A 260,656-nucleotide genomic window follows, 5' to 3' on the forward strand; every position below is an offset into this window, starting at 1 on the left:
GGCATATTGCAATTGAGTGCATATAGAGAAATGAGTGCTTTTCTCTAAGTGCTGCCACTGTTTCATCGCTACTTATTCATGACTGGGTTAAAGACCATTATCATAATGTAATCAAATTTAATGCACAAATATTTGTTAAGTGCTGTGTTACTAATGATTTCATTCACCTTTTATGAATAATTGTATTTCAATAGTGAGAATGCAAATTTATTGCAAACTCTAATTGCTGCCAGGTACAGGACAAACATGTCTTGTCTTACCTAACACTACGTAATATACGCAATTTGCAAAGATTAGCAAATGATTTCCATTGCATCTGCTATGACCCGTTGTTGACCCTTGTAAGAAACCTTACTTTTGGTATATATTCTATGCACGCGTTGTTTTACATGTATGTCCACTGTGCTCTAAATACAGTAGGTACATGTACATCTTGTATGAAATCTACAGCAGATATAAGTCAGCCAATTTGCCAGTTGGGTTTATATACTCAGAAGGGAGATTTTCAGTATTAATGAGCTCATTACAGAGCAGTCTTTATTAGTACATGTACATGTATGTAACGGGGGTTGTACACTATGTAGGGTGCTTCTACATAATCAGTAGTAGTTCTTCAAGCCCACCTCCCCCACATCAGGTCTTGATTATGAATGCATTTAAGTAGTGAGGCACATGAAGAAAATGAGTGCAGGAGAGCGGTGAGAGCATTTAAGGTACATTTTGTTTGTTTAGATCGTAGAAGAGAATGGAGCTGGAGGGATATAGATGAAGATAAACAGGAAGAAGGTGAAGTGGAAAGAGGTCGATGGTGAAGATGGATGGTGGGGATGATGACATTGGACAGGAAGATGATGGTTTGGAGATGAAGATGGTGAATGAGGACTGGGGTTTAGCCGAATGTGGAGACAAATTGCGTGGGATGATGATGCTCATACTGTTGGTGATGATTAGTATAATGATGGGTATGTTGGTGATAGTGGTGGAGGTGAAGGTGGTGGTGGTGGTGGTGGTGGTGATGATAGTGGTGATGGTGGTGGTGATGATGATGATGATGGTGATGATTTTGTTCGTTTTATTTCTGATAATCAACATGAAAAATCAATAAATTCCATAACAATAATAGAATGATAAAACGGTTGGATAGTCCATTTCAGAGCCATTAACTTAATGGCTCTGTTCTTCCATAGAGTCCAATGATGATGGGGATGTTGAGGTTGAGGTTGAGGTTGAGGTTGAGGTTGAGGTTGAGGTTGATGTTGAGGTTGTTGATGATGATGATGATGATGATGATGATGATGATGGTGATGATGATGATGATTGAGGTGGTGGTGAGTTTAAGATAAGCTATGTGAGGAGAAGAAGATTGGTGATAAAAAGTAATACTGGTGATGTTGATGATGAACGTAATATTGCTGATTGTGAAAGTAATACTGATAATGATGTTGATGATAATAGCAATGATAATGAGGGGTACAATCATAATAATGAATAGGACATTAGGTAACAGTTTATTAGATGATGAACATGATGATGGTGGAGATTTTGCGATAGGAGTTAACTTAAGGAGGTAAATTAAGGATAATGGTGGATGTGAGAGTCAAATGTAAACAAGATTGTGCTAATGGATGCAGAGGAGGAAGCAGATGTAAAGGGAGATGATTTGAAATTATAAGAAGGAAGGCGACAAACAAGGTAATTTGTAGAAGGCAAAGAAAAGGAAATTTAGTCAACAATCATGACATTTAATAAAAATAGAATGCCCTTAGAGATGAAAAGGGAAGCAGGAAGCACAGATAAAACACAAGTAGGAAAATATTTGAATAAAATACAGCTACATACATTTGAACATGTACAAACGCAGACAAAAGAATAATTAAACGAGGATAACCCAAAATGTGTACGTGTACGCATCTGTCTGGTTGCCATACCAGCGAAAAAGGAGACGTATATTCTCCGAGCTACCATTGCCCTTTTACCATTGCCATATTGGTCTAGAGCTAGTGAGCCTAGCACTGTACAGTTGCCACGATCATGGTCGCCGAGACACAATTAGATCAAGTCATTGCTCGCTTTCATTTGACCTTGCGAGTCGCCCAACGACTATTGTAACCAGTCAACACGTTGTACAAATTAGTGCACAATACATTGGATGAGTGAACTTTATGCACCGAAACATGATCGCAAAGAGAGTAAACGCACATTCTGCATGTGGGCATCAGAAGCTCAGTGGTATTGCAGTGGTCTTGTAACTGGGAGGTCCCAGGTTTGAAACCAATCTGATATACTAGTTCCTTTTGATGAGGCATTAATAACAATAATAATAATACACACCATTTATTAGGCGCTTAATATAGGTGTTTCTAAGAGCACCATTGACTGACTAAAAAATTTTCAACCAAAACTTAAAATAAACACATAAAATATAAATTTGTTCTTTTTTCAATAAATCATGCATATATAATAATAACAATAAAAATGAGATCAAACATAAGGTCAAACATAAGATCATCATTAATCCTCATTATAGAGTTCCTGGAGAGGACTTAAAGATGTTGGTCCTGTAGTTCCTTACTTTTAATACAGTACAAGCATCTTCATGCTTTTTCCGCAAAATGTATTGATAAGAGCAGCCTTAATATTTTTTTAGTTTGAGGTGGATTATATATTTGTATTTTAGCCAACATCTAATGTACATGTATGTGTTACGGTATGTAGACAATAAAATTATTTAAAAAAAAATGATAAAACAAGATTGAATGCTAGGCACAATAATTATCAGATTTCCTTTGCCCTTCAATTCATTGCCCAATTCATTTTTTTCTTCAAATACTTAAATTGCAATTCTAGCATTTGAGATAATCAATTGATTTTACTTGCTTTATCAGAAGACATACTTTTGTGTAAACTTTGAGTACATTTCTCTTTGGCTACAAGTATGTTAAAAAAAGCAATCTGCCATTTTTTGGTCGGGAAACATGAAAGAAAACAAAAAAAGTATTTCTGCAATTTATTCCAATCACTTTACATTGCATCAAATATCTAGCTTAAGGGTAGGATTTCAGACTTAAACATAACATAATGTACTTGTGACTTGTGAGGGTATGCAATTATAGATTTTGTAGTCATGAATTGCAGATTCCATTGAAATAATGCACAGATTTGTATGAGACCGCTGTACCACGCAAATCACATGATACAGTTTATGGAATTCCTTTTCCCGGTATTGCGTTGGTCAATGATTTGATGATTACAAGTATTTCATATTAGTTCCAGAAATAGATTTGTTAGCTAGGATACAGTTCACAGAATTACATTTACTCTTTTCCTGATAATGCGTTGGTCGTGAATGTATTATAATCTAAAGGATGTGTAACAAGTCTAACATCTATGTCATACATGTAGTCATTCCAGAAAGATATTAGTAACTATCCAGAAATAGATATTGTTGCATTCGTTAGTATACAGTTCACGGTATTATCTTTTTTCTGGTATTTTTCCATTCACTCAAGAAATAGACGAGTAGGTGGCTAGAAATAGTCGCTTTATGCGCTCACTATTTTTTAAAAGAGATTTTAAAAAAAAGATACGTTTACATGCCCTGGCAGTAACTTCATGAAGAATATGTTTTTTGTTGAATGAGTTGATGAGTTGAAATCAATATTAGGAATAATGGATATTCACATATTTTCATCCATTCATTCATTTATATTTATTTTCAAATAATCATGCAAATATATAATATTAATTGATAAGAAGTATGTGTTTTTATCTAAATCTAGTAAATGAAACATTTAAAGTAAATGCACAACATATGATAAGTTATAACCTTATGGAATTTTTTTGTTGAAAACACAAGGACTTGCTATTAAAATACATGTACATTCATGTATATTGCATGTCGAGACATGTAAACAACAAAATATGCACACCAAAGGTAATTTCCATGCTCAACACACCATTATGCACGAAATGCTCGAAAATGAGTTTCCACTATTCTAAAAATAAAGATTAATGTCCGATTCGACAACTTGAGAACATTTTCAGAAAATGTGCAGCTGTCGAGTGCGTCCCGTTGGTGGCAACATGATCGCATCTCGCCCGTTGATATTCGATTTGAAATACAGGGTTTCAAAATATGAGGATTTGAGTAAAATAGGCAAAGTATTGTAGCAGATGATGGGAAGTGATGTTATATACTCTTGTTACTTTTATGAAATGGAATGGGACATTAAGCTGAAGGTGACATTAATGTGTTTTCACTAAAGGGTGGAAAATGATTATTGATTGACGCATTTTATATTTGGTCATATTGTAAAAACATATTTGGGTAAATATTGATTTTAAAATATGTTTTGAGCAAATATTGATTCAAAAACATATTTAGAAAAAAGATATACCCTCGGTATGTTTTGAACAAGTTGATAATGGTGTAAATGTACAATTTGTCATTCTTTGGATGTTCTTTGTTTGGAGGGAATAATGCATGTTTTGTTTGATATTAAGAAAACAATTTATGTCGTCTTTTTTGACAGTCCAAAGAGGCATGTAATTTTTAAAAGCTTTATGAATACAGTGTTATTATTATTAGTCAAAGAATAACTTTTTATTTGTCTTTAGCACTAATTTATTTATGTAATCTTTTTTTCTCTCATTCTCTCTCTCTCTCTCTCTCTCTCTTTCTCTCTTATCTTTCTCCCTCTCTTTCTTTCTCTTGTTTCGCTTTCTCGCTTCTTCTTCTTCTGCTCTGTAATTTCTTTCTTTTTCCTTTTCTTGTTTATTTTCTTGTTTCTCTCTCTCTCTCTCTCTCTCTCTCTCTCCCCCTCTCTCTCTCATTGTCCTTTGTGCAGATTACTTGTGTGACCCAGATGCCAATATCTTCAGTATAGACTTCACAAGGTTCAAGATCAGAGATATGGAGACGGGGACAATTTTATTTGAGATCGCCAAGCCACCACCATCAGGTTTGCAATAACAAAAAAATGTTTTAAGAATGTTGTTTGAAATGTAAAATCTAGGAGGATGGATGGAGGGGGGGGGGGGAGAATGGGAGAGGGTGAGAGAAAGGAGAGAAGGTGGAGGGGAAGATGGGAGGGGGAAGAGGGAAAGAAGGAAGAGGAAGACCAGAGTTTTGGAGACAGGAACAATTTTGAGATTGCCTTCGGCCATTATCAGATTTGCAATAAAACGTTTATTAGGAGGGAGGGAGGGAGGGAAGGTAGGAAAGAGACAAAGAGATTCAGAAAATAAGAACATATAATTATTTGAGAAAGAAGGAAGAAAATGAAAGAAAAAAAAATGAGGAGGCAGAAGAACAAGAAAAGAAAGTAGACATGAGTGCAAGAACTTTAACGGTAATGCAGGATTTAAGCTATCTTTAATCATCAGCAAGATGTTATGTGATATCATTTTGAATATACATATACCTAATTCTGTTTTGGCTGTAGATGGATTATTTTTCCTCTTGGTTTATTAAAAGATCTGTTCCTTAAATAACTTGGCTGGAACAATGCATCTAATCAATTGTATTTTTAAGGAAATACACCATCTGAGCCTCACAAGGCCTTGTTGATTAAAATACTCAAATTGGCTGACTAATTATGGATACCGTAATAAGGGTCATTAATTAGGGGGGGGGGGTAATTAATCCAACTTGTCTGTGTCTGTAAGTAACAGGAGCAGGAGGGAGAGAGGAGAGGAGAGGATGAAATGATGAAATGAGGAGAGGGAAAGGAGAATGAGGGAGGGGGGGGGAGGAGAGAAGGAGGAGAAGAGGGAGGAGGAGTAATGTGGAGTAATGAGGAGTAATGAGGGGGAGCGTGATGAGGAGGAAAAGGGGAAGGAGAAGAAAAAGGGAGGGAGAGATATGAAACATGCAATGGGGGGGGGGGGGGGGGGATGGATGACAGGCCATTGATGGATGATACGAGCTTTACACTATGAACATGACTGACAAAGAAAGTGGACAAAATATACAGTTCCTCAGGTAGACAAAGGAACATCCCTTCACTGCTATTATGTAAAAAGGTGAATATGCATGTGACACCTGTTCTACACATTTTTACATGATAGCAGTGAAGGGATGTTCCTTTGTCTACCTGAGGAACTGTATATTTTGTCCGCTTTCTTTGTCAGTCATGTTCATAGTGTTAGCAAGCGGCAAGAGGAAAGAGGAAGGAGGAAAGGCTAAAAAAGGAAGATAAGAGAAGAAAAAATAGTGTAGAAGGCAAGGAAGAGAAAGAGAGGACCCCCCCCCTCAGAATGAGATGCAAGAAAGGGGTTTTTAATAAAGAAGACGTAAATGACATGTTTATTACGGATGGAGGTGGAGTAGCAAACTACTACTGCCTTTTGAACGACATCTTTATTTATTGAAATGGGTCGTGTGTGACTTTTATTGGAGTTAATGATCCAATCATGGATGGTTTATTGAGCTGACATCAAATTCAGCACATAATTTTATCAAGTTAAAGAAGAGAAATAGTTCGCGTATTAGATGGATGCTGATGAAATTATCTTTTCAAATTTGATCAGTAACTAATGGTCATTGATAGATCTCTAGTATTACATAATATCCTGTAAAGAGGGGAGTAGGGGTAGGGGGGAAAGGATTTTTTAATGAAATTGTTGATAAAAATGAAGTTCTTGATGAATTTTGTTATGTATTAAGAAATGCTATGCCTCAAATTTTAATGTATTTTTGTTCGTCATGTAATTTTTTTGATGGAAAATGGAAAGTAAATTTGTTTGGCCAAACAGATGAACAAATGCTTTATTTGTTATTGTTTTGTCTGTCCAGTAGAATATAAGACGAGGAAAGCTACGTTTTGAGCCTATTGATTGTACATTTCATTACCGGTATATCACATGATTCATGAAAAAAAAAAAAAATTGTTATTTTATTGTCAAACCCCCCACCCCCCCCCCCCCCCAAGACAAAGTAGTCAGTAGTTGTATGAAGTGTAGTTTTTTTTTTCTTCTTTATTTTTCATAATATTTTGGTGAAAATAAGATGGAATAAAATGTGTTGTGAGACATATTTCTGGGAATCCCCATGAGTAGCTTATTGCATTGTTTGGGATTATCAGAGAGTGTCTTCATTTCATAACCTTATGTAAATCCGGCCCTGTTTCATAAAACTTGTCATCAATAAAAAATGCTGAATTTCTAAGACAAATTTGCTCTCAGCCAATCAAATAACACCATTTCAGTAGCTTATAATGGTTGTATTGTAACTAAGGCCCAAAATAAAAACTTGTTGTATTGCCCTTTGCGACCGACCCAAAAATCTGAAAATCTACGGTCGGCATTTTAAAAAAAGTTAAAAAAAAAAAAAAAACGTTTTTTAGATCTTTTTATTAAAAAAATATGTATTTTGTTTGTTGGGATAAATGGGACAAAAATGCATAAAGGCAAATCATTCCCAAATTCTCACTCGTCTTCTGCCCTAGTTTTAAAATCCTACTAGGCAAGCGTAAACATCTCGATCAACACAACATTGCAAACCATGGATTATTATGAGGTGAAAAAGATATGAATAGAATGATGACGCTGAAACACATGTATGAAGGCATTAAAAAGTGAGAAATATCAGCCAAAAGAGGGCATAAAAAAACAAGCTTTTGCTTATAACGGCGACCTTCTGCTTTCTTTCTTTATACACGCAATGGCCCAACGTATAAGTTTACTCTTACTCATGTATTATACATTTGTTTCTATATTTTGTATATTGTTTGCATACCTTATGTTTTATATAATTATCCATATTTGTTGTATAACTGATTTGTTTGATTGCAGAAAATAAAGTCTTTGAAATGAAAATGAAATAAAAAAACAACAGTCAAACTTAAAAATATCGGCCCAAAGAGGGCGACAAAAAAAAGTAAAAAAAAAAAAAAAAGCTTTTCCGACCGACCGACCCATGTTTTGGCACCCAAAGGGCAATACAACAAGTTTTTATTTTAGGCCTATTTATTGATAACAAGTTTGATGAAACGGAGCCCTGATTTGTTTTTCATGTGCAGAGAATGATGACGATGTGGAATCAGAACCGGAGGACGTCGATCCCAACGCAGGAAGATTTGTCCGCTATCAGTTCACACCACAGTTTCTCAAGCTGAAGACGATCGGCGCAACGTAAGTTTGGTGTCATCACAACGCAGGATATCTATCACTTCTTTTCTTTGCATATTGCTCGTACAGTCAAACCTGTCTATAGCGACCGCCCAAGGGAAACACAAAAAGTGGTCTTTGTAGACAGGTTCCTTTAGTACATGTTTCAATGAGAAACCATTTTCCAGGGAAACAACAAAATGTGGCCTTTGTAGACAGGTGGTCACTAAAGCAGGTTTGACTGTACTCACGCAACAAAAAAGATTTATGGGGCATACAGGAACTATCTATCGATTGCGAGGAGGGGAGGGGGGAAGGGGCTTTGATGTTAATCTATCCAATATATTTTCAACAGCAAAATACCACATACATATGAACACTGAAGAAGAAAGAAAATATTCTCTTCAAAATAATTATTTTGAGGTTAGTATGACATTTTCTCTTTACAGTTCACACATGCACCGAAAAATAAAAAAGAAGAATAAGAAAACAAAACTCACAGTCGAACAAAACGTGTCAAAATGCCCTTTTAACAAATTAAACTATTGTAATTTCAAAACAGTCCAAAATAGATGCACTGTATGCATAATTCTAAACAGAGGGTAGCAATTTGCCTCAAGATATCTGTATATATTTATTCACCAATACATTAATTACCATGTTTTCTCTTTCATCCACAATTTTCTAAAGGCTTTTGTCAACAACTATTACTCTGAAATTTGTAAAGTAGATTTAATCCTTTCTTTTTTCCCCACTCATTTTCTATATATATCTACAGGGTAGAGTTTGTGGTCGGTGACAAACCAATCAGTAACTTCAGGATGATCGAGAGGCATTACTTCAGAGATAGATTGCTCAAGAGCTTTGACTTTAACTTCGGTTTCATCATCCCCGACAGCAAGAACACCTGTGAACATATATATGAGTTTCCTCAGCTATCGACGGACGAAAGTGAGTACTGGTTTTAATAGTAAGGGTGCTGCGATGATGCTACGGTGACGATACGATGCTAGTGTTCCACAGATAATTTCCACACTATCCAAAGTCCCAACTTTTAATCTTGATGCAACACATTATTTAGCCCTGACCCTAACTCTTAACTCCAAACCTTAACGATAAACTCAACCATAAACCTAATTCTAACCTTAACCATAAACTTAACCATAAATTTACTCAAATCGTAAACACAACCCAAACCCTTAGCTAAAATACAATTGCAACCCTAACCCTTTATCTAAGATGAAATAAAGCCTAGAGATATGTCGTTCATTGGAGCGTACGTCAGATCACTGTAGTTAAGCATGTAGCTAATTGACGGACAAAGATCTAGGTGTATTCAAAGGTCAATGCATGGAGTTCTCACTTAGAGAAGAGTTGTCAGACTGAAAAAAACCTTTAAGAAACATCTTATCACAGCGGGTATACTTCTTAATGTACTTCAGCAGAACATGCCCTTGACTTGTGTACTAGTGTTTTTTTAACACCTAAGTAGATTTAGTGAGATCCCTAAAAACATCATTATCTAGAAACCTCCATATGCTTGGCTTCCCTTTAAGTTTCTCATTGTCCAGACAAGTGTTCCCTAATCTTGTGTCTTGTGGCACTCTCTTGTCTCAGAGCTTAACCAAATTCATTCAGTGGTGTTTAAGAAATGGGTTTCCTCAAAACGTCTTCCAACGATTAACCTTTGAAGGTGGAGTAGGACGTTCAGACCGGATAAAAGAATGGAAGTTTTTGTTTGTCCTGCTCTTAGTAGGAATGCTGCTCTCCGTGTATTTGGCTAGAAATTATTTTTCACTGTGGTCATCAGCAAAACTTGGATCCAGCTAGTAGTCAGATCCAATTAACTTATAGATAAAAGGGGTACTCATGGATTGATGATGGAAAGTAGAAACTTGGTTACTGTTAGTTCACAAGTTTGCTACAAAAGATTGAACATTGAAATTAAGTATTTATTGTCCCTTCTGAAATTTGTTTTTCACCGGTAAAAACTTTACAAATCTATTTACAAAAAGAAATATTCTTAATCAAAGACAATTACAGTAATGGTTAACTACATTCATAACAGCTTTAGTTGGGTATGTTACATTCAATAATTGACAGAAAGGTTACATGTTATTTAGTTTGTTTGAAGAAAAAAATATTCATGGCTTTTTTAAACATATTAGTTCAGTCTCATTTGACCAAAGTGAGAGAGTTACCAGGGAATAAAGCACTATTTTTAAAGAGGCTGCTATGATAGAGACTGATATTTGTTGTAGGGGTTTTACAAAGATAAAAGAATAGTCAGAAACAAAGGGTGTGTCAAGACAATTCCTGTCTACCAGTTATGAATTATAGCCATCCAAACAATGCAGTCTATTTAAGAGTCCAAATTAAATTCACGTGGTTGAAATCACTCATTGGGAAGCTGAAGAAAACATGGATCAGGGACGCCTCCTTTCCGTAGCATTCGGTCCATGAAACGCTTGGAGCGATGCATGCATGCATCAACGGTGACATGTTTGACAAGTCAGGCTAGAGAAAGAAGAGATTGTAACTGGGTCGGAGCAACATTGCACAACATTTACATCATTGCCCAGTCTGCCACCGTACCCGACCCGCTTGCGTCATCTTCTGTGGCGGTTGAAATTGAAGCATGTTTGGTAGATTAGCCGTGCTGTTTGACTAACTCTAGATGGGCGTAAACTACTGTAGAACACAGTATATGACACAATATGACACAATATGACACATTATGTCACAATTTAAAATGATGTGGTTTTTCAGTATTTTCTTTTAATTTTCTTCAACATGATGACTATAGTTGTTTCGGAACCAAATGAATCCAACAGGCAAATGTAATTGGAATGTATTTTGAAGATTATCTTTGCTTATTAAGCAACACAAGTAGGGACTGTATAAGGTACTATGTACTGAAGGATAAATAGTAAAAATTGTACCAAAATTAATGAAATGAGTTTTTTTTTTCTTTATTTATGTCTCTGCATAGGGACTGCGACTATTTGGAAAGCCAAGTGGGAATATCTCCTAACTCTAAAATGCAATTTGTAATCATTTATTTCAATTTCACGACAGAATTCACCTTTGACAAGCTCAACAGCATGTCAAAGGTATCACTTACCTAGCAACAACTTACGCATACACACTGACAACTAACCCCAAAATCAATCCCCCTTGAAAGTTGGAATAGTTGAATAAGATATTTTGTAAATATTATTGATATATAGTTCTCAATGGGAATGCATTATGAAATACTTCATAAGAAATAAATTATTTTGTATGGGTTATAGGACACAAACATTTTAATGCCGGTGAGAGTAGTGGTAGCATTGTAAGGAATTAATGGAAATATTATAAAACCTGATATGCCTCCAGTAAACAGATTGTAATTGGGTTGATACCCCATGATCACGGTCTCTTGGTAGCAGATATTGGTGAAGTAGATGCAGCAATTGCAACCTTCATGAATTGTTGGCTAACATGAACCAGGCTTATGTTTAATGTTCAGCCCAAAATGTAGCAGTGACTCATGTATGTTGTGACTCAGCCGCTTCAGGGCACAATGTTAATGGATATTTCTTGGGTATTTTCATCGGTATATTAGGCCTGTTTTCATCAGCTCCAGTTTGCCAAATAACCCGCTATTTTAATCATCCCGATCCAAATTATCCAGCTAATTTGCGTCTTCATCAGCCCGCAGTTGCAATTAGCGGGATATTTGGTCAAGATAATCATCCCAAGATATCTTGGACTAGTTTGCAAAATATCCCGATCTTTGGCAAAATATCCCGCTATTTGTTTGGTCCGTCTTCACCAGCCCAAAGACTCACACTCAGCGCAAACGCTGAGCAAAATATCTTGAGCTAATTTCTCCAGTTTCGAGTTCAAGTTTTGAGCTGATGAAGATGCGATTTGTAACTTCGGGCTTATTTCCAAAATCAAAAATACCAGGCTATTCGGCAATCTCGAGCTGATGAAGACAGGCCTAGTGTTTGTGTATATCTCTTGGGTATCGTCATGGGTATATTGAGGATCAAATATGATTGGCCTTGCCTGTTAGTGTTAACCTTGAATAAGATTCATTTTTAGGAAGGTCAGATATTTTCATGTCTGGCTTGCTTCCACTGACACTGTCTGAGCTCTTATGTTGCCTGTTCCATATACTAGTAATTTGGAGTTGATGAAATAGGAGTAATTGAAATGAGATATTACTTTTGTATTGAGCTATTTGTTGAGCCATGTAAAGTATGTACCATTGCCAAATTAATACTTCATTGATATTTTTCCCCCTAAATATTGTAGTAGGCACATTGAATTGAAGCAAAGTGATTTCAGTATTTTTTTTTGTTAATAATGGCACATAGCATTACATGTAGGCGAATACAAAATTCACCTTATTTATATTATCGTTATTATTATTATGTTCAATTAGTGAATGATGGATTTACGCCTTGATTTTAACTTGATTTTTTCCATTTCTTTCTTGTCATTTCATCTCTCCCTCATTTTCTTGTCCTATCCCACCCTCTCTCCATCTCCCTCCCTCCCTCCCTCTCTTCCCCCTCTCTCTCTTCTCCATCTCTCCCCCCTCTTCCCCTCTCTCTCTCTCTCCTATCCAGTTCATGAAATGGTGGATAATCCATTCGAGACCAAGTCCGACAGCTTCTACTTCGTCGACAACAGGCTGATCATGCACAACAAGGCCGACTATGCCTACAACGGCGGCATCGGGGCAATGTGATCCTACATGTACACCAGTCTTTTTACCTTGTGTGTTCATCATCCCTTCTCATGTGTGAATAGCTGTACAGACGATCATAGGAGCCAGGTGAAAATAGGGTCACCAGTCTATGTCACCATCAATCACTACACATTTGAAATTGTTACCAGTCTACCAATCTCCATGGCAAAATGTTCTCTTTTCTCATGTGTGAATAGCTGTACAGACGATCATAGGAGCCAGGTGAAAATAGGGTCACCAGTCTATGTCACAATCAATCAATACACAGTTGAATTTGTTACCAATCTACCAGTCTTCATAATAGTTGTTCTTGCTTCTCATGTGTGAATAGCTGTACACATGAACATAAGAGCTATATGAAGAATTGGTCACCAGTCTCTTCACAGTTGAAATGAAATTAGGTACCAGATTTTCCTTACATACAATGTGTATCTAATATGTATTTTGTATATAAGATTATGAAGAAAATCAATGAAATTATATATTACCTTAAAATTCACTGTATTCACCCCCCTCCCACCAGAAAAAGCAAACGTACCTCATCTTGGAAAGCGAGAAGAGATTTACATCCCTCTAAATCACCTTATCAATATCCAGTAACAGTATAAGCCCACTCTGAGACATGATTATAGACCAGTCTGTATTAAGGCTTACATTGGACTTTGTATAGTGTTGTAGATAAATAAGGTTGCTCTATTTGATCTCAAATGATATACATTTTTCCTGGCAAAGAAAATTTTCAGAGACCGATTTTGAAAGTGATAATTCCAGTTGTGATATTTTGTTCTGCGGCACATGAATGGTTAATGTTTCTCCTCCTTTAGCCCCGTTTTTTGCTTGATTACATTCCATGTACTGACTGTATTTAACTTTTGCTAGGAGCATTGGAAAAATGTCCTGTGGTCATTTTCCTCAGTACATAGCGTTTTGTTCTTGGTGGATTTATGATGGGATAGACTGATTGGACAGTACACCAGTCTCTCAACAAGATATTTATCATTTCTCATGCGTGTATAACCATCAATTCAGGCAGGGAGGCTTCTGAGAAGACATTGCCTACCAGTCTTCAGAATGGTGTTATGACATGTTTCTTTGAACAGTACAAGCATAGTGCTGAACAGCTTCTAGACGTAAAACACGCACACACCAACTTCATTGTCCATGGGTTTTAATTATCAACATCTAATTGCAGAATTTGGGAAAAGGCGTTGTTCTTAATTTACCTCATGATTTGCTCAAATCTTGAATTTCCTGCTGTGTTTCTTCAAGGGTAAAAAAAAAAAGAAAACTGAAAAGAAAAATCATTCTTAGACTGAGGTGAGCAAGAAATTGTGTCCTGTATTTTCATCATGGCTCCATCGTTGATCATCAAAAGAATAGAACAGAATATATTTTCATGATTGTAATGTACTATTGACAGGTAGATAGAATGGAGGATTATGGGAAGGTTAGTTTTACAGTACTGTTTTGATAGACAAATCGTCCATAGTTTCTCTCTCTTTAACCAGTATTTGTTATTTTCACAGGTTTGTAGTATTTTTTTTAAATTAAAGAATTGGACATAATTGATTTTGGAAGTGTGTATAAAATTTGCTTTTTTTCCCCCGTCTCTCCTGGAAATTGACTGATATTCTTTTGTAAATACAGATATTATCGTAGGAGGAAGGGAGATTTACTTAGTAGGTTTGTTTTAATAGCTGAGTTATATCTATTTAGAGAATTGTTTTTATTCCAACGTAATTTCATCGTAATCATTCCTAAATGACCAAGGGGTACTATTATTCTATGAGCTCGACCAATTATATGCATGATGGGGCTTTTCGAATTTCTTCCCTGAAACAGAAAAACAAAACTTATCAACACACTTTACTGCCAAGTTAGTTACTGGGTATTACAAAAATAAATATTGAACTACATATCAAGTCAAATCTACTTTAAGATGCTTTTCTATTAGATACATGGATGACTGTTTATTTCATATTGATTGCACCTTCAATGAATTTCATTGTTTACGCCACCCTATCTGCCAAATAAACTACCGGTATAGGAGAAGGAATGTGATCATACCTTTTAAAACTGTATTTAAAAAAATGAAAAGGTATGATCATCTGATCTTTTCAATTGAATGTGTACATAGGAGATTATACATATGATTCATTTTTTATCACCTATTTAAAGACACCATTACATGTTTCATTAGACGTGTTATGTGTAATCTTGTGTGCGAAGATGATTGCAACATGCGTATGGTGTAGGTGAGATGTAGTCTAGTTTTCTTCTGTGTGTGGTGCATCTTTAAACGGCCTTGTTTCTCTCTTTAGATTGTATTTTTGTGCATTTATGGCACACATTGGAGTGAAATCATTTACATTTCAATTTAGAATGGAGATCGCGACAAGTTTTTGTAGTGCAGGGATCCTTATAGGAGAATATTCACTGCCCCTTATCTAATATCGGATTATGTCTAGGAAAGGCACAAGAAAAACATGCCACAATTTTCTATTTTTCAAGGTTTAAGAAAAAAACTTTTGAGGAAATATTTGAAAGACCGGTTCACATAATATGTAATCAAAGTTATGGGTTTTTCTATATAAAGACCCGTCATGAAATATTGCAGTTATCTGTTACAATTTATAAAACTGCAAGTTGCATACACTAGCCTTTGCTGTGTCGGGCAAGCTTCTGGCAAACTTTAGGGTCGCCAGTAGTAATATTTATAGTAGAGGTATCTATAGATTTTCAATACAAATGTGATTTTGACAATTGTTCAATATTTCAACAACAAAAAAGATCTTAAAGAGAAGGTTGAGTACTGGTAAAAAAAAAGAAAATTATTTCTCACAGAATCAAACGAAACTTACACTGAATGTTCAAGATTACAAATAAATGACATGTGCCAAACAATTTTGGAAGAAAATGTATACTGGCTGAGTAATGAGCATAGAAAGACAAGGAATCAAGGTAGTACCAACCCCGACACCATGCGTGTTGTCCCATACATAGCTTTCTGTGTATGTGCTTGTTACTTTACCAAGACTCGGTCAAATTTATTATGATTTTGATGACTCTAGAACCTTGCAGTGCACACCAATACTTACATGCTACATGATCAACTGTTTCTGATCCTTTCCACACCTTTTCTTTCACAATGCAATCGCATTACCAGTACTAAAGTTTATCTTTAATCTTAACTTCTATCGTCTTGATGCCCTGGATAGAGAAAGGGCAGTTTACTAAAAATGCACTATGGAGAAAACTAATGATATATTGGGCTGTTCACCATCACAAAATAGTTCTAGTCTTTGAAGATGTACATTGGGTTGTTTAGTAGTACATGTGTGTATCATTATTATTTATATTCAAATTACAAAGAAAAAAAAATCTATTTGTGTGATGCCATATCATAGTTAAATTCAAATATAGTATTGTCTTGTCTAAAAGCTATTGCTAACTTGTCTTTCATATTCATGTACGAAAGAAAGGAGAAGAAGGAGAAGGGAATAGAAGGTAGAGAAATCAATGTTTTATACCGTCCACTGTATCGTCGTCCTATGTAGTACTATGATAAACATTTATTTACCATGGATTTCCATTCGTTTGTTTGTTTTATAATTGAAGCTAGTACTGTTGTGTAATTTGTGCATTGTTTTATTATGAAGAAGATTTTCAGCATTGACCACAGAATGCTTGAGCGCCTTATCATCAAGTTTGCTCGGCTATAAAGCCAGGGTAATCGTACGATTGCAGGGCCCTCGGGTGGGGTGGGGGGGGGGGGTGAACAGTACTAATACTGATGAGGCTTTCCGTGGTAAAGAAGACATATTATTATTGTTTATTATTATATCATGAAATAGCAAAATATCGAAAGTTAACTGATTTCCTTTTTTTTCATTACAACCATTCCATCTCTAGATTGTTTTTTCTCTCTTCCCTACCCGATTTAGGATTAAGGTAATCGAACATATATAGCTAGAAAGAAGAAGGCAAGAAAACTAAAGCAGAAATGAAGGAAAAAGAAGAAAAGACGGGGAACAATTAGGGATAGTAGAACATCAAGCACAAACAGAAAATATCGAAAACAGAAAGGAGAGGTTGCATCATTTTCTCAATATCATTTGGAGAGCTTTGAATGTATGCTATTTCAAAAATAGACATACAATTCGAAAGTTTATCATTCTGTGGTCAATGTTGTATTTTCCATCAAAATTGTTTCTTGTTGTTTTGTATTCATGTATTTTATTCCTATATTCTATGTGTACTAACGTGTCATTGTGTATCTCATTTAAGTTGAAGAAACAGGGAACAGAAAAGCTGTACTAAGTCATCAGGATTATTGGACAACCGCAGTAAGCAAGTACAGAGTTTATGATATAGTACTAAAACACCAGAAACTAACAATTACTGCGTCACACCTGATCGATGTTTCAGCGTTATTCATTTTTTTTTCTTATCTACTGTAAATCTGAGCACTTTCTGGAAAACAAACAAACTAGCGGTATTGCTATGTATGCTTCAACATGTCTCCATTCATTGCACATGTATTCCTTTAAATGTATTCCTATTCTTGTATTCCTTGCTATGTCTTCTTTAAGGTCTTGAGAGGGTATATTTGTAAGAGACCAAATGAAAGTATACTGAATGAGAAAGCAGATTATTGTATTATCATCGGTTATGTTGTTGGAATTAGGAGATAAGATTTCCATGTTTGGGCAGACTTATTTACCTGAATTGCAAACATTGTGACAAATTTTCATCCACTTTCAGGACTTTAAGTCACTGTATTAAGGATTCTTTGTATTGATTTAGTAAAGTACTTCATCTTGACAAAATGCATTGATGTTTGCGAGAGCTATTCCGCATGAGCTTAACATGAGTGTCAATCCGACAATTCTGTATTGTATTCTGATAAATCTTGTCTATTTTCTCCAATATAGTCTGAAATTTGCCATATTTTCAATTCCTTTAAAGCAAGCTTTGAATAGCTTAGTGATTCGTTATAGGATCGATAAACGATGTGGTATTTTTTAGCACAAATGTTAAGTGATGTGTGGTGTCAGGTTTGGAGTAAGCAATAGGCATCGGTGTTAAAGTAAAACCAACATATTCTCAACACGGAGTGGTGATTATCCCGTAGCATGTGTTTGCATAGTCCTAGAAAATTGTACTCTTTGAAAACACACAAATACAGTTTGAAGGCTCTTCTTGATTCTTTAACACCAATACCTTATCCCTGTTAGCACCAAACTTAACACTGCCTCATTTAATGAGATTTAATAGCAATCTAGTTAAGTGTTTGAGTGGTGTTTGCACTGCAATGTATGTTCACTTTGTATGCATAAGACATTTTTACAGACCGTCTTTGCTATTGCCGTTACAGCCATGTATTGTCGATGGCAACCACGCCTTTCTTAATTGCACACAGCCGACAATATAAATGTATATATGTAACACACAAACCTTGCTGCTTTTTATTTTAGTGATTTGCCTATGTAATAACAAAACTATAAAAAGCTAATTCAAGTGCCTAAACCAGATGCTTTATGTAATCATTACGGTAGTCTATTATTTTCTCTTTGCAGACCTGTTTTTTCTTCATTCATGTGTGTAAAAAGGGCAAAATATGAACCATCTTGTGAAAAATCTGTTGTTAATAGTTACCAGTCCCATAGCACAAGATAAATACCATTTAAAAATATGTAATGAAGATAGATACAATAATATACCTTTAATATGTGACCTAGCTAACAATCGAAATGAGTGAGATGACGGGGCTAATAATTATATTATAATTATTGATTAATAATAATTAACGGCTACACAACACAGTACATACCAGTAATAGCCTCAAGAAAGCATCATTGACATTGCCAGTAGTTTTATTTACAAATCAATGTTGCTCTACTTTTGTGCAGACACCATTTCGATTTCCAGGAAAGTTTGTGTAATATGAAATTAAATTTGTAAATGATGTCTATGCTACATGTACTGATTTTCTTTAGAATAGAGAATTTGTGTGAGCTTTGTGTATTCGTTAATGAACAGTACCACACAATCACAGTGTATTCTAGGTTGGAAATAGATGGACATACCAGAGAAATGAAATTTAGAATTGATAAAATGAATGTAGTTCTGCTTTTAAAATAATCTACTTATTGAGTTTTTTTTAAATCACCTTGATGAGCATATGTGTGCATTAATATTTTCCTGCATGTTTACAACTAATTGTGAATTATTTTGAAAATTATAGTGAAATGTTTGAACGATAGAGAATGGCTTGGTGATGGTATATGCAATAGGTTACCGTACTTGAATGGATGACACCGATTTCAGTCTTTTACGGGAGTGGAAAATTAGAGTGAAATTTTGCAAAAGTTGCAACATTATAAACTGTTTGCAAGGACCCCACATACATACATGTCTTCACAAAAACTTGCAGTGGTGATAAGTATCAACTTACATTTCTGTGTGGTATCTATTCCACTAACAATTTTGTGATTGAAGGTTTTTAGGTTTAACCAATGTTGAAGTCTGCTTTTAATATCTCACATTATTAGACCGTTCACGTATGCACAAAACCTTGCAGTGATGAAAAGTAAATGCAAATCTGCCATTCAGCAAGTTGTATCTCATTTCATAATTTTTGTGGTAAGGGGTTATCGAGTCACAATAAAATATCTATGAGTTAGCGCTCGTGTGGTCTAATTCAAGCGTTTTTATCCTAAATTGTCTGTTTCTGTACAGGAGGAATTGATGAAAATGAAATGGCTCAATCTCCATTCAATATGTTTTCTTCACAATGTTATAACACAATGTGCTGCATGTTGATTGTGTTTTCTATGAACTATGTACCACTAGTCTTGATTCAGACCATGTAGAAAAGAAGAAATAATTCTGCACACTTCGATTAGAGACTAACCAAATGAATTTTACTTGTTTTGTGTGGATAAAAAAGATGTAACATTGTAATTAAATCAAATTGTGACTATTTTTGCCTACTTTTTTTCTTTCTTTTTAGTGTTGGATAGTAATCTGTTGTTGATTTTCATAAATGTGATTTTTTAACGGACATAAGATATTCGATGTAACATATTTCATTGAAGGATAATAAAGGTTCTTCTTATGTCATGCTATAACATTGTTATTCTTATTCATGTTTGTGTAAGTCGCAACTACAGTCTATACATTGTTTTTCATTCTTTCTCATCAGACTTTCTTTTCAAAAGTGTTTAGTATCAAGTGGATGTGAGAGGAAGATGAAGAGGGTGAGAGAGAACAAAAAAGGCAAGAGAGGAAGTGAAAGAGAGAGAGAGAGAGAGAAATGGAAAGAGTGAATAAATTCATGACACACCTTCGAACGATGATTCTATACCGGTAGTCGGTATCCAAAACTAAACAATTATTGCCCAGCTTTATCATGGCTGCCATTAAGGCGCTCTAGCATTTTAAGGAATCAATTCCTGCCAGGTACCCATTTACCCCACCTGGGTCGAGTGTGGCATATGTAGATTAGTGTCTTGCCAAAGGACGTTAGCAGAGCTGCCAACCAGTACGATTTAATCATATTTTGTACGATTTTCCTAAATAAAATATGATTTTCCAAAACAAAAAAATGCCCATATCCTACAAGTATCTCACATTTCCAATTCGGGGATGTTTATTGGTTTATCGAACACACCAGTCACAACGAAATTGTGCATATTCAACCAATGATCCATAAACAAAATTTCTTCCTGTATGAAGAAACTATAAGAGGCATTGATCCTTTTTTTTTAAACACAATTTTTGTCAGTAAAAGAATATGGTTTTTGAACTCAAGACGTTGGTAGGTCTGCATTAATGCTTCAATAGGATTTGAACCCTGCATGTAGCTTGTGGTTCACAATCCAGAGACTTATCCACTAGACTGCACCCCTCTACCCGAACCAAACATTAATCTCAATTGGACCCTGACTCTTGATGAATTATATCTTGAAGCAATTGCGGCCCGAGCACCAAGAGAACGTGAAAGATAAAAGGAAAGGGTAGAAAATATGTACAAGTAATTAAGAGAACATGACACAAATGGAATTATGAATTGACAAATTCAAATAATGTTTAAGTAGTGACCACATTTCCTTTTATTATTGCACAAATTAGTATTCAATATTAAAACATATATAAATAATAACTTAACTTTGTACTAATACTGCAAGAAAATTTTGCTATTCATGTAATAAGTGATTGTAAAGAGCAAATACACACAATACGAGACCCTTTTATCTCTACATACACGGACATGTAACTCAGGTACGACTGAATTAGCTTTAACCATTACTATACCTTTGAGCACTACTAAAGCTCCCAAATTCTACTTTTGCATTTTGTTGAGAAATTCACAATCATTTACGTGATCATACATGCTCGATTTGGGGAACTGTTGGGGCTTTCAGATTACAGAGGATGTCAGGGAACATAGTTTTAAAGCTAAAGAGGGAAAAGAAATAAGAAGCTCTCTCCGGGCTATGCAGTTTCAAAAAAGCCCTGGCTATATAGGGTTAAGTGGGGTCTAAGGAAACCCAAGGTGTACCTACTAATGTCGTTTTGACAATGGAAGCACTTTCAGTAACAAATAAATTAACATTTATTAGCTAAGAAATATACAATACATGTACATGATAATCTCAAACATATAATTATATTCCTAATGAAACTTAAATCAAGTTTATATTTTCCCTACTTTGATCATTAACAGTGAGGATTAGTAAATTGATTGTTATTTATGGAGTGCAACTTGAGATTTTGGTAACCGTAAAATATAACTTACATGTTGTACATTAACCTGTATTTTTCCTTTTGATTCACCAAATAGTTAGTTCACCAAATATACAACCTTAAGAATACTATGCATCAAATATCATTATCTTATAATACTTAACAATTCACTTACAAATATCATTCAAAAAACTATTCACTAAAATTGGGTTTAAGTACAATGTGCTCTAATTTATAGATTTTAAGGAGCTATGCGGTTGGGGGATTCAGTTATTATTTTTTGGGGGGTCATTATGCAACCTACTTCAGCAAATAACAATGAAATTGAAAAAACTATCCAGAAAGATTTTAATACAATTCCTATGTTTTTACATTTTACATGTACCATATACGGTAGACATTACAAATGAGAACATTTACAAATGCATGTAGAAAATGAGACATATGAAGGGTTGATGCCAAATATTATAAGCTCTACATCAACCCTAACTTTGCAGCAGACTTCACGAACTGACATCATACTGAACAAAACTCTTGATTCTTTTGTTAGTAGTTCTGTGGTACTTTAAAGTTGCTCATGCATTGGTATATAGAGGGCAGCACACGGACGGACGTACGCACAGGAGCGTAATACCCGTTGGCTCAGTGTTTAATATGTAGTGATCGCCAAGTTGCCTACTTCATGAATGACTATATACCCATGCAGAACATCTTTAACAAACTGCATCATCCATTTACGAAAGATATCTCTATATCTTCCTCTACTTCAATATTCTTCTTTCAGTCTTTCTGGCAGACATATCTCCTCCACCCTATATTTTCTCGTCACATATCCCAAGACATGTGATGATGGTTATTTTACTTGACTGCTAAACAAGCATAAATGCTTGTAAGTAAGCAACCAGACGGCCGATGGCTTTAGGTCCTCTCTGAGGGACCTGGTAATGGGATTAATGCCTTACCAAAGAACACTAGCGCATCGACTTTGTTTCGAACCCGGTCACCAGATTACAAGACCACTGATCTACCGACTGAGCTATCACGCCTCCTGTGATATCACAGGAAAGCTTCTCTAAGGAGATGCTGAAAGGGATCATCATTTCATTTTATTTCATCAAGACTGCCTCATGTCTAGCCAAGATCTGGTTCATCAGATTCCTGCTCAAATTCCATTTCAGTGGGGCGTTTCACAAAACTTGTCATCAGTGACAAATGACAGTTTTTGTTATAAGCTACTGAAATCCTTGCTTCTGATTGGTTATCGGCAGATTTGTCACTGATTTTTGTGATTTGGTCATTGAAAAAAGGCTTTGTGAAACGGGCACCTGGTCTCTTCCACACATTTAACCTCTAAAGCATCATTACACATGGCCTCTGACATGGGTACAAACAACTATTGACAAATTGAGGAGCGTTTGATACCTTTCCTTACAGGTTCTGTCTGGACAACATCTAAAGCTCCTAGACATTCTAATCTAAGCAAGCCTTACATAGTTTGCTACATGAGTACACTTTAATGGCTGAAGGGGTTAGGGCATCAGATATCTCATCCAAAATGCTTCCTTCCACACATCGTCAAAAGCTTTTATGACTTTAGAATCTGTAGAATCCATGTGATGTCAGCTTCAAGAGAACAACTGCTGGGGGGCGTTTCACAAAAATCCAAAGTTAAACTTTTCTCTATTAAGTTGGACTTCAAAATTATGGAAAGCCGTTGGCATCTATGAAAATGTTTTTTCAAAGTTATTTTAAAAGGCATAAAATGTTGATTCAAATCATTCATATTTTCTATTATGAAGGAGATTTCATGTTCTTGGTGTGGAATTTATAAAACGTCTAAAATACTTGAATTTTTGCTTTTGAATATATTTTATTTTAAGGCTACAAATGTCTCTCCATAATATTTAAGTTCAACTTAGATTTAAGTTTGACCTGGGATCTTTGTGAAACACCCCCCTGGTTTAAGGGGCAAGGGCACTTGATACGTAAATTGTATCTGCTAAGATTTTGTCCATACATCACACACAATTCTAGACATCCTGCGGCATCATCACATGGTCTTGTTTCATGGGTGAAATATCTTTCCTTGGGAAGATTCCCTCCATACGTGACCAAGGTCTTTGACACTTTGAAGAATCCTTACGCTGTCGGCTGCATGTGAGCAACTGCAGGTTGAAGGGACAAGGGGCATTTGATACCTCTCCTGGTGACAGTTGTTCAACACATCTTCAACAGTGCTAGATGTTCTACATTAGTACTTACACATACAGCTTCATGGGTATGAATAGCCATTAAAGGGACAGGGATACTCGGTCCTCACAGGTTCCTTCCCTACATCATCTGATGATCTAGATACAACTCTTGAGACATTCTACGGAAGCCTCACACTGTCAGCTTCATGTGTACAACTACTGGTTGAAAGGGTAAGGGCATACATCTAGACACTGTATAAACTCCTTTTTGCTGTTGGTGTAATGGGTACAACAACCTGCCGAAAGAATGAAGGCTTTTGATACCTTCAATCCATCACCTGCAGTTCTAGACATTTTATAAAATCCTTAAACTGTTGCCATCATTTGAATGTGCAAAGGTATTTGGTACCCATCCACACGGATCCTTTCACGCATCATCTATAGAGCTCTAGACATTCTACAAAATCCTTATGCTATTGGTTTCATGGGTACAACGACCGGCTGAAGGGGCAAGGGCAAGTCCTTGTTGTCCTCCTGAGTGATATCATCGTCCAGTCTCGGAACCTTGAACCTCTTGACCACCAGAGGCTTACTGGTTAGTACCTCCTGGACCCTGTCCACCACGCCGTCCCTCCAGGCGGTCAGCTCCTTCTGCAGGTCCAGGGCATTCTCCATCAGGCTGTCCTGTCGGATGCGAAGGTCCTCCAGGGCTGAGAGGTTGGCGTACATCATGCGCAGGCCCTCGCAGATGGGTTCCGTGTTGCGCTCGCTGCCCGGTGGCACGGCACGGCCAGACATGTAGTCGTCGTACTCCTCTTGGGTAAGGGAGAGCGACTGGGCATCAAGGTTCTCGATGAAAGATATAGCGCAGCACTGGAGGAAAAGAAGGTGAAAGAAAAAAATTGTTGAAGAATATATGAGAGATCCAATAGTGATGCATTTTACATGGGAAGTGAAACATTAGCGGTTTTACCAATAATCATTCAAGTTTATAAAGTCATAAACAATGTCAAACTGCTAAAATTAGAAGGGCTATAGAGTAAAAATGAGGATATACCACATTTGTCTAATTTTACTTAAGATTACCATCTTCTGATATTTTTAAAATGTAAGGTCATGAGTAGTAAAAAATCTTACTTTCTGTTATCCTCAACATCAAAATCAAAGTATCCTTTACTTTATGTATCATCATAGTAATATCTTGCATCACACAACATCCCACTATCAATCATGAAGTAGGTATCCATTTGATCAGCGCTATCATTATACCACCACCACCACCACCACCACCACCACCACCACCACCACTACCACCACCACCACTACCACCATCATGACCATGACTACCACCACCACCACCACCACCATTGCCACCACTACTACCACCAACACAACCACCACCACCACTGCCACCAACACCTCCACTGCCACTGCCACCACCACCACCACCACCACCGCCACCAACACCTCCACTGCCACTGCCACCACCACCACCACCACCACCACCACCACCACCACCACCACTGCCACCATCACCACCACCATCAAAACAACCGCTCCTCACCAGATTAGTGAAGTAGTAGCCCGTTTCTCCCTGCATCAGTCTGTTGGGATTGGCAAACCTGGAGACGTACTGGATGTTGGAGTGCAGCTGCGGAGGGTTGGCCTTGAGGACCATGTAGATCAGGACCGGTAGATAGTCATCAGCGCTAGCCGGTGCACCCTGGGACTGGTGAACCATCTGGAAGATAAGCTTGCTGGTCCGTACGATGCAGCACAGCTTGTCGATCGGCGCCCTCTTGCTGTTCATGTCGATCAGCTCTGTAGGGCAATCATTTGAATAGAGTTGATGAAACAAATCCATTTTTAAAGGCATCGTTTAACAATGTTAACACAATCTTTTCTGGGATCAAACTTCTCAACGGTGGGATCATGGAATATTATACGACAAGTAACCTGTAACCTGTAACCTGTAGTGGCGCATATTCATGAAAGTTTCTGTGCTATGAAATCGATGAATTAACTCTGAAATTGTGTAATTCACAAAATTCTCTAGCTGCAGAAAAAAAACAGCCATCATTTAGTGCCATGTCACAAACGTTGAAGCTTTCATTATATAGATACAGTCAAACCTGCTTTAGTGACCACCTGTATAGAAAGACCATCTGTCTACACAGATATTTTTTGTTTCCCTAGAAAATGGTTTCTTGTTGAAACATGTACTAATAGAACCTGTAGATAAGGACCACCTGCCTATAAAGACCATTTTTCTTGTCTCCCTGAAGTGGTCTTTATAGACAGGTTTCACTGTATATTGACTGCTACATGTATGAGAGGCATTACAGTTTTTATAGGCTCAAGGGGACATTACATCCTGCTATGACCCTAGACGCACCAGGGTATTATAACCCCCTGAAACCCACCTTCCTGAGCCTTCTCTATCAGCCTCTCCACATTCGTATTATCCTCGTTGAGGGCAGCATCCAGCATGGAGGGCATGACCCAGCGCAGACGACGGATCCGGTTCTGGATGGCCAGGTCCTTCTGTTCATCGTCGGACAGCGGAGGGCAGAAGAGGTCGCGGTAGAGCCGCGTCATGATGACCTTCTCAAGGTGGTCCATCATGGTGGAACACTGCTCCGAGGTCGTACCTGAGAAAAAGATTTAAAAATTGTAGCAGGTTGAAAACTGAAATTCTGTTCGTTACTTTGAAGTCCCACCCAGGCGGATGACTGAAGCCTGCATTGTGTGCTAACGTGCCCCTCCTCTTGTTTCATAGACGCAGGCTATGTTCAGTGGAAAACACTCTGTCCCTCGGACAGGACGTTAAATGGAGGCCTGTGTAGAGGAGAGTCACCACCTTTGCACGTTAAGAACCCACTGCACTATTCGTATAAGAGTAGGGGAAAACTCGGTGTACATGTAGGGGTCTACCTGCACACACCAGTATATACATCTGCAAGAATTTTCAGCATTGAAGGAGGCTGATTATCCAGAAGAAAAAGAAAAAAAAATCAAATTATCTTGTTTTGAGATTGTATGCATTAGAAATCACCCCTTCATAGAACTAACATTATTTAATGATGGCTCTTTTTTCATTTATAGAGGCTATATTTAAGACTTCAAAGACTCAAAGTGATTTGCCGCAGTAAACTGCCATTTCTTTTTTTATGGCATACATGTAATACATCACATTTCTGTATCTTATAACATAGAGCCCAGTGAATACGCGGAGAACCTTTATTGCCCGCATTTTGCCATAATTTACACATTATTATAAAATGCTGTGGTTTACTGATGCATGGAGGACTGGAAGACATGGAAGACATATTTTTTTGGTAAAGATGGGTACATTTTAACAACATCAAATACATAAAACACATTCAGAAAACACACAAATACCAAGTTCAAGTTTCTCTTTTAACACTTTAAACAATATCTTTAAAAGTATGCAACTTTTCAATGCTTTCAAAATCAGTTTAAGATAATTCAACCACTTTCATTTTTTAATCAGAATAGTTGAGAAGTATCTTTAAACATATAAAGAGAAAGGAAAGGGCCTCTTGTATAATGCATACTTCCTTCAAAAGATAATTATCTTTGAGGAAAACAGAACAAAGTATTATATTCAAGAAGAAAAATATTAGTAACATTGAAATTCTCAAGTAGTATTGAAGTGGAAATATAGTTTTGAAAAGGGTATTGTAGACGGGGTGAAGTAGAATACCGGTAAGGAAATAAAAATTTAATTTCCCCACAGGTCTGTGGTGACAATCATCATGATGGCATGTTCATATATATATAACACATTTATATGTACAGTCTGCATTGCAATGTTGCCGTAGCTAAGAATTCTAGTATGATGTATGATTAATTACTGCCATCTTTGAAACAACATGAATTTGAATAAAAATAATCACTGATACTCTTTGCATATGTCAGGTGGACTACCATTGCACTGATACATGTATAATGCTACTATATTATTGTAGCTCAGATCACAGAAGATCGTTACATCAGCTAAAAAATAAGATCAGGTCTCAATGATTCTTGAAATGTATTGTATGCTATGATAGAAATAACTGTCACATTCTCAAAGATTTACCAGTAGTTAATGTTCTGTTTTTTAATTTCTACCCATACGTAGTACTTTTGTCTCAAATACCACACTACTAGATTGACTCCACACCATTAAACACTAAACGCAACAATTCTTGGCTGCTAAAGGGAATGCAATGTTTTATTCCGCCTGTTGTAGGTCCTGTCAGTGATATACAGTGTATGTACATTTTCTTACAAGAATCTAGCAGACATCTACCAACAGAAAAGCACAATCAAATTTATAATGATTTTCAAGCTTTAAAGCTGTCTACAATGTAATTTCTCTTCTGTTTTGTAAAGCCTTGTGCATGATGCTTTTCAATACATATATTTTTTAAAAATCTAATTAAATTTTTTATTTTATATAGCTGACATAAAAGGCCGTATTTTGTAGATCTAGTGAAGTCCCACAATTTAATTTTTCTTACCAAGACACTATTAATTCTATTCTCTCTACATTGCTTTTGTCTTTATTTGTTGTGGTTTCTTGTATAAATGACATCACAGACATGACACACACTCATCTAGCCTTGTGGACATGATGCGACTCATCTGAAGGTGTGCGACACTATAGTGTATGATTCATGGTCATGGGATGATTACTGTGCATATCTATACAGGATGTCTTTGAATAGTGGAGATGTAGACTCAATGATAACACGGAGAGACAAGTGCAAGGTAGTCTATTATCAACATGAAGATGTTTATGAGGAAATGAGGTTAGGGGGGGGGGGGGGGGTCATTCTCCCGAGTGGTACAATTAGTATGTTTTTTTTTCGGGGGGGGGGGGGGGGGGGGGGGGTTACCCTCCTTAGTGGTACGATTATTATGTGTTTATTTTAGGTTTTTTTTTGTTGGGAAGGGGGGGGGGGGTAATTCTCCTTAGTGGTAAGGTTATTACCAGTATGAACCTCTTTTAAGGGAAGTCTACATATTCACATTGTCAGGGTTAATCTGTCCTGCCATGCTCAGCCATATCGTCGGCTGGGTGGCAGAAGGGCGTAAGCACGCGAGCGACTTGATAACTACTTCTTGAATTATTCGCATTTAAAGATTTGTTTTATATTTAAACTGCTTTCCGTCCCGAAAATTGGTTCAAATCAAAAAAGACTAATAGAAATGTTGTAGTAGAACACGGCCACAATTTTTTCTCTCGGAAATAAGTCAGTTTTATAAAAGTTTGAGGCGATTTAGTGCTAACGCCCTTCTGCTTAAAGTTTCATAATTGACCTGAAATTTGAGCTAACGCCCTTCTGCCAGCCAGGCGACGATATATGGGCACTATTACAGGTCATGATACAGGGGCTGTGCATGCCACAGGCAGAGGAACCATGCACCAGCTATCCCTTTCCGTCAATATGATGCGCTACAAGTAATGACTGCACCTAACTCTGGATGTACGGGTTCATTCCGGGCCATTCTTTGATAAACAAAAGGGATGTTTTGACAACAATTTCAAGCATATTAATCATATGAAACATACAAATTCAGATGTGCTTCGGGCAATATTTTGGGTAATCATAAAGTACCAATACATTGCTATATTAATCATGGATCATTTGAAGTGAGTCACCATCATGGACACTGAGCACATGGGGGCACAGAGCTGTTTTGTAAGACTTGAAGAATGACTATTAGTCACCTACTCCTTCCCCAAGTGAAAACTTACTTGATATGACCACCGCCATTAAATAATGCTTTGGGAATTTTGGCATTGCTATAATGCAGGTGATAATGAGGAACAAAAAAAACACGCCCCCTTTGAGTAAAAAAAAAAAAAAATGGAATCTAACAACATCCCCCCCCCCCCCCCCTCCTTTTGAGTATGAATATATGGGGAAAATCGGTGAAAAATTTTGGAAAATAAGGGGAAATAGGGAAAAATAGGGAAAAATAGGGAAAAATAGGGAAAAATAGGGAAAAATAGGGGAAAATAGGGGAAAATAGGGGAAAATAGGAGGAAATAGGGAAAAATAGAGAAAATCAAGGAAAAATCAGGAAAATCTGGATAAAATCGTGAAGGAAAAAAAAAAAATTGGTGGAAAAAAAAAATTGGGAAAAAATAAAAAAATGAGGTAATTATCAGGCCTGTATAATGACTGCAATATAATCTTGTGTATATACGTTATACTTGTCAAAGTCGGTAAGCTAGGGAATGTCAAAATAACAAGTTTTTGAAAAGACGGAATCACCTTTAGTGTCAAATTTAATATTGTTGAAACATGTAACATACCATAACTTCACCCAGACAAAACAAATAATCATGATAATGATGATGATCCGTGGTGATGATGATGATAATGATCACGAAACATGATATAATTCACTTTTTGGCATAATGTCTATTAAATGTCAATTTCAGTGTGTTCCGTTTCACTTTAATATCACAAGATAAAGGTCAAGTACATTAGAAAGATTAAAAGAAAACACAAAACAAAACAAAACAAAAACCCTAAACTATACACCTTCGTACTTGTAATTCACTCATTTTGGCAGAATAAAATTTAGCAAATTTATTTATTTGGACCTCTTGCATATTTGATCATCACGTATAAATATGTATAACAATGCACACAATTTTTCTGGTTTTACAATATATCTATGGTCATTGGATCAAAATAGTTGTATGAGCAGCTTTATTATTGTGATAGATAAGGTGAATGATATATAAAAAACTTAAATTTAAACAAAACAATGCTTGGAATGAATGTGTTAAAGAAGTTAGAGGACATATAGGCCTATAAAAACTAGCACGATTCTCACAAAATGCATATTAAAGATTAATGATCATAACTTAAGGGAAAGAGGTTAGAATAGTGTAGAAGAAGACATGCCAAAATGCGCAGACTAGAAAGTTGTAAGAGATTCCTTTACAACTCCGTGCATGGACACAACTAATGCAATGACCTTTGACCTTTCACCTTGGTCTGGTGCTTCTTGAAAATCAGAGGGAAATCTACTTGTTTCTGAGAACTCGGAGATGCCTAGATATCAATAAAGACAACAACAAAATAATAAAATGGATGGTAACTTGAACCAAAATGGGTACCAAACTAAAATAAAATGAACACATGAGGGTGCTTCCATGCGATGCTTCCCATATGACAAATGTGCGTCTTTTATCCATGTATTTAATTTAAAAAATGATAAATTTCTTGATATGGCTATTTGAGAATGATGCTTTCTGGCATCACTGCATTTTCATTGTCGTATCAAGAGGTTTTTAATTCATTAATGAAAAACATAGTGATCAATGCCATTTGTTTTATGGGAATAAATTGCATGGAAAGCCCATGAAACAGAGGCAAAAATAAAAATAATTCTTCAGGTAAAATCTACAGAGGATGAACGTTTTTCATGAGCATGCTTTTCTCTTTTTTTCTTCAACTTGAGATTTTTGAAAAATCAAAACATACGATTTGAGTCACTTTTGTCGGACCCACCCATTGTTTGACGGAAATGGATTGCTTCGTGGCGAAGGAATTCTGCAACAAAATTGAGACAGGAATCAATCGATGATTACATGTATTCTAACAGGTCCATCGGGGCTTGGAAATTCAGGCAACGTCACATAAATCACTTATTTCAATGGGTTTAGCATTAAACATGTTTCCTGTTTCTTTTCCTCCTTAAACGTTGTCAAAAACTCTCAGTATTAAAGATAACGATGGAACTATGTGTCTCATTAATGTGAAGTGATGTTCAGTCCTTACCTGCAGTGTGTATTGATACTTCCCTTTGTAACATTTTGTAGGAATTTGACAGGGCACAAACGTGATGGTGAAACTGTTCAATGAATTATGGCAACACTGAAAGATTTATAAATAGAGTAGGTATATGACGATTTTTGTTGACCGTGGAAATCGGAATTCGACCACAACTCTAAACCCTAGATGTACTCTGAGAGAGTTTGTTTGCCATCACATCAGAAGTCAAGATTACATTCAGAACATTCCTTTTGCAACGACAGTCATCATTACATCATCACCAATATTCTCCATGCCGGTGCCAGAGAATTGTGTTGTCGCCATGCAAGGCTCTCACAATGCTATGATCAGCACAGCAACTATTTCTATCACTACACATATCAAATCAAATCTTTGCACTTGTCTATGTACATCCAACTGAATTGTCTGGAATACGATGCTCAAGCATTACATAACATTACAGAAACAAACAACAACAACAATAACAAAGAAGAAAGTAAAGCAGCAAAATAAAAAGATGAATCTAATGAGAGAAAGAAATTCGTTTTCATTAACATGTAATCTAACATAGAGACAATGCCTCCAGGGGGATGTTTCACAAAGACTAAGCTCGACTTAACTATGGCAGGCCGTTCATGCAACTGTTTGCTCTCAATATTTACTGGCATTGCTCTCTCAACGGACGTACAAATCATGGTCACAAATCTACAGATTTACATTTTTTGATGATTCATTATTGAAGGAAAAAGTACTGTCTAAAGATCATAATGGTGAGAGCAACCAGTGGCATGAATGGCCTGCCATAGTTCAGTCCAAATCTAAGTCGATCTTGGCCTTTGTTAAACACCCCCCCCTGGTTTTCAGCAGACATTGTATTTCATTGGTTAGTTTAATATAAGAAAGGAGTTACCTTTAAAGGCGCTGTGGGTGCTCATCCTATCCCCCATGCTGTGATAGAAGTCCTGGACCAGCTCTGCTTGCTCTTCCACCGACAGATTGGAATCCCTCTGCAGTCTCTCCACGAACGCCCTGCACTGCTTGTTGAGATCCTGGGCAGCGGGGCGGTTGAGTATCTTGAGGAACTCCATGAAGTCGCCCATGGCGCGCTGGCTTTCCATGCTGATTTGCTTCTCAAGCCGCGCATGGGGAGCTTGAGCGGCGCCCTCTGCTGTTGTGAATGAAATCAGTGAAGCCGAAGCTGACATGATGAAATCTCTTTTACACAAAGGAAGCTTAGAAAATAATCTAAGATAAAAATAGTGTGGAACTAGGCATACTTACTATGAAATTTGACAAGCTTTCAACATGACTAGTTTGTGCGGCTGCAAATTCTTTTTCTTCTAAATAAAATGTATTTAAGTTGTTAATAACCAATCTGACTTGCCTTAAAGAGGTAGTAGGTATATTGCCAATAAACCTGAACTTGGACTTGTGAATTCACCCTGAAAAATTTGCCTTGAAAAATTCGACCTATATGATGACCCCAAATGGGTTTCAGATCTCTCTCTCAACTTTGTATTTTACTACGAAACTTGTTAACCTTATCGACGGGTCATTTATATTTTACACCTTGACCTAAGCAAATATACTCAAGCATAGGTAGACTCAAGACTCAAGGCAGATATCCTCCAATGCAAACATGTTAGACCAAAAAAACATGAGGGATTGAAGAAGAAAAAATTAACAACTAAACTTTAATATGAAATACCATTCATTACTGTCACTGTCAAGACTTGACCAAAATTTGTAAAAATGTAAAGTTGATTAACCTGAAGAAAAAAAATGGTTATTTTTAAAATCAAATCTTAGACAAGCTTGCCAAAAATAAGATTCTTTGATAATGATAAGAAGTGTGTCTCCTAAAAATCTACACTTTCCTTGTTTTGTGATAGAAAAAAGGGTTATTTTGGTGAAACTCTTGTTTCTACATGATATGGGGGATACTTTGAAATTAAGTCATATATTGTCAAATCTAAGAAAGCAAACCCCAAGTGTTACGCTTGCCCAATTTAGACAAACAATTACTTAGATTAGCAAATGAGCACTTGTAAAAATGACGCCTGGCTGGAATGCTCCCCAGGGAGTGGAGAATGTGCATACAATGTGTGAGGGTAAGCCTGAATCCGATGACCGGGGTAATAATATGATTGCAGGGCCCTCAGGGAGAACAGTATGAATACTGATGAAGCTACCCTGGGTAAACAAGACATATTATTATTATTATTATTATTATTATTATGATACCTCTGTTTGGTGTCTTGCCACCCTTCGAGAAGAGCGTCTTCATGGACTTTGTTTTGCTGTTCTGCCTCTGCTTCCGTTTCTCTTCAAACTTGTCAAAGGTCAGCGTCTCGTTCTGACCCCCCTGGGTGGGGGCACCTCCTGGGGACACCACCCCTTGCTGGCCTGCTGGGGATGGGGGCTGCTCTGGCTTGGGAGAGCGAGGGGGGAATGTGAGGGCCATGTGGGTGGGGTCGTTGGAGGCTTGTTGGTCCGGGGTGATCGCCAGGGTAGAGGGGGGCCCTGACTGCTGCATTTCACTCTCGTACAGCCTATGAAAAACAGAAATTCATTCATAATTATTAGTGTTCATTATTTTTACAAGAAAAGAAGATGGAACTTTGGTTCTACAACACATGCTCCAGGGACAATTGTCCCATGGTCACTTTTCTAAGTCTTAACTTCAAATCTAAACCAAGCGCTCTACCTGTCCCTAATCCTGAACCTAACCTATTCCCGAAATCAACACTAACACAGACCCTATATCTCTGATAAAATAAAGCCCAGAGGCCAGGGCAAATGCCAGGATACCAGAATTTGACAATAAATTTTACCAAAAATTTCAATGGACATGTGATTTATTTAGGAATCATACAGTGTGAATAGAACCTATATATTATACATGTAAATGAGAACTTGTTTTTTCTAAATTCTTGATATTTGCCATAAAAAAAGAAAAATAAATCAAATTTTGAAGACCCTAGAGCAATCGGAAATGTGAAAATCTTGAACGAAAATCAAAGAGTTTGGTAAGTTCAAATTCAAACCACTGAACATTCATGGTTCAAGTTAGAAATACAGTCAAACCTGTCTACAGCGACCGCCCAAGGGAAACACAAAAAGTGGTCTTTGTAGACAGGTTCCTTTAGTACATTTTCATGGAAAACAAAAAATGTGCTTGTTGTAGACAGGTGGTCTTTGTAGACAGGTGGTGACTCAAGCAGGTTTGACTTTATCAGGTGTTGCTTTTAAATAGCCATTTTTACTTAGTTAATAATCTAGATGTATGTACCTCTTGGCAAAGAGTGCATCACTCTCGATCTGAGCTTGTCGACTGACTTGGCATTCCCCCCGCCAGCATGTGGAGCAGTAGCCCTGCCAGGCAACGGTGCCATAGAACCCACAGCCTTTCTTGCAGAGTAGCTCAGCCTCGTCAATGTGAAAGCCCTTCTTCTTCCTCGTAGTAGTAGGGGCGGCCATCTTGCTTGTAGGTTGATTTTATACAGGTTTAAGGACTGGATCTCTGAAAGTAAACAATTTAAATAACACTTCTTCATTTATGTACCCAAGTATATTACATAGCCAATGGCCTATCATACAAATAATATTTATCACTGAGAGCTTTCATTAGTAAGAATATTCTACATGCTAAGAATCTTGCACCACGATTGGTTTAAATGTGGTCACATGACAAATCAAATGTCAGTTTGCATATCATGAAGGTCATAGTTATATACTATTACACATGTGATCAGTAGGGCACTGGTCCGAGAATGAGGATCGTCGGTGCATGTTCAGAAATGTATCCAAAATTTGACCCGCAACTCCAACGTGGAGATACATGTACCCTACTAAAACATACCCAAAATGAATGAAATATTCATTAAATGACCAAAAAAGATCACAAGTTAAAAGTTGTTAGTTTATTACCTGTTTCGTGTCAATTTTCTTGTTATTTTAGGAGTATTTTTCGGATAAAGATTGATATTAGTATAAACTTTTCACAAGTTTCACGGCAAACCGCTGCACAATACAGTACATTACAATGGTGGGTTGCTTGCAGGCGCGCGCCTGTGTGAAGTTATCTACTGTTATGTCTCACCCATTATGGTACAGCGCTCAAAATACACGGGGGCGGTGGGCGATTCGCCCCCCTGAGCTACATAATCGCCCCCGTCAGGTTGCTCACGGGGGCGATTGCAAAATTAAAAATCGCCCCCGTGGAATTATAAAATAAAGATTATCTTTTCTGTTATAACTTTAACACAATATTGAGTTTCAATTTTTAAACCTTAAACCAATGAAATGGAACTTAGATTAGCGTGCAAGATTTCTCGTTTTATGAGTAGGCCTAGTTATTACCGATTCAGCTCGCAGTGCAAACACTGCAAAAAAAAAAAAAAAAAAGGTTATTTAATAAAAGGATCATATGTGACAAATAATCATTGTGATTCAAATTGATGCAAGGATTTTTTTTTGAATAAGCAATGCTTTTCACCAGAATCTTCTTTGTAAAAATGACTTTTACAAATCTCAGCCATGCAAATCTGCCACTGTGTTGTAAGATCACTTTCAGATTAGGAGAAGTGTATTCTTTAATGAGTATTTTACATCGAATGGAACGTCTCAACTCAGTAAGCATGGCTGAGATTTGTAAAAGTTGTTTTTACAAAGAAGATTCGGGTGAATAGCAGTGCTTATTCAAACAAATATTCGCATCAATTTGAATCACAATCATTATTTGTCGCTTAATCCCTTTTAATGACCTTGTTTTCTTTCTCGTTTGCAAGGGGAGAAGAAGATATGTCACGTTAAAGACATCATAAAGATCAGTGTTGTATGTGTATATATTATATACACAGGCCAGTAACAGCTATGTAGCTTGTAAATTTGTAAGAGGGAAAATGCTGATTGAAATGATAATGATGAAATAGCAAATAATTGAGGAGTATCATAGGTACCAATTCAATGGATTTTTGTATACAAAAAGAGCCCCCGTCAGTACTAAAAGAGCCCCCGTGAGAAGGCTCACGGGGGCTCTTTTTGGGGGGAAGAGCCCCCGTGGACAAAAAATTAATTTGAGCCCTGTTATGGTAGATAACTTCACACGGGTGCGCACCCGCCCGCAATCCACCATCGATATGCACTTGTATTGTGCAGCGCTTTGCCGTGAAACTTGAGAAAAAGTGTATAGACACAACGGAGTAACAGGTCAAATTTTGGATACATTTCTGAACAAGCGCCGGATCGTCCACATTAACGAGGATAACCTTGTTAACGCGTACAAATTGCGGCCTACAAAATAAGGATTGTCCCCATTATTGCCATCGTCACTCTGCAGGTTTCGGGTCCACGTGCTGGCAATTCAAGAAACGGATTCTGCTTAACAAAATACCCCCAGTTGACCATCTACTTTGATGGGTTGTCTGTCTTCCCGAGGATTTATCGCTCATAAAGTGAAAGTCTCTGTAAAAATTAGTTCAAAGATCAGCTACGGGCGACATTTTCATGACTTGGCGCGTGCGAGGGTATAACGTACGTGTAGCGTTTTTTGGAAATGAGAGCGTGAGCATTTTCAGACCCTTGAAATGCGCAACACTTGGTAGCTCTGCAAAGTCAATGTGACATGCATCAAGAAAATCATTGCGGAATCCGTTTTTACATCGCCAACGTGCAGATCGGAAATCATAATCGTCAGCGAAAAAGAGGTCTATCCTTATTTTTGCTGACGCGTCTGTCCATGTTTGCGCGGACGATCCTTATTCTCAGACCAGCACCCCTTCTGTACATGTACTAACGTCAAATGTGCAACAAGGCATAGACTAATCTACAAAGCAGCTCGCTACTCGCATCTAGTACTACTGACACTGTATTGGTGACTTTTGCATTTATTCATCTTTTCCATGGAAAGTATTGTCGATGTGGGACATGCAAGCAGATAATCACTTCTTTTATCATGTTCATTAGATTTAGACCTACTTTATCTGTTTAATAACTATCAATTAATTATTCAAATTTAAATGACAATGCATTCAGCATTCAGCAATGCATTCAGCATTGTCACTGAAATTTGGTGAATGGTGAATGAAAAATGAAAATTTGAAATTAGATCTATGAATTGAAATTTGATTGATTTCAATCAATCATGTGATTTGTTTAGAGTCTAGATCTACATGAAAAAATTGATCAGGACAGGTAGTCTTTCTTTGAATAAAATGAAGTTTAAAACAACTCACCTTTTGAAGAATGGAAATCTATTAAGTTGTGGCTGCAAGGGTAAGAAAATAAAACAGAAGAGATCGAGCCGCCCAGCTCAGCTCAGTCAGCCGGTCTATAGTCTGCGTCGACGTCTAGCTAGTCTGTTGATTGATAAACCGTATCACTGCACTGCACTGAACTGCACTACTAGCACTGTACCGCGCATGCGAAATGCAATGCAGTAGTGGTGGACGTATAATGGGCGGATTCGTCAATATGTGTCACCTGATATTCTGGTCAGCTGACTGTGTTTGGTAAAGTTCATCAACAAAACTAAAGTCTAGATTTATTAAAGTTTATAGGAAAGCGCTGGGCTGCTGCCACACAATTGAGGCTTGGCCTTGGCAAATTCACCTTGGCCCTTCAACCAGGCAAAAAAGCGATGTTGATATTTACTTGGATGGCAATTGCTTTCATTTGGGATCTTTTGGGAATTCCCAGGGTTCGGTATGTACATGTACATGTATCACGTTCATTAATGCCAGGCCCAGGCCCAAGCCCAATCAGTCAGTATAACTGAATACTGTACACAAATGAAATGTGAGACGTACGGTCACGGTTCTGAGCTGGTCCAATATAGCAATAACAAATCGCTTGAGGTCTAAAAATAGTAATAAGGAAATAAATAATGAACAGAAACTAATTAAGTTCTGTGTGATTATAGATTAGGGTAGAGGTCTAAGTTAAATTGAATTCATTCTTTGTTATTACATGTAGTTGGGAGTGGTCTCTGTACATGGTCAGGAGCTAGAGCTTTGACTTGAATTTGAGATTCTATGACGAGGTGTTGATCTGTCAAAACCAAGAATGGGTAGTGTTTTTGGTGTGAAACTAGAGTGAGTGTTCTACATTTTTTGCAGACTCTGTCTTAGTTATCTGGTTACTATATTGTATATTGTTTTTGTGTTAATTGCTTTTTATATTCCAATGTTTCCTCTTTTAAAAATCATTTCAATTAACATCTGTTAGATTTTTCTTGTCTATGTTCTGACAGTGACACATACATGTATGTCATGATCTGACGGAGCTTGATTTGCAATATCATTTGATTTTGATTTTGATGAAGGCAAAGTACATGTAAGTCAATGTGAAAACCATTTTTATTAGAAATGCAAGCCTTGCGGTAAAGATAAACTGGATATCTGTCTAGTAAAAATTACTTTCACTGGAACGTGGATGGAGAAATACAAGTCTGTACCCCATGTATCCTGGCTGTACAGCAGTATAGAGGCGCATGGCCGATATAGGAGACTTTCTTCTATTTGGGATACCAATTTTTATTTACATTTGAACATATAAATTACATGTTTTAGAAATACTTTTCCTTTTCAATTAAGATTTTTTCAAGTCATCAGACTAGACCATATTCTTATTTTGTTTAACTTTTATTACAGAAGTACAGAAGAGAAGGAAATAATGGCAACGGAAGACCAAGTCATCATGGAACCGTCCCTGGACTTTCCTTTCCTGAATGATACCAAGACAGTTGAGTACGTGGGAGAGTCGAAGACACTGCTCTTACTTCGTGGCCCACCAGGGAGTGGTAAATCGTCCCTGGCTACAGCGATCTCCGAGAAGTATCCTTTGAAAGTCGCCATCTGCTCTGCTGAGGAACACATTCCTCAAGGCGAAAAGCCTCCTTTCTCTAGGGAGATGCTCAAGAAGGCCCACACTGACTGCCAGCAGTGTGTCAAGGACGCCTGCAAGGAAGCCTATCCCATTGTCATTGTGGACAACACAAATGCCTCACTCTTGTCAGTGAAAAATTACAGTGGCATTGGACACGAGTTCGACTATGTGGACGTTCTCGTAGTGCCCCAGACAAGTTGGATTCTTGATGCTCAAGAGTTGGTCAAGAGGTCGTCCAGAGGTTTCCCTCTTGAGGATATCCAGAGGAAACTTGAGAAGTTCCAGGAACCAATATACCCTCTCTTTTATGGCTGGTTTGTCAACAAAACCGATTCAGAGACTATGAGGGGTACTGGGGAAACATTTTATGAGAGGTGTCTAAGCAAGAGGGAGTTCAGAGAAGAGTTTACAAAGCATCTGCTACCAGATGCTAGTGGCAAAACACCAGGTATAGTAAGCAAATAATTACTGTTGGTGAAGGTGATGGGACAAACTATCACTTCCGAGGCGATCTGGATGTAGCTATCTTTCCGAAGCAAAGCTGAGGAAAGATAGCGTATATATTCTGATCGACGAGGAAGTGATAGTTTGCCATCGCGTGAAAACCAAAAGGTGATTATTTGCTTTATATTCCACATCTAAAACAATTTAATATCAAAAAGAAAAGGACGTGTATGCATCTACATAAAAGACACCTAGGCCCAAATTCACACCAAAAAGTTTAAGTTTAATCCAATCCCTTGAGGGTAAGGTGCGCGCATGTGTTTTCTTTAATTGTGCTCATTGGTAATGCGCGCTTAATTACGCCTGTTTTAGTGCGCGTTTGGATAATCTTCAGTGAAAGTGCATTGCCCTTTGTAGATAGTACCTCTATCTTCGATGAAAGTGCATTGCACTGTGTAGATAGTAGTACTATCTACACAGTGTAACAAACTTTTTGCTTCTCCCATCAATAATGGGCGAACTATCTTTTCTCACGTGATTTACTTTACATCCAATCGTAGAGCAAGATTCTTAGTATGTGGGATATAAAATCACCTATTATGCAGGGCTCGACACTGACAAGGGTCTCATACATGTATATATTTATGGATCCCCAATTTTGACCCAAAATTTTCCCCATGACCCTCAAAATCCCAAACTGTTTCAGACATGCCTGAGGCACTCAGACCCACAGTATTTTATTCTGGATCCCCAGAAAAGAAGTATGGAGTACTGTTTTCTAGGACCTCCATTTGTTGATGATTCTAGTTTCCAGTTGTTTTGTTTCTGGATCTGCATGTCACTCTCTTGTTTCGGTTTTAGTTATAACAAAATTGTAGAGAATTATACATGGAGGGCCTTCAACATGTCTGTGTTTTTTTTCTTCAGGCTAATTAGGTATAACCAACCGCTATATCCCTAATTTGTGATTGTCTGTATTTATTTATCCTCTCGTTCTTTGATAGCTTCATAACTAGCCTCATACAAGTAAAGAAAGTTTTACATTTTTTAGGAAATTTGCTAATGTTAGTGTGCTTATCATGAAGCGTACATGAGCCTGATTGCTGACAAACACTTACCAAATTTAGGAGATGGATAAATACTTAAACTATCATTTGTACGCATTTAACTTTTCCAACATGATTGTCTTCATCACATAATCTACACTTGATACATCATTAAATTTCATGTATTTGTCCACAATTTTCTTTAACCTATAGATCCAGAGAATTACTTCTCAACTGAGAACTACACCGTTGGTCCTGTGATGCTTCACTGCACAGCCTTCTACAGCAACTACGGCGAGGTCAGCCAATCAGAGGCCTACGCTACCCAAGAACGGGTCAAAGCCGACAACGGCAAAGCGTTCACCATCAAGGTCATCGGTCTTCTGGTGACCCCACGATCCCTAGGTCTGCGACTAAAACTTGACGATGAAGAGCTCCTCCTGTGGCCACAGGATGAGGTTAACGAGGTTGCCGAGGGCGGAGCAGAGGAAACATGTGATCTGGCTGCGGGGGAGAAGTCCGGGCCGTGTGACGATGAGTGCATCATAACCCATCTGTCTCCAACCTGTGGGACAGGGAGCCGCGCCCACTTCAGTTTGGGTAGCGGTCCCGGTGTGGAAGCTGTCCAGACCGGTCTAGACCTGGAAGAGATCATCAAGATGGAACAAGAAGCGGTTCGGATGAAGAGGAGCCACATTGTAATAGCATTAGAGGATGCCACAGCCGTCGGGTATGGGGAGGGAAACTGGATGGTGTACTTTGATCAAGCTTGTTCAACTGAAGCTCTTTTTGCAGGATATTTCTAAATATGTAATCATTGTTAATCGTGACAAACACAATTCTTCATTTCAAAACATTTTCAATACATGTATATGTACAGTGATTATTTGTAGGTGCATGTGACACCAAAAGATGAGTAAATATCAAAATTTTGCTTTTGATTGTGTTCTAACCTTCCAAATACAGATTTGATAAAATTGCTACAAAATGATGCTAATTCAGGCCATTTATAATAACTTCTTTTTTCTTCTCAAGGTCTTTTCAAAAATCAAAATTATGGTATACAAATGATGGCCAAACAAAGTTGTACAATATTAGCAGCAATTTTTGTTCATATCAATCAGAAATACAAGCTGTTTATTGATTGTCAGTTGTGTTAATGTATGAATATATTACATCACAGCTACTTCAACAAAAACCATGCATTTAGTTGATTTTATACAGCCTTGGTCATGTTGTTTTGCTGAAGTTTTAGAAATATATTTACTTATTTGTAGCATTTAACATGTACATGTACATAAGAGTGTAGAATGAGAATATGGTAATCCCTACCTGTTCTTGGAAAGCTTCTAGATGGAAGGATCATGCATGCATTTAGCTGACAAACAGGATTCTTCTTTCTTAGAAGTTCTAATTTACTGTTTTTAATAACATTCATCTTCAACCATGTTCATATACTGTACTAAGAAATGTCTGTATCTTTGAGTTATTCACCACCAAGAATATTACCATTGCAGTAGGTGTTAAAAGATATGTCATCTACTAATTTTAGGTAAAAGAATATCAGTTTCATCATAATGTACTTTCTGCTTTTCTTGTAGATAAGCATGTATTATAAAGTCTACCTTTATAAACATCATGACACTAGTGAGAATGTTTGTACAAATATATGTTTTATTTTTTAAAAGAAAGAGCTTCAAAAGCATGGGAAAATATTATGTTTAGCTTCAAAAGCACAATTATTTATTCTAAATGTATGAAAATGCTGCTTCTAAGTTTCAACCAAATGTAATGGTTACAACTGTTATTTGCTTTGTTGTTGTGGAACTCTTGAATTGTAAGTATTTCATAACTTCAGTGAAAATAGCTTGAATTAAGCAAAGGAAATGCACTGATAACATATAGTTTAGTATAGGTTGGTCTCTTTTTTGCATCATTCATTCTGACACATACCGGTACATGTATTTAAGTTTAGCAGATATTTTCATTGAGACATTTTGGAGAAATAAAAAGTTAGCCTGTATGCTTTCATATGTCCCGTGTATGCATGATGTCGTAGTGTGGTAGGAAATCTGATCCTCCCACTCCAAAATATTTAAAGCCATACTCTCCTAAAAGCAGTAACCCCAAATCCCCTCTAGCATCATCTCAGGTCAGCTGTAGCGTGATGGTCCCATTACTCGCTTCTTCCCTAGCCACTCGCATCCAGCTAGCCCTGTGTCTGCGAATTAAGTGGGAATTAGGTATTGGGTCGTGCACTGTTGGCAAGTTGACCATGAGATGGCGCTGTGCAATAAACTATGCTAGGGCAGAAAGTTCATCAGTTCAGTATCGTTTTAATAGTTTGACAATGTTACCTTCTATCTGATATTTCAAGATACTGTATTCCAATGTAAGTTGCCAATGCTTGTATGTACCTTGAAGCATTTGTGGACATGATCTCCCACAAACAGCTTCATGTGTTGCCCTATGATGAGCTTGATTATAACAGATCTATCTTCTAAACTTGATAACAAGTTGATTTTAGTGTAGTAGGAAGAGATTTGTAATAGTTTGAAGAATATAGGACAGATAATAAAAATGTCCCGGGCCCCCCACTCAGTGTTTTTTTAGGGTAAGCGTAGGCTATGCATGTTCCCTCCTTTTGAAAACATCCCCCTAAGTACGGTGTGTAAAGTCAATACGGGCCGGATTTTTGTGTACTACGTACGAGCCGGAGTTTGGTGCGTGAAAAGTACCCCTTTACCGGACATTTTGGGAACATGCATGCGGTCCCTCCGACCCCGGAGTGGAGGGGCCGGGAAAAATGTAACACATTTTGGAAAGCCAAGACCTACACTAAAAAATCCTTTGATGACTTTTGTGTAATTTTCAACAATTTTAGTATTTTTAGTGCGCATACTCAGAAAATTAGCTTCACTTAGCCTGATTGACATCTAAAAATGTAACATGCAGATACGGTATAGGACTGGAAATGTAAGTAATGATTTTGTACATATGAAAGTATTTGAATTGTATTTTATGGGCTAGCTTACAAAACGATTGATCTTATTTTTAAAGATTATCACCCTATACCGGTATATATAATGACTGGTTGCATTTTTTTCTTAAAAAAATTTGTGAGCACATGAATGTAATTCATGGTACATCTACTTTCAATGTTGTTTTCCTTGCCATTCTATTAATGCTACTTAAATAAAAAAAATAAAAAAATCAGAACCAAAAATGAAAGAGTATTATTCACAGACGACGACTTAGTATTTCCAACTTCTGTGGATGTTTGTTTTTGTGTGTGAATCTCGAAAAAATGAGTGCAGTGTTTGTAACTGGTTGCGGTTGTAATTTATCTAGAATTATTTTTTTACAGCTGGAATATGGTCTTCCATGCTATTCACTTCAATTAAAAATTTCTGTGAGAGAGTGTGTGGGGATGTATTATATATGTATGTGAGGAAAAATTAATCTACAATTTATCACATGATACCCAAGAGAGAAATAGAGACCCCATAGGATGACTAAAGCATTTGTGTACGTAATTTCCTATGCCCTCACGATGACCATATGGTAGGAATACTCCCCAGGGGGTGGAGATGGTACACATTGTGCGTGAATAAATCTGATGACCGGATCTAGTAATAATATCTGTAAAGCGCTTAGAGACGGTATTCCGTATTAAAGCCTAAGTCCACTCGAAAAATAACATCATTTCAATAGAACCAGAAAAATCAGACAAACCAATCAAAAAAAGTTTGAGCAAAATCGGATAACTAATAAGAAAGTTATGAATTTTTAATGACATGAAAAACTTTGAAAATCACTACAAAAATTGGCAACTCACTCATGAGTCTGTGACGTATGGTCCTCACTGTCCACTAATTATTTTCTGTATATTGATAATATAAATTTCCTATTTTCACCCTAAGAATCTTATTTCTTCACACCAGCATCCAAGTTAGATTGTTAGTAATATGTGTTTGTGAGGATGCACAAATAAAGAGTAATTTTTGTCCAGTTAAATCATGAAATAATTGAATTTTGATTAACTATTTATATAAAAATCAATAATTATGAAATACAATGTTCAGAAAATAGTATCAATTCTTCAAAATTCATTAAAAAAATTGGGAAATGTCATGCACGCAATATAATACAAATCATATAACCTAGGCAAAGGCATGGGGAAATCATGTTTTGGGGGATAAAAAGAGAAATTAATGGGATTAAACTATGTAAAGCAATTGATAAGTTGTGAGGACATGACGTCATAAACTGATAACCATCTTGGCAATTCGTGTTGCGATTCTCATTGTTCCATAGTTTTACATACTTTTTCAAAAATTCATAACTTTCTTATTAGTTATCCGATTTTGCTCAAACTTGTTTTGATTGGTTTGTCTGATTTTTCTGCTTTTACAAAAAGTAAGTTATTTTTGGAGTGGACTTGCCCTTTAAGCGCTATATAAATCCAGATAATTTGATCATTGAATCATTGCCTTCTAGAAAGATGTACAATTTAAAATTATATCTATTTCCATTCTATATTTTAAAGCTATTTTATGAAGGAAAGTGAGGACTTCTGTTTGTTTATTTTCTAATTTTATTTATTTATTTATTTTTTTAAATTTATTTATTTATTTACTTATTTTTATTTATTTATTTATTTATTTATTTTTTTTTTTTTGGGGGGGGGGGGGCGCCCCAAGCCCCCTAAAACTGCTCCTCGGGGGAGTCCACCCTGGTATCAAGTTAGTTATAACAAAATCAGAAAAAATAGTAAAGTTTGTGGAAAGATTTTTACCAAGAATCTGTAATGTATTGATTTTTAATCTACACACTACAGATATTTGCTACTATATTTTTCTAGCAAACAACTCTCATTTTGTTCTCTATTGTATTTTCCTCAGTTAAACTTAAATTATTGATCTGTTTCACTTTTTGATTTTTTTTTCTGAAAACTTCCCAAGTCTTTTAAAGACCGTCACCACTACTGGGCCAGAAGGGATTAGACCACACAGAGAGCCATCGAGGTCACTGTGACAGGTGGCTATCTCATTAACTCAGCTCTCATTTAACATAAGAAAAAGAGGATCATGGGGGACCAACAGGCACCGATTGGTGAAGTTTTCTATATAGAGGGAGCAAGTAGCTACAAGTATGGCAGTGTGCCTTTAACTATTGGAAATAATAGATTACCTGACCTTGACTTTTGGAAGGCCTGCACACAATTTGGGATACAGGTGGGCCTATATATTCAATAAAAAGTCAAGTCAAGAGGCAAGTTGAATTGAATGAATATAGAGAAGATTACTATCTATATTTTGTTTATCATCATCAACATCATCAACAACTCACTAATTTGCATACAGCCTATGTGATACATATCACCGTTCCATGAAATTATGCAAAGCTTAACAATTATGTAACTTTCTTATTCTTCCTTCAATTTTGATGAAACTTTCGCCAATTTATTTGTTTAAATTTTCTCTTATATTTTCAATTCAACTTGTAAAAAATAAATGATATTTTACATGGAAGTGACAACAAAAAATCATAACAAATTAATTATTGAATGAAGAAATCGTGCTGGGGTCAGCTTATGAGCAAGTTGAAAAAATTCAGATCATGCTTATAACAAATATTCATTAATTCTTCACTGGACCTATATTTTTATTTGGGCCCCACCAGGAACAGAGATAGGTGCATCCATCCTATACCCCAATACCCCTCCCCCTCCCCAGATGATCTGCAAATGATTGTTTTAAGGCCTAGATAAACACAAAATACAACACATTGAGAATATAGACCAAAATCTGAAATATTACATATTTGTCTCTATTTTGTGTGCATGTTGCAATTTGTTTCAGGATTACCCTCAAGTCTCCAAATGTAAACTTCCTATTTCCCAATAAAAAATGTAGTTGCAATTCAGTTGGTAGAGGAATTAAATTAATACACAGGGTTGTATATTATGATAATAAAGCACAATTGAAATTTAAAAACTAATACGAAGGATTTTGTAACCTGTATCTAGTAGAAAGTGAACCCTCAAAACAAATGAATTGGAACATAGCTAATGAAACACTGCATTAACAAAACAAAACGCCTTTCATTACGTCTAGCGATTAAATGCCAAATATCCAGAAGTAAACATGGCGGTTGCCAGTGAGCTGCAGTGGGTCCCTGAAACCCTTTACAATGCCGCTATTTCTGCCGTTGTTTCTACTTATTCAAGACACAGAAAAGAGCTGAGACCTTTACCTGAGAATATACAGTTCGACATTTATTACAAAGTAAGTTTTTAGTCGTAAAATTTCGCCTCAAACTTTGTTTATTTCGCAGCTGTTCAGAAGAGGTTTGAGCTGAGCTTGTTGAATGATGGAGCTGAAAATCGTATGTGCAGTAGGCCTATCAGGTCGACCTGCCTCGATCGTAGAGAGCAATGATGAATGAGTAATATTGGCAATGTTAATGAAGCAATTGTTTTGGTGACGTGCTCTATTTTGATGTTGTCTCTCAGGGCGTGTGTATGCATGGTTCATTACCTTGCTTGCCTATGTTATAAGTTATGACACTGGGAAAAGAGAATGTCCATCATCACTGCATCAGTACTAGACCGAATTTTTCTGTCTCTTTCGTTCGTTAGCCTCTGATTTGGGTAAGGTCGGCTCTCTCTTTAGAGACAGAACAGCCCTATATGCTGTAGTGGACGCGCGTTTGTGTAAAGAAACGTTACACAAAACTTGGCCAAACTTACTCCCTAATTTTGATATTTTACCGAATGCGTAGACTATCTGATGCATTTAAAGTCCTAAATTAGTTAAATGCTTAACTACTTCGGTTCCACTTACCAACTTGACTACTTGAATCCATTTAATGGTCCCTTTTCAGGAAATTATGGGTCAAGATCGACATCCATGAAGAAAATCTTGCAGCCGGGTCTCATTCCTTCTAGTCTACGCCGAAGGCAAAATGATTATAACAGAAAAACTTTGCACGAGCTACGAGTTCGTAATGACATGCACAGTTTACTAGTTCCAGCGCTAGTTCACAATCATATCCAGACTGTGAAACCCTACTAAAACATAGCAACGATCGACTAAATCTTCATCAATTGTTCAAATAATGGTCATGATTTAAAAGTTGTTATGTTTCTTACCTGCATGTTACGTGTCAATTTTTTTATCTTCTTTGGAGTATTTCGCTTAAAACAAAGACTTATATTATAAAGATCTATACACTTTCTCAAGGGATTCATGGCAAACTGCTGCACATGCAATTGCATGTGCGGGCACGCGTGTGTTAATTTGGCGACCGTAAACTAAGATAACAGTCGCTAACTTTATGGTATGTATTGTGCAGCAGTTTGCCATGAATCCCATGAGAAAGTGTATTAACATATATGAAGACAGTCTCCTTAGATGTAAGGTTAGTAGGTCAAAGGTCACAGAGGTCCATACAGTATGTGAAATTACAGGTTTTTAACTTTTTAGCCTTGCTATCGCAATATCTAAACAGTATTACTGTAGGGAGATGATCCAATTGCATTTTCGGGCTAGTACATGTAGTAGGTCAACATCATAGGCGTCAGTTGACATTTGATTATAGACTTTTTGTTTTCATTGTGATATATCATGAATAATTTCATCCATTTCCTATTCTGAATTTAGGATGGAGGCATATATAGGGGACGCAGTGGCATTTATCTTTTGTTTTAATACAACCTGTTTTTGTGTACATACTGCACATGTAGAAGAGCATGCCAAAATAATCCTTTTGAACTCTCCAATGTAATCCCCCTTTTTTAATCTATTTTATTCTCCATTATTCTTAATTACTTTAGCTGTACAAACAAGGAAGACTATGTCAACTTGGAATGGAGTTTTGCGAACTGGACATCTTTGCAAAGGTCCTACGAGTAAATGACAAAAGGTGAGTCAAAGGTTAAAGGTCAAACGTCAAATGTGAGAGTTAATGAGTTGTGAAAAATGTATTATCTACTGTATGAGATAAGCCATTTGCCCATAAATAGAAATTTATAATACAGGGGTATTAGTTCATTTGTTTCAGAACTTTGTAAAAACTATATGCGCTGATAATATACAGTAGTTTATTCAATATTCATCTTTCTTCACAGTATATTTTTCACTAAATTTGTGGCCATTAATATGGAAATGTGTCCCGGTACATATCGTCCCTTGGCAGGCCGAAGGGTGTTAGCTTGAATTTCAGGTAAAAAAATGAAGCATTAAGCAGAAGGGCATTAGCACTAAATCGCCCCTAACTTTTATAAAACTGACTTATTTTTGAGAAAAAACAAATATATTAGTCTTTTAAGTTTTAAACCAATTTTCTGGACGGAAAGCAATTTAAATTTAAAACAAATGTTTAAATGCGAATAATTCCAAAAGTAGTTTTTGAGTTGCTCGCGCGCTAACGCCCTTCTGCCAGCCGGCAGAGGATATGTTGTACATGCTGTCTACTGTGTAGCAATGTTGTTCTTTAGTATAGAATTATAAACATTGTTTGAATGTTTCTCCATGTCGTCAGTATTTTTTGTAGACAAGCTACATGTAAGTTATCAGGGAGGCTTCTTTGTCATACAATATGACTTTACAAATTCAGTCATTTCTATTTAGCTATTGATGTTTTAGCTTAGCGGGCCTAGAAAGGAAGAAAAAAGATTGACTAATACCGTCTTCACACCTGATATTTTGTGTGGCTAAGGGTTTTTATCCCTGCAAGTTCCCGGGCTATCTTCTGTGTTCACACTTGGTTTTTCAAAAGGAGGTTAGCACCGCAAGTTCCCGGGCTTAGCTGGTCCTGCTCCCGAGTAGGGTTAGCGCGGCAATTGTGGCGCTAGTGGTGCTAACCCCCCAATAGACCAGTTCGTAGTTAGCACATGGGTCATATGAACCCAAATATCCACATATCTTTTAAACATAGATAAATCCAACTTTGTGCCTTTTGGAATAATCACAGCAAAAGTCATGGAGTGATTCTTTGTTTGCCCTCTTGAAAAGATTACTTCCACCTGTGTTCAATAGAATGTATCACAGCCCATAGGAAAGAAATGAGCCTGCCGCATACTCCTGCGGCAGACTTGCCGCAGATCTGCAGCAGACCTGCCGCAGACAGTCATCTTTTTCACATGCAAATTAGGTCTGCCGCAGACTTGCTGCAGACCTGCCGCATACTCTTTCAGTATGATGAAGAGTCTGCGGCAGGTCTGCCGCAGACTTGCTGCAGACTTGCCGCATACTCTTTCAGTATGATGAAGAGTCTGCGGCAGGTCTGCCGCAGACTTGCCGCATACTCTTTCAGTATGATGAAGAGTCTGCTGCAGACCTGCCGCATACTCTTTCAGTATGATGAAGAGTCTGCGGCAGGTCTGCCGCAGACTTGCCGCATACTCTTTCAGTATGATGAAGAGTCTGCCGCAGACTTGCTGCAGACCTGCCGCAGACTCTTCGTCATGAATATTCATATCTCATATAGACCTGCTGCAGACCTGCCGCATATATCCAGTACGTGGCAATAAAGTATGCATGTAGAAGAACCAGTGATAAACTGATTGATACTTCATAATCGATATTACCAATTAGGTAATACCAATATATATATATATATATTACGGATTAGGTATATTCTATTCTCAATTGTATTAACTTCATCACATTGATCATTTGAAGTGTATTCAAGAGTTACATTTAAAGTGACACAGGCTCGTACACATATATATACTAAATATGTATATTGTTTCTTGGTTAGTAATCATAGTTTCTTGGTTAGTAATCAATATATCTATTACTTAAACGTGAATGTAATTGTAACATGATCAGACAAAATAATCTATTGGTTAATAATGGCAAAAAGAAAATAGAAATCACAAAAATGATGTGCATTGTCTTAATTTGCTTAACAAATCATGATAAATGTATTTTTCTGTCACACGTGTAAAGTAATAATGAATATGCATGAGATGATTGATTTCAATTAGCCCTATTAGACTTTAATGGGATTTCCTGTGGCAGACCTGCCGCAGACTGTTCCTGTGGCATACTAGTATGCGGCAAGTCTGGAGCAAAGTTTCATCCTGCCGCAGATCTGCCGCAGACTGTTCCTGTGGCATACTAGTATGCGGCAAGTCTGCAGCAAAATTTCATCCTGCCGCAGATCTGCCGCAGACTGTTCCTGTGGCATACTAGTATGCAGCAAGTCTGGAGCAAAGTTTCATCCTGCCGCAGATCTGCCGCAGACTGTTCCTGTGGCATACTAGTATGCGGCAAGTCTGCAGCAAAATTTCATCCTGCCGCAGATCTGCCGCAGACTGTTCCTGTGGCATACTAGTATGCGGCAAGTCTGCAGCAAAATTTCATCCTGCCGCAGATCTGCCGCAGACTGTTCCTGTGGCATACTGGTATGCGGCAAGTCTGCAGCAAAATTTCTTTCTGCCGCATACTTCGGCATACTCTTTGCCGCAGACTAAAAGTCTGCGGCAGGTCTGCGGCAGATCTGCGGCAGGTCTGCGGCAGGTCTGTGGCATACTTTTCACTTTCCTATGGGAGGTGCATGCATGAATAATGATTACATAACTTTCGTGAGCATGTATCCAGTATTAGTCTCAGTGGGTTTTACAATTTTGTTCAAGTGACCTTTATCTGCGCATGCGCAGACCAATCCGCACATGCTCAGACTGTATCTACGAACTGGTATATTGCCGGGCGCACCTGTCAGGTGTGAAAGCTAATATGAATGAAGGCTAATACTATAGACTGGTTTACTAATATATTCAAATTTCTTTCCTGGGAACCTAGTGACAAGGTATTCCATTAACCTGTTATTAATGAATGAACTGAAATACCTGGAAACCAGTCTGCGTACATTACACGTTGCTGTGTCGGGCACACCTCGGGCAAGCTTGTAGGTTTAGAACAACCTTTATTTTAAACGGTTTGCACAAAATTTGAATATGTTAGTAAACTGGTCTATTGAGGAAAATCATCCGGTGTCCCTGTAGAATAATTTACCCCCCTCTTTGTATTTTTACTTGCAGACACTTACTTCACCACTGTTTCCAAGCCTTGATGGACCATGGTGTCAAGGTGGCTACTGTCCTTGCAGACTCTTACGCTACACATGCATCGATAGAGGAACAGAACCAGGACAGGATCAGTCGGACAGTCCAGCTTGGGTTCTCGTTAGGTAGGCATTATCCTATGAGATGTAACCCTTGAGCCTTGTTCAGATATATGCCGCAGTAAACCACTTTCATGACAACGTAGAACGTAATACACTTCACATTTCTGTATCGTATATTTATTATACATAGAGCTCAGTGAATAAGTGTAGGACCTTTGTTGCATGCATCCATTGACAAGTAAAAAAAAATATGCAGCAGTTTACTGCATTTTATCTGAACACGCCTTGAGTGCATTCTAACTCTCTAACCGCTAAGCATGTGTGATGTATTAATGTTAATCCTAACCAGGCAAGTCAGACAGTGCAATATTTAACAGGATTTGAGAGTGATTTATCTTCTGATAGCTTTACAAAAATGCTCTTGGAAAACTGAATAGCTCAGTTAAAATCAGTGAGGAAATTTCACTGTTACAAATCCTGATGAAGTATTTTTGCACTGTTGGTGTGACCAAAATCTTTGCTACCTTACATCTAGGGACACAACAGAATAAAAACATTTTGGAGTGAATTAAAACAGAAATTCGATACTTTGTGAATTAATTTTGTTGGATTCCATATGTTATCCCAATTAAACTAGAGCTCGTTTGTGACACAGCCTGCTATTTGGCCAGACAGCAGGCATACTTGCCATTAAAGTTGCTGTCTGACTATCATACCCTTGTAGAGGGTGCCCAAAATTGAACCCCCATAATTTTTTAAATTGCATCCACGCATACAGACTCTAAAATGTATAATACAGACCCCTTTTAAAATAAGGTTAATGGACCTTGAGTGAGCGGGATTATTAGACTCTGGCTAATGGAGATGGAAAAAATCAAGCTCAGGGGAGGTATTTTGAAAACTGCATAAACTTTTATGTTAGTATAAATCATAACATATCTAAATTAGGACAAGTAATTGGTCAATTTCTGCCCAACGCTTGCAGCCTACATGTACTTGTATGCGTATGGTTTGGAGAGGAATCTGCCTGAGCACTTGTGTTTGTTTCTCGCTATTTGATTTGTTTCACTTACATAGAAGATGACACAGATTTCATTCAGACTATGGCCTGGATTCTTTGATCAAGAATTGCTGATTGAGTATTTTTAGGCTAATCAAGATGCACGTATTGCACATCGAGATGCATCTTTTGCACAAAGGATATCTGTTACAAGCAAAACTGTATACCCTCCAAAGAGATAAAACTCTGTTATACTACACTTAAATGTGACTGTGCAGTTATTCATAATATTTTGTCAGTCGTCAACGGTATTGCAACATGGCTCAATGTACAGGAAAATATTTTGAGAGATCAGCTTACAAAACTATGGTATGGGAATAATGTTTAGCCACACATTCTCATAACTGTAATGTATCCCCTCACACCATCTGTGCAGTATTGAATGGCAGGGTATATTTTGGAACATCTGTTTGCCAGTTCATAAATCACTGCAGTGATTGTGCAAAAAATACACCCACACTTGGGGCCTAACAAATGAATGGGAAATATGTTAATGTTCCTTCATGATTCATGAATAGCAGAAATATGAATGGCATAACAAATGTAATTTTTCCATTCATTGTCTTTCCTTGTCTGTTCTTAACCAAATGTCAATTGCGGGCTGTACATGTACGATGTATTTGTCTAATGTCTACATGTATGTTGAAAACCAACCCCCAAGAAACTCACTTTTTTTAAAAGGCCTAATCCACCCCTTTTGTTGGAGATAAATAAATAGATCTCTACAAATATTTTGATGTGACTAATCAAGAAAGAAAAACTACAGGACTGCACCGGTCCCATTGCTACAAGAATGACATTCCCATGGTCCTCGTGGTCCTGAGTATAATATAATTCAATTTAAATGAGCTTCAAAGTTCCCTTTACTGACAAAGGTATTCAACTTTGTTAAACACAGAAAGAAGAAATGATGATGGCACATATTCACATTCTGTTCATCCCAAAACAAATAGGTTTTATGTTGTACATAAAATGGGTCCCTCTACACTCAGCATTATAAATAGAAGGGAATGAATGTGTATCCTAAAAGGCTAAATAGAAAGAACTGAGTTGACAGACATAGCAGGAAAGGGAGATAAAAATGATACACAGGGAGCGAATGAAAGAGATTTAGAGGGAGAGAAACAAAAGAGTGCTTGCCAACATGTTAGTGGGAGGGATTTTGATCTGTGGGGGCCAAGGGATCATGAACATGATGAAGTCTGTCCGTGTCCGACCTGTTTTTATCAGGGATGCCAGTTTTCAGGCAATTGCCTGAATTCAGGCCCTGGCAAGTTATTTTCAGGCCATAGTTTAGGCTATTTTGTGTACAAACTAGCTCATTCCAGGTGATTTTCAGGCCCTCTGATCAATTCTAGCTGGCATCCCTGTTTTATGCGATTGTGTTATTAAACCAGGGAGATGTAACTGACATCTCCCTGAGTGGGATTTAAAAAGGGTGAGAGAAAGAGAGAGAGAGAGAGAGAGAGAGATAGAGAGAGAGAGAGAGATAGGGAGAGAGAGAGAGAGAGAGAGAGAGATAGGGCGAGAGAAGGGGGCAGGGAGAGGGATATAAAAAGGGAAAAGGGGGGGGGGGGCTGTAGGGGAGTAAGAGAAATTGCAATAGATGAAGGAGATGGAGTCTGTCAAACCTTGCCATTGTTTAACCACAATGTGTGGGGGAAGTCTTTAATGATGCGTATAATCCATGGGTTTTTGACTGGCTAGTAGGTTGTAAACAAGAACAGTCCATAGGATAATATTCTGGTACAGGGTATAAGGAATATGAATATAGTGTTTGCAATGGGTTTTGGGGAGGCCAATAAAAATATGATAAATCGATGTTAAGTCTACTCACTATTTTTATTTCTGCAGACACAATCTTGCATTTTGGTCAGTTTTATTTGTAAGCCATCATTTCACCCTTTTTTCACATGGTATTAAAATTCCAGGAAAGTAATTTTCATGAGATTGAAATTTTTGTCAAATAAATGCCATTTTTGTCATGTAATATTAATGTTACATTTTTAGCCTGTATGGTGATCATAATATTCCCCTAATATCTTTTCTAACTGATGGACCAGCATTAAGGTGTGATTATACAATATATTAGACTAATTAGAGATACATGTAACTCTTGCATCCTGGTCAATTCACCCTGATTTCACGTGGTGTGAGGATGGACTTCCCCGGCCCTTTCATTAATTTTTATTAATTGGATGGAAAGTTTTTGTCAAATAATTGCCAGTCATGTAATATTATTAATGATGAGTGTTTAGTCTGTATGATGGTCATAATATTCCCCTAGTATCTATCCTAACTTCTTTTAATTAATGAACCAGCCCTAAGGTGTGAATATACATTATCTTGGAGATATTAGTCTTGGTTTCAATCTTCATGCATCTGCAAGTTTGTATGCATGTCTTTTACATGACTATTTCTTTGAAATCTATGTTCTTTCCCCAGATATAAATGTACTTTCCCCTCTTGTATATAATTGATGCTTAATTGTCCTTGAGAGTGATACAAGTGCTTAGGTTGGCATACAACTTTTTTTTTAATGAGAGTTGTAACCTCATAAATGAAAAACATAACAAATTTGTCACAGATGATTTAATTATCTGGATGATTACATGTATGTCATCATTGTCACGGGGTACTTCCCATCTTGACTCTTATTGGTATTTTTAACAGAATATTTCTACAGATTTGTTGTTTTTGTTGTCTAAAGATCAGTAATATACAGATACTGTGATCCTACAGATCAGATTATAATGCAGGACATACATTATTGCGTGCAAGAAGAAAAAAGATTTTGCAAAAAATAGCAAGATTTGAGAATTGGATAGAAGAGAGCTTGATGATTTTTATGGGCATAAAAGAGAAGGAAAGAAGGAAAGATTGTGTACGGCATGGTAAATAATGGCCCCAAGTATTACAGTACATAAAGATCTCCTTGACAAAACATGTTGTATATTTCTATGAAATCTAAATATCTATTATATGAATTATGATAGATGCTCTTTCCCCGGAGATACATGTACTTTCTCTGAATTACGTCATGTACATGTACATGTACATTTAGATCTCCCTGACTGAAAATCTTGGAATTGGGGTTATCCAATATCCAGTAGCATACTCAAAATAAATTTGAGTAAAAAGGGAACACTAATCACATTGTAATTTATTACTTGAACTTATATTGATTGAATTCACTGCCCCCCTCCTCCTCCCCCTCTCCCCATTCATTGTACATTCTGTGTTTAAGGAGGTCCTCTGTGTTAGGAGGCCCTCAGATTATTGTATCTAGAAAAAATTAGAGGTGTTATATGATTCCATTTCATATGTCAAAGTTTGTTAGCTTTCAAATGTTTCTGTCTTTATTTGGCTTCATGTAATTAAGATATTATATGTGTAGCTTCTCATTGGTATAACCACACAGACACAGATCTTTACTTTAAGGCTCGGGGGGGGGGGGGGGGGGGGGTGGGAGGGAGCAACATATCCATGATATTCAATGCCATGGCATAAGTGTATGTACTATCATGTAATTGATTTCTTCTTCATCTTTCTCTTCATAGGGGGATTTCTCTCCGAGGCAGGCTGGTTCTGTAATGCTGAGAAGGTATATGAGGCATGCTTGAGATTATGTAAACCAGAGTCAGATCAGCAGAGGGTGATACGAGCATTTGAATGCACAACAAGGTTAGTAATGTGTCATGGGTTTTGTGATATAATTGCAAAGTAGACAATATTTTTTTTTTAAATCTCACTGTTCATGAAGGGAACATATGAATTATATATCAAGGATTCTCTGGCAGGGGGCACAAGTCAGAAAAGCAAACACCCCCCCCCCCCCAAAAAAAAAAAAAAAAAAAAAATTATAACTAGAAATTGAATTCGTCATGGTGACGAATTAGGTGGTCTGTTTTCAATTTTATGATCATTAAAAAATGTCAAAAAAGAAAAAAAAAATGAAGAAAAAAAATTGTTGGAGCGCCCGGACTCGAACCAGGGACCTCGAGGTCAGAAGTCAAGTGCGTTACCGATATACCAAAACATTTCCCATAGAGAATACACGTAAACGGAAAATGGAATTCTCAAATCCCTCTTTGCAAGGGAGATATGAGCATGATCCCGGCATCTGATCGAAAAAAAGGGCACACTGGTGATAGCTTATTGTCTCAGCTACAACATACTCAAAGCTCAGCGTAAACAAAAATAAAACGACGGAGATATTGCTCCCGAAAGACAAGAATGTAGAATCCGGTTTTGAGAAAAAGTCATGTCCCATAGAGAATACACGCAAAATGTGAAAAATTGACATGCCTCCTTTAATCGCAAAAATACGCCATGATGCCTTTGTCAAAATGAAATATCGTGGTGACTGCATTTGTAGAAAATATTCTCAGGTAGAACATATCCAAATTTGAAAGAAAATTGATCAACATTTGCAGAGATACAATCAATTTTCCAAAAATCTGCTGACGTCATAATATGCAAATTGATATTTTGAGTTCAGAGGCCATTATGATGACATCATGAGTTAATTGAGGGTCAAATGAGACATGAAATCATATCTCCAACTCATGCTTTTTCTAACCATGATATAAAAATTGGGGTCAATGGACTATCTGAAGAGCTATTTTGATTTTTAAAATGTCATGTTTTTGATCAAATTTGCATTATATTTTCCGTAGCAGCACGCGCGGATTTTGAACTTTGACGCGCGCTCACAGCCTTATGAAAGGTCAAGAGTGACTGAAATTAATATAAATTGTCATTTACGGTAAGAGGAATCTGAATCATGTATAAAATTTGAATTTGACGTTTTCTGCGCGCTGCGCGCGCAACGCGCGCGGGGAACACGTACGGACGGAAAAATTTGAAATGCTTAAAATAACCTGATTCGTACTCTCGTTCAATAGTTAAGTGATTTTGAGCATTTTAAAATTTTGACGTGCGCGTACGTGCGCGTCATGATCTTTATGTGACCTTTGATGACATGCGTTGTTGACTCTTGACCTGAAGTGTATGTGATATGAATATGAATGACCTTTGCTTATGCGTCATGAAGATATGATGGATAACGTGATTTCACAAAATGGCGCCTGGATGACGTCACGATGACCTGATGACCTTGAAAATGTTTCTGTCACGTCTCATGATAATGACCTATGACTGTGCCAAAATTGAACGAAATTGATCAAACTGATCTTGAGTTATCTTGTCCACAAAAAAGTGAAGAAATAAATAAATAAATAAATAAATAAAGAAAGAAAATTCTGACGAAAACAATAGGTGATCTGTCGTTGACAGACCACCTAATAATGATAAATGCTAAAAATATTGTAATAAAAATAATAGTACAAAAAACAAATATAAATAATATATAAATAAATTATATATATTAAAAAAATAATAATAATAATGACGAAGGTCAACAGGATATTTTTTTGTTTATGGCAAAATGAGAAGACCTATTTGTATTCTTCTTCTTTTTTTTATGGGGGGGGGGGGGCTTAATATGTACTTGAGGTTTGTCATATTGGGTTTTGCCTGGGGACATTTTAGAGTTGTTATTGTTCTTCCTTATTGGTCACATGAAGCGAGCTCTAAAGCGAAAAAGGCAAATCTTCCTCCAAATTAAGTTTAATAGTACCGGTGAGAAAGGTTGAAATGATTGTTTGAAAACAATACGATTTAGTAGTGGTTATTTTAACTGACTGCTAAGAAAGCATAAATGCTTGTAAGTAAGCAACCAGTCGGCCGACCGCTTTAGGTCCTCTCCGAAGGACCTGGTAATGAGGATTAATACCTTACCAAAGGGCACGAGTGCATCGCCTTGGTTTTGGGTCACCAGATTACGAGACGACTGCTCTACCAACTGAGCTATCGCGCCTCCTACAGGTACTCTTGATAAGAAGAGCACTGCTATTTATTTTAATTCATTATAGATCTGCATCAAATAATTCCTCAACATGTTGTTCATCTTGCAATATTCAGGTTAATACACGTGCGGAATGCCAATTGCAAGTACAGCCAGGCTGAGGACTCTTACAACTCTGCCCGTAAGCTCCTGGAGGATCTCAAGGAGATGGGTGTGACCGTCAACGAGGCTGCGCTTCACGGCGAGATGTGCTCGCTCCTCTTCTCCAAGAGCCACTACGACGAGGCGTACAAGTCGTGCCAGGCGTCCCTGCGTTCCATCTCGGCCCGTCTACCCGTACGATGTGTTATAGATATTCTGCGCCAGGCGGCCAAGGCGTGCGTGGTCAAGAGAGAGTTCAAGAAGGCGGACTTGCTCATCAAGCATGCAGTGTGTCTCGTCAGGTTAATGCTCTTTCTCTATTAAACTATTATATATTTACATTCTTCATTAGGCCTTTAAAAAAATATCATGTTTAGCGTCCCCACTTGCTTCCTTTTGGGGGGGCTGACTCCTTTTCTTTTTCTTTTAAAAAAAAATAGAAAAGAAAAAAGAACATGAAAAACATACTTCTAAAATGATTTATTTCTGATTTTAAAAAAGAAAAAAAGAAATTCTTTCGGCCTTGAAAAATAACCCAACTGTCGGGGAAAATGTAGGTAGAAAACGTACCGAGCAGCCATTTTGTACTGTTATTACATCTCAAATTACTTGAGTTAGCAATAAAAATGTGTGGGGAAGATCCTCTTCTTGAAAATCAGAGACTCTCACAATATTAATCATGACTGCCATTGATTGCAAGAAAAACTTTTACACATTGCCCCCCAAATCAGTCGCGATTCACTATTCTGCTGCATGAAATCTTCATGAATCTGGAGCAAGATTAAAAGTCATGAATGTTTCATTTACTCCAAATCTAAAGCATTCAAGGAATTCCTTCCTACCGGGTACACATTAATTTCACCTGGATGAAAAGTGGCAAATGAAAATTAAAGTTTTGCCAAAGATCATTAGTGCCATGGCGGGACTTGAACCACGAACCTTGCAATCCACAGTCTGGTGATGTATTTACTAGACCACGACACCTCTTCAGATGTATTTCATTGACAATAGATTTGATGATTAACTCTTATTTATTTCTCTTTTCAGGGAACATTTTGGAGTAAGGCATCCCAAGTATTCAGATGTTCTCTTAGACTTTGGCTTCTATTTGCTCAATGTAGACTCGATATGCCAGTCAACAGCAGTGTATCAGGTAAGTCATATACATAGATTCTTTGTTTGACAAAAGCATTTCAGAGGTTTCTATACGTCTTCTCCAATTGTCATCAATTATGTTTATATTCTACTCTTTCATAGTTTCAACAAAAATATAAATATATACCGAATGAAATTTGCTAATTTTGTACATGAAAATAGTGATCATAAATTCCACTCCATCATTGCCAATTTAAGAGACTTCACTTATTATTTGTCAAACAGTTTTCAGTTCCCTCCCAAAATTTACCAAACATCAAGAAGTTGCCAATTTTGTTCATGAAAATAGTGATTATAAATTCCACTCCATCATTGAAAATAGAGACTATTATTTGTCAAACAGTTTTCAGTCCCCTTCCATAAAGAGCTATAAACCTAATATTGTATTTCTTTGCCACCTGTCATTTTTCAGCAAGCGCTGGATATCCGGTTATCAGCGTTTGGAAGAAGAAAACTCTATGTTGCAGTAGCCCATTTACACTTGGTCAATCAGTTTTCAGTCCCCTTCCATAAAGAGCTATATACTTAATATTGTATTTCTTTGCCACCTGTCATTTTTTAGCAAGCGTTGGACATCCGGTTATCAGCGTTTGGAGGTAGGAACCTCCATGTAGCAGTAGCCCATGAAGACCTAGCCTATGCATCCTATGTTCATCAATACAGCTATGGCAAGTTTGATGACGCAAAGTGAGTAGCAACATGCCAGCAACAACTTATCATTTACATACATCTTAAGCTTTTACAAGCAAGAAACAAGAAATAAAAGAACAACATCCCCTTCTTCATTTTACATTCCGGAAATCAGGCTGATATTTACAACTTTAATTACCAAGTTTATTGATTCGGTTATTGATTTATAATGCTGTCTTTGTAGCATTTTTGTCTGAAATACATACATTCAATGGTAATACTTATGCCGTAAATAATTTCTCGTCATGGTGCACATTCTCTGAATTTTTAACCAAGCTGAATTTGTTTATAGACATGATGCCTTTTTTATGTGGTAAATAGCAAACTTAAATGGCACATTTTCTCTAGACCCCAGAAAATCATAACTTTTGTGGACACAATTATACTGATACAGCGTCGACATAGGGATCGTTACATACCACATGTTGATAGAGAAACATTGATGCCAATGTCTATTGAAATGCTTTGGTATTTTGTCTTTTTCCATGTCCAGGGAGCATGCAGAGAAAGCAATCAGTATCATCACCCAAATCTTACCTGAAAATCATCTCCTGCTGGCGTCCTCTAGGAGGGTAAAAGGTAGGTATTTAAGACAACTTTCTTTTACATTTAACAAATGTTTCATTGGGTTTAATCCCAAGTTTACATTGATTAGTTAAACATTTTCAAGTTTTCTCTATCATTACGGTTCTTTCCGGATTGTTCTGAAAATCTAGTGTATAGGAGAAATTCATTTTCGTGTGCATGCACGTATATCAATATGCAGATATACACTTATCCAGATATATCAGTGGTATTTCAAATGCAAGCCTACAGGTTCCTTTGGGGAAGAACTTTCGTTACCAAAGTTGTCACATTGTATATCTGATACTTCAATTAAATTGATAAAAAAGGATTTTTTGCTCTTTATTTGTTGAGCTTGAGCTTCATGCACATATGAATATCTCGTTCAGAATTCTGAATTTGAAATGTTTGCTTGTGTCTTTTTCAACCTTGAATATCTGCGAGAATGAAACAATGGATTTGCTGTCTTGTGATTATTGCAAAAGCACAGAGCAATTAATTATGTATATTTTGCTGACCTTAATAGCTCTTTGTTTTGAGATAGCCATACACAAGGATATCGAGACCAAGCTACTCTACCAGGGGGGTGTTTCACAAAGATCCTAAGTTGAACTTATCTCTAAGTTGGACTTAAATATTATGGAGAGCCATTTGTAGCCTTAAAATAAAATATATTCCTAAGTGAAAATTTAAGTATTTTAGACTTTTTATAAATTCCACATAAAGAATATGAAATCTCCTTGATTAAAGAAAATATGAATGATTTGAATCAACATTTTACGCCTTTTAAAATAACTTTTACAAAATATTTTCAAAGATGCTTACGGCTTTCCATAATTGTTAAGTCCAACTTAGAGATAAGTTTTACTTCGGATCTTTGTGAAACACCCCCCAGGCATATGAGCTCCCAGCCTCACTCAGTCTTGACCTCTATTTGACCTCTAGTCAACCTCTTTTCTGTGCTCTGCAGTCCCATTACTATAATCTTGTGTCTTGTTTTTATTATCATCATCAGCGCTTATTCTAGAGGAGATAGCGATCGATTCCCATGATAAGGATATCGAGACCAAACTACTCCAAGAGGCCCACGACCTCCACCAATCGTCACTCAATCTTGCCAAGCAGGCCTTCGGAGAGTTCAATGTTCAGACCGCTAAGCATTATGGGAATCTTGGAAGGCTTTACCAATCAATGAGGAAATTTAAGGTGCGCATTATTTGTAACTCCCATTCTTTAAAGGGACTTGGTAACATTGTTCAGATGAGAGATAGTGGTGCTTAGGTAGTGACTTCAATGCTAGATCTACAATTAAAGATAATCTTAAAGTTTCAGTGAAAACGGACCATTATTCATGGTACAAATTGGGAAAAACTGATCTGATCGATTCCTTAATTCTCCCAACTATATTATTACAATTTAATTACATTTTAGGTGAATGGAAATCTCACAAGGAAATAAAATGGCTCTACATTCCATTCCATACATTAAAGTGTTGACAGATTTTTTACAGCCTGTTTTATGTCTTTTTTTCATGAAAAAACGGTTGGGAAAATTCAAAAATGGTTGGGAGAATTTACTTTTAATCACTGTTAGAGGGTGTCGTACATCGACGCCTTCAAAGAAAACCATAGATATCTTCGTGGTTTGAGAATTTTTTCAGGATTTTTTGCATTTCGGAGGGTAAGTACAGTAGAAGGTATATAGTAAGTAACATTTTATACAAAAATTAAGCAATTTTTTTCATCAACCTTCAACAATGTTACCAAGTCACTTTAAAGGCCGCCTGTACTAGTGTGGACAGGAGGGATTAGACCACCCAGCGAGGTCATTGACAGGTGGCTATCTCACAAACTCAGCTCTCAATCAACATAAGAAAAAGAGGATCATGGGGGACCAACATGCACCAATTAGGCATTGTTTTCTATATAGAGGGAGCAAGTAGCTACAAGTAGTACAGAGGGGCTTTAAATGTTTAATGTTATACATTCTCTCATATTAGATGGCTGAGGAGATGCATGTGAGGGCGATAGAAATCAAGGAGAAACTCCTGGGTGAAGAAGACTACGAGGTAGCGCTGTCTGTGGGTCACCTAGCCTCTCTCTATAACTACGACATGAAGCTTTATCACCAGGCTGAGAAACTCTATCTCCGATCCATTGAAATAGGTGAGTTCAGGACATTTTTCCTCCTTCTATAGTTGATCTCAAGGAAGAATCAGGAAATATCATTTGTAGTAAGGTTTTTGAGCTGACCAGAATCTTGTGGTTTGCCCGAAAGTACCATGCTATTTAAAGGGAATGCAGGGCTGCGTACAACACTATTATTATACTCTATTATATGCATATTACTTGATCGATGCATTAAAGGTATTGTAAGAAATGTGATGCACACTGGGCTTATCTCGTTTCGGGGCAGCAGTCTTGTGAAGTGGCTTACTGCCTCACATCTGAATGGGTCAGTTGGAGTAATCCTGTTTTGTATCTACGATCCGGTTCCCTCGGGTAATCGGCTCCTTACCAGGAGTTGAATCTCACTGAAGTGTAGAACCAAAGGCTGGTTTAAAGTGCACTAAAGATTTTTGTGCAGGAGAACTTTGAGCAGATCTGCGGTTGTTGAAAAGAAGGGCCTTCTTAGAATATCTATTGGTCCCATTGTATCTTCAGTTCATGTTGCCTAGGACTTCAGGCATTCTAAATCAAACCTGAATGTAATATACATTGTATGTCTGTCTTTTGTATACCTCAGGCAAGAAGCTGTTTGGCTCGGGCTACAGTGGCCTAGAGTACGACTACAGGGGACTGATCAGCCTGTACTACAACACCTCCAACCATGCTCGCATGTTTGAGTTCCAGGACATCCTCAACCATTGGAACAACATCCGCGACGGGAACAGCAGTCCTGTGGACATCCTGGAATACCTTGCAAACTGCAGGACGGAACTCACTACGAAGGAGATCATTGATAAGTTCTTCAAGATTGATTAACACCCTGCTCTTGGACACCTGACCAGCTGCAGGACGGAACTCACTACGAAGGAGATCATTGATAAGTTCTTCAAGATTGATTCACCCCCTGACCAGCTGCAGGACAGAACTCACTACGAAGGAGATCATTGATAAGTTCTTCAAGATTGATTACCCCCCCTGTCCTTGAACACCTGACCAGCTGCAGGACGGAACTCACCACGAAAGAGATCATTGATAAGTTCTTCAAGATTGATTACCCCCCTGTCCTTGAACACCTGACCAGCTGCAGGACGGAACTCACTACGAAGGAGATCATTGATAAGTTCTTCAAGATTGATTACCACGAAGGAGATCATTGATAAGTTCTTCAAGATCGATTAACCCCGTCCTTGAACACCTGACCAGCTGCAGGACAGAACTCACCACGAAGGAGATCATTGATAAGTTCTTCAAGATTGATTACCCCCCTGTCCTTGAACACCTGACCAGCTGCAGGACGGAACTCACCACGAAGGAGATCATTGATAAGTTCTTCAAGATCGATTAACCCCGTCCTTGAACACCTGACCAGCTGCAGGACAGAACTCACTAATGAAGAGGTCAATGAGACGTTCTTCAAGATTGTCTTTTCCTTAAAGTCTCTGTGAATATCTTTGAATAACTTGCCAACTGCAGGATAGAACTCACCTCCAAGGAGATCATTAATTGGTTCTTTAGAATGGAGGGAACATTTATTCTTCAATACCTGACCAACTCTATGACAGCATTCTCCACCAAAGAGATTGTTAACCAGTCCTTCAAGATTGACTATACCTCCACAGCTCTGTGGATATCCTTGATTACTTGGGCTACTGTAGAACAGAACTCATCACCAAAGAGATCATTTGTATGTTCTTCAAGATTAATTATCCTTTAATGCTGTGTGGATATCCTTCATTACCTGCACAACTGAACGACCTGCAACAAGGTCATCGCAAGTTCTTCAAGATCAACAAATCCTCTTCTCCAGAGAGTTCTACTGTTCAGGTTTGGAAAGAACACTACAAAGCTTGTACTCGCGCTCCATGTATCTGCAGACTGCAGTGTACATCACCACATGTTTTATTTGTATGTGAAGGATATCGAATGTACATGCAAGCACCTTCTCATTCATTCCCATTCCTTTGAATTACCAGTGAAGCTGTAAACCACTTTGGTAAATATGCATGATCAAGTTATTCCAGGGTAGGTTAGACGATCAAATTCAACCAGTGTCTTTTTGTTCCGAGGAAGGAAGATATTTACTTTCATGTACATACAGATATGTGGAGTTACTGTCTTTAACTCTTATCCTGCTGTAATGAATACAGCCCAGTGCCACAGGGCTAATCCCCATTGTGCCAAACCACAAATCCCCCCTGTGCCAAGTTTATTTTGAGATAATCTGATGGTGCGTGCGAAGCACTCAGCACATTACAATGAGCATGAACAATAACGGCTATTGCAAATGCGAGAATGCATGCATTAAGCAGCTAAGCTGTGGCTCGCTTGCGTGAATTAAGCAGCCAATCGATATCGTGTTCGCGTGTACAAAGCACTATAACGGTAGCGTGCATGCGGCCTTATGGCAGGATATGAGTTAAGGCTGATATGAGTGAGCTTAGTGAAGCCAGTGTATATTGGTTATAATGGCTTTTTCTTCTTATCAGAGTTCTTTGATGCAGGTTTTATAGTGTTGTCGCTTCATGAAAGCCTGGTACACATGCAGAATTGAATCACTTTCAATTTAGACACCGTTTTTTCTTAATTATCATCATGATTATAGGATTTTCTGTCCATTTTAACACTTTTTTTCATTCAAATTAATCTTTGTGCACTTTAATTTTGTCCTGGAAATCAGGGATTGTGCAAAAGTCAAAGTTGATTTAGTCATTTTGGGTCAATGGCCAATTAGTTTAAACACTTGATTGGACTTCGAAAATGATTGACCAAAGACGAAACTACCTATAAGATTAGCAAGTTTGGGATGTTTTGGGGACAAAATTGAATGAAAAATGTATGAAATTGAATGAAAAAGGTGTTAAAATGGACAAAAAGCCCTATATTTTTATCACATTTTTAAAAATCAAGTGATTTCATTTCTGGATCTGTAATCAAGACACCATGAACACCATTGAAGATGTTGCAAGGTGGAACACATATGGCCAACAAATAAAACATATATGTCCATTTTGTGCAAATTATATTTTGTTTTAAATGCCCAATTACCCATTTTCACTGTCCAGCATGACATGTTGGAATTTTGCAAAGGGTACTCTATACACTTGTGTAATCAGGGCCTTGTTGCATGAAACTGTAAATACCATTGATGTTCACTTCAATGGAAACTTTAATTACATTGGATATTGAGTGATGTTGCAAATAGTACCGGTAGTTACACTGTAATGTTGATGGCAAAGTTACCATCAATGGTAAGTTTTATGCAATAGGCCCAGATCATTTACAAGTACATTGGAACACCTAAGGCCAGTTAGGGGTAAAAGGTGCAGAAAGTTGCACAAACTTTTTTAAAAAGCGTATTCTTGTCATATCTACATATTTTAGCTTTAGTTTATTTAATGAAAGTAGATGGATGATAAATCTTCTATTAATCTGTGACGCATATTAAAGTCATTGTGAAAATGGACACATAGCATGAGCAAAAAAGCATTAAGCTGCTATTATTTATTTATAAACTCATCAAACATTTTCTGCAATTAAAGTTTTAGCATTGATATATTTCTTGTTTATACAATGTTATCATATTTGACATTGTTATCATTGAACATCCTGTTTATTCCCCTTTACAATAATGTCCAATTTGTAATGTTATGTAGTAATCCTCGAGAGTGCAGTACACTTGAATATAGGGCCAAGTCAAAAGTGAAATTTTCCCCCAAATCCATTGTTATTCCTTTAAATCATAATCCATGTCCAAATCAAACAAAGAATTCACTATCGACAGTAACAATGCATTTTGCAACATTAAGAAATCTACATTACCGGTAATACCATTCGTAAGTTCATGCTCATCTTTGTAAATATAAATGTCTTAAGCAATATACACAAAAACTAAATGGGTTCTCTCATCTGTTAAACATTTTGTTTTCCTTTTTGTTATCAGTGCAATTCAGAACACAAAATATGAGACTTAAAATTGATGACTACAGGTATACAATTTGCATTTTGGATTTAAAAAGTATTGATTTGCTGATTGTTATGGTGGGAAAACTATCTGCTACTACAATCACTGACCCTTCATGTGTAGCGGTCAAACCTGTCTATTAAGGCCACCCTAGGGCCCTAGTTCTACAAATCTATACACATATTTCTTTCTTTCTAGTTTAAGTAAATGCACACTATGTGACCACTGTATACAGATGTTCTTTAATCTTTATACAGTGATGACCAGGTTTGATGTACTAGTTACATACATGTACATGCATATCCCATCAGATGTAACATAATAGAAAAATTAGAATCAGTAATTGCCAATATCTTTCAGATGAGTTTATTTGTGAGTTGGGCATCAGCTGAATAGATATTTAATTTTCGTATTGCATCTCATGTAGTTTTGGGAGAGAGTCATTATGACTTTTTTTTTTTTAAATTAACTATTTAAGACCACTCTGTGAAATCCTGTACTCTTTACCACCAGGGTATAAACTATAGTCAAACCTGTCTATTAAGGTCACCCAAGGGAAGCAGAACAAGTGGCCTTTCTAGACAGGTTCTACTACACTCACTTCTTTCTTGTGGGAGACAAAATACATGCCACCATAGACAGGTGGGCTTTAAAGAGAGGTGGCCGCTAAGACAGTTTTTACCTTGTATTCTTGTGCAAGCATAGCTCTATTATAATCTGTATTCCAGTAATATATTGTGTTCAAACCTTATCCTCTCTGTGTATACCACTCCCACTCCCCCCCCCCCCCCACCCTGAAAAAGAAGAGATATACTTCTTGTATAAAATGCCCTATTTACTCTCTTCATAACACTTCTAATGAAAGATACATATTCATTTGTTTGTTGTTCAAATAAATAAGCAAAAATGCCTGAAAGGGTATGTTCTTTATAATGAGATTGGCTGTAATTTAATGGAAATGTTGCTTTGTTGTTCATAATTGACAGCTCATTGTAGATAAAAAAATGGCTGAATATAGGAAAAATAGGAAAATAGTTTGCATTGAATTCAATGTTCATTTATATATGAAAATGAGGCCTTGGTGTTGATCGAGGCAGTATTGTGTTTGTGATATTTGCAATTTCATGGAATTGTCACTTTGTTTGGGAATCTATCAACTAGGTTTAGATTGAGGCAACATTTACAAAGCTTTGAATTATTAGAAACAGTCATAATTGTTTATGTCAATGCAATATAAGGGTTTTTATCCTGCATCACCGTTCATACATATCAATTTATATATTTACTTTCATGTCACAGATTAATTCTTTGCTTTTACAATTGTTTTTTTATTTTGAGGGAATGACTTATATGCTTTCAATTATGTTTTTTTCTCCTTTGAATGGGACACAGCAGCAAAGATTTTCAAGAGTTCAACTTCCGGGCAATTTTAGTACCCTGTTGTATTGCTTGTAGTTCGGAACTTGTGTTCTGATTTAAGTAATGTGCCATTGTAATGTCCACACATTTCTAAGCAAGCGGACAAGGTTATTGAAATTTTCCTAGGTTTATTTTTTTGAAAATCTTTGGTAATTGTGTTATAGATTATCAGACAAAGGATAGCAGGATAAATAATCATGAAAGTTCATTTGCTTCTCACATTTAAAGCAATACTGGACTGATGAACTTTCTGCCCTAGCGTTTATTGCACAGCGCCATCTCATGGTCAACTTGCCAACAGTGCGTAACCCAATACCTAATGTCCACTTTGCGGACAGAGGACTCGATGCAAGAACCAATAGTGCAGCTAGGGATGCAGCGAGTTACGAGACCACACTGTTACAGCTGACCTGAGTTGGCGCTAGAGGGGATTTCGCTGTAGGGCTTCTAGGACAGTATGGGTGGTATTCTCGAAAGCGGACTAACTTTAGTCAATGGTTTAATCCTCCGACTAAGTATGGAATGCCAAGTGTCCATATGAATATTTATTGGGATTAATTTGATATATCCCGATATTACCATGATAACATGATTATTTCATAGTTATATTGTTAATTAATTATGTTATTAATTTTTTTTTAATTTAGTGACATATTAAATTATTGAAAAACATATCCACATGGACACTTGGCATTCCATAATTAGTAGGAGGATTAAACCCCGAGCTAAAGTTAGTTCTTTTGTGAATACCACCCTTTAAATTGATGTAAATTTTGATGGAATGTCAGTGACTTGTAAAATGATCAGTATTGGATACAATGGGGTGGACCGATTTTGGGGAGGGCAGCCTCTGAAACTAAAATGTTTAAAAGCCCACATGTGAACGTGTGATCTGCCTATCATATATTGGTGTAGACACATAGTGATTTTTTTGTGAGTGCTGAGAGCTAGCTGCGATTTGTAAATAAGATATCAGTATAAATATATATGTCGACTTGTTTAGAGCATCGCAAAAGTTGCGTGAGCTTGAGTTTTAAACCTGTAAAAAAGCAAGAGATGGCTTGTGCGCGTTATATACATGTACTTGTAGAGTGGAGAGCATGTGACATATATACCAAATATACATGGAAATACGTATAGAACTTCTTACTAGTGTGGTTGTGTTTGATTTCATTGTACTGTTATCTAACCTCAATGCATTTTTTTTTCTTCAAGAAATCAACTCATGGGGATTAATATACCACATTGTATTGTCCATAGAAATCATCTTTGGATTATGTAGAGGTGTTGTGGGCGAGTGGATATGTCACCGGACTGTGGATCACAAGGTCCGCGGTTCAAGTCCCACTGCGGCACTAATGTCCTTTGGCAAGACATTGATCTACATTTGTCACTCTCCACCCAGGTGTTAAGTGGGATGGTAGGATGCGACAGCTAATGTGCTTAGATTAGCAAGTGTACGCTTTAACAAATGACGCCTGGCTGGAATGCTCCCCGGGAAGTGGAGAATATGCATACATTGTGTGCGGGTAAGCCTGAATCCGAGACCGGGGTAATAATATATATATATATCCGTAAAGCGCTTTGAGAGGGGCTTCGGTCTTGAAAAGCGCTATATAAGAACTAGCTATTATTAATGAGTCTTTGCTGTATTCACTCTTTTCAATCGATGATGGACGAGGTCTTTGTGATTGCCTCAGCTTGATTTCTTGAAAGTCTGTATGATCATGGTATATGCTCGTAAGAATACAGTTTGACTTCAATACAAAACTAAATGCAATCTAAATTTGAAATGGACTTTAATATGACCAAGAAGAATAAATGATAAGAGTTGAGGTCTATATAAGTCACTAAACTATTGATCGCAAAGTATTGTGTTGAAGTCCCTATCACGTCACTAACCTTGTGCCAGACATTAATCTACACCATCTCCCATGAAGTTGGAATTTTTTTTCTTACCTCTTTTCATGACATGATTGTGACGATATAGTTTATTCCTGATAGATAGAGTTTATGTGCAACAGTGTACATTTAGCAGCCATGCTCTTCCCTTTTTTTCACACTTACTATCTCAATCTGTCTCTCTCTCACCCCTACACACTACTACAAGTATATTCCACGAGAGCTTAGATACAAGGCCACACAATGAATATGTTGTCTATGAAGTCAAAAGAAAAGGGCCAAGACATGCAATTCAAAGTATATAAAGTATAAACAAGCAGTTTAATTACTTGGGATACCTAAAAGCAACATGGCAAGTACATACTTCGAGAATAAATTGTTAAAGCAATACAATGAAAGGCAATATGCCATTACATGATCAAACTATAGAGGAGTTGACACTAAAAGCAGCAGTTACAAGAAAACTACAAACCCAACTTTAAAGGATATCTTAATACATAAAGTTGTATGTATTTTTGAGTCGAGGTATGGATGTAGAATGCAGTAGTACAGTGGAACATTCTATGGCCAATGGAATTTACCTTGTTACATTGAAACCTTGTTATTCCGGGGCCAAAAAGGGAAGTCCACCCTGATATTTAGTTGGTTTTAATAATAGCAGAAAATGAGAGTTTGAAAGTTTTTAGCAAAATCCAATAAAAAGAAGTCAATAAATTTGTGAAGTTGTAATCAATTAAACACAAATTGGCTCTCTGTATCTTTCAAAGTCCTCTCCCATTTGATCTGTACCGAATTTTAAAAAAGTTTCCATTTTCTTATTTGTCGATGAAGGATACATTTTTTTCATACAGGGGTTGTGTAGAGTATGTGGAATGATCATCTCTAGAGGGTAACTACGATTTCCTTAGGGCAAACTTGGAGAGGAAGAACTAGCAAGATACATTCAAGAGTTTCCAATTTGCGTATTGAATTCACATCTTCCTTATCAAAAAAAAAAAAATCAAATTTTGCTGAAACGTTCACTGATCTGTTGCTCAATTGTTTTTCCTGCTTCTATTAAAATCAACTGAATATCAGGATGGATAAGAGAAACCCCATACAATACATGTGAAAAGATGTGAGACCACCAAGAGAAGGTGTTGTTACAATGTTCTTTTAACAGGAGGCACTCGTTTTTCCAAAGGTACATTTAAATATATTTCAGGATATAGATTAAGAAAAGAGCTAAATGTCTTATTTCTACTTCTCTGTTTTAACACAAGGTATAAACCACGTGATTTAGTACATGGTTATAGCATCAAAATCTAACTCTATAAAGATTGCAAACTGCATAGCAAAGACTTGTTGAATAACATAATTTGCATACAAAAACCAAGGTATTGTTCAAATCTAGCTACAATTAGCACTTTACCCAAATGAAACATTAACAAAAATACATTTAGCAGTACAATCATTATTATTTTATACATAGTTAAAGTAATATATGTAAAGGCATGACAGCAGTGACTTGCATTAAATCATTTAAAGTTATCTGTAAAACCTATAATTTTCATCATAAAATATTCAAAAAACGCTACATAACAGCAGCAGTTCAAAAATCTTTTACAGTATTTGTTGATAAGCTATTTATACACTTCAAACGTTTTTTTATATCATTTATAACAAGTTTCAAAGTCAACATTCAATTTCCAATTTAAATCCTACATTTCAAATAAAAATTAAAAAAAACGCTACATAACAGCAGCAGTTCAAAAATCTTTATAGTATTTGTTGATACGCTATTTATACATTTCAAATGTTTCTTTCTTTCTTTGTTTCATTAAAAAAAACGGTTTTAAAGTCAACATTCACTTTTCTTTTTAAATCCTACAATACAAATAAATAAAATAATGCACTTCATACCCCCTGTATCCAAAAAAGGTTAAAAAGTTAAAAACCTCCAATACAAATATTTACATAATAAACAAAAAATAAAATATGAATCCAATATCAGTAAACTTGTTTTGTTGTTAAGTTTAGAATGGGCCTTGTCATTCACAGCATTGCCAACAGCATCAATGAAATCACATTAAAAACTTTAAAAATCAAAATTTCTTTACTTTTTTTTCTTCAACAACTTCATGGCCAAGTATTAATTGTTTTTAAGTACCCAAAGATACATGTGTACACACTACTGGCAAAAAAAAATATTAACCTATACATTTGACTGGCATTCACAAATCATTCATAAAACTAGTTCATATAATGATAGTACCGATATATTTTGAAAAGTATTTAAGTTACATGATAAGAACCAAGATTCAACCACATACAAACCATGAATACATTATGCAGCCTAGTATGATAAAATAACACAATACATACATTTGATTGATTACATCAGTAATAAATGGTGAAATCAAGCAATCAACTTGATCATTTAAAAAGGTTAATAATTGGATTAAACATTAGTATAAATAAGCACACCAAGTATATGTTGCACAATACAAGACCTAATGAATTATAAGTACTATTGATAAATGATGAATACATTAATTCCATTTTCTATACCATGGTTAGTCAATACGAGAAAGAGTAAATATTATGATTAATTAGTTTTTGCCTTTGCGGTGAAGTAAAATGATATATATTGCAAGGCATTTTATAAGCATAGTCACATAATTATAATCAATATGAAAACAAAATAGTCATTCAGAATTTGGGATAGAAATAGACAAGGAATATTGTCTAACAAAGATTAACAAGAAACAGGAAAACAAACTTTTAAAAAAGAAGGAAAAAAAATATATATTTAGAAAAGAGCTAATAACATACATTTAGGGCAAGTCTAATGTATTTAGTCATCTGGTGTCCCATATCATACAATAAAATATTGTGAAGTTTTGAACACAAATTAACACCAAATGTGTCATTCCACTTCACATACGATTATCAGTCTAAAATCTTAGATGTGGTCAGTGATATATGGGACAAAATAGCTTGGTCTTGCCAAAGAAATGCAATAGGTCAAATAAGTAAATAATTTTAAATAAATTTTGCACAAAGAATGTAAAGGTGTAGAGAAGAGACCATGCACAGTTTACCTCAAGGTCAAAAAGTTGTAGCATCTACAAAATATATATTATTTAATAGGGTAAAATAAACAAATATATTTCAATTTGTTTCATGTAAAACACAGGAAACTGGCTTATCATGGACTGCAATAGGTCAAACAAGTAAATAATTTAAAATAATAATTTAGAATATAAAAGTGTAGAGAAGAGATGATGCATAGTGTACAAAATTTTCTTCAAGGTCGAATGGTAGCATCTACAAAGATACATTAAAAAGGTGAAATAAACTAATATATTTCAATTTGTTTCATGTAAAACACATGAAAACTGGATTATCTTGGACTGCAGAAACTTTCCACAACTCTACCAAAGCAAGAAAATGGTTTAAGCAAGTATGAAGCTACCGTAGTACCCTGATAACACACAGGATTTTTTTGTTGTTGTAATACTTAAAACCATTTCAAACTGACAGTATGAAGTTGCTAATTGAAAAAATTATTTGAGGGAATGGTGAACAATGGTTTCTCTGTTTACTTAACAGATGAATCACCATGAATTCTTTATATTCTGGAGGAAAAAAATATTGAATATCACTTATAGTAAATTAGGAATAATTTTGTGTCTACAAATTCAATTTGTATGTTTTTGGCCATAAATCCATAGGAAAGAGAGAGATTTGTTTATAATGCCCTGTCATACCAATGCAAATCTTTTTTTCTTTGTACATTTTTCTTCCTCTATTCTCTGGAAACAGAATGGGCAAGCCATGGGCAAAATCTAAAGTTGTAACAACAACAAAAAAGTTATAAAAGAAGGTGCATGAAAATGGTTTACTTTTAGTGGAATCGTGAAAAATACATGGAAGCAGAGAGCGATTTAACCCTTGAAAGATTCTGAAGATCTTGAGTAGAATAGCAATAGAAATGACAAAAATCACCCCAAAGAAAATCTTGTTTTTACTTTTTACAATATCTAGCAAATCAATGCTCCATGAGCAAAAAAGTAATTTTTTCTACACTTTGTACTTTGTTCTACACACCAATATTGCTTCCTCGAGCAAAGCAATATATATTTCATAACATACATGTACATCCAAATGCACAAAGTTTCAAAGGCTCACATATCTATGTGTATGATTGTGACGAATGGGTGTATTTTGCTCTCACTTACAAGGGGTTAATATTTTAATCGCCCATCCATATTATGTGAATACAATTGCTATCTGCAAACTTGCTTGCTTTGTCTGCAGTATATTGATCAAAGGTTGTGAACAAGAAATATGGCCACTGGGAGAAACCGCATGGAGAGATACATTGAAACTGAACCTTCTAAACGGAACACATCGTGATCTTATCATTTAACCCTCGATCTTTCTCGTTTGTCCTCTACACAAACATTTCGGTGAGCATCTGTCCGTCTGTTGCATTCTGGGATATCACTACCCCTCTGTTGCGTCGTAGTCTGACGATACGGCTGGGTTCCGGCTCGTTCTCTTTTGATTCCATCGCATCGGTCGATTTATCTTTTGTAGCCGCTGGCTTCTGAATGGGGATCTCTGTTAATTTACCAGAACTGCAATATTGGAGAAGAACAACACAAGGAAGAGAAGAAAATGTGAGATGGAGAAAAAGAAGTTAACAAAATAGAAGAAAACAAAAGATAAAAACTCTGACAGTATGAAAAATAGCATTCTGGAAAATTTATAATTAAAATTGTATCATCTTAATTTCCCAAAACTCTTTATAACATGATTTTTTGTTTCATCTATATGGCTGCTATTTTGAATGTTTTTTTTCTTCTTCCTTTGATAAACCAGATCAATTACACTTACAATCATCTTCAGACTAGATGAAAATGATGCCTCCGTCATAGAGCAATTTTACAAACCAAAACAGAAGAAATTTTTCAAATTCAAGTTCAATTGTAATCCATTGACAGGTTCTCAGAATATCGTGATTACAAGCAGTTTCTCATATACATGTACATATATGACCCTTTGATCTTTGACCTCATGACCACTAAATCTAATCAGTTCATCGGCTCTGCAAGTAACATACATGACCTAAGTTTGGCAGCAATCCATCAATCGGTTCTTGAGATAACGCGATCACAAGCTGTTTATGCATACATAATGAGCCCTGTGACCTTTGACCTTTAACCTCATGACCACTAAATCTAATCAGTTCATCGGCTCTGCAAGTAACATACATGACCTAAGTTTGGCAGCAATCCATCAATCGGTTCTTGAGATAACGCGATCACAAGCTGTTTATGCATACATAATGAGCCCTGTGACCTTTGACCTTTAACCTCATGACCCCAAAATCTAATCAGTTCATCGGCTCTGCAAGATACATACATGACCAAAGTTTGGCAGGAATCCATCGATCGGTTCTTCAGATAACGCGATCACAAGAACGGGACGTACGTACAGACGTACGTACGGACGGACGGACAACCCGAAAACATAATGCCTCCGGCTACTTCGTAACGGAGGCATAAAAATGATTCGGAATTGAACTCCTGTTAAAAACAATGTCAAAATATTGAATGGTACATTTGAAATAATTCTGATTTTCAGACACGCATACCTGTCTTGCTTTGTAATTGTTTGAGATAATCCTTCGCTCATGGCCTTGAATGCATCGACTCCTGATGACCTGGATGACTTTGGCCTTTGACCTGTCTGTAAGGTCATAGCATTGAGTTCTCGCAGGATGTGTCCGGGGCTGGCGTTGAGCTCGATCCTGGAGAAATAAAGAGGAACATAACATTTTGAAACTTCCTAGGGAAAAAAATCTGAATGGTCTGTAAAGGCAAATATATTAAAGCCCCACTGCACTACTTATTGCTACTTGCGCCCTCTACATAGCAAACAATGCCTATTCAATGCCTGTTGGTCCCCCATGATCCCCTTTTTCTTATGTTAATTGAGAGCTGATTTGATGAGATAACTACCTGCAAGTGACCTTGCAGGGAGGTCTAACTCAACTATGACAAACTACTGCAGAGGGGCTTTAAAAGAAGAATGAATAACTTAGGGCAAGATATCTTTCCCCCTCTCTATGTTTATCTAAAATCATTAGTCAAAATACCATAATCCTTGTCACCCCCATTCCCCTCCTCTATGAGAGTGCATTATGACTATGGGCCATGCTGAACTGCATGCAGTCAAATGCAATAATCATAATTGATTGTGGATGTACATGAAGTTATGGGCCAAGCAATTCCTGCAGTAAATTCATAATAATTTGCCTTGCTGATATGTGGCTCAGAAAAATTGCTTAAATGTAGTACATTGGAGCTTGTAAACATTTATATGCAATAGTGTGGAATGTCCATATGTACCGTATATGAACAGGACTATACTTGAAGTTCATGCACATCAAGATGTTTACATTAAAAATAATGTTTTGAATAACCTACATGTAACACTACAATCCCTTTTAAAGAATCAAGATCCAATTAGTGACAAGGTTAAATTTAAAAATAATGAAAAATACCATTCTATATATTTCTGCACCCTCTAATAAAAAAACTCTTAATTACCGGTAGTCACCAAATGGTTATTGGACACTAAATTTCAAATTCCCATAGGCTTAACACAGAGAACATCTGGTTTCTTCCAGTAAGCAAGGGGTTAACAGATGGTCTGTACTACCCACCTCTTTGGTGTTGTTCTCCTGCCACCGGTCCTAGTCCTCGTCTTGCCGTCTCTGCACGGAGTAGGAGTCTGGCCGGCAATACGGGCTGATCTCCTCAGGGGGCTGAAAGGGGTGACGGGCGTCGTCAAGCGGGATTCCTGTCGGTACCGGTGGCTGTTGCCGGGCGTGGCGTAGGGGTTTGGGGTGAGGGGCGAGTTGAGTATGAGGGCACGGGCACTTGGAGAATTAGGACTGGAGAGGGAAATACTCCAGAGTTGCTGGGGTCTCAGTTTAGGCTGTGGCGCAGCGGTGTGTTTCTTCTGTAACATCAATAGAAGTTGGAAAATAGAAAACAAGCAACAATAATTTCTACAAAACAGTTGACTTTGTTTCAAGGATCTTCAAGCAGATACACCTCAAGTTTGAATATTATTTAAGAAAGAACTAATAGCTACTTTAGCTAGCATACTGTACCCTCTCCAATATTCTACTTTGAGCTTTCAATGAAATTTAAAAAAACAGGAGAAATGCAGTCATTTGAGAAAGGAAAAGAGTATAAACACAGTTATAAATATATTTTATACATTTCAATTTTATTAATGTTTCCAACAAAACATAACAAATCAACTCTAAACATTTACAACAATTTAGGAATACATTGTACATATTGGAAACAGAGGGGTCCACTACATGAATACTGGTACTACTGTCTGTTAGCAATTTAGTTGTACATGTACCTCACCTGTAGATCAATATTCTGATTCAGTTTGAAGGTTCTTTGGATTTTTTTCCCCCTTCTAAATTGATAGCACAGGCTGCTGAAGAAAGTTTTTTTTAAAATAATTATAAACTGTTTCTATGACTCTAAGAAAGATAGATATATGTAGATAGATAGATAGATAGATAGATAGAGAGAGAGAGAGAGAGAGAGAGAAAGAGAAAGAAAGAATTTTATTCCAACTCCATTCCACTTAATAGTGAACAGTTGAACACAGAAACCAACTGCTGAATCTATTGCAATTTCCACTCAAGATGAGAAAGAGAGAGAGAAAGAGAAAGTTCAGGGAACCCAGTGGAACCATCAACAATTCTGCATACATGTAGGGTAACTCTCGAGGTGGAAACCCACTGGAAAGAATCGAATTTCTCCCGCTAAGATTTTGAATTGGCATCGATCCAGCTTGAATTTGTTGTAGTAGACTCGATGTCAAAACAGTAGACCTTGTGTTTGGAGTTTTGCGCTCTGGAACTATTTAGCCTGAAGTGAACCCAGAATTTATATTCCTAAACCACTGTTGTAGAGAAGGCTCAGATAGCGATTAAGCACATTAAGAAGAAGATTACAATCTTGTATGCATGTTATACATGTACATGTAGGAAAGAGAATGTGCTGTCAGGTGTCAGCGCAGAGAGAGAGAGAGAGAGAGAGAGAGATAGATAGAAAGAAAGAGGGGGATTTAAAGGGAGGTCGTTTTTATGTGCAACAGCTTAAAGTCCTTAATAACTTCTTGAAACTTAATGAGCCTTGAAGTTCTAAAAGAAATCATTGGATAATCAGCTGAATCTTATCTCAGACTCAAGAGAGAGAAAGTCATCAAAAGAGAGAATGTAAAGAGAAGAGAGGGAGAGAGAGAGAGGGAGAGAGAGAGAGAGAGAGAGAGAGAGAGAGAGATGAGAAATAATACAGGGGGAATGTCACTTTTTGTCAGGAAGCAATATGTAAAACAAACAAAAAATCAATGAAAAACAAAAGAATCAAAAATATGTTCCTGAATTATTGTCTGATATGATATATTATCCGAAGGCCATCACAATATGCACAGAGACAGTATATTTAGTTCAGTAACTAAACATGTACAGTACATGTGTATGCGCATGTACTGCTCAGTTACTGCCATCACTTTTTACAAAATAATTACAAGGACTCAGCTTTTTATTCCACATTCCATAGTTCCATTTATGACCTCTTTTGACTCGCATTGCATTGTAGCTCAGAGAGGCCCATGGAAGGGGTGTAGAATTTGCATTGTATCATGGGCTTTATGGCAGTTGAAATTCTGAAATTCAAATTTAAATTGATAGTTATCTTTTATGCATAAGTTCGTTTTGTAGGCCCTAAAAATTATTGTAAATCTAGTACATGTGCTGCAGTGGTTTGAAATGCTTACAAGTTGAACTGATGGAATTTAAAATGATATTCTATTTAAAATGACTGTTCTCAACTATTTTAATGAATATCATACATGTTCATGCTCGTATTCATACAGCATAAATGCCCTCAAAAAAAGAAGGAATGACTTGAAAGCCAGTATGTCTTGACTCTTGATTGTAGATTGGATTGTAGATTGGATCATTGGAGGAATTTTGTGATCATGTAGACTCCACTCAGGCAAACTTGCAAAGAAAATGCAAAGATTTGTCACAAATCTGAGCATCATTTGTGGAATTCTATCAAAAATTAAAAAAAAAGAGATAAATGTAGTTTTACAGGGGAAGTCATGTGAACAATTTCCTGCCCTTCCAAGTCTCCACATCCACTTCTTTGACAGTTAGTTTAAGAATTGTTTTTTTTTACAAATATTTTGAATTAAAGATAAAGGTGAGTTCTGGTAATGCGATTGCATCGTGAAAGAAAAGGTGTGGAATGGATCAGAAAAAGTTGATCAAGTAGCATGTAAGTATTGGTGTGCACTGCAAGGTTCTGGAGTCATCAAAATCATAATAAACCTGGCCCAGGTCTTGGTAAAGTAACAAGCACTGTACACAGAAAAATGGATATGGGATTACACAAATGGTGTCGGGGCTACCTACCTTGATTTCCTTATCTTTCTATGCTCATTACTCGGCCAGTATACATTTTCTTCCAAAAGTTATCTACCGTAATGAGGATCTGAGACATTACGGTAGATAACTTCACACATGCGCGCGCCTGCCCACAACACAACCCACTATCCGTATGCACTTGTATTGCAATGTGAAGCGGTTTGCTGTGAAACCTGTGAAAAAGTGTATAGATCTACTAGTCTACTACTAATATCAACGTTTTTTCCGAAAAATAACAAGAAAATTGACACGAAACAGGTAATATTCTAATATAAACATAACGACTTTTAACTCATGATCTTTATTTGGACATTTGATGAATATTTACTTCATTTTGGGTATGTTTTAGACTTTTAATGAGGTATCTCCACGTCGGAGTTACGGGTCAAATTTTGGATAGGTATCTGAACAAGCGCCTGAAATAGTCTACTGCACCTCAACTCAACAGAATGAATCACCTGGTCAAGTACTTAGTTTAGTTTACTTTTTTTAGAGAAAAAAACTTGGTCAAGTCCAGGATGAAAATGAAAGTTAGCAATTATTGATAAGTGCATGGATTTTACTGTTGATTGATCATGTTCATGAAGTCCTGTTTACATACCGCTTTCGCTTTGAACGTGCCCCATGCTTTCTTCACAGTCCTCAGCCGCCGGGTCGCCGTCCCTCTGGCTGTCCTCAAATGCTGCAACCCCATATTCACCACTTCCAGCGGCTCAGCAGCAAAATGTTGTCTCTTGTCCGTTGAAAGAAGGTGGTCACCTTGGTCTTTCTCGGCTTCGTTTTCTGAATAATCCTGATGTAAATCATTTGGAACTCTCAGATTCATTGAATGAACTCGAGGAGAAAGCAGACTGCAGCTTTCGTAAGACATCGCTTGAGGATTTCAAATGAAATTACGGTTTTAAAAGGTTTTGTCAAACAGCGGCGTGATGTTTATCTTCTCTCTACAGGCGCAGCGCAGCTAATCCTGTTTGAAATCACCCGCTTTTCATCTAATTTTGTAATAAACAGAATGGTGTACGTTTGTAGCTAACAAATGCGGATCATTTCGCTGTGCTTTCTAACGGCTTAGGACCATAGTTTAAGAACCATTATCATACAACAGTCTTAGATACCTCCATTCAGTATAGGTAATATGAACATGCTTAAATCATTTTAAACGCATCGATAAATGTAAATATATCATTTTTTCTTACAAAATATTAATTTTATTACAATTTTACGAAGTTAAATTTACAACTAAAATCCAATTTATTTATATTTAGCAATTATTTAAATCATAATCATAATAACTTCCCCCTATTATGGGATGTTCCATTTTACGGTACGGCGGAGTCACCTGATACATGCACAATGCATGCCCTCTACATTTGTACTTGTATCTCACTTGCACTGTACATACACCGGTACCAGATCACGGCTGGACTTCCGCACTTCGCTCAGTATAGCAGGTAGCCTACATCTATTTGAAGTATCCTCGAACGGTATCGTGTAAGGTGGTCTCGCCAAGCCAGCGGGGGTGTGTTCTCTGGAGACCGCTATCTTGCCTACGTATTTTGCAAACAAGCTCACTCACTCAAAGTTATCACTGCTGAAAATTGTTTATGTTTTGTGGGATAGTTCGTCTAGACACCAAAGATGGAATACAAGCCACTGAGAGTCTTCATAGACGTAATTTTCTTTATTGCAGGTAAGGAAAATAATGAAAGAATAAGATTTATTTCAACTTAAAACTTTGAGTTGAACTTCTAGAACGTGAACAGTCTCATGTTTTGTTTTTTTGTTTTTCTTATTGTATTCTTCTGTAGTCTTTGCTTGTTTTGGTGAGAGGGGTTTATGCCTGATGTGTGAAAATGTTTGTAAACAACAAGGAATGGATTTATATACTAAATACTGAAGGAGTCGGAGCATCTTTTTTCTTCTTCAGGCTTAGAATTTGTCAAATTTATGATCACTAAATAGGTGCACAAAAATGAAAGTGAGCTTGTAAGTTTCAAAATCACTGTCTATCATAACTTTTTTTAGGAATGGGAATCTGGAATAAACTATTAAGTAATGATTATGATTATAATTTTAATTTAATTGGAAAATTATTATTAAGTTTGTTATATAAGGGCAATCCAACAGTTAAAATAATTTCATTCATTCATAGGAAAGCAGAAAAATAGATATTACAGAATGGTGGAAGTTTGAAATAAATCAAACCAATGCAATAGTAAGAAAGTTATGACTTGCACATAAAACAGTATCAATGATTGACTAGTGTAGACACACGCATGATCTTACCGAGAGTACTGCCTGCAACAACTCGAGTACGGCATGGGTTCCTTGTGTGGGGTGTAGGCAATCCCTTTTTTCCCTTCATACCGGTACTTATATTCCGTACATTATACTTAATTTGAAATCTTCATTTTTATTTGTGTGTGTGAAATCTATAGGCTTGTATAAAAGAAATTAAAAAAAAAATAAAACTTTTTTTAATGTAAAATGTGGAATAAATAAACTTCAAACTTCAAACTTGAAAATATTCACATCCATAGATTGGCAGGTACCGGTAAACTGTTTAGGGTTCTACATGTAGCTGTACACAAGGTGATTGGTACTGTTTAAAAAAAAAAAAAAATTTGATCCATGATTGTGTGAACGACAGATTGTACGTACATGTATAAACAGAAATTACACAAATTGATGGGAATTGAGTCCATTTCTATTACAGTATATTGTGCTATTTAGCCTAACTCCACTCCCTGGAGTTATATTTAGCCACGAATAGGAGTGATTTAATAAAAAAGAGTGGAATTTATAATCACTTTTTTGTGTACAAATTGGCCATTTCTTGTAGATTTTTTGGGGTGATTTTTCATTCATAATGTTATTTAAACAATATGCACTTTTAATTTTTTGTTAACCATGAAAGAGTGGTAAATATCACTAGTTGTGTCCAATTAGAGGAGGAAGAGCTGATTAATTTCGACCTTTAGAAACCCTGAACTGTTATTTAAAGATCATCATACTTGGGTTCATTATCCATGAAATCTCCCACTGCATAAATAGACCTTTTTATGATGAGATAATCATTCAATTGGGGGCTCTTTAGCATCTATTGAGTCTGATCTATTCAAAAGTAGAAAAGTTTAGAGTTTCTAAGCCGCTTGTTTGGAGTCTGTTTGTCCAACAAATGAAAAGCTAGACTGAACACTTTCATTGATTCCGTTCAGCGTTCATTTATCTGAGAGCAGAACTAGGAGCCGTGACACTTGGCTTTCAAGAGAGGTCATTGAATGAAAGTGGATGGGTTGGAAACTTGGAATGGATCCGAGTTTCAGTCCACTGACTACCATTTTCGAGGAAAATACTGTAAACCCTGTATATTATTAAGACTGCTCAAGGGAAACATGAAAAGTGGTCTTTATACAATGTATGTACAGGTTCCTTTTATAGTACAGGTTTCAATGAGGCACCATTTTCAAGGGAAACAAAAAACATGGTATTTATAGACAGGTGTTCTTTCTATACAGGTGGTCACTAAATCAGGTTTGACTGGACAACAATTTAACTCTATAAATCATGGTAAACGATCATGTAAGCTGTAATACTGTAGTCCTTTTATTTTTTTAAAAGCCCTTTCAACATAAGATAACTGTAACTTTTAGGCCATGATTCCTTCCTTCATGATTTCTTCAAATTTGAGGTTCTTTCTTTTCTTTTCTTGTGAGTGTATGAAAATGAAAGTTCTCCTTGTCCCTCAAGAGAGCATCAAGTTTTATTCATATTCAAATAAAACAATGTTTTGAAACCTAATGCAAATAAATGTCTCAGCTCGCTTGAGACCCATCTGCTCGTTGCAAAGTCCATATAGTTACACATTTATCAACAGCTTGTGTCTGGGCATTGATAGATCACTTCAAGAGTCTCAAAACTACCCTTGAGGGTAGCCTGTTCGCACTGAGGATTTCTTTTTATAAAGAAACGTCTTATTAAAGGTAAAGACCAGTTATGGTCATGCGATTGCATTGTGAAAGAAACGGTGTGGAATCGATCAGAAAAGGTTGATCATCTAGCATCTAGCATCTGCAAGGTTCTGCAATCATCAAAATAATAAGAAATTTGGCCCATTCTTCTTAAAGTTACAAGCACTATACACAGAAAGATGTATATGGGACTACCCTATATCTCTCACAGACCATGAGAGAAACAAATTTACCAAATATATGAATTAGTAGGCGGTTTCTTGGCAAAGTTTTTATCATCATGTATTAGTCAAAACATATTCTTTCATATGATTGGTAATGAGAGCTTTCATTTCATTTTTTGAAATTGGGGCGTTTCCAATACTGGTCTTTACCTTTAAGAATCGTCAAATAGAGCGAAAGCGGCACACATGCATTCTTGTATAAAAAGTGTAGTACAGAGATATATCTATAAAGAAACTAGTTGATTCATTGAATTGTAAAATGAAATAGTATCATCCAAACTTAAATGCAAATTCAAAGGATTGCATTAAAAAAAAAAACACTTTAGAACAAATAACAAATGATAACTTTTGCACAAATGGACTTTACCTCATTTGCCACTGACTTGAAGCTTTTCTCAAGTGTTTCAATCACCAAAAGGAATTTTAGGGAACCCATAAGGGCCATATCCCTACAATGTACACTGTATTCAAAATATGAGAATGAAATGGTATTCTATACAGAGATATCAGAAGCTGAAATACATATTAACTCTCAATACACATTACAGTAACTTGTCATAATAGACGAGTCTAGACCCATGCATGATTGTCAAAGCGAAAGGGGCACGTTACAAAGAAATATCTAGAAAGAAGTTAGCTGTGAAGAGGCCAGTTGACATATGACAGCTGTCCAGTCATCAGTGTGGGCTCATTGATACAATGTTCACATTAGAAATGGACCCTGATTCTTTGTTGAGCTCTGTTCGAAATGATGCTCAAACCTGTGTTTCGCAATATCAAATTTTGTTACATGCAGGGAATAATTTTCCTCAAATTTTTTGATTAGCAATTTCAGGCGATGGATAAATATTTCAAATGAAATTCTGTACATTTCTATGGAAGAAAACTGCTACACAAAAGATATTTTGTATAGCAGTCATGCAAAAATGCATAGCAAATTGCGATGCGATACCAGGAAAATTATTCCCTGACATGACATTCACAATACCGCTACTCGAGAAAATATAGCAAATGGTTTTTATACAGTTTTACAATGAAATTTGCTATTCTGAATGGGGAGGGGGTCACTTTTAGCCAAAATGGGAGTGGTGTTTCTAATACCTTTGTTGAATAATGCCCATTCCGAAGTGGCAGCGTAGCCGATGGTAGCTTTAGAACAATGGATGAGAGCTTCAAGAGTGCCAGAGTGTGTTTAGCTGGCGGAAGCTGCTGGCTTTCCATTTTCTTTTACCTCCAAATGATCAGGAGAGTGATCTGAGGGTTTGTTTACCGGTAATCTTCACTTTAAAGAGCTTGGAGGAGGAGGAGGGGGAATTTCCATTGTATTCTTCTAAACAAACCTTTATGGTCAATGATTTTTATTTCTTTTACTTTAGAATGAAAGTAGAATTAAAGGATTTACTCTTCACCTGGCAAAGCTTTTTTTAAAAGAAATTTCCACTGTTCTCTAACTTCTCTTTATCCTTGTAAATGGTAATTTTTGTATTTTGTTTACCCCCAGATGAGATGCTCAGTAGAATCTAAGTATTTAATTGTCTTTTTGAAATGGACTTTTGGAGAAGCAAAGTTTTTGTATCTTCAGTTCTCACAGAACTTCAGTCGACCTTGACGAATACAGAAAAGACAACTTGTTCTTTTAGGTTGCCTTATCTATTGATCTGTGTTCAGCGAAAAATCAATAGCAACTTGTTCTTGTTCTTGTTTTTGTTTTTTTGTTCTTGTTCTTTTTGGTTACTTATCTATTGATCTGTTTTCAGAGAGAAATCAATAGCTTAAGCAGCCATGGCAATATACTCCTATCTACTGCATTGTTATCCCTTTTTCTTTTCTTTATGTCACTTTTGCTCATTTCCACTTTTCTTATGTTTGAATGTTAAATACTTCCTGATCCTATAAAGTAATGAGTGTGCCCACTACTCCTGACTTTTCGCATCTCCGATTTCAAATTGGATCTTTCGATGCTTTTCCTTTTAATAGTTTCTGTTTTAAAGCTTCCAGGCCAAGTTGCCACAAAAGCCAATATTGGGCCAATTTGAAAGAGGCTACATGTAGGTTGACACATGTTTTGTGATTCGACACTGAATGACCTTTCCCTCATTTTGTAATTTTTGTTCAATATCATAGAGAACTACAATTTCATAACATCTGAATCTGTCATGCTTGTGACTCGAAATGGGATGTTATTGCACTCTTTCAAAGCATTCTTGGGCTCTTTGATATTCTTTATCTTTCTCTCTTTCTCTCCCTTCCCTCTCCCTTCTTTCTTCTTTCCTCTCTTCCTCCATTGCTTCCTCCCTCCTTTTCTCTTATTCATTCTCCCTCCCTTCCTCTTGCTGGCTTCTTTCTCTCTGTATATGTCTCTCTTTTCTCGGTCTGTACCGGTATGCTCTCCTGTCACGTCTTTCTCTTCCTTTCCCTCTCTTCCTCTCCCTCTCTTCCTCTCCCTCTCTTCCAATCTCTACACCTCTTGCTTTTGCTCTCCCCCTCTCTTTCTTTCTACTCTTTCTCCATTTTATCTCTCATTTACTTTCCTTTCTTTATCTTCAAACATGCCCTCATGCCTTTAATAATGAACAAGGTCACTGACAATTTGTTTCTCTGTAAAAAATGTTCTATGTGTACAAAGCTTAGGACTAATCATTATCATTCAATCAAAATGTTTTCACATAAATGTTTATTTAACCTCCTACCCATGCACACTGGTCACTCAATCTTTACCTTATTCCTAACCATTGTACTACATGCATGGGTATCTCTCTATTTGTTTTTCTCGCTGTCACATTGGCAACAAACCCTGCATGTGTTTCTCATGTAAAGCACTCATTGATAACATCATGTTTTGACTGAAAGCTCCAGCAGATCAGATTGCCACGGCTTCAAATCACAGGAGGATTGCCACAGGGGTGAGATGAAGGTTTCTCTGCAGCCCTGGCTCTTCCGGAGGTTGATACAAATGTCAGGAGCATGCATTGATTCTGGGGGGTAGTGGTGCAGTCGACCCCGCCCCCTTCCCCTATAATCATGGGATTAAACCACATGCCCCGCTGTGAGCTTCTGATCAATGCTTTTGTCCCCGCCCCCACCCCCTCCCCCTTCCTCAATCCTCAATCCTCAATCCTCAATCCTCATCTGGAAATTGGATCTTGTTGACTCTGGCAAATGAATCATGACTAATGTGGTATGACACATTTATTCCAGGAGAAACTCAAACTGAAAAAGAAATGTTCACATAGTAGAGTACATGTATATTTTAGCTGAAAATCAAGCGTTGAGAGCCGAAAGGCATTATAAAAAGTCTGTGTCAAAGTTTATTAGTTAATGCTCTTCTTGCAATATCTCTGTGATTTCTAACATATGTCCATGAACAAAAAACTCACCATGAAACTTGCCTGATAAAGCGATCAGCCAAATCATAAATGATGAGAAAACCATCACATTTTCTGGATAAAGAAAACTAGACGTTGTGTTCATATGGTAAAGTTCGAAGAGGGTGAAGTTACAGCAGTTCATGGGAAAGAAATTAAAAACCTCCGCACATGGTACCCATAAATTGCAGATCCATGAGATTCAGTCATGTTGTAGAGGGTTTAAGAGGGTTATTGGATTAAAACTGCTTTGTCAAGGATCATTTAGAATTGCGAATAAAGTTTTTAAACAAATGTCATGATGGAAATCTGTATGAATTAAGTTCACAGCTTTGAGAAAGTGGAAAAGAAAACAAAATGTGATATTATACTTTATGAATCAATGGATTGCATGTGGAAATGAAATCAGTCTGTGCGGTGGTGATTTCCGTCCCTAATCTGCAGGTTTAAATCATTTCACCCTGTAATTACCCCATACTGTCGATACTTATCTCAAATGTATCTTCTATATATATTATAGTAGTACTGGCCCTAACCCCCCCCCCCCCTTCCAAAAAAAGAAGACTAAGGTACCAGTATATTATTTACAAGGTACATTGAGTCATTCCGCTCTGGAAAGAAGAGAGCTTTATCAAATATAAGTGGGGTAATGTTAAAATTTCTTCAAAAATTGTATAATGCTGTGACAATGTTGTTTTGATCGCTTACTGATGCGAGTGACTCCACTTCAGTTTGACAGTGACCTACATTTTTTTGAGGAAATGAGGTGTCTATACACTTTAGCGGTAATGAGCCGTAACACAAGATATTTATCAGTGACGATTAAATCCCGCAAAGTCCCCAGTGCAGTGAATGATTTTTGTTGAAAAAATAAGGCATTCCAATTTTTAGGGATCATTGATTTGTTCCTAATAGGGTTATTCAAATTTTTAAATATGAAAAACGTGATGAGAGCCAAAAGAGTGTTAACTCTATAAAGTATACTAATTGAACATCCTTCTGGCACTAAGTACATATCAAATACAGTAATAATCAGAGTAATGTGGTCTTATTTACCTAGGGAGCCATGTACATGTAAGTGTTGATCAAGGAGATATACCACTGATGAGGGACCTGTTTCATAAAACATGTATCAATAACAAGTTACAATGACTGTTATTTAAGCTACTAAATTAAGGCATCTGATTGGCTGAGAGCAAATTTGTCATAGAAATTTAACAAGTTTTATGAAACAGGGCCCAGTAGAACATCCTTGGCGTTATCACTGCCCCTCCTGTGGGCCCTGCAATTATTATTCCCCCAGCATTACCATTCAATACACCCGGGTGTAGAGTGGCAAATGTAGGCAAAAAAAACTTGTTCAAGGAAGAAAGCCTTTGTACGCACCAAGCGAGGATTGAACATACGATCTCTCGTATTAGAGTCGGGAGCTTTCAACAATGTACCACTGTGCTTCCACATAACACATGTAGACATGTTATTTTGGAAAGAAGTATTGTGTAACATCACATCCACCATAACATTATCCAATTAAGAATTTTCCTTTTGTGTGACTTATGAAGCAAGAATGTTACAAATTAGCTTAAGTTTAGAGGTTTTTTTTTTCCAGAGTGGATGTCCAATTATCACAGCCAAGCGTGACTTTTATTGATTCTGGCATCTGGTTTGGTTTTATCAGACACGTACAGCATCAGGAAGTTGGCTAATCGTAGGAAATGATAATTGACGATTGTCTCTTCGCATCTTTCTTCTGTTATCCCTGGATGTTCACAGAACTTTTGAAACAGGATGAAGAGAAGGATAGAAGAGAGATGAAAGAAGACAGATAGAAGAAATATTTTTTTGAAGATGACGATTGAAGCTGCCAGAGTGAGGTTGCATTCATACAAACAGTTCTTAGCCCAGAAACACATTTCTGTAACTGTTGCGCTTGTGTCACTTTTTGTTGGTTGTAAATTTAAAATGTTTTGAGAGTGGAAGCAGGCTATTTGTAGGAAGCGATAATTGACAATTATCTCATCACATTTTTGTCTGGCATCACTGTCGATTGAAAGAGGATAGAGAGAAGGAAAGAAGAGAGATAAAAGCAGGAGATGATGATTGAAGCTTTCATCCTCGGAGAAAGACTGCTTTCATGGAATGTTATGAGTTCATATTCATATGTTTGTTTCAGTTGTGTCATGTAATTTTCATTGGTTGTTAATTGAAAGATGTTTTAAGAAAAGTGGAAGCATGCTAATTGTAGGTAATGATAATTGACAATTGTCTCTTCTCATCTTTCTCTGTTTATCCATGTCCAAAGAGCTGTTGAAACAGGATGAATAAATGGTAAAATGAGAGACAAAACAAATGTTTTTGAAACTGGTGATTCAGTGAAAAAAATACACAGGGGCTCGGGGGGAATTAGCCCCCAAAATGCTAAAAAGAGCCCTCGAAAGTCATAAAAGAGCCCACAAAAATTTGCACAGAGTTCAATAATTCAATGCAAAACAAATTAAAGAGTGTTATTTTTCATGGAAGCAAGCTTGAAAAGTAGCCCCCTAAATGTTTAAAGTATTTTTTTCCCCGTGATGATTGAGCTGTCAGACTGAGAGTAAGGCTGCATTTATTTAATTATTTTAGACCATAATCATGTTTATGTCATGGTTTCCATCGATTGTAATTCTAATTCTGTTTGAAAGTGGGAGCATCCAGGCTAATTGCAGGAAATGATAATTGACAATTGTTCCATCACATTTCTGTCTGGCATCACTCAATGTCGGAGTAGCTGTTTAAAAAGGATAAAGAGGAGGAAAGAAAAAGAGAGAAAAAACATTGAATGTGATGATTCAGTCTGGCAATCTATGGCTGCATTCAAACTTCTTTTTCTCAGCCAAGAATCACATTTTTACATTAATTTGATTTTCGTCGGTCATAAATAAATTCCAAAACTATATTTGAAAATGGAAGTGGACTAATTGGAGGTAATTGTCTCCTTACATTTGTGTATGTTATCCCTTCGTGTCTGTGTAACTGTGGAAACTTAAAGAAGAGAAGGAAAGAAAAAGATGATGATGATGAGGATTTCAAGAACATTGAACCTTGAAGAATTACTCTCCCAAAAGCGTGAACGCTGTCCTGGAGAGGGCTGGGCTGAGAAGTAAAAGAAAAAAAAAGATGATGAAAGATAGAGAAAAGGAGCTAGAATGAGTAAGAGAGAGAGAGAGAGAGAGAGAGAGAGAGAGAAAATGAGTGAGAGAGAGAGAGAGAGAGAGGGGGAGAGGGAGAGAGAGAGAGAGAGAGAGAGTCGAGGGGTTTTGAAAATGATGAGAGATTCTTTCAGAATAAGAGTGCCTCTGAAGACTGAAATCATTATTTTATGAAAAACAATGACAAATTTTAAGACTAAAAGCATAGATCTCAAAAATTTGCATCATAAAATTGAGTATTGATTGGTAGTAGTAATACTGTATATTATAGCATACATCTACAATAATTTGTGTAAACATATCCAATACATGGTATTTGATTGTACAGGTTCTTCTGTGCCCCATATGATTCTTGGCACTATGTGGACCATCACGCTGGTCTATATGTACAGTATTTGCATTTCACGTTTTGTTTTGCCAATTTGAACTATTTTTAGCAACAATCTCAGGCAGTGTATACTTTTGTACAGTCATCTTTGAATATCAATGTAGACAGAAGTAATATGTCAAGTTCATATGACGTCATGTAAGAGTGAAGCTTTTGCAGTAAGTTTGACAAGTAAATATTGTTTATGCAGGATGTGGTAAGGATAATAAGAAATTTGCTGCCAAGAGTGGGTGTGAAAGTACACAAAAGATGGGGGGGGGGGGGATAAATAAAGGCATTATCTTGTCAATTACTGTCAATGGAGGAACTTGTTGAGTTCTTTCTAAATTGGTTTTTCGATTTTGATTGTGTTATAGAAAAAACATAAAATTCTGGAGACTACTGTGCCATATTCACAGTAAAATACAAATACTGGTGACAAAATAAAGAATCAAGCTGAAAGTAGAATTTAAAAAACTCGGGTAAAAAGCAAAACTCCAAGTCAGAGCAACATCAATGCATAAACCGTATTCATGATGAAGATTTAAGACCCAACAAAAATCTTGTGTGTTTTATAATGTGCCAGTTGGCTAATTTGAAAGCCTATGATTTGGCAGTTCTATTTTGTTAGTCAGAAGAAGTTCAATGATGACTAGTCTGTCTTTTGCTATTATTATAAGGACTTCATTATTTCATCTGGTAAATCATTGATTTGGATCCAGAAGAGTGTGAACTCGTATAATTTCACACCGAGTTAACACATGTCTGGCTCTAAACAAAGTAGATTTGAATTATAATTGAATTTTTTCACACAAAAAAAAACACAAATTAATTCCATATTGTGTTATTTTCTTCCAAAGCACCTGCTCGTTTTACCACATAGCGTGTCCCAAACTCCCAACTCCTGTTTTTGTTTATCTTTTTGTAATTTTGTATTGGACTTCAATTGGTACAGACTTAAAACTGTTTTCCAGGGTAGGATCGAGGAAACTGCATGATTGGTCTGTCTTTGTCTACAGTAATTAGCACTACCTTTTTTTTGACAAATTCACCGTAAGCAAACAAAGAAATGGTAGATAGAGATGGAAAGGAAACAGTTAGCTGACCTGGGATGTTCCGATTGTAAACGATTGCTGATTTTGTTTTTTCCTGGCTTAATTAGGCAGAAAGAGAAAGGAGAGTGGTCAGTTCATGAAGAGGAGAGAAAAAAGGATGGGGTGGGTGAAAAAGGAAGTACATTCAAACCTGCTTTAGCAACCACCTGTATAGAAAGACCACCTGACTATGAAGACCATATTGTTTGTTTCCCTTGAAAATAGTATCAAAGGAACCTGTACATAAAGACTACCTGTCTTTATAAAGACTACCATACTTTTCTTGACTCCTTTGAGTTTGAGCAGTTTTTACAAACAGCTTTCACTGTATTAATATTTAGACAAAATTGTACATTGTATATTAACTGGAGACATTGTAGCTTTATTCAGATTCAATTTATTGCTGCCAGCATACATACATGTACCTACCTAGGTTTGTGTTTATATATTTGTTTGCTATTGTTATAAAGCTTGTTAACATGGTAAACATTAAGACGTTGACTATGGTAAATTCTGGCTGATTTATCTTCACTTTCCTAATCACAAAATGATTGATGCAGGGAGGGAATATGAGAATATAATCGTGTAGTAAATTTGAACTAATGATATGATGAGTAACTATAAAACACTTTAAGTTATACAGATAAAACTTCATTTTTTCAAACCTTTTTTCTCCTTCAAATGTGGTATGAAAATGAGAGGGTTCAGAGGCAGAAAGGATTGGGAAGAAAATCTGGTCAGGAAATCGACAGTTATCTAAAATCTCAGACTCCCCTGGGAACTTGAATTGTACTTCGCATCCCATGGATTTTATCATTGGAAAGGTTTTAGGTTTGTGTGGGTGTGTGTGTGTGTGTGTGGGGGGGGGGTGGAGCAATACTTAGTATTGAGAGTTATCTAAAACCATGGCCTCTCTTAATAAAAACCTTCACAATCCAGGTTTTTAATCATGGAGAGGCGTGTGCAACTGTGCATGTGCGAGTGTGTGTATTTTTTTTACACAAGCTTTAAAGTTCTTTCAATGGAACCTGACCTGCCCTTGACAACTGAAGTATGTCAATCAGCAAACAGCGACAATTAAAGGAATTAACTGCACTCTTAGATTTGTTTAAGCAATAAAGTTTGTGTTTGGCCAAGCATCCTACTTCAGATAATAAAGCTAGGCAAGTTCAAAATCAGATTTTTAGTATCACCATGTAAAACTAGGATTAAGTAATACACTTTAATACATGTTTGAGACCTACATGTACATGAACAGTTTTTTTGTTTTAACATAAAATTGGAATTCATTCCTACTTGAACATTTTTCAGAAAATAATATGGAATCTCTTATTAATCTAGTGCTTCTCATGCACGACCATGGGAATTACACCTGTAAGTTGTGGTCATACTTTTTTTCTTTTCAATACAGAGTTTTGAGAATTTGATGCACATTATACTGTAGTTGTACATTTCACCAGTGAAGAACTGCATATGTTTGTGTCACACTGAAGTGTATAGTCTGCTGTGGGAAAATATGAAAAATGAGCAACAAAAAGAAAATCTAAATAGTTGAAGTAAAATGGGGATCGAAATCAAAAGAAGAACTTCCCTTTTATTTTGTGAATCAGATATGGTAACTGTCAAAAAGAGGACTTATATTCCATTTTTCATGATGATTTAAAGATACCATTCAGCGGATTATCATTGTATGATTTGTTGACTTATCAAGCGAGGCAAAATAGGCCATAAATCGAATTATGTTATAGAATTGATTGCGACAGACGTAATGGCGTATTTCATGAAGGCTATCTGCTTCAGGCCCGAGACCATCACAATCGTCTGCTGATTCTGATCGATGGAATGGACTTAGGTCGAATCATTCATAGGATTTATCAATTTGCCAAATAAATGAAAACGGCCAATTATACCACTGTTCTGTGATGATGATGATGATCTATAAAAGATAAATTTATGAATTTATCTCGGATTATTGACTTTATAAGGTTTTAAATGAATACTGTAAAGTGGAAAATTTTACATCAAGCTTAAAAGGATAAACTTGCAGTGTTCAGCTATAGAATTGTGAGATTGCTCTTTTAAGGGAATGAGGGCCTTTTCTCCAGGGCTTTATAAGGCACAATTTTCAACAATCATTGAAACTCTGACGTTCATAGAATAGCACAATGCAAAATCTATTTTTCAATCTAGACTACTAATCCTATTTTTGTTGAAATCCATTTGTCATGATGTCAACGACAGAACAGCTAAAAGTCATCAATAGTTCAAGAAGGGCGAAGGAGTTAGTTGACATTTACAGGTATTTCTCGTGAGTGTCACAGATATCTGTAATCGTGTCTGCTGCGAACAGATAACATTAATGTATAACTTTACATCTATTTGAAATCCTGTCTCCACAGTGACATGGTAATGACGTGAGCAAATACGAATAGGTGAAATTAAAAACGGTTGCCGGCGTCTCTTGACAGAAGTCTCCACATTTGACATTTTGTCAGCTGAGAGCCAGAAGGGCATTAGATTTATCTACTTTCATACAAAGTTAATGCCCTTCTGGCTATTAAATGATGATACACAATGAAAGATTTGAATCAGCGTGTACATTATGCCAGGTTTAGGATTACATGGAGGTAATTATGAGTCCTGGGCAATTTATATATTGTCTGGTTGGATCAAGAAGGACATTACATTCTGTAATTTTATACACATTAATGCCATTCTGGCTCTCAACAGATGATTTGTTTGACTTAATTAAAGATGCAAATCAATGTGTACATTATGCCAGGTTTAGGATTACATGGATGTAATTAAGAGGAATAATCGTCCGTTTGGAACCAGACAGAATCATATACTTTATCATTTTACACAGAGTTAATGACCTTCTAGCTTTCAACAGATGATTTGTTTGACGTAATTAAAGATGCAAATCGATATACATTGCAACAAGTTCTTGATTTATTACACAAATGTAATTAAGAGGAATAATCATCCGTTTGGATATATGCTTTATCTTACCCAGAGTTGCATGTAATGCCCCTCAGGCTCTAAACAGATGATACGTGATTATAAAGATGCAAATCAATATGTACATGTACATTATACCAGGTTCATAATTACATGGATGTAATTTCATAAGAGGAATTACCATCCTTTTTGGAACCAGAAGGACATAAATACTCTTATCTTTTGGCACAGAGTTAACATGACTCTGGCATCGATCAGACAAATTATAATGGTCTGGGACACAATGATATCAATTTTGATGGAGTCACTCTCATCAGCAATCAATATTGTACAACTGAATGTACATGTAATAGAATTTATTGATTTTTTTCTTTCTTCATGGGATTCGGATCTCATGTACAGTTTTAATTCATCTGTTTTTTTTGCTTTTTCAAACAATCCTAAAACAATAAGAGAATGACTTTTGCTTCCCAAATGTATACATTCAATGATTGCGATTAATTTACTTCATTATTTCACTCAACCCAATAGTTATAGATACTAGAAAATTTGTGAGCTCTGCTCCAACTGAGAAGTATTTAGTTAAGATGTGCTGAGATAATGTTGAACATTAGACTGTGGGTTTTACAGGTTGAGACTGAAATGTACATGTAATTGTAGATTTGATGATATGAATTTGATAAAGTAGTTATCTTTCTCCCACAATATTTGTTGTACACAATTTACAAATAAACGGATCGGTTACCAAGACTGTGACTGTGAGAAAATCACAGATTAAAAAAAGGAAAAAAACCCAAAGAGCTCTGATAACAATTTTTGTATAATATAAATAGAACATGTGAGCCACGTACTGCCCTACAATACAGTATTGAATATTACTTGTCCTACAGGAAGCTCAAGTGTTTAATTAATGAATAAACTCGTTTGAGATGAGGAGTAATTTTCAGTTTCTATCTGTGGCTTCATTCATCGGTAGTTTTATGATATTGAGGACATGTATTTGTTCATCCGGTGAATGATCGAATGGACCTTGTCCTCATGGAATACATAGGGCATTCACACCTACAGAAAAAGAGAGATTTAAAAATCTCTTTTTGCATCGCGATCCAAAAATATTTTTTTGTGTGGATGTGTGGACAGAATAAATTCTCTAATCTTCGTGATTCGCATAGCAATCCAATTCCCATATAAGGTAAAGACCAGTAATTGAAATGCCCCAATTTCAAAAAATGAAATGGAAGCTCTCATTACCAATCATGTGAAAGAATATGTTTTGACTAATACATGATGATAAAAAATTTGCCAGGAAACCGCCTGCTAATTCATATATTTGGTAAATTTGTTTCTCTCATGGTTTGTGAGAGATATAGGGTAGTCCCATTTACATCTTTCTGTGTATAGTGCTTGTAACTTTACGAAGAATGGGCCAAATTTCTTATCATTTTGATGATTCCAGAACCTTCCAGATGCTAGATGCTAGATGATCAACCTTTTCTGATCGATTCCTCAACGTTTCTTTCACAATGCAATCGCTTGACCATAACTGGTCTTTACCTTTAAGTCTTGTGATTTTTTTCAGAATGATCGCGATCGTTTGCCAGGCATTAATTGTGTGTGTGAATGGTATTGAGAATCAAAGATCTATTTATTTAATCCCAGGATTCCAAGCATGCATACATCGTCTAGAATCACGCGCGCACAGTTCGGACGTTCTTGCCGTCTAGCGATCGCCCCCAAAATATCAATCTTTGCATCGCCATCCAAATCGCACTAATTGTTATGTGGGAACGGGCCTACATGTATTGAGGAAATGTAATATAATCTTTATATCTGTATGGAATGCATGTTGTGGTTCAGATATAGTGGTTAGCAGTAATCAAGGATGCGGTCGGAGCTCTTGTAACTGTTTTATATATTAAATAGGCCTGTCATCATCAGCTCGAGTTTGCCTAATAACCCACTATTTTAACTATCCCGATGGCAAATTAGCCAGTTAATTTGTGTCTTCATCAGCCCGCATGCAGTTGCAATTAGCGAGATATTTGGTTGATATCCCACTATTAGGGAAATAGTGGGCTAATTTGCGCCTGTCCGAGCTAGTTTGTGATGAGCGTATCGGTGTGGTGAAGACGCAATTTTGAGCTTCGGAATAATATCCTGAGTCTGAAAATAGCGGGTTATTTGGCAAACTCGAGCTGATGAAGACAGGCAATATGAATAACCTCATACCAGTAGGACAATGCTCTCCTGTTTCTTGTTTCAGAGATGAGAGATGAGTTGCAAACAATCTTTTTAATTCCAGAATCCAGATATTAGTTAATTTATAACTGAATAAGGGGCACTTGTTAGGCACCTGTTGACAGAAAGTGTTTTTGTTTTTTTAAAGATATTATATTGATATACATGTATAGGTTCATGTAATATAAAGTACATACTCATTGAAATATGAACCTTTTTTTTTGCTTCCGATGATTTAGATTTACAATATGAAAATCATAATTTACATACTTTCCTTTAATTTAGGGGTGGGGGGGGGGGGGTTGTCACTTATGAAAATATTTGAAATTACATGTTCTCACCAAATGATACAAATGAATGTTTCGATTCAAGTAGTACTCCTTCATAAAATACATGGTATTCCCCAAGTCAAATTTTGATCAGGAACTAGGAATTGAAATGAATCATGCATGAAACCTGTTTTTCACAGTATTTAAACTGGTTCACTCCTTCCACTCAAAGTTCAAATTTTTATCCCAACATTGACATGAGATTAAAAAGGGAATATAATTAGTTCATATATCAAGTAATAGGAACTTAAAATGTCAGCTGTCTAAGAGTACAAACATGTAGCTGATCTCTATATAAAATAAGTTTATTTAAGTGTGCTTACAAAAACAAAGGTAAACAAAGAAACAAACAAACAACTATACACCCCTCAAATTCTTTATGAAGCAAAAGTGACGTAAGAAGTGGTTATGATATATTGTGACCATTATTTACTGAAGATTTTTATCCATGGATTCCAAATTATGCAGTCTCCATGAAAAGCTCTCAGTTAACAATATTTTTAGAAATGGGAATCTTTTAGTGCAGTGTCTGAGATAGTTGTGTAAATATGGACTATTCACATGACATTTATATCAATGATTAATGTACAACTGAGAATAACTGGCAAACAACAGTGTTAGAAGTTTAGTGTACTGAATGTCTACTCCTTGCTTCATAAATTTGATGAAGACAAATTTGCCAAATATTAGACATTTGTATGAGCCTGCTTGATGCTTTGGCTACTGTATGTCTTTAACATGATATATGTAGCAGCTGAATACATGTATGTCATGATTACCTGTTCTGATCAAGGTAATATTTTTTCTGCCAATTTATATCCTTTTATCCTTTGAGAGCACATATGTGACATTTCTCATCATGATATGGCATCATTTCAAATTTTAAGTACACACCATAGATCATTACTTATGAATATTGTACAAATACTTGAACGCATCATATACTAGCTGTCAGAATCATTTCATGAAAAAATGTAAGAGAACATTATTCCAACTTTATTGGCAACAGTGTACCTATTATGACAGAAACACATGTAGGTACACTGTTGCCAATAAAGTTGGAATAATGTTCTCTTACATCTTTTCATGAAACGATTCTGACAACTATGCTTTCAAGTATTTATACATTATTCATAAGTATCTGTCATATTCATTTTATCCTTCAAAAACATATTATATGTGCTATTCCTTTTCATAATGGAATAATATTGATTCAATTTTGTTCAAAATGTACCAGTACTCATAACTAGCTCTCAATGCTTGAATTTGAAGCACAATACATCTCACACAGCAGGTTTTATGAGGTTAAAGTAAATTGACTCTGAATTTCCAACATTTCATTGCAAATTTGTCATCATTTTTTCTACAAATTTCCATGTGCGTTTGTGATTAAGCACTTTCACTTTCCGTTTGCACATTCTCGGCCGGTAATGTGAGCATTGAAACCCGGTCTGAATTACAATTAACTAGGGAACTCTGAGGAGAAACTCCCTTCATCATGAATGAGTGCAGTCTTTATTGAATCTGGGACCCATTTATAAAATTTCCCCCTCCGCTAATCCGTCTTTTCATCACACATGACAAGGGGTGAATGGGGCTCCCAAGAAATCACCCTTCATGAAACAACAACCCCCCCAATTTTGCCCAGCTACTCAATTTTTGGGGGAGAAAGCCGACCCGGGGAGCATTCAGCTAGTCTCTCCATCCTGGGAAAATGTCTAAATTGAATTGGTCGGAGGCGATAAAGCGGGAGTAAGAACAACGAGGGCTGCACATTTCACAGGTCACTCTCTGTTTCACCTTTTGTTAGAGGAGAGTAAACATGTTTGAGCAGAGCGTGTCGCTTTTCAGCACTCGACGATCGACGGAGCGTTCCACTTCTCCTCTTCAGGCGCACTCTTCGACTTCAAAGCACAAGAATTGATTTTCTGCTTTGATAAATTGAAGGAAAGCATGAAAGGAAGTGCTTTTCTTCCATTTTGGGGTTTAAACGGGGAGAGAAAGCCAAAGTTTACCAAGGCCTGGGGTTGATTAAGAGTGGAATTCCGTCAAACTGATGAAATTTGTCAACCGCGAAACATTGAAGTTCAATGCTACCGCCAAATTTGTTCCCGATATTGAGGTCAACTCTTCGGTAGTTTCCTGAACTTTTTAATTTTTTTAGTTGATCAATTGCTGGTGGTGCAATTCAGGATTTCCTCTCATGAAGTGGGAGCATAATCCACAGGATTAGGATTTGTGGTAGGACATGGTGGTTGATTGTATAGTTTCCTCTAGACAAACGTAACACCTAGCCTTGCTTGGCATGATGTAATGGAAGGAAAATACATGAGCACGTCATGTAGTCAACGGTATTGAACGATGATGCAAATTTGAATCTGTGATTTCAGTGTTTCCCTTGGTCGATTTACAATGATCTGAAATAAATGCAGAATAGTGTATTAATCCTCGCCCCCCAAAATGACATTGAAAAAAAGTTCAGTCACTTTCCTTTTGGTGATTTATTGTGATGGCAACCACTTAAACAAAACGCTAAAAATGTATAATAATTTTGTCTTTAAACATCATGACATTGTAGTTTTCAATATTAGAGAAGTCATATTGTTGATAAACATGCTTCAACGTATTCTAATGCAGAGCTAATGTTGCCAGAACCTTTGTACTCATACCATTGCTGAATTGCATTGAAATTGAATTTTTTTCCTGACTGCAAATTGCTTTTTTGCATTCCTAGAAAATTCTTAAACAAATAACTTTGAAGCAACCAGGAAATGAATTCATCAATTTCAACCTCTAAAATGATGTATGATCTTCATAAACAAAACAAACAATGCTAACAAAAGCAGAGTTCCAGTGAAAGTGAAACTTTTATGATTCAATGAAAGAGAGGGGAAATGTCCCTAAAATGTGTTTTGATTGTTGATTTGTTCCATTTCAACCTTATATGGAGTACGATCAGAGAAAAATATTTCTTGTCAACTGATATAATAAATTAACATATGTTTAGACTTAAGCACATATTTCACTATTGTACAAAATTTAAGAATTTTGAGTTATCTTTGATTTTACAATTTTTTTATATTGAAGTATGTGTAATATGACATTCACTTTGATTTTTAGTTTCAAATCTTGTTAATTTTGTAGCGTAAGAAAATATAAAGTAATAGCTAACATATGGCTGAAAAAAAATTGTTGAAACAATAAATGGTAGGTATTAATTTCCTCAAATGCTAGAGCACCTTAATGACAGCCATATATGCTACAACAGGGTGATATACTTATGGAGTGCCAGTAGTGTCAAGCTTTACAGATAGAGCGCTACACAATTAACAACCCACTATTATTTTTATTATTATTATCATCTATTATGTATATTTTTTTATAAATATAGGCCACATTTTATATAAATATGAATAAAAAGTTGTGAATTTCTGAAGTCAATAAATATGAAATTGTGTATGATCACGTACAACACAGTTCATTGTGTCATTTCCTGCCTTGCATTCCTGGTAGTCGGGTGTGATTTATGAGTAATACGAAACCCATCAGGATCTTCAGGATGACATAAATATATAGAATTACTAGTCAAATACCAAAATACATATGCTCGAGAAGCAAATACACGTAGGCATGTCAACAAAAGTTTCGTAATTAATATCCTGGTTGAGACTCTCCACCAGGACTTCTGTGTCGTATTATGAAATTTGCAGGCAGATTGGGTTTGCCTGAATTCCAATGCCATGTTCAATATGTTTGCTCAAATGTTGATTGAAGCTCAACATGCAGCAAAGGAAACATGCTTTAGTTCACAATTTCAAGGAGATGTGCAAATAATCTAAATAAACAGATCTTTAGACGCTAGGGAGAAAACCTCTGTTTTGAAAATTCATGCAAAACAATGATAATTTAAGTGAATTTGTACAGAGGCAGATTCAGCAAAACCAAATCTAGCCTCTATTCAGTGTATATATTTTGTTTGTCAGAGACTTTGGGACCTCAAAAAAGCATGTAAAAACCCTGATGATCACTTTTTTGCTTGTTTAATCTTTTGGGGACATAATATGGCTTTTATTTTTATGCGATATGATAGGCCTATCTCAATTGAATACCCCCTTTTTCCTTCATTTTTGTTTGTACATGTACATGTAAATGTTCTTTATGACGTTTCATTATACAAATTCAGTATATGTATGTTTCTTTTTACATGTTTTATTTTATATCAAATTTGGTATAAATGTCCTCTTGTGTGAAAGAGCTAATAGACATGCACCAGTTCATCTACAAACTAGACATCCATGGATTTATAGAGCCCAAGACAAGCAACTTTCACGCTCATCTGCCAACGAAAACACTGCAGCTGGACCAGGCTTGTATTTCATCTCTTGAACAGACTCTGAAATCTAATCGTCATGGGAACGCGTCTGTGTACACTGGGCCGGCCTCTGTTCAGCCGATGACAGATCCGACTGGTGCATCCATTACCACTGTGTGCGAACTGTCAAAAGTCAGCCATGTTTAAATCATTTGGGGGATCGATCCCTAGTGGGGGGAAGGATCAGTGATCTTTAAATATGGACAAATTGCTAAAGGGGATGAGCAGATTGATGCGAAAATGAAAGAGAAAGAGATAGTGAATCAGAGAGAGAGAGAGAGAGAGAGAGATGGGCAGACAGAACAAAGCCTGAAGTGATATTAAAGAGAGAGAGAGAGAGAGAAAAGGAGAAAGACAGCAGAGAGGTAGAGAGTTTTGGATACATAGTGTATATCAAGTGATTGAAAAGAGAGATGGAAAAGAAAGATGGACTAAAGAGAGGCAGATAGACAATGAAATATATTTTTTTTTTTACTGACTTCTTCTTTTGGCTGTTGCTTATCAGACATTTTTTCAAATAAGAAAATTACTTCCAATTTTCTTAAGGTATTGACTATTGAATATTGATACAATACTCAAACTTTTTGTTTTGTTTTGTATGCTTTCATGTAAATCATGACAATGCAAATTTATAAACCTGTCTAGCCATCTGCTGACTCATGCACTGCCATCTGATGTAAACACAAACTCAGATTTGGTCAGACAAAAGCATTTCCAAAAAACTTAATTCTGAAGGTTGTTGTGACATTGTTATTGCATTGCATACTGCACATACACAGAATCAAAATGATTCTTAGCCAGCTTTTCTTGTGTTTAAGTCATACCTAATATCATGAAAACACGGTGATGCCAATGACGTGTGCTCATTTGGGTGAGGGGGGGGGGGGGGGCACCGTCACAAAATGTGCTTATGAAATTTACACTCAAGAATGGTAAATGGTGGACTCCAAAACATTGTAATTAATTCAAATCACTCACAATTTGATATCAGTCGCAAACCTATTCTAAAGAGATAGCAGTTGTTATGTTGCGATTGATTGTAGGACTTGTGCTAGTGTTTTCCTGAAAAGGAGTTATTGGCATCAGTGTATGCTATGAAATTGCTAATCTGTGATCATTAGTAACTATATGGGAAGAAACAATTCTCACCAAGTAGAAAGTACTGTGCTCCTTCAAGTTTTCAAATGATGTAAAACTATGCATTTTTGAGGGTGTTACCAAGTACAGTGCACTTTGAATACTACACCGCGTCTGCTGTCAAAATATCATTACTGTACACCTCACCTGTGTTGTGACATATAGTGTCAAATTACTCATATTTGATATCAAAGGAGTATTTGGCACAATATGGCTTTCAAACTGTCTTTATTCGGATCAGAGATTCCTTTACACAGGGAATATTATTCTTGGCCTTTTCGAAGGGTTGCAAAATACGTGGCCCATAGAATTTCCTCTTTCTACCGGTATTTGGCTTGTTACAATCGTCGCTCAAAGTTTTGTTCCCTTTTTCAGTGGGTTGTTTATTTGGTTACTGCTTAAAGTGAACATTACGCATGCACCAATAGGTTTTGTTAGTTACCGGTAATAATGATTGTTTGGTGAGCTCCCTGGCCTGATGTTCATGTGTACTGTTGTTAAAGAAGCTTGCTTCAATTTAATTTATATTTACGTCACAAAACACCATTTTTTTGCATTTTTGAATGGTTGTATGAGCATCAGATGATTATATATGTGTAATTTTGAAATTTTAGAATGACTCATTAAAAAGTTATTTGGCTCTTGTTTTATTGAACCAACATATGCTTTGTTGACTTTTAGACACTGTGTCCATATTTCTCATATATCAATAGTCAAGGTAGTATTATAGTATAGTTATTTTGGCTCATTAAAAAGTTATTTGGCTCTTGTTTTATTGAACCAACATATGCTTTGTTAACTTTTAGACACTGTGTCCATATTTCTCATATATCAATAGTCAAGGTAGTGAACACATAATTATTTTGGCTCATTCGCCACAAGCTGTTTGCTTTCTGGGTTGTTGCCTTCCATTGTGTTTATGATGCAAACAAGATTTTGTTGTTCATGTATCTCAGTTATGTTGTTTTTCTTTTTTTTTGCGTCAAGTATTGACATGCAAATTTTATTAGTGAGTATCAATTAAAGTAACAATTGTTGTCAAGCTTTAATAACTCAGATTTATATTCTAGTTGGTTAAACTTTTTGAAATGTACACCTATAATACAGCACAGACCATGGCCTTTAACGTCTCCATGTTCAGTTTCATTACAAAACATAAATGTCATACCGAAATTCCTCAGACTGAATCATGGCAATGACCTGAACTTTGTGAGCTACACAAAACCTCATCCCCATATAAAATGGTGTCAGACACAACAAAGTTTCCTGAAGAATGTGTATGAACTTCAATAACCTTTCTCGTTTCGTTATCATTCAAAGGCGTGTCACGTCTCGGAGCCATCAATTTTTTACCATTTGATGAAAAGCATCCATTATAGGTCTCAATATACTGAATCATTGGGTTTTAGTGTTCATTTTTGTTCCATTCTCATCTCCACTCCCCCAGTGCAGTAATGAAGCAGGCATAATTTCTCACCATTTTGTGCAATATCCACAGTACAACCACGCATCATTAACTTTGTTGTAGAAATGATGTTGCGGTGAATTATTTAGCGGTGTGGGGTTGCTCGGTACTTTGCTCAATTATACTTTATGCATTTGTACTTCATTTGTATAGATGGAATTCGGAGTAGAATAGCACAAGTGACAGGTATTTGTAGAAATGCTTTTTCTCAAATAATGGTGAAAATCAATTTGATTAGTGTTTGATCTCACGAGCACATTGCAGTGTATACTACTCCATTGAAGAGTTTGAATGGAAAACACTAATGTTACTTTTTAATATATCGACAAAGAGCTGCACTGTATGTTTGTCGCTGAGAAGAAAAACTTTGAATAAACATGTTCAAGTTCACATACCTTTATTGTGTAAATAAGAACTGTAGTTTTCTTTTTTTAGATACAGGAAGCTAACTATGTATTGAATTGATGATACTTGTTATTCTCTTTGCAGTTTTATTCATTGAATGCCTCTTGCCTCTTGCCTTTTCAATGAATCGTTGCGAAAAAAATCTGAACAAATCAGTGAAATTGTTCTACTAAGTTTTGCTTTGCTAGGATAAAGTGCTCCATGCAAGTCAGTGTCATATTTTATTTGCATCTGACAAAAGTTTTACCTAATATTTATCCTTTTTATCATTTTATCATTGCACCCCGTTTAATAGATGAAAGCCGACAGTCTTAGAGGTATATGTGAGCTGAACACAAATAAATCAGCTAGGCCCTGCATCCCAAAGTATTGTATTACCGGTATGTATCTTCATATAACCTGTCATAACAGAATGCTGAAATAAAGATTTCCCTCTTATTTTTCTTTTCTCATTTGTCCAGCATTGATACCATCGGTGGTCCTGTATGCCTTAGATAGCCCCACCCTGATGTTCCAGAGGGGGTTCTTCTGCGATGACGAAAGCATCAAGTATCCTTACAAGGAAGATACCATCAGCGTCGGGGTGCTTGTGGCCGTTGGTCTGCTGGTACCAACCGTAACGGTCAGTTTGAAATTATACAAACTTTAATCTTAAAGTTGTGATGATGTTGTTCATTTTGGATATTAATGACTATAGCAAAAACAGAAACATGCACATGCTGGAAAATAACACAAATTTTGCAAGTGGTATAGATTTTTTTTGAATTGTCATGCTCTAAGATTATTGAATCAAATCGATGCAACACCAATTTTTTTTTGCAATTTGTTAAAGTTTCTTGCTGTGAAAATGGCTGTCTTTAAGAATTCATAAAAGTTCCATGTCAAGATTCTTTGAAGACCCTGAGAAAGAGATGATGGAAAAACAGAAGAAATTACTTTTGGTTATTTCCCCCCTCCCTCTCTCTATCCACCGTCTTTCTCTTTCCCTCCCTACGACTATTCAATGGTTGGCAGAAATTCAAAGTTGGTATGCCAAATCTGTCATTCGCTTTCCTCCCAAATTCCAACTATATCCATATCGGATATTAGTATTTTACTCCATATCGTGGAAACCAGAATGAGTGGGTGATAGTATGTGAAGTTTGCTTGTGTACTGCATCACTTTCAGTTTAAAGAACAACTATGACACAAATGACTTCATACAGGGTCATGGATTTTTTGAAAGTGTACTTTTTCCCCCTCTTCAAACTAGCTGCTAAAGCTATAAGATGAACAAGAGAAAGTGTCCAGCTGAATCTCTTTTCTTCTCCACTATGATTATGTGAATTGTAAGCTCCCAAATGATTTGAAACGTGAGATATCCAGTGATCCAACTGAAACTAAAAGGAAAATGAATTGTTGAAAATATGACTTCCATAAAAGCTGGCACACCTTTATTGGGTTGTATGTACCTCAAAAAGAAAAAGAAACATCTAATTTTCATACCCTCTTGACAGGGATCCAACATTTTCTCCAGTGACACTTGCTCTGGGCTTTAGTTTGTCAATAGTATAGAGTGAGGCTTGCAATTAGGTTTAAGGTTAGGTTTAGGGTTAGGGTTGTATTTGGGTTTAAGGTTAGGTATAGGGTTAGGATTAGGTCAGGGATAATGAGGGGTCCAGGGTTGAAGTTAAGAATTTGGTTAGTGTACAAAATTTCTGTGGAGTAATTGTCACAGGAGCTTGACCTTCTTTCCAATTCCGTCTTTGTGCTTCACCTGTCAAGTTGACTTGATACCAGTCAAGTACATGTTTTTTTCCTTGGTCATCCATCTACTATAAAGCAGTACCTGGAAATGTGGCAGGGGGTCCAACCTTATCCCCCCCCCCTCTTCTGTCCATAACAGACTTTTTAAGCGGACACAGTTATGAAAAAATCTCATCAGCATGAATGGGGGTTACTCTGCAGGTTCTTTTGTTCTCTCACCCTGGGATACCCATCGCGTTACCCCGCCGCGGTTCTAAGCCCTCAATTTGTCCCTTTCGTGTCCAGTGCCGCTCTGGGAAAGTGAATGTGTCATCAAGCCATTATGGAGGCCGCGGTGTAAACAGATGGCTTCTACTTTAAGCCTACTTCAAGAGATTACCCACACTCCCCCTTCCTCTATATGGATACTTCATTCCTAGGTCAGTAGCCGTGTTCACACGATTGAAAAAACAATCTTGGAATTCACGGTGAACTCTCTATCTCCATTTATTTTGAAATAAGATTTTCTTAGAAAAGATACTTTTCATTTGTTACTGGTAAAAAGCCCACTCAAGATATTGATCGTAGCAGCATGGATTACACCGACAATATTGAATGTTCTGTTACTTGATAATGGATAAAGATAAAGGCTTCTAGTTTATTGTCAAGCCCAAACCAAAGCTGATCTTGCCGATTTGTTTGATAACCTTGACCATGAAATCAGTGCAATCATATTTTTTCCCCACTGGGTCTCACTTCAGATTAGTTACAATGAAAGTGAAGTTTCCTCAGAGCAATTTTTATCATAGTGGTTGTACATCTTTGAATAAATATGGCCTGGAGAAAATGTGGGATCACCATTTATGAATTGGATGGATCGAGTGTGAACTGTCTAGCTTGCCTTACAAGTAGGCCTTGGATTTCCAGGGTCATTACTCAGTCAATTGGTGCTACTGTCTTATTATGAGGGGGTTATTGGGTTCCTCCATGGTTTATTTATGAAAGAGGAGAACAAAAATTGATTGGTCTCTTGATTAAAAGTGTCGTAATCATGTATCTAATCTTTGACTAAGGGTGCGTTAAAGAGAATTTGTGAAGCTAGAATCACAAATATGAACCACCAATCAAAAAGCTGTTAAAAAACAAGGTTGAAGGCATCTTTTTCAGCGTCATGTTTGTGTTTTTAAACACGTTTAATTTTACGACCGACGAAAAATCGCTTGGACATAACGTGTTTTTAACTATCGTCTTTGAAAACCGTGATTCTAGGGTGAAAAAGTGTCAATTGAACGCACCCTAAATATACTGTAAAACCAAAAATGTCCACAATCTAGCCCATACAGCTCATAGCTATTGTCACTTGAGCAAGTGAGAACCGTAATCCATGAATGGTGAAGAGTGTGAACACAGAAGCCTGCCTGCCTTACAACAGGGATATGTGAGTTTCCCTGCTTACAAGTAGGCCTTGGACTTCCAGGGTCATTACTCAGTCAATGGGTGCTACTGTCTGATGATGGGTATCGGGTTCCTTAATGGATAGATATATGAAAGGGGAGATCTGGAATTGATGGGTGTCTTTATTAGAAGTGATACTAATAGATGAATGATGCATGGAGTGAAAGAAGGAGGAGGGAGGATGGTAACTAAAGAAGGATTCCTACAAGCTTGGAGCAGTCTGGAAGTAACTCACACGTTGATTGAGGGATGGAGGGTTATATGCTCTTGTCAGTCTTGTGGAATCTTTTAAAGTCTAAAGGCTTTATAGCAATCTGTTTAGGGAAAGGAGGGGAACATATATTTTTTAAAATAGATCCCTTAAAGTTGGGGGCAACTTAAGCCAGGAAGTTTGCTCTCAAGGAGATGTAGCTTCTTTTTCAGCAACTTTAACTGATTAGCCTTTAGGTTAGGAGGATGAATGATTTTATTAAAACTGACCTCTTATGAAATTGGAGCAATCCAATATTTACTCTTTAGGGACTTGAGGGGTTTGTAGTATAGCTACCCGAACTTCTTTGGTAGAAGCATGGACCTATGGTAGAAGGGAGGGAAGAATGTCTCAAGAAAGACCCCTTTGGCTTGGGAGCAATGCTGAAACACCGGTGGGGGTAGGAAATGTTTAGACCAGTCCTACTCTTGAGGAGTTACAGGGTTTCTATTTATAGCTACTTGAACTTCCCAGGTAGAGGGAAAATACCAGAAAGATCTGCTTCAAGATGGGAGCGATGCAGAACGATGGGTGGAAGGGCAGGAAGGTACTCGCTCTTCAGGATGTTTGGTTTCTTTTAATAGCGACCTGATCTGCTAAAGATAGGATGGGGAGAGATGGTCACCGAAAAAAAAGATCCCTCCATGACAGGAGCAGTCTAGATACTGTAGTGTAGGGCCTTGGTACCAGAAGCCAGGAAGTCTTTTGCTCTCAGGGATTTTTTGTTGGTAGTTTCTGATGTCCCAACTTGAACTGTTTAGGTTTCAGGAGGGAAGATGGCGTTGCAAGAGACTGGCTTCAAGATGGGAGCAATCAAGAACTGAAAGAAGGTGTTAGAAAAGCTGTAAAGAAATGGATTGGGTCAGGTTTTAAAACATGCATGTAGCCACTAGCAAAAATCAGCTGGGGAATTAGGTGTTTGGCCGACTTTCTCCATATAGCATTTTTTTGTTGTTATCGTCATAGGGGCATAGCAGGGAGGCGAGAAGTTTGTTGAGGACATGGTTGAGTAGATGTTATGAATCGAAGCAGAAAACCTCATTTTGATGGTAGCAGCAAAATTATATAAAAATGACAGAATGGACGCATCTTCAGTCATCAGTGAAGCGTAAGGCTTAATTGGAAGCGATGCTTACGACACCAAGCACCGTGAGTAAGCCTGGACAGGGGGCACATGGTAAATGCATTTTTATGATGGGGATGGAAGATGATAGTATCTCCTTAGAGCCATAAGGGCGTTAACTCTAGGTAAGGAGCTAATCAGCGTATCCACACACAAAACAATTTATCGCGAAACTCTATAACGAAACGTCGTATAAAGAATCATAGTCTAAATTTTAAAGTGTCCACACACAAGAAACGTCATATAAATAATCATCGTATAAATTCAAGGATGTCCATAAACAGAAGAAAGTAATCCTGAAACTCTAAAGTCTGGTCTCTTTTCGCTCGAGGTCACGTTAAGCCCCGCCCAGTTAGTTACACTAGTTACACTCCCCCAGGGGGTCCCCCTGTCCACACACAACATTTCCGTGATTAGGCGTGATTCTTTATTGAGTTTCAGTTCGAAACGATGCCCAAACCTGCGTTTCGTTAGACTAGTTTCGTTATACGAGGTATCGTTAGTGAGCGTCCACACCTACAATTTTCATCGTAAAACTATCGCGAAACGGTATCACTATCGCGAAACGGTATAGCTAATCATGACTAGTCACGGAAAATGTTGTGTGTGGACAGGGGGATTGATTAACGCCCCTCTGGCTCTCAGCATGTGATGTTTGGCGGGGTAAATGCAATTTTTATGACAGGGATGCAAGGAAGGTGATATCGTCTTGTTAGAGCAAGATGGCTCTTAATTCTAAGTGACAAGGTATTAGTTAATGGCCTTCTGACTCTTAGAGGATGTTAAGCGAGGGGTAATAAAGTGAAAGCAAATGAGGGATGGTTTATGAATGGATGTTGCGGGATTGGGTCTTGTTATGGAGCTACAAGCACGGAGCCCTTTGGCCTCTCAGAGGGAACAGGGTGTAAAATTGTAAATTGATTGAGAGTTATCTAGTGTGACGGATGAGATTAAAGATGAAGCGTAAAAACCACAAATTGAGTGGTGCCATGACAACGATACATTGCACTTTCAAAATAAACCGGACAATGAGAAGGCGAGACTTTCCAGAGACGAACCTTAATCGGTAGGGATACTGAATAGCATGAAATAATGAAGTTACTACATTGAATTTAGCAATTTGTTAAGGGCTCTTGCCGCAGAAAAGGCTGTCACTATTAAACACAATGGGGAAGTATCATGTTGTGAAGGCCTGGATTTGAAACCACAAATACTGGTGATGAGGCATATAAAGCAAAGGTTGAGGAATTGACAGGAGGTTGTTCAGTAAAGAAACACGGATAGAGAGAGATTCTGAGAGAGAGATTCTGAGAAAGAAAAAAAGAAAACAGATAGAAAAGAAGGAAGAAAGTATCAGTCATTCCTGGAGGGAAGGAGGGAGATTAAAACAACTAATAAAGAGACAGCTGAATGAATATATCATAACAAAGATTCCAAATGGAGACCGAGAGTTAAAAGCCACACCCAAATCAGGTAGCCAATTTATTTTTAGTTGTAGATTTTGTGCTGTATTTAGGCCCATGTTATATTTATGGTGGAAGTTCTGCTTTTGCCATTCCTAATTTTTGGCAACATTCAAGGCCTATCATCTGCACTCCCACTAAGTAAGTAATTGGATCAGATTTATTTTTGTTTGGAAATGTCACACCCCCATTACTTGTCCAAACTCTGCAGAGTGAAACTTGGTCCACTGTCAGGTTCAATTGCGGTACCATGAGCCCATGTATCAATTAACATTTCTAGAAGTAGCATTTGTTGCCACACACCTGGTACTTACAGACCCTGTTCTCATTACAAGGGTGCGGACTGTGGGTCGCGCTATTGCAGCCAGGCCCAGGGGGTGTTTCACAAAGAACCTAAGTTGAACTTATCTCTAAGTCGGACTTAACAATTATGGAAAGCCATTAGCATCTTTGAAAATATTTTGTAAAAGTCAGTTTGAAAGGCATAAACTTTTGATTCAAATCATTTTTATTTTCTATTATCAAGGAGTTCTATGTTCTTGATGTGCAATTTATAAAAAATCTGAAATACTTTTTTTCTTTCGAATATATTTTATTTTAAGGCTACAAATGGCTCTCCATAACTTTTAAGTCCAAATTAAAGTTAAGTTTGATTTAAGATCCTTGTGAAACACCTCTCCCCCTGGATTGTAGTGCAAACCATGGCACACACCAGTGCGGTCCACTGGCACCAGCTCCACACCTTCAGGTCGGCTTATGCGATCTACCACAGGACTCTTTTGGGGGCGCGGTGGACCAAATGGGGTCATAGAGGCGGGGGAACTTGTGGTGTACTTTCTAGGCGTGGGGAGATCATTTAAACCCATTTGCCTCAGGGGAAAACCAAGGTATGCTGTAGAAAAGTAAGTTAAAATCACAGGTCTCTCTACTGTTCTACAATATAAGTAGATGGTCTTAAATTCAAGAAATAGGCTTCAGTATTTGTTCAGGTGATCTGAAAACCCAGATATAAACTGGGCCAGTTTGAAATAATAGTTTACCACACCAAAATGTCAGGGCGAGATATGTTTGAATCACCTGCAAATGATATTTTAAGGTCATATTCATACTATTTCCTAGGGAAACTTTATAAAGAATAAACAAAAAACATGATCATCTACTAAGAGCGAGAAGGTTGTTAACTCCTACTCTTTCCAGAATTAATGCCCTTCTGGCTCTCAACAGACAATATCTAAGTTTTTTTAAAATGTTATTGGACGTTATCTTTATAACAAAGTGACTGTGAAATATTTACCAAATTGACATAGTTCATCGGCCAATATGATTGCATGAATTGAACACTATAGAAGTCTTTATTTATCCTGCTGAAGGTTACTTTATCATTGCAATACCGGTAAGTGTAACCTGGCTTTACCTACATGTGCATTGTACATATACATTCATGTAAATCCGGATGGAAAGCGAAATTATTTCCATACAATAAATGTAGACATTCAATTAATTATCAACCAGCAGATTTGTCCATCAATCAAGCAGTCAATCGATTAACCAATAAATCAATCAATTATTTAATCATTTTAGCAATCCATCAACCAATCAATCATTCAATCGATCAATCGATCAATAAATAAATAAATAAATTATTTAATCATTTAAGCAATCGATCCACCAATCAATCATTCATTCAGTTAAGCAATAAATCACAATTAATCTGATGTTTATGATGTAGCCTATACACTGGGTGTGTTTTCATAGGTGTTTGATGGCCTATATTTAGAAACCCCCTTCCATATGTAGATCCCATTACATCAACTTCATTGACAAATAGGAAAAGCATCTTGCACGCCCTATGAACTGACCTATTTTGTACCAAGGAGGTTTGACAGAGTTCTCGATTGTACGGACACAAAATATGAACATGGACCTTGCCACATGTCCTAGGTATGAATGACAGCTCAAAGACTGAAAAAATAAAAAGGGAAGAATGCTGGTTTAGTTATGAAATGAGATATGAGAGTGTATGAGAAGGAGAAGGAAAAAAAAAAGTAGGGGGAGGTATGGAAGCGCGTCTGGCCTCAGAAGGGCGTTGTGAACTTCATGAAAGAAATATAGGCCTAGGCCTATTATAAGTTTTACGGTGATCCATTGTTTGTTCTCCTGGCCATTGACATTTGCTCTGGGCTTTATTTAAACAGCTATAGATAGGGTAAGAGATGGGTTGGAATTGGGTTAACTGTAAAGTTTGTTTGTGAAGTTTTTGTTTATGGAAGGATGGAAGTTGAAGAACATCCATGTTGTATTAAAATTCGATAAGTGAGCAATTATCATTGGGGCATGTGTCTTAACATAGTTTGCAGGCACAAACCCTTGCCAGCCCTTGTGCAGAAGAGAGACTACAGTAGGCTCTCTACCTAAAATTGGCAGATGTACGTAGGCTCTGCTCAAGGCTTTAGGAATTGTGGTAAAGTGTCTAATTAGAGTATGTGCATGCAGACAAGCTATATAAACCCCCCTTCTGACCACTAGCAGACAATGAAAAAAATACTGTTCTTTGCTTTGGTAATTTATAAAGGAAATACATATGTTTCAGGAAGACTAGTGCATTACTTGCAAAGTTGGAAGGCTTTGACAGCATTTTCATTTTAAAAAAACAACGACAAAACTCACTGCAAACTCAGCAATACGTGAGGAAATGCAAGTGCACGAAACCTCAAAAGGTGAAGGCATGTGAAGGTGTTGAGAGCAATTTAAACACACAGAGAGAAGAATTAACGTGGAACTAAAGATTACAAAGGTTAAAGCAAGCTCCATCCCCACTAATCGATCCTTGACACGTGAGCCTTCGAATGTCACACCAGATATCCAGATGCAAAGTTGAAAAGCTGCGTCATGATGTTGGGTAAAAACATGTGTATCTGTCAGCATGTTCAGACTATAGGTTATTTATATGAAACTTGTATGAAGAAACGTTGTATAAAGAATCATAGTACAGCAAAAGGAGCATACAGACAATATCGTATAGAGAACTTCGTATAAAGAAACTAGTTTTGATAAGGTCACCGTCGGTTGACATGACAGCAGGCCAATCAGTAGTGGGCGCTCACGATAAGCCTCCCTCAGTTATACTATTTTCGTATGATTATCGTATAATAGGACGTTAGCGCTTTATAAGCACAGTTTTTTATTATTATTTTATTATTATCTATAGTGAGTTGTCGTTCAAAGCGATCGTCAAACAGCGGTTTCGCTATACGATGTTTCGTTATAGATTTCTTTTAACGATGTGCAGACTAGGACAAATATGTTTACTTATCATGCATGCATATCTATATGAGACTCATATGCTGATAGTTTGAACGCAGCTTTGAGACACCAATACAAAGGATTTATTCTCCGACATTAGAGGGGTCTTTTGTTTATGGCCGAGGAAGCGGTTACTTGTAAAAAGCATGAATTATGATCGTGGATGCGGCTAGTTAACCCACATACAAGGTCATAGGATTTGTAAGGTGGGGTGCAGTAATCGGTGGAATCCCTTGTTATGTTCACATGGGCCCGTTGAGGTTTTAAACTTAAGTTAGAAAAATCCCGAAGTTATTAACGATTCCACCTACAATGGTGATGAGGGTTCACACAGGAACATTCAAAGTTTTAACTACAAGCTGGGAAAGGATTCACAGTTCACTGCATCCGCACGGCACATATAACTTTGATTGAGGACCCCCCTCCCTTCCTGTAGTTACCGCACTAACCTAAAGATCCGTCATGCTTCGTGGCTTCAACTTAAAGTAAATTCTCGTAACCAAGAGTGCGTCCACACAGTGCCTAACTACAAGATAATGAAAAAGTTTATAATTACGACTTTAACTTTAAGTTGATGGAACCGTGTGAACCTTATTACTGTTATCAAGATCCCAAAGAACTTTGCAGGCTTTGTACAGATGCCCATTAGGAACCAAAGGAAATCTGGGATGATCTGTATCTCCATGTAAGGTCATGTGGTATCTGAAACTGGCACAGCTGTATTTAACTCTAATTACATTGAGAGCTAATTGTCCTTATTTGAGTTAGTTGCCCTTTAGAGGCAAGATTCAGGTTTTCGCTTTGGTCCGCTATGTTCAGCCAGGGCTTCAATATAAAGAAGTATTCACCCTACAAACCAATTCTATTGGTGTTTATCAGCCCCATTGTCTTCGAAAAGATATTTTGAATATAGCTGAATAAAACGTGAGCACACACATTTTCCCGTTAAATTACTTATGATACACATTATCAGGATGAATGATGCATTGATTAAGGTTGAAGTTTTTAATGTCCCTAAAGCCAACTCACAGGCTGCTTTAAAAAACAATTGACTATGATACACAAGGGTGAAGGATTAATTTATTGATGAAGATTGAAGGATTATTTGGTCGAGATAATCATCCCAAGAAAACTATTTGTCAGGTGCGTTTTTCACCAGCCTGAAGACTCGCACTATGCATGAACGCTGAGCAAAATATCTTGAGCTAATTTCTCTAGCTCGAGTTTCAAGTTTCGAGGTGATGATGACGCGATTTGTAACTTCAGGATTATTTCCCAAATCAGAAATATCAGGCTATTTGGCAATCTCGAGGTGAGGAAGACAGGCCTTATGATGTGTATTCTGTGATTTTCTTCTGATGAATAGAGATGGAATGTCGGGTATCTGACTTAACTTGATTCGTCCCGATTTATGTTTCTTGAGAATGCAACTTATTAAAGCTTTCATACAATGTATCTAAAAGAATTCAACACTGGCATTAATTTAACCAGTCCATTATTCATTCTTGGGTTACAAAAAAGCACAAAACATCAAATTTACAACAGGTATGAATTATTTAGCTGTTAACCATACATATAGGATCTTGTTGCAAATTGTCAATTTTATTTAGCGATCAGTTTTCCCTGTAGTATTTGTATAGTTACTTTTTGTATTTCATCGTGCGTGCCCGGGCATGGCATGTGGGGATTTTCAGACTAGCTTGCTGCCTTGGCCAATTTGCTCTGTTTGTCCTGTGTATTAGACTTCTCTGGTTACTTCTCTATAGCATGTCTCTGCCCTTATTATTCCAAGGATCCACAAATATACCAGATTTCATGTTTATGTGGGAAACCACCACCCAATAAAGGGAAAGCTTCCTGGTGATTTGACGTATCCATTTGTTGAGAGCCAGAAGGACGTTGATGCCATGCTAGAGGATATGGGTTAATGGCCTTCTGGCTGTCAGCAGATGATCTGTCCTTCCATGTGGTAATATGGAAGGAAGGTCTTTCCCATCAGTACCAAATAACTCCAGGGAGGAGCATATAGGCCTATTTCACTTGGAAAATTAGCAGAGGTATCGATCTGTTGAGAGCCAGATGGGCACTGATGTGATGACCTTCTGGCTCTCAGCAGATGATCCATCCTCCTAGAGATTAATTGAAACATGTTTATCATAGGAGGAAGGATAAAGAACAGATGATGTGACTTTATCACCCTTCTGCCTCTCAATGGACATTAGTATGAAAGTGTGAATGCACAACCACTGCATGTAGAGTCTACTGCAGAAAGTGTTCCACTAGTCTGGATGAACCTCAATGATAAAGGCTGCATATAGGATGGCAAACCAGTAAACAAGAGTGGGTTTTGCAAAGATATGAGTGTAAAAAAATAAAAATGGAACAGTATGTACAGGCTAAAAAGGAACATCTTGGTAATCGCTCTTATAGTCTTAAAAGAGATCACTCTGTTGTTTGTGTGAATGGGGCATATTAGATACTGCTAGTTAGAACCAGCAGGTTACTGACCTTGGGCCCTCTAGGGAACCCTTCAAATCAAGTCTTGGACCTGATTGGTATAAATCATAGGTCTTGACCACTTGTGGACTGATTGTTGTACAGGTGACCTTATGAGGTCATTCCTTCTGTTGGGTCATACAACCTGGTAGGTAGATCCTGTTTAGTCTTCTGGCACAAACCTTTTTCAGTTTACAGACATGCATCCTTGTCAGTCAGATAATACAGGGTCTGGATATTAAGACTGTCCACTGGATGTCATAGGTCCTTTCCTAGAGCTGCTTCTGACGTAGCCAGACCCCAACAATGTTAGCTTAGACTTGAGGCTGTATTGAACTGTCTTTCCTCATCCAAAAAGAGTCTGTTCCTAAAGACTAGGTCCTGGTTTGCACAAGTCAGCTTGAAACAATTCAAGGTATATCACCAACACAGTTTGTATTGTATAAAAGGAAATACAAATGTGTCTTTGTTGCTTTGATATCAATTGGTTAAATGTTGAAGGTTTCCCCTTGATTTCTAAGCATTATGATTTGCTATTTCCTCAATTTGAACATGATTTTCCTTTGATGGAGGTAGCGTCAAGGTCTTAAAAATTACCATGATGCTGACAACTTGTAAAATAGAGCAGGGATGCTAACTCCCTTTCTGGTACAAGAAAAAACAAGAAGAGACATATTGTTCTACAAGAATATCAAAGTTAATATTTGTAGTAGCTCAACCTAGGTTGAATTAGATCTGATTGGCAGCAACTTTATTTCCTTTTGCATTATAGTGATAAGTATATGATAGTATCAGGGTCGCCACATCTTTACTGCTACTCTTTTGCAATTATTGTTACCCCAGCAAAAGGCCAGCATTGACACTGACAGGTATCCATTTCTCACACCTGGTTCAAGAAGGACAGATATGGGTAAAACGTCTTGTCCAAGGATGTTAGCACCAAGAAGGGTTTAAACCCAAAACCTCCTGTAAGTGAGTCAAAGGCCTTTACCAATGAAGATTTCTATTTAATTTTCGATATCAGTAACCAGTTACCAATTAATATTTTGCTATTAATCTTATTATTCTATTATTTTAGATGGTGGTGTGCGAATGGTTCCTTTATCGGTACTTTGTGAGATGCTCAGAAGAGGGGTCACCATGGCGACCATACCAACGGAGAAAGATGTGCTGTTGCTCTGTCCATCCCTGGGCAACCGCTCTCTATTCCACTATTGGATCCTTCGGCCTCGGCGCTGCGTTCACGTTGCTTCTGACGGACTCTGGAAAGTATATGATAGGACGATTGAGGCCACACTTCATTTCTGTCTGCACACCGGATTGGTCCTTGATCAACTGTACAGATAGCGATGGGTACCAGCAGTATGTCCAGGATATACCATGCCTTGGGACAGATACTCATCAACTTACAGATGGAAGGTATTTATAATCTTTTGTTTTTGTCTTGTTTTTTGTTTGTGTCTTGTTTGTTTGTTTGTGTATGATGTGAGCTTCAAAGTAATGTCTATGGAGCAGACAACCACTAATTAACTTTTTACAGATGGAAATTTGTTGGTTCATTTTGTTTGTTTGTCTGTGGTATGTATAAGTAATACTTTGGGAACAGACAGTCATCCCCGTACAGAATAAATCAAACATCATGAATTTATTCATAATGTTTGTTTGTTTGTCCCTAATGTGTTTTACAAAGTAATGCCTTAGGCTTTAATAATAATAATAATATTGGATATTTATATAGCACACATATCCACCCTGCAAGGTGCTCAAAGCGCTCCAATATTACCCCGGCTCTGCTAGGCTACCGATTTCGGTGCTCACAGCATTCAAGGAATTCCTTCCTACCGGTCCCCATTTACTTCACCTGGGTGGAGTGTGGCAAATGTAGATCAATGTCTTGCCAAAGGACATTAGTGGCTAACTTACTGATGGAAGGTATTCATATCTTCACGTTTGTTCTGTTTGTATGTCTGTGATGTTTATTACAAACAGACAACTATACACCGAGGTGGAGGGTATTTAAGTTATGCCTTAGGAAGAGACAAGCGTCAACTTCGGAAGAAAGCTGTTTAGTATTTTGTCTTTATCTTGTTCCTTTGTCTGTGATTTGAATCATCACAAAATGAATGTCTTTGGACTGATAAAGTGATAACCCACAGACTGAAGGTTCATGTAACCATACCTTTAAAAGAAATTGTTTGTCCGTCGATCTGTCTGTCTGTCTAACTGTGAAGTTTATCACAAAGAGATTATTGTCACTCTTGTATTTGCTTTTCAAGTTTATTCTACGTACAAAGGTAAATTAAAAAAGTCCTCAGGACCAGACACAAAGGACTCTAATTCTATTTGGAAATTGGTGCATGAAATCTGTTTTTCATGCTCTTTGCCCAAACTGAAAGAATTATCCTATAAAGAATACACAAAGATATTATCAAAACTAATCCATATTTTATTGCAAAGCTCTGTCCATAAATTCTACAATGGACATAATTGTTATGGTCTATATGACAAAAGATTTTATTGTTTGGCAATATATGTATCATAGTATAAACATCCTCATTTTGTACCCAGATTTACTGCACAAAATGTAAAAGGCTGTCAAGATCATGACCCAAAATATTATCTCCATGTAATTCTATCTTATTTGATAAAGACTAAATGTCCTTTCATACTCTCAAGAGATGATATTTCTACTTCATAAAGTTCATACATATCAACGACCCATATGGTCCATTTCAATGTCAATAAACATGATATTCTGAGAGAGGGTCTCATTCATACATTTCTTGCCAAGTTACTTTCTTCGGCTCATGTTCTGTCAGAATAGTAATAATAATACTCTCAACACACGCTATGCAGTTGTACTGGACCATATGCTTCCAGTTTGATTGTTAAGAGCGAGAAGGCTGTTGATACCCTGATAAATCATCTGTTCAGAGCCAGAAGGGCATTAACTCTGCGGTAAAGAATAGAGTTAGTATCCTCCTGGCTCCAATAAGATAAAATGATATGAGTTAATGCCCCTCTGGCTCTGAGAAAACAATTTTTATCTCAATAAATCTGATATTCTGAGAGGTACTTTCATTGATACCTTCCTTGCCAAGCCCCTTTCTTCAGCTCATGTTAAAATTGTGTTGTTTTGCTGACATGGTATACTGTGAAACTCCAGTTTTCCACATTTTCTGCATTATGAAACTTGCTCAGAGTTTCAATTTTGTGGACTTAGAGGTGGCTCATAGCGAAATTCCATAAGGAATCCTTATTTTTTGTGTCGTATTCTGTAACTTGAGGATGTTTCTGAACCCATACTGTGACCTGCATGTAAGACAAATACACATCCAGATGTTCCTTGAATGACTGAACATGAAATCCTCTGAGAGACATGAGGGGGGTTGAAATATCCTTTTGATTTGATTTGATTTGATTTGATTTTCTTCTGCATTCATATAAGTTCAAGTTTTTTTATAGCAATAGTAGTACAATAAGCATTTTTCTGACAGTGAATCATAAGTAAGCAAGTATATACAATTGTTATTTTCAAAAACGAAATGATAAACTGTCATAAATACTAAATTTCATCAAACATAAACACATTTGCACCACTAGGCGTTGTGGTGTGTGCCTGTAATCCAGCTGACAGTGGAAGTTACAAACTGATTCAGCCGAGGACGCAGGTTCGAAACTGAGTCACGTCTTTCGGATGGTGACGTTTAAAGGTCGCTCCATATCTGATTGACACATGTCTGTAAAAACACAATACAAACACACACACTTTCTAGAAATCAACTTTGGAGTCATTTTGATACTCTATGGTTTATTTTATAGAACCTATGTTCGGTTTATGTAGTATGTCATGGATATGTGGGGAATAAGGCCATTGAAATTGTGTTGGGTTAATTTTTTTAAGATTTTGCGATCATGTCGATAGGGCTATGCCCTTCTTGTTCTCAGCAGAGGATAATATCTTTTTAAAAACAGAAGCAATCATAATATTGCTGTGCTGTATGTTATGTTCTTCCGTTTGCTACATGTATGTAACATCTGCTAAGATTTAAAAGGGAGTTGAATCCTCCTTTCAGATACAATTAATGCCCTACTGGCTCTCGTCAGAAGATGGTATCAAAAATGTAGTTCTAAACAATCATTTTATTGCTGTGCTGTATCTTATATCCCTCATATTGCTGCATATATAACATCTCCCGAGAAGCATCCTTTCGTCTATAGTTAATAATAATAATAATAAATAATAATAATAATAAATTACATTTATATAGCGCTTAATACAAAGTTTCTAAGTACTTAAAACTGTAGTTAACTGTTAATGCCCTTCTGGCTCTCAACAGAGACAGCCACATCCATATTGTTATTTGCTGCGACCGCTTTTAAAAATTAAGATGCAAAGTAAGATGATCATTCTAATATGAGTCTATACACTGCATACTTCATCACTTTTGATATATATGAATTCACTGCCTCGAGTTAGTTTACACGATAAGAATTCTCAGAATGTAGGTCTGGACTGCACTAAATAAAACATGATCCCTTGCGTGTGGTGACAAATATGATTCTAGCATTGTCCAGAGAAATCTAAAACAGAATGGAGCTACCATGAGAAGTATCAACTTTCCCTTCTGATGAAATGAGAGATATTTATATTGCTATGTTACCCAATATTCTGGAACTGCTTGTAACTGTTACAATTTTCATCGTAGAGTTCACATTACATTTGATGAATTCATTATAGTTCCTGATTGCATTACTTGTAGCCACAAGCAAATTTTGCAAGAATGTTTTTGGCCCCATTATTATGTGCTGTAAGAATAATATGAAAATGAAATTTAATCATGGCTGATTTTGTTTAAAATAGCCCTCTCCTTTCATACTTTAGAAGCTGTACAGTAATCTAACAATATTCAGTTTTGGGATCCAATTACCTCCCAGACTTGAAAATAACAATGTCTTTATTTTTAGATCAGAGTTTCTGGCTAAGATCAAGGATATAATGGAACATACCAATGTGTTTGTTATAATGGAAATGAAAGAAAGAGTGAAAGTGATTTTATTTGTATTTAATTTGATTCGTAATGTTTTCAGGACAATATGAAATTGAAACCTTTTTTTATGAGTTTCAATTTCTATCAGGTATGTTGTTTATCCCCCCCCCCCCCCCCGGATGTGCCAGTATTGCTTTTGATCAGATAAGTAAGGAACCGTGTGTAAGCCATATTTATGAAGAAAAGGGAGACAAAGAAATTGGAAGGATAAAGTACAAGCAAGAAACAAATATTAAATACCAATCTTGGAGATTTTAATCAAGGACCTTACTATCAAATAAAGAAAATACGTAAGGAAAATTGATAAAATATTATTTAAAGAAAGTTTTGACGGTAAAGAGAAGATGGGGAAGAAAACAAAATTGGGGGGGGGGGGAACATTTGAGAAATGTTAATTGGGAAAAGCACCATTGGAGTGTAGGATTTAGATCTGCTGTTATTGTCAAGAAGAAAATTGGTCGCAGTATTCATTGAGGATCTAAATTCCATTTATCAAATAAGTTGATGGTTTGTCCGTTCCACCCCCAATTCACTATGATTTAATGGCTAATTATGGTGTTTAGATGTCAGGGGAAAGGAATCAAATAGGAGGTTAATGGCCCCAATTATACGAGTTCAAAATAGAACAGTTGCTATGAAAGCTAACTACCTGGTAACCAGTCATGAACAGAATGCCAGATACTGCTCAATTATTGAAGCCCAAATATTTCTTTTTAGAAAATTTACAGCATGTAGGCTTTCCAGTACTTTCCTTGCAAAGTTTTTTTGTTTTTTTTGTTTTTTTGTTAAACAGTTCTTTGAATTTCTTTCGAATTTTTTAATTTTTTTTTTATTAACAATGAAATCTAAAAAAGCAACTTTTATTTCTGTAAACCTCATTTTTATTCCAGAATATATATTATTTTTCTTCTTAAAATTTGTTCAGTGCCTTTATTTATTTATTTATTTATTTATTTATTTATTTTATTATTTTGGGGGGAGGGTGGTCATTCTAGAGTTGATTCATGCTGCAGGCACATTGATTCCTACTTGCCTTTTCGAAAAGTCTACAATACTACTACTACTACTACTAATAACACATTGTATTTCTAGAGCGCTTAATACAATGTGTTTCTAAGCGCTTTTTCACAAAATGGCGATTCTCAGATAATAGTATATTCAATATCATGTTTACAACCTACAATTATTATATACTTATCAACTTACATGAGTTCAAAATGCATAAGCACAGAAACATCCAGTCAATACATTCACATACAAAAGAATACAATTAATTTTAGCCTCAAAACATTATAAATTCAAATTAAGGCAATTACATTTACCTTTCTTTACTAAAGTCACATCATCAAAAACAACGCAGAATGACTGGGCTTCTGTACTATGCAGTAACATCTCCTATGCACTTTCTTTCAAAGTGAGTGCAAACATTTTAGTAGTTGTTGTGTAAGTTTGGAATTTCAATAACAGAATCATTTTGAACATGTATCCACAAAAAAAGAAGAACAGTTTGGCAACGTGAAATGAGCAAGTCAGGGCCTTTAACCTATCTTAGGGTGAGATTTTCTAGAGGGAAGAAATTTTGTGGATATCATCCAGTCAGTGAAGGCTTTCATTGTAGGTAAATACATCAACCACTTTTCTATTCTCTTTTTTCTTCTTCCAACAAAAGTAGGAAAAGGATAGAATAATCATGGCTGGAAAAAATACCATCACAGTAATCTCTAAATGAGCTCAATTCTTTTGTCGGCAATCTTGAAAAGCAAAGGATAAGGATCTTTTATAGTTCCAAAGAAGGAGATTACATATAACTCCATCATCAGTAATTTAGTGGGGGAACAAACAATATGCTTCTGTATTAAAGCAAGAGGGGATTTTCAAAAAGTGTTTACGAAATGAAATGTTGAATAATTGTGATAGCAATGGCACCACTACTTTCTTTGGTTTTGGGAGGAAGCCAGCAGTGAAGGAGCAAAATTAGCGGAATAATTGATGAGATTAGAAGAATGATAAGATTTGGGAATTTTTGATCAATTCAGAAGGAAACAAGGCTAACAAGTTTAATCCACACTACCATCAGGGATCCCTGCTACCATTTAAAATTATTTACTGTGTATATGAATGTTTACATTTTGGGAATTATGAAGTGAAATGTAGGACACTATTTGAGTAAACAATAGTTCTAGAAGATTTGACTTCAAATCCTTTTTCTTTTGGTTTAAATCCCATGAGGCATATTATTTTAGCTTCACAATTTGCCAGCATAGATCATGAAATATTAATTGTTAGGTACTGGTACATTTATTGATCAGAATTACCTTTATACAGCTTAATTCAGCTTGAGAATTCCACACTATTGAGTGGTCAATTAGGTTCTGCGTCTCTGTGATGCTTCTCTGCTACGTAAAAGGGCTGTGCATGTATCACACATAACCCAATGAAGAAATCTCAATTCCTTGTCAAACAACACTTTATGATGAAGTCAGTGAAAGCAATAAATATAAAGAATATTGTTTGTGGGATCAATTTATCACAGCTTTTTTTAATTTGTCCATGCTTTTTTGAGTAAATTTTGTGACATTTTACATGTTATATTTGTACACCATTTATTTCTTCATAAGTTTATGTGTTATACATGACCGCATGTTAGTTAGTTAGGTGCAGAGGAGTCTCACAGCTCGGAGACGGAGAATAAGGACTACTTATTAGTGTGGTTTGCTCAAGCCAAAAATGGACCAAATGTCTAGTTGGGTTTTTGAATAATAAATAATCTTTTTTTACTTTCATTTCTTTCGCTGACCACAAAAATGACCATAAAATGCCCCACAAGTTTTTATTGAAATTTTGCTTCTGATATAATATCATTGGAAGCATTGTAAATTTTCCAGATGCATAGTATAGGTGGATTTCATTGAAGACAACAGTAAAGATCACTTGGAAACTTATTTTCTTAATCATCACAAGCACGTGTGTTGGATTAGGGCTAAACATTGAAGGTTTTTTGGGTCAAAAACCTCTCTGTTGGTGGTTTCAATTCATGATGTTAGTTGTGTTCGCATGGCACCATCAGAGTTTTAAACTCTAAATTTGTAATACAAGGATGTACTAACAACATCATCCGTTTACATCTCTCCAAAACGACTGCTTGAAGTTTTAAGGTAAAACTACAAGCCAGGCAAACGGTTGTTGTAAAGTTCAAGCCGGGGATACCTCAAATTGATTTCGTCTGCACGACACATAAGAGCTAGTTTCTTTAACATAAGTTTTTTTTCTTCACATGTGTACACCACTGTATATGACATTTCTTTATGTAAAAGTTAGGTTGAAAATTCTTTTTGTGTGAACAGGCTACTAACGTTTACTGGTCCGTGGTGTGAACCTAGCATTTTTTTAAAGCAATTCACACTCAAGGCAATGTGGTGAAATGATACAATGGTCCATATTGTATCCTGCAATTATACCAGGGGCATTTCAATGATGAGGGTGGGTAAATTCAAATTGTCCATGAAATAAGTGGTAACTTACAGCGTGTCCACACACAAAATAATTTATCCAGAAACTCTATAACGAAACGTCGTATAAAGAATCATCGTATAAATTTCAGGGTGTCCACACACAAGAAACATTGTATAAAGAATCATCGTATAAATTCCAGGATGTCCACACACAGAAGAAAGTAAATGTAGTATAGGTACGCAGTTTGCTACTGCGATCATGAAATGGAAGCGGAAATGAGAGGTTAGGTCTCCTTTAGCTCGAGGTCACGTTAAGCCCCGCCCAGTTATACCGTTCTAGTTCGACTAGTTGTACTAGTTACGTCCACACACAACACATTCCGTGATTAGGCGTGATTATTTATACGTCGTATAACGAAACGCATGTTTGGGCATCGTTTTGGTATACGACGTTTCGTTATACGACATTAGTAAGCGTCCACACACACATTTTCATTGTATAACTATCGCGAAACAGTATAACTATCCCGAAACGGTATAACTAATCACGCATAATCACGGAAAATGTTGTGTGTGGACACGGGGTTAAAGTCTACTCAAGGTAATTATTAGTCTGACAGAAGAAGAGACTCGGTTTTGTGAGCTTTTGCAAGATGTAGGTCATATGAATGTGATTTTATCGAAAAGAATTTTTTTTTCAAGTAGGAGTTCCTTGCAGTGACTGGCAAGATAGAAAAAAGTATGAATCAATGCATACAGTTTCTGTGCAGTCGATTTTGATGAACATGCTATCAGAGGATATCTCTGATTATGATGTTTTTCCAAATTGACATACCGGTACAAAGAAAACAAAAACTCACAATTTGTTTTCCATCTTTACTACCCTAGAATAGAATTCAGTCTTCTCTTTAGTTGATACCGACCCCCTCGACCTGAGGCACCTTGAATGATAACCCTGAAGAACAGTTTATCTTAAAGATCAGAAAGGAAATGTTTTAATGGGACCCCACGATTACTCACATTTTACGAGCTCATGTTACTTTCTCTAAAGTTTATCCTCCAAGACACATTTTTACATGCTCATGAGCAAACTCCTCTCTGAAAGACATGACAGGATCTAAAGTTTATTCACTAGCGAGCAGATGGGCTGCCTTAAAGACTTTTCTTTTACATGAACATTTTTGTTTCTCTCTTCATAATAAGTGGATTGTCTGTGACGTATCTTGCGAGGGTTGCGAGGGTCCCTCCCATTTGGCCTGTACTAAAAAACTTCAAAAATAAATATTGTGTCCAAATAAGAATTTTTTCAATCATACATTCACCCTAAATATAATAATTGCTAATATGCTTCTATACAAGTATTAAACAAGTCTATACCATCATCAATAACTAAGAAAGTGAAGGTTTTTGAAATTTTCTGTACAGAACAAATTGGAGAGGAACTCGCAAGATAAGTCACAGAGTTGCCAATTTGTGTTTTAATGATAACAACTTCAAAAATTCATAACTTTTGCATTTTCTAATCGGATATTGCTCAATCTTTCACTAAAGTGTTTATCTCAGTTTTCTACTTTTATTAAAACCAACTTTATATCAGGGTGGACTTCCCCTTTAAGGTTGACTTTTCCAGATTCTTTGTAATTGTGTTTGAACTTTGAATACTTTAAAACAGTTTTCTTCTTCTCTGTTAGCAGATAAACAAAAGACATTACAAAGTTAACTAAAACTGTTATAAAAAGTATTAAAAAATTGGACCATTTACAGATCCACGCCTGATCCTTTCCAGCACCTCTCTTTAGGGGGATAATTTTGACCTGTGGATTGACAAAAACTTTATGGTCTTTTCCACTGCTGAATATTGAAAGTACTGAAATGTTTATGCACTGCCATGGGTCAATTCCATAATTCATAGTGTTTATTACAAGAAGAATAAACATCCGTCAAAACATGCTATCATCTGCTATTAAAAAAAGGCATGAATTATATTCAGCAGTATAAGATTAAAGACCTTCTATTTTACTCTCAGCAGACAACAAGTTAGCAATAGGGTAATATACCCGGTAGTGATGTATACCTCAATGGGCAGTCATTTTTGTGGAATCAAAATGAATGATATTTCATTTATTTTCATATGTCACACATTGTCAGTGCAATGATTTACACTTGCAAAGAGATGATTGAAGTGTAAAGAAAAGTGAAAGGGAAAATGAAAATAAATGAAATAAGTTGAGGAAATATTTTGGATAAGAAAGAATGTTAGGAAAATTAACCTTAATTATGCCTTACAACTGTGAAAGATTGAGTATTGAAATAAAATTATGATTCATCATACGTGTGCTATTCTACGAAGCCACGCACGCTATACAAATTGAAGAAAAATTAAGTACCAGGTAATCAAAGTCAAAGACCGTTTTGTTTACTTGTGCCTAAAGTTCACCATAGTTATTAACATAATTGGCATCATCGTGAACCAGCTTTTTACGCAGTTTGGCAAAATTCCAGTTTCCTGTAAGTTCATTACAAAATTGAGCACATGCCAGTATTTATTTACGACGAAATAATAGTAATTTAGTTACAGAGGTTCTTGACACATAAAAACACACAAGCAATCAATATCAATCGAAGTGTACCAATTACCTGAAGAAAAGAAATTGTGTATACCGGTAGCTAGAAAATTTAAAATCAACCTTAAAAACCTGGCATTCTATGGATTAATGGTGAAGGAGTAAGAAAAAATAAAGGATAACATAAAAAGAAATGAAATAAAATCATCTAAAATAAATTCTTAATCCATCCTAGACCTACACTGTAAACAAAAATCATGAGATTGTGGTAATTCACAAGGCTTGATTTATAAGTTTTACAAAGATGATTTATCTTCTAAAATCAATATAAATATAAAGATAATTCTTAGAAGATAAATCAACGATAAAAAGGGGAAAAGAAAAGGTGAAGGAGTAATACAAATTAATGAATATGCCTCAAGATTCTATCTTTATAAAAAGGCAAAAGGTGCTATTAAAATCATAAGTAGACACAGGTGATGGCATGGGTTAAGATCGAATCTTGAATCGATTAAAAATGATGTTCAGAAACACAGCTCATTTTCTTAAAAAATATCCACAGTTGATCACCTCTTTCCTGCCACACAACTGAGTGCTCATTAATTCTATGTGATTGACTGGACATGATAGGACTGGGGGTAGGGGTAATAGGATTATGTAATACTGTACCAGTTAACTGTAATCTAATTACTTAAAGCCCCTCTGCACTAGTTTGGCAAGGAGGGATTAGACCTCCCTGTATGGTCACTGACAGGTTGTTATCTCATCAAATCAGCTCTCAATTAACATAAGAAAAAGGGGACCACTGGGCACCAATGTTCACCGATTAGGCATTGTTTGAAATATAGAGGGCGCAAGTAGCTACAAAAAGTGCAGTGGGGCTTTAAGCTCCAGGGGTTGCATGGCCTGTCAAAGGATTCCATGTATGCCAGACAGGTTGCTTGTTAATCTCTGTTAATCCCTGTTTCAGATTAGTCATAATCAATCCAAAGTAAGTTCCATGTTTTGCTTGACAGGTTGCTGTTAATCTCTGTTAATCCTTTTATCAGATTAGTCATGATCAATCTACCAAGCTAAGTTTACCAATTTAAAGCGTATCTGCCATAGTTTACAGGAGGGATTAGACTGCCCTGCAAGGTCACTGGACAGGTGGTTATCTCATCAACTCAGCTCTCAGTTAACATAAGAAAAAGAGGATCATGGGGGACCAATGGTCACCGATTAGGCATGGTTTGTTATATAGAGGGCGCAAGTAGCTACAAGTAGTGCAGTGGGCCTTTAAACCCAACAATTGTGCTTAAAGAGTGCACATAGGGTGTAAAGATCGAAGCAGGTTCTATAATTTTTGTTCAATTATTTGAATGAATTCATCACTTCGCATATTGCAATGGGTTGCCTATGATAACTCTTTGCTTGATTCATTTAAAACTCAATGGAAATTAAAATGCAGGTGTGGAAAAGGAGAGAAAATATAAATTTAAAATTAGATATTTTGAAGAATTGAGGAGTGACAGCCTTTTCATTGTCGATATTTTATCTCTCACTAGTCATGTTGCTGGATCCAACACTGCAAAATTTGCGTAAAGCACACTAAAAGTATCAAATCTCCTATTTTGAAATTGGTGTCACTCACTTGGTTTCCCTTTCACGTGAGATTTAGCCCTTTAGGTTTTAGAGTGTTTCAAGTGGTACCATAATTTTATAAGTGTGAACAGACCACCAGGCCTGATAATTACCCAATTTAAATCGGTTTCCAAATTTTTATATTTTTCCCCAATTATTCTTCTTCCAATTTTTATTTTTTTATTTTTATTCTTCCAGATTTTACCCCTATTTTTCTAATTTTCGCTAATTTGTACAGATTGTTACAGATTTTTCCCAATTTTCCCCCAATTTTTTTACTCAAAGGGGGGTGGGGGATGTTAGATGCAATTTTTTCTTCCTCAAAGCCTTTTTTTGGGGGGGGGGGGGTGGGGGGGAGGTTGAGGATTTTTTTTTTTTTTTTTTAATGCTCACTATCACCTCTGCAGACCACATAGAATCAAGCACAAGAGCCTGCAATGTTCCTTGAAGTATAGATCTGGTTGAGAGAAATCCCTTTCCTGTTTCCTGTGGATTAGTAAGAATGTGATTATTTTTTTGTGCCAATTCATTCACAGTCATCTCATTCGCTTATTCATAGGCTGTAGAACAGGGATAAGAAAATCGTAAGTGTATGTCGTATGATGTCGTAAGTGTATAATACGTTTCACATTTTTGTATCTTATAATAAAACAGAACTCAGTAATTACGTTTAGGACATTTCATCCTTGTTTTCACGAAGTGACGGTAGTGAGGAAAATCGTAACGCAAAGTGAATGCAATTTTTTTTCACTACCGTCACTTCGTGAAAACAGCGACGATTTGTTGTGTGCAGTTGCCATTGATTTATTACACACAAAAAACTGTGGCATTTATTGCAGCAGTTTACCGCAGCATATCTGAACGAGCCTTGACAAAATACCTTACACCTGTTTAATACCACATTCACACTACCGGTATTGTGATCTGACGACTGACAGATAAAAAAAAATATGTTACAACGAATAGACAAGTTGGTGACCCGACATTTGCTCCTGCAACAATTGTTCCAGGCTTTCTTTTGTCAAATGTATAAGGTTGGGGTTTGGCTTGCAATTTTGGATTTGGGTTAGGTTTAAGGTTAGGGTTAGGGTTAGGTATAATTTTGGGTCCAGGGTTAGTGCAGCACACTTTAGGCTGGAGCAAGTGTCTGGCAACTGGCCAAGATATCGGTCAGCATGGTTGAAGTGTGAATGGGGTGTGTGAATGAGGTATGGCAATGTACTTTATTTCAGTTATCAGATATTGAGCCGCATATAGACAGGGCACTCCCATTATAGCAAGGGTTCCTAGCTGGATCAGCTATTTTTTCCTCATTAGCGTAGGTGGGGCTCCCCAACCTGTCTGCTTGCCGTGGACCTGTTCTCAGTAGGTACGTGAGCGGATGCAAGGGTCAGGTGGGGTGGTGGTTCTAACCTTGCTCAAAGAATCTATCCGACTCGACAGTGGATAGATATCATCTGTGAGACAGGTGGATACAATTGTGTTTGCATGAAGCTCTGTAGATATATCACAAGGATTCCATACCATTTCATACCATGGCATGTAGGTCTATTGAAATTGATTTTGAAACCAAGGCCCTGTTGTAAACATAAAACTTATTATCAAGTAACATTACCTGTTATAAGCTACTGAAATCATGGTATTTGATTGGCTGAGAGCAAATTGTCATAGAAATTAAGCATTTATCATTGATAACAAGTTTCATGAAACAGCTAGGGCCCAGGTCTACCTCCTGTTAAGACTATCAATATTTATTGTGTACTACATACAGGTAGCTGCCTGATAAGTACTTTGAAGTATCTTTTTAGTCTGAATGTCATGCATATAGCAGAACAGAGATCTGAGCAACGTTTCAAATGAAAATTCTACAAAGAATCCGGGTTCACTTCTAATTAAATGTGAATATTGTAAGAAAACCACACAACTGGGCAAGCTTATTATGAGTGGGCACATTGATTAGGCCAGCCGTCTTGTCAGATAGTCTCTTCAAAACTAACTTTCTTTATACATTCTTTCTCTATATGATATTTCTTCAAGGTAACTACTCACCTTTTTGCTAAAATCATGATTCATTGTTTCTTTTTTCAAGTTTTGTATGAATTTCCCCTAATATGAACAGGCTACCAATTAGGGAAAGGGGGTCAATCACGTTACCCCTCATCTGTCAGGAGGGTGTCAAAAGCAGCACCCTTACATCGGCCAAAGCCTAATCCAATATGTCAACAGGTTCTGTTCCTCCCAGACACAATAGGATGTCACAGGGAAAATAGAAACCGGCAGGGTTGGATAGTTAGTAAACTAGGCCACAGTGTACTCTTTAATGAAAGGGAAATCCAACCTTGATAACAAACTACTCTAGAGGAAAGCAGATAATAGATCAAAGAAGTAGAAGGGTGAAAGTTAGAATGACCTTGGACAAAACATGAGAAAGTTATGAATATTTTCAAGCTGCAATCACTAAAGGTATGGGCTCTTCCAATTGGCTGAATTGGTAACGTCTCATTGATTTAGTGGCAGACAACTTTCATACATCAGGGGGAAAATACACGGGGGCTCGGGGCGAAATGCCCCCGAAATGACCAAAAGAGCCCCCGAAAGTCATAAAGAGCCCCCCAAAATTTGCATAAAGTTCAATTCAAAACAAATTAAAGAGTGTAATTTTCATGTAAGCAATCTTGAAAAGTAGCCCCCTAAATTTTTCAATTATTTTTTTCCCTGTCCTACATTTTCCACTGTCCTACATTTTCCAAAACACTAAATGACTAAAATTAAATCTCAAGTTTTCAAAAAATATTCTTTAGAGGACCAATAAAAATATGGTATCTATAATATATTGTAAAAATTGTAGGTATATAATAGTGCCACAAGAGAGAAGACACTTAATTAGGCTTAAAAAAACCCTGAAATTTGTGATATTTTTGTACACAACAAAAGGGAGAGTTATCTGCGACTTAATCACGATGCATAGTTGCCAGTATTTATCCAAGGCCATATTTTTTGTCCTGTGCCTGATTTTAGTCCTAGCTGTCGGATTAGGTGTGTATAACATGTAATCAGCATTTACGATGACACCTTTCATGTTCCATAGAGCTTATTCTGTAAGAGCCTATACATTGTTTGCTTCAACTGGTTCCACTTGTATGGCTTTTTTCCTCTTTGCTTAGGCTTTCCAGGCTTGTGCCTCTTCACAAGAGACTGTTACTATTTGATTAAAGACTTGCATTTTAAGACTATTGCCTCTTAACAATTTTTAACAAAAGTTTAGGTATTTAGAAGCAACTAATAAGCTGTTTGGTAATGGAATTATCTGTTCTACATGCTTTTCTTTGCTGGCCTATATACTCTGCTCTTGACAATCTCATCAGGGGTTTTATTCCAACCTAGCAACTCCTAGTGTTCTGAATTATGGGGGTGAATAGGATTGGAAATGAAAGTGGAAAAGAGTTCAGATCATGATCTTCTAACGAAATGACAATCAGGCATGTTTTGGTTCTGGTCTCCATTCTTCATTTAAAGCTTTGCAGGACAGTCACTTCAGTACTTATCTTTTCCATATGCTTCAGGATATTGATTTAATAGTTTTGATACCGACATTAGTTATCATTATTGGTGATATGTGATGGGTTGTGTATATACCGGTATGTACTGTCTGTGTCTTTGTCCTGCACTATGTGTGTAAAAGCAAGATTTTTGGAAAAGATCGTGGCAAACTGCCGTGGTCTTTATATTTCATGTCTTTTACAGGTTTCAATCATTGCATATATATGTGTACAAGCGGATGGTTAACTAGTTTTTGTCGGTAATTGCAAATTGAGTAGAGATTGTGAGCAAAGATCGCCTAATGGGAAGAAGACCGCTCCACTGGCTCTCTTCATTTACGGTAACTGAACAATCTTCGGCCTTCTTCAGATAAGATATGGGAAACTGCCCAAAATAAAAAAATGTAATACATTTTGGTAAAATCATTTTTTGTGCACGGCAGAGGCAAGTGGGGGGTCGAAGCAGCAGCTGTGTGTAAATAAATGCCTTAAACTTGTTTCAGATATGATGCAGTTAACCATGGCAGTTTTTTGTTTAATGATGGTGTGTAAGTGTGATATATGCTTCATATTTCTGTATCTTATAACACAGGGCTCAGTAAATATATGCGAACAGTAGGACCTTTGTTGTGCATTGTTGGCAGTTATTTACACGTTATGCTGCGGATTACCACGTCATATCTGAACAAGTCTTCTCAATATATCTGTGTGTTCAAGATACAGGAGTTATGTGGTAGAGTGGTTAAAGGCGCTTGACTGGAGATGCCAAGGTCAAGGGTTCGATTCCCGACACGGCACTAATATCCTTCGGCAAGATATTTACCTGCACTTGCTACTCTCCAGCACCCAGGTGTTAAATGGGTTCCCGGTATGATGCGAAAGTTCATGCGGTTGGATGGGCAAGTGTGCGCTTGTAAAATGGCGAGTGGCTGGAATACTCCCCAGGGAGTGGAAACTGTGCATACATTTGTGTGCGGGTAAGCCTGAATCCGATGAACAGGGTAATAATATATCTGTAAAGCGTTTAGGCACATCGTTGTATTGATTTATTGGGTGCTACCTAAAAGCGGAATATTATTATCATTATGTGCAGAACACTTTGCTTGTGTTATTTGAGTTTGCAGCTCTGTCTTATTCAAGGCATTTTACTAAGTCGTTTGTGCATGCACGCTATAAACCTTAAAGAAACACAACCTGATAATTCAATAATGGCGAGAAAACATGATCTAGTTTAATCGCCAGAAATCTGCTTTACGATACCAGATTGCTGCTGATGAGCCTGATAAATTAATTACAGCACCCGCAGATTGGAAAATGATCAATTTTCCCCCTATTCTTCTGGCACATGCTGGTTTCTTGGTGCTGAATTAAGAGCCGACTCGTGCTTGCTGGAAGCGTTATGATTTATTTCCCATTAACTGTCCTCACTTTGGTGGAAGAGGGGATGAGGGCGGGGGATATAGCCCCGGGGAAGATGGGATGATAGCTGCCCTCCGATGGATCCAATTTGTCTCCTGATGTCGCTGCTATCCCAACAAAGGAAGTGAATAGACAGTTTGTCGTGAGGCCCGAGTTAACAGGTCTTGTTCATGTATGTAATGCTGTCAGCAGAAAAACACAAACACATACAATTCTAGGAGTTGAAATGCACATTCAAGGCGTCATGGTCTAGTGGATACCTCTTCCAACTGTGGATCACATGGATTGTGGTTCAAGTCCCGCCATAGCGCTTAAGTCCTCTGGCAAAACATTAATTCACATTTGCCACTTTCCACACAGGTGTTAAAGAGGTACCGGCAGGAAGGAATTCTTTGAAAGCTGTAAGCAACCCAATCTGTAGTCTAGCAGAGCAGGCGTAATACCTTTCGTGATGGATATTTGTGCTATATGAAAATACATAATATTATCATTATTAATTGAAGCTTTTTCCATGCTGTGACTTCGTTGTGCATCTACTCAAGGTACTATTAATAAGAGTGATAGTTTGATTGATCAAGTGATTTTTCCAGCGCATTGAAAGTTCTGAATTTCTACATGGCGTTACCATCTAAAACAAAATTCAAATGGAGTTATTTTTTATATCTTCCATGTCCGAATTGTCATACAAACCGAGTAGAATCAATGATAAGCAAGAATTTAGAAGACAATTAATCAAAGAGGTATGTAGAAAGTGGAAGATGCATTTAATAAACGGCAGAAATATTGACGGATTTGGTGCTAAAGTCGGTGTACACAAATTTCAGAACCCACGGAAATATAAACATGACTTTTTATGCATGTTCTGAACAGGCTGAATTCGGTACAATGCAAATTTGAGAACCAGTTAATATATTTTGGGGTCGCTCAGCGCGAAAATAACAGCGTTTACAGTATGTGACATAGTTCTATCTTCAGGTTTTTTGTCAACCTATTAACACTGACTTAATTCAAATACCCCTCTCTCTCTCTCTCTCTCTCTCTCTCTCCTTCTCTCACAATGACATGTGGATTCAGTATCTTGGTACCTACATGTAGTACCTAGTCTTCACATTTATATGTACCTGTAAATAATCATATTAACCAGGCAATAACTTAACAAGCTGAAATCATGGTTTATTGAAACTTGAAGATAAAAAGGGACAGATCAAGAATTGGAGAAAGAGGGAGAGAGAGAGAGAGAGAGAGGAAGAGAGAAAAAAAGGGGAGAGAAAGAGAAAGGAGGGGGCAAATCACAATTGATGAAGAGAGAAGGGAAAGAGAGGGTGAGACCGAACTCTATTAAATAGACTGCTATTATTACAAAAGAAGTCTCTCCGTATTATTTACCATTCTGCTCCACTCTCACACACAGACCCGTTATTCGTTAATGGCAGACTATTAAAAACAAATGACCTGTATCTACTTCACTTAGGACAATTTATGTATAAGTATTCAAAAAAGACCCTTCCACATATATTTGATGCCATGTTCCCCCTAAATAGGTCATTTCATGATTACCCAACTAGACGGTCAAACGAGTTTCACCTACCACTCTTTAGAACTTTATTAGCGAAGAAGTCTTTTATGTATGATGGTCCTAGATTTTGGAATTCTCTAAGTGAAAGTATTAAAAATAGTCCATTCCTAAATTCTTTCAAGAAAAATCTAAAAACATTTTTGCTCAAATCTTATAGTAATATACAAGAATAATCTGATAACAGTTGGTAATCATCTTCATTTTTCATTTAGGTCTTCATCATCTGCTCGATTAATTTAATATTTATTTGGTCTTATGATCTTACCTTCCCAAAATTATCATTATAACTTACTTTTTCCAGTCATGATTCGTCCTGCTTCTTCTTCTTTCTCCTTCTTCCCCCTTTTCCCCTTTCCTTCTTATCTGTTTTACTTCTCCTTGTTCGTTTCGTGTTTGTAAATTGTATGTTGTTTTGAAATATTGTCTTGTGTTTTCTAAGTCTTCGTAGGCAAAATTTGAAACATTTATATTTTTATTTTTTTCTGGGGGATCCACAACCTACAAGCACTGCTTTTTAGTGGATCCCCCCATTTCCTCAGAAATTAAGAAATTCTTGTAATAATTTTATTATGTGCAAAGTTTATTTGTATAGTTTCTTGAAAAAGTGAATTATGTATGAAATCAAATGTAATATCTTTGTTTACCTTTCTGTTGGAAATGAAATAAATATATGAATATGAATATGAACATAAGAGAAGGGAAATGAAAAATACATGGAAGATAAAGGAACAAGGGAAGGAAGAGGAATGGCGGAAAGAAACAAAGATAGAAAACTGCATGAGTGTGCAAGGATTGGGCAGTCACCCTCGATCATTTTCACCACCATGGAGACAAATTTTGCAACAAAAGTCTCATTTTTAAACTGAGAAGTACCTTCTCAAGAGAGGGCGCTTGTTCATTATTGGGAACTGATCACTTTGCCCTAAAATCTAATGCTGATTGAAATGTGTGGTATTTCTGCTGTAACAGCAGATCACATCAATTTCATCCTGCAATCTACATGATGAAATGGGTATAATGATATCTATAAAGAAGATTGATTGGTTTGTCATTGAGATGACTTCCAGAGAGTTGTGAATGAGAAATAAAACTGATATAAAGGAGATTTAATAACATGTTAAAAAGGTTACAAGAAAAAGAAAAGACATTTTGAATAATCAACGTTTTGAAGAATTAACATAATGGACAATTGATGTGCTATTAACATAAAAAAAAAGATCTGTAAGCAGATTTTGTTTTTAATAAACAAGCTGAAACATACATGGTTGTTTAAAGTATTTAAAATACTCAAAGAAATTTTACAAAATTGTATTTATTTACCAACACCATTATTAATGTTACAGTTTATACTAGTACAGAAGTGTTAAAATATATAGACAGAAATTACATTAATAAGACACAGATATATTAAAAAAAAAAAAAAAAAAATAAGACACAGATATCTTAATCATTCATCCGTTTTATACCCCTTGTAGATTTGATGTTTTTGTTTCTTTTTTTTTTATGACTCAAGAATGAAAGATGGACTGATTGAATGAATTAGGTCCTCTTTTCTCTTTTCATTCTCGAAACTTTTATGTCGGGAGAAATTGATTTTCCACATACATACTTTAAAAATGTCAAAACTTGGAAGGGTATGACAAATTTAGTTGTTACTGTATATGTTAATCAACACCAATAAGAATGTTATTTCTTTACCCATACTGGTAATGTTGTTACGGAGGAATAATATATTAACAGGTATTACAAAAATGAAAGATATATTTGTTAACCATCACCACTAAAATTTTACAACAAAAGTGGTCACAAAGACTTACAGAAAAGAAAAAGTAATATTTACCGAACCAATAACAATGCTACTGTACCCAGTGTTATAAAAGTGATAAAGATATTTACAGGAATTAAACACAAAAGCATTTGTTTATCAAAATTGTTAAATGTTGTAAAAGAGGAATAATATATTTACAAGAATTAAAAATATGAAAGATATACTTAATAGTTGTCAACCGTCACCTGTAAACTTTACAACAAAAGTGCTCATGCAGACTTTCAGAAAAGAAAATGTTATGTTTACCAAACCAATAACAATGCTTCTGTACACAGTTTTATAAAAGAGAAAACAAATATACAGGAATTAAACACAAGAGTATTTGTTTACCAAAATTGTTAAAATGTATGATACAAATGCTTTGTAATATCTAATGAAATAACCCCGCTCCCATTATTTATTCATTATGCCAGTAAACTTTTACAACAAAAACATATTGAAAAATACAGAGTTCAAACAAAAGGTATTTGTTACCACCACCAATAACATTGTTACAATTTGTATTATTACAAAAGTGCTGAAAAATTTACTGAAGTTACTGAATTCCTTTACACACCAGTTAGTACTGGTATGATCCCATCTTTTTATGAAATGATAGATGTAAAAAGTACTGAAAATGTACTTGTAATTTATCAGACGGTTAATTACACAAAATTCTGTATTCTTATTTTCATAGCGTAATCATAAGAAATATTCAATGAACTTGCTTTGTTACACACACCTGCATTTCCCTGTAGTCTGTGAGCACAGACTCTAATTTGACACTTAAACATAATTCCATTAAGTCTCGAGCAGAGCTTAGCTAGCCATGCTACAGTACAGAGCCTATGGGGTTCATTAGACCTTGGAGTCTGAATAGTCTCTCAGTTCATACACTGTTACAAACTACAACTGATACAGGTTTGTGCCCGCAAACTAATTCCCCTGTACATATCAATACAGTGGATTTACAAATCGCTGTCTAGCGACATCAGTGTTTAGTCAATTTCATGTGATGCATTATGTGAAAAAAGTTGACAAAAGTTTTAGCTGTGGCACTTTTATAAGGTAGTACCCTAGGAGCTAGCTATAAGGTGATTTAATCAGAATTTTGGTGGGATGGTTTGAAAAGCTTACCAGGGTAAATTTTGTGCTACGGTAATTAAAAAAATATCAGTCTTGTTAGTCCTTGTCATGATGTTTTGATCATTTTGGCCTCTTGACCATTATTACTATAATTTTGGTCAGGGGTAATTTTCTAATTATTGTTATCAGCAAAGGAGATTTGACGCGCCTATTCTATGTGCCGGTACAAATGTGCCCTGATGCTAGTGGTCAAATTGAATTAGGCATTTTATTACGGTCAGATGAGCATATTTTGATACCTTATTTGTGACTCTGGCAGGTCACTATATTTTTGTATAATGACGTAAATCATGGTCTGAAGCAATATTTAATTCAAATGAGACACTTGCTAAAGATTAGAAAATTTCATAGGTGAAAAATAAATTTCTGTTTATAATGTAATACAAGCAAGTACCATATCACCTCTTCCTCTCATATATTTTTAAAGTTTGTGGCAGATTGGTTTTGTAGAGCAATATAAATAGGCAAGGGTAACTTGTACTAAGTTGGGTTTTTGCGTCCCGGACTAACCAAAACCTGTATCTCATGCACAAATTTTGTAGTGAGGAGACACCACAAAAATTGCCAGGTGTGTTTCCGGAAGCTGGAGAAGAATCATTTTCGCATCAATAACTGATAATAATTTCAATTATTTACATATCTACCCAATCTGTCCATATAGTGTAACACAGTAACGACCCATCTATGACGCTAATAAATGAAAATTTTGATTGACAGTTCGTATCTTCTGCGCACCTGTATAACTGAAAGGAGTGTTTTTACCGATTCTGGCGATAAAAGTGTAATATTCTGAACAAATTAGGCTTTTACGATTGCTTTTACGGAACTGATGTTATAAATCCACATACTATTGAATTCAGAAACTTTGCTGACATGCTTGACGATGGTTTCATGTTTTTACTTCTCGCATTGGCTTTTTCACTAAATTGCGCTCTTAAGTAAATGTGGTCTCGCATTTAGCTTGAAAAAAAAAAAATTGAGTTTTTTGCCGGGGCCTTAATTAGGCCCCTCAATATTTGCTTGGGAACCCCCCCCCCCATTTTTGTTTGTTCTGCCAGCTCAGGGGTCCCTAGGGGCCCCCAAGTTTTTTGACCTAGAGGGACCCTTGTATATTAGGCCTTTGATATGCGTTCCAATGTAAGTTTTTAACATACTTTTTCACAAAGGTGGGGGGTCTCGAGACCCCCGAGCCAAGCCGCTCCGTGCCAAGCCCGGATGCCGTTCTGCGGGCCCTGTATTATTGGGAGGTCTTTGTCCTTCCCTTCCTCTCACAAGTCTCCCTCTAGCTCCCTGGCTTACATGTATATCTTGGAAGACTTCTATTACATCATATCCATGTATTGCTTTGTCCTTCCAGTAAGCTAAACGATTTTGAGGAGCCCAAACCCACTGAGTTTTTCTTTTAGTTACCTGTTTGGCATAATCCTGGAGTTCACCTAGAGAAACTCTCTCTCCTAAATTCTGCATGAGCAATTTCTTGTGTGCCCCCAAACTTCCTGTCTTTGAAGAAATGGAAAATTGAAAGGAAGGAAGATACATTGCCAGTTCTGATCTCCTTGATTGTATTGATCTTGCAGCAATATCAATTCTCTGTGTTGCAAAAATCTCCACCAGGTGACAGTTACGCTTGGATCGTGGTAATTCCTTGTCTAACATTTGACTGTTCAAAGAAATGCAGTGTAACTGTTGACCCATGAATGGTTCTTGGCCTGCCATATCGCTGAGGAATTGAAAACATTATAAACTTGTTTCAGATTGTCCTTAATTAGGGCTTACTTCGAATCATCACGTCATCACGTCCGGACGCGTTACCTGACCTTTTGTGAAACGAAAACAGAAGATGATGCGACTTTTCGTAGATTTGCTGTAGGATTTTCTTTAGAGAGTCAGGTAAATTAGACCAGACCATTTGTCACAAACATTACCCCTGACATTTCGTGACTATAAGGGGCATGTTTTCACAAAAGTTTGATCACGACTACCTGATAACCTGATGATTCGAAGTACATGTCAGCCCTTGATTGGAGAGTTATGCTTGTATATTTGAGCATTTGGCTTTTATGAACTACATGAGTTGTCGAGATTCTCCAAAATATCATGACACAACTTGGTGAAAGTCAACAAAGCATTTGTGGCATTTGCAATAGTTCCCTTCCTCAAAAATGGCCACTGTTATGAATTTCCAAAATTCAGTTCATAATGATTTGTAGTTGCATAAAACTAGTAGTTATGATAGTGAGGAAAATTATGTAAATCCTTACATGGAATATAATCCCTATTCTGCATTTTGTGCACATTAAAACTTTGTATGATAAAGGTGGTATGTTAATCCTCCAACACATTCCATATTTACAATTTTTTCCTTTCCTTTCTTTCCAGATTATCATTTCCATCAGGACACGCGTCTTCTGCGTTCTACTTTTTCGCATACTGGGTTGTAAGTATCCCTTTTTGAATTACCGTATAGTAGCTCTCTTCACACAATTCAGTCGCAGTTTTAAACCTGAAGTTTTTGCTAAACTTTATAAACAACAATCGACAAGACCGAAACAAAAAGTGTTCAAAGTTTCAAACTAAAGGCAGGGAAAGCATTCATTTTAAAGATAAAGGTGAGTTCTGGTCATCCAATTGTATTGTGAATGAAAACGTGTGGAATGGATCCGAAAAAGGTTGATCATGTAGCATGTAAGTATTGGTGTGTAATGCAAAGTTCTGGAGTCATCAACAATTCAAAATCATTATAAATTTGGCCCAGTCTTGGTAAAGTAACAAGCACTGTACACAGAAAGATGTATATGGGTCTACACAGATGGTGTCGGGGGCTACCAACCTTGATTTCCTAATCTTTCTATGCTCATTACTCGATCAGCCAGTATATATTTTCTTCCAAAATTGTTTGGCAAATGACATTTATTTATAATCTTGAACATTCAGTGTAAGTTTCGTTTGATTCTGTGAGAATTCACTTTTTTTTTTTAAACCAGAACTCACCTTTATCTTTAACTACAAGCTGGCAAAGCTAAAAATTGATTGTTTCAGCATAGCACACAACCTTGAGTTAGGACCCCCCCCCCCCCCCCCCCCCCCCCCCCCCCCCCCCCCCGCTCTGCTATTAGTTATTGTGCTAACATTATGATCACTCTTGATTTGTAACTTCAAGTAAACTTAAATTTTTGTTTAACCACGAGGCGTTCACATACACCGCAGGGACCTTTGCAGGGTCTTATTAATTTGTATTGTCAGAACATTTTCTTGAAACGTATTAGAAAAAAGCTGATTTAATGCTGATGCACATGACAAATCTTACCTTCAAATCAGCCTGAGTTGGATTATAATGTGTTTCAGTCTATGACTTCAAATTCTCTGATAGAGTGTAAATCTTGTGATGCTCAGAAAAACCTTTCAAAGAAAATGACAATCTTGATTCTCAGTCCGGTCAGGAGCAAGATAACTGAAATAAAAGAACCATTCACGAACTGTTATAACGTTTTAGAGCATCACGGAAGGAAGAGAGAGAGAGAAAGCCAGGGCTTGCGAGAGAGAAATAGGAAAACAACAAACAGAATTAAGACCAGAGGGAATTCCCACTTCTAGGGAAGTACACTAAAACCAGATTTCTACTACCACCTTTGAATCACGTTCAATGCTGAAGTTATATCATAAAGTAGCTGATATATATTTGAAGAATATTGGTAGAGAGAGTGAATGTACATAGATGCATAAAGTAAAATTTTATCAAATTTTGTGGATGTTTTAATCTAAAACAACATTCACATTTTCAAGTTGCTCTTTGTAAGTGCCATGAATTCTGCCTATCGTAATTAACCTTTCGGAAAGTAGGAAAACAAATTTAATGCTGATTCACATGAATCTAATTACCTTCAAATTAGTTGAATTATAATGTGTCCCAGTCTATGACTTCAAATCCTCTGATGTAGTGTAAATCATGTGATGCCCAGAAAGATCCTCCAAAGAATTGACAATCTTTATACTCGGTCAGGAGCAAGATAACTGAAATGAAAGAACCGTTCATGAACTGTGTTAATATGACATATATACATTACCCAAATACGCACACGTTATCGGTAGGTTGAAAATAATTATAACAACGAATTGATTGATATAACGTGTTAGAGCATCATGAAAGGAATAGAGAACAATAGGAAAAACAACATATGTTTTACAGCATTGAGCAAAATATGAACAACCTATAGAGGAGGTGATTAAAAACACAATAAAACAAATCAAACAGATCACCTAAAACCAAGGCCAGTGGGAATTTCCACTCCTGAGGGAAGCACAATAGAATCTGATTTCTACTACCACCGTTGTATCACGTCCAATGCGGAAGTTATAGAATAATGAAGCTGAAATGTATTTGAAGAATATTGATGGAGTGAACGAATGCAGTTTAGCCGTTGCTTTGATAACAGACGAGCCTTTTGGAGAAAATATGTATAAATGTCGATTCATTCACATGACAAATCTTACCTTCAAATCAGTTGAATTATAATGTGTTCCAGTCTATGACTTCTATGATGGAGTGTAAATCAGGTAAGGCCCAGAAAGATCCTCCAAAGAAAATGACAATCTTTAAACTCGGTCAGGAGCAAGATGACTGAAATGAAAGAACTGTTCATGAACTTTGATTAAATAACATATCCATGACCAAAATACGCATTCGTGATTGGATGGTTATGGATTATCATAAAACCAAAGTTCATGAACGGTTTTTTCATTTCAGTTTTTTGCCCCTGACTCCCGGCCCCCCCACTCAGGTTTCAAAATGACCGCATGCGTGTTGCCAAAATGTCCTTTTCGTAACAAAAGAAAAAGGTCGAGCCGTATTGACTTTACACACCGGACTTTTGCTGAAAAGGGGGGGATGCTGAAAAAGGCTTGTATACAAAAGAAAAAGGTCGAGCCGTATTGACTTTACACACCGGACATTTGCTGAAAAGGGGGGGTCGGTTGGAACACGCATATGCGTACCCTAAATAACACTGAGTGGGGGGGCCGGGCCCTGACTGACTAAGATTGTTATTCCCTTAAAGGTAAAGACCAGTATTGGAAATGCCCCTATTTCAAAAAAATGAAATGGAAGCTCTTATTACCAATCATGTGAAAGAATATGTGTTGACTAATACATGATGATAAAAATTTTGCCGGGAAACCGCCTACTAATTGATATATTTGGTAAATTAGTTTATCTATTAGCATGTGAGAGATAAACGCACGTGTGCGTAGTCCCATATACATCTTTCTGTGTACAGTGCTTATAACTTTACGAATACTGGGCCAAATTTCTTATCATTTTGATGATTCCAGAACCTTGCAGTACACACCAAAACTTATATGCTAGATGATCAACCTTTTCTGATCGATTCCACCACAACGTTTCTTTCACAATGCAATCGCATGACCATAACTGGTCTTTATCTTTAACTCACCAATCACATAATGTATGCAACAAATTGATTGTTGTAACTTGTAACGTATTAGAGTATCATAAAAGGGAGAGAGAGAGAGAGGAAGTGAGAGCATGCGAGAGAGAAATAGTAAAAAACAAAACAAGTGTTTTATTGCATTGAAAAATCGAAAAACAGCATTTAGAGGAGGTGAATAGAAACACACTTAAAAAAAGAAAACAAGGCCAGTGGGAATTCCCACTCCCGAGGGAGCACTTTAGAACCTGATACATCCAATACTGAATTTATAACATAATATTTATTTTGCTGATACATATTTGAAGAATATTGGTTAATGATTAAATGCTGATTCACATGACAAATATGTATAAATGCTAATTCATTCACATGACAAATCTTACCTTCAAATCAGTTGAATTATATTGTGTTCCAGTGTATGACTTCAAATTCTCTGATAGAGTGTAAATCATGTAAGGCCCAGAAAGACCTTCCAGAGAAATGACAATCTTAATCTTTATACTCAGTCAGGAGCAAGATAACTGAAACGAAAGAACCGTTCATGAACTGTTATAACGAGTTAGAGCATCATGAAAGGGAAAGAGAGAGAGAGAGAAAGCCAGTGCATGCAAGTAAGAAATAAGAAAAACAACCTGCAGAAGCAAGTGGGAATTCCCACTTCCAGGGAAGCACAATACAACCTGATTTCTACTACCACCTTTGAATCACATCCAATATGCAAAGTTTATATTAAGCTGATACATATTTGAAGAATATTGGGGAAGGGAATGAATGCATGAATGAGGATGAGAAAATACAAATTTTCAGATTTTTTTTGCCAGTCATTGTCATGCTTAAATATAAAACACAAATCACATTTTCAAGTTGCTGTTTTGTAAATGCCTTAGAATCTGCTAATATTTACAGCCTTTCAGAAAGTAGAAATATTATTAAAAAAACTAAATTGTTTTACAATGTGTTTAATTTTAATTAGTTTGTATTACTTTTATTTCTATTCTATATAGCAATTGACTAAATAATATTTTTAAATGCTTGACAGAAGTAAAAGTAATTGACAGATTTCACCCCTGCCTCTACGAAATCAAGATAATGAAACAAATTCCCGGTATCAATGATTATCATTTATAAGTATGTCTAATCATTTCAGATTTATCTTCAAGCACGAATGATACCAGAAGTATTTGGAGATACCCTTCTCAGGCCTTTCCTGCAGTTAGCCGGTGCCCTGGCGGCCATCTTGGTTGGTCTTTCTAGAGTATCGGACTACAAGCATCACTGGAGCGATGTCTTCGCTGGCAGTATCCTGGGTCTAGTAGTAGCCATCTTGGTGGTATGTTACCTTCATTTGAAGTCTTTTGTTCAAGTTACTCTTTCATGTGTGATTGGAGCAGGAAAATAAGAAAATCAGATTGGTCAAACAAAGAGAAAGTTATGAGTTTGTAAAAATCTATTCAAAATGCCCTTTTATAAGTGATTATGTATGAGTGTGTGGAGTAGTTGCTTCTTTGTTAATTGAGAGTCTTTCCACAAGTACTATTTGAAGCACATATTTTGAATACAGAAAAGTTCCATGGAAACCTTAGCCTACAGAGCAATTTTTGTTTGTGTGTGGTATGGTACACTTTAAGTACTCTTTCTCTCTTGTCTCTTCTCTTTGACATCAGTATGATGTACGGTTAGTTTACGTCTGCTACCAGAAATATACATTTTTTATCTGAAATGTTTAATAATTGATGAATAATTGATTTTAGATCTTGGCTGTGATTATCAATTTGTTCTATTTATTTATATGTCATTGATTGTTGTCATGAACATTTTTCTAGAATATATTTAGGTTAGTATTGTATGTTGAGAGCCAGGGGAGTGCAAATAATTCAAATAACTCCTCTGGCTCTCAACAGAGAGATTGAATTTATTCATATTATATTGTTATGTTGTTTGTAGTTATTTATTTATGATATGTTAATGTACTGTTATATTTTATACAAATGTGAGGTGCAAGACGATTTTTATGCCTTCATTTTATTTGTGCATGACAATAATAATTCAATTCAATTCAATTTAAGTGCACATTAAAGAGTTTTTCTCATTTCTTTTTTTCAAGGCGGTCTTTGTGAGTGACCTTCTTAGGATACCCATCTCAAGGGATTCGCGGATTGAGAAGGGGGAGGTGATGCCCCTCTATGGATCAGGGTCGGCCATCAGTGATCAACTCAGCAGTGATAGTAAGGACCATGCAAACAATGTTGTCACAGCGATAGCCTGAACGGTGTTCATTCAGCCTCACCCAGGCTCGCTTTAGCACTACCACCGTCTCCATCATAACGTCATCGTCTTCGTCTTAATCGGTGTGTGCCAGTAATGCAGTCCAGACCGATCTCACTTTGGGGTCCTGGATCTCACAGACTAGAGATGGGAACGGAGGGAAAGAGAGAGAATATGAGCTAGAAGCGGGAGATAGAGCAAGAGAATGGAAGAGAGAAGGATAGGGGAGAGACATTGATACATGGAGAGAGAGAGAGGGGGAGAGAAAGAGAGAGAGAGAGAGAGTAAGAGAAAATGAGAGAGAAGGATAGAGGAAGAGAGAGAGAAAAGGAAGAGTACCAGTAGACCTTGCGCTGAACGGTCTTAACCAAAGGTTTACATCCTGGTCTCTCCATCTGGAACCCCGGGTCTGGACTGCATCACTGGTGGTTTCCTCCTCCCAGCGTTGTCCAATGTGTACCCGGTAACCCTCTGTCAACTAACGATTTCATCACTCACCCAAGCACCGCTCGCTGTCTTGCTCTGCAACAACTCTTGACTAACTTCCATCTCAATCTGTTCATCTCGATGTTGTCTTTGTGTCATCTGTTGTTTCACCATCTGTGAATCTCCAGAAAAGAATCAAGATGGGTCTCTTGTTTTACTTTGAGGACTAACATCATTTAGCACTTCACAGTGATCTCTACAAACACAAGTGATAATGATGTTGCATTTTGATGTACCATTTAACATTTATATTTTGTTCAGATATGAAGCCGTAAATAATAGTTTTTTATGATGACAAAATCACGTAAGGGTAATATCCATAAAAGAGATTTCCGTCTGAGTGAGTACACATACCTGTAGGACCTTTGTAGCAGTTGCAATTCATTTACAAAAAAAAAATGTTGTTCTCACCTCTTCATATTTGAATGAGCTTTTAGAGAGATTTACTTTTTCAACCGAAGTTTTGTTCACAGGTTGAGTTATGTGAACTAATATTCTTTATATGTTGCACCACTAGAATCGATGTGTATTTTACCTTCAACTGTTATAAATGTCATGGATTAGATCAAATTACCTAGGTTTGCAATTCAGCAGTAACCTTAATGCTCCTTTTGCCACTCCATACCCAGGAGAGAACGCAAGTGGGTGTGTGTTTAGGTTACTTCAAGATGTGTGATTACAAAATAATGTACTTCTGTATGTCCTGAAGAATAGCTGTTGGTGTGATGAGTGTTTCTGTGTTGAAATGAAATAGAGGGCTGCATACATGAAAATTAGAAAAGAAAATAGCACATACTGTACATGTTTTTGACACATGACAGGTTTAGTTTAACCACAGTAAAACTACTTTCAATATCTCTGGTGCTTTTGATTTGTCTTAATTGTTCAGACCACAGTATAAAAGGTGCCATTGGATAGAAATGCTATATCTGACTTCATTCGTTTTCAGTATATCTATTTTTCAGCAACCCATTCACATTCTTTAAGATATGTAGCATGAATGCATGTAGAAATGCAACATTAAGGTTATCCCCATTGATCAAGAAATGGCGATCAAATAATACTTTGTGTTTCATTGATCATTTTTTTTCAACGAGGAAGACTTATGTCAGTAATATATTTAAATTCAAATATTTATAAGGTCTAACGTCTGCTGAACAGTAAGAAGAAAAAAAAAGGGGGGGGGGGAAAGAAGAAGAATATTAAATGATAGTTGGAATATGGAACACTTAATATTAATTGTTTTGTGTTTTTTAATATGTTGAAAAGTTTTTTTATTGTGTTATAGAATTAATTTATTATGGTGGATATTCTTTACAAATAAAGAGTGTTAGGAAGAAATGCAGAAGCTTAGGGAACATGAGATGAAGAGCTCGATGGAGATTAGGATCAATATATTGGAATGGATATCACGTTTGGTGTAAATTTCGTGATGAAAATAAAATATTGAAGGCTGCTCACGCTCTTAAATATTTGATTTAAATTGACTCGGAGAGCATTATCAAGCAGCTTTCAACAGAAGTATTGTCACAACTCTTAAAGAAGTAAATGTTGTCATATTTATGTTAGAAATGATTTCATTTCAAAGTATATATTTTGGGTATTTTGTGACTATCATTAACTGTTTAATCCTCATTCAATACAGATACCAAACTTACTACTAAGACATGGTGTAAAGGACTTGTTTATTTTATATATTTTGGTTCAGAATAGGATTCATATTGCCCATGGGATACATGCTGCTGGAATATTAGCCTTTGGTATGATATATATCTATACTAGGGTGGATCAGGAGGGGCGCTATAGGGAGTTGAGACTTGGGACCCCCTCCCCCTTTTTTTGTTATACCTCTCAGATATTATTTGAAAATTGGAACCCTCTTTTTATGCTTGATTACATTCTTTGTTCCTTTCTTTTTCTATGTTTTACTTGTAATTTGCGGACCCCCTCCCCATTCACAAAATCTTGAATAAGCCCCTTGCTATATGCATGTACCTAACCTAGTAACTATTTCATCACTCACCGCCATGTAACATGATGTAATGGTAAAGCATGTAGTATACATTGCATATCACATGGCTACTTGGCTTACGTCTCCCCCTCACATACTTAAGTATTTGTTTACAGTGTTTTTCAAATGCTAGTGATGATTGGTATATTCATTCTAAAATATTTCAGAACAAAGTTTCCTTCGGATTTTATGATTACATTATTATTATTATTACATTATTATCCCTCTCAATTAAGATTTGGCAGAGCTTTACTTATTTCCTAGGCTAAGACAAATTAATAGGTCTGTCAACATGCAAATTCATAGAGGATCTTCTTCACGATATTTAAGATGGACTGCTAGCATCTAAGGAGGCTCTAAAATATTGTCTTGCCGTAACTTCCAGCAGTGGAAGTACAGGGTTACTGAGCCTGAAATACCCTGTAACATGTTCATCAGAAATGTTGTGTAGAGATGCCCTTAAAGTACATGTAATTTTGTAGCTCTTATTTGCAACCCTTTAGAGAACTTTTGAGATAGTTAATTAAACCTCCTTTTTCTTTAATTCTCCCACAAAAATATGAGTTTTAATAGCAAGTACTTTCATAAAATAATGCATCCATGAAAATATAATTTCTCAATTTTTTTTTTTTTTACATCCTTACTGTCACTTTAAAGCTCTCTCTCTAAAGCAAATCATTAATTTTCAAGTTCGACTGTTGCAAAGGGTAATGTATTGAGAGGATGCAAAAAAAATTCCTTTCTCTCTTTTTTTTTTTTTTTTTTTTTTTTACAGATCTTCATTATTTTTGTTGCTTTTTTGTCCTCCACCTTGTAGGGATGTTATCTGATGAAGACAACAATGGAATAACACACGATGATGGGAACAGGAAAAAAAACTCTGGAAAATATATATCCTGTTGATACCTTTCCAATTCGTTTTGTCCCCTAAAACCAGAAACTTTTTGCAAACATTTAGAGATAGGTTTTTGAAGAATAGCAACATATACAGACATACTATAAAACTTTGCGTCTTGCATGCAAAGTGATTTACTCTGATGGGTGCAAGACGAAAAGCATGGGCATGTCTGTATATGTTGCTATTCTTCAATTTTGGAGTACCATTCATAGGCCTGAAGCATTTGTGAGTCACAACAATCTGTTTTTCTATTCCATTTTTTTGTGGCATTAATTTTTTACTCTTGTAAAACATGCATGAAATTCAAAACAGTTTCTTGCTTGAAAAAATGTCTGTGAATGGACATTTTGAAAGTCTTTAAAGTCTTTAGTAAAATTTCATGTGCCCTTAAAATGTTCCACCGTAAGAAATGAAAAGTCTCACAGGAACCGAGGTAGATATACTGTAGGAAGCAGGAATTTGAAAAGTTTTATAGTTTACCTAATATATTTTCCCCAAAAAGATACTAGGTCCTTTTCATTGTTTTATTGATCATTATGAAAGGAAAATGAAGAGGATCTGTATCCTTCCTAGGACAAAAAATATATTAAATCACTTTTTCTAAGTTTAATTCCTATTTACCCAGATGTTCCAACATTTAGGCAAGCAATGATATATGGTTATGTATTACTACAGTTTCTAAGTTTTCAAGATTAGTAAACAGTAATTTCATTTATGGTATTAATTATTGAACTGAAGGAAATGGACAGAGGCATTTGTGGAGGTATTAACAAAGTTATTCATTTGAAAACATGTTCTATAATTTATGGTATATGCATGTCTTTGAATTGAAAATTTGATTTGAATACCTTAGTTTCTTCAAACATTAAAGAGGAAGTCAATGATGCTATTTATTTGGTTTTATGTTCGGTGAAAGTTTGTGCAAAATCCAATTGAAAATAATAAAGCTGTAATCAATGAAACACATATTTACTTAGTAATTGATGAAGGAATATATTCTTTTCATGCAGGAGTTGTGTAAAAAATTATGTAAGGTACATGTGTGATTGAAAATTTGCTTTGGAGAAAATGGAGATTCATTTAACCCGCAATGCAAATAGCAGTGGACCGCTCAATCTTTGCCACAGAGTTGTCAGTTAGTGTTTGATCAATTGCAACTTCAAAAATCCATATAAAAAAAATGTTCTTATTTTCAATCGGATTTTGCTATCACTTGTACTTCTCTGTTTTTGTTTCTCTATTTTTCTCTGCTTTTATTAAAACCATATTTCACCTTCAACCATCCTCGGGTAAAAACAAAAATTATGCTCATTACCTTGTAGAATAAAATTCAGTATAATTATTTTCATATCCGACAGTAAATGTATTCATTTTAACTGTATTTTCTAAACAGTAAATTGACTTGTACTGTACCCCTTGTTATTAAGGGAATGCCAGCTCGTTAATCATTTGTAATACTGTATATTATTTTTGCTGTACAGCTGAGTTGACATCTCATATTATGATGTTTGTATATATGGAAATGTCTGTATTTGGAGAGGAAACAGTTTTGATATTGAATAATGTTTCTGTGAGGGTCATTTAATGATTTGTTGGGATGGTGATAAAGATACTTTATTTATAGCAGAACTGATAACACAATTGTTAAGTCATTCTTTGATTGATATAGGAAGGAAAAACCCGCCTCTACAAATGGTGATTGAAATTTCTTTCATTTTTGAAGTCATCTAATTTAAAAATAAATGTTTGTCTTTTTATACAATTGAAGTGCATTTTAATTGAAAAATCTATCTATCTTCTTTTACAAGGCACATTTTTAAATGATTTATTTATGAAGATAAATATGCAATTCTATTGATAGAAAAAAACAGAATATAGCAATAATGACAAAAGTGTACATTTTGTGCGTTTTTCATCCTTGATGTTCCAATTCAATGATCAAAGTATTTGTAAGCATTTAATTGTGTAAAGCAATTTGTATTAAAGAATTATTGTATATATATATATATGATGTCACAATTGGACCAATAAATGCTTGTATACAATTTTATGAATGTCTCAAGCAGAATTTGATTACATTGTTTTTATACATTTTGTAGACAAATGAAGATGATAATTTTATTCTATTTGTGAAATGAAACGCTTGATTTTTGTTATTTATTTATTTATTTATTTATTTATTTTTATTCTATTTTTTAAAAATTATAAATATTTTGTTTGGGGGACGCGGTTTCTAGCAGCTAAATTACAGAGCTTATTAGGTGTCCATTAGACATGGCAGTCATCAGAATCCAACAGTGCTACACACGAACGAATGACCATGCAGGGTTTGTGCCTTCAACAAAATGTGCACGTAGCTTTTTTGTATTAATGTCTTCCGTCAAAGCCTTGTTTTCATTTGCATTATTCTTTTTAATATTATTTGTTAGAAACCTGTTCATAGGCATAATCTCCGGCATCAAATTAAGGTCATCGACTCTACGTTTTCCGAAATCAATCAGGCGTAACCGTCCAGGCACCATTTTGTCTCTGTCTGGTTGGGAGGGGGGGGGGGGGGGGGGTAAACATTGGGGCCAGAAACTTCAGTCACCAGTGTCACCACTAATTTCCTTTGTAATTAATGGTTATCAGTCATATTCTGCGGTTCATTTAGCCCATTTAACATATGCCATTCTCGTATTTTTAGTACCCAAATGATTAATCTTTCTCCCCTCGTCTTCATCGATTTGTAATAATGTGTCCCTTCTAGCTCCCATGGAATTTTTCAATTTCCCCTCTTTCTGTTCAATTTTGCACTAGAGGCCACTGATTTGGTGACATTGCCCCCCCCCCCCCCTACTCTGCTTTCCACCTTTCAAAACACTTCCCTTCCTTGAGACAAACAAGTGGTTGGTTTCAATGCTCATCTTCAATCCTGACCCTCTTTCCAATGATGAAATCGGATTGGACTTGCAATGAGATATTTGTGCTGTCTCTGTAACACTAACTCTAACATGTCCACATCTACCACTGATTAGTGTCGATAATCAAGCTATGAACTGAACTTTAAAAGTATGAGAATTGTCCGATTGAAATAATATACGGTAAACTTCTAATTGTTTCTAGAAATAGTACTGTCGACGACTTAAATTAGCGTTTATTCAATCAGTTAATCAGTTCTTTGGTCAGACAAATAAAATTAAAGGATGGAATAGGGCCTTGGGAAGTTAGGGGGTATTATACCGTTGCAACAATGCAGAGAGCCCAGTGACTGGCACGACGAAGATATCTCAATAATTAAAGAGATCTTTAAAAAAAAAATGGATCTTTACTTACTTGTCTTGGTATCCTATGGCCTCACTTCGATGTTGATGTTCCTCTGAGAATGTTCTACTTCACTGAGATTCTCTTGATAAACTTCTATTAGAATAGAAATTCTCTTAAAAGAAAAATGTTTCAGTTTTTGTGTTTGAATAACTTATAAAGTCGCACAGTTCACACAGCCGCCATTTTGCAGATCCTTGTGGACAATATAATCGTAGGGAATTGTGGGAATTAGAACAAAGTGTTATGCATGATCTGATACATAAAACATGTGGTTAATAGCCAATCACCAAAAAGTAATTTGCGAATTTTTGACGTAATTTTTAAGGAATAACAATGACCCTCAAAAACGAGGTTCAAATTGAACGAAACTCCAATGCTAAACCTAAAAGGTCAAATTTTAGTTGTCCCTCTAGTATTCCTCCTTGGGAGGACGTACTGTGTATGAACCCATAGAGCTATATAAGACTTATTATCAGAGGCGGCTGAGCGACTTCCAAAGTGGGGGGGGGGCACCAACAAAAAAGGGCACTTTCTGGAAAAAGGGCACCTTCAAAGGGAAATTCTCAAAGCGAAAATATACAATTTTTTAGACATTCATTTGGTACATACCCCTATATCGTGATTACATTATCAGGGATGATTTCAATATTTGTTTCTCTTTTGACATCATATAAGATATTACTTAAGCATCATACTCTGCAGTTGGGTATGATGGTCTGAACATTTATTTGCGAGCGAGGAAAATTGTTAAGATTTGTGAGATAGCAGTGCGAAAAATTACATCATATACAGAGGAAAAACCCAATACTGATGGGGTTATAAGCACATTCTCATAATGGAAGACTAAAAGGACCTTTGATAAGTAACATAATTATAAAATCTAGGCTATAACTACGAGTGAGCGTAGCGAGCGAGCTTTTGGGGAAAATTGCTCTTAGTCGCTTGAAATTAGGGGCATGTTTAATGATGAGAGAAAAAGGGGACACTTATCAAAAGGGTTTAGACACTTATTAGAAAAGAAAAGGAGCACATGTCAAAGTACTTAGGTTAATTATCAGAGGTGAAAATGGGGCACTTCTTACACCTAAAAAAGAGGCACGCACCAGGGATGAACAGGGATTTTATAAGAATGGGAAATGGGCATTTTTTTTTGATAGGGCTATTTATAAGAAGTGAAAGAGGGCATTTATGAAAAAGGGACAGGTTCCCTTTTAGAAAGGGAAAAGGGGCACTTGTGAGAATGAAAAAGGGGCACTAATGATAAAGGGAAATGTGGATTTTTTGAAAGAAAAGGAGGAACCGATCAGATTTTAATAGGGGCATTTATCGAAGATGAAAGGGGTTTTTAATGAGAAGGGGGAAGTGGCTCTTATCAAAAAGGAAAAGAGGCACATGTTAAAACAAAACGGGGCACTAATCAAAGATGAAAAGGGGTTATTATGAAAAGGGGAAGGGGGACTTATAAGAAGGAAAAAGATAATTATTAGGATAGACAAGGGGAACGTGTCAACATAAAAGGGGCATTTATATAAGATGACAAGAGCACTTATCAAAAGGGGAAGGGGCACTTCTTGTATCTAAAAAGGGAAACTTACTAGAGATTTTAAAAGGCACTGATGAGAACGGAAAATGAACACTTATTGCAAAGGAAAATGTGAACTTGTCCTAGGAAAAGGGGTACGTGTCAAAATAAAAGGGGCACTGATCAGAGATGGAAAGGGGAAAGGGGAAGTTTTAAAAAGTAAAAGGGCACTTTTCCTATGTAAAAAGGGGCACTTTTGGGGTATTTCAAATATTCATAATTTTCTGATTATTGCTCTGATCTATTTAAAGCTTTTTCTTTTCTGTTTTCTGCTTTTCATGCAAATGACCTTATTACGAGAATTGGACTTCCCATTCATTTGTTCCAGCCACCTGGGGTAGTAAGCACTGATTTTTCGTCTTCTTTTTTGCCCCCAAAAATTTGAAAATCGCATCGGCCGATCTTTTGCTAAACACCCCCCCCCCCCCATCCCACCCCCCTTGAGCAAAAAAGGGGTAAATTTCGGGTCACAATTTAACCAAAAAAAAATCTTTTGTTTGGCCCTTTTTTGTGGGGGGCAGCGGGTGGGCCAAGGCCCACTCCCCCCCCCCCCCCACCCATGGATCCGCGCCTGGTGTGACGTCATACTGGCCAAGTTGTCAAGGTTGCTGGTTCCAAACAATTTTGTGCTAAACAATGGCGTGGTGATCCCAAAAACTGAATTTTCCCTGCTGCAACCCGTCGTTTGAATGATTTTGTGGTAAACCTCATGCACAGGCTCTGTTGTTTAGAACCAGTAACCTGGACGACGAGCGAATATGACGTGAGCAATTCGGTACTCCATACACTGATCAGGAGCCCGATTTTTATAGTTTTATGCTAGCTGGTAGCTCTCATTATTGGTGATAATTATGCCCTTGTGTATAGGCCTACTTTCTGTGTCCTCGTCCTACAATAATATGTGTGTAAAAGCAAGATTTTTGGGGAAAGATCTGGGCTAACTGCCGTGGTATTTATATAATATGTCTTTCCAAGGAGTTATTACTGGTAGGACAGAGGCGGCGGAGCCAGGGACGTGGGGGGGGGGGGGCACAATACACCAATTTTTCAAGTACCCTATAGTGCTTTTACATAAGAAATGTGCCCCCTTTTACCTCAGATAAGTACCCCTTTTTATTTCTATAGGTTCCAGTGTCACATTTTTATACGTGCCGTTTACCACCTCTGATAAGTGCCCCCTTCAATAATATCATAATATGATATTATTGACCCTATCGAAATCTTATTTGCCCATTTTACTTTAACAAGTGCCCTTTTCATTTTTGATAAGCGCCTTCTTTTATTTTGACATGAGCCCCATTTTCTAATAAGTGCCCTATTTCTTTCTGATAAATGCCCCCTTTCTTTTTAATGAGAGCCACTTCCCGTTCTCATAAACCCCCCCCCCCCTTCTCACATCTGATGAATGCTTCTTTCAAACAGTCAGTGGCCGCTTTTCCAATGACAATAATTGCCCATTTTATTTTGTAATAAGTGTCAATTTCTATTCACACAAGTACCTCTGCCCCTTACAACCTCTGATAAGCGACCCCTCGCGTATGATAATTGCCCTTATTCGAATCTGAGAATTACCCATTTTACTCTAAAGAGTGCCCCTTTTCATCTTTGTAATAAGTGTAAATTTCTATTCACACAAAAGAAAAGGGCGCTTTTTAGATTAAAATGGGTACTTCTCAGAGTAAGACGGTGAGAGAGAAGGGAAATTGAAAAAAACATGGAAGATAAAGGAACAAGAGAAGGAAGAGGAATGGTGGGAAGAAACAAAGATTTAAAAAAAATGCATGGTTGCGCAGGGATTGGGCAGTCACCCTTGACCATTTTCACCCGTAACAAAAATCTCATTTTCAAATTGAGAAGTAACTTATCAAGAGAGGGCGCATGTTCATTTATGGGAACTTATCACTTTGCCCTCAAACCATGCAAACTTTAAAGGGAGGCGTTACTACTCCAGCTAGAAGGGATTAGACCACCCGGTGAGCCACCGAGGTCACTGTGACAGGTGGCTATCTCATTAACTCAGCTCTCATTTAACATAAGAAAAAGAGGATCATGGGGGACCAACAGGCACCGATTTGGGAAGTTTTCTATATAGAGGGAGCAAGTAGCTACAAGTAGGACAGTGTGCCTTTAAGTGCGCATGTAATTTTGAGCAAGCTGCTTGAAGTGTGTGGTATTTCCTGCTTTGGCAGCCGATCATGTCAATTTCATCCTGCAATCTACATGGTGGAATGGGTATACACAGGTGTGTATGATCTCTGAAAACAAAGTGTATCTTAATTGGTTTGTCATTGAGATGTCTTTCAGGGAGCTGTGAATGAGAAATAAAAGAGAGATATAATAGCCTTGCCCAACTGGTTTGAAGGTGATTAAACATGTTAAAAATGTTTAAAGAAAGAAAAGATTTTTTTTTTTTTTTTTGAAGAATAAAGATAATGGACAATTGAGAATAGCACATCATGAAAAGCAATACATTTAAATAAACAATCTGAAAAAAGATACATGGTTGTAAAAAGAATTTATAAACTTTATTAACCTACACCATTAATAATGTTACAGTTTATACGAGTACAAAAGTGTTAAAAGATATAGACAGAAATTACATTAAAAAGATACAGTAAACTTGATTATTCAAACCCCTCGTAAATTTGATGTTTATTGTGTTTTTACGACTAAAGATTGAAAGGTGGACTGATTGAATTAAGTCCTTTGTTGAGAACTTTTAGATGTAACCTGTAAGAAGTCTCCTTCTCGAAAAAAACAACAAATCGGGATAAATCGTTTTTCCACATGCATACTTTAACAATTTCAAACCTTGGTGAGGGTATGAATAATTTAGTTGTTACTAATCAACACCAATGTGAATGTTATTTCTTTACCCATACCAGTAATGCTGTAAAAAGGAATAGTATATTTACAGGTATTAACCCAATGAAAGATATACTTGTCGACCGTCACCACTGAATTTTTACAACAAAAGTTCTCACAAAGACGTACATAAAAGAAAATTATATGATTATCAAACCAATAACAATGCTACAGTACACAGTGTTATTATAAAAGAGATTAAACAACATATTTACAGGAATTTAAAGATACTATGTCTCTTTTGCAGCCAACATCAAATTATGTACTTTGCAGGAATTATGAATATGTCTTGTATGTCCTATCTGTGAAATTTAAATGTTATCACTGTCCTAATATTCAAATTATGCAAGGAAACCCGTTTACTTGCTAGACTTCACTGTCAGACACTATTGAGAGACCGACTGGCTTTTTTTCTTCTTTGGTAATAACATACATAAACTGAGCTGTAAAGGGTACATGAGCATTTGTCTACATCAATAACCCACTTCTTGTAATGGCCATAAATAAGCTCATTGAATCTTTATGCAGCATAAAACGTACCACCATTCGGTACAGTGGTCTGAATATCAGACCATTACTTACTGGCTCTATAGCTCCTAAGTCGATTCAACAACCAATAGTCATTAATTTCCCCATTTAAAGACATTTTCAAGCTCCCCTCTTTTTAGGAAGTTCTAAATTAGTATTATCTTTCAAATGCCGTTGGAATTTAACCTAAGTTCGTTTTTTGGGCCTGCAAAAGGGACAAAGTACCTTTGACCCAAAAGTATTTGTTTACCAAAATGGTTAAATGTTGTAAAAGAGGAATAATATATTTACAGGAATTAAAAATATGAAAGATATACTTATCAACCATCACCAGTAAATTTTTACAACAAAAGTGCTAACAAAGACTTACAGAGAAGAAAATTATATGTTTACCGAAACCAATAAAAATGCTACCATACACAGTGTTATTAAAGAGATGAAGATATTTACAGGAATTAGAACACAAAAGCATTTGTTTACCAAAATTGTTCACATTTATGATACAAATGTATTGTAATATTCAATGAAGTAACCCCCCCCCCCCCAAGTATTTATTTATTATGCCAGTTAACTTTTACAACAAAAACATAACAAAATACAGAAATCAAACAAAAGGTATTTATTTACAACCACCAAAAAAATTGTTAGAATTAGTATTATTTCAAAAGTGCTGAATGATTAACTGAAATTCTTTACCCACACCAGTCAGTCTATGCTGGTATGATCCCTTATCTGTGTAAGGCCAAATACAAAAAATGACGTGTTTCTCATCCCCAGCCTCCTTTTTTAAAAACTATTTACTACCAGTATTCAGAAAGAAGAAGCCTTCCCAAAAGACCCCCCCCCCCCCCAAAAAAAAAAGCTTGTGATAAATGTTTTGTTTAAATAGCTTCTAAATTGATACAAATCATTTGTTTCGTCATACACTGCATCAGTATTAAGGTACTCACATAGCACATCATCTGTGAATAAATAGGCTTGGCCAGCTATAATTAGGGTGGTAGCCATCTTGAAAAAAGATTGCGAATAATTGCAAAATAGTAAATAGTAATGCCCTTCCTCCTCCGAACGAGAAACACGTTATTTTTGTTATTTGGCCTAACGTAAAAGATGTAAATAGTACTAAAAGTGTACTTGTAATTTATCATAAATTAAACAAAATCCTTATTTTCATTTCCTAATCTTAAAAAACATTTAATGAACTTGCTTTATTACAGACACCTGCATTTCCCTGTAGTCTGGAAGCACATACTCTAAGTTTAACATAATTTCATAAAGTTTTGAGCAGAGCTTAGCTAGCCCTGTCAGTATCAAACAGCTACAATTCAGAGTCTATAGGTTACATTAGACCATCCAGTCTGAATGGTCTCTTTGTACACTGTTACCGGTATGCACTACGACTGACAAGGGTTTGTAATTGCAATTTTTTCTAATCGTCATTATCAGCCAAGGAGATTTGATGGGCATATTCTAAAAACAATTGTGCCTTGATTCTAGAAAAACTGGTCAAATTGACCTCTCTCAACAAAAAATAAGGTAATTTCAGTCACTTTTTGGATAAATTACCATGTTGATTTTTGTCCAAAATCAGGCCCAATTTTTTGTCAGAATTAATCAATGGTTGGGTTTTGACATCTAAATTCAATATAGAAATGTGCGCTGATATCAGAAAAATCAATCTCATTGAATGAATTCACACAGTTCGGATCATTAGGGTCATTTCGATCGATGGCTAGCATTTTGCAGCGCAGCACTAGTTGAAAGATTTTGGCCTGGGAGCTGCAAAATTAGCCCGTTGCGGCTTGTTAATTGTGATTCCACCCTATTGAGTTTCTGTTGTTTCAGTTACTTAAAAGCTCTGTCTGCTCAAATATGTCAAATGGATTTTAATTTTTATTTAATTTTATCTTATTTCAATTTCATTTACACAAAAGAGTAAAACAATAACAAAGAAATATACAAGAAAAGGAAGTATAATAACAAATACAATGACAATAGAAACTAAATCATTAACTAACGACTGTGGTCTATGGATCACCAAAAGAAAACATTAAAAACAAGTTAATGTTTGTACATGAAGGACGACAACATTTGTCACAAAATGAAAAAGTAGGTTTCAGCCTTGCAGGGAAATATGATTAAATAACACTGATAATTGCAGTTTTGTATCTAGTTCCTTGATTTGATCTTGCATAAATCAGGCTTTCAATCATATTTTAATCCCCAGAATAATATTCCTGACAAGGAAATCCTGAAATGAAACTTTTTGCGAAATATTATCAAAAAACATTGAAACAAGAAATTTTGACAAGTTACTGGGAACTAAATGCACCAGAATGCACCAATGGTATTAAATGTCAGCTAGCCTAATAATTTTTTGACTAATTTGAAATAATTGCTTATGGCTTTTTGTATGAGAGCCACCTATTTTCAATCTTAAACTGTTTGTTAAGCAAAATATGAAGTTCCTGCTTCCTTGTTTGGCGTTCAACAATAAGGGATAGAGCAACGTCAATCTGGTGCTGGTCAGTGGCTGCCGGGCTCATGATCAATTGGGCAAAAAGAGTTTCCATTTTCGGTTTAACTTTATAAAATTTGGAGTGGAATTTAGATGATTATTGTTATTATTATTATTATTAAAACATAAAAAATACCTGAATATTTTGTAAAATTTCCAGAATCTATCAAAGGTGAAAAATGGGTGGAAAATGGGATTTTTTTTGTTTTGTTAAGTGGGGGGGGGGGGGGGGGGGAATACAGAATTTTTGATAATATCTCAAGACACTCAAAGTATTTTCAGTCCATCAATCACCTGAATTTTTGACAATGAAAAGGTTTTGTTGATACAGATAGATACCTAGTGTATGTATCATGCTTAGGTTTAGTTAGGCAAATATCTCATCAATTGTCCCTCTCTACAGCTTCGTTTGCTATATTCACCCCTCTACACAGTCGTTTCTTTGCCACATGTGCAAGTATTGCTTTGTGGAACCCAATGGCTTTGTAAAATTCCCCATTTGCCAGTCTTGATTAGTTCCATCAAAACCCTCTTAACAGCAGTATTTATCTTGCTCGAGAAACAGGTATTAATCTTGTGAGCAGTTGCTATATCTATCCCATGAAAAATGTAATGTGGCACAGGGCAACTACTTGTGTGGTATCTAAAGAATTATGGTATACCGGTGTACATAATAGGGATGTCTTTGACCTAAATTTCCTTCCTCTACCAAGTCTCCCTATCTCCATTCAGGCTTGTCATGCACTATATCTCTGAGGACATCTATTACATCATATCCATGCCTTGATTTCCTTTTCCAGTAATCTAATCTATCTATATTAGCCCAAACCCACTGAGTTTTTCCTTTAGTTACCGCACTGGCATAATACCCGAGCTGATCTAGAGTAACTTTATGTCCTAACTTTTCCATGACCAATTTCTTGTGCTTTCCCACATTTCCCCTCCCTAAACGAATGGAGAATTCAAGGTAAGGATCATACCTTGTCAGTTCTGCGTTCAGCTTTGATCGTATTGTACTTCTAGCGATAGTACTGTTCTGTGTTGCAAAAATCATCACCAGGCAATAGTCCATCGGGGATGTTGGTAATCTGTGATCTAACTTTCGATTGTACAGAGAAATGCAGTGTATCTCTGGATCAAAGTATGCTTCCCCATGTGCCATATCGCTGAGGAAATGAAATCATTAAATTCAATTTGATTCAGATTATTCTAAATTAGAGAGTTATGCTTGTTAGTAATGTTAAATTTGAAAAATGTTAACAACCACATTATTTTTTTTAGCAGAAGCACAAACCGAAGGCCTGTATTTATTACGTGTATAGACCCTATCAGGGATTTGCAAGCCCTTTAGAACTTATCTCAAAATTTATTTGTAGCAGCAAAATGAGTTTATGAAAGTATGTGCAAAATTTCAGATTCAAATTTTCAAGACTTGTTTTTCTGTGAGTGAAAATGTATGCCCTCAATTTGTACACAACAAATTGGGTGAATATAACACTGCTAGTTGCAAAATCGAAATTTTAAGTGAAAATGACTGTAGCTTTGTAAGTAATTATTGATATTTGTCACCATAATTTTAGGAAAGATTTCAATTATTAAGTTTTTAACAATATCTTGGCCCTTTTACAAGTTGAAAGATTGTCAGTGTGTGATCCCTGTGATAGTAAAGAGAGTTATGAATTTTTGAAAGTTGTAACCACCATAAGTATAGGCACTCACTGTGATGTAATGCCTGAAAACGTTTCTGTTTTGTTCCAACACATAAAATGACTATTATTTTTGCAAAAATTTAGGATTCATTTTTTTTTCTTTGATCATCTAGCATAAGTATTGGTGTGTACTGCAAGGTTCTGGAATCATCAAAATGATAAAAAAAAAAAAATGGCCTGTAGTCTTGGTAAAGTTACAAGCACTGTACACAGAAAGATATATATATGGGACTACGCGACACGTGCGCGACACATGCTCGATATCTATCAGGTCCAAATATATATAATAATTGACCAAATATAATTGGGACTATATAATTAGTAGCGATTTCCCGGCAAAATTTGTGTCATCACGTATCAGTCAAAACATATTCTTTCACATGATTGGTAATAAGAGCTTCCATTTCATTTTATGAGAGGGGGCGTTTCCAAAACTAGTCTTTACCTTTAACCGAATGAGTAGAATATAGGCCTAATTAAACTAGTGAAATATATTATTGTCTTCAAAACTTTAATGGTAGAGTCTGATATTTAGCATTATACTTTAACATTTGGCTTTTATGAACTTAATGAGTCATTGAGATTCCCCGAAATATCATGATGCAACTTAGTGGAATTCAGCATTTGTGGCATTTGCAATAGTTCCCTGCCACAAAAATGGCCATTGAATTCAGGTCATAATAATTTGTAGGTTCAGAAGATACTGATGAAAATTAGTTTAATCCTTACATGGAATATAATCGCTATTCTGCATTTTTTTTTTCCACATTAAAATCATGTATGATAAAAGTGGTGTGTTAATTCTCATTCAGAGCAAATATTATCTAAAATATGGGCTTATAATAAAAACTATGAGAAAATGCTTTTACTGCATGATACCAGACAGTGTTTGTCGAAAAAAATAATGGAGAAAATGAATATTTATCAATAAATGAATTTCTGAAAGTCGTATGTATTAAAGCTTCCAACACCTTCAATATTTATAACTTTTTCCTTTCTTGTACTTTTCAGATTATCATTTCCATCAGGACACGCATCTTCTGCATTTTACTTTTTCGCATACTGGGTTGTAAGTATACGATTTTAAATGACAGTTGCTCTGTTCCAACGGTACAGTTGCAGTTTTAAATCCTAAGTTTGCGAAACCTTCACGTTATATACAACAATCCACTTACAATTAATGGGGAGGGTTCACACACGACCGAAACAAAAAGCATTCACTAGTTTTAAACTACAACCAGTGAAAACATTCATTTTAACTACAAGTGCGTCCGCACTGTCCCCAACTACAAGATAACGTTGAAGTTTAAAACCACGACCTAAACTTAAAGTTAACGGACTGTCAGATGAACCTAACTGGTGAAACCTGCTTTTGTCACCACCTGTATAGAAAGACCGCCTGTCCATGAACATCACAATCTTGGTTTCCCTTTTAAATCAGAGTTTCTCATTGAAATATACACTATATAAAAGGACCTTATTTGCAGGATCTGCTTCATTTGTTTTAATTGTCATTAAATTTTCTTGAATTTTTAGTTTTATGAAAATCAAACATATCATTGGGTAAAACATGAAGGAATGCTGATTCACGTGACAAAACTTACCTTAAATCCAGTTGGATTATAATGTGTTCAAGTCTTTGACTTCAAATCCTCTGATATACGGTAGTGTGAATCTTGTGATGCTCAGAAAGACCTTCCAAAGAAATTGACAATCTTTATACTGTGCAGTCAGGACAGGAGCAAGATAACTGAAATGAAAGAACCATTCATAAACTTTGTTAATATAACATATCCATTATTACCCAAATAGGCAATCGTGATTGGTAGGTTAAAAACTAATATTTTTCAACAATTTAGTCGTTGCTTTGATAAAAGACAAGGCTTTTGGAGAAAATATGTATAAATGCTAATTCATTCACATGACAAATCTTACCTTCAAATCAGTTGAATTATAATGTGTTCCAGTCTATGACTTCAAATTATCTGATTGAGTGTAAATCATGTAAGGCTCAGAAAGATCCTCCAAAGAAAATGACAATCTTTATACTCGGTCAGGAGCAAGATGACTGAAATGAAAGAACTGTTCATGAACTTTGATTTCATGACATATCCATGACTTAAATACGCAATCGTGATTGGTAGGTTATGGATTATCGTAAAACCAAAGTTCATGAACGGTCCTTTCATTTTGGTTATTTTGCTCCTGACGGAGTAAACAGATTGAGATTCTCTAACTTACCAATTGTATAATATATGCAACAAATTGATTGTTGTAACGCATCATAAGGGAGGGAGAGAGAGAGAGAGCGAGAGAGAGAGAGAGAGAGAGAGAGCAAGTGATGGCATGCAAGAGAGAAATAGGGAAAAAACAAGTGTTTTAGAGCATTGAAAAATTAAAAAACAGCATGTAGAAGAGGTGACAAGACCAGTGGGAATTCCCACTTCCGAGGGAAGCACGATAGAACTTGATACCTACTACCACCTTTGAATCACGTCCAATACTGAAAGTTATAACATAACGTACATTGTACATGTAGCTGATACATATTTGAAGAATATTGGTTAATGAATTAAGACTGATTCACATGACAAATCTTACCTTAAATTCAGTTGGATTATAATGTGTTCAAGTCTTTGACTTCAAATCCTCTGATATACGGTAGTGTGAATCTTGTGATGCTCAGAAAGACCTTCCAAAGAAATTGACAATCTTTATACTGTGCAGTCAGGACAGGAGCAAGATAACTGAAATGAAAGAACCATTCATAAACTTTGTTAATATGACATATCCATTATTACCCAAATACGCAATCGTGATTGGTAGGTTAAAAACTAATATTTTTCAACAATTTAGTCGTTGCTTTGATAACAGACAAGGCTTTTGGAGAAAATATGTATAAATGCTAATTCATTCACATGACAAATCTTACCTTCAAATCAGTTGAATTATAATGTGTTCCAGTCTATGACTTCAAATTATCTGATTGAGTGTAAATCATGTGAGGCTCAGAAAGATCCTCCAAAGAAAATGACAATCTTTATACTCGGTCAGGAGCAAGATGACTGAAAAGAAAGAACTGTTCATGAACTTTGATTTTATGACATATCCATGACCCGAATACGCAATCGTGATTGGTAGGTTATGAATTATCATAAAACCAAAGTTCATGAACGGTTCTTTCATTTCAGTTATTTTACTCCTGACTGACTAAGATTGTTATTCCCTTAACCCACCAATCACATAATGTATGCAACAAATTCATTGATTGATGTAACTTGTAACGTGTTAGAGCATCATAAAAGGGATAGAGAGAGAGAGAGTGAGGGCATGCCAGAGAGAAATAGGAAAAACAACAAGTGTTTTAGAGCATTGAAAAATTAGAAAACAGCATGTCGAGGAGGTGAATTGAAACACACTTTAAAAAAGCTAACAAGGCCAGTGGGAATTCCCACTCCCGAGGGAGCACAACCTGATGCCTACTTGAAGATAAATCTGAAATGGTTAGACATACTTAAAACTGATAATCATTAGTACCAGTAATTTGTTTCATTATCTGTATTTCGTAGAGGCAGGGGTGAAATCTGTCAATTACAATTACTTCTGTCAGGCATTTAAAAATATTATTCAGTCAATTGCTTTAAAATAGAAATAAAAGTAATACAAACTACCGGTAGTTAAAAGTAAACACATTGTAAAACAATATATTTTTTAAAATAAAATTTCTACTTTCCGAAAGGCTGTAAATATTAGCAGATTCTATGGCAGTTACAAAAGAGCAACTTGAAAGGTGATTTGTGTGACAAAACTTACCTTAAATCCAGTTGGATTATAATGTGTTCAAGTCTTTGACTTCAAATCCTCTGATATACGGTAGTGTGAATCTTGTGATGCTCAGAAAGACCTTCCAAAGAAATTGACAATCTTTATACTGTGCAGTCAGGACAGGAGCAAGATAACTGAAATGAAAGAACCATTCATAAACTTTGTTAATATAACATATCCATTATTACCCAAATAGGCAATCGTGATTGGTAGGTTAAAAACTAATATTTTTCAACAATTTAGTCGTTGCTTTGATAACAGACAAGGCTTTTGGAGAAAATATGTATAAATGCTAATTCATTCACATGACAAATCTTACCTTCAAATCAGTTGAATTATAATGTGTTCCAGTCTATGACTTCAAATTATCTGATTGAGTGTAAATTATGTGAGGCTCAGAAAGATCCTCCAAAGTAAATGACAATCTTTATACTCGGTCAGGAGCAAGATGACTGAAATGAAAGAACTGTTTATGAACTTTGATTTCATGACATATCCATGACTTAAATACGCAATCGTGATTGGTAGGTTATGGATTATCGTAAAACCAAAGTTCATGAACGGTCCTTTCATTTTGGTTATTTTGCTCCTGACGGAGTAAACAGATTGAGATTCTCTAACTTACCAATTGTATAATATATGCAACAAATTGATTGTTGTAACGCATCATAAGGGAGGGAGGGAGAGAGAGAGAGAGAGAGAGAGAGAGCAAGTGATGGCATGCAAGAGAGAAATAGGAAAAAAACAAGTGTTTTAGAGCATTGAAAAATTAAAAAAAAGCATGTAGAAGAGGTGACAAGACCAGTGGGAATTCCCACTTCCGAGGGAAGCACGATAGAACTTGATACCTACTACCATCTTTGAATCACGTCCAATACTGAAAGTTATAACATAACGTACATTGTACATGTAGCTGATACATATTTGAAGAATATTGGTTAATGAATTAAGACTGATTCACATGACAAATCTTACCTTAAATTCAGTTGAATTATAATGTGTTCCAGTCTATGACTTCAAATTATCTGATTGAGTGTAAATCATGTAAGGCTCAGAAAGATCCTCCAAAGAAAATGACAATCTTTATACTCGGTCAGGAGCAAGATGACTGAAATGAAAGAACTGTTCATGAACTTTGATTTCATGACATATCCATGACTTAAATACGCAATCGTGATTGGTAGGTTATGGATTATCGTAAAACCAAAGTTCATGAACGGTTCTTTCATTTCAGTTATTTTACTCCTGACTGACTAAGATTGTTATTCCCTTAACCCACCAATCACATAATGTATGCAACAAATTCATTGATTGATGTAACTTGTAACGTGTTAGAGCATCATAAAAGGGATAGAGAGAGAGAGAGTGAGGGCATGCCAGAGAGAAATAGGAAAAACAACAAGTGTTTTAGAGCATTGAAAAATTAGAAAACAGCATGTCGAGGAGGTGAATTGAAACACACTTTAAAAAAGCTAACAAGGCCAGTGGGAATTCCCACTCCCGAGGGAGCACAACCTGATGCCTACTTGAAGATAAATCTGAAATGGTTAGACATACTTAAAACTGATAATCATTAGTACCAGTAATTTGTTTCATTATCTGTATTTCGTAGAGGCAGGGGTGAAATCTGTCAATTACAATTACTTCTGTCAGGCATTTAAAAATATTATTCAGTCAATTGCTTTAAAATAGAAATAAAAGTAATACAAACTACCGGTAGTTAAAAGTAAACACATTGTAAAACAATATATTTTTTAAAATAAAATTTCTACTTTCCGAAAGGCTGTAAATATTAGCAGATTCTATGGCAGTTACAAAAGAGCAACTTGAAAGGTGATTTGTGTGACAAAACTTACCTTAAATCCAGTTGGATTATAATGTGTTCAAGTCTTTGACTTCAAATCCTCTGATATACGGTAGTGTGAATCTTGTGATGCTCAGAAAGACCTTCCAAAGAAATTGACAATCTTTATACTGTGCAGTCAGGACAGGAGCAAGATAACTGAAATGAAAGAACCATTCATAAACTTTGTTAATATAACATATCCATTATTACCCAAATAGGCAATCGTGATTGGTAGGTTAAAAACTAATATTTTTCAACAATTTAGTCGTTGCTTTGATAACAGACAAGGCTTTTGGAGAAAATATGTATAAATGCTAATTCATTCACATGACAAATCTTACCTTCAAATCAGTTGAATTATAATGTGTTCCAGTCTATGACTTCAAATTATCTGATTGAGTGTAAATTATGTGAGGCTCAGAAAGATCCTCCAAAGTAAATGACAATCTTTATACTCGGTCAGGAGCAAGATGACTGAAATGAAAGAACTGTTTATGAACTTTGATTTCATGACATATCCATGACTTAAATACGCAATCGTGATTGGTAGGTTATGGATTATCGTAAAACCAAAGTTCATGAACGGTCCTTTCATTTTGGTTATTTTGCTCCTGACGGAGTAAACAGATTGAGATTCTCTAACTTACCAATTGTATAATATATGCAACAAATTGATTGTTGTAACGCATCATAAGGGAGGGAGGGAGAGAGAGAGAGAGAGAGAGAGCAAGTGATGGCATGCAAGAGAGAAATAGGAAAAAAACAAGTGTTTTAGAGCATTGAAAAATTAAAAAAAAGCATGTAGAAGAGGTGACAAGACCAGTGGGAATTCCCACTTCCGAGGGAAGCACGATAGAACTTGATACCTACTACCATCTTTGAATCACGTCCAATACTGAAAGTTATAACATAACGTACATTGTACATGTAGCTGATACATATTTGAAGAATATTGGTTAATGAATTAAGACTGATTCACATGACAAATCTTACCTTAAATTCAGTTGAATTATAATGTGTTCCAGTCTATGACTTCAAATTATCTGATTGAGTGTAAATCATGTAAGGCTCAGAAAGATCCTCCAAAGAAAATGACAATCTTTATACTCGGTCAGGAGCAAGATGACTGAAATGAAAGAACTGTTCATGAACTTTGATTTCATGACATATCCATGACTTAAATACGCAATCGTGATTGGTAGGTTATGGATTATCGTAAAACCAAAGTTCATGAACGGTCCTTTCATTTTGGTTATTTTGCTCCTGACGGAGTAAACAGATTGAGATTCTCTAACTTACCAATTGTATAATATATGCAACAAATTGATTGTTGTAACGCATCATAAGGGAGGGAGAGAGAGAGAGAGAGAGCGAGAGAGAGAGAGAGAGAGAGAGAGAGAGAGCAAGTGATGGCATGCAAGAGAGAAATAGGAAAAAAACAAGTGTTTTAGAGCATTGAAAAATTAAAAAACAGCATGTAGAAGAGGTGACAAGACCAGTGGGAATTCCCACTTCCGAGGGAAGCACGATAGAACTTGATACCTACTACCATCTTTGAATTACGTCCAATACTGAAAGTTATAACATAACGTACATTGTACATGTAGCTGATACATATTTGAAGAATATTGGTTAATGAATTAAGACTGATTCACATGACAAATCTTACCTTAAATTCACTTGAATTATAATGTGTTCAAGTCTTTGACTTCAAATCCTCTGATATACGGTAGTGTGAATCTTATGATGCTCAGAAAGACCTTCCAAAGAAATTGACAATCTTTATACTGTGCAGTCAGGACAGGAGCAAGATAACTGAAATGAAAGAACCATTCATTAACTTTGTTAATATGACATATCCACTATTACCCAAATTCGCAATCGTGATTGGTAGGTTAAAAACTAATATTTTTCAACAATTTAGTCGTTGCTTTGATAACAGACAAGGCTTTTGGAGAAAATATGTATAAATGCTAATTCATTCACATGACAAATCTTACCTTCAAATCAGTTGAATTATAATGTGTTCCAGTCTATGACTTCAAATGATCTGATTGAGTGTAAATCATGTAAGGCTCAGAAAGATCCTCCAAAGAAAATGACAATCTTCAAACTCGGTCAGGAGCAAGATGACTGAAATGAAAGAACTGTTCATGAACTTTGATTTCATGACATATCCATGACCCGAATACGCAATCGTGATTGGTAGGTTATGAATTATCATAAAACCAAAGTTCATGAACGGTTCTTTCATTTCAGTTATTAGCTCCTGACTGACTAAGATTGTTATTCCCTTAACCCACCAATCACATAATGTATGCAACAAATTAATTGTTGTAACTTGTAACGTGTTAGAGCATCATAAAAGGGAGAGAGGGGAAGTGAGGGCATGCGAGAGAGAAATAGGAAAAACAACAAGTGTTTTAGAGCATTGAAAAATTAGAAAACAGCATGAAGAGGAGGTGAATAGAAACACGCTTTAAAAAAGGCAAATGGGAATTCCCACTCCCAAGGGAGCAAGATAACTAAAACGAAAGAACCGTTCATGAACTGTTATACAAGTAAGAGCATCATGAATCTAAAACACAAATCACATTTCAAGTTGCTCTTTTGTAACTGCCATAGAATCTGCTAATATTTACAGCCTTTCGGAAAGTAGAAATTTTATTTTTAAAAATATATTGTTTTACAATGTGTTTACTTTTAACTACCGGTAGTTTGTATTACTTTTATTTCTATTTTAAAGCAATTGACTGAATAATATTTTTAAATGCCTGACAGAAGTAATTGTAATTGACAGATTTCACCCCTGCCTCTACGAAATACAGATAATGAAACAAATTACTGGTACTAATGATTATCAGTTTTAAGTATGTCTAACCATTTCAGATTTATCTTCAAGCACGAATGATACCAGAAGTATTTGGAGATACCCTGCTCAGGCCTTTCCTGTAGTTAGCCGGTGCCTGGCGGTCATCTTGGTTGGTCTCTCTAGAGTATCGGACTACAAGCATCACTGGAGCGATGTCTTTGCTGGCAGCATCATTGGTCTAGTTGTAGCCATCTTAGTGGTATGTTAATTACCTTTATTAGAAGTCTTTTGTTCAAGTTACTCTTCCATGTGCAATCCAACCTTTCCAACATTTGATTGGAGCATGAAAATAAGATCGGTCAAACAAAGAGAAAGTTATGAGTTTGTAAAAATCCATGCAAAATGCCCTTTCTAAGTGATTTTGTATGAGTGCTTGGAGTAGTTGCTTCTTTGTTAATTGAGAGTCTTTCCACAAGTACTATTTGAAGCACATATTTTGAATACAGAAAAGTTCCATGGAAACCTGAGCATACAGAGCAAATTTTGTTTGTGTGTGATATGGTACGCTTTAAGTACTCTTTCTCTCTTGTCTTTAATTTTACCATTTCTGAATTATGGGATACTTGCTTGGGGCAACACGCAGCAAACTCCACTAAATAGACTGTTATTATTACAAAAGAAGTCTCACCGTATTATTTACCATTCTGCTCCACTCTCACACACAGACCCGTTATTTGTTAATGGCAGACTATTCAAAACAAATGACCTGTATCTACTTCACTTAGGACAATTTATGTATAAGTATTCAAAAAAGACCCTTCCACATATATTTGATGCCATGTTCCCCCTAAATCGATCATTTCATGATTACCCAACTAGACGGTCAAACGAGTTCCACCTACCACTCTTTAGAACTTTATTAGCGAAGAAGTCTTTTATGTATGATGGTCCTAGATTTTGGAATTCTCTAAGTGAAGGTATTAAAAATAGTCTATCCCTAAATATTTTCAAGAAAAATCGAAAAAACATTTTTGCTCAAATCTTATAGTAATATAGAAGAATAATCTGATAACGGTTGGTAATCATCTTAATTTTTCATTTAGTTCTTCATCATCTGCTCGATTAATTTAATATTTATTTGGTCTTATGATCTTACCTTCCCAAAATTAACAGTATAACTACCTTTTTTCGGTCATGATTTGTCCTGCTTCTTCTTCTTCCTTTTTTCCCTTTTCCCCTTTCTTTCTTATCTGATTTACTTCTCCTTGTTCGTTTCGTGGTTGTACATTGTTGTTTTGTAATATTGTCTTGTGTTTTCTAAGTCTTCGTAGGCAAAATTTGAAACATTTATATTTATATTTTTTCTGGGGGATCCACAAACTGCAAGCACTGCTTTTTAGTGGACCCCCCCCCCCCCATTTTCTCAGAAATTAAGAATTTCTTGTAATAATTTTATTATCTGCAAAGTTTATTTGTATAGTTGCCTGAAAAAATGAATTATGTACGAAAAAAAAATGTAATATCTTTGTTTACCTTTCTGTTGGATATGAAATAAATATGAATATGAATATGAAAAGTAATCCTGTTTATGTTTATTATTTGTATTGCAAGTCGGTGTTAATTTTCTATTAAATTTCAGAAATGCATCTTTGAACTTTGTAACAAAGTATTTCACTGCTCCTTCTCTGGTTTATGAAATAAATATCCTTTATTGTTACACTATGGAAAGATGCCAATTGTGAGGTGGGGATAAGTAAGTCACATAGAGAGAGAGAGAGAGAGAGAGAGAGAGAGAGAGAGAGAGAGAGAGAGGAGTGGGTTTGGGAGAGAGAGACAGGGAGAGAGAGAGAGAGAGAGAGAGAGAGAGAGAGGGGGTGGGTTATGGAGAGAGAGAGAGAGAGAAACAGGAGTGGGTTTGGGAGAGAGAGACAGGGATCGAGAGAGAGAGAGAGGGAGGGGTGGGTCAGGGAAAGAGAGAGTGAGAGAGAGAGGGGTGGGTTAGGGAAAGAGAGAGTGAGAGAGAGAGGGAGGGGGTTAGGGGGGGGGGGGGGTGGCTTCGCGAGAGAGAGAAAGAAGGGTGGGTTAGTGAAAGAGACAGATTATGTGAGGGGGAGAGACGGGTGTGGGTTCGGGAGAGAGACAGAGTGAGAGAGAAGAAGTGGTGGGTTTGGAAGAGAGACAGGGAGAGAGGATAGAAGGAGAAATATGACCTGTACTTTGACACGACGTGCTCATTTTCTTTTTGTTAATGTGTCTTATCCATTTCGATTAGTGTTTCTTTTCCTCTCATCATTAACAATGCTAATTTACAGCAATTTAGAGCAACTTCCCCCAAGCTCGCTCGGTCTCATTCATGGGTGATATAGTTATGTCATCAAAATTTAAGATCTTTTCAGTCTACCGTTATGAGAATGTGCTTAATAAACCCCATCATGGTTGGGATTTTCCCTCTTTATGAGATGTAATTTTTCGCACTTCGACCTCACAAATCTGAACATTAATGATATTCAGACCTGCACACCCAACCGCAAAGTATGATGCTTATTAAAGCAATATCATGAATGGTTTATAACGAAAGAGAAACAAATATTGAAATCAACCTTGATACTGTATTTAAAATCAGGCGGTGGTATAAAATATACCAATGTCTAACAAAATGTATATTATCACTTCGAGATTTCCATTTGAAGGTGCCCTTTTATCCAGGAAGTGCTGATAAATGCTGATCTGTATTAACGGATATTAGCCCAGAGTCATTTTTTTAAAGGAAAGAAACCTCCTAAAATTGTGAAATTTTCCACATAATAATTATTTGACATATTAAAACGAGTGTTCTAAAAAATGTATTTATTAACACTAATTTTAGTAAGTACATGTGTTTTAAGGTAATGCAAATTAGTTTTGAGAAATTTTGAAAATTGGATGGATATAGTATTATTCTTTAAAATCTTGTTGTATTTGGATGACCAAAAATTGTATATGTATTATAAGCACTACAAAATTCAGCCCCTATAAAACAGATTTGCTTTCGAGAAATTAAATAATCAAACTTTACCGGTGCTCTCGCTGGTAAATTTCAAATATTTCAGCTGCGACCATGAATATCTCAGCATATGCATTAATGATATATGATTTCCAAACGGCGATAGCAAATCGGTCGATTGTAGTACAAACATTGTTTTGAAGCTAAAGTGATATCAGTCTTGAGAGGGATCTATGAAACATAAAGTTGATTATTTACAATTGCATTACTTGAGACTCGATTTCAAACGCGACAACGATCATTGGATATTATAAAATCGCATAATGTTTCCAATATGTTCATTTGAACCAAATGCATGACCCCATAACAAAATATTGTATTACACTTATATTCGCCTTGCATTGGCAAATTCGGTCTCTCGATCGCGCGCCGCCTCTATATTAAATCCTATCTGCACTGGTTTGGCCAGGATGAATTAGAACTGACAGGCAGGGGCGTCGCTAAAGGGGGGGGGGGGGGTTATATGTGTGTGTGGGTGGGGATGCGATACCCCACCTGTCAGGATGTTGTCGGTAAAATTGCGCTGCTGTCGGGAAAAATGAGAAAAGGGGGAGGGAAAAATGAGAGGAAAAGGGAAAGAAAAGAAAAAAGGAAAGGAAAAGAAAGAAAAAATAAGAGAAAAATGAAAGAGAAAAAGGAAAAAGAGGAATGAGAGGAAAGAAAGGAAAAGAAACAAAAGAGGAAAAGGAAACAAAAGAAACGGGGGGTAAAAGAGAGGAGAGAAGGAGGGGGTAAAGAGCCAAGGAGAAAAGGGTGGGACACTGGGAATAAGAGAGAGAGAGAGAGAGAGAGAGAGAGAGAGGAGGGGGGGGGGGGGGTGTTGGGTGGAGTCGCCACGTCGGGGGAGCAAGAAAGATACTGTGTCGGTATTCTTGCTCGATCCTCGTGTACTATTATCAATGCAGAAGTTTGAAGTCGGAAAGATGTAGGCCTATGTCGGCCGGCCGGCAATTTTTTCCTTACGAATTGTGACTTTTTATCGGACAAAGAATCATTTTTAAAAATTCAGACAATGATTAAGAGTCAGTACAACGAATCGTCTTCTTCGCGCGGTGGGGGGGGGGGGGGGGGGGGGGGGGGGGGGGGACTGAATTCAGACAAGGATTAAGAGTCGAGAACGTTACAACAAATCGTCTTCTTTCACTAATATTTAAATGAAAAGTCATAGCTGCAGTGCTTCGCGCGGGAGGGGCGAAACAAGAATTAAGAGTCGGGAACGGTACAACGAATCATCTTCTTTCTCTAATGAAGTGTCAAACGGGGATTTTTATTGTTATGTGTCCCAAACACGTGAAAATTTGGGTAGTACCAGATCACCGTCTTTGTGACTTGTGCAGCAACGAAGCACATACAACGTCTCGCGACGTGACAGAGTACTGTTCTCTAACTTCTAACCAATCAGAAGGCAGTGGTGGATCCAGAGGTCGGGCGGGACGTTAAATTTAACCTTTTTTTTCAAATTTTCGCGGACCATAACAAAACAACAAAAAAAATCTCCAGGAAGTGCCTGGGTATGCGCCTAATGTGGTTCTAAAATTGCAAAGACAAATTACTTTGGCATGTGACATATATGGGAGTAAAGAGTAAGATCTCAACTTTAAAAGGGTCTCGGTCATTATTTACTTCAATGCCATACGATAGTTTTAAAAGCCTTCAAAGTATGAAACGGATTTTGCCCAATTATTCTCTGTATATAGTGCGGGTAAACCCCGTATTCTATGCCTGTTTGAGCCCTAGATTCAATCTGAAACAGTAAGACCCAGGCAGAAAGATCTCACCTTTAAATGGTGTCAGTATCATTTAGTTAAAATGCCATAAGATATTTTCAAAAACATCAAAATCTAATCTCTTATATACTAGTAATATAAGAGATTAGATTGTATTACCGTCAGCCGAGACGTGCAAAATTCTCCTTTTCCTTTTCGATTATACGATTTAGAGACACTATAGTACCCATTATTGGTGGTTATCCTCCTCTTATTTATATCGGATCCGTGAACAACCTGAGAGGAGATCACATTCAAATGTTCCCAGATTAATTTGTTCAAGAATTTGATGGCAACCGCAATTTCCTCCATTTTCAGACCAACAGTGAACGTACCCGGTAAGTACATGTAGACCCGGCATGTCTAACTGTAGTACTACCACTGCACTCTACGTGTTATTAGGCAGCATTTGAATACATGAAAAGTTGATCCACTCACAACACACAACTGCACACAATCATGCCGATGCAGCTGATCGGTAAGTTTGACAGTAGATTCACAATTTGAATTTGTAATTATCCTTTCTAAGTCTAACATCGGAAAGTTGAACAAAATTGTGTTTGAATGCTATTTAGGTGTCATCAACCGTCACTAAAGTACCAATTTTTAGTGAAATCAGTTGAGTTTTGAACAGTGGACAGTGGTGTTTGAAATGTTGAGAATCAGAATCAACAATAGCACAGCCACAGCTTTTAATACACAGCCAGGATAGTAATGCAGCTGAGTATGTATGAAGAAAATAAGCTAATTTTTACCACTGTTATTTTTTCCAGTGTCTGGTCAGGTTAGCCTTATGGGCTCGCTGGTAGCCTGGTAATGTTTTTACGATATTGATACCAGCTAGCTAAATGGCTCTCATACAAGCGTGCGGAGAACCATGTTAACAAACGCTAAAATGTGTCCGAAATTACACCTTCCCACACCCGACTAATATTGGACAGTGGCCTCGATGGATTTTATGCCACTTCTACGTACTCCAAATTATTTCCGGAAATTCAAATTTGGAGGAAAAAATAAGGAAATAATAGCAAATATCTTACCAGAGCGATACAGCTTAGTTCCCTTTTTTTGTGTAGCGTGTGACTTTAAGATCTCTACACAATGGCGTTGACCTCTGACTGGCATTCCGTAAATGTGCTGCTGCCGTATAATGCGGTGAATAACACTCATACAGCTTTCTTTCAAATTTTCTACAGAGATGCATTATACTCTAATCTACACACATATTGTTATAGTGATCTCTATGTCAGGCCTGGTCCAGGGAGTGGAGAGGGGATCTTTGTCCCTCCCTCGATAAGGATGACACAAAATCACTGCCACTCAAATTTGACCCCCCCCCCCCAAAAAAAAAAAAAAAAAAGTAAAAATTTGATTTTTTTTTTTTTTTTTTAATTTAAATTTATTCTTTACAAGTATTACAAGTAATTTGATGAATTTTTAATACCATACCTGCCAACCCTTACGAATAATTCAGAATATTCTGTTTTTGGGGGATTTCTAGGACCAGAAAATCCGGAATTTTCTGATTTTTCAAAAAAAAAAACAAAAAAAAAAAATGATTTTTTTTTTTTTTTTTTTTTTTTTTTTTTTTTTAAGAACGCGTGGCGCTAGGTCGGGCCCATCAGGAACGCGTGGCGCGCGCGCCACGCGTTATCTGTGTACGCGAGGGCCATGCCATGCTGCCACTGCCGGGGAATACATTCGCATTGCGCGGTAATACAGATTGCGATATTTCTAGTTTCATATTGATTTAGCTCATTTACTAATAAGGATTCATTAAACTACATGTAACGAGCTGTTCGATATTTATTGGTGATTCGTTGCAATTTTTTTGCAATATTTGAATGTAAAAATCTGTAACTAGGGTGTCTGGACGATTTTTCAATTTTCAATTTGGGATCGTTTTTCACCATTTAAAAAAAATATATGTGAATAGAAAATGTAATCAGAATAATACATTTCAAATTTCAAGACTCACCGATGTTTCTATCAAAAGATACAGCCCCTCCAAAGCTCTGCAATATTCATATTATTTTGGTCAGACTCGACGAAACAGACGTAAGCGCAGAGTTATGTTGTTTTGCTAAATTTAGCCAAACGGCTCCATCGGCTATAACGTTCATTCACTTCCGGGTTTCAGAGCGCGATTTGCAAGCCATCCGTTCACTACAACATGCAATGACTTTCGGGTTTCATTTGTACGCGGTCCGAATGCATATTTATGTGCATATGTTACGCGATGTAACCATGGTTTGGACTGAGCAGAGCGCACGCCTCCCTAATTAGCTGATCCAACAAATGGGGGGAAAGGTATTTTTAAACTGTTGGGGCGAGTGATCTCTTGGGGCTAGATATATTCCTTACGTCTAGCCGGACATAAACCCGGGGGGCGCGGTTCAGGAAAGTGGCAAATTTTTGAGCTAGGATGCAAACAACATTACAATCGCTGTTTTGACCAAGATATTTTTAGAATTTCAGGGGGTGCACCCCCTTGGGGAATTTGGAGAAAAACCTGCTCTTCCATATGACACCTCATTTATTGAGTTTCAATTTGTTCATAAAATCATTGACCAACTTTGCATTGGTCGCGCAACGCACGTAGACTGCATAGGGATGCGTGCAATCTCTATGGGAAGGATTTTAGCACACAACATCAGTGCATGATCAGACACCCTACTATAATGTAAACACATAGTGATATACATACTATGTTGACAGTACGTAAACACATGTGACGAAGCGACCGCTGGCTATAGCCTGTACAGTGTAAATACAAAGACATCTTCAAGTCTTTTTCTTTTTTTTTGGTGAGATTATTAGTTCCAGGTTCTGATGCTTGTGAATTCAAGCTTTCAAACAATTTGTTCTCCTCTGCACGACACTTTGTGAGCAAGTAAAAGCAATTACTGTATTCTATGGCTCATAAGCTCCAGTTTGATATATGGTTTATCCATTTCAGTTTGGAGATGGTCTTTAATCTGTCCCTGGCATTCCAGTAGTTGCTTTATCAGTGGTTGCATTACCGGTATCTACTGTACATGTACATGTATTCATGTTTAATTGTCAATTTCTGATTCCTTATGTATTTTCTTTAATGCCAAATACACAACTACCAGTGCAACTACTACTACCATTACAACTACTACTTCTACTACATTCTATTACTACTTCTACTACTACCTCTATTCATTTTCAATATATTGGTAATACCCAGTCCCAGAATATGATTTCCTCCCTATGGGGTTCCCTTTGCAAGAAAAAATAGTACTAACATACAACTGTATAGTTTTTAAGCTTCTACCAATCTTAAATTTGTTATGCAAGCTTTCATCCACTCCTGTGGACTTTCTCAAGTTAAGTGATAAGTCTGAGTCACACGTTTGTTTCGCTGCACTGCCTGTTGTCTAAAAGAACACAAAAGAGCCCTCGGATTGACCCATCCAATTCAGCATTAGCTGAACACGCCCTCAACACAGGATGCTTTCATAATAGACTTTGAAAGTAACTTCTGGTCAAGAAAGATGAATGAGTCAAATGGATTAAGAGGATTAAGCCATCACTAAACAGGGACTCTGGGTACCTATTGTCTACGATCTTTGGTCCAGTGATCCCAGAACACCAGGCAGTGCAGCGAAGCAAACGTGTGACTCAGACTGATCACTTAGCTTACGAAAGTCCACAGGAGTGGATGAAAGCTTGCATAACAAATTTAAGGTTGGTAGAAGCTTAGAAACTACATGTTATCATTATCCCCAACTGATGAAAGTTTTCTGTATGAAATATAGTACTGTTTGTGATATCCTGTAAAACACCTTTGTTTTCATTCTATTTTCAGGGAATGTAGGCTTAAAGCAAGAAGCAGATGTGAGGACTTTGAATTCAGTGCAGCCTGCAGATCTAATGGCAGCAGAGACTGTTCAGTCATTCCTAGAAGTCAAGCAAAAAATGGTGAGAGGGACACTTGATCATCACCAAACCACATATAGAAGTGTAGCAGAAAGTGTCCATTTAGTCCCAGAAGATATGATCAAGCAAGTAGCAGAGAGAGGGGCATCAAATCTTCTCGGAACAATGGATAGGAGTGCAGCAGAAAGTGTCCATTTAGTCCCAGAAGATATGATCAAGCAAGTAGCAGAGAGAGGGGCATCAAATCCTCTCAGAACAACGGATAGGAGTGCAGCAGAAGGTTTTCAGTCAGTCTCAGAAGATAGGATCAAGCAAGAAGTTCAGAGTAGGACCTTGAGTTCACTGCATTTTACAGATATGTGCATAGAAACAGCCCTAGGACATACTTACAAGCAAGAAATGGAAAGTAAGACCTCCAAATCTTCATCAGTCCCAGAACACATTATGCAAAAAGCAGAGAGTTGGACCTTACATACTTCGCCACCTCCAGAGGAAACTATTCAATTTGTTGAAGGAGTTCTCATCAAGCAAGAGGTTGATAGCAATGCCGTTCATTACCTGTCACCCATGAATGAATTCATTCCATCAGTCATAGAAGTTCTCATCAAGGAAGAATCAGAGGCCTTTTTAACAGTTGGAGAGGAAATCCATCAGTTACCCCTCAAAACCAACATCAAGCAAGAACCTACAGGAGAAAGTGTAGAGGAAGGTGTTCCATCAAGTCTAGAAGGTATTACTTGAATTGATATTCCAGTGAAACCTGTATACAAAGTATGCCTGAGTCATTACGTTTTTTTTTGCTAAACATTTAACTGTTAACTTTATATGGGTGGTTTGGTTTAAATGTTATGAAAATACACTCAAGTATTCAGTCATTTCAATTAAGGCTGTGCACAACAGTGTAATGAGGTACCCGTATGGTGGCTCCTATGGGACACGCAAACGCAAAATTTGACATAATACCTATGCAACAACTTTGTGGATTTTCATGTCAAAGACGTGAAAATCCACAAAATGGACATATACCTTTGCTTGTTAATTTTTGTTTGTTTTTTTGTACTCAATGGCCCTAGAGGGACAATTTAGTGTAAGTACGTGTGCATGCTACATTTGCCTCTGCCTCTTGTTCTGTGAATGTGATGATGGAGTAGTGCCGTCTATAAATTATAATACTATAGATACCCCTCGTTTTGGGCATTAGAAAAGGTGCTGAATTCGTCATGACAGTCATCCATCATGTAATCATCATTCAGTAAGAAATTTGTTATGACTATTTGAAGGGTCATAGATAGACGATGCCAATCAAGCTGGCATCACACCAATTTATGGGCGACTCCTACACAAATAAATATACCTAGGACTACGTGCAAAATAGTAAACAAGTCACATAGCTAGCGCTAGCATAGACAGAAATAACCGTCTGGTAAGACGGGTATCGTATGGGTCATTTCTTTAATAAAACTGAATTTTTTTACATTCCCCATACACAGACGGTATCCCAGGCGAATCGCACCGTGCAGATAGATAGAGCCGAAGCGGAACCTCTTTTGGTTCCCGAAATTTTCTCCCCCAATTTTCTATATTTAGATCTAATTTTCTTATCTATAAAGCAGATACTATGTATATTTGTATACTCCTACATTGTATGTGTAGTAATCAAATTTTGATTACCTATTTCTAAGTGAGAAATTTACGGACTTAGAGTTATCCAATTTTTATCTCAGAACCGTGAAATGGTACGTTCATGCATCCGAACAATGGTAGTAACCACTAACCTATGACATGACCCGGACGATAAACCGTGCGTCCCCAAAAAAACTATACACTTTTGAAAGGGCTGCCGAATAAAAAATATATGATTCTGGGGAAAAAAGTTTTATATGTATCGAAAGCTCATAGACTCAACTTTCATATGACACCAAAAAGTCCGAAAATAATTCATGCTTGGGTGAGCACTGCTCACTTTTATAAAGGGTATGAAAATAAGGTTGCGCAGGGATTATATTGTGAGAGGTAAATCCTTTGGAGCTTACAAAATTTAGGGTGATATGATACATTCATGATTTGCAGAGTGAATTTCATGGTTTGTTCAACCAAACTTTTATGCATGAGTGAACTAGAATTTCATTTTTTATTGTAGCATTGTAACTTTCCCTGGTAGACTCAGTGATGTGTTCATGGGAGTCAGGATAGGGGTGATGGTACATGCTGTAATTTCCATGTTACAAACTGTTATTTGTTACATCTGTGACTTTGAATAAAAACCTGCACGGTTCACCCCACATTTCAGTTATTGTAAGATTAGTTGAACATCTCATTGATTTACTTAATACCCAGGTAGGGATTACGTAAATTGAATATTCAAATACGGTTGGTTGAAAAAAGAAATGTCCAAGATGTCGGCTACTTATTCTTCAGGTAAATGGTAACTGAAATGTGGGGTGCAGGTTTGCAAAAATGTGGCTTTCATTCAATAATGTAAGTAATGTTGTTGAGTATGTACGTCAAAGGTCACAGCTCCTTAAATATGCAAAAATTGTTAAATATAGGCCATGCGCACTTGGCGAAGGGATGCTCTGCTTTGCATATACTTGTTAATGTTTATTTTTATATAGGACAGGTAAGCTAACATTAATATACATAAAGTTATTTGATAATTAAAACTACATCTACAACAAGAGTCCACTTAATAGTTTCGCTGAATTGTATGTGGGTTAGCTTGGCCAAGCCTCACTGCTTGAATTACACTCTGCTTCTATTAAGAAAAGAATGCCCAAAATACTCTTAATTTTTTTTGGTATACTTTTGGCTCAAACTATAAAGAATATTTTATATTTAAAAATGTGGATTGGTGATTAAAGAGTCAAGTATATTTTGGCATATTCCTTTTTTTTCTCAGAAGTTCAGAACATAATCCAAAAACTTCTGTGTCAAATTGAAGTGACAGGACTTACACTGTATCTTATAGGTGTTGATAACATGAATTTTCTCTTTTTCTCCACCAGGTGAAATTGTTGACAACGGACAAGACACGGTAGAAAGTGGAATGTCATTCAACAGTGGAGGTAAATCTCATCTTTGTTCACATTGCGGCAAGGTGTTTTCCACAACAGATCAACCCGACATTTATATGAGGATACATTCTGGAGAAAAGCTACATCAGTGTCCATGTTGCAGTAAGAGATCATGTCAGGCCAGTCATCCTCTTCTCCACTTGAGATCACATGCAGGAGAAAAGCCATATGAATGTTCGCACTGTAAGAAAAGGTTTTCTCTGAAAAGCAATCTCACCCAACACCTAAAAACACACACAGAAGAAAAGCCATATGAATGTTCACACTGTAAGAAAGGATTTTCTCAGAAAAGTATACTTGATCGTCATATACTAATACATACAGGAGAAAAGCTGCATGAATGTTCGCACTGTAAGAAAGGGTTTTCTCTGAAAAGCAATCTCACCCAACACTTAAAAACACACACAGAAGAAAAGCCATATGAGTGTTCACACTGTAAAAAAGGATTTTCTAGGAAAAGCTATCTTAACCAACACCTCCTCTTACACACAGGAGAAAAGCCATATGAATGTTGCTATTGTAAGAAAGGTTTCTCTCAGAAAAGCCTCCTCAATCGTCATCTTCTAACACATACAGGAGAAAAGCCATTTGAATGCTCCCAATGTGAGAAAAGATTTTTTGGGAAAAATACTCTTAAGCGTCATCTCCGAACACATACAAGAGAAAAGCCATATGAATGTTGCTATTGTACGAAAGAGTTTCCTCAGAAAAGTGCACTCAATATACATTTACTAACACATACAGGAGAAAAGCCATATGAATGTTGCTACTGTAAGAAAGGGTTTTCTAAGAAAAGTGCTCTCACCCATCACCTCCGAACACACACAGGAGAAAAGCCATATGAATGTTTACACTGTAATAAAAGGTTTTCTAGGAAAGATGCACTTAATTGTCATATACGACGGCATACAGGAGAAACGCCATATGAATGTTGCCATTGTAAGAAAGGATTTCCTCAGAAAAGTGCCCTCAATTCTCATATACTAACACATACAGGAGAAAAGCCATATGAATGCTCACATTGTAAGAAAAGATTTTCTCGGAAAAGCAATCTTAAAAAACACCTCCTCTTACACACAGGAGAAATGCCATATGAATGTTCCTATTGTAAGAAAGGATTTCCTCATAAAAGTGCCCTCAATTGTCATATACTAACACATACAGGAGAAAAGCCATTTGAATGTTCACACTGCAAGAAAGGATTTTCTCGGAAAATCAATCTCACCCAACACCTACTCTTACACACAGGAGAAAAGCCATATGAATGTTCATACTGTAAGAAAGTATTTTCTAGGAAATACCACCTTAAACAACACCTCCTCTTACACGAAGGGGAAAAGACATATGAATGTTGCTATTGTAAGAAAGGGTTTTATCAGAAAAATACACTTAAATGTCATATACTAACGCATACAGGAGAAAAGCCATATGAATGTTGCTATTGTAAGAAAGGATTTCCTCAGAAAAGTGCCCTCAATCGTCATATACTAACACACACAGGAGAGAAGAAATATGAATGTTCACATTGTAAGAAAAGATTTTGTCTGAAGAGTAATCTTAACCAACACCTCCTTTTACACACAGGAGAAAAGCCACATGAATGTTCCTATTGTGAGAAAGGGTTTTCTCGGAAGAGTGCTCTTAACCTTCATCTTCAAACACATACACGAGAAAAGCCCTATGAATGTTGCTATTGTACGGAAAGGTTTTCTCAGAGAAGTGAGCACAATTTTCATCTCCGAACACACACAGGAGAGAAGACATATGAATGTTCATACTGCAAGAAAGGATTTTGTCAGAAGGGTACTTTTAACCAACACCTCCTCTTACACAAAGAAGAAAAGCCATATGAATGTTGCTATTGTAAGAAAGGGTTTTCTCGGAAGAGGGGTCTTAACGAACACCTCCTCTTACACAATGGAGTAAAACCATATGTATGTTGCTATTGTACGAAAGGGTTTTCTTATATGAGTAGTTTTAACCGTCATCTTCGAACACATACACAAGAAAAGCCATAGGAATGTTACTATTGTAAGAAAGGCTTTTCTCTGAAAAGTGAACTCAATCGTCATCTCCGCACACATAGAAAAGCCATATGAATGTTGCTATTGTAAAAAAGGATTTTCTCAGAAAAGTGTCATATATTTATACAACACCTAAGATTCTTGAAACCTCATTGGTCAATTCTTAATCACATTACATGCGGTAAAAGTAATGTTGAACGGCATCATTCTCCAGGCGTGCAATTCTGTATGATCGATTTGCACCATTGCACTGATGTACATGTACAAAGTATATTGTGAGGTGTAAGTGACTTCACTGTGCAATGGAACAAATTGATCGAACAAATTACCCTCTGACGTCACAATAAACAAAGCATGGTACAACCATGGTTTGCTGCCTGCTTAATAATAGTGCACACTTACAATCAGCAATTTCATCAATTAAAAAAACAAAAAAACTCTGAGATTTAGGCCTAGGAAAACTGTTCTTTAAAAAAAAAATTGTTTTAAGCCTCTTAACATCCAAGGTGTTGTTGACAACAGCAACAACAACAGCCTAACAGCAGGCATTCAAAAACTCGTCTATTCCATTAATACGGCGTACTCGAACCGGTTTGAAGAAGAAAAAAAATTCTCCTTGAAACTAAATTATTTGTCTTATTATTCTGCAACTCAAGCTATAAATTGACGATATCAAATGCATATTGAAAAATGTAGTAGATCCTCTAATGCCATCACATATCAATATATTAGTACATGAGTACAAGGTTATCAATATAATTTACAAAACTTTTCTGGGAAAAACAAATTGTGTGCACTCAATATGTCTGAAATGGGAATGCCATTTAGATTATACCCCTGAATGTCCAAGAATGCAGAAATATCATAGAGTGATATTTTGTTTTACTCCAGTTATTGGTTTAAGATATTTTCAGCATAAGATAGTAAATAGGATTCTGTATTTGAACAAGCAACTGTATAAGATGAAAATAGTGAGTAATGATAAATGTTTGTTTTGTAAAAAAGAGCTGGAAGATATTGTACATTTCTTTTACAATTGTGAAATCAGTAAATCAATCTGGAATGAAACTGTGAAATGGATAAATGAAGGTTAGAGTTTAATTTAGAAAATGTAATTTTCGGTTTTGAAGACAAAAGAAACGATGCTTTAAATTGCATGGTGACTTTGATTAAGCATCAACTATTTGTTCAAAAGATTAATAACAAAATTCCAAATTTTAGTTCTTTGAAGAAGAAAATTATTCAATATTATGAACACAAGAGATATATTTATTCTATATCTCGTATATATCTATGTATAACCATTTTTTTTACTAAATGGCAGTAACTTCAACATTTGTTCGTATGAACAACAAGGAGAGAAATGTGAAAGTATTATGTTTTGTTTGAGTTAAGGAAATACTTAATTTCATTGAATTGTAAAAATGTTTGTTTGACTCAATAAAATAGCCTATGGAGGGCTAAACGTTTAAAAAAAAAGAAAAAAGAGAGGATTTTCTCAGAAAAGTTAATTATCATCTCATTATGCTACACACAGAGGAGAAAAGCCATATGAATGTTCACACTGTAAGAAAAGATTTTCTAGAAAAAGTGTACTCAATTGTCAACACATACTGTAGAAAATCCATATAAACGTACATAATGTGAGAACAGATTTTATCAGAAAAGGAATCTCATTGAGCAGGTACAAAGACACAGTTCACACTCTAAGAAAGGGTTTTCTCTGAAAAGCGTTCTTAAAGGCATTGTTTAACAATGTTAAATCTGAGATGCATGGCCCTAAGCATTATCAGTGTCTGTTATATGATGTGAAATTGAGGCCCTAAAAAAATTCAAACAGATCGTGAAGTGCCTCAAAAAAGTACGGTAAACATCTTTGAGTGACTGGTTTTACCATACTCATTTTCCCCAATAGACTGTAGTGTTATAACAAACCTTAGGAGAACGGTTTTTGAAATTTTGATTTCCAATCATCATTGTCTTGAGAATCAGACAGGCGATCGGCTTGTATAAGTCATGGGGTCTGCGTCCATTTTCAAGAAAAAGGGTACTTTTTCAAAATCCTGCTGTGCACGTTTAGGGCTATTTTTAAAGACCCCGACTCCGACTTGCCGGTTGCCTACCAGTAAATTTGTACATGTGTTCCTCAGGTATTACCAGGGTATATACATTTATATTTTGTTTTGAATAGTAGAATAGTAGCTGTTCATTGTATATTGTGTTCTTTTTGTAAACACTACATGTACTGGTACGTATTCATATAATATAGATCCAATTTGAAATGTAATTCTTTTTTTCAAAGAAAGGACTTATGATGGGCTGTGCATTAAACCCATTTGGAAGTGTACAGGTTGATGTTATTGCTTCTCTATTGAAATACATTTTTATATTGTGAACTTTACATAAAAAGCGCAATTTGGTTTATTTTACATTGTCAACAACTTAAATGGTAATCCCTATCGCACTTCAAAATGCTTACTCGAGGGGTTACAATTTTGCAATACTTGTTTAGGAGTAAACTTTTGTGAAAAACCTGTTAAGGGTGTGAATTTTGGGGAAAAACCATGTGAAATCCTCATTTAGGGTATATTTTGGCTCGAGAAGAAATCATCGTTTAAGGGGTGTCCGGAAAACCTGTGGTCACGCATGCTTACAGTATTTCTACATGACCGAGACCCCTGGGATAACATCAAACTCTGTGTATATAGGGCGTGCATGGTACCCAAGTTGTACTTGGGTACCATGTGCGCCCTATTCTATGAGATTGTTCTTTGTCTTAAGTAATATTTATTTATTCATGTTTTTTTTTCAACAGGGTAATTTTATTCAGTTCCCCTGGAAGATTGCTAGTGGACCTGCTTTTCAAGGAAGCCCTGCATAATACAATAACAGTATATAAACATAAGTATAGACTGTAATGAAATAATAACAAATTGTACATACATGTGAAGTATTGAATTAAACACATATCTTTCTTAAATGGTGGTGGTTGACTGGTTGTTATTTTACCTGACAGCTAAGAAAGCATAAATGCTTTTCAGTAAGCAACCAGACGGCCAACAGCTTTAGGTCCTCTCTGAGGGACCTGGTAATGAGGAATAATGCCTTAACAAAGGGCACTAGCGCATCGCCTTGGTTTTGAACCCGGGTCACCGGATTACGAGACCACTGCTCTACCGACTGAGCTATCGCGCCTCCTAACGCTATTTTAATCATACAATATTTATTATCAATTATTTGAAGAAATTAAAACTACTGACAATAACAAAACCACGCCTAAAAAAAAAAGTACTGGTAGTCTCCTCAACAAGACATTTTAATGTTCACTGAGAATGCATTTATGTTGTAATATTAATTTTGGAAGCTCATAAGTATTTGAAGAGAGTTTAGCCACATGGAACCCCTTGTGTCAAGATAAAAACATGTTTTGGTGATTGTTTCACTTTAAAGGTACTCTGTCCCTTTTGCAGCCAACATCAAATTCTGTAGAACTTTGCAGGAATTATGAATATGTCATGTATGTCCTATCTGGGAAATGTAAATGTTAGCAGTGTCCTAATATTCAAATTATGCAAGGAAACCCGTTTACTTGCTAGACTTCACTGTCAGATACTATTGAGTGACTGACTGGCTTTTTTTCTTCTCTGGTAATAACATACATAACATGAGCTGTAAAGGGTACATGAGCATTTGTCTACATCAATAACCCACTTCTTGTGATGGCCAAAATTAAACTGATTGAATCTTTGCAATGGTCTGAAAATCAAGACTATTACTTATTGGCTCTATAGCTCCTAAGTCGATTTGACAACTAATAGTCATTATTTTCCCACTTGAAGACTTTTTCTAGCCCCACTTTTATAGGGAAGTTCTAAATTAGTATTATCTTTCAAATGCTGTTGGAAGTTAACCTTTTCATTTTTTTGGCCTGCAAATGGGACATAGTACCTTTAAAGTAATCCTGTTTAGGTTTATTATTCGTATTGAAACTCATTGTTAATTTTCTATTAATTTTGATTCCTTAAAACCTTCAGAAATTCATCTTTGAACTTGTAACAAAGTATTCCACTGCTCCTTCTCCGTTTTATGAAATAAATATCCTTTATTTTTACACTAACAGTATGTACAAATGTAAATTGTGAGTTGGGGATAAGTAAGTCACAGAGAGAGAGAGAGAGAGAGAGAGAGGGGGTAAGGGAGAGAGAGAGGGGGTAAGGGAGAGAGAGACAGACGGAGAGACAGAGGGAGAGAGAGGTGGGTTAGGGAAAGAGACAGAGAGATAGGAGTTGGTTTGGGAGACAGAGAGGGGTGGGTTAGGGGGAGAGGGTGGATAAGAGATAGAGAGGGAGAGGGTGGGTTAGGGAAAGAGAGAGAGCGGGGTGGGTTAGGGAGAGAGAGGTGGGTTAGGGGAGGAGAGAGGGTGGATAAGGGTGGGTTAGGGAAAGAGAGAGGGGGAGAGGATGGGTTAGGGAGAGAGAGAGAGGGGCGGGTTAGGGAGATAGATGGGCTTGTTTTATGTGTTTGTTTTGGGTGACCCAATAAGCTGACCTTACCCCCCCCCCCCCCCCAACGAAACGAAATATCTATCGGCCAAATGTTCAAATTTTAAGACACACACACAAAATTGTTTGCTCTTTTCAGTCTTTCGTTATGAGAATGCGCTTATAAACCCCATCATGGTTGGGATTTCCCCCCTCTTTGTGAGATGTAATTTCTCGCACTGCGACCTCACAAATCTGAACATTAATGAATATTCAGACCATCACACCCAACTGCAACACGGTTTAAAAACTCGAGATAATTTTTGCAAGTAGGCCATGGTGAAGTACCTAACCACCGTCTTTGTGAATAATGTGCAGCAACAAAGCATATACAACGTCTCGCGACGTGACAGATCACTTTTCTCTAAGGCTTCTAACCAATGAGAAAGTCTCGCTTTTTTCCAGGAAGTGCCGGTGGACATTAATGCGCCAAATTAATGTGGTTCTCAAATTGCAAAAGATCCCTACTCTTGGAGGGGGTAGAGGAAATCAATTTTACGTCATATTTCACAAGGAAGTGCCTGAAAATACGCCTATAACGTGGTTCTAAAATTGCAAATGCAAAGACATACCCCCGCTTGGTCGCTCTGTCGCTTTGCTCCATGGTTTTTTAAATATTTCACCCTATGCGATTTCGTTTCATTTAGTTAAAATGTCATGAGATAGTTTTAAAAACATCCAAATCTTAATTATCTCTTACTAGTAAGAGATTAGATTTCCTATTGTTGTTATACCGACAGCCTAGACGTGCAAAATTCTCCTTTTCCTTTTTGATTGTACGATTTAGAGACACTATAGGACCCATTATTGATGGTTATCCTCCTCTTATTGGTCGTTGGCTCAATGGTCGCCAGTTTTCAAGGAACGATAAATACTGAATAATACCGAGTTAAATTATCTCGGATCCGTGAACAACCTGAGAGGAGATCGCATTCAAATGTTCCCAAATTAATTTCTTAAAGAATTTGATGGCAACCTCCATATTAAGCCCAAGAACGAACGTAAGTAGACATAGATTCTGTGTAACTCGGCGTCGCGTCGGAGCTCCCTGGAGTTAGCAATGACTCTGATGCTTTGCTGGAGTGGATCTAACTCCAGGAAGCTCCGACGCGCCGATGTTGAAGGCGTCTGAGCTTCCTGGAGTTGGAGTGGGCGCGCGCCCGCCCGCAACCCACCATCGTGCAGTATGCACTTGTAATTGTACAGCGGTTTGCTGTGAAACCTGTGAAAAAGTGTATACTAACAAGCGCGTAGCCAGGATTTCATTTTTACTTAAAGAGCGAGCGTAGCGCGCTTCCTAGGGGGGTGGGTGCAGGGAGGGGAAGCTTTGAAAGAAGACGATTCGTTGTACCTTTCTCGACTCATAATCCTTGTCTGAATTCAGTCCGGCCCTCCTGCGCATAGCGCGGAAGCTTTGACGTATTTTTAGTAAAAGAAGACGATTCGTTGTACCTTTCCCGACCCTTAATCCTTATCTGTATTCAGTCCCTCTCTTTCGAAGCGCGGAAGCTTTGACGTTTCATTAAATTATTAGAGAAAGAAGACGATTCGTTTTTCCGTTCTCCTTAATTTGAACTCAATTTCACCCTTTCCGCGCGAAGCGCGGTAGCTTTGACGTTTTACTAAATTATTAAAGAAAGAAGACGATCCGCTGTACCGTTATCGACTCCTTTACCCTTTTTCTTCCTACGTCCTCTTACTTTTTTCCTTCTCTTTCGCCCCCCCCCCCTGGCTACGCGTCTGGATATCATCGTTTTCCCCAAAATAACAAGAAAATTGACACGAAACAGGTAATAAACATAACAACTTTTAACTCCTGATCTTTATTTGGACATTTAATGAATATTTACTTCATTTTGGGTATGTTTTAGTAGGGTATCTCCACGCCAGAGTTACAGGTCATAGTTTGGATACCTTACTAAACAAGCGCGAGTTAGGCGCTTGTTCAGAAACTTATCCATAATTTGACCCGTAACTCCGGCGTGGAGCTACCCTACTAAAACCTACCAAAAACATGAAAAATGAAGTTTAATTAAATGTCCACATAAAGATCATGAGTAGGAAGGCCAATACCAAAATCGACGCTTGTTCAGAAACGTATCCAAAATTTGACCCGTAGGTCTACTACTAGATCTAACTCGCGCTTGTTTAGTAAGGTAAGGTAATTGGTATGAGCGTATTGGCTAGATTTTACACATTTTGTGGTCTAAAATTACCTTCATTGCAATTTTAGGTTCTAAAAAGGCACCAGAAATGTCGTAGATAAGATTAAAAGCAATACTGGTAATAATCATGCACTTTGAAAGCATTTGCGGTCTGAAAACAGAACTCAACTATCCATTTAAACCTAGGTTTTTGGGTTCGAATCCAACCTACAGTATGTGGAATTGTGGATGATGTGATATTAGGGTTGTATATTTCATGTTCTTGTAATAAGTCAGGACATCCAACTTTATGTATGTTGTGTATTTTATGTACTTAATCATCATTTTATGTTAACATCCACTGAAACTGGGACAGAAGGCTTTATGCCACAGTTGTTACATAACTATGTAGGATAACTTAATCTGTCCCTGGCATTCCAGTGGTTGCATTATTTTCATCTTTACATGTTTAGTGTCTTTTTCTGATTCCTTATGTATTCGCTTTAATGCCGTGTAAAACACTACTACTACTACTACTACCACTATTACTACCACTACTACCGTAAATCTCTGTGTATAAGATGCACCCCTATTTTTTTGGGCCAAGAAAAAAAATTTAAAAAATACAAAATTGCCGACTCGCCGTCAAGCCAAGTCCGCGGGAAAGGACTTTCTTTTAACTGCGAGGTGCAGTTGAAGGCGCCGATTTGTGCTAGCAAACTTGTCACAAATAATAGTAACAATGTCGTTTTTAGAATTAGAAGAATGTGTAAGATCATTAATGTAAATTAATAACAGTAGAGGACCTAGGATAGAACCTTGTGGTACGCTGACAAGACAAAGGAACTACCTACAAAAAATCACTGAGACTTCCATGGATTTCTAAATCACTTTTACGTTCAATTAACAGAAAAAATAACTTGTACTATAAATGTAAAATAAAAGGTACTGAACAGGCAAAAGCTAGATACACCAGTTATAAAAATATTTTAACTAAAACAATACGATTAGCGAAACAAAATTACTTTACGAACCAGTTAACTTTATATAAGAATGATATTCAAAACACATGGAAGATTTTAAAACAAGCAATGAATTTATCCATTTAACAAAATTAGGTATAATGATGATATTGTCGAAGATCCTGAAAACATAGCTAATACTTTCAACAACTTTTTTTCCTCTATAGGGACAAAATTGGCTGAAGGTATTCCTCCTTCAGCCAAACATTTCTCTGATTACCTAGGCACACCCAACCCAATACTATTTTTCTCACTCCTATAGTTAAAGAAGATATCATTGATATTGTATCTAATTTGAATAACAAAAAGAGTCCCGGCTATGATGATATTAATAATTTTATTCTAAAAGGTGTAATATCTTCAATTGTAAATCCTTTAGTACACATTCTTCATCTATAGTTAATTAATGGACAAGTCCCAGATAATATGAAAATCGCAAAAGTCATACCCCTATACAAAAAAGGTGATAATTTGAATGTCAGTAATTATCGACCAATCTCTTTTTTATCCTCCTTGTAGAAAATTCTAGAAAAAGTTGTTTATCGTAGAACTGTTTACTTTTTAAAAACTCATAGTATTTTTTCCAACTTTCAGTTTGGATTTAGAGAAAAATAAATACAGAACATGCCTAAACTTTATTGACAAAGTAGCGCGTGCTTTAGACAATTGCTCTCACCTGGTTGGTATCTTCCTGGACTCCTCCAAGGCCTTCGACACCATCAATCATGACATCTTATTATTCAAACTTCTTCATTATGGGGTGCGTGGGAAGGCCTTGAAGTGGTTCATGAGTTACTTATCCAATAGAAGACAATATGTATTCTTGAATGATCATACTTCCAATATGCAAAACATAAATTGTGGAGTACCGCAGGGAAGTTTGTTGGGCCCTTTATTGTTTATTATTTATATAAATGACTGTTGTAAATCATCCGATGTCCTTTCATTTATACTTTTTGCAGACGATTCTAATTTATTTTATTCCCATAGAAATCCAAAATCTCTAGTCAATGTTGTAAATTCTGAACTTGTAAAAGTCACCCAATGGATAAAAGCAAACAAACTATCCCTTAACCTCCCAAAAAACAAATATATGTTATTTAGTAATTCTATTGACACACTGCCCAAGAATATCATTTTTGACGATACCCCCTTGGAAGTTGTTTCATTCATTAAATTTTTAGGCATAACTGTTGATAACAAACTTTCGTGGAAATACCATATAGATAATACATGTAAGATCATTTCACGGAATATTGGCATAATAAACAAACTTAAATTTCATTTCCGACATCATCCCTACTCATGCTTTATTCATCTTTAATTTTACCATATCTGAATTATGGGATACTTGCTTGGGGCAACACACAAGCAAGCTCTTCTAAATAGAGTAATAGACTGTTATTATTACAAAAGAAGTCTCTCCGTATTATTTACCATTCTGCTGCACTCTCACACACAGACCTGTTATTTGTTAATGGTAGACTATTCAAAACAAATGACCTGTATCTACTTTACTTAGGACAATTTATGTATAAGTATTCAAAAAAAGACCCTTCCACATATATTTGATGCCATGTTCCCCCTAAATTGGTCATTTCATGATTACCCAACTAGACGGTCACCTACCTTTCTTTAGAACTTTATTAGCGAAGAAGTCTTTTATGTATGATGGTCCTAGATTTTGGAATTCTCTAAGTGAAGGTATTAAAAAAAGTCCATCCCTAAATTCTTTCAAGAAAAATCTAAAAACATTTTTGCTCAAATCTTATAGTAATATACAAGAACTAGCAGGACCCGCGGAAATCTGCGGGATTCTAGAGGGGGGCAAGGGGTATAAATAGATATATAGAAACTCTCTAAATTAAAACCACCAAGAACTTTATTTGCCATTCATAAAAAACCCAACTCTACCGTTAGTTATTCTTTGAGCCTCTTTCACACTGGAACTGCGTAGAGTTGCGTAGTGTGGCATACCGACTACGCATAAATTAGCCTGCGTATTAATGGAAAAATGTTGCTTCACTGTAGTCCCTGCGTAGGTAATGCGTAGGCTGGTGTACAGGTTTGCTTATGGTTGCTTACTGTGTGGAAAGCTTTTACTGCTTTGTCGATCTGGCGTAGGGTAGCGCACTGTTGCGTAGGCATGGCGTACAGTAGCGTAGTGTTGCGTAAAAAGGCGTACTTTCTGTGTCAAGTTTCTAAGCCGAAAGTACGCGAAAAAAATTAAACATGTTGAATTGTTTGCGTCCATCTTGCATACCCCTTTGCGTCGCTCAGCATATAGTAACATAGGCCAGCATAGCTGGTACGCAACACTACGCAAATCTACGTATGGACCCCACACCAATTAGTGAACTGCCAGTGTCACAAATAAAGTATTATAATTAAAAATATGCTCATCTGACCCTAATTAAATACCTATAACCCCTGAGCTTTCGGGGGTTTATGGCCCCTTGAAACCTGTGGACCCCACGTCTATATACACTCAACCCGCTGCGATCTAACTGATCTCTCCCCCCCCCCCCCCCCCACGTTTTTTGCAGCCTGCATGTAACATGTAGGAATGGTGCATGGTGATGTATTTTTTTTTCTGCACCCCCCCCCCCAAAAAAAAAAAAAAAAAAAAAAATTTACTCATTACGCAACTGACTGTTTTGCAATGCATGAAGTCACATACTTCTGTCTGGTTGATATTGAATTATTAATATGTAAATGTACAATTCATAACCTTATGTAATGCTTTCTGGTAATTTACTGTAGATATAAGACAATATTAGTCTCCTTTGGCTGAGTAGACGTAGAGTCGTATAGTTTTATAGCTGTATAGTTGTACAAAATTATGGCACTTCGGCCCGCATGCTGTCGTGTTGACGGGTTCTTCTATGGATGGATAGACGTATGTGTAGTTGTATAGTTGTACGAATATTGGCCTGCTTGGCCCCCCATACTCTTCGACTCTAGCTCACTCATCCAAAGTCCGACAGCAGCGCAGCAGCAACACTGTGTGTACTGTATGTGTGTTGACTGAAGGCAGCCTGCGACTGAACTGTCAGTCCAATGAAAATGATAATCAAAATTCAGTAAACATGGCCGAATTAATCACAAAATAAGCTTTGATTTCATACCTCCATTCACGAAAACTATATAAAAATCGCTGCAATCATGATGGAAATGGGTCTCTAAGTTTGGACGTCGACGGGAAGCCCCATGTATCTCTCTGGCTTGTGCAGCTACTACAAAGCACATCTTATAGGAAGATGCTTTACTCTGGGTAATCTTGACCCTTTGATACGCAACATAATCTGAGTTGATGGTCATCGGTTGTGTGTCTCTTTGATACGGATGTAATGTTGAATATGCATGAGGTATCTCTGTCGTCACGCATATCATGCATTATGCATATCGCGTCTGTTTTCGCCCTGGACGTCGACACGGAGAAAGACCTCGGGCGAAGTATAGCCAATTCCACAGAGTAGACTCTCCCGCGGACGATGGCACCGGTACCCCGAGGGGAGGGCTCAGGAGGAGATAGCTGCACCAACTTCGGTCGGCGATCTCATTAAAAAAACAATAGAATACAAAGGCTCGCGGAGACGTCATGCCCCCCGCGGAGTATTAGCGTATTACTTACTGTGATAATCTGATAACAGTTGGTAATTATCTTAATATTTCATTTAGGTCTTCATCATCTGCTCGATTAATTTTAATATTTATTTGGTCTTATGATCTTACCTTCCCAAAATTAACATTATAACTACCTTTTTTCCGGTCATGATTTGCCCTGCTTCTTTCTTTCTTCTTCCCCCTTTCCCTTTTCCTTGTTATTTGTTTTATTTCTCCTTGTTCTTTTCGTGGTTGTCTGTTGTGTTGTAATATTGTCTTGTGCTTTCTAAGTCTTGAAAATTTGAAACAATTATATTTTTTTTCTGGGGGATCCACAAACTACAAGCTCTGCTTTTTAGTGGACCGCCCCCCCCCCCCCATTTCCTTAGAAATTAAGAATTTCTTGTAATAATTTTATTATGTGCAAACTTTATTTGTATAGTTTCCTGAAAAAATGAATTATGTATGAAAAAAAAGAAAGTAATATCTTTGTTTACCTTTCTGTTGGAAATGAAATAAATATAAATATGAATATGAATAGAAGAAAAATTGGAGGAACTTATAAACTACATATTGAGATCTATTAGAAAAATTACTTTCAACCAAGATGAAAATTTAAGTGTTGTTCTAGTTTCCAAGTGGTAAGTCAACACACAGATTACTGAGCTGGGAGACATTGCCAGGCATTGCGCTAGGTGGAGGGGCATAAATTTAAACTTTTTTTTTTTTTTTTTGTGTGTACCTGTGTATGTCCCTGGTAAAACACTACTACTACTACTACTACTACTACTAACTACTACTAATTTTACTACCAGGGTATGTGAGTTAAATGGATTCCGCACCTATAAGAGGGCCCTTTGAAGCACTCCGCTGCACCGAGAGTCTTTTTTCCCCCTATCATAATCCCCTCAATCCCCCACCCGGACCGCACAGCTCGTAAATCTCACTCCCGAAACTGAGTGACATAGGGCTTGCGAAATGCATTGTTGGAAATACACATCGGCTGCTACCTGACCAACAAAAATAGCGGCGTACAGTAGGGAAGAGTATTTTGGTAGGCGACGATTTAGACTTTCTGACTGATTTTGAGGAAGATTTGATTCTTGAGCCTGGTGTATGGGAATTTAGAGACCAATACAAGTTATGCACGTATGAAATTACATCAACGGAAAATCTTATTCGTTGCAGCGAACCAGAATGTACGGTTTCATCGTGAATGCGATATGTGTAGGCCACTCCAGCAAAGCATAGATAGTTGATACTAATGCGTATTGACTACTAGCACTGCAGTACATGTAAATAGGCAGCATTTGAATACATGAATAGTCAATACACTCACAACATACAAATGCACATATTCATTCCGATGCGGTTGATCGGCAAGTTTGACAGTATACTCACAATTTCAATTTTTAAATTATTCTTTCTAACATCGGAAAGTTGAACAAATTGTATTTTAATGCTCTTTAGGTGTCATCAATTTTCACTAAAGTACTGCCTTTGAATGAAATCAGTTGAGTTTTGTACAGTGGTGTTTGAAATGTTGAGAATCAATAGCACAACTTTTAATACACGGCCAGGTTAGTAATGCAGCTGCAGCTATGTGTGTTTCCACCAACAACATCCAGCATGTACAGCCCAGCGAGCACGGCGGCTTTAGCGTCGCCGGCCCGTACTCGGGGTGAAAAGTGGTGATGAATTGACAACTTCTAACCCTCATTAAACCAAATGCGCAAATATATAACACAATTTCATTTAGTTATTTTAAGATATAAACTTATGGACTACCTTCCTAGCTATGTAAAAATTTCGGAAACTTTCGGAAAATGTCAATAATTAGAAGAGAACGCGATGATGATGAGAAACTTGCATTCACTCTAACTCACGATTTCCTTGGTCGAATTCGCTGGTTCAGATGGCTAAGTCTTCAGTAGAGTTATCCGAGCACAGCGAAAGCATTTGATAACCAATAGAAGGTTGCATCGTGCCATACGTTGTCGATTCTGTATTTTATATGTTATAGCTATATACATCTTCAATAAATATGACATCATTTTTTCGGTGATTCGCATGGCTTCAAAGCCTTTTTTTTACGACCAAGTGTTTGGAGAGCTTAGGGAAGCAGACGGCGTTGCGTAACACTTCGTAACATTTGGATCGCCAGAGGGCATCTGTGGTCTGATACGGGCGGCTGTTGATGGATTTGATGGCTGAAGAGGGTTGCATTACTTGTTGTTAAGCCAAGTTAATCTTGAATATCTTTCCCTCGGGAAATTCTTTCGAGACGGATTCTCCATCTAAAACACCTCCCTGGTACTACTACTACTTTTACTACTACTTCTACTACTACTACTACTATTACTAATTGTACTACTACTACTTTTACTACTACTACTACTACTTCTACTTCTTCTACTACTACTACTACTACTTCTACTTCTACTACTACTTCTACTACTTTTACTACTACTACTACTACTTCTACTACTTCTTCCACTACGTTCTACTACTATACATTTTCAATATATTGGTAGTGCTCAGAGTATGATTGATTTTTCACAAGAAAGCATTGCTTAATTATCTCCATTTGCAAGAATATATATGCTGTAAAACACCTTTGTTTTCTCACTATTTTTAGGGAATGTAGGCTTAAAGCAAGAAGTAGATGTGAGGACTTTGAAGTGCAGCCTGCAGATCTGAGAGCAGCAGAGACTGTTCAGTCATTCCCAGAAGTCAAGCAAGAAATGAAGAGAGGGACACTTGATCATCACCAAACCACATATAGAAGTGTAGCAGAAAGTGTCCATTTAGTCCCAGAAGATATGATCAAGCAAGTAGCAGAGAGAGGGGCATTAAATCCTCTCAGAACAATGGATAGGAGTGCAGCAGAAGGTTTTCAGTCAGTCCCAGAAGATATGATCAAGCAAGTAGCAGAGAGAGGGGTATTAAATCCTCTCAGAACAACGGATAGGAGCGCAGCAGGTGTTCAGTCAGTCCCAGAAGATATGATCAAGCAAGTAGCAGAGAGAGGGCCCAGAGGGGCATCAAATCCTCTCAGAACAATGGATCAGATTGCAGCAGAAGGTGTTCAGTCAGTCCCAGAAGATAATGTCAAGCAAGAAGTTCAGAGTAGGACCTTGAGTTCACTGCATTCTATAGATATGTGCATAGAAACAACCCTAGGACATACTAACAAGCAAGAAATGGAAAGTAAGACCTCCAAATCTTTGCGACATACTGAACAGAGTGTAGATGAAACTGCCCCATCAGTCCCAGAACACATGCAAAAAGCAGAGAGTTGGACCTTACATACATTGCCAACTCCAAATAGGAGCTCAACAGAAACTATTCAATTTGTTGAAGGAGTTCTCATCAAGCAAGAGGTTGATAGCAATGCCGTTCATTACCTGTCACTCATGAATGAATTCATTCCGTCAGTCATAGAAGTTCTCATCAAGGAAGAACCAGAGGCCTTTTCAACCGTTGGAGAGGAAATTAATCAGTTAGCCCTCAAAACCAACATCAAGCAAGAATTTACAGAAGAAAGTGAAGAGGAAGGTGTTCCATCAAGTCTAGAAGGTATTACTTGAATTGATATTTCAGTAAAACCTGTGTACAAAGTATGCCTGAGTCATTAAGGTTTCTTTTGTTAAACGTTTAACTGTTAACTTGATATGGGTGGTTTCGTTTACGGTAATCGTTTTGATAAAGACATACATAATCATGTTCATGAAAAGAGGCTTAAAACAGAACTCCAAAAATACGTACACACACACTTAAAAACAATCTGTCATAATTTAAAATTGAACAAACACGTTGTAGGCGTCTCTGAACTCGAACTTTTGCCAACAAATCTTGCACTCGTGATCGCTCAATGATCAGTACAGTGACAAATACTAGATACCAAGTTCGTCTATGCATGTCACGCCACGCTCAGCTAGCTTGCCCCCACGTCAATGGACACAGCGCTATGAATGTTTCACAAATTCATGCCGCGCCTTCGTACAATATGAATAGCTGAGGTGAAGATGTGGGATCGTGTAAAACGCTGCAAAATGCATGATGCATGAAGTAGCCTGAATCATGGCGAGGGCGTGGCTTTGCGGCTCACGTGATAAATGGCTCCGCATTACCTAGTGCGCAAGGTACTTCAAATCTACAAACCACAATACCAAATGTCCGTCATTTGTAGGACATGACCATGCAAGGCCCCTTGGGCTATCTTGAAGCATTCTGTCAAGTGATGCTAAAAATGATGGGAATTTACCTGATGATATGTATCAAGATACAGTCAATGTGAATAATTCATATTCACTTGTCTAGTTTTCCAACACAAATCTTCTAGCAGTCTCTAGTCCCTTGACATTTAAGTGGTATACAGTATCTACATTATCAGCTATTAAACACAAAAGTGATTGTGCATCGCAGATCATCCGAATGCAGAATACTAAAGATACCTAATAAATCGCCTTAACAGCAATTTTAAACTTACTAAATATTTTCCATTGAGGGTGTGACAGCTGTATTTGTAAGTGTAGAAATGGACCAATGAATGTGTTTTGTTTGCTGTAATCTCCTTGTACATGTACAGATCGAACTTGAAGGACTGCACTAACATTTAATAAAGAAAGACTGATTTTAAATAATCCGACACTAATGATTTATTTCAGGTAGAATCAATCATGAAGTGGATAGTACAACCCATAATCCTGTGTCAAGTACTGATGGAGACGAGGAATCTGAACAACCTACATCAGAAGGTAGGTTTAATCTATAGTACAATGAGGTTTTTAAAGGCCTGGTCAGACCATACCGATAACGAATAAACGATAAAGCATGTGCATATTGCAAGATGTATTTAGTGGTAAGACCTCCCCAATTTTCACAGAAAAGAATTGTTAGTTGTGTCAGTCAAACACTGTTGTCACTGCATCACTTCAAAGAAGTGCAATTATTAGGTTACAGATGTTATCGTTTCTGCTTGCTTCAAAAAGAATCATTGGCCGAGCAATCCCAATAGCAAGATAAAATAGTCGAGGCAGGCTCATTAGCATATACATCAATGTCTGACTTACATCTGCAACAAAGTTCAAATACATTTTCCACTTTCATAACAGAACGATTTGGGAGCAATTTATTGCAGTGGTTATCATTATCTTTAGCAATGAGGTCTGATCAGGCCAGGGTTGGGCGATAAATACCGGTGGCGGTAATTAGGCCTCAAATAAAAACTTGTTGTATTGGCCTTTGGTTGCCAAAACATGGGTCGGTCGGTCAGTCGGTCGAAAAAGCTTTTTTTTTTTTTTAACTTTTTTTTTTTGTCACCTTCCGTTTGGGCCTATATTTTTCAGATTTGAATGTTATTGTTGTTTTTTCTTCTTTTTTCCCCGCCCTCTTTTGGCTGATATTTCTCATTTATTTTAGTGCTTTAATACATTTAATCTTATTCATCTCATAATTATCCATGGTTTGCACGAGTGAGAATTTTGGAATAATTTGATTTTATGCATTTATATCCCATTTAAACAAACAAAATACATGTTATTTTATTCAATAATTGTTAAAAAATCTATAAAACGGTTTAAAAAATAAACTTTTTTAAAATGCCGACCGTAGATTTTCAGATTTTTGGGTTTGTCGCAGGGGGCAATACAACAAGGTTTTATTTTAGGTCTTACCGGCGGTAAATACTGGTAAATACCATCCAGTAAATAAGATGCGCGTCTGGTAAATTTGTAAAAAACAGGAAATATGATTTTTAATTCTCTATTTATTAATAATTTTACTTGTTTTTAGCCTCAACAACCGAAAATATTGCACATGGTTTTTGAAGCACATGGCATTTTGTTCATATGCTAAATAATAGGTATTCATGAATATGGTAATTAACAACTGAATTAAAGATACTATGTCCAGTTTGCAGTCCCAAAAAATGAAAAGGTTAAATTACAACGGCATTTGAAAGATTATACTAAATTAGAACTTCCCTAAAAAAAGGGGGGCTTGAAATGTCTTTAAGTGGGAAAATAACAACTATTAGTTGTCGAATCGACTTAAGAGCTATAGAGCCAGTAAGTGATTGTACCGAATGGTCGTACGTTTTATGCTGTGCAAAGATTCAATCAGTTTAATTTTGGCCCTTTCAAGAAGTGGGTTATTGATGTAGACAAATGCTCATGTACCCTTAGACCTTTACAGCTCATTTTATTGATGTTAATTATCAAAGAAGAAAAAAAGGCAGTCAGTCACTCAATAGTGTTTGACATTGAATTCTAGCAAGTAAAAGGGTTTCCTTGCATAATTTGAATATTAGGACACAGCTAACGTTTAAATTTCACAGATAGGACATACATGACATATTCGTTATTCCTGCAAAGTTGTACAGAATTTGATGTTGGCTGCAAAAGGGACATTGAATTGAATTGAATTGATTTATTCACGGTAAACTCACATCAGTCTAAAAAGACTGCTTTTCAGCAAGTTCGTGTAAAAAGCATAAAACAGATCTCAATTACACATCAGTAAATACATAGGAAAACTACTTAAAGATGACATACATGCATTAAATACAAAAATTAAATAACAAACTATTGCATCAAATAAAATAACAAGCATAAAGTTATAATAATGCCAAACAATAATCAAAATGAGGTTGCACAAGGGTTTTATATAATATTACGACTGTATCTTGCGAAATATATGGTCTCGCACGTTTTGAACAATATATACTGGATAACGTTTTTTTTCTTTACGTGTGTGACTTGATCTTGCCAATTCATTTTCTTCTTTAAAATAACTCCTAGATACTTCATTGTCTTAACAGTTTTTAGAGGGATTCCGTTTATCTGGATATTGATTTTATCAAATGACCTTCGTTAACAATTTGATGTAATAACCATGATTTCACACTTCTTTTCATTCAATAAAATATCTTTAATGAAGAACATCATATCTAGATTAGGTGTATATTTGGGATCTTTTTGCTGTATTTTTTCCAGCATTTCATAATAACGGACAAACACACACACACACAAATAGTGCATACCAGAGCAACCATACTCACCAAGATTGTTATTATGTTCAAAATTGAACAATCCCTATGAACAAGTGAGTGAAAAAATATATTTCCCGGTAAAAAGCGGTAAATACCGCTTATTTCCCAGCATCCGGGAAATAAGCCTCCGAAGCGGGAAATATGCCAACCCTGGATCAGGACCTATCACTGTAATCTGCTTCCTTTGATATAATTCAGTTCATGCAGATTTTAACTCATTCATTGTCAGACTTCAGGCATCTTTATAGCTAAGCTTGTAGCATGTCCGTTAGCCCACTCTTTCCAAACAAGTAATAAGACAAAAAAGTGCATCTTGCCAATCACCATTTGTCTTTTGTCTATTTTGCATCCACTTACCGTAACCGATTTAGGGGTGACCACTACAAATAAAATAAAAAACACCTCTGAAATATTGTGTATTATTATGAAATCTTAGTAGGCAATTACATGTATGTGATATGTCCCTAATATAATTATTTAAAAAGTAGATGGAACCAGATGGTAGTCCAAGAATTTGATGGGAACTTTTATTGCATGGTAGGCATGATTGGAAACAAAGATGCATGGTCATGTGGTGTCATTTGACCAATTAGACGGCCTACATGCTTGAACCCATTTTGGCATATTCATCTTTCTCAAGTTCAGAAAATAATCCAAAAACTTCTTTCTCAATTTGAAGTGACAGGACACTCATGTAATTTCTAACACTATATCTGTGGTGTCGATGACATGAGCTTTCTCTTTCTCGCCACCAGGTGATATTGTTAACAACGAACAAGAGACGGTAGAACGTGGAGAGTCAATCAACAGTGGAGGTAAATCTCATCTTTGCTCACATTGCGGCAAGGTGTTTTCCACAAAAGATCAACTCGACATTCATCTGAGGATACATTTTGGAGAAAAGCTACATCAATGTCCATGTTGCAGTAAGAGATCATGTCAGGCCAGTCACCCCCTTCTCCACTTGAAATCACATGCAGGAGAAAAGCCATATGAATGTTGCTATTGTAAGAAAGGATTTTTACGGAAAAATGATCTCAATCGTCATATACTAACACATACAGGAGAAAAGCCATATGAATGTTGCTATTGTAAGAAAGGATTTTCTCGGAAAAGTACACTCAATTGTCATATACTAGCACATACAGGAGAAAAGCCATATGAATGTTGCTATTGTAAGAAAAGATTTTCTAAGAAAAATAATCTTAAATGTCATCTCAGAACACATACAGGAGAAAAGCCATATGAATGTTCACACTGTAATAAAGGGTTTTCTCAGAAAAGCTATCTCACCCAGCACCTCCTAACACATACAGGAGAAATGCCATATGAGTGTTGCTATTGTAAGAAAGGGTTTCCTAAGAAAAGTGCACTCAATCGTCATATACTAACACACACAGGAGAAAAGCCGTATGAATGTTCACACTGCAAGAAAAGGTTTTCTAACAAAGGAAATCTCAACCAACACCTCCTAACACACACAGGAGAAAAGCCATATGAATGTTGCTATTGTGAAAAAAGATTTTCTCAGAAGAGCGTACTCAATTGTCATCTACTAGCACACAGAGGAGAAAAGCCATATGAATGTTGCTATTGTAAGAAAAGATTTTCTAAGAAAAATAATCTTAAATGTCATCTCAGAACACATACAGGAGAAAAGCCATATGAATGTTCACACTGTAATAGAAGGTTTACTCGGAAAAGCCATCTCGCCCAGCACCTCCTAACACACACAGGAGAAAAGCCATATGAATGTTCACACTGTAAGAAAGGATTTTCTGAGAAAAGAAGTCTCACCCAGCACCTCCTAACACACACAGGAGAAAAGCCGTATATATGTTGCTATTGTAAGAGAGGATTTTCACGGAAAAGTGCACTCAATCAACATATACTAATACATACAGGAGAAAAGCCACATGAATGTTCTTACTGTAAGAAAGGATTCTCTCGGAAAAGCCTCCTCAATTGTCATCTACTAACACATGCAGGAGAAAAGCCATATGAATGTTGCTATTGTAAGAAAGGATTTTTACGGAAATATGATCTCAATCGTCATATACTAACACATACAGGAGAAAAGCCATATGAATGTTGCTATTGTAAGAAAGGATTCTCTCAGAAAAGTGTACTCAATCGTCATAAACTAATACATACAGGAGAAAAGCCATATGAATGTTGCTATTGTAAGAAAGGATTTTCACAAAAAAATGAACTCAATCTTCATCTCCGAACACACACAGGAGTAAAGCCATATGAATGTTGCTATTGTAAGAAAGGATTCTCTCAGAAAAGTGTACTCAATCAACATATACTAATACATACAGGAGAAAAGCCATATGAATGTTGCTATTGTAAGAAAGGATTTTCACAGAAAAGTGTACTCAATCGTCATAAACTATCACATACAGGAGAAAAGCCCCATGAATGTTCGCACTGTAATAAAGGGTTTTCTGAGAAAAGAAGTCTCACCCAACACCTCCTAACACACACAGGAGAAAAGCCATATGAATGTTCAAACTGTAAGAAAGGGTTTTCTGAGAAAATAAGTCTCGCCCAACACCTCCTAACACACACAGGAGAAAAGCCATATGAATGTTCATATTGCAAGAAAAGGTTTTCTAAGAAAAGCAATCTCACCCAACACCTCCTAACACACACTGGAGAAAAGCCATATGAATGTTCACACTGCACGAAAAGGTTTTCTCTGAAAAGTACTCTTAAACGTCATCTCCGAACACACACAGGAGAAAAGCCATATGAATGTTCAAACTGTAAGAAAGGGTTTTCTCAGAAAAGAAGTATCACCCAACACCTCCTAACACACAGAGGAGAAAAGCCATATGAATGTTCAAACTGTAAGAAAGGGTTTTCTGAGAAAATAAGTCTCACCCAACACCTCCTAACACACAGAGGAGAAAAGCCATATGAATGTTCATACTGCAAGAAAAGGTTTTCTAAGAAAAGCAATCTCACCCAACACCTCCTAACACACACTGGAGAAAAGCCATATGAATGTTCACACTGCACGAAAAGGTTTTCTCTGAAAAGTACTCTTAAACGTCATCTCCGAACACACACAGGAGAAAAGCCATATGAATGTTCAAACTGTAAGAAAGGGTTTTCTCTGAAAAGAAGTATCACCCAACACCTCCTAACACACACAGGAGAAAAGCCATATGAATGTTCACACTGCAAGAAAATGTTTTCTCTGAAAAGTACTCTTACCTGACACCTACAAACACACACAGGAGAAAAGCCATATGAATGTTCACACTGCACGAAAAGGTTTTCTCTGAAAAGTACTCTTAAACGTCATCTCCGAACACACAGAGGAGAAAAGCCATATGAATGTTCAAACTGTAAGAAAGGGTTTTCTGAGAAAAGAAGTATCACCCAACACCTAACACACACAGGAGAAAAGCCATATGAATGTTCACACTGCAATAAAGGGTATTCTCAGAAAATAAGTCTCACCGACACCTTCTAACACAAACAGGAGAAAAGCCATATGAATGTTGCTATTGTAAGAAAGGATTTTCTCTGAAAAATAATCTTAAACGTCATCTCCGAACACATACAGGAGAAAAGCCATATTGTGCCTGCCCGGACTACGACGACAAACAAACGAAAGCTCGCACGTGTTCTCATACTGGGTAAACAATAGTCAAAACAGCTTTATTGAATCTAGTCTCTTCATCATGGTCAAAGCTGACTCTTTGGCTTGCTGATTCACTTTGTTCCTTAGATTCCCGTAAAAACTATAAACAAACAAACAAATGAACAAAATCCAACATAAGTATATCATCATATCAAAGCATGTTACAGTGCAACTGCATTATAACGAGGCACTTGGGACGAGAGAAGATACATTGTTATAGGTAAAGTCTGCCACATCAGTGCCTTTAATAATAAGGTTCCACTGTATTATGAGTCTAAACATTATACTAAGGTGAATAACAATTAACTTCAATTTAAAGTAATTGGACTTAAATTATCATAATAGCAATACTGTCCAGTATTTAATACACTAAGTGTTGTGAAAATTAGAAATAAACTCTAAACTGATATCCTACAAATAAGGAATATTTGTAAACGTATTTAACTGTATACAATGGGTGTCGAAAACAGCTTAAATAGACAATGTAATTGCAAAAATGTTATGTGAGCAATAAATGTAATGTCAACCATCTTATATCAAGTTTTGGCGTATTTGAGTGCTTATTTCCTCAGGACTGAGGTTTGAGTTTAATCTAGTTGAGTTATCATTACACAATAAATTCGATACTGATTAAGAGTTTCTGTATATTTCCATACAAACAAATATTCATAATTATAGTACTACACAAAGACCTGCACACTATGCGTACAATGCATCAATCTGATACACGAGCTATTGAAGTTCTACAGTAGGATAACACTGATTGCTGTATGCATACTGAGCGAGTTCTCTTGAAATTAAACCTAAAAGTTCTATTTATGCTTACCACTGTGCCACTTGTTACCAAAGTCTCAGGCAGGCATAAATAATATGCCGATTAACGATGCAATTCCTTTTCCATCGCCATAACGTGCCCCAGTATTGGGCCAAAAATTACAATCTTCGCAGACGATAAAATTATGGAATGCCAAATAGACAATTACAACCGCACGGTGTATGAAGTGCCTTTACACTCCCACCAAAATTGCCTTCACTGGTAACATAATCACATGCATGAGTACACTTACATATATATGAAAATGCATTTACTAGTATTACATAAGTGGTGCATGTGAAATAATGTGACCATAATATGGAAATTTTTAAGCAAGCACTCCATACACCTCTTGCATGTAAATTGGTACACTTGCAATCTACAACACGAATAACATGGCAATTGAATAGCTTGATCAAACCAGAATGGCACAAGTGATGATGCGGAACTCAAACAATGCACGTTTATAACATGTGCTGTAAAAGATTATAACACACACTGCAAAGGTTGTAAGGCAAGTTTAAAGGTTGCGACAATATTTAAGCGCTGTGTATCTAAAATTCGCAGCAAACAAGATCAGAATTTGAGTCCTAAATTTTTAAACTGTACCAGAAAACGAAGTACATGTGCAAATGCAAGGTCAAACATTTGTACCCGCTCCAAACAATCTCAAGTGTACATACATACCTGCTCTATGGAGGTACCTTTTCCAGAAGCAGTACGAGCTTCTGAACCGGCCTCCAGTATTCGGCAAGCTTCTTGTTTGGACGACCTTTGTTGTCAAGGTCTTTCGTTCCAACGCGCACCTGTACCCGTCTGACCAGACCATCTTCATCAGGAGTGGCTTCTGCGACCATCGCAATTGGCAATTTCATACGCGGAGCTTCATCGTCAGTGAGCAATACAATGTCTCCCACTTGTAAATTCCGTCTGGGCATCGTCCATTTCTGTCGTCTTTGAAGTCCCAACAAGTACTCTTTCCGCCATCTTGACCAGAACTGTTCCAGTAAGAACTGAACCCTTCTCCAGGCTTTACGCGTGTACACATCCTCCTTCACAAATTGCCCAGGAGGGGGCAATGGAACCGTCCTCTTCAGAGTAAGGAGGTGGTTTGGCATGAGAGGTGCATCCGCACTTGGGTCATTCATATTGGTCACTGTTAACGGTCGGCTATTGACGATTGCCATGGCTTCGTAAAACAAGGTACGAAGAGCGGAGTCTGTGAGTCTTCCTGGACACAGGTCTATGGTAGCCCTTAAGACACTTCTGACGGTTCGAATCTGTCTTTCCCACACGCCACCTGCGTGACTTGAGTGAGGGGCGTTGAAGACAAATTCACATTGCTGGTCTGCAAGGTACGTATTCACTTGGTCTGAAGTCATCTCTCTCAATGCAGATTGGAGCTCGTTTCTTGCTCCTACGAAGTTACTGCCTTGGTCGCACCTAATCTGTCGGACAGCTCCCCTAATTGCTATGAAACAGCGGAGAGCATTGATGAATGCGTCGGTAGTCATGTCGTCGAGCATCTCAATGTGGATACCTCTTGAACAGAGACATGTGAATATAAGCCCATATCGCTTAATATCAGAACGACCTCTCCTTACAAAGAAAGGACCGAAACAATCCATACCCACATTCGTGAAAGGAGCCGAAGGTTCTACTCGATCTCTTGGCAAGTTTGCCATTTTCTGCTCTTCTTGAGGCCTACGAAGACGTCTGCATGACACACACTTTCGCAATACCTCTGCAACGACTTTAGATCCGTTTACAATCCAGAATCCATTGGCTCTCAGGTGATTCTGCGTCATTCCTCGACCCTGATGTTTGATGTCCTCATGGAAGTGGCGGATAATCGCCCGAGTGATAGGGCTACGCTTGGGCAGGATAACAGGGTGAGCCACTTCTGTCGATAGTTCGCCAAGTCTGCCCTTCACTCGCATGATCCCATCAAGGATTATTGGGTCAAGGTCATGGATGGTACTTGTCGTTTTAACGGTCTTGTCCGACGTCAGAGCCTTGATTTCTTCAGGGTAAGCTTCCTGTTGAACTAACCGCAGAATGAACAGCTCTGCGTCCTTTCTCTCACGAACTAAGGAACCTTGTCTTGCTCCCTTCACTACCATCCGTAGACGAGCCAATACCTTGATCATCATCTTCCAACTAGAGATCCTGGTAAGGCGCGAGAGGAGGTTCAACGGTTCCGAATGAGTAGTTGTCGATAGGTTGGTTGCTCTCACTTCCGGATCCCCAACGGCGAGTGTCGGAGAGATACTTCCTACTGCAAAGTCTTTCTCCCAGAGGAAGCTTGGTCCTTGGAACCAATTTGTGCTACCCAGCTGACTTACGCTCAATCCTCTGGAAGCATGGTCAGCAGGGTTCTGATCAGTCGAGACATAATGCCATTGGTCGGGAGAAGTCCTATCTCTGATTAGCTGGACTCGATTAGCAACAAACGTGTGGAACCTCCGCGCATCATTGTGGATGTATCCCAGGACTACTTGGGAATCTGTCCAGAAGAAATCTTCGGCATCATGATACTCTAGCTCTTCTTTCAACATAGAGTGCGCCTTAGCTGACACAACTGCCGCTGTCAACTCTAACCTGGGAATTGTAACCACCTTGGTTGGCGCAACCCTTGATTTGCCGAAGATCAGACAACAGTGAACTTCTCCTTTCTGGTTAACAAGATGCAAATAAGAGCATTGGCCATAACCAGACTTGCTGGCATCCGAGAAATGGTGTAGCTGCACTGTTACAGGATCACCAAACTCGGCAGGATGATAACACCGAGGTATTCTTAGCTCCTCTAGCTGCGGGATTTCCTTACACCATTGCTCCCACCTTGATTGCAGGTTCTCGGGTACTGGATCATCCCACCCAAGCCCGCTACGACACATTTCTTGAAGGATTCTCTTGCCATCGAGAACGACCGGAGCCACAAATCCGAGAGGGTCATAAAGGGATGCGACTATGGACAGAATTCCCCGCCGTGTCATTGGTTTCTCTTTCAGGGAAATTCTGAAACAAAAGGCATCCGTGGCCACATTCCAAACTATCCCCAGAGCACGCTCTACTTGATCCTCAAAATCCAAGTTTGAGTCAGTGACATCACTGGCACGCTCAGACTTTGGCAGACTCTCCAGAACTGCCTTAGAATTCGAAACAAACTTGTGGAGACGTAAGCCACCCTTGCTGCAAAGTTGTCTGGCTTCATTGGCCAACTGAATGGCTTCCTCTTCACTGGATACACTCACCAGCCCATCATCCACATAGAAGCTGCGCTCGACGAAACGAGATGCCAATGGAAATTCATTGCTGCAATGTCTAGCCAGATACTTTAAGCCATAATTGGCGCAACCTGGCGAAGAAGCGGCACCAAAAAGATGGACGTTCATGCGATAATCCACTGGCTCCTTGTTGATGTCGTTATCTTGGAACCACAGGAAGCGCAGGAGGTCTCGGTCATCCTCAGCGACCCTAAACTGAAAGAACATCTTCTCAACATCACATAGCACTGCTACATTGTGCTTCCTGAACCGACAAAGGACTCCCACCAATGAGTTTATCATGTCCGGTCCCTTGAGCAGATGATCGTTAAGGCAGGTGCCGCCGTACTTCGCGGAACAATCAAACACTATTCTCATCTTCTTCTTCATTGGATGATACACACCATGATGTGGTATGTAATTTGTTTCTCCAGGCGGCGCCTTGGTCTCTACTTGTTCTGCAAAGCCACCATTTATGATATCTGTCATGAAGCTTGTATAGTTGTCTCTATATGCTTCGTCCTTCTTAAGCTTTCGATGGAGGTGTTAGAATCGAACGGTTGCCAACCTTTTGTTGCTTGGAAGGTTTGGCCGGGTCTTGAAGGGCAGCGGCATCTGCAAATGACCATCCTCGCATTGTACAATGTTGGTCTCAAGGTGTTTCAAGAATTGTAGGTCATTCTGAGAGCATGCTTTGTCCGGCGATTTGTCCTCTGCGAAATCTGCCTCAAGCAACCCTATGATCTCCTTTGGCTTCGGAAATGGTATCTCGCGAGTAGAAACCCTCCCACACTGGCTACTGAAGTCCATGGCATTCTCTTCTTCGGCAAAGCCAACAATACTCCAGCCGAGGTCAGTTCGAATAGCAAATGGTTCTACATCGCTACCAGTAACTACTTGTCTTGGTGTCAGAGCTCTTGGGCAATTATAGCCTATCAGTAGGCCGACTTCGCATCTCTGAAGTGCTGGCATCTCTCTTGCAACATCTTGGAGATGAGTCCACTTCTCAGCAGTACTTCTGCTTGGGATGTGTTCTCTATCAGTCGGTATGAAGTCACGCGTATAGCATTTTCCTATCTTGAGCTGGGAGGGCGACATCATACCTCTAACTAAGATACTTGAGGTCACGCTGCAATCAATGTTCGATGACGAAGTCATAGTAGATAACTTTAAGCGTATGGGTTGCTGCTTAGCATTCAGGGCTTGCGCTACTTCATCTAGAATGAACGATGAATCACTCTGGGTATCCAGGAGGGCGTAAGTCAGAATCTCTGACGATGGTGCTTGTTCTGCCGCGACCCACACTGGTACAATCATCGAAGTGCTAGCTTGTTTTCCAGAACGGACTTGGCAAGACGTAGCCCTGTCCTTAGAAGCTCCTTCACTCTTGTGCGCATCGTCCTCTCTTATCGTAGGGTTTTCCTCATGAAGAGCCGTGGGATGGCGCTTACCACATGTACTACACTTCAGCCTTTGTTTACATGCCTTAGAAAAATGCCCCTTCTGTAAGCAACCAAAGCATACATGATTTTCTTGAACAAACTTCCTGCGTTCAGAAAGTGGCTTGGCCAAAAACTTGTCACAGTCCTCGGACTTGTGTCCAGTTTCACTACACAGGCAGCAAGGTTTTGGAGCCTTCTTGACTTGGTTTGGGATGTTCTTGCCTTTGGCACTTTCCTTGGTGTTGACAGCCAAAGCAGATCCTTTATTTCTTGCTTCTCGCTTGATCTTGAAGGTCTTGGGACTTGATTCTCTTTGAGAGTCCTCAGATTTCAGGGCACCTAGAGAAGAAATGGGATTGTTGGCTATCCTTGCCTCCTTAGCAACAAATTTCACAAACTTAGAAAATGAAGGATAGCTGCCGCCTTCCAACTCATTTGATACCACCCTATTCCAGCTACTAATCAGCCAGTCTGGAAGTTTGGCTATCATCTTTTGATTCTCATAGCAGTCGTTTAGCACCTGGAGGCCAGTGACATATGGCATAGCATCATCACAAGACTTTAAGTAGTCCGCAAACTTCTGAAGACCTATGGCATCTTTGGAGGATATCTTCGGCCAAGCACTTAGCTTCTTCCGGAACGCTTGTTGGATATTAAAAGGATGACCATACCTCTGTCGAAGGCACCTCCATGCCCCATCATATGCCTCTTTGGAGTCCCCGAAAAAGAAACCTTCCACGGCCTCCCTTGCCGGACCAGTCAGGTACTGCTTCAGATAATACAGCATCTCTGTTGGTGGTATGCCACGGTTTTCGATCAAAGTCTTGAAACCTTTGTCGAACTCTACAAACTCGAGCGGATCCCCACTAAAGGTGCGTGGCACTGGCATCGGAAGTCTTGTGTGGTACATGTCTGCTAAAGCCTTACATAAGCCCTGGACGTCAACCGACGTTGTCTGAGGCGGCTGTAGTGGTGTCTTGTCACGAGGTTCCACATGCGAATCAGGTAGACTATCATGTAGCTGGCCTACTCTAAACTCTGGGCCCATCTCATCTTGAGGGGAAGGAGATGACGTCTTGGCAGGAGGTTCTGCTGACTGCCCTTGAATACCTTCAGGTGGTTGGTTTACTCCAACTCCTGGGTACATTTTGTCTTGAGGAAGAAGTGATGGTGTGTTACGAGATTCTACAGGCTGTCCAGGATTGCTATCAATGTCAATTACTGGTGTGGCTCCACGCAGTTGGCTGGTTTCAACCCCTTGGTCCATTTCGCTTAAAATTGAGCTGAAGACCGATGAAGCATATTCTTGTTTCAAGAATTCTTTCGCTATCTGCTTCCGATCCTCGGCGTCAAAAGGACCTTCTAGGGATCCCAGAACTTCTTCCAAGGCGTTGAGGCTATCTCCGACCATTGCGTTGGCACGGTCCATCCTCGTGGTGGCCTCTCTTATGGGGACCTTGTGTCTCCTCAAAATCTCGTAGGTTTCCATCAATTCCCTCTCTCCAGCTTCCAGTATGGATATCTGTTGTTTGATGGGACCTTCTTCTGTCTCTGTCTTAATGATTGTTCTAGCTGCCTTTACTGTGGCCTTAAGGGAGCCATACATCTTGAAAAACTTCCGCTCTGTCTTTGATTCTTCAGAGGCCTGAAGAGCGGCCATTTTTTCCGTGGGCTGCCTCTCCCTTGATGACTTTCTTGAATCTGCCATGTTTAATTGGCTTTGACACAACAGAAGTGTAATAAGGAGCTGGCCTCTTATGCTAAACCATGCACTTGCACCTTGTACAGCAAATTGACCAAATTAAATTGTCATGCAACTAGAGTGAAATCAAACATCAATTTAAGCAAAGCTACAGCGCTAAGCCTACCAACCTCATCAATGTAAAACCGCTTAAAATGCTTCTTGCTAATGCAATTACAAATACTCCATAGTAATTTGATTTTACATCTCCCAATAAAGCCTTTACGCACGCCTCAAAATTCGCTTATCAAAAGGGCTTGAATGCAGACCACGCGATCATGCGATAAAGTTCAACATCGCCACATATTCCTTCCTTGCTTGACTCTGAACTGCGATGTCAATATCACTTTGTAATGAAATTACACCTTTAACTTTCTTGTCACTTGAGCACAAAACTAATGCTGGCTACCTGCAAACAAAACATGCAGTATTTGCAGAATCATATTGGAAACACTTTTCAATAGACTACTATACATGAAATAGTTATTAAAATTCAACTTTTACTTGACCTCTGTTAATTTGTTATCAAGAGTCTTGAAGTTTCACAGAGCCTATTATAGCTCTGGTTCTAACTACTTTTATTTCATCAAGTTCAGATCCAATGTTTCATTTATAAATTCAATGTTGTTGGCTTGATTTATGCTTCAAGTTCAAACCTGGCTGGACCTGGACTGTACAAGACTAAACCACGCTGGCTCCCGGGCTGTATGGCTTGACCGGGCCGATTCCCGGGCTGTTGTTCAAGCTGGACTTCAGCTGGATTAGGCTAGTTCATAAATTATGCTAGGGCTGCTACGAGAGGCTGACACAGAATAGTCTTGAACTTGGGCTTGGCTGATCCGCTAACATCTACACTGGGCTTTAGTCCTGTTACATTATGGCTGCATGCCAACTGCTGGTGCAAATTATGGTAAAGCCACGTATTTTATAACAGTGTATAATAACGATTGTGGCCGATTCCAGCTTAGCGTCCATAATACACCTCAATAATAAATCGATGACACTGCTGCATTGCAACCATAATTCATTGTAACTGTAACATTAGTGTAGATCAAACTGCATAGCGTCCATACACAGCTCTACATACCTCGAACTATTGAGACATATGAGAAATGACTGGATCACAACATCGTTTCACAATCCAAATCAAAATCCATCAACATCCACTCAGATTCTGAGATTCATGCGTTATGGTGCAATTCTAGCTGATCTCTAGCATATATCCTGTGCTCGTCGCCAAACGTAGTTACATATGTATGTTCGTAGGTTCATCCAGCTGAAATGTCATGTTGAACTCAACTCAAATGTCTAGCGTCTATTTATTGGCTCCATCTTGATAATCAGGCTTGTTGATGATGATGAGGCCATTTTGACGCTACGTTGGAAGTGTTTTTACTGTGCCTGCCCGGACTACGACGACAAACAAACGAAAGCTCGCACGTGTTCTCATACTGGGTAAACAATAGTCAAAACAGCTTTATTGAATCTAGTCTCTTCATCATGGTCAAAGCTGACTCTTTGGCTTGCTGATTCACTTTGTTCCTTAGATTCCCGTAAAAACTATAAACAAACAAACAAATGAACAAAATCCAACATAAGTATATCATCATATCAAAGCATGTTACAGTGCAACTGCATTATAACGAGGCACTTGGGACGAGAGAAGATACATTGTTATAGGTAAAGTCTGCCACATCAGTGCCTTTAATAATAAGGTTCCACTGTATTATGAGTCTAAACATTATACTAAGGTGAATAACAATTAACTTCAATTTAAAGTAATTGGACTTAAATTATCATAATAGCAATACTGTCCAGTATTTAATACACTAAGTGTTGTGAAAATTAGAAATAAACTCTAAACTGATATCCTACAAATAAGGAATATTTGTAAACGTATTTAACTGTATACAATGGGTGTCGAAAACAGCTTAAATAGACAATGTAATTGCAAAAATGTTATGTGAGCAATAAATGTAATGTCAACCATCTTATATCAAGTTTTGGCGTATTTGAGTGCTTATTTCCTCAGGACTGAGGTTTGAGTTTAATCTAGTTGAGTTATCATTACACAATAAATTCGATACTGATTAAGAGTTTCTGTATATTTCCATACAAACAAATATTCATAATTATAGTACTACACAAAGACCTGCACACTATGCGTACAATGCATCAATCTGATACACGAGCTATTGAAGTTCTACAGTAGGATAACACTGATTGCTGTATGCATACTGAGCGAGTTCTCTTGAAATTAAACCTAAAAGTTCTATTTATGCTTACCACTGTGCCACTTGTTACCAAAGTCTCAGGCAGGCATAAATAATATGCCGATTAACGATGCAATTCCTTTTCCATCGCCATAACGTGCCCCAGTATTGGGCCAAAAATTACAATCTTCGCAGACGATAAAATTATGGAATGCCAAATAGACAATTACAACCGCACGGTGTATGAAGTGCCTTTACACTCCCACCAAAATTGCCTTCACTCGTAACATAATCACATGCATGAGTACACTTACATATATATGAAAATGCATTTACTAGTATTACATAAGTGGTGCATGTGAAATAATGTGACCATAATATGGAAATTTTTAAGCAAGCACTCCATACACCTCTTGCATGTAAATTGGTACACTTGCAATCTACAACACGAATAACATGGCAATTGAATAGCTTGATCAAACCAGAATGGCACAAGTGATGATGCGGAACTCAAACAATGCACGTTTATAACATGTGCTGTAAAAGATTATAACACACACTGCAAAGGTTGTAAGGCAAGTTTAAAGGTTGCGACAATATTTAAGCGCTGTGTATCTAAAATTCGCAGCAAACAAGATCAGAATTTGAGTCCTAAATTTTTAAACTGTACCAGAAAACGAAGTACATGTGCAAATGCAAGGTCAAACATTTGTACCCGCTCCAAACAATCTCAAGTGTACATACATACCTGCTCTATGGAGGTACCTTTTCCAGAAGCAGTACGAGCTTCTGAACCGGCCTCCAGTATTCGGCAAGCTTCTTGTTTGGACGACCTTTGTTGTCAAGGTCTTTCGTTCCAACGCGCACCTGTACCCGTCTGACCAGACCATCTTCATCAGGAGTGGCTTCTGCGACCATCGCAATTGGCAATTTCATACGCGGAGCTTCATCGTCAGTGAGCAATACAATGTCTCCCACTTGTAAATTCCGTCTGGGCATCGTCCATTTCTGTCGTCTTTGAAGTCCCAACAAGTACTCTCTCCGCCATCTTGACCAGAACTGTTCCAGTAAGAACTGAACCCTTCTCCAGGCTTTACGCGTGTACACATCCTCCTTCACAAATTGCCCAGGAGGGGGCAATGGAACCGTCCTCTTCAGAGTAAGGAGGTGGTTTGGCATGAGAGGTGCATCCGCACTTGGGTCATTCATATTGGTCACTGTTAACGGTCGGCTATTGACGATTGCCATGGCTTCGTAAAACAAGGTACGAAGAGCGGAGTCTGTGAGTCTTCCTGGACACAGGTCTATGGTAGCCCTTAAGACACTTCTGACGGTTCGAATCTGTCTTTCCCACACGCCACCTGCGTGACTTGAGTGAGGGGCGTTGAAGACAAATTCACATTGCTGGTCTGCAAGGTACGTATTCACTTGGTCTGAAGTCATCTCTCTCAATGCAGATTGGAGCTCGTTTCTTGCTCCTACGAAGTTACTGCCTTGGTCGCACCTAATCTGTCGGACAGCTCCCCTAATTGCTATGAAACAGCGGAGAGCATTGATGAATGCGTCGGTAGTCATGTCGTCGAGCATCTCAATGTGGATACCTCTTGAACAGAGACATGTGAATATAAGCCCATATCGCTTAATATCAGAACGACCTCTCCTTACAAAGAAAGGACCGAAACAATCCATACCCACATTCGTGAAAGGAGCCGAAGGTTCTACTCGATCTCTTGGCAAGTTTGCCATTTTCTGCTCTTCTTGAGGCCTACGAAGACGTCTGCATGACACACACTTTCGCAATACCTCTGCAACGACTTTAGATCCGTTTACAATCCAGAATCCATTGGCTCTCAGGTGATTCTGCGTCATTCCTCGACCCTGATGTTTGATGTCCTCATGGAAGTGGCGGATAATCGCCCGAGTGATAGGGCTACGCTTGGGCAGGATAACAGGGTGAGCCACTTCTGTCGATAGTTCGCCAAGTCTGCCCTTCACTCGCATGATCCCATCAAGGATTATTGGGTCAAGGTCATGGATGGTACTTGTCGTTTTAACGGTCTTGTCCGACGTCAGAGCCTTGATTTCTTCAGGGTAAGCTTCCTGTTGAACTAACCGCAGAATGAACAGCTCTGCGTCCTTTCTCTCACGAACTAAGGAACCTTGTCTTGCTCCCTTCACTACCATCCGTAGACGAGCCAATACCTTGATCATCATCTTCCAACTAGAGATCCTGGTAAGGCGCGAGAGGAGGTTCAACGGTTCCGAATGAGTAGTTGTCGATAGGTTGGTTGCTCTCACTTCCGGATCCCCAACGGCGAGTGTCGGAGAGATACTTCCTACTGCAAAGTCTTTCTCCCAGAGGAAGCTTGGTCCTTGGAACCAATTTGTGCTACCCAGCTGACTTACGCTCAATCCTCTGGAAGCATGGTCAGCAGGGTTCTGATCAGTCGAGACATAATGCCATTGGTCGGGAGAAGTCCTATCTCTGATTAGCTGGACTCGATTAGCAACAAACGTGTGGAACCTCCGCGCATCATTGTGGATGTATCCCAGGACTACTTGGGAATCTGTCCAGAAGAAATCTTCGGCATCATGATACTCTAGCTCTTCTTTCAACATAGAGTGCGCCTTAGCTGACACAACTGCCGCTGTCAACTCTAACCTGGGAATTGTAACCACCTTGGTTGGCGCAACCCTTGATTTGCCGAAGATCAGACAACAGTGAACTTCTCCTTTCTGGTTAACAAGATGCAAATAAGAGCATTGGCCATAACCAGACTTGCTGGCATCCGAGAAATGGTGTAGCTGCACTGTTACAGGATCACCAAACTCGGCAGGATGATAACACCGAGGTATTCTTAGCTCCTCTAGCTGCGGGATTTCCTTACACCATTGCTCCCACCTTGATTGCAGGTTCTCGGGTACTGGATCATCCCACCCAAGCCCGCTACGACACATTTCTTGAAGGATTCTCTTGCCATCGAGAACGACCGGAGCCACAAATCCGAGAGGGTCATAAAGGGATGCGACTATGGACAGAATTCCCCGCCGTGTCATTGGTTTCTCTTTCAGGGAAATTCTGAAACAAAAGGCATCCGTGGCCACATTCCAAACTATCCCCAGAGCACGCTCTACTTGATCCTCAAAATCCAAGTTTGAGTCAGTGACATCACTGGCACGCTCAGACTTTGGCAGACTCTCCAGAACTGCCTTAGAATTCGAAACAAACTTGTGGAGACGTAAGCCACCCTTGCTGCAAAGTTGTCTGGCTTCATTGGCCAACTGAATGGCTTCCTCTTCACTGGATACACTCACCAGCCCATCATCCACATAGAAGCTGCGCTCGACGAAACGAGATGCCAATGGAAATTCATTGCTGCAATGTCTAGCCAGATACTTTAAGCCATAATTGGCGCAACCTGGCGAAGAAGCGGCACCAAAAAGATGGACGTTCATGCGATAATCCACTGGCTCCTTGTTGATGTCGTTATCTTGGAACCACAGGAAGCGCAGGAGGTCTCGGTCATCCTCAGCGACCCTAAACTGAAAGAACATCTTCTCAACATCACATAGCACTGCTACATTGTGCTTCCTGAACCGACAAAGGACTCCCACCAATGAGTTTATCATGTCCGGTCCCTTGAGCAGATGATCGTTAAGGCAGGTGCCGCCGTACTTCGCGGAACAATCAAACACTATTCTCATCTTCTTCTTCATTGGATGATACACACCATGATGTGGTATGTAATTTGTTTCTCCAGGCGGCGCCTTGGTCTCTACTTGTTCTGCAAAGCCACCATTTATGATATCTGTCATGAAGCTTGTATAGTTGTCTCTATATGCTTCGTCCTTCTTAAGCTTTCGATGGAGGTGTTAGAATCGAACGGTTGCCAACCTTTTGTTGCTTGGAAGGTTTGGCCGGGTCTTGAAGGGCAGCGGCATCTGCAAATGACCATCCTCGCATTGTACAATGTTGGTCTCAAGGTGTTTCAAGAATTGTAGGTCATTCTGAGAGCATGCTTTGTCCGGCGATTTGTCCTCTGCGAAATCTGCCTCAAGCAACCCTATGATCTCCTTTGGCTTCGGAAATGGTATCTCGCGAGTAGAAACCCTCCCACACTGGCTACTGAAGTCCATGGCATTCTCTTCTTCGGCAAAGCCAACAATACTCCAGCCGAGGTCAGTTCGAATAGCAAATGGTTCTACATCGCTACCAGTAACTACTTGTCTTGGTGTCAGAGCTCTTGGGCAATTATAGCCTATCAGTAGGCCGACTTCGCATCTCTGAAGTGCTGGCATCTCTCTTGCAACATCTTGGAGATGAGTCCACTTCTCAGCAGTACTTCTGCTTGGGATGTGTTCTCTATCAGTCGGTATGAAGTCACGCGTATAGCATTTTCCTATCTTGAGCTGGGAGGGCGACATCATACCTCTAACTAAGATACTTGAGGTCACGCTGCAATCAATGTTCGATGACGAAGTCATAGTAGATAACTTTAAGCGTATGGGTTGCTGCTTAGCATTCAGGGCTTGCGCTACTTCATCTAGAATGAACGATGAATCACTCTGGGTATCCAGGAGGGCGTAAGTCAGAATCTCTGACGATGGTGCTTGTTCTGCCGCGACCCACACTGGTACAATCATCGAAGTGCTAGCTTGTTTTCCAGAACGGACTTGGCAAGACGTAGCCCTGTCCTTAGAAGCTCCTTCACTCTTGTGCGCATCGTCCTCTCTTATCGTAGGGTTTTCCTCATGAAGAGCCGTGGGATGGCGCTTACCACATGTACTACACTTCAGCCTTTGTTTACATGCCTTAGAAAAATGCCCCTTCTGTAAGCAACCAAAGCATACATGATTTTCTTGAACAAACTTCCTGCGTTCAGAAAGTGGCTTGGCCAAAAACTTGTCACAGTCCTCGGACTTGTGTCCAGTTTCACTACACAGGCAGCAAGGTTTTGGAGCCTTCTTGACTTGGTTTGGGATGTTCTTGCCTTTGGCACTTTCCTTGGTGTTGACAGCCAAAGCAGATCCTTTATTTCTTGCTTCTCGCTTGATCTTGAAGGTCTTGGGACTTGATTCTCTTTGAGAGTCCTCAGATTTCAGGGCACCTAGAGAAGAAATGGGATTGTTGGCTATCCTTGCCTCCTTAGCAACAAATTTCACAAACTTAGAAAATGAAGGATAGCTGCCGCCTTCCAACTCATTTGATACCACCCTATTCCAGCTACTAATCAGCCAGTCTGGAAGTTTGGCTATCATCTTTTGATTCTCATAGCAGTCGTTTAGCACCTGGAGGCCAGTGACATATGGCATAGCATCATCACAAGACTTTAAGTAGTCCGCAAACTTCTGAAGACCTATGGCATCTTTGGAGGATATCTTCGGCCAAGCACTTAGCTTCTTCCGGAACGCTTGTTGGATATTAAAAGGATGACCATACCTCTGTCGAAGGCACCTCCATGCCCCATCATATGCCTCTTTGGAGTCCCCGAAAAAGAAACCTTCCACGGCCTCCCTTGCCGGACCAGTCAGGTACTGCTTCAGATAATACAGCATCTCTGTTGGTGGTATGCCACGGTTTTCGATCAAAGTCTTGAAACCTTTGTCGAACTCTACAAACTCGAGCGGATCCCCACTAAAGGTGCGTGGCACTGGCATCGGAAGTCTTGTGTGGTACATGTCTGCTAAAGCCTTACATAAGCCCTGGACGTCAACCGACGTTGTCTGAGGCGGCTGTAGTGGTGTCTTGTCACGAGGTTCCACATGCGAATCAGGTAGACTATCATGTAGCTGGCCTACTCTAAACTCTGGGCCCATCTCATCTTGAGGGGAAGGAGATGACGTCTTGGCAGGAGGTTCTGCTGACTGCCCTTGAATACCTTCAGGTGGTTGGTTTACTCCAACTCCTGGGTACATTTTGTCTTGAGGAAGAAGTGATGGTGTGTTACGAGATTCTACAGGCTGTCCAGGATTGCTATCAATGTCAATTACTGGTGTGGCTCCACGCAGTTGGCTGGTTTCAACCCCTTGGTCCATTTCGCTTAAAATTGAGCTGAAGACCGATGAAGCATATTCTTGTTTCAAGAATTCTTTCGCTATCTGCTTCCGATCCTCGGCGTCAAAAGGACCTTCTAGGGATCCCAGAACTTCTTCCAAGGCGTTGAGGCTATCTCTGACCATTGCGTTGGCACGGTCCATCCTCGTGGTGGCCTCTCTTATGGGGACCTTGTGTCTCCTCAAAATCTCGTAGGTTTCCATCAATTCCCTCTCTCCAGCTTCCAGTATGGATATCTGTTGTTTGATGGGACCTTCTTCTGTCTCTGTCTTAATGATTGTTCTAGCTGCCTTTACTGTGGCCTTAAGGGAGCCATACATCTTGAAAAACTTCCGCTCTGTCTTTGATTCTTCAGAGGCCTGAAGAGCGGCCATTTTTTCCGTGGGCTGCCTCTCCCTTGATGACTTTCTTGAATCTGCCATGTTTAATTGGCTTTGACACAACAGAAGTGTAATAAGGAGCTGGCCTCTTATGCTAAACCATGCACTTGCACCTTGTACAGCAAATTGACCAAATTAAATTGTCATGCAACTAGAGTGAAATCAAACATCAATTTAAGCAAAGCTACAGCGCTAAGCCTACCAACCTCATCAATGTAAAACCGCTTAAAATGCTTCTTGCTAATGCAATTACAAATACTCCATAGTAATTTGATTTTACATCTCCCAATAAAGCCTTTACGCACGCCTCAAAATTCGCTTATCAAAAGGGCTTGAATGCAGACCACGCGATCATGCGATAAAGTTCAACATCGCCACATATTCCTTCCTTGCTTGACTCTGAACTGCGATGTCAATATCACTTTGTAATGAAATTACACCTTTAACTTTCTTGTCACTTGAGCACAAAACTAATGCTGGCTACCTGCAAACAAAACATGCAGTATTTGCAGAATCATATTGGAAACACTTTTCAATAGACTACTATACATGAAATAGTTATTAAAATTCAACTTTTACTTGACCTCTGTTAATTTGTTATCAAGAGTCTTGAAGTTTCACAGAGCCTATTATAGCTCTGGTTCTAACTACTTTTATTTCATCAAGTTCAGATCCAATGTTTCATTTATAAATTCAATGTTGTTGGCTTGATTTATGCTTCAAGTTCAAACCTGGCTGGACCTGGACTGTACAAGACTAAACCACGCTGGCTCCCGGGCTGTATGGCTTGACCGGGCCGATTCCCGGGCTGTTGTTCAAGCTGGACTTCAGCTGGATTAGGCTAGTTCATAAATTATGCTAGGGCTGCTACGAGAGGCTGACACAGAATAGTCTTGAACTTGGGCTTGGCTGATCCGCTAACATCTACACTGGGCTTTAGTCCTGTTACATTATGGCTGCATGCCAACTGCTGGTGCAAATTATGGTAAAGCCACGTATTTTATAACAGTGTATAATAACGATTGTGGCCGATTCCAGCTTAGCGTCCATAATACACCTCAATAATAAATCGATGACACTGCTGCATTGCAACCATAATTCATTGTAACTGTAACATTAGTGTAGATCAAACTGCATAGCGTCCATACACAGCTCTACATACCTCGAACTATTGAGACATATGAGAAATGACTGGATCACAACATCGTTTCACAATCCAAATCAAAATCCATCAACATCCACTCAGATTCTGAGATTCATGCGTTATGGTGCAATTCTAGCTGATCTCTAGCATATATCCTGTGCTCGTCGCCAAACGTAGTTACATATGTATGTTCGTAGGTTCATCCAGCTGAAATGTCATGTTGAACTCAACTCAAATGTCTAGCGTCTATTTATTGGCTCCATCTTGATAATCAGGCTTGTTGATGATGATGAGGCCATTTTGACGCTACGTTGGAAGTGTTTTTACTGTGCCTGCCCGGACTACGACGACAAACAAACGAAAGCTCGCACGTGTTCTCATACTGGGTAAACAATAGTCAAAACAGCTTTATTGAATCTAGTCTCTTCATCATGGTCAAAGCTGACTCTTTGGCTTGCTGATTCACTTTGTTCCTTAGATTCCCGTAAAAACTATAAACAAACAAACAAATGAACAAAATCCAACATAAGTATATCATCATATCAAAGCATGTTACAGTGCAACTGCATTATAACGAGGCACTTGGGACGAGAGAAGATACATTGTTATAGGTAAAGTCTGCCACATCAGTGCCTTTAATAATAAGGTTCCACTGTATTATGAGTCTAAACATTATACTAAGGTGAATAACAATTAACTTCAATTTAAAGTAATTGGACTTAAATTATCATAATAGCAATACTGTCCAGTATTTAATACACTAAGTGTTGTGAAAATTAGAAATAAACTCTAAACTGATATCCTACAAATAAGGAATATTTGTAAACGTATTTAACTGTATACAATGGGTGTCGAAAACAGCTTAAATAGACAATGTAATTGCAAAAATGTTATGTGAGCAATAAATGTAATGTCAACCATCTTATATCAAGTTTTGGCGTATTTGAGTGCTTATTTCCTCAGGACTGAGGTTTGAGTTTAATCTAGTTGAGTTATCATTACACAATAAATTTGATACTGATTAAGAGTTTCTGTATATTTCCATACAAACAAATTTTCATAATTATAGTACTACACAAAGACCTGCACACTATGCGTACAATGCATCAATCTGATACACGAGCTATTGAAGTTCTACAGTAGGATAACACTGATTGCTGTATGCATACTGAGCGAGTTCTCTTGAAATTAAACCTAAAAGTTCTATTTATGCTTACCACTGTGCCACTTGTTACCAAAGTCTCAGGCAGGCATAAATAATATGCCGATTAACGATGCAATTCCTTTTCCATCGCCATAACGTGCCCCAGTTTTGGGCCAAAAATTACAATCTTCGCAGACGATAAAATTATGGAATGCCAAATAGACAATTACAACCGCACGGTGTATGAAGTGCCTTTACACATATGAATGTTCACACTGTAATAAAGGGTTTTCTGAGAAAAGAAATCTCACCCAGCACCTCCTAACACACAGAGGAGAAAAGCCATATGAATGTTCACACTGTAATAAAGGATTTTCTCAGAAAAGAAGTCTCACTCATCACCTCCTAACACACACAGGAGAAAAGCCATATGAATGTTGCTATTGTAAGAAAGGATTTTCTCAGAAAAGTGCACTCAATCGTCATATACGAAAATGTCATCTACTAACACATACAGGAGAAAAGCCATATGAATGTTCACACTGTAAGAAAAGATTTTCTCAGAAAATTAGTCTTCACTGTCATCTCCGAACACACACAGGAGAAAAGCCATATGAATGTTGCTTTTGTAAGAAAGGATTCTCTCAGAAAAGTGCACTCAATCGTCATATACTTACACACACAGGAGAAATGCCGTATGAATGTTGCTATTGTAAGAGAGGGTTTCCTCAGAAAAGTGCACTCAATATTCATTTACTAACACATACAGGAGAAAAGCCATATGAATGTTCATACTGTAAGAAAGGATTTTCTCTGAAAAGTGCACTCGATATTCATTTACTTACACATATACAGGAGAAATGCCATATGAATGTTGCTATTGTAAGAAAGGATTTTCTGAGAAAAGAAGTCTCGCCCAGCACCTCCTAACACACACAGGAGAAAAGCCACATGAATGTTGCTATTGTAAGAAAGGATTTTCTCAGAAAAGTGCACTCAATCGTCATATACGAACACGCACAGGAGAAAAGCCAAATGAATGTTGATTTCGTAATAAAGGATTTTCTCAGAAAAGTAAACTCAATCGTCATTTACTAACACATACAGGCCAAAAGCCATGTGAATGTTCACACTGTAATAATAGGTTTTCTCAGAAAAGCCATCTCACCAAGCACCTCCTAACACACACAGGAGAAAAGCCATATGAGTGTTGCCATTGTAAGAAAAGATTTTCTCAGAAGAGCGTACTCAATTGTCATCTAACACATACAGGAGAAAAGCCATATGAATGTTCACACTGTAATAAAGGGTTTTCTCAGAAAAGCTATCTCACCCAGCACCTCCTAACACACACAGGAGAAAAGCTATATGAATGTTGCTATTGTAAGAAAGGATTTTCCCACAAAAATAATCTTAAACGTCATCTTCGAACGCACACAACAGAAAAGCCGTATGAATGTTCACACTGTAAGGAAAGTTTTCCTCACAAAGGTAATTTCATCAGACACCTACGAACACACACAAGACAAAAATCATATGAATGTTGCTATTGTAAGAGAGGATTTTCACGGAAAAGTGCACTCAGTCATATACTGACACACACAGGAGAAAAGCCATATGAATGTTGCTATTGTAAGGAAGGATTTTCCCAGAAAGGTGCACTCAATCGTCATATGCTAACACACACAGGAGAAAAGCCATATGAATGTTGCTATTGTAAGGAAGGATTTTCCCAGAAAGGTGCACTCAATCGTCATATGCTAACACACACAGGAGAAAAGCCATATGAATGTTGATATCGTAATAAAGGATTTATTCAGAAAAGTAAACTCAATCGTCACGTACTAACAAACACAGGAGAAAAGCCATATGAATGTTGCTATTGTAAGAAAGGATTTTCTCAGAAAAGTTCATTCTCATCTCACTATGCCTACACACAGAGGAGAAAAATTATATGAATGTTCACACTGTAAGATAACATTTTCAATGAAAAGTGTACTCAATTGTCATATATAGTAACACATACAGTAGAAAATCCATATAAATGCACCCAATGCTAGAAAAGGCAGAAATGCAATCTCATTGAGCACGTACAAAGACACAGTTCACACTGTAAGAAAGGGTTTTCTCTGAAAAGGGTTCTTAAAGGCATTGTTTAACAATGTTAAATCTGAGATGCATGGCTCTAAGCATTATCAGTGTCTGTGATATGATGTGAAATTGATGCCCTAAAAAAATTGGGCTTCTAAGTGATCAAGAAGTGCCTCAGAAAAGTAATCATCTTTGAGTGATTAAGGGTTTTACCATACTCATTTACCCCAATAGACTGTCGTGCTATAAAAAACGTTAGGAAAACAGTTTTTGAAATTTTGATTTACAATCATAAATGTCTTGATAATCAGACAGGCGATCGGCTTGTATAAGTCATGGGGTCTGGGGTGGTGCCGCGTTAAGGGGTTTAAAATGTCTATTTTGAAGAAAAAGAGTATTTTTTTTCAAAATCCTGCTGTACACGTTTAGGGCTATTTTTCTAGACCCCGACTCCGACTTGCCGCTTGCCTACCGGTAAATTTGTACATGTGTTCCTCAGGTATTACCGGGCTATAAATTTATATTTTGTTTTGAATAGTAAAATAGTAGCTGTTCATTGTATATTGTGTACTTTTTGTAAACCCTACATGTACCTATTTATATATATAGATCAAATTTGAAATGTACTTCTTTTTTTCAAAGAAAGGACTTATGGGCTGATGGCTGTGCATTAAACCTGTACAGGTTGATGTTATTGCTTCTCTATTGAAATACATTTTCATATTGTGAATTTTACATAAAAAGTGCAGTTTGATTTATTTTACATTGTCAACAACTTAAATGGTAATCCCTATCGCACTTGAAAATGCTCACTCGAGGGGTTACAATTTTGCAATACTTGTTTTGGAGTAAAACCTGTTAAGGGTGTTACAGAGCTACCAAGTGTCACGCATTAGGCGTGACATCACGCATTAATTGGAGGGTCTAGAAATGCTCTCAAGCACGTCGGCTCTACCGGTTTATATCCATTTTTCATAGCACTTTTTCCATGGCTGTGAAACGTGACGTCATTTTGCTGCGATCCCCATTTTGGTTTACGTGTTACCGTATAAGTTTCTTTTGTGCGATGACCGATGCGCAATACCTTTAACGGTGTTTGAGTGCAATTCGATTTTGGTCGCTGCATTCAGGCGACGAATCTACCAATCCACGCACTTCAAAGAGATGGAAACCTAAATGGGTGAGTCAACATTTTCCTTTTTTTCGGTATATAAAATATATATTGACTGCTTTTAATATTCGAGGCATAGTTGTTTCTATAGGGTCTCGGGAAACTCACAACCTGCTAGCGCCTGGGGGTCATAGCAGGTTGTGAGTTTCCCTTGACCCTATAGAAACCACTATGCCTCTCAAAGCAGTCAATATATCCTTAATATAAACATAAGTATAGACTGTAATGAAATAATAACAAATTGTACATACATGTGAAATATTGAATTAAACATATCTTTTTTTAAATAACACTATTTGAATCATACAATATTTATTATCAATTATTTAAAGAAATTAACAATACTGAAACTAACAAAACCACGCCTGAAAAAAACAAGTATTGGTAGTCTCCTCAACAAGACATTTTACTGTTCACTGAGAAAGCATTTATGTTGTAATATTAATTTTGGAAGCTCATAATTATTTGAAGAGAGTTTAGCCACATGGAACCCCTTGCGTCAAGATCAAAACATGTTTTGGGGATTGTTTTACTGTAAAGTAATCCTGTTTAGGTCTATTATTCGTATTGAAAGTCAGTGTAAATTTTCTATTAATTTTGATTCCTTAAAACCTTCAGAAATGCATCTTGAACTTTGTAACAAAGTATTTCATTGATCCTTTTCTGTTTTATAAAATATATATCCTTTATTTTTATACTTTGTACAAATGTTATTGAGTTGGGTTGAGAGACAGACGGATCGAGAGAAAGAGAGAGAGAGAGAGAGAGAGAGAGAGGGATGAGTTAGGGAAAGAGACAGAGAGAGGGGTGGGTAAGGGAGAGAGAGAAAGGAGTGTGTTAATTAGGGAGAGAGAGACAGGCATCGAGAGAGAGAGAGAGAGAGAGAGAGAGGGGGGTCGGTTAAGGAGAAAGAGGGAGAGCGCGAAAGGAGTGGGTTTTGGAGACAGGGATCGAGAGAGAGGGTGAGTTAGGGAGAGAGAGAGAGAGAGGGTGCACGGGTTAGGGGGAGAGAGAAGTTGGTTTAAAGGGGCATGTTCCCCGGCGGTATTCCAGAGGGCGTTCAAAATACGTACCCGCTGGCGGACGGTGCTAGCTGCATATTGACACCAACAGAATACGGCTCTTACGCAGATGGCATGTTCCGAATGCCCGCACAATGCCGATTATCGCATACATGTGCCGAAGTAATACCAATCGCGGTTCGGCTGTAAGATTCGGCTGCTGTTTCCGCCCACATTCGTGACGTCGCGATCGGCAGCTGTCTTGGCGAAGGCAGGCCAGGACGCGCGTACTTTGATTGACAGCTGTATACAAATTAGAAGTCGATCTTCGGAACCAAGATGGCGATGACTAGAGCAGCGATAACTACACTGGCGGGAACGTGCCCCTTGAAGGAAAGAGACAGATTGTGTGAGGGGGAGAGACGGGTGTAGGTTAGGAAGACAGAGGGGTCGAGCTGTCGAGAGAGGGATCGAGGGTGGGTTAGAGAGAGTAGGGGAGGGAGACAGAAGGGGGGAAAGAGACAGAGTCCCAAGACGAAAATCCAATTGAATCCCCATTGATTGCCAATTGGTTTCAATGGGTACCCATTGTTTCACTTTCCATGTACTCCAAATTAATTGCCAATTGGTATTGAATTGGGATTCAATGGGGGCATTCAATGGGGATTCAATTGGTAAATCGATCCAGTTAGAAGAACCAGTGATAAATTATTGATACTTCATAATCGATATTGGCAACTGTCCACCAAGGTATATTCCAATCTCATTTGCATTAACTTCATCACAGAGATCATTTGAAGTGAATTCAAAAGTTAAATGTACAGTGACATTGGCTCGTACAAGTATATATACTAAATATGTATATTGTTTCTTGGTTAGTAATCATGTTTCTTGGTTATAGTAATCAATATATCTATTGCTAAAACGTGAATGTAATTGTAACATGATCAGACAAAATAATCTATTGGTTAATAATTGCTGAAGGAATAAAGAAATCACAAAATTGATGTGCATTGTCATAATTTGCTTAACAAAATCATGATAAATTTATTTTTCTGTGACACGTGTAAAGTGATAATGAATATTCATGAGATGCCTAGATTTGTTGGTTTCTATTGGTTTCTGTTGGTTTCTATTGGTCCTATTGTTTTTTATTGGTCTTATTGGTCCTAATGGTTTCTATTGATCCATTTGGTTTCTATTTAGCATTGGTCCTATTGGTTTCTATTGATTTCAATTGGCCCTATTAGACTTTAATGGAATTTCAATTGGTTTCAACGGGACCAATTGAAGTCCAAATTAAGGCCAATTGGTCCAATTGAAACCAATTGGGGACCCATTAAAGTCTAATGGGGTCTAGGCCGGCTCGGTGTAAAAATGTCAGAGGAAAAAATGTCAGAGGTAAAAATGTCAGAGGTAAAAATGTCAGAGGTAAAAATGTGAGAGGTAAAAATGTCAGAGGTAAAAATGTCGGAGGTAAAAATGTCAGAGGAAAAAAATTCAGATGTAAAAATGTCAGAGGTAAAAATGTCAGAAGTAAAAATGTCAGAGGAAAAAATGTCAGAGGTAAAAATGTCAGATGTAAAAATGTCAGAGGTAAAAATGTCAGAGGTAAAAATGACGTAGGAAAAAATGTCAGAGGTAAAAATTTCATTAATTTCAGCGCTGCTTTATTTTCTTCTTTCTGTAACTTTTATTTACCTTTCTGCCCGAAATTGGGACCTTTTGCCCAAATATTACCGAGGGGAGACGGGGGAGGGGATGCATCCTTCGTAGTGACCCGGCTGCCTCCTCCTCATATGCCTTTGTCTAAGCAAGTGATACTGGTACACTGAGCAAACTTCCGGGAAAAAAGAATGTCTAAAATCGATTAGTTTGGCCATGAATAATTATAGGCCGAGTTGTGGCTCGATGGTGTAATCATTAAATAAAAAGAAAAGTCATCACAGCCCCCCCCCAAAAAAAAGAAGATAAGATATCACGCTGTGAGTCCTCCGCCCCCACTTCACCTTCCCTTCTGAAGATTGATGGACATTTTAAATGTGGCAATGACTACTATGAAATGTAATTTTCTACAAATGCATATTTCCAACAATTTCACTTTTTTGTAGGCTTTATACTTTGATACCTTCATACAAAGCAGAAAGCCGCCCATGTATCAAATGCTAACCGCACCATCACATTCCAGAGAAGCGCGCGCTTTGCAAAGAGTTGATCGTCGATCACTATTGCGGTATAAATAGTCTGGGACTGTACACATTTATAGCATCATGATCAAGGGCGTCAATCCGAGTTAGAGCGGGGGGGGGGGGGGGGGGGACACAATTACATTTCACCTCTACAGTTAAATTCAAAATTATACCACGTTATGTTGCTACACACACACTCTCTAGTTATTCTGTTTCATGGCATGTACTTTCATTGGTGACCGGTTCATTCATTGCCTTTTTTTTAAATCTTTGACGTTTCATTACATTTTTAGAGAAAGAAGACGATTCGTTGTATACTGGTTCTCGACTCTTAATCCTTGTTTGAATTCAGTTCCCCCCCCCCCCACCCTCCCGCGCGGAAGCTTTGGCGTTACATTAAATTATTAATGAACTTCTTTTCTGACAAAACATGGGGGGTACATTTCACCACCTGAAAATTCGTGGGGGAGGGAGGACGTGTCCCCCCGTCCCCCCCCCCAGGATTGACGCCCCTGATCATGGTACTGCTTGTATACATTGTTGCTGCCGCAGGATCAAAATAACTCAACGTTGAAACGGATGTTCATTTTCTGGTGACGAATGTCTTTATTTGACTTAACGATTGTCAAAACAAAGTAACAGTGATGAACAGTGCCGTGAAAATTGTGAACATAAAAAGTATAAAATAGCACAGAATAATAAATACCGTGCGAAAGATACAAATATATGTACACAAGTAAATATACAGATTACTTGTCAATTTAAAGAGTTGATAAACCAGATAGATGTTCTTAACGAGAGTTGTTCATACAAATATGATTTGTCAAAATGAGTATAAAAAGGGTTCATGATAAAACATTTATGATATGAGCTACAAGTCTCTTACGAGAAATTTGATAAACATGTGTAACCCGAATGTCACAATTTCCCAGGTCCATAAATAAAGAAATCACACTTGAGGTTACGTTTTAACAAAATAACCTGGCAATGCCTTTATTAGCTCGTTGTCAATAACAACTGCAAATCAAGTAAACATTGAAATAAACAAAACTTCCACATCTTACATCTATAACATTATAAGGTATTATAACTTATAACTAGAACAGCTGTTATGTCCAAATTATTAAATGTTCATAAGCTCGCTCGCGATACGCGGTCGATCAATATCCGGCGTCTCTGTGTCGTCGAAGAGGACGTCGCAGCACGCAGAAAACAAGAACAGGTCGAACGATAGCTTGAAGCTCGATGAGATTCATCAATTAAAAGACCCTAGTAAAAGAGCATAATAAACAGAACTCTTCTAATAAAACATTCCTTAAGAGAGGGAAAGATAAATAAATATATATATATATATATAACAAGCTCGTCCCTCAATAGATTAAACTAAGAAAAGAATGAGAGTTTGCCTCTTGATTTATCTAATTAACTTTGGAAGAATCAATGCGATTCTGTCAACTTAATTTACTCAGTTATACTTATAACTTAGTTTAATTCATGATTAACATGATACAATCCTTTTCAAAATAGTACTTATACCACGTTAGTAAATATAAATAAAATACGTATACACAATAATGCACCAACTGTTCAGTAGAGTTTTCATTCATATCATTATGAGCTATAATGAATGCGATAGGGATGCCACAGATAGATAGCTCGATCTATCTGATTGACCTGACCATATCGCTTGATTTAGAATTTGCCAAAATAACATTTGACTTTTACAATTAATGGAAAAGTCCAGCAATTGAATATGCATAATAATGCTCCACGCTGCGCATAACCATAATGAACAGCAAATACACATTACCAGTAAATCAGTAGATAAGGTTAGTAAATCTTATCTACAACCAAGTATCTCAAACCACCAAATTTAGTGAGAGTTCAATGACCTCTAGCACGAGTTGCCATTACCCTAAATAAAAGCCAATTATCTTTCAGCATGGGCTATTTTAGGGCTCGCATGCTATGCAGTATAATAACTGCAAAATGATCTCCCATAATAATCTTTTCTTCTCATTTAACTGAATTGTTTGATCAGCAGAAAGAATCAATCTTGTATAACACACATCTGAATTAAAAAGTTATAGAATGTATGCTACAGTCTCAAACTACACTCAGAGTCATACAAGCAAAATATAGATATCATCATGATATACACACACTTCATACAACAGAGTAATGAAAACATACATAGCAAAATATAGTGTTCTTACCTAGTAAAAGAGCCAACACTTGCTTGCAACATAAAATCAGGAACTGGGATGATAACCATGCAACTCATAAAGGTTGAAGTTGGATGGAATGCCCAATCAAATATAATACAGGAAACTCTCTCGAAACTTAGAGAAACTTGAAGAAGGTAAAGTTGATATATACGTTTTGTATATATATATATATTGAAGAAGAAAATCAGGTAGAGGCTACAGATATATTTAGTAGCACATGCTCCAACATGGAGATTGAATATATACAGGGCAGTGTTCGAAGCAATGGCAGCTGGGCAGAGAATGAGCTGGAAACTTAAAGTTTCAAAGTTTTATTAAACTCTCCAGACCCACATTACCCTTCCTTCCAACTAGACTTCTTATTGGTTACCTAACATCATGTGATAGGACCAAGCTTGCATCCTTAACTAAAATGACCCATCCTTTGTCTCAAACCCAATACTCCAAGCCAGCTCTCTACAGCATGGTCTAAAAGCTCGTCTTTTCTTAGTACAACCACTTAAAACTATACTTCTCCTGAATACAGAGATTAACAGTAGCAACATCCTGAAGGGACACAATCTACCTGCAAACACCACTTAAGTAAAGAGGGTCCTATTAAAGGGAATAGACAAAGGGGAAAGGGCACCGAATTCTGTGGGAGACAATATAATCCCAAACACTGTGTCCAGTTTTATTGATGGTCAAAGCTCTAGCAAATAAGCTATCTACCAGCAATAGTTCTTAAACTGGGAGAAGAAAATAATCTGGGTGAGAACAAACCTATATTGCACTAAACTGCATAAGGAGCACAAAGCAGAGTTTGTTTCTTAGAAGTATGAGATGAAATGAATGGATACAAAGAGTGAGAGAGAGAGAGAGAGACAAGAGAGAGAAAGAGAGAGAGAGAGAGAGATAGAGATAGGAAAAAGAATAAATAACAAAATATGACTTTAGTAACTGCCATTTTTATGGGGGTTACATCCTCCCTCCTCAAACCCTGTTCTCTCCGGGAACATAACTAAAAGGTAAAAGTTAGTCCAATTAAAATCCAAAAATCTTCAGCCTTAACCTAGCAAATAACCCAGAGGAGGTAGCCGATCGTGTCGTAGGATCGCCCAAATCATGATATACCATGCGCTGCGGCGGCTTGGAAGAGCGAGTTGAGCGTCGGATGGATTGCGGCTCAGAATCTGCGTCTGTAGCACTAGGTTCGGTGCCTGGTAAGACACCAGGTACATCGATAGACACAAAGGGATTCTCAAGAGATATATTACCCATTTGGTCGACGGGGTCAGCACCCATCTCTTCGCTATCCATATTCTCCCTCCTCAGAATCTGGTCCCCATAACCTACTTCCTCGGTCCTTTGTTGGGGCTCTATCAGTTCAGGAAATTCATTCAAGGGAAATAATACTTCTTCATCACTTTCTAGGGACATAGGTTCAATCATACTTAGTGCTGGACTGCCATCTCGGATACTTCCTTCATCACTTCCATCTTCCACTATAATTGGGGATGGGATCTCAGGAATGGGCCTTACCCTATCTGGGACAAACTCAGGGGCATCCACACGGAGGCCAGGGGCAGGTAGGGTATTGACTTGGGACATTGGCATCTCTGGGAAAAGCAGAGCGACACCCTCATCATCCGAGGCAGGTTCATCACTTGAGTGACTCGGTTCGGCGGCTAGAACCTGTTTGGATCTAGTCCGATGTGATGGACCTTTACGGACTCTTTCCACATTAGGGGAAACGGTCTCATTAAAATACTCTATTGGCAGGAGGAGATTTCTATGGAGGGTACGTTCTCGACCTTCTCCATTCTCCGGCTTTACCTTATAAACAGGCATGTCTGGGTTGATACGCCGTACAACAATTTGTGGCTCTCGAAACCACTTGTCGGCTAGCTTATGCTTGCCAGTCAGACCGACATTTCTCACAAGCACTCTGTCTCCTGTCTGGAGATCATTTTCTCGCACCTTAGCATCATACCTTCTCTTGTTGGCCTCGGCTGACTTGTCTGACGCCTCAGATGCAAGCTTGTAAGCACGGGTGAGTTGTTCACGAAGTCCCTGGACATACTGAACGTGATCCGTGCCACTATGGTTGTCCGGACTCGTGCCAAAGCGCAAATCAACAGGCAGTCTAGCTTCCCTACCAAACATCAACAGGTATGGGGAAAAACCAGTGCTATCATGCTTTGAGCAATTGTACGCATGCACTAATGCACTTACGTACTTGCTCCAGTTTTGTTTCTTCTCTTCCTCAAGGGTCCCTAGCATACTTAGTAAAGTTCGGTTGAACCTTTCAGGTTGGGGGTCACCTTGAGGATGATATGGGGTGGTCCTTGACTTTTGGACTCCAAGGAGCCTGGTCAGTTCATATATGACTTTGCTCTCAAAGTCTCTGCCTTGATCGGAGTGAAGGCGTTGAGGCAGGCCATAATGTACGAAAAAGTTCTCCCATAAGACCTTAGCCACAGTCTTAGCGGTTTGGTCTTTTGTTGGGAAAGCTTGCGCATAGCGAGTGTAGTGGTCAGTTACCACTAGTATTGACTTTTTGTTAGAGCGGTCTGGCTCTAAGGACAGAAAGTCCATGCAGACCAGCTCCAACGGACTCGTCGTCTTGATACTAACCAGTGGTGCTGATGGGTGCTGATGTGATTTTCTTGCCACGCAACGGGGACAGTGCTTCACCCACTCTGTTATTTCGGCACTCATCTTGGGCCAGTAGAACCTGTCTCTAGCAAAGGCTATCGATCTCTCGATGCCGAGATGACCCACCTCATCATGAATGCCTCTCATAGCTTGCCTCCGGCTACTTGAGGGCAAGACGAGCTGGTAATGAGTCTTCCCGAGAGAATCTAAGAAAGACCTATAGAGGATGCCTTGCCTCAGCACGAGCCTATCAAATTCACGGAGCATGAGCTTAGCATCATGATGTACACCATCCAACGAAGAAGGCTTCTTACCTTGCTCCACATGACTCCGGACCAGGTTCACGATTTGGTCTGCTTTTTGTGCCTGAGACCAGTCTACCTTGTTTAGGTCTGAGCCTTTTGCATACAGACTGGGAATGGACTCGGCACTAGCACAAAGGGTCTCTATCATAGGTCCATGCTTATGGGTGACCTGAGGCGTGGTACCTACTTCCGTCTTGGGGACAGCGTCGTACCGCTGGTACAGGGCACTTATGGCTTCCTGAGGGCAGGTTACATCGACATCATCCCTGAGCCGTGCCTCCAGGTCACTTAGCTTCCACTTTTGGCGCTGTTCGTATTCCTCATCCAAGGCAGGGTTTTGAGGCTTGCGTGACAATGCGTCAGCCTCAATATTTGCCTTACCTGGCTTATAGTGGATAGAGAAGTCGAAGCATGAAAGTGCAGCCAACCACCGATGGCCTGTGGCATCGAGTTTGGCTGAGCTTAGTATATAAGTAAGCGGATTATTATCTGTCATAATCCGTGTACCCTTAGCTCCGTACAAATAGTCCCGGAACTTGTCTGTAACTGCCCACTTAAGGGCTAAGAACTCCAGCTTGTGTGCCGGGTAGTTCTTCTCACTTGCTGATAAGCCTCGGCTGCCGTATGCAACTGGGCGGAGCTTCCCTTCATGCTCCTGGTATAGGACGCCACCCAGACCGTCACGACTCGCATCAACATGCAAAACAAAGGGTTGTGACAGGTCTGCGAAGGCAAGCACTGGGGCAGAAACAAGTAGTTTCTTGAGTGTTTGGAACGCATCCTCACACTCACTTGTCCAGAGGTCACTAATGGAATCATTAGCTCGTCTGGCATTAGGGTCAGGCTGCCTCTTTGGAGGTGGCTGCCCTCTCTTCTTTGGGTATACACACCCAATAGTGAGAACATTAAGTGGGCGTGATATCTTGGAGTAGTCCTTGATGAATCGCCGATAGTATCCTGCAAATCCTAAGAAAGACTTTACTTGCCTGATAGTTTCTGGTCTAGGCCACGTTGCGAGGTCTGCTACCTTGTCTGGGTCTGTCTGTACTCCCTCTGCCGAGACTACATGACCTAGATACTTGACCGACTCACAACAGAATTGACACTTCTCAGGGGATGCCTTCAAGCCAAATTCATGCATCCGATCAAGCACTCTACCCAGGCGCTCCTCCATCTCTTCCAGCGTTTTAGAGAAAATGATGAGGTCGTCCATGTACACAAGCACCTCCATCATGTTTAAACCTGACATGCACTTCTCCATCAAACGTTGGAAAGTGGCCGGTGCCCCTTTCACACCCTGGGGCATGCGCTCGAACTGGTAGAAACCTAGAGGACAGATGAAGGCTGTCTTTTCTTTGTCCTCTTCACGCATCGGGATCTGGTAAAAACCGGACTTCAGGTCTATCACCGAGAACCATTTGTTTCCATTAAGGCAATCAATGGCCTCCTGAATCAGAGGGACTGCATACTGGTCAGGAATTGTGCGTGAATTGAGGGTGCGGTAGTCTACACACATTCTCAAACTCCCATTTTTCTTGCGAACAAGAACAATTGGAGAAGCGTATGGACTTCGAGACTCTTTGATTACTTTGTGGTCAAGTAGCTGCTGCAAATGTTGTTGCAGATCCTTCAAGTCTGAAGGGGCTACCCTCCTAGATCTCTCCCTGAATGGCGTGCTGTCGTTGACGTTGATCTGATGTTCAGCATAGGCAGAACATCCCAGGTCAAAGTCATGCCTGGAGAACACAGTTTTCCTCCGCCTACACTGATGTAGAAGGCGTTCCTTCCATTCAGGGGTTATGGGGCCCCAACTGATAGGGAGGTCCGCAACATCGATATCATGTGGAATGGTGGTGCCCATTTCTGCGCTGGTAGCAGAAGATGATGCATGGATGGCATTAGTAGAGCCCTGATTGGGAGGTTGGCGGCACCACTCTGGGATGAATAAATCAGCCAGTGGGCAGTTCCCAGGGATGGTAATTTGCTTAGAGCTCTTATTGACAAGTAGAACCTCGACCTTACAAAAGGCTTCCCCAGGGACTTCAACTACCGAGGGTATCACTTCTAAGCCCTTTGCTAACCTAGTTGGGGAATGGGACTCAATGACCGCAGTGGCTGGTGCTCGGAGCGTGTTTCTACATTGACCTATTATGGTATGACTGCTATGAGGTGGAATATGAATTTCATGTTTCTTTCTTGTTCTGATGGTGCCGAGTTTACCGTCGGCGGGGAGTGTCTGTTTCTTAGAGAGAGAAGAATAGATATCCTTACACACAGGACTGATTTGCAAAGTTTGTGCAAATCGAACCCCAGCTAACCTCTTACAGGACTCAAAGCAATTTCGGAAAAGACCGGAATTTGTCCCTATAACCACTGAATGGGTTCTTTGATGCTGAGCATCCGGCACTACTAGGGCTAGAGTACTGAACTGGGTTCCTGTCCCGCTAAAGGTCTTCTCAAATCCAATATTAACATAGGCATAGCCTAAGTAAGGTAGAGTTCCGTCACCGCCATGATAGAGCACTAGATCCCTCATAGGATGCAACTCTCGATTTAGCTTAGCAAATAAGCTTTTTTGAATGAGTGTGACCTGAGAGCCGCTATCTATGAGGGAAGTAGTCTCTATCCCATCCACCCAGCACTTTTCGGTGATACTGTCCCCAACCAGTCCTGGAGGAACATCGCATACTTGTTGGGGTGCAGTACCTAGGTGGACCCCTGGTCTCTCCTTACCTGGCGTCCATTTGCGTTTCCCTGCTTGCCTAGAAATGAACTGGATCAACTTCTTGCTGATAATTTCAGGGGCAGCTGGGCTGTTGCATATTTTACTAATATGCCCTACCTCCCCACACTTGAAGCAAATGACCTCAGATGTGTTGCTGTGCGACCTGGGAGGAGTCTGCTTTGGAGGGGTGGATTCAGAGGGGGTAGAAGCTTGGGAAATTTGAACTGGGGCCTCCACACAGTTATGTGCAGCGGCACGCTTACCTTGTTCTACTGTTTGTTTCGGCCGAGTGAGGCTGGCCTTCATGGAGTCTTCTACCTCCTGCTTCCTTACAGAGGATAATAACTGCAGAAATGAAGGAGGGTGGATTAATTTATCACGGAGATGTAACTTGACCAGGAGCATCTCATTATACAAGACGCCCCTGATAAACCGTTTCAATCTTACCCGATTGGAGTCTGCCGGCTTGATTACTCCACGCCTCACTACCTGTCTCAGTATCTCCTGCAGGCGAGAAAGATACTCAGAGGGTCGCTCGCCCTCGAGCTGTGTGGTGTTATGGAATCTGACGAACAGCTCATCATCAGTGTTTGTATCCCCGTAGGCCAAATCTAAAGCCTTGAGGTACTCATATGAGTCTGCTTGGGGAAACTCACGACGGAGGTCAGTAATGATGCTCGACGCAGGAGGGCGCAGCGCCTCGCGAATGCGCTTTCGGCACTCGCCGTCTCCAAGATCCCCCCACTCATCCATCTGGCCCTCAACGTGCTCTATCCACAAAGGATATGTGTCCTCATCGCGCGCGGGGTTCCTCGCTCCTGAGAAACAGCGCAATCGTCTGTAATTTATTGTAAGTGCGCATTTTGATAATGACGCAGACAATGAAAGGACTTCCCGATCTGAGTTATTTGTGGCTGGGCTATGGCTAGGGGAAACATTTTCGTTCTTGGAAACCTCTTCCTTAAGCAATGTGCCCCCCTTAGCTTTCATCCATTCATCTACCAACCCACTATCCTTCAGGTCCTTAATGGTTATCCTACCTACTTTCGAGGGGTCCCTCTCTTCTAACCTAACTACCTGGCACACAGTGTCTCCATCTACCGATATATGTATTTCCCTCCCCACACCTACGATGGGAGTAGCTCCCTCAAACATACAGAGTATCAAAGTTTTGTTATTAGTTGGCTCATTCTTTCTGAGTATCCCACTTAAGGTGGGAAATCGATCCGAAATTGCCAGGGCAAATACCTCATCAGGCATTGCCACTGTTGGTGTCACAAGTAGGAGGGCATTATCTGCCGTTATTCCCTCCTCCTTGCACCACTCCTGCCCAAATTCTTTCAAACTGTCCGCTGCCATTGCTTCTACTAACTTGTGCAAGTGTTGGCTCTTAAACTCTTAACTATAATGACGAAGACAATTACAATGCCTTCAACAATGTATAATACTAATTGCTTATACTAGCAATTAAAACTTAATAAGCGGAGAATATTAATTAATTACGAGGTAATTATAAATTATCTATCAAATAAGTAATATTAATTATGCATATATGCAAATTTAGCCTCCCGGACAAGCCCCCAATTTATGTAACCCGAATGTCACAATTTCCCAGGTCCATAAATAAAGAAATCACACTTGAGGTTACGTTTTAACAAAATAACCTGGCAATGCCTTTATTAGCTCGTTGTCAATAACAACTGCAAATCAAGTAAACATTGAAATAAACAAAACTTCCACATCTTACATCTATAACATTATAAGGTATTATAACTTATAACTAGAACAGCTGTTATGTCCAAATTATTAAATGTTCATAAGCTCGCTCGCGATACGCGGTCGATCAATATCCGGCGTCTCTGTGTCGTCGAAGAGGACGTCGCAGCACGCAGAAAACAAGAACAGGTCGAACGATAGCTTGAAGCTCGATGAGATTCATCAATTAAAAGACCCTAGTAAAAGAGCATAATAAACAGAACTCTTCTAATAAAACATTCCTTAAGAGAGGGAAAGATAAATAAATATATATATATATATATATATAACAAGCTCGTCCCTCAATAGATTAAACTAAGAAAAGAATGAGAGTTTGCCTCTTGATTTATCTAATTAACTTTGGAAGAATCAATGCGATTCTGTCAACTTAATTTACTCAGTTATACTTATAACTTAGTTTAATTCATGATTAACATGATACAATCCTTTTCAAAATAGTACTTATACCACGTTAGTAAATATAAATAAAATACGTATACACAATAATGCACCAACTGTTCAGTAGAGTTTTCATTCATATCATTATGAGCTATAATGAATGCGATAGGGATGCCACAGATAGATAGCTCGATCTATCTGATTGACCTGACCATATCGCTTGATTTAGAATTTGCCAAAATAACATTTGACTTTTACAATTAATGGAAAAGTCCAGCAATTGAATATGCATAATAATGCTCCACGCTGCGCATAACCATAATGAACAGCAAATACACATTACCAGTAAATCAGTAGATAAGGTTAGTAAATCTTATCTACAACCAAGTATCTCAAACCACCAAATTTAGTGAGAGTTCAATGACCTCTAGCACGAGTTGCCATTACCCTAAATAAAAGCCAATTATCTTTCAGCATGGGCTATTTTAGGGCTCGCATGCTATGCAGTATAATAACTGCAAAATGATCTCCCATAATAATCTTTTCTTCTCATTTAACTGAATTGTTTGATCAGCAGAAAGAATCAATCTTGTATAACACACATCTGAATTAAAAAGTTATAGAATGTATGCTACAGTCTCAAACTACACTCAGAGTCATACAAGCAAAATATAGATATCATCATGATATACACACACTTCATACAACAGAGTAATGAAAACATACATAGCAAAATATAGTGTTCTTACCTAGTAAAAGAGCCAACACTTGCTTGCAACATAAAATCAGGAACTGGGATGATAACCATGCAACTCATAAAGGTTGAAGTTGGATGGAATGCCCAATCAAATATAATACAGGAAACTCTCTCGAAACTTAGAGAAACTTGAAGAAGGTAAAGTTGATATATACGTTTTGTATATATATATATATTGAAGAAGAAAATCAGGTAGAGGCTACAGATATATTTAGTAGCACATGCTCCAACATGGAGATTGAATATATACAGGGCAGTGTTCGAAGCAATGGCAGCTGGGCAGAGAATGAGCTGGAAACTTAAAGTTTCAAAGTTTTATTAAACTCTCCAGACCCACATTACCCTTCCTTCCAACTAGACTTCTTATTGGTTACCTAACATCATGTGATAGGACCAAGCTTGCATCCTTAACTAAAATGACCCATCCTTTGTCTCAAACCCAATACTCCAAGCCAGCTCTCTACAGCATGGTCTAAAAGCTCGTCTTTTCTTAGTACAACCACTTAAAACTATACTTCTCCTGAATACAGAGATTAACAGTAGCAACATCCTGAAGGGACACAATCTACCTGCAAACACCACTTAAGTAAAGAGGGTCCTATTAAAGGGAATAGACAAAGGGGAAAGGGCACCGAATTCTGTGGGAGACAATATAATCCCAAACACTGTGTCCAGTTTTATTGATGGTCAAAGCTCTAGCAAATAAGCTATCTACCAGCAATAGTTCTTAAACTGGGAGAAGAAAATAATCTGGGTGAGAACAAACCTATATTGCACTAAACTGCATAAGGAGCACAAAGCAGAGTTTGTTTCTTAGAAGTATGAGATGAAATGAATGGATACAAAGAGTGAGAGAGAGAGAGAGAGACAAGAGAGAGAAAGAGAGAGAGAGAGAGAGATAGAGATAGGAAAAAGAATAAATAACAAAATATGACTTTAGTAACTGCCATTTTTATGGGGGTTACACATGCATTAAGAGCATACTAGTTAAGACTATGAATATAAAAGCAAGTTTTATATGCTACTGATTTACAGAGAATTCTTATTCATGAATAATTACTCAAACATGAAATATTCAAATGGCTTTCCATAATTTAGCGTTAGATGTAAACAATCTCACGTGTGTGGAAAACTAGCTCACTGAACGCTACTAATCACAACATGAAAAAACACTTATAATGTATCAAAATTACAAACTGATAGATCATGTAAGTAATATGAAATTGTTCTAAATACATTTCTGCCATAACATACCTCGTTGGCAGGACTTTTCCATCCTTGGGCAGCAAAATATACCTTGAAACTTTGGCGTTTCTTGAAGACCCCACAAAACACGTATTGCTTGGGCCAGGTCGTAATTCAGAAAAGCCAAGGGTCAACGCGTTCACCGAACTTATCGGCACACGGATATCAAATAATTTGTCCAACTGGAATTTTACTTAAAAAGACCAACGATTTAGTTTTGACAGAATTTACTAATGTTATTCGCATTTCAATGAACATTACTTTACATTTCAGTACATAATTAATGATAATAACTTATTTCTTATGCTTGAATGTATGGAACTATTTTCTCGTGCGTACTAAAAATGTGTTTGTAGGCCTTTTATTGACATTGACCCGCGCTAGGCATGCGCTGTAAATCTTTCTTAAGTAACAAAGAGAAATTACTTAAAGGGCGATGCACATGTAAAATAGGTGGTGCTATGAACAAAAATTAAAAATACTAATGACAAATTCTGGCGGCAGCCACACTCCCACCCAAATCATCTAACTGATTTTTCAAACAACAAAACTATCTATTTGAAACAAAACAAGGAATTGACCGACTTGCAAAATTTATAAATACAAATGGTCTTCCCCAAATTGAGAAAATATTTCTTAGAATGTCAGGGCAGGATGAAAGTCCAGGTTAGTCAAAGCCATTTGTCTGGGTAAAAGTGAATGTCAGCTATTAAAGTCAAGCTTAGTCTTCAATCGCCTTGTCGGTGCTGCGGATCAAAACTACCAGTTTGTGTACTGGCCTTTCAAGAGTTGTCCTCTTATTTACTGGCTTACCTTTTTTGTCCAAGTCTGGGGTCGCCATGAGAAGTCGCACCTTCCGGACTAGACCATCATCACTGGACATTGTTTCCATGACTCTCGCAACTCTCCAATCTGTCCGACAAATGGCTTCATCTTTCAAGAGTACTATGTCGTCTACGTGCACATTGGTCTTCTTTTCAGTCCAAGTTTTTCTTGGTTGAAGCGTGTGCAGGTACTCCTTCTGCCATCGTGTCCAGAACAACTGTGTCAAGTATTGGACTCGACGCCATCTTTTGCGGAGATAGATGTCCTCCCTTTCAAAGCTTCCAGGTGGAGGCAGTATAAGACCGGATTTCATGGTCAGAACATGATTGGGAGTCAACGGAAGAGGACCATCAGGACTTTCCAGGTTATCCACACTCAATGGACGGCTGTTTACGATAGCCATGGCCTCATAGAGAAATGTCCGTAGAGAGGAGACATTCAACTGCGTTCCGCACTGTTCCAATAATCCATTGAGAACATTGCGCACATTTCTGATTTGTCTCTCCCATACACCTCCCATATGGCTAGAGGAAGGAGGATTCATTTTGAACTCACAGTTCTGCTCCAGAAGATTGCGGGCGACATGGTCCGCATCCATCTCACGGAGAGCTTGTTTCAGTTCATGCTTGGCTCCAACAAAATTGGAGCCCTGGTCACACTGAATCCGCCTTACGTTTCCTCGAATAGCAATGAAACATCTCAGTCCGTTGATGAATGCATCGGATGACATGTCATCCAATACTTCCACATGAATGGCTCTCATTGCCATGCATGTCAGGATGAGGCCATAGCGCTTGAGCTCTTTGCGCCCTTCTTTGATTACAAATGGACCAAAACAGTCCAGACCGCAATAAGTGAAAGGGGGCGATGGCTCAAGTCGTTCACATGGAAGGTCAGCCATCTTCTGTCCACCCAACTTGCCTCTTAGTCTAATGCAATGGGTGCATGTGCCGATCAGAGATGAGACAATGCTTCTGCAACCGATGATCCAGTATCCACTTGATCTGATTGCGTTGATGGTCATATTTCTACCTTGGTGAGAAATCTTCGCATGATAGTGAAGTGCGACAAGCATGGAAAGTCTACTACCCTTCGGAAGGATAATAGGGTGCTTAACTCCATACACCATTTCAGACCTCTTCATGCGTCCTCCCACCCGTAGGAGGTCTTGTTTGTCAAGAAATGGATCTAATTGACTCAGGCGGCTAGATTTTGACACAGCATGTTTGTCAGATTTGATTTGCTGTCTTTCATCACAGAAGGCTTCTTTCTGGACAGCATGCAGGAGATTTCTCTCAGCGACTCTTTTGATCTCAACATCATCTATGTCATGTCCCTTGCGCCTGTAACAACACCTCACTAGTACAGCTACCGCTCTAATAGCGCTGTCCAACATGGCGAAGCGGTTCAACCTATCTTCAAATGACGTAAAGGTTGAAATCTTGGTCTTTGACATTACTGTATGTACTGTCGATCAACGTCGTCAGGAGAAACCTCTAGTGTGACATCTTGCTTAGCAACTTCACTTTCCCAAAGGAAGTCTGGTCCTCCTAACCAGTTTGACGAAAGAAGTTCCTCTGTTGTCAGTCCACGTGATGCGTAGTCAGCTGGATTATCACCGCTAGTAACATAATTCCACTGACTACAACTTGTGGTTCTCAGAATACAATCCACTCTGTTCGCAACGAACATGTGGAAGCGCTTAGACTGGTTGTACAGGTAACCCAGAACAACCTTGGAGTCGGTCCAGAAGATATTCTTGACTGAGCTGTAGTCTAGCTCCTTATTCAGTATTTTTGCAACCTTGGCAGATAAGGTTGCTGCCTGAAGCTCCAGTCTGGGGACGGTAGACTGCTTGAGCGGTGCTACTCTCGCCTTTGCCATGGCAAGAGAGCAGTGGACTTGTCCCCTTTGATTTCGTAATCTGACATATGAACATTGTCCATATCCAGATAATGAGGCATCTGAGAAGTGGTGCAATTCCACTTCCTCAGCCTCTCCGAAATCTTTGGGCTGGAAGCAGCGAGGAATCTTTGCAGTTTCTAGCTTCAGGATCTCCTGTCTCCATATTTCCCATCTTGTCCGAAGATAGTCAGGAACGGGATGATCCCAATCCATCTTTTGTTTGCACATTTCCTGCAGAATCATTCTGCCAGCAAGGACAACTGGTGCAATGAGACCAAGGGGATCATATACAGACGCAACTGTAGCTAGAATACCTCGTCGAGTGAGGGGTTGATCCTTCAGAGTAAGTCGGAAGCAGAACTCATCAGAACTGACGCACCACTGAAGCCCAAGAGCTCTTTCGATTGGTGAGGTTTGTTCACCTAGCTGAACACTTGCATTCGTGACAGTGGCACGTTCCGATTTTGGAATGGTGCTGGTTACGTCCTTGCTATTGCACACAAATTTGTGCAGACGTAGATTGCCTTTAGCACACATTTGAGTTGCGTCCTTGATTAGCACAGCTGCTTCCTGTTCAGAAGACATGCTTTTTAGGCCATCATCGACATAAAAGTTCCTCTTGAGGAAGTTGGCTGCACGGTCACCGAGTTTCTTGTGGTCCTCCGCAATCTGTTTTAAGCCAAAGTTGGCACAGCCCGGAGATGAGGTTGCCCCAAAGAGGTGGACCTTCATCCTATGATCTACTGGGGTCTTGGAGAGATCCCCATCCTCCCACCACAAGAAACGCAGATAGTTTTGATGTGGATCTGCAACCTTAAACTGGTGGTACATCTTCTCCACATCGCACATGAATGCCACAGGACCTTGGCGAAATCTCAACAGGACACCGATGAGAGGATTAATCAAGTCAGGGCCTTGCAGGAGATGGTCATTGAGGCTTGTCCCAAGATACCTGGCGCTACAATCGAATACAACCCTGACCTTGCCAGGCTTCTTAGGGTGATATACCCCATGGTGAGGAATATACCACAAGCCTTTGTCACTACTATCACCGACCATCTCTGCATCACCGCGTGCCAAGATCTCCTTCATGAATACCTTGTAGTGACTGTGATATTCAGGTTTCTTCAGGAACTGTTTCTTGAGACCTGCTAATCGACCCAAAGCAGCCTGTCGATTGTTCGGAAGAGATGGCGGTCCTTTCTTGAATGGAAGAGGCATCTCATAGAACCCATCCTCTCTCTGGCGTAAACCTTCGGTGACAACTTGAATGAATTTTTTGTCATTTTGTGACATTGCATCAGCTTGTTCAGCTTCTTGGAAGTCCCTTTCCATGAGCTGAAGGAAATCCGATGCAGTCGCTTCCTTTAAGGGAGACTGGTAAGCGAATGTCACCTTCTTGATATCGATCGGGGCCTCTACCTTCATGCTGACTGTCCTGTATGTGTGGCCAAACGAATCGAAGCTGTTGGACAAGTCAGACTGACCTCCAACAATACTCCAACCAAGGTCTGTTTGGACAGCATACGGCTCACCATTTTGGCCTCGGACTGACGTCAGAGGAGCAAGGGCCTGTGCACAATTGTAGCCAATCAGAAGACCGACAGGACAGTCTTGTTTTGGCGCTATCATATCCTGCACACACACGAGATGAGGCCACTTGGAGGCAGTTTCTGGAGTCGGGATATGACTGTCGTCCAGAGGGATAGACTGCCTAGTAAATGTGGAGGGTAGACAAATTTTCTCCAACGAATAAAAACCTCTGACACGAAGATTGTCATACTTGAAGGTTGAGATCGATATCTCATCTGTCAAAGTTGTCAACGACAATGTGGCAGGCTGGGATTGTACATCCAGGTCTTGGCCGACATCTTCGGAAAGGAAGGTGGTGTTTGACATGGAGTCTAGTAGTGCATACACTAGAACCTCCTTGTCAGGCCTCTCTGTACTAGAAAGGTACACAGGCACAATCATTGATGTAAGGTCACTACGTTCATCGCCTTGTACTTTGTGCGTTACAGCTTGAGGATTTGAGGTCGATGCGGTTTGAGCTTCCTTCGGTTGGCTTGATGCCAAGTTGGCCTTGTTCGAATCTCTTTGGTCCTCATGAAGGCAGCTTGGATGCCTTTTACTGCACTTCTTGCAGACCAGTCTGCTTTGGCAATATTTAAACATATGGCCTTTTTCAAGACAGCCATAGCAAAGTCTTTCATTTTTGATGAAATCCTTTCTCTGGGACATGTCTTTCCGAAGGAATTCCCGACAGTCATTCAGGGAATGATTTTGTCTCTTGCACAACAGACATTGCTTCTGTGAAGTTGAGCCAGACGTAGAGAGGGTTACCCGTTTTGAGACTGCGGTTTCCTGTTTTCTCTCTCTAGTCTTGCCAACATCCACAGTGAGCAGAGGATCATTAGCAATGTCTGCTTCGTTCCCAATGAAAGAAACGAAGTCAGCAAACCTAGGATAACAAAGTCGCTCCCTTTTTGTCTGTGCCACCGAGCGATTCCATCTATGGACGATATGATCTGGTAGTCGAGCAACCATTCGGTTGATCTCTCGTATATCATCCAGAATGTTGAGATCGACAATCTCAGCCTTGGCTACCAGACACTGTTGAAGGAAGTCTGCAAACCGCTGCAGCCCATTGTGATCCTTGCTGGTTATCTTGGGCCACACATCCAACTTTGTCCGAAAGGCTTCAGCAATAGCAAATGGATTGCCAAACCTCTTTTGAAGGGTGCTCTTTGCTTGCTCAAATGCATTTTCTGACCTCAGGAGAAAGTAGCCACTGACTGCCTCCTTTGCTGGACCACCAAGATACCTTCGAAGGTAGTGAATTTTTTCACCAGGAGGGATGCCTCTTCGCTCTACCAGAGTAGTGAAAGCCGACACCCAATCTGGATATTGGAGTGGGTCTCCAGTGAATATTGGCGGCTCCGGAACGGGTAGACGACTCTGAGCCAAGGCATCAGCGAGATCTAAAACTGGTGATCTTGGCTGGAACATCGGAGCTTGGGGATCAAGCACTACTTGCGCTTGCTGTGACACGATGGAGGCTGGTTCATCAATCAATTTGCTTTCTAACTTGGGAGATGCCCTTGGGATCACATCAGTTGGATTTGGCTGATCTTCGATCTTTTTGACAACAGTTTTACCTCCACGCGAGGATGAAGAAGAGACTGTGCTGGTTCCATCTTCTTCATCGTAGACTCTCATAATTGCTTCTTGTGCCTTGAGCTTGCCTTGTAGTCTTTCCTCTTCTAGTTGTCTTTTCAGCTCGGACATTTTGAAAACTACTTGCTTCCTCCTCATTTCTTCCTCAAGTTCCATTCTTTCGAGCTCCTTTTCCCGTTCATTTTGAAGCTTCTGGGCTGTAAGCTCTTCTTGTAATGCAGCGGCTTCTGCTGCGACTGCAACTCGTCGTGACGATCTGGAAGATGTCCTCGAGAGTCGTGATTGTGTTGAGTGCGCCAACCGAATTGATGGTTGTCTAGAAGAAGACATGTTGGATACCTTATCAATATCCGATAAGATATTACGAACAGAAATAGAAGATTCATCCATTGCCTCAATAACCTCATCATCAATGGAGTCTTCATTGAGCCTTTTTAGCTCAACAAATATCTCCTTCAAAGAATTGAGCCTAGCAGTAATGTCAAGCTTATTCACTGCTAAGCTATCACCATCAATGTTTTGAGACAATAAGCTATTTCGAGTAGATTGTATGATCGAATGCAAATCTATATGTTCAACAAAAAACTTACCTTGAAGGTCGTCTTCTTTATTCTGCAATGCTTTCTCTGTCAATTTGACAGGACGAGTGGAGCGGCGAAGTGTTTCAGGAGGTAAGTTAGTCGAGTCAGTAGTCAAGTTATTTTCAGTTGGTTGTTGCCCTTCCATATTGAACGATATATTTTTGAGGTAAATAAACCAACGAGAAAATCAGTATTTGAGATCAAATTTAAATAATCTTGACCGAAATTTGAAGTTTGAATTTGAATCAAAGTTTGGAAGTGAAATAGAAATGGGCGTGTGGGAGTGGGCTGGTAACAGCAAATGGCAGTAGCTGATAACAAATAGCAAAGATAACTGCTTTAACCCAAATCTCAATTCGGGCACGATAAAAACACAGCGCTACGCAGGACATACAATTCGATACATTCAAGCTTTGAAATAATAAAAATATCAAACGTAGCATAGAATTAATGATATTATCATGAATCCAAATCAATTCCAATATCAACAAGGTAACCCGATTTCTAATCAATTTCAAATTATTATGACCTTTTGTTCCCTTGTTCTTAAAGGTATTACAAAGTTTTGGTATGGGGTCATGAATTTGGTTCAAATTAACATATTGGAAGCATATGCGTTCCTACAATATTCATTGATCGTTGTCCCGGTTGAAATCGAGTCTAAAGTTATGAAATTATAAATAATAAACTCTTTATGTTGTATAGCTCCCTCTCAAGGTCAAGATATCAATTTAGCTATGAAACAATGTTTCCTGACTAAAATCGACCGATTAGCTATTCCCGTTTGGAAATTATATATCACAACTACATATCCTGAGATTTTCATGGTCGCAGCTACCATTGTACGGCCGTAGGAGCTATTTGAAATTTATCAAAATTTACCGGGAGCACCGGTAAATTTTTATATTCAATTTTTCTCGAAAACAGAAGTGTTTTAGGGGTTAATTTTTTTAGTGCTTATAATACATTCACAGGGGCATCCAAATATATCAAAATTGTAAAGATTCACTATCCACCCAATTTTCAAAATTTCCCAAAACTTTGTATTACCTTTAAAGGAAAACACTATCGGTAATCAGTTTCCTTTTAGTTTAGAAATTTTTCCAATCTTAATAAAAAAATATCCTTTCAAATGAACTTGATCATGTTATTTTGTCTCAAAATCATCTATAAGTGCACACACAAGGTTATTCTTGATGAGATGTTACATACACATAACAAATTCTGTAAACTTATCTCCACTCGTTAGATAAGTATTTTAAGAAAATTATAATCTTAGCTGAAAATTTAAATCCCAAACATCATAAGGGAATCAAGTCTTATGTTGTTTTAAATTACGTTATCCAAACAAATCAGAATAAATAGCTGTTACAATTCTGGGATACGAACCAAGACTCTGTTAGAGATCTTAAAGGTTTTAAATCTGAAATTCTCTCGAGAAGTTGATATGCAAGCCTAAATCAATCTTTAGCTTGTTTATTGCTTAAGTTTCCAAACGAGAAATTTCAATCGCATATAAATATTCTAGTGTTCTTTCTTTGATTTCAATCTTCAATTATTTTGATGAAAATGAACCTGACATCCTTGAGCGATGGTCAACCTCCAAGCCGTTTGATTGCCCGTGTCTTGCCGAGTTCCTCGTCAGCTTCCTTAGTGGCCAGGTGAGGACGAATGCAGTTCCAGACATCACATCAAATATTTGGCTTGAGTAGTTGATCCAATTATGGATTTCTCAGGTGTCATGTCCATTCGAGTTTTCACTGTTGCTGCCGCAGGATCAAAATAACTCAACGTTGAAACGGATGTTCATTTTCTGGTGACGAATGTCTTTATTTGACTTAACGATTGTCAAAACAAAGTAACAGTGATGAACAGTGCCGTGAAAATTGTGAACATAAAAAGTATAAAATAGCACAGAATAATAAATACCGTGCGAAAGATACAAATATATGTACACAAGTAAATATACAGATTACTTGTCAATTTAAAGAGTTGATAAACTAGATAGATGTTCTTAACGAGAGTTGTTCATACAAATATGATTTGTCAAAATGAGTATAAAAAGGGTTCATGATAAAACATTTATGATATGAGCTACAAGTCTCTTACGAGAAATTTGATAAACATGCATTAAGAGCATACTAGTTAAGACTATGAATATAAAAGCAAGTTTTATATGCTACTGATTTACAGAGAATTCTTATTCATGAATAATTACTCAAACATGAAATATTCAAATGGCTTTCCATAATTTAGCGTTAGATGTAAACAATCTCACGTGTGTGGAAAACTAGCTCACTGAACGCTACTAATCACAACATGAAAAAACACTTATAATGTATCAAAATTACAAACTGATAGATCATGTAAGTAATATGAAATTGTTCTAAATACATTTCTGCCATAACATACCTCGTTGGCAGGACTTTTCCATCCTTGGGCAGCAAAATATACCTTGAAACTTTGGCGTTTCTTGAAGACCCCACAAAACACGTATTGCTTGGGCCAGGTCGTAATTCAGAAAAGCCAAGGGTCAACGCGTTCACCGAACTTATCGGCACACGGATATCAAATAATTTGTCCAACTGGAATTTTACTTAAAAAGACCAACGATTTAGTTTTGACAGAATTTACTAATGTTATTCGCATTTCAATGAACATTACTTTACATTTCAGTACATAATTAATGATAATAACTTATTTCTTATGCTTGAATGTATGGAACTATTTTCTCGTGCGTACTAAAAATGTGTTTGTAGGCCTTTTATTGACATTGACCCGCGCTAGGCATGCGCTGTAAATCTTTCTTAAGTAACAAAGAGAAATTACTTAAAGGGCGATGCACATGTAAAATAGGTGGTGCTATGAACAAAAATTAAAAATACTAATGACAAATTCTGGCGGCAGCCACATACATGATAATATTGTTTGAAGGATATTTGGTGCAGGATTTATACGAGGTGTGCTGGCATACACTGTATACGACAGTTTCCAGCAGGTACATATTCGAACAAGTCTACAAATTAAACAAAATGCATCATGAATTTTGCAGAACAGTCATAACAGTCTTTGCTGGGATGGACATAAAGATGGGTCTAATTACTGAATTTGTGGAATTTCTGTGCGATCTTTATAACTGCTTCCCTGTTGTATCTCATTCAATCTTAATATTCTATGTACTTACGCCTTCTTCCTCAAAACCAAATAAACATTAAAACATCAACCAATATAAAATATCGAAAAATGATAGAAATTAATATATGCAAACCTGCAATCACAAAATATAAGTTTCAAATTTATTTTCCACATTGTATTATCCTCAGGACATGTACGAAGTACAATACACAGTCATTTATAAAATATAATAGACTAGCCTAGTAGCTTACATCTTGACATTTTGTGTGATAAAGTGCCGAGATATTATGATGGCACCAATTTTTCTCCCTACAATTTTTATTGTACCTGACATTTTTACCTCTGACATTTTTACCTCTGACATTTTTACCTCTGACATTTTTTCCTCTGACATTTTTACCTCTGACATTTTTACCTCTGACATTTTTACCTCTGACATTTTTTCCTCTGACATTTTTACCTCTGACATTTTTACCTCTGACATTTTTTCCTCTGACATTTTTTCCTCTGACATTTTTACCTGGCAGCGTCTAGGCCAATGGGTCAAATTTGTCCAAAGGGGCCAATCCGGACCAATTGAAACCAATTGGGGACCCATTAAAGTCTAATGGGGCCTAGGCCAATGGGGCCAATTTGTCCAATGGGGCCAATCCGGACCAATTGAAACCAATTGGGGACCCATTAAAGTCTAATGGGGCCTAGGCCAATGGGGCCAATGGGGCCAATTTGTCCAATGGGGCCAATCTGGACCAATTGAAAACATCTGAAGTCCCATTGAAACCTGTTAAAACCTATTGAGACCAATTGAAACCAATTGAAACCAATTGAAACCAATTGAAACCAATTAAAATTTCAATTGGTGTTCAATTGGTTTCAATTGGATTTTCGTCTTGGGACGTGAGAGAGAAAAAGTGGCCCCCCCCTCCCACTCCGTGGATCGGAGGGCCGGATACCATAATTGTTGCCAAAATGTCCGGTAAATTAAGGGGTACTATTCACGCACCAAAGTCCGGCTCGTAGTACACAAAAGCCCGTTTTACACATTGCTCCGATTGTCTCATTTTCGCTCGCTCGATCACTGCAGCACAAACATAATTATAGCTCGTTCGACGTCGTACCAAACTAGCCAATCAGCTGTCAATGACGTCATATTGAATGCGGCGGCAAATATATTTTGTGAAATTATCGAGAAATTGACTATTTCTAATTTCAAACTAGTTTTATTTTTGGATGGAAAAGCAGCCATTGTTATCTTGACATTCATTGAAGTCATCAGAATAGAGCAAGTTACTTCTCAGATGATTCAAGAGGTCCATTTTGTAGATAATTTTTAAATTTCTTGGAATGTTCCACTGTGTTGCAGGGTACCGGGTGTATGCCATTGGGTGTGATGTGTTCGCGCGCTATAAGTACAGGCCACCGCGCCGTCGGGTGTAGATGCAATGCTAGAATGGCTACCACGCCCCCCGGCCCCCCCACTCAGTGTTATTTAGGGTACGCATATGCTCGTACCCTCTTTTTGAAAGCACCCCCTATCTGAGGACTGCCAACATTTCCGAACCCCCCTTTCGCGGGCTTTTCGCGGGCTTTTCCTGCCTTGGAGACCCCCCTAAATCAGGAAAAATGCTCAATGTACCCCCCTAAATTCGGAATAATTTCTCAGGAGTCCAAAGAGATGAGAGAAAAAAAGAAAAACACCCCCTTTTTAAAGAAATCTCCGGGTGAAAAGTCAAATACACCCCTTTTTTTACAATTCTCGGGCCGGACTTTGTCGCACGAAAAGTACCCCTTTACCGGACATTTTGGCAACACGCATGCGGTCATTCCGACCTCTGAGTGGGGGGGCTCTCTATGCCTTTCTGAACATTCCTTTCCTTCTGAATCTCAATACAATAACTTTCATCTGCCTAAGTTATTCAAACTATACCGCCTCGCCACTTCCATTACGTAATCATTAAAAGGATCCGCATATACAACATTTTCCTGCTATACGTTGTACTGCAGGAAAATACAAATCTCCCTGGTATACCTTACAGTCCAAACGATAAATATGTGCCTTTAACGAAGCAGGCGACAATCGGCGTAGCAGACGACACTTGATAGTAAATATGTATGTGAGATTGCTTTGCTAAATATAAATTACTTTGTTAATAAATATCAACTAAAATTTCTTTTACATTTCTTTAAACAATCATTGATATTTAATAATTCATGAGTGAGTAAAAGAAACATACCAAACTATATATGAAATACTTGGTGGCAATTAGGGGAGTTTGACGTGATGACCGATTGCACCCCTCTGTTAATAACCGAATAGTCCATGGTGTGTCAAGAATATTCATGTTTTTGCTTACCTCGGCTAAATGTTTGCTTTTACTAAATTGAAAAATTACGGTGGGGGGTTGGATGAAATGGACATAATGAAATAGCTATGATAATTCATGCTTTTTATGTTTCGTGTGCTCGACCTATAATCTTCAAATCGCTTGGCAAACTGAGTCCAAAGTTAGACTTGTTTCACATCTGTATTATAGGCAATGACGAGCTTGCAACCTATTTTGAAAAATTACGGTGGGTGAACTTTCAAAAGTCAATGAGACATGAGGGCTCCAATGTAAGAGCTAGTGATAACGTACGTCGGGGTGGATGTGCTTTTCGTTTAAACAAAAAATGAATTTTTAACGATTTAAAAAAAAAACGTCCATAGGCTAACATGTTAGGCTGCTGACTCTGACCAAGCTCTGACGATAGGGGGCGTTGTGAAATGAGACTAAACGGAGCCAATTGACGAAGGGGGAAGATACGTCATCATTAAAGGCAAATGTCAAGGCGAAAAGCTAATATTAGGAAGCGTGTACTTTCCCACAAGGAATAAAGAAAACGCCCAATGTGATTTTCTGTCTGATCTAAATAAAATAATTTGTTCTGTATTTAGTCAAGAATATTCCTTGATAATTGGAGGAGACTTCAATGTTATTATGAATCATAATTTGGATTACATGGGTGCAAGTAATATTTCGAAAAGCAAATATAGGGACTCATTATTAGACTTTCTTGATAAGCTTGATTTAATTGATGTGTGGCGTAAGCGTCATCCTAATCAGAAAGAATTCACTTTTAGACAGAAGCAGCCATTAGTTCAGAGTAGATTGGATTATATCTTCATTTCTTCGAAAGTAGACAAGTTGATAAGAAAGTCTGAAATTTTGCCTTCTATTACACCTGACCATGCTGGAGTTAGAATAGAATTTAACAATTTAGTCGATAGTTTTGTTTATGGGAAATCCTATTGGAAGTTTAATAGTAGTCTATGTAATGAAAAAGATTTTGTAGATGGGGTAAAAAAGAAGATTTCTGAAATAGAGGAAACTTGGCGGAATCAAATAACGAGCAAAATTAAATTTTGGGATTTTATGAAAATGAAATTAAGAGAATATATAATGAAATTCTCCCGTGAAAGAGCAAAACTCAGAAGAGTCCACATTGCAAAATTGGAAAAAGAAATTAAAGACCTGGAATATCGATTGACGATCAATATTGATTGTCATAAAAGTATTCAGGATGAAATTGACATGAAAAAAATGGAATTAGAGAAGCTTTTCGACTATTCACGTCAAGGGTTAAAAGTCCGTTCAAGGACAGAATGGTCTGAAGAAGGAGAAAAAAATTCAACGTTTTTTGAACAATTACTAAAGTCAAATAAAAGGAAAAGTGTGATTAAGGAGATATATAATGAAAATAAGGAAACTGAGGGATGGCAAAGGGATTTTGAAGATTATCAGGGAGTTTTACGAGAATTTATATGCATGTAAAAATGGTGAAATTACAGAGGATATTGAAAATATGTTCTTAAATGAATTACCCAAATTAAGTAAAGAAAATAAAGAGTATTGTGAAGGCAAGATAACATTGGCAGAATGCTATCAGGCAGTAAAGGAAATGAAATGGAACAAATCACCAGGCAATGACGGCTTCTCGACAGAGTTTTATTTCACGTTCTGGCCCACTTTAGGGAAAACAATAGTGGAGGCTTTTAATGAAAGTTTTGAAACAAAAATGTTATCAAACTCACAGAGACAGGGGGTAATTACACTAATTGAGAAAGAAGGCAAAGACCCTTTGTACATGAAAAACTATAGGCCAATTACTCTCTTAAATGTAGATTATAAAATATTGTCGAAAGTATTAGCTACAAGGGTAAAGGAGGTATTGGAGGATATTATTCATTACGATCAGGTGGGCTATGTTAAAGATCGGAATATTGGGGAAGCGGTTCGGTTAATTGATGATACATTCTTTCAGTCCTTGTATCAGCCTGTAGGCTTTTTAATTGCCGTAGATTTTGAAAAGGCTTTCGATTGCATTTCCCATAAACTTTTATTTAAAGCTTTGGAACAGTTCGGGTTTGGTAAAGTTTTGTGTTCTTGGGTTAAAACCCTCTACACTAATGTTAGCAGTTGCGTGATGAACGGGGGACACTCAACAGGATATTTTGGAATTAATAGAGGGGTAAGACAAGGTGACCCCCTATCTCCATATTTATTTGTAATAGTTATCGAATTACTAGCTCGTTATATTAGGAAAGATGAGAGCATTAAAGGGGTAGGATTCGGGAATAAAGAAATAAAGCAAGTTTTGTATGCCGATGATATTACATTGTTTTTAAAAGATATGGATTCAATTAATAAAGTGAAGAAAGTTTTCAAAAACTTTGAAAAATTAAGTGGGTTGAAGATAAATATGGATAAGACAAATTTTATGTGGTTAGGAGAGGAAAGTGATAGGCCGGGTTTACCTTTTTTTGGACATAGGGTACAACATATAAAGATCCTAGGGGTATATTTCGCACGTCATTCCAAAATAAAAGATGATTTGAACTATAAGGAAATTTTGAGCAAAATCAAAAGACTAATCGGTTGGTGGAAGCAACGAGATTTAACGATGTTTGGCAAAATTAAATTGTTGAAGATATATGTATTTTCAAAACTAAATTATGTTTCGTCTCTTATGACAGTCCCACAAAACATTTTTGAAGAAATCGAAAAGATTTCTTTTAATTTTATTTGGGGAGGGAGAGACAGAATAAAACGGAAAATATTATATCAAGATTATTGCGCTGGGGGACTTAGAGTAACGAATTTTAAGATATTTATCAAGACTCAGAGAATAATGTGGATCAAACGGTTGCTCTATGGAGAAAAGTATTCAGGTTGGAAAGTAACCTTTGACCACTTTTTCAGATCACTGGGGGGTCGAATTATATTTCTTTGTAATTATGATATAAATAAAATGGACTTGAAGGGTATACCATCTTTTTATAAAGACATGTTGAAGGCATGGCAAGAATTAGATAAATGCAGACACTTTGGAGAAAATAAGAATAATCCGATTATATTTAGCAACAAGTGTATTTGTCTCAGCAATAAAACATTTTTTGATGTCGAACTATTTCAGAAAGGTATACTTCAAGCATCAGATATAATTGTCAGAGGTCATTTAAAACCGATCTTACATTTTTTAAATTTGGGTTTTGAAACTAAAAGCTTGCTTAGAATTCAAAAGATCTTTTCAGCAATTAGAAACGATTGGATACAAAGTGATTTTATGGAAGTGGACACTGAAAATTTTGAAATAGAATTGATGATATTTGGACGTTTACAGAAACTATGTGATATAAAATCCAGGCGGTTATATGATTACTTCATTGAAGACCTTCAAAAAGAGTATACATTACATGTTACAGATGGCAACTGTCAATTTGATCTTGGAATGACGGAGTTGAAAGAAACATTCACAAGGATGAAATGTGCAATGCTTTGTAATAAACATAGAGAGTTTCAATACAAACAATTACAAGGGGCTGTATATACGAAAAGAGAGCTCTTTAAATTTGGTTTTGAGTCAGACCATTTTTGTTCCTTTTGTAGACTAGAAGTAGAGACATACCAACATTTATTTTTAGATTGTCTTAAAGTTAAAAGATTATGGCAGGAGGTAATTCAAAAGTTACATTTAATCGAAATTGACATTGATGATTGGAAACCCATTTTTATGGGAATATCCGGCAATACTGCGAGAATATTTGTAATAAATTGTATCATATTTTTAGTAAAGTATATCATTTTTATTTCTAGAAAAGAAGGAACTTTGCCATCTGTACAGAAAACAGTACATATGCTTAAAAATTACAGAGACGAGGAATACAAAATAGCCTTCAAAAAGGGGAAACTGGGGATGCACTTACAGAAATGGGAACAAATCGATGCATTTTTACTTTAATGGATGTGGGTATTATTATTATTATTAGTATTATTAATTCTCTCTCGTGTACAGGTGGACAAACCGGAACAGGTTGCATGCAGTGTGTGTGTCGGCGTGAAGGGGGTATGATGAGATGGGTGGGCTAGGGGGGGGGGGGGGGGGGGGGGGGGTTAAGAGTTTGTGTGGTGTGAGTTGAGGGAACAGGTTGCATGCAGTGTGTGTTTGTGTTTGTATGTGTGTTTATGTGTGTGAAAGGTGGTGTGGGTGGGCTAGAGGGGAGGGGGGGGGGAGTGTGAGAGTGTTGTGATAGGATGGTAATATGTAATTTTAAACCTTCCTCTACTGTTATTTTGATTATTCACTGTTACATGCAAGACTTTTTTTCCCCTTTTTTTTCTCTATGTTCATTGATTGATGTAACTTATGAAATGTCTTGTATCAAAGATCTTGTTTTATA

At 37.5% G+C, this 260,656-nt stretch overlaps 15 protein-coding genes and 3 long non-coding RNA genes across 30 annotated transcripts; 6 read left to right on the forward strand and 12 right to left on the reverse strand.

Annotated features, from left to right (window-relative positions):
• The first annotated feature begins 4,825 nt into the window (after window positions 1-4,825).
• LOC115918119 (protein unc-119 homolog B-like) lies at window positions 4,826-15,641 on the forward strand. The gene is made up of 4 exons (XM_030991857.1): window positions 4,826-4,961; window positions 8,022-8,133; window positions 8,888-9,060; window positions 12,732-15,641. Exons 1-4 carry the CDS (start codon window positions 4,913-4,915, stop codon window positions 12,851-12,853), a joined length of 456 nt encoding a protein of 151 aa, XP_030847717.1. The 5' UTR covers window positions 4,826-4,912; the 3' UTR covers window positions 12,854-15,641.
• Window positions 15,642-23,498: 7,857 nt separating this feature from the next.
• Window positions 23,499-37,932, reverse strand: LOC582351 (rab5 GDP/GTP exchange factor). Of its 6 annotated transcripts, none has more exons than XM_011681043.2 (9): window positions 37,841-37,932; window positions 34,897-35,127; window positions 33,849-34,156; window positions 32,515-32,769; window positions 31,341-31,382; window positions 30,819-30,881; window positions 26,220-26,447; window positions 25,361-25,617; window positions 23,499-24,669 (listed from the first exon to the last, which is right to left on the reverse strand). In XM_011681043.2, the coding sequence occupies exons 2-9, from the start codon at window positions 35,082-35,084 to the stop codon at window positions 24,265-24,267; spliced, it is 1,746 nt and encodes a 581-aa protein (XP_011679345.2). In that variant the 5' UTR covers window positions 35,085-35,127; window positions 37,841-37,932; the 3' UTR covers window positions 23,499-24,264. The 6 variants fall into 6 exon arrangements, with proteins under 6 accessions (XP_011679345.2, XP_011679344.2, XP_003726521.2 ...); XM_011681042.2 differs by having other exon boundaries at window positions 23,500-24,669; window positions 32,515-32,772; XM_003726473.3 differs by lacking the exon at window positions 31,341-31,382 and having other exon boundaries at window positions 23,500-24,669; window positions 32,515-32,772.
• Window positions 37,933-38,065: 133 nt separating this feature from the next.
• LOC115917953 (2',3'-cyclic-nucleotide 3'-phosphodiesterase-like) lies at window positions 38,066-44,231 on the forward strand. 4 transcript variants are annotated; one of them, XM_030991859.1, is made up of 4 exons: window positions 38,066-38,309; window positions 38,580-38,698; window positions 39,257-39,939; window positions 41,195-44,231. In XM_030991859.1, the coding sequence occupies exons 2-4, from the start codon at window positions 38,670-38,672 to the stop codon at window positions 41,785-41,787; spliced, it is 1,305 nt and encodes a 434-aa protein (XP_030847719.1). In that variant the 5' UTR covers window positions 38,066-38,309; window positions 38,580-38,669; the 3' UTR covers window positions 41,788-44,231. The 4 variants fall into 4 exon arrangements, with proteins under 4 accessions (XP_030847719.1, XP_030847718.1, XP_030847721.1 ...); XM_030991858.1 differs by lacking the exon at window positions 38,580-38,698; XM_030991861.1 differs by lacking the exon at window positions 38,580-38,698 and having other exon boundaries at window positions 38,088-38,116.
• A 2,884-nt stretch (window positions 44,232-47,115) lies between these two features.
• On the forward strand, window positions 47,116-64,903 carry LOC582424 (amyloid protein-binding protein 2). Its single transcript, XM_030991863.1, has 11 exons — window positions 47,116-47,271; window positions 48,822-48,910; window positions 52,035-52,183; window positions 56,741-56,864; window positions 59,166-59,492; window positions 60,238-60,343; window positions 60,908-61,032; window positions 61,529-61,614; window positions 62,615-62,805; window positions 63,599-63,764; window positions 64,345-64,903. Exons 1-11 carry the CDS (start codon window positions 47,131-47,133, stop codon window positions 64,581-64,583), a joined length of 1,743 nt encoding a protein of 580 aa, XP_030847723.1. The 5' UTR covers window positions 47,116-47,130; the 3' UTR covers window positions 64,584-64,903.
• A 9,643-nt stretch (window positions 64,904-74,546) lies between these two features.
• LOC586178 lies at window positions 74,547-81,655 on the reverse strand. The gene is made up of 4 exons (XM_795288.5): window positions 81,171-81,655; window positions 77,768-78,066; window positions 76,694-76,849; window positions 74,547-75,674 (listed from the first exon to the last, which is right to left on the reverse strand). Exons 1-4 carry the CDS (start codon window positions 81,438-81,440, stop codon window positions 75,488-75,490), a joined length of 912 nt encoding a protein of 303 aa, XP_800381.2. The 5' UTR covers window positions 81,441-81,655; the 3' UTR covers window positions 74,547-75,487.
• Window positions 81,656-81,953: 298 nt separating this feature from the next.
• LOC105445477 (phospholipid phosphatase 1-like) lies at window positions 81,954-152,834 on the forward strand. The gene is made up of 7 exons (XM_030991864.1): window positions 81,954-82,259; window positions 106,147-106,307; window positions 118,579-118,919; window positions 142,057-142,114; window positions 146,272-146,454; window positions 147,229-147,349; window positions 150,704-152,834. The coding sequence occupies exons 1-7, from the start codon at window positions 82,208-82,210 to the stop codon at window positions 150,787-150,789; spliced, it is 1,002 nt and encodes a 333-aa protein (XP_030847724.1). The 5' UTR covers window positions 81,954-82,207; the 3' UTR covers window positions 150,790-152,834.
• LOC115926711 lies at window positions 139,678-144,448 on the reverse strand. 2 transcript variants are annotated; one of them, XR_004065225.1, is made up of 4 exons: window positions 144,169-144,448; window positions 143,557-143,688; window positions 142,985-143,128; window positions 139,678-141,397 (listed from the first exon to the last, which is right to left on the reverse strand). It is a non-coding gene; the product is annotated as an uncharacterized LOC115926711 (long non-coding RNA). The 2 variants fall into 2 exon arrangements; XR_004065224.1 differs by lacking the exon at window positions 144,169-144,448 and having other exon boundaries at window positions 143,557-143,742.
• A 9,009-nt stretch (window positions 152,835-161,843) lies between the features above and the next one.
• Window positions 161,844-173,087, reverse strand: LOC105445476. The gene is made up of 7 exons (XR_004065226.1): window positions 171,845-173,087; window positions 170,633-170,778; window positions 168,974-169,119; window positions 167,106-167,251; window positions 165,894-166,039; window positions 164,897-165,042; window positions 161,844-162,749 (listed from the first exon to the last, which is right to left on the reverse strand). It is a non-coding gene; the product is annotated as an uncharacterized LOC105445476 (long non-coding RNA).
• A 3,707-nt stretch (window positions 173,088-176,794) lies between these two features.
• On the forward strand, window positions 176,795-188,655 carry LOC100891301 (zinc finger protein 271). Of its 3 annotated transcripts, none has more exons than XR_004065227.1 (4): window positions 176,795-176,922; window positions 180,420-181,220; window positions 183,496-185,652; window positions 185,723-186,172. XR_004065227.1 is itself a non-coding variant. In XM_003730337.3 (4 exons), exons 1-4 carry the CDS (start codon window positions 176,874-176,876, stop codon window positions 188,406-188,408), a joined length of 915 nt encoding a protein of 304 aa, XP_003730385.2. In that variant the 5' UTR covers window positions 176,795-176,873; the 3' UTR covers window positions 188,409-188,655. The 3 variants fall into 3 exon arrangements, 2 of the variants coding, with proteins under 2 accessions (XP_003730385.2, XP_011668759.2); XM_003730337.3 differs by lacking the exon at window positions 185,723-186,172 and adding an exon at window positions 188,404-188,655 and having other exon boundaries at window positions 183,496-183,555; XM_011670457.2 differs by having other exon boundaries at window positions 183,496-186,172.
• A 2,290-nt stretch (window positions 188,656-190,945) lies between these two features.
• On the forward strand, window positions 190,946-208,153 carry LOC105444893 (zinc finger protein 271-like). The gene is made up of 4 exons (XM_030991866.1): window positions 190,946-191,130; window positions 199,540-200,480; window positions 201,572-201,661; window positions 204,711-208,153. Exons 2-4 carry the CDS (start codon window positions 199,646-199,648, stop codon window positions 207,182-207,184), a joined length of 3,399 nt encoding a protein of 1,132 aa, XP_030847726.1. The 5' UTR covers window positions 190,946-191,130; window positions 199,540-199,645; the 3' UTR covers window positions 207,185-208,153.
• On the reverse strand, window positions 207,603-208,870 carry LOC115926712. The gene is made up of 2 exons (XR_004065228.1): window positions 208,440-208,870; window positions 207,603-207,713 (listed from the first exon to the last, which is right to left on the reverse strand). It is a non-coding gene; the product is annotated as an uncharacterized LOC115926712 (long non-coding RNA).
• Window positions 208,871-209,119: 249 nt separating this feature from the next.
• Window positions 209,120-212,182, reverse strand: LOC100888172. Its single transcript, XM_030991094.1, has one exon. The coding sequence runs from the start codon at window positions 212,180-212,182 to the stop codon at window positions 209,120-209,122; it is 3,063 nt and encodes a 1,020-aa protein (XP_030846954.1).
• Window positions 212,183-212,239: 57 nt separating this feature from the next.
• On the reverse strand, window positions 212,240-217,593 carry LOC105442158. The gene is made up of 2 exons (XM_030991095.1): window positions 217,163-217,593; window positions 212,240-216,436 (listed from the first exon to the last, which is right to left on the reverse strand). The coding sequence occupies exon 2, from the start codon at window positions 214,841-214,843 to the stop codon at window positions 212,240-212,242; it is 2,604 nt and encodes an 867-aa protein (XP_030846955.1). The 5' UTR covers window positions 214,844-216,436; window positions 217,163-217,593.
• Window positions 217,594-217,842: 249 nt separating this feature from the next.
• Window positions 217,843-220,905, reverse strand: LOC100888823. Its single transcript, XM_030991096.1, has one exon. It carries the CDS (start codon window positions 220,903-220,905, stop codon window positions 217,843-217,845), a length of 3,063 nt encoding a protein of 1,020 aa, XP_030846956.1.
• A 57-nt stretch (window positions 220,906-220,962) lies between these two features.
• On the reverse strand, window positions 220,963-226,090 carry LOC115926408. Its single transcript, XM_030991097.1, has 2 exons — window positions 225,886-226,090; window positions 220,963-225,159 (listed from the first exon to the last, which is right to left on the reverse strand). The coding sequence occupies exon 2, from the start codon at window positions 223,564-223,566 to the stop codon at window positions 220,963-220,965; it is 2,604 nt and encodes an 867-aa protein (XP_030846957.1). The 5' UTR covers window positions 223,567-225,159; window positions 225,886-226,090.
• A 7,135-nt stretch (window positions 226,091-233,225) lies between these two features.
• On the reverse strand, window positions 233,226-244,031 carry LOC115926713. 2 transcript variants are annotated; one of them, XR_004065229.1, is made up of 2 exons: window positions 234,481-244,031; window positions 233,226-233,533 (listed from the first exon to the last, which is right to left on the reverse strand). XR_004065229.1 is itself a non-coding variant. In XM_030991867.1 (2 exons), exon 2 carries the CDS (start codon window positions 241,516-241,518, stop codon window positions 235,516-235,518), a length of 6,003 nt encoding a protein of 2,000 aa, XP_030847727.1. In that variant the 5' UTR covers window positions 241,519-242,111; window positions 243,063-244,031; the 3' UTR covers window positions 233,226-235,515. The 2 variants fall into 2 exon arrangements, 1 of the variants encoding a protein (XP_030847727.1); XM_030991867.1 differs by having other exon boundaries at window positions 233,226-242,111; window positions 243,063-244,031.
• A 1,005-nt stretch (window positions 244,032-245,036) lies between these two features.
• LOC100890692 lies at window positions 245,037-246,596 on the reverse strand. The gene has a single exon (XM_003729358.2). The coding sequence runs from the start codon at window positions 246,594-246,596 to the stop codon at window positions 245,037-245,039; it is 1,560 nt and encodes a 519-aa protein (XP_003729406.2).
• On the reverse strand, window positions 246,596-250,552 carry LOC115926411. The gene has a single exon (XM_030991098.1). The coding sequence runs from the start codon at window positions 250,550-250,552 to the stop codon at window positions 246,596-246,598; it is 3,957 nt and encodes a 1,318-aa protein (XP_030846958.1).
• Between the last annotated feature and the right edge of the window lie 10,104 nt (window positions 250,553-260,656).

This window comes from Strongylocentrotus purpuratus, unplaced genomic scaffold (assembly GCF_000002235.5).
Source record: "Strongylocentrotus purpuratus isolate Spur 01 unplaced genomic scaffold, Spur_5.0 spur5_scaffold_2, whole genome shotgun sequence".
In the NCBI taxonomy this organism is placed as follows: Eukaryota; Metazoa; Echinodermata; class Echinoidea; order Camarodonta; family Strongylocentrotidae; genus Strongylocentrotus; species Strongylocentrotus purpuratus.

What these genes read in the sequence shown, in the direction of transcription:
- LOC115918119 (XM_030991857.1), top strand. Translation starts at nt 4,913, where the DNA reads ATGGAGACGGGGACAATTTTATTTGAGATCGCCAAGCCACCACCATCA. An exon ending in CTGAAGACGATCGGCGCAAC is followed by an intron (nt 8,134 to 8,887) that starts GTAAGTTTGGTG and finishes ATATATCTACAG; the next exon opens with GGTAGAGTTTGTGGTCGGTG. An exon ending in TCAGCTATCGACGGACGAAA is followed by an intron (nt 9,061 to 12,731) that starts GTGAGTACTGGT and finishes TCTCCTATCCAG; the next exon opens with TTCATGAAATGGTGGATAAT.
- LOC582351 (XM_011681042.2), bottom strand. Translation starts at nt 35,084, where the DNA reads ATGGCCGCCCCTACTACTACGAGGAAGAAGAAGGGCTTTCACATTGAC. An exon ending in CACCCACAGCGCCTTTAAAG is followed by an intron (nt 31,383 to 32,514) that starts GTAACTCCTTTC and finishes ATTTTGTTGCAG; the next exon opens with AATTCCTTCGCCACGAAGCA. An exon ending in GCTACTACTTCACTAATCTG is followed by an intron (nt 24,670 to 25,360) that starts GTGAGGAGCGGT and finishes CTTTTCCTCCAG; the next exon opens with TGCTGCGCTATATCTTTCAT.
- LOC115917953 (XM_030991858.1), top strand. Translation starts at nt 38,245, where the DNA reads ATGTTGATATTTACTTGGATGGCAATTGCTTTCATTTGGGATCTTTTG. An exon ending in TTGGGAATTCCCAGGGTTCG is followed by an intron (nt 38,310 to 39,256) that starts GTATGTACATGT and finishes CTTTTATTACAG; the next exon opens with AAGTACAGAAGAGAAGGAAA. An exon ending in TGCTAGTGGCAAAACACCAG is followed by an intron (nt 39,940 to 41,194) that starts GTATAGTAAGCA and finishes TTTAACCTATAG; the next exon opens with ATCCAGAGAATTACTTCTCA.
- LOC582424 (XM_030991863.1), top strand. Translation starts at nt 47,131, where the DNA reads ATGGCGGTTGCCAGTGAGCTGCAGTGGGTCCCTGAAACCCTTTACAAT. An exon ending in CTACGAGTAAATGACAAAAG is followed by an intron (nt 48,911 to 52,034) that starts GTGAGTCAAAGG and finishes TTTTACTTGCAG; the next exon opens with ACACTTACTTCACCACTGTT. An exon ending in GTCCTCTAGGAGGGTAAAAG is followed by an intron (nt 61,615 to 62,614) that starts GTAGGTATTTAA and finishes TATCATCATCAG; the next exon opens with CGCTTATTCTAGAGGAGATA.
- LOC586178 (XM_795288.5), bottom strand. Translation starts at nt 81,440, where the DNA reads ATGTCTTACGAAAGCTGCAGTCTGCTTTCTCCTCGAGTTCATTCAATG. An exon ending in GCACGTTCAAAGCGAAAGCG is followed by an intron (nt 78,067 to 81,170) that starts GTATGTAAACAG and finishes TTGATGTTACAG; the next exon opens with AAGAAACACACCGCTGCGCC. An exon ending in ACAATTACAAAGCAAGACAG is followed by an intron (nt 75,675 to 76,693) that starts GTATGCGTGTCT and finishes CCAATATTGCAG; the next exon opens with TTCTGGTAAATTAACAGAGA.
- LOC105445477 (XM_030991864.1), top strand. Translation starts at nt 82,208, where the DNA reads ATGGAATACAAGCCACTGAGAGTCTTCATAGACGTAATTTTCTTTATT. An exon ending in ACTTTTTCGCATACTGGGTT is followed by an intron (nt 142,115 to 146,271) that starts GTAAGTATCCCT and finishes TAATCATTTCAG; the next exon opens with ATTTATCTTCAAGCACGAAT. An exon ending in TGATCAACTCAGCAGTGATA is followed by an intron (nt 147,350 to 150,703) that starts GTAAGGACCATG and finishes TCCACCTTGTAG; the next exon opens with GGATGTTATCTGATGAAGAC.
- LOC100891301 (XM_011670457.2), top strand. Translation starts at nt 176,874, where the DNA reads ATGGCAACCGCAATTTCCTCCATTTTCAGACCAACAGTGAACGTACCC. An exon ending in ACCAACAGTGAACGTACCCG is followed by an intron (nt 176,923 to 180,419) that starts GTAAGTACATGT and finishes TTCTATTTTCAG; the next exon opens with GGAATGTAGGCTTAAAGCAA. An exon ending in TGTTCCATCAAGTCTAGAAG is followed by an intron (nt 181,221 to 183,495) that starts GTATTACTTGAA and finishes TTTCTCCACCAG; the next exon opens with GTGAAATTGTTGACAACGGA.
- LOC105444893 (XM_030991866.1), top strand. Translation starts at nt 199,646, where the DNA reads ATGAAGAGAGGGACACTTGATCATCACCAAACCACATATAGAAGTGTA. An exon ending in TGTTCCATCAAGTCTAGAAG is followed by an intron (nt 200,481 to 201,571) that starts GTATTACTTGAA and finishes GATTTATTTCAG; the next exon opens with GTAGAATCAATCATGAAGTG. An exon ending in TGAACAACCTACATCAGAAG is followed by an intron (nt 201,662 to 204,710) that starts GTAGGTTTAATC and finishes TCTCGCCACCAG; the next exon opens with GTGATATTGTTAACAACGAA.
- LOC100888172 (XM_030991094.1), bottom strand. Translation starts at nt 212,182, where the DNA reads ATGACAGATATCATAAATGGTGGCTTTGCAGAACAAGTAGAGACCAAG.
- LOC105442158 (XM_030991095.1), bottom strand. Translation starts at nt 214,843, where the DNA reads ATGGCAGATTCAAGAAAGTCATCAAGGGAGAGGCAGCCCACGGAAAAA.
- LOC100888823 (XM_030991096.1), bottom strand. Translation starts at nt 220,905, where the DNA reads ATGACAGATATCATAAATGGTGGCTTTGCAGAACAAGTAGAGACCAAG.
- LOC115926408 (XM_030991097.1), bottom strand. Translation starts at nt 223,566, where the DNA reads ATGGCAGATTCAAGAAAGTCATCAAGGGAGAGGCAGCCCACGGAAAAA.
- LOC115926713 (XM_030991867.1), bottom strand. Translation starts at nt 241,518, where the DNA reads ATGGCAGCGGACAGTTTGAAAGAATTTGGGCAGGAGTGGTGCAAGGAG.
- LOC100890692 (XM_003729358.2), bottom strand. Translation starts at nt 246,596, where the DNA reads ATGTCAAAGACCAAGATTTCAACCTTTACGTCATTTGAAGATAGGTTG.
- LOC115926411 (XM_030991098.1), bottom strand. Translation starts at nt 250,552, where the DNA reads ATGTCTTCTTCTAGACAACCATCAATTCGGTTGGCGCACTCAACACAA.